Genomic DNA, 245,077 nt, shown 5'->3' on the forward strand with positions numbered 1-245,077 from the left:
ACAAGATTCACTCAAAAAACTTAATTCGCTGTTAAATTCTATCTTTGAAAAGACATATTTTTGCATGTATTATAATAGTGGGGAAGGATGGAGGTAGGCTGTTAACACAATGCTTACGGGCCCTTTTAATTAATTTTGTAATTAACGTGTTAATTTGCATTTGAAAAGTAATTAGCAAAAACACAATTTTGTGCGGCCCATAAGCTATGGGTTAAGATCAAAATAGTGCACACTAAACTTTGTCAGTCATATGTATTTGTTTTCATTTTAATAAGACTACAATTTACAAATGGTGTTAGTTAGTTTTTAAAATTCAATTAACCCTGCGAAAACCAAGACATAATAGATAATAGTAAAAAAATACTCTTATATCTATAAAATATCTAAAATTAAGCAATTGAATCATACATAACTTTGGATATTTTATAGATAGAATAATATTTTTTATTTATTACAGTTTGGTTTAGGCAAGGCTTAATTAATTTATAAAAATGAATCAACAACATGTGTAAGTAATATGTATTTTTAATCTAACGAAAACAAATAAGTATGAACGAAAAAGCATGCATAATTTTGTCGTATCGCCCAAAGTACACTAAAACTATTATGGTTTGGTTTAGGCAAAGTTTAATTGATTTAAAAAAAATAACCTATACCATCTGTAAATATTGTAGTCTTAGTTCAACAAAAATAAATACGCATGACTGACAAAATTTAGTGTGCACTATTTACAGTCTACTCCCACCCTTCGCCACCGGATAATATGTTATTAGGCATGTTTCATGGACCGGGTAAAGCTAATAATTGAAGAAAAACATCTGACATTGGCCTACAGAAAAGATGTAATTGTCCATCACGATAACGTCAGAATTCAAACGGGACAAAACCGATCTCAGTTTAAATAGAAAATCATGATACATTTCCTCAATAGCTGCCAAAAGAAACTCCTCCAAGTAAACAGTCTCCACGTTGGTGTCACTTGAAAATGGTGATAATCACCACAACCGGATAATCTTCATCCTACGGTACATGGTATATTAAAATAACATACCTTATAATGCATTGTTAAGTACCTACCAGTAAATCAATACTTTTGGCGCACAGGTATTCATTTGGAAAATACTTATTACACAATTATTATTTTATAAATTAATTATTAATGTTAATGTTTGAGATTAAAAATGACCCAACCCGGCCTGGATAACAATGAGATGTGACTCTGTTGATCTACAAAACCATAATATGGTTGTCGGATTAGTACAGAAAATAATGTCCTAAGGGAGCATGATTTAATCTTCAGTTAACTACAGCCAATAATTAATTCAACAAATTAAGACAACATGGCGAATAGTCTTTATTAATAAATTGTGGAAAATATATCTCAAACTAAAATTTAAAGAAATGTATCATTTGGTTATCATTATAATGTTGTCAACTTGGCTTACTGTTGTCATATAGCTTGCAAAAACGCATTTAGCTTATGGAATCTTTACTAGAGTTTTTTGATGTCTCCAACAAGGTAGAGTAGTGTGAAAAAATATTTTCCTGAAAGACCTAAAACAACAAAGCTCTTGAATTTGAATCTGAACGGAGTTTTATAAATTTCTGAGTGAAAAATATTAATTGTATTTTATTAGCTCCAAAATATCTTTTTTATTTGAAATGATAATACCTCGTATTTCTTTATTTTTCAAAAATCTAGTACTTATCTACTTTTTCTGCCACCTGGATTATTTTATAACCCTACCAACGCATCTATTCTATAGACAAGACTGCTTTCGGCCGCTACGGCAGCTATCTAGGGTAGGTAGGTTTACAATAAGTTTAATACAATTACAATCCATTAGAATTTAACTTATTGTAATTGTTACAACAAGTGATATGTTTTAACAACACCTCTCTTGGCTATGCTAAATTTTAGAGTGAGATAGACAATTTTGACTGTTTAGACGGCTAACTTATTGTAAACCTACCTACCCTAGATAGCTGCCGTAGCGGCCGAAAGCAGTCTTGTGTATAGAATAGATGCGCAGGCACATTTTTGTGAATTACACTTGGCAACACACTACTATTTTTACGAATTGCATTTTAAAATTAAACATCGTTATCCCTTGACCATTTTCTAGATTCTCTAATGAGTGAAATCTAGTTTTCCGTAATGTTGTGATATTTTAATTTCTCTTGATTTAAAATAGATATATTTTCATTCCATGTTTTGAATGTATCTCAAATAGTTTTTATAATGCTACCACTGCATGTATGGCTATAATCACATAATCCTTAGACCAAGGATTAGCTTCTCGACTTACTGTCTTCAACTATCGAGCACCAAGATACTCTGTCGAGTTGGTCATTAATTTTTGTCTACGTATTTAACACTAGCCATTAAATTAACATGGTTTATCTATGTACAACAAAAGCGTGAATATAAAAAGTATATATTAATGTCTTATGCATAATTTAAAATAGTAATTTTTAATTATTTACATAAGTGGCTAAATACATGTTATTTCTCTCACCTTTATATACTACGCAATTTTGAGATATTTTATAACATTGCTCGGCAACCTTTTCAGTCAAACTTTTTTTATATAGTAATATAATTCTATACTTTATTTTACTTGGTTAAAATAATGCAGTAGCAAAGGGTGGAGGTAGGCTGTGGAGATCTGACATAAGTAGTGCATACAAAATTTTGTTAGTCACAATTATTTGTTTTTATTAAACTAAGAGTACACATTGCAGATGGTATTGGTTAGTTTTTAAAATTCAATTAAGCCCTGTCTATTTTTTTTTCGGTGAAAAACTTGAAGAAATGCTAAAAAGCTCAAATGTTGTCGTCTAAGTGCTCAGCCGTAGTGGTTTGGTGGGCGCGGGGCGGCGGCGTCTTGCGAAACTCAAACGTGTAACCGTGTGTGAAATGTTCGTAGACAGTGTCTTTTTTGGGGCATAATACACACGGTTATACGTTTGAGTTTCGCAAGACGCCGCCGCTCCGCGCCTGCTAAACCACTACGACCGAGCACTGAGATGTTGAACGGAAAAGCTGAAGATTTTAAACAAGCTTATCTTAATAACACGTTTTTCAATGTATATACTTTTATAGTCTTGGCAACGTTTATATTTTTAAATATATTAAATGTAATACAATAAAATTATTGAGCTTTTGGGCTTCAATATGTTAATGGAGTGTTTCATATAAAACAGACGTACAATAATTTGCAATTCTAAGAAAACATAATAGTAGATTGCAACCCGACTGGGAATTGAAGGCAGAACCAAAATGAACATTGTATCAATGCTGTGTTTAATATATTGTCACCTTTGATTAGATTAGAATAATATAAATACTTCGCTGCTTGCCAACTGGTGTTCAAAGAAATTATGTTCCTAATTAAAAAAAAAAATACCTATGCTATCCTCTATTACAAATATTTTTAAAGTTTTTATCACTTAACATAAAAAGGTTCGTCACTCCTGGTTTACAACAATGGTGGAAAGGTTAGTTGTGGAGCGCTATTAAGGTTTGAGTCCTATTTACTATAATACCAGTACAAGTAAATTAAGCGGATCATACGGGGTTCCACAGTATGGGGGGCTGACAGAGCTCTAGCCTGGGGTCCGTGTTCAGGAAGGGCCCAGCGTGGTGGATCAACCATATAAGTGATATAAGCACACAAATTGACCCTAATAGTAAAAAAGTCGCCTGCGGCGCTAATTTACTTCAAATATTGATGTTGATTATAGTTTTAAAGCATGTAGTTATGCGATGCAATTTTTGATGTGTATCAATACTCGACAATTCAAGTGGATGTATTAGAAAATACTAAAATTTGCAAAAAAAATATACGAAATACTCTTAATTTTACCACGAACACCATTTGGAAAAGGTTACTGTAGAGCGCCACACTGATTTTAATCCTAGTGATAGGTAGGGGGCCTACCAAAGATCCTGGTCTGGGGGGCCGCTTCAGGGTGTGGGGCCCATGTTGGATGTTATATTATTAATACACCACCATTAACCAAGAATTATATGTCAGCCATTCGCTCAACGAGCCCAATACAGAGTATCATTGCTCTGGATTAAATACATATTAAAAAAAATTGTCAGTTTTGTCAGACTCGGGATCGAACCCGCAACTGAGCTTTTTATCAACCGTTGGGCAATGAAAAAATAATTTGACACATTGAAGTTACCCACCAAACCACATCCGGTCTTAATCGGGCGTTTCAAGGAACCCTACGTTTATATGTGAAGCATCGTTTTTATTGACCATACACTCAAATGTGCTTTGACTCAATTTACATGGCTTTAAGTTAAGGTACCCATGGGAGAGATGAGTACGTAGAAAATAAAATAAACGTAGAGATTAAAATTTTTAGTAAGTAACAAATTAAAGCTAATACAAAACTGCCGAACATTCTAAGTGAAGAGATCTTCACGTTGGCAGTATGACGCCAGAAATTTACTAAATGCAATAAAATTGGCCTTTGTGGCTACCAGGTCGGACGGTCCGATGGGCCCAACAGCTGGTTGAACCGACTTGAGCAGCTCTTCCCTTTCCGTAGACATTTATGACATTCCCAGAGGATGTGGTTTGCATCCTTATTTCTCCGCTGATGGCCGCGCGGCTTAAGCGTTGGCCTATGCACTATAGCGTCGTGGGTCCCAGGTTCGAATCCTGGATCTGTCAAGTAGGTACACATATTGTTTTTCAATTTGTGTAAAAGTCAGAGTATGGACCTAATAGGTTGAGCAAGTGGCTGACATCCATTTCTCGTAAAAACAAAATTTGTTGATACTAACATCCAGTCTGTGGAGGCCCATATGATTTTATTATGATCGGACATGGTCAAAAAAAAAATCTCCGCCACATGGACATGTTGAACGGGTAACAAGACCAAGCTCAAAGAGCCAGCCAGCGAAGCCACCATGTCCAGTCAAGAATTGACTGGTGTTATGATCTGGAGTCAAAGCGGTTATCTACATTCGCTATTTGATATTTGGAAAAAATATATTTGACACAAATAAAATGAACAGAAAGTCTTCTTCAGTGTTTATTTTACATTTTTACATATTTTTTTATTGAATGCTCAGTGAAAAAATGTACACGCTGCCCTTATGTTAGTTGGAGTGTATATATGGCTTCCTCGTTTATAAATTAGACTTGTTTTAAGTGGGATAGTGTTTCTACGCAAGAAGTTGTCACGAGCCAGTATCGAATTTTTGGATTAGCTGGCAATCGATACATTTTAAAATATTACCGTTTGATTATAGTATAATTGAACATATAATATAACTTGAAAATACCCACCATAGACAAAATCATATTTGAAAGAAAATACGACGCTCGACGGGAATTGTACCGGTATCGTGCCAACTGTGCATTAACCAATTATGCTACGAGCCTCTTATATCATCATCATCAGCCGGGGTCAATCCACTGCTGGATGAAGGCCTCCCCAAGCTTTCTCCAACTCTCTCGGTCCTGTGTCGTTCGCTGCCACGTATTTCCGCCGAACTTTACCAGTTCGTCAATCCAGCGGCTTTTAGGGCGACCCTGTGGCCGTTTCGTACCCCTTGGGTACCACTGGATGACAGCATTTGTCCAGCGGCCGTCCTTTCGGCGAGCAATGTGCCCCGCCCATCTCCATTTCAGCTGTTTGGCAACGTCTATTACATCGCGTACTCTTGTCTGCTTCCTAACCCATTCGTTCCTCTTACGGTCCTTTCGCGTGATGCCCAACATGCACCTCTCCATGCCTCGCTGTGTGACTCTTAGCCTTTGGACATCTCTCGTGTTGAGGGTCCACGTCTCGCAGCCATACGTGAGCACGGGTAGCACACATTGGTTGAACACCCTATGCTTAAGACATAATGGTAGGTCACTCTTGAAGATAATATTCAGACGTCCGAAAGCACTCCATCCCAGCTTTGTTCTTCGAGCAATTTCATCGTGCATGCTTCCGTCTATGGACACCTGCTGTCCGAGATAGACGTAGCTGCTGACTTGCTCGAGTTGGGTGCCAGAAATACAGATAATCGCAGGGTCCGAAAAACAGTTCCTCATCACTTTTGTCTTTGAGCCTCTTATATAATTGCGACAATTTAATAGAGCACAACGTAAAAAATAAAAATAAATAAGTTAATATTTTCATTTGTAATCAGAAGAATGAAGCAATTCTAGGACAACTAATGAATTTGACTAAATTTAATATACCGTGTTCATACTAATTGTCTCGTGGTTTGTTTAGTATTTAGTGAGAGGTGGTGGGGTGCTACTCGACCGAAAAAATAGAACAAAATGGATTGACTCGACTGATTTTACTTACTAAATTACTCGACTAAATTTGTCTGTTCATACACGTTTAGTTACTAAATTACTCGACTAATCCGAACCGGCCTTAACTCATACAGCGCTGACGACACGGCTGCCGTGTCGGCATTAGATGGCCATTATATATAATTAGCATGTTATTTAAATGTGGTTATTAAATATTAATTTACTGGTCCACGCCAACTGGTGCGTTTGGAGCAGTTGGCCACTAGATGTAATTAACGTGTTATTTAAATGTGAGTGATTGCACAATCACTGCTGACCTTCTAATTACCTTTTTTAACAGATAAATAATTCCGGCGTGACACATTCCATTCGCGGTGGGTACAATAGAATAAAATGCGCTAGAGTGAGACTAGAGTCCTATTTCATTGCTTGTTTCAGCACGATAAATAGATTGACTGCTGGTTTCAATTTTGTCACTATGCTAATGTCGTTTAAAATTAAATGAAAAATGACATATTTATTTATCTAACCGAATTCAGTAGCTATACGATTTTTAATGATTAAAAAGTATAGTGTTCCAATTTCAAATAATGGCGGGATTATCAATTGACAAACACATAAACATGGATAATTTTATAACGGTAACATCGTGTGTATAATGCACTGCCTTTGTTTTGAGAATGACATAAAAGGTAATACGGGAGTCAGACAATCGGAGCAGGAAAATGTGGACTTTGCTCTCGTCTCCAAGTTTGTAACAGGATTTTCAACGGCAGACCAGATAATTCAATTGACGGCCAGTAGTTTATACGACGTACAAAATAGGTACGCGACAAACGAACTAGTATAGGGTTTATTGAAAACACAAAGAAATTTCTTAAATACATATTATACAAATTATTTGCTTTTTTATAGATTGGCCGAAATGAAATTTATTACAAACATCAATCGAATAATAGCCAACAATCTATCTTTCTGTAATGCGTCAATTACATTGAGCTACTTTACGAGCTGTTTGTTGGCGAATTTAATAGCGGACGATTCAGCTACTGCGATTGTGATGATGACATACAAAACTTTCCATTCGCTGAAAAGCCACAAGCCAGCGACTATTTTGACAGAACGTAGTTCGTTTGCTACCTGTTTACCGGGAGGTTGCTATTGCGCTCTACTAACTGTGCAGATACAGTAGGCTCACATGCCGGCGTGTAGCGTGTAAAGTTGACCGGCTTTCAACTTTTCTCGGTAGATTGTTTACAATCTGCTTGTTCAATGATGACACTGGGCGACTTTACAGGCAGATTGTAAATTCGCCAACAAGCAGCTCGTAAAGTAGCTCAATGTAATTGACGCATAAGTAATATATATTATCAATAAGGACAAATAATAATTATTTCTACATGTAGTACCCAATTGATTGGATACCTAAATAAAAGTTGTGTACCCACGATGGCGGGTTGTCCTATTGCGTCGTGGGTCCCAGGTTCGAATTCTGGGTCTGACAAGTACACATATTGTTTTTCAATTTGTGTATGAGTCAGAGTATGGACCTAATAGGTTGAGCAAGTGTCCGACATCCATTTCTCGTAAAAACAAAATCTGTTAATACAAACCTGCACTCTGTGGAGGCCCATATGATCCTATTAGGATCGGACATGGTCGAAAGAAGATAATATTATTTATATTAATATTCAGTAAGTGCCTTTAGAAACGTATGTCAGTATCACAAGCGACTGAGAGCTCGATTAAGTCCGCGCGGTTCTGGCGCACCTCACCTCACCACTTCACCACTGCTATCTGAGCACGTAATAAGATTGAAGTGCAAAGCCAGTCGCCATAAACTAAGACTTTGTAGCCGAATTTTCTTTATGAATTAATGACGGTCAGGCCATATAATACAAGAAATACAAAGCCTCCGGAATGTCCTAAAATATTATCAATTTTGAATGCGCGTATCGTTTACGTGATACATTTTAATGCTTACAGGAGTAACTATTGAAAAGAACTTATTATTTAATACCTGTTTAAGATTATCCCATATTTCTCCATAGTTGAGAATTATTCCTTCTTAATACCACACCCAAAAAGGTAACGCACTTCCAATTATTTTTGTGTTATCCGGTACCAAAAATATAGTCTATAATATTATAAGCCAAAGCCGACTTTATTCAGACCGTGGCACTGAATTGTGAATTATTATGGTAGTGCTAGTTATTGATTATCTTGGAATGAAATGCATTAAAGATTTTCTATTGCATATTATTTCGTTAAAATTATTAGATACTATTAGGGAATCCTGAAAATTCTGATCCTGGGATTTCGGGATTACAATTTGACAATCCCGGGATCCCGGGACTGGTTCCGGGATTGGCATTTTTTCCCATTGTTAAGGGGGGACATGCTCGTCGAAGGTCAAAATTGAGTTTTTATTGTATTTTCAAACCAATATCCTGGACACTCCTTAAACGTTGTAGATAATCTATTTATAGAATTTTGAAGCCTTATTATCCTTTATAGTTATTTTAAACATTTGATGACTGCATAAAGTATTTTTGTTACATAAAATAGTATTCTTTTAAACCTCTCGCTCTAATGTTTTAGAATATAGTCATATTTCTGTACATAACTGTGCAGTGGTGTTAAGATTTTTTACATTTATTAATTCTTAGACACATTTATAAAACCATTAGTATAATTTATTACGAGATAATTTTTGTAAAATATTCACGATAAAAAATTATATTGATAATATCTGTGATCCCAAATTTGACAAGAATTAGGCATTTTATTATTCAAAAAATCGGCAAGATTAACACATTTGAAGATGATTCTAAAGATACTTATTATAAGTTATGTCTTTGACCATTCAAGTGTGATAAACATCTTATGAATAATGATTGCTTTATAATAATTATTGACCTAAGAATAAGGTAGTGTTTTTTTGAAATACGCCATTTCTTTTGTCATTCCCCAGTGGTTAAGCTACAACATACGGCCGTAGCCATAAATTGACAAACTATAATTAAAGTAGGGAGTAAAATGATATTGACGCGCGTATTTGAACATGTACCGTTTAAAAAAAAATAAAAAAAAATTCGGTTAGGTACATGTTCAAACACGCGCGTTAACATAATTTTACTTCCTTCTTTAATTATAGTTTGTCAATTTGTTGCTACGGCCGTATGTTGTAGCTTAACCACTAGGGAATGACAAAAGAAATGACGTATTTCAAAAAAACACTACCTTATTCTTAGGTCAATAATTATTATAAGCAATCATTATTCATAAGATGTTTATCACACTTGAATGGTCAAAGACATAGCTTATAATAAGTATCTTTAGAATCATCTTCAAATGTGTTAATCTTGCCGATTTTTTGAATAATAAAATGCCCAATTCTTGTCAAATTTGGGATCACAGAGATTATGAATATAATTTTTTATCGTGAATATTTTACAAAAATTATCTCGTAATAAATTATACTAATGGTTTCATAAATGCGTTTAAAAATTAATAAATGTAAAAAATTTTAACACCACTGCACAGTTATGTACCGAAATATGACCATATTCTAAAATATTAGAGCGAGAGGTTTAAAAGAATACTATTTTATGTAACAAAAATACTTTATGCAGTCATCAAATGTTTAAAATAACTATAAAGGATAATAAGGCTTCAAAATTATATAAATATATTATCTACAACGTTTAAGGAGTGTCCAGGATCATGGTTTGAAAATACAATAAAAACTCAATTTTGACCTACGACGAGCACGTGGGCCGTTTATAAAGTTTTTATATTCACAAATAACATTGATAAAATTGGTCAACAATAAATCTAGTATAATTTATACTATTTAAGACATTTATTGTTAATATTGTATACTTTCAATCTTGGAAATACATAAGTTTAATGGAGTAAATAATATTGTAATATAATTAATAATGTGAATTAAATATGAGATTGTTGTTTCTGATAGTAAAGACTTAATGAATGGGTTAGCGAGATTTAAAATAGTACAGCAAATCATGGTGTACTTATGGCATTTCCGCTTCATAAATCTAATTAGTCAGCCAAATATGACACTGCAGTAAAACGTATGAGATCATGGTGGAAATACTTTGTTAAAAGTGCTAAGCATTGTTTTTTTCCCCAATATTTCTCATTTTTATTAATTTATGTGAAAAAATAAAATGAATCGGCAACTTGCACATGGGTATAAATCAAACTTCATTCAAACTCAGTTTATTTCTAATGTAGTTATTTGTTATGAAAAGTATTTTTTTTGTTATATTTTCGTTTTTATTTTATTTTCCATCAAAATTAATAATAAAATCAATCCCGAAAGTTTCGGGATTATGTTTATCAATCCCGGGATTAATAGGAATCGAAAATAGCTCGGGATCCCGAGATTGGAATCCTTAGATGCCATTTATTTTAATATTTTTGATATTGCATTTCATGTGGTTTTCCACATCGCAACATTGATTCTGTTCATAGTGTATGATAATGTTTGAAAATTATTCTTTTTAGAAATTTTTGAATGGGAAAAGAATGTGACCTACACATAAAACCTTATACTGTAAACATTTCAAGAAATTTAGCGTTTATTTGGTAGTATATAATGATAATTTATAAAGGGAGGCTATCCCTTAGTATTCGCTATATATAGAGAGAAAATACGACACATGTTTAGCTCATTATATGGCGAGGTTTCTATCCGAGAGTGTTATAGATTCATTTACTTCAGAATCAAAAACTTCCTCGTAAACTTAGTCTCATATACTCTTTCTACAGGCAATTTTACGTTACACCAACTAAAGAAGGTTTATTTCAAAATTGATTTAAACTGGCAAAGAAACCATACAGATTGCTTTAACTTTGAGACGCTACTATTTTGATAACAGCATACTTATACATTTTTATGAAAAAAAAACACTGCAAAGCTTCTCGCTTGATCTATAAATGAATAATGATGTACAAAATCAAGAAATAGACTGTTTCGATGTGTTCGATGAGATATACATGCACATGTCTCTCTAAGAGTGGCGAAGAGTGGAGGTGGGCTGTTAAGATGCTACATAAATAGTGCGCAATAAACTTTATCAGTCATACGTATTTGTCAAAAAATTAAATGCCACTAAATCATACATTATTTTGGATATTTTATAGATAGAATAATATATTTTATGTATTATGTAAATGTAAAAATTCTCCGCCGTATATATGGACCGATCAGGGATGGCACCAATTGGAGGAGAAGATATAATGCTGAGCTCTACGGGCTGTACGAAGATTGCAGCGCAGTTCAATCAATTAAGATTGGGAGACTGCGATGGCTAGGTCATGTGCACCGTATGAATGACAATGAACCGGCAAAGAGAGTGATGTCCAGCAATCCAATAGGACGTAGAAGAAGAGGGAGGCCAAAGATTCGCTGGTTGGATGGAGCTGCCAGTGACTGCCGTATTCTGGGGGTACCAAATTGGAAAGCGGCCACACTGGATAGGGACAGGTGGAGGGAGCTGTTGGAGGAGGCCAGGACCCACACCGGGTTGTCGCGCCCCTGATGATGATGATGATGATGTATTATGGTTTGGTTTGGGCAGGGCTTAATTAATTAAAAAAAACCAGCAAACATATTATGTCAAATTCTTGATTCAACGAAAAGAAATAAGAATGATTGAAAAAGTGTGTAATATTTTGTCGAATCGCCCATAGCATACTAAAACTATCATGGTTTGGTTTAGGCATGATTTAATTGATTTTTAAAAACTAACCAACACCATCAGTAAATTGTAGTCTTAGTTCAATAAAAATAAAAATGTATGACCGACAAAGTTTAGTGTACACCATTTATATCGCAGCCTACCTCCACCCTTCGCCACTGGTCTCTACCCTACTTCACCCCAACGCTCCAACGCTGATATCTGACTACTTTACCTTTCCTGTATAATATGATAACCACATGCTGAACGTAATATATTATTCATACTCTGAGTTTTACTTGCGATTTTTTTTTTGTTATTTTTGTGCGTTGTTTTATTTCAACTTGCCAATCGTTCGAGATATTAAAATGTAACTCTACTACTAATAATTATTGGTACCAATTGTTATCTAACTGTGCAATAAAAGTTTTATTAGATTAATAGATTAGAAACAACAGAATGATAGACAAAACAATTTCATTTTGAGCTTATGCATAGGTAATAATCAAAACGACGATCAAAATATTTCAAAATTGCAGACCACAGCCAATTCGATTCCTCTGAGCCGTTTATGTTACATAACCACGTACTTCCGCAGAACTGAACTGTTTCATCGATCCAACAGCATCTTTCGAATATTTTCCAGCTTTCTGGTAACATCTAAAGACTAGGTTTGTCCGGCGATTGCCTCTTTTTCGATATATCTGTCTTTTACGTAGATAGTTACAATATACTATGTATTATATTTTGAACGAATTGTCTCACTAGTTGTTATACGTTCGAATTAATAGTTTTTAGTCAATCACGTTTGAAGATTGAATCTAAATATATGTATACGACGTTGACATATAGGTATTATTTCTTTCTTTCGACCATGTCCGATCCTAATAAGATCATAATGTTTGTATTAACAGATTTTTGTTTTTTTTTTACGATAAATTGATGTCAGCCACTTGCTTAACCTATTAAGTCCATACTCTGACTCATACACAAATTGAAGAACAAAATGTGTACTTGCCAGACCCAGGATTCGAATCTGGGATCCACGACGCTATAGGCCGACGCTTAAGCCGCGCGGCCATTGTGGATACGTATGGTAGAGTAGAATTATTCCTGGATAGAATATTCAAGAAAGACCAGAACAATACACATTAATTTGTGAGAATATATATCTATTTAAAAGAAGTTGTTTTTCCATTATAATAAATTAAAAATGGGGTGATGTTATGTTACATTTACAATGATTCCTACATACAACACTTTAATACTAATAATTATATAAAAAATATGCTTATTTTTACAAAAATACGTCAATAAAATAGTCAAAGACTTACCACTTTGTTTTCTCAGCACGAAACGAAAACTCTAAACGGCAATCAACACTCGATAGTAATTATTTTAAAAATATATTCTGAGAATGCAATGTTAATATATTATTTGTTTAAGAATAGTTTAAGATAATTTCAATACGGTGACAAGGATATTAATAATATTATATGATATTAAATTTAATAAGTTAGTTTTAGGTATTATCCTGTTTTGAATTTCGGATTTTTTCCTGCACGCGTCTCTAAAACAATGAAGCAACAAGTGTTGCCGGATATCGCTTTTATAGAAAACCGGAAGACGGAAAGCGCTCTGGCGAGGGAAAGTTGAAACAGTGTATATATGTAAAAGAAAATAATGGGACCTACCCTACTAAGAAAAAATGGCGAATTTAACATCTGCTGGTTTGAATATTGATTTTTTATTTGTTATAGTATTAACGCCACCATAGAATCGCGCCAATAATATCACGTTACGCACACAGACGACGTGGCGTAATTTAAGAGTGCGTTACTTAATAAAATCTGACTGATTTAATTTTGTGAATTTGTTATATTTTTCAATGACTCTTTTTAGTACAATTACGAATAAATTATAAGGTTTATGAAACCTTCAACAAAATTTAATTTAAATCTGTCTTTTTCCTCGGGTCCATATTGCATTTTGAAATGTATCTACTCTTATTAGTGGTTTTTACGTGCATTCTTTGCTTAATCGGTTTTTTCTGCAGATTTTATAATATCTATTGAAGAAAACAACTGTTCACCGCACATGTTAATCACACAGAACAGATAAATAACAATGATGGTAGGTAGAACTCAGTGGCGAAGGGTGGAGGTAGGCTGTTAAGGTCTGACATAAATAGTACAGATTAAATTTGTTAGTCATACGTACCTATTTGTTTTAATTGAACTAAGACTACAATTTACTGATAGTATTGGTTAGTTTTTAAAAATCAATTAAACCCTGCCTAAACCAAACCATAATAGTTTTCGTACACTTTGGGCGATCGGACAAAATTATGCATTTTCATTCATACTTATTTGTTTTCGTTGATTTAAGAATATTACACATGTTGTTGGTTAATTTATTTAAATGCATTAAGCCCTGTATAAGCTAAACTGTAATAATTGATAAACAATATTATTATATCTATAAATATACAAAGTTATGTATAATTTGATTGCATAATTTTGGATATTTTATAGATAGATGAGAATGGTCTTTCCTGAATATTTCTTGAGAATTCTCATCCTTCTCAACCTCTAGGTGGGACAGTATTAACGTTTTTGTCGAAACCTTTTGGAAATCTACGTATTAAATTAAAATGCAATTGAGCAATATGAAAACATTCATTTATTTCAACACAATAAATACCTTAAAATAAAACATAACAGTGGTTTTTCATAAAAATATACAATCTCAATAGTATAAGTTAATATTTACATAAGTACCTAGTTATGTACTTATTCTAAATTAAAAATAAATTAATAATAAAGTTTTGTATGTATATTGTTGATAGTATATAAACAAATTATAATTATACCTATCTATATAATATGTAGGCATTATGAATATATCAACCCCTGAGAATAACATGGTTCCATCTAACACTGATATAGTTTTGAGATAATTAGCTCCAAAATTTCAAACCGTTATACTTCATCCTACAATCATCATAATTTATTTTTGATTATCTAAATAATATGATAAATGTCGTATCCGGAAACTTGTAGGTATGCAGTTCGCCATATTACACTAAATCGTAAAATGTTGTATCGGAAATATATGGCCGTATATTGAAAACCGTCCAACCTCTTTGGGTCGTACCGTACGGTACTGACATAAAATTCATGAATAAATAGAACACGGTTTTTGTCGGTTTACACTTTACAAGAAGCCAGCAGCAAACAAATTTTAAAAATAGCCGATATACTGGGTTATTTGTTAGGTTAGCCTAGGTTTTCATTCTTGAATTCATGGATTTTGCCAAAATCAGCAATGAAAATTGAATTAATGTTCATATTGAATCTAATAAAATTGGAGACCGTATAGTATACGATCATCTCTTTCCGATAGAAAGCTCACGGTGAACTGTGCCACGGTGAAATGTACATACAATTTATATCTAACCGATAAATGTCCATGTAATAGTATATTTTAAATAGGAAATCCATGAAATCGATAAAGTCAGTTGGAACTTTGTTACTCAAAAAAGTGATTTCAGATAAGTGAACAAGGTTTTATCTACAGATAAAAACCTTGTTCACTAAGTTTAATGGTAATTGCAATAATTGTCAGTTATTACAAAAAATATGTCACATTTTTTTATTTATTGAATAAAATGATTTGTGTAGGCAAACAAACGATTATATAATAGAAATCGTCTTGTGTAAAAAGTCACCATTTTAAAAAGTTCTCAGAGGAAAAATTATTTTTAATTATTTCCTGACAGACTGTAGACACTTAGTCAACGAGGGGTTTTCAGGTGAATGGAATATTACTTCTTCTTTGTCAGTACCTCATGCCTGAGGATCGTGAACCGGGCGATTTGGTTACCAAAGATCCTTCTCAACAGGTTGGTACCACTTCTCTCGGTATTCTACGCCACGTAAAGCCTATGTCTGTGGAAGACTACCACTCATGAATTGGCGCGATCATCTGGGGAATCCAATGTATACTTTAATTTTGTGACCCCACATGTCTAAAAGACAGCGCGGATGACATAAACGGACACTAACGATTGTGGATCTGACAGGTCCCAATAACGCTAGGTGTGCACGGATAGTTATAACTTCATGCTAGGCGTTCATCGCTAGACCCAAAGTCCGGAGTATCTCAGTATGGGGAAGGTGTCCGGAGAAGTGCGGAGGTCCGCGGATGAAGCTATACGTAGTAGTATACGGAAGACAGTGACACCTGCTTCATTTTGTTAGTCGACTTAAAAATAAAAACTAAATTAATATGGATATTTTTTAGAAATGTACCCCCCCCCTGTACCATTTTTGTGTGCGCACCTGCCTATCAGCATTTATTTCATCAGTTTTGTAAACTCTGACTACTGGATCAAGGCCCACTATAATATTCAGGCCGTGATACGAAACTTCGATGGCAGTGTTAGTTATTGCTCATACATAGAATATAGAAAATGATGAGTGTTGCATATTGAAATAAATATTAATAATTTGAACGAAATATAAATAATCGAAAATATACATTTATTGCGAGCAGGTTACCGTAGCATTGCATTCTAAGATAATCAATAACTAGCATTACCATTGTAATTTTCATATGAGTGCCACGGCCTGAATATAGTAAGCCTTGCTACTCGATGATGGTGCCTAATCTTCAAAATATCGAGTATCCAGTATTAAGAACCTATCTCGTACAATTCTCCTACGCAGTAATTTAAATATAGATATATATATAAATATATACCTAACTAGTTCACGTTGTTTATTGATAAAACAACGTAATATTTTCCTAATACAAATTATTATACTGATATTATATTTATTTTTTAAAAATTTGGCATTGGAGTAGTTCCATTCCCGGGTGGCCTATTTGAGATGAAGGCATCATCAGTCATCAAAAGACCTGAAACGAGAACAATATTAGTTAGAGGAGATAGATTATCTACAACGTTTAAGGAATGTCCAGGATCATGTTTTGAAAATAGCATCAAACTCCATTTTGACCTACGCGGCGCATGTCCCCCCTTAATAAAAGGTTCCATATGAGGCACGGAGGCTTATCAGAAGTGAATGAATTTAATGATATATTATAATATATGTAATATATTATATATTATTAATAATTAATGATGTATAATGTACCTATTATTATTTATATTATTGTGTGAATACTTTTTTTTAAACATGCAGATCTGCAGTGGGCAACATGACGTGCTGACAAAATAGTTATATAAGTGTATAGCTTGAAAACACTTCAGATACTCGTATAAACCCACTATAAAAAATCATATTTCAAAAAAATACGATGCTCGACGGGACTTGAATCCGTATAACCACTGGTATCGCGCCAACTGTGCGTTAACCAATTCTAAATAAGATACAAAAAAGAAAGCTAAAACAATAGGGACAATGAAATCTTCAACAAGGAAATGAGATCTCTACGTCCCCAATAAGACGCCGCCAATTTTTTTAAAATGCAATATAATTGGCCTTTATGGCGACTAGGTTGAACGGCCCGACGGACCCAACAGCTGGTTGGACTGACGTAAGCACCTCTTCTCTCTCTCTCATTCTCGGACATTCCCAGAGGATGTGGTTTACATCCAGTAGTTCTCCACCACATGGACATGTTGGCTGGGTAATAAGTCGATGTCATCATCATCATCATCAGCCTGAATCTATCCTCTGGTGGATGAAGGCCTCTCCAAGCTGAGTCCACTTCTCTCGGTCCTGTGCGTTGCGTTGTCACGTACTTCCGCAGAACTTTATAATTTCATCGATACAGCAGCCTCTAGGTCTACCTTGCGGACATGTTGTACCTCTTGGATACCACTGGATAACTAAATTTGTCAATTCTTCAAGCTATGTGTCCAGCCCATTTCCATTTGAAGTTTTTAGCAAACTATATTACATCGCAAACCCTTGTCTGTTCCGTTATCCAATCATTCCTCTTTTTGTCCTTTCGCGTTGTGCTACTCTAAGTTTCTGGATCTCTCTTTTACTTAGGGTCCATATTTCACACGCATATGTGATTACGGGAAGCACACACTGGTTGAATACTTTGCGCTTTGGGCACTCTTTGGGCTTAGACACAGTGGGAGGTCAATTTTAAAGACATTATTCAGACGGCCAAAAGTACTCCAGCCTGGCTTTACTCCGCGAACAATTTCATCAAATATACATCCACCTATAGACACTTGTTGTCCCAGATAGATGTAGTTTTTTACCTGTTCAAGCCGAGTGCCATTGATGAGGATCTCTTTTTGGCCCGCATAGCCATGTATAACTCTAGTAATAAATAATGGCTTTACTCTGCGAACAATTTCATCAAATAATATCCATCCATCTATAGACACTTGTTGTCCCAGATAGAAGTAGTGTTTTACCTGTTCAAGTCGAGTGCCATTGATGGGAATCTCTTTTTGGCCCGGAAAGCCATGTAGGTATATGTAATAATCAGTGACGTCCCAAGACAAAATTCCGCCCCTGGGCAGGGCTATTATGCCGCCCCATTTTTTTTATACAATAATTTTTATCATCAGTGCTCGTGTCGTTTTTCTTCACCAAGGACGTCGAAGGGCAACGGAAATAAACTAGATATCGCCAACCCGACAAAAAATACAGTCATGCTAAACCTTTTATGTCAATTAATACATTTTGTTTCTAACAAGTGAGCTGATTTTTTTAAAAGAAAGATATTTTCGTTATTAAGTACTCAGCTTTGGTAGCTATTTATGTATGTACCAAATGATTCTCCTCGATTTGCCGCCCTTCGGGTAACTGCCGCCCCCAAGCAACGCTCAATCTGGACGTTCCTCAAACGGGACGTCGCTGGTAATAATGAATACAGGTCAAGTTATCGTTCACGTATTTTATTGGCTATAGTGGAACATGATATTTAATATTATGATGAAAGTATAATATCTACCTGCTATGCAAGCTGTCATGAAACATACGGCGCACCCAGTTATGAGACCCCTTATGGCACAGCCAGCGATGTCTGATCTTCTGTCAGGAGCCATGTTGCTGAGGGCAGCAACCAGGATACCGACAGAGCTGGGGTTAGAGAAGCCACACAATGCGTACGTCGCGATTGTTTCCGACCGAATCTAAACAGATAAAAGAGAACATAAAATTTTTGTTTATTAACCCTGACACTACATTCCATTCATGTCCATAGACAAAGCAAATCGACTTTAAATGGTGCGGTAGTTACTGTAAGTAATTAAAAAAAATGCATTTTAAACAATGGCATTAATATGGACGAAGCATCTGGAAAAAATGGGGTTTGGGTCGAAATCCCGAATGCTGAAATCCCGAATGGCCGAAATCCCAAAAAAAGAGAGACACAACACATTTTTTGTGGAAATATAAAAAAATAAAAAATACAAACATCACTAAGTGCGCAATCTTGAATTTCGCAATTTTTGCATGAGAGACAAAATCCATTTTTTGCGGAAAATGGGTTTTGCAGATTGCGCAATTATTGATGTTTATATTTTTCGGGATTTCGACCTTCGGGATTCCGGCCATTCGGGATTTCGGCCATTCGGGATTTCAGCATTCGGGATTTCGGACTTCGGGATTTCGGCTTTCGGAATTTAGGCTTTCGGGATTTCGGCCATTCGGGATTTCAGCATTTCCCGCTCACTTCTTTGTCGGGTCTGCCGAATGGCATAATCTGTTCTAACGCCATTACAATAAAGGTGATATTGCTATATTTCCCGACGCTTTTTGTCGGGTCTGGTGAATGGTTCGGTTCGAACGGGTTCGCTCAAATGAACATTGACACTAGAAACACTGTTCTAACGCCATTAAAATAAAGGTTATATTGCTATAAATTCCCGATGCGTGATATCGCATAATGGAAATTGCGTGACCTCTACCAACACATGTGGAAATGTCGCTATGCGCGAATTTACTTGCTAGCTACTGTATCGAGTGCGTTGTCCATTAATAATGTCATTGATTTTAAACACATTTAGTTGTACATACCTACATAACTTGAAATAACCTCAAATATTATACCCACTAGAAAAAATCACATTTGAAAAAAATACGATGCTCGACGGAATTTGAAGCCGTATATCCGTATCGGTATCGCGCCAATATGCTTTAACCAATTAAACTACGAGCCTCTTACCCAATTACGATAATGTAAACTAGTAGGACCGTGAAGTTCTAAGTAGTATTAAAACCAGGAAACTACAGTACCTCGGCCACATTATGAGAGGACAAAAGTACAGCATTCCTCAATTTGTCATTCAAGGAAAGATCAATGGTAAGCGTAGCAGAGGACGGCGCCCCGTTTCGTAGCTTAAGAACCTCCGTGATTGGTACGAGTGCAGCTCCACTGAACTGTTCCGGGTAGCAGACAACAAAGTTAAGATCGCCTTGATGGTGGCCAACCTCCGCTAGGGGATGGCCCAATAAGAATAAGAAACTAGTAGGTCCTCCATGAAAAATGCTTATCGAATTGCATAATGAGGTGTTATAAGAAATGTTGAAAGAAATGGTTTATTAAACCTTTAGTTGTGTTAATAACTTAGATTTGAATTCTTCTTAAATCACGGTTTAAAGGAAATTCCAACTGAAACATTTTTTTAGATTATTAGAGACAAACAAAATGTACCTCTCTCCAAATCATCTGTCTTAGATATGGCCACAGATTCATGACACACTAAGTAACAAAAATTTTCTTTTAGATAGCACCAGATGGCACGTATCTCACCGCGCTTTACGCGTGAGTACCAAAAATGTGCTGCGCCCATATAACGCGTTTCATTTGGCAGTGAACAAGCTAGGTGACCTATGAATGGGCATAAAAAAACAAGCGCGAGTGCAAGAAGAAAGACTGCAATTCAGTCGTGACTAGGGATTTCAATCCCGGGATCCCGAGCTATTTTCGAAACCTATGAATCCCGGGATTGATAAACGTGAAACGATGAAAAATAAAATAAAAACTAAAACATAACAGAAAAAATACTTTTAATAACAAGTAAGTAACTACATTAGAAATAAACTGAGTTTGAATGAAGTTTGATTTATACCCATGTGTAAGTTGCCGATTCATTTTATTTTTTACACATAAATTAATAAAAATGAGAAAGATTAGAAAAAACAATGCTTCGCACAATTAACAAGTAATTCCACCATGATCTCATACGTTTTACGGCAGTTTCATATTTGGCTGACTAATTAGAATTAGATTTATGAAGCGGAAAGGCCATAAAAACCTACACCATGATTTGCTTTAATATTTTAAATGTCGCTAACCCATTCATTAAGTCTTTATTATCAGAAACAGCAATCTCATATTAAATTCACATTATTATTTATATTACAATATTATTTACTCCATTAAACTTATGTATCTCCAAGATTGAACGTATACAATATTAAAAATAAATGTCTTAAATAGTATAAATTATCCTAGATTTATTTTTGACCGATTTTATCAATGTTATTAGTAAATATAATTTTTTTATATTAACAATGGAAAAAATGCCAATCCCGGGACCAGTCCCGGGATCCCGGGATTGTCAAATTGTAATCCCGAAATCCCGGGATCTGAACTTTGGCTCGGGATTGAATTCCCTAGTCGTGACACACGGCTCCTGAGATTTAATATTTCGCGATATAACTGGCAAGATAATATATTCTTGTCGGTGTACAAACTAGGTGACGTATTATATTTTGAAATGACTATAAAACATCAATGTTATTCTTTTTAGAATGGCTATAAAAACATTGCGTTGTCGAGAATCTAGCGAGTGCATGTGGACCGCTCAATGAGGTCACACATACCTGAAATATGCACGAATTTTTATGGGCCAACTGGACAAAGCCTTACTATTGTAAAAAAGTAAGAATGCTCAGATTCTTCATGACAAAAGTCTTGAAATGATCATTTTAATTGGAAGGAACTCAAAAATACGAATATGGCTACGATCAATCAATAATTATTTGTTCTAGAACTACCTTTTGGTCATACCTGCTAGTGGAGAAGGGTGAAGGTAGGCTGCTAAGATCCGATATAAATAGTACACCTTAAAGTTTGTTTATCATTCGTATTTGTTTTTATTGAACTAAGACTACAATTTACAGATGGTGCTGGTTAGTTCTTTAAAAATCAATTAAACCTTGCCGAAACCAAATCATAATAGTTTTGGTATGTTCTGTGCGATTCGACAAAATAGTGTAAGTACACTTTTTCATTCATACTTATTTGTTTTCAATGAATTATTGGTATAATATATGGTGAATGAGTTGTTGGTAATCTCTGCCTAACCAAACCAAAGTAGATAAAAAATATTATTCTATCTATAAAATATCCAAAATGATGTCCAATTAATACTCCCTCCTTCTTTGGATGTATGGTGGTACCTCTAGGATGTTTAGCTCAGTCGGTCGGGGAGAAGATTAAAAACAATGGAATTACTTTTAATAGTAAAATGGAGGTTATTTTCGCAATTTGTGTGTAATTTATCCGAATACAACATTGGTTATTATATTATCGTTAATATTACCTAAAAATTTAAGTTTAATGAATATTTAAATATGTAATTCCGCCAGACACGATGTAGGTATTCGAAACAGAATTTAATTTTAAAAGTAATTATATTGTTTTTAATCTTCTCCCCGACCGACTGAGCTAAACATCCTAGAGGTACCACCATACCTCTAAAGAAGGGGGGAGTATTAATTTGACGCCCAACAGTTTAATGGTATAATTTTAGATATTTTATAGATAGACGATTATTTTTTGACTGTTATCTATTACTTATGGCTTTGTTTTCGCAGTGTTTAACTGAATTTAAAAAAAAAACTAACCAATACCATCTGTATATTGTTCAATGCAAACAAATACGTATGACTGACAAAGTTTACTGTGGACTATTTCTGTCGGATCTTAACAGCCTACCTCCACCCTTCGCCACTGATACCTGCTATAGATTGTGTAGATAAACTTACAGATAAAAGTCCTGCCGCCTTGTACTCTCCCATCTTCTGGTACGCCACAAATTCGTTGACAACTGTCTTCAGTCCAATCAAACTTCCAACCATCTCGCAATCTTTCCATGGCACTCCTAAAAATTAAGAAAGGGAAATCATCAAATGACCGAGACTAACGTTATAGCGTTACAGTATTGAACATATGGTTGGAGTATGGTTTGCAATACCGGTATCCTAGTATTTGCGATACCGAAATACCGGTTTTAAAAATCGATATCGTCGCCCCAAAAGCAAAAGGGCACATGTGCAATTTTGACGGTTTTGAGTTATGAATGCAGTTTTCTTCGTAATTTTTTTCTCTACATTATGGGCAAAACGGCATTTGTGAAGCAAAGCCCATGAATTCACAATTGAGCAAAGAAAATACAGGTTACTTGTGTATTTGTAAACTGATCTTCATTTAATGTATAGGAAAAAGGTAACATGTACACGATTTTAGGAACTATGTGCAATGTTTACAAAAATAATATAGGAAAAAGATAACAAGTGTAATTATTTAATTAACTTTTATTTAATTCACTGAGGCGGACGAAACCGGTCCTAATCTATTGATTAAAAGTGGAATAAGTACTACAAAAAAATTGCATTTTATTAAATAAAAACAACAATACAATGCAGTTCCACCATGAATTGATAGTTAACAAAAAAAAAAGAAAAAAAAAAGTGTAATTATTTAAAAGTGAGTTAGGGCCTTTGTACAAAAAAATAGTTTCGTTGCAGAAAAAGGGCACTTGTGAAATTTGTGAAAAATTTGAAAACATGTTGGCAGCGGACAAAGAGGCCCTAATAAATATTTTAGAAGATCACAATAAGCGTAAAGTGGACGCTCGCAAATCAAAAGATGAAGATAAAGTTATTCATAAATGCATAATTATAAGAAAAGGGTAACATGTGACTTAAAACATCTTAATTGCATTTTATTCTTAATTAATTAGGTCACTTGTGTTCCAAATTTCATTTCAAAATATTAGGTAATAACTTCTCCACGATTTTTTTTCACTCCAAAAACACTTAAAATGCGTATTTCTCAAAACTCAATTTATGTACAAGTGCCCTTTTGCTTTTGGGGCGACGATATAATATTCGGTATAGAAAATGGAAACAAAATGTATTAATTATTAGCATACAATGTTTAATAGGACTGTACATTTTTTTGGAATAAACGATGTCAGGTTTACTTCTTTTGGCCCTTCGACGTCATTGGTGACCAGCAATGGCACATGCAAATTTGCGAAATACATTATTGTAGGTCATGGCCCCCACATCCTGAAGCGGGCCCTCAGGCTAAGATGTTTGGCGGCCCCCCTACCTATCGCTAAGGGTAAAGGCAGTGTGACGCGTTTTCCAAATGGTGTAAGTGGTAAAATTAAGGTGTATTTTTAGTGATTTTCTGTATTTTTAATGTGTACATCCATTAAAATACAGTTAAAAATTGCATCGTAACCAAATATTTTTAATTATTTATATTAACGTACTAAAATAGCGCCGCAGGCGATTTTTTTACTATTAGAGCAAATTTGTGATCTATGTTTATCTCACTTATCTGGTCGACTAGTCACGCCGGGCCCTTCCTGAGCCCGGGCCCTCAGGCTAGAGCCTTGTCAGCCCCCCCCTTGTGGGGGCCATGTTGTAGGTACATCCAAAGGTCCAAATGTTTTCGCCCGTTGGGTTTTAGACGTTGTCGGGTGTGTTTTTAGATGTATCAGAGATTTATATATGTATATTTATTGGTAGGTACTTTTGTTTTTTCCCTTATATTTCACGAATACCAGTATTCAATAAGAAATACTGGTATTGGTATTTTGATTTGGTATTGCAATCCCTAGATAGAAGTAATGAGAATGAAAATTATTTTATGTTTGTTAATCTTAATATCGATTATGATTCTATCTGACAGGAATGTTGATATTGGATCACTGTAATATTGTAATTTACGGTTATTTTGTTGTTTGTAAGGGTCGTATGCATAAGATTCCCAAAAACCTTATAGGCTATATACTGCACGTTTGTATGCATGAGTACAAACGTAATTCGTTGTTTAGTGACGTCACGAATGTGATGTCATCATGTGTCATGGTGTTCATATAATGGCAATCTTATAAAATTTCATTCCCCGACCAATAATTCAAAATTTTGAAATTGTAAATGTGTCTGAAAGTGTGCGAACGGTACCATATAAATTTAATAATTATAAATGAATAATTATTATGAACTTTAAATAATTTATCAGTTATTTTATCACATTTATTTTATAATTCTACTGTACAAAAGGATTAAGTATTGCCAGTAAACATTTCCATTTGGTGGCAATACTGAATACATACATATTATTATGACTAACATCATTTCAATTATGAGATGTCAAAACAGAATAAGAATAAATTACAGAAATGCAAATGGATTTAGATAATAATATGTAATGATCTCTGTATAATATTATCATTTATACCAATCACCGTATGACACTAATGATGTATCCAGTGTATTTGAGAGTTGTGCCTTGTTTATTACAGTTTTCTTACAATAATTAACTAGGTAGGTAGGTACCATACTATTTTGAAGAATGCAGAATGCTTCCAATTGCATATTTTATTGCCAGATACAGCAGTAGGTACCTATCTTTGCAGTCGTTTAGCGGAGATATTTTATAGTAATCTTACGTAAATCCATCTTATCTCTCCATGACAAATATTGCGCTTTGACATTTGAAAGTGACAGATGAAGCAGCCATTTTGAATGGCGTGTGACGTCAGATTGCTTACGTCACAGACAGTGCTATACGCTATATGATGGAAAATCGGTTAAATAGTTTATAAAGAATTTGGGAATCTCATACATACGGCCCTAATAATAATTTAATATTAAGTACATAATACGAATATAATGGCATTATTATTTTGTTAGTTTTATGTATATTGCGGACAAACAGGGTATGCGTGGAACGTTTATTTAATTGTGCAATTATTTATGAACTGCTGTCCTGTAGGGTTCAGATGAGACAACTAAGGCCTACACACTGGATAAGCCAGTTTCTGACCGGCCATGATTTCACAGCCAAGCTGCACGGCATTCGTTTGATAGGACATGGGTCGGAATGCACATGCGGGTGCGACCATCAAGACGCTGAACACGTCCTCTGGGACTGCCCACTGACGGGATCCGACCGAGAGGAGCTGTTCGCTAGGGTCCGTCCACACACGGGCCCGATTCGCCACGCCGACTTGATACCAATCAAGACCAACTTTGAGGCATTTGACAAATGTACTGCGTCATATGGACTAGGCATATTTATTTAAAAAAGAAGTAATAATTACAAGATAAAAATAACTTTTTATATACAACGTTTTTAAATTTTCTGTTGAATCATATAAACTTGACTAGACTAACATAAACGAGCAAAAAAAATTGTACTTGATAGAAATAATACTAAAATGTCATTTTGATTTCCATTGTAGCGCACGTATATATTATTAATTTAGTTGCTATGATCCCAGACCCCTAGCAACCAATAATGGTGTCGAAATAACTTTTCATACAAAACAGAATTAACTGAAAATGAATTCAATTCTACTTAAAGATGGCTAAAAGTATTAAAAAAAAATCATTGGCATCGTGTTCTGATATATTCTAAAAGTTTCAAATGTCTAGCTAGTCGGGAACTTAGTTAAAAATGGATTGCAAGATTTGTACCGGATAAATAAGAATACGAGCTACGAAAAACGTTGTAAAAGGGCCAAATATTTGAGAAGAATTCAAACACTTTAATTGTTTAGTACGTATAACTCCAACTCACCCATGACCCAGCTAAGCGGAATGAAGACTTTCCCAAAGATCCACTCGAGGCTGAGGAAATCCAAGCCTACGAGGTTTCCAAACCAGTACAGCAACGCGTTGACGAATGCCACCAGCGAGATGAAACCCACCAAGCTAGCCACAATTCCCAGCACCAGAGAAACGGCGTTGGATGCACCACGGGAGGCAGCATCCAGCACTGATGAGTTTTCACTAGAAGAGAAAACATTTTAGCTGCCTTATCAATACTCATTAAAGATTTTGAACTACGACTGGACAAAAACTTTTTGTATTATGTGAAACATGGACCCTAAGTAAAAGAGAGATCCTGAAACTTAGAGTAGCACAACGCGGTATGGAGAGGTGCACGCTGAGCATAACACGAAAGGACAAAAAGAGGAATGAGTGGATAAGGAAGCAGACAAGGGTTTTCGATCTAATAAAGTTTATTAAAAGCCTCGAATGGAGATGGCCTGGACACATAGCTCGAAGAAGAGACAAATCTAGTCATCCAATGGTATCCAAGAAGTACAAAACGTCTGTAAGGTAGACCTAGAGGCCGCTGGATCGATGGAATGATAAAGTTCTGCGTAAGTACGTGGCAACGCAATCCACTGGACCGAGAGAAGTGGAAGCAGTTTGAAGAGGCCTTCATCCAGCAGTGGCTAGATTCAGGCTGATGATGATGACTTGATGGAAAATTCACAATGTTGGCAAATATGGCGGTCTGTTTTTCGTTTGGTTATAGGTAAATGTACCATTAATTGCATGGTGTTGCCTTTCAGCAAGAAACTGTATTATTATTTATATTTTTGTTTGTATAAAATTATATTTAAAAACATGCAGTTATCTACAGTGGACAACATATTGTGCTGATAAAATAGTTATAGTTTTTATTCACAGGTGCCACTGTTAATTTGAAATAATATTACACATTAAGGTGAAGCCTTTACTCATTTTTTTGTCTTCTCACATATTCTTTTATAGTCATATGCAGGGCTCGAAATGGACCGGAGCGCCGTTCCGGTTCGTGACATCGATAAAATTATCGCTCCGTCTCGTGGAAAAAATATTTTGACCGTCTGAGCTAGATAGACCATATAATAGAAAATGTAACACATTTATTTTTATGAAGTACACATAACATTTGATAACTATGTAAATATCTTCAGTAAATTGTCGAGCGCTCCGATTCGTAAAATTTTCCATTTCGAGCGCTGATCATATTTATTATTAAATTTAGTTTAAGTATTAAGTTTTCTATTTTTTGTGACTGAGATTTTTGACTTATTCATAGTTTTAATATTTATTATATTCATTTTAAAAAACATCGATTTTTATAAAAATATAAATGCGTACCTATAACTTGAAATCCTTTTATTTATATGGTTATATCCAATCGATATTTGATATTAGGAAAGAACATATATATATGCCTACCAGTGACGTCCCTAGATAAAATGCCAGCCAGTGCCAAAATGCCGCTTCATTTTTTTTTATACATTATTTTTATCATCCTTTCATGAATGCAATATCTAATAAATGTGTTGAATGGAGACATTACTAGCAAAATATCAGACTAATTATTCGCAAATCTGCATGTGTCGTTTCTGGTCACCAAGGACGTCAAAGGGCAATGGAAGTAAACTAGATATCGCGGACCCGACAAGACCAGTGAGTTTATTTTTTTAATGTAAATATATTTTCGTTATTACATACTAAGTTTAGGTAGTATATATTCCAAATGATTTTCCTCGATTTGCCGCCCCCAAGCGACGCTCAATCTGCCTACCCCCACGGGACGTCACTGATGCCTGCCCTTAAACTATCTTACCTCACAACTGCTGGAATATTGCCAATGGCAGTCTTGGACACTTCAGTCTCAGGGTAGAAGAGCTTCGAGAAGCAGATAGCCGCTGGTGCTGACATTACACTTGCAGTTATGAGATGAGCAGGCTCTACGCCAAATGATATGTACGCAGCCAGCGTACTTCCTAAAAACGAAATACAGTAAACATCTTAGAGCAAGTATAAGAATAGAGTAGGGATTACAATACCGGTATTTCAAAACCGGTATTCCAGTATTTATCAATACCGAAATCAAGCACACTCGTTTACGTTTTTGAAAATGAATTATAAGTTATGTGCTGTTAAAATGCAATAATAATAAAACAAATTTCATCAAATATAAGTAACTGTCGCGATAGATTATCATAATATTATTTCGAAATAGAAAACATCCATGATAAAAATGTTCAGTTATTCTATATTTATTGATGACTGTACAAGCGTTGAATTTAAGAAGCTTTTCCTGCAGCCGGGCTTATTTGCACTTGATGAACTTTTGAAGGCTTTTGTTAAAATTATCAATATATTCAAAGTAAGTATTTGTAAAAAATCACTAGTTCTACAATTATGATCAATACATGTTTTTAATTGTCAACATAATAAATGTAGGTATGTAGGTTTTTGCTATAAACTAATATTTCTAAAAGATTTTAATAGCTATATTTTTATTGATAAGCACCTACTTCTGTTCTTTTGAATGTTTAAGAAACACGGGTAAGACATACCGGTATTCAATAAGAAATAAAACCGGTATTGACATTTTCATTAGGTATTGCAATCCCTAGAATAGAGAGAGGGGATTTATAATGTTTGAGACTTTCACGGTGGTTTGTGATTGTAATACATTTTTTGGCTGTCAAAAAAATCTATAACGATAGAGAGGGTATTGTTCGCATGATGAAATAACTATGAACATTCATAGCACGTGTTCCACTCCATGTCTTTCACTGATGACGGGAGATCAGGGAACTCAGAAATAATGGGAACTGAATTACCCAACGGGTAAGGCGATAGCAGGTAACCTTCTCAAGTAAGGAAGAATCCGGGTTAAACTTACACACGTGTCAAGAATACGTTGTACGTATAATACTGAAAACTGCTCTCGGTTTATGCATTTACGCTCATTTAATGTTGGTGTATTACACACACTATTGCATGTGCATAATGCGTGCTTCATTTTCGTAGGACACTCACACATTCAAAAACCCTGCTTCAACGTGCGGCGTATTGAATATAGCCAATCGATATTCTATTTATTATCTGTTCTGTGCGGGAGATGGTACTAAACAAGCCATTATCGGAATGGGAATGGCCTGAATCAAATGCCGCCTGTGACCTGTTTGATACTAACAATGTGATGGTGCTGCTTTATAGCAGCAAGTCGTGGTACCTTATGAAAGCTCAGAGTATCTATCTACCGAGGTTCTTGTTCAGAAAATGTGGGGTAATATGAATTTAGAAATAACAAGTAGATAAAAATTCGATCCACGCAGACAGTAAAGAAGTGACGTTGGACTAGGTTCAATAGAATTGTAATTATAGAATCGGAAAATCGGATGCTGGTATGATCTGAGAAGATGCAAGAAGACTGAGAGCCGAAAGGGATTCTTTGAGGTGGATATGGATCAAGAAGAGAAAATAAATGTTTCCGGACTCAAATAATAAAGAATCGATACGATTTATGTGTGTTAATATCACAATCGTAGTAAGTGTTGCCGTACTGGCTTCTTTAATTTCTTTTATTTTGTTAACTGTCAATTCATGGTGGAACTGCATTGTATTGTTGTTTTAATTTAATAAAACGCAATTTTTGTAGTACTTATTCCACTTTTAATCAATAGATTAGGACCGGTTTCGTCCGCCACAGAGGGACATTCAGTTGAAAATGTCCCTCTGTGGCGGACGAAACCGGTCCTAATTTATTGATTAAAAGTGGAATAAGTACAACAAAAAATTGCGTTTTATTAAATTAAAACAACAATACAATGCAGTTCCACCATGAATTGACAGTTAACAGAATAAAAGAAATCACAATCGTAGCTCTACAATTTTCCAAATAAAAGGCAATACTAGTATTGATAAAACATCAAATTGAATGTGAATCATGTCCATTTTGACAGTTCCTTCAGCAGTATAAAGAGCTATTTGCCAACATTAATTTGCTGAGTTAATAAAGCCTGAATATACTTTATGTTTTGACTATTTATTTTATTTGATCCATGTACTATCAAAATATGGTAAGTGGTATATACAGTGGAAAACATTCCTGAATTTTACAAAAGGTGTTTTAACTTTATGTCCAAATATCTCAGGATCCATTTTGATGGACTCGATCCATAATTGTTTTGCACCACCCATTTGTAAAATGTAAATCTCATGTTGTGAACGTGTTGAATTTAGATTTTTTATGCCCACAATGTTCCGTTTTCTTAAATAAATAAATACCTGACACTGTTGCAAATCCAGATCCCATTATGGAGTGAAACTCAGATTTTGTAAGTTGCGAAACATAAGGCTTTATAAGCAACGGAGACTCCGACTGAAAATGCAAACAAAATAATGAGATTAGGTATCTCTAGTCCAATCAGAACAACTTTATGTAATATGTTCTTCGCACATTACAACCACTTGTGGATGCGAGAAATCGGAACCACTTGAAGTTGAGTACCCTACCTATGGTTTTACTCGTAATCCAGGTTTTAAAAACCCAATTATCCAATGAATAGGTTACAACTGTTTTTTTTTTATATAATAATAATAGTATAATATATAATTATATATAATATAATAAATAATATTATATATAATAAATAATTTGTAATAATAATAGTACTTATATTCATTGACATGTTTTCTTTTTCAAGTACATGCGGAACGTTTTTTAGTCATCTTTACACGATTTAAGAATATATTCCTCCGACGCCATCACAAAACAAATTGACGTGCTCACAAGTCGACTATCGCTCTCAGACTGGCAACGCGGCCGAAATTACGTCCCACATACTGTTGAAAATTATTAGCCGTTTAACTTAAGTACGCTCTTAAGTATATTTACCATTCCCAAGAATGTGTTGGCAGCGCATATGACACTTTCGCAGACAGTGCTGGACATGGTGACTTGCAGACACCATCCGAGCTTCAGGCAGATCCACTGCATAGCTCCCCAGTAGAAGAGGATCTCAATTATCAGACTGAAGAAGAATATCACAGGTAATACCTAAAACCAGACAGAAAAATATGTGACAATACTGTGAACAATAAATTTCTCCTCTTATAATAAACAATGACGTACACACCACCGCCAATGTTTCCTATAAGGTGTGCGCGTGTGTGCGCACATATACCAAAATGTGTCCGCACACATGTTTTCATCCCCCGCACAGTCCTCACACAAAAATATTGGTTCGATAGAATGGACAGGAGAGAGAATAAATAATTATTGAAAAATCAAAATAAATTATTTAAATGTTCATTGTATAAATATATCATTATATCGTCTCTGTTCTGGCAGAACACACTAACTGGAGAATACTAGTTTTGAGTAATTTGACTTTCAAGTTGTTAAAATGTTTGAAATGATGTTCTATCATGTGAGTTTATTAAGTAATCGTAAAAAGGATGACTTTAAAATAAAGACTGTTTATTTATTAAGAAGGTTTTCAGACGGTAAAGTTTGAAATAAGGAACATTTTGGTACTAACTCAATATGTATTTTTTTCGAATAAGTGTCTTATATTATAGAGTCCGAATTAAACTCATTTATAAGACCTCAAAAGCAGAATGCTGGAACTCACGAAGTAAGCAACAAAGTAGGTTTGAAAATAAATGCAACAAAGACGAAAGTAATATTCAACTGCTTTGTGGGCCAAAAAGAGATCCTCATCAATGGCACTCAGCTCGAATAGGTGAAAAACTACATCTATCTGGGACAACAAGTGTCTATTGATGGATGTATATTTGATGAAATTGTTCGCAAAGTAAAGCTAGGCTGGAGTGCTTTTCGCCTGAATAATCACCTTCGGACGGTCTTCAATAATGACCTTCCACTGTGCCTAAAGCGCAAAGTGTTCAACCAGTATGTGCTTCCCGTTATCACACATGGGTGTGCAACATGGACCCTAAGTAAAAGAGAGATCCAGAAACTTAGAGTAGCACAACGTGGTATGGAGAGGTGCATACTGAGCATAGCGCGAGGGGACAAATATAGGAATGAGTGGATAAGGAAGCAGACGAGGGTTTGCGATGTAATTGAGTTCATTAAAAACCTCAAACAGACACATTGCTCGAAGAAAAGACAATTGTTGGACAAATTTAGTCATCCAGTGGTATCCAAGAGGTACAAAACGTCCGCAAGGTAGACCTAGAAGCAGCTGGATCAATGAAATGAAAAATTTCTGCGGAAGTACGTTGTAACGCAACGCACAGGACCACACACAGAAGTGGAAGCAGCTTGAAGAGGCCTTCATCCAGCAGTGGATTGATTCAGGCTGATGCTGATAATATATAATTATAATATAATATTTTCAATAAACTAATTATTCATAATATTTTAAGTCATATTTTTGTCGAGACAAAGAAATAAGTGTTGTGTTTGAAATTGTGCAAAAAAATGGTTGATTGGCTGGACTCCAATGTGATATAGTTACCACCATGCGCTAATATTACCGAAGAGTTTATTTGCTTGCTTATTTGTCAGTACTATTGCACATGCACACCTGTTCTGTATCAAAACATTTTTGTAGCTTCTTCTTCTTTCTATATATAGGTTGTATTTGACCTATTCCAAAGACTCATTCACCACTGGTCTCCGGTTACATCCTGCTTCAATCCTCCTCCACACAGTGACTCCATTTCATTATTGACCTTCCTCTAGGTTGCTTTCGCTGGGGTACTCATCTAATTTTTGGAGCACTGTCATCAAGCATTCTCTCAGTGAGGACTAGAGGTGGGAAAACTGGTCGATTTTGAAGACTAAGTATACTTACTACCAGTATAAAAAATACTTAGTATCGAAACTTGTTCGAAAATACTTACTAGTATTTGAAATATTATATAGAGCGTTTGGCGTGAAAAGCTGTGTCAGTGCATTTTAGAAGCCATTATTACACAAATTGTTTATATAATTATTACCCGTTTCAGTTTATAACTTCCAATTATAACAAATAACTAAAAAATGGAGAAACTCGAAGTGAAAAACCAGATAGACGCGTAAATACTTATCAGTCTCATACTCAACTGAAACTAAAACTTACTCCATATTATTACTATAAAATGACCTTGTCACCATTTCTGTCCTTCACTATACCAACTTTAAAACTGGGGAGAAAGAGGGAGAGCAATGACGCAAATGACAGTTGTGTATATCACGGCTCGACATACGTGTATTATGCTATCTCCATCGCACGCATTTAATGTCAATGGTATTGAAAGTCTACCAACTAGCGATTCGCGGCGATGATCTCATCGCATGCCTTCGAACTTCGAACAAGTTTATTGGGACACACTTACTGAGTAAGGGTAGTAGCATGCCGAAACTTGAGTACACAAACTGGTGTTACCTCTAGTGTGGACCCGCCCATCGCAGTCTTTGCGCCTTACAGAATTCACCAATGGTTTGGTGTTCCACAACATTCAAGTAGTTTTTACACAGCATTCATTTGTTGACTGACAGATAAATTTTAAATAAGGTCTGGATTATGCTTTATAATAATGAAATTGCTAAAAATAGGGAATAATAAAAGTATTGGCTTACTTGAAAACAGAAGATGTGAAGGTCTTTGACGAGGAGTTTTCCAAAAACAAATTCGCTCCCAAAATCTGTCATGGACAAGAAAGCAGATACCTGAAAAAATATAATCATTAGAATGTACCTTATTGTATAGTTAAGCGTGTTTATAGTATTCCTGTGACAATATTTTAATAATGTTTTTCATTTTGTTGTGCCCTACACTATTAAAAGTCGTCCACCATCAGGACAATCTTCGCTATATTGTCTGCTACATGGAACAGTTCAACGGAATACGCTCGTACCGATTACGGAGGTTATTAAAGGTTCAAATACATTATGATCACGTTATGTGCTGTCACGTGATGTCACAATAAGCTGCTCTCATCCCGCAACACATTTTGAACTTTTAAACGAACATTGGCGGCTCTTGTGGTGCAGTGCATAAGGCGCTGGCCTTCCATCCCGGAGTTCTGGGTTCGATTCCCAGTGAGGTCAAAATATCGACCCTTAATCGGCAGAACAACGTAAGCGACAATTCATAAATTTTAGAGGAGAAGGTTTTTTCTTAATTATTTCCGTAATTAGTTCTAAAAATGAATTCTGTTAATGTGGTTACTAATAATTGGTTACTGCCTATACGGAAATTATAAAACAATTGCATTAATGCTTTTAGTTTTCGAGATAGTGGCGGTAACGCTGTTTTGCTTATGTCTATGACGCGATATTTTTTCCAGGCATGTCGCTTACGCTATTTGGCGTAGTTGTTTTTATTTATAAATTTCATGCTAATTATCATGCCAGGGCATTAATAATTAAGTATTAAAATAAATAACATAAGTACCCATTTATTTTACGAAAGGGGGCGTTGTTAAATAAATTAAAAATACTTTTTAAATTAATATTTTTGCTTGTAGATACTTAACCACATAGGTAAAATAAATTACCTACTAATTATGATAAAATAAAATTGTAATCTTACAAAAAAATTATTGTCCCTTATTTTTTAAGCAGTAATCGCTGTATTATCCTCATTCGCATCTTCCTGATCGGATTCCGGTAAAGTATCTTCCACTGATAATCTATGTGGCAGTTTCATAAACTCATCCGTCATCTCTGAGTGATATTACATTTAACACGGATACTTTTAAGATCGTTATACTCGATCTCCGATATTGGTGATTTAGCACTATACAGCAAGGGTGGCTGGCGTTTAAAGCATCAGAGCATTTGATCGGGATCTGATGACATTTTCTAGGTCTAACAGTTTAGTCCTACTGTCACCAGAGTAGGTACAATATTTGGTAAGTTTTTTTAAATTAAGTATGCCTTTTGTAATTCACCAAATTTAATTTTGAACTTTGAAGCAATGCAAGAAGCAGCGAGAGATTTCCAGTCACGGAATTCTGCATATGAAATGATGACCTAGCGTTGGAAATGATGGTGGGTCATTCTGATAGTGCCCAAACTACTCTGATTATAAATGACTCAATTCTCGCATGAATGGAATCGACCAGCATCGTAGTACGACCAGTGGGTCTATTCTATACTTTATCGACCGCTAAAGTGATAGATATTATCAAACTTAGGGTAGGTTTGTATAAAAGTATTAGTACTTATTGCAACAATTACAACCAACGTATTACGTAAGTAAGAGAGGTGCTGTTAAAATGTAGCGCTTATTGCAACAATTACAATCAACGTATTGTAATTGTTACAATAAGTGCTAATTCTATGATACAAACCTACTCTAAGTTTGATAATATTTATCACTTTATCACTTTAGCGGTCGATAAATACAGAATAGACCCACTGGTAATAGAAAATGTATTTCTATCAATTCAATGAAAGTTGAATTTTTCATAATATAAGATAGCATAGCCAGTGTTGCCCGGTTCTTATTCTGACCAATCACAGTATAATAAATCCTTGATTTTTTTCCCGCTTTGTCAGTCCTATCCAAAGATTTGTGCATTATTTCGGAGATCTCATTACTGCCACGTTTACCATCAGTTTCACCCCATAAAAAGCAGTATCCATTATTTTTTCCACTTTCATAGATACTTTCATTATAGTATGCATATTTTCGACTACGAAGTTTTTTGCACCTTCTCGAAGTCAAAACTTGCGCACAAAACATCATTGTGATTTTTACTTTTGACCAGATCATTAAAGCATTAATTGCATTTATCCTTTATGGTAAGGGGACATTTCTAAATATCCATTTCAATTAGCCGAAGTATCTTGTCACCAGAAATATTTGTTATTTTCTCGCAAAAAGAACACTATTATCTTTTTTGGTAGATGAAAACCCAAGTTGAACTTACTGTCTATTAAATACGTTTCTGAAAACATTCTGAATCACGACATTAGTGGATTCATTCAAAGAATCCAAATTTTCAGTATAAATTTTATATATATTTTCAACATTTCAAAAATCTACAGGAAGATACTATTATTCGTAGATTATTCCGACAATAGTGAGATGAAACGGTGGGTAATTATTGTTTAATAAACTCTATTAGCAGGTTTATTTTATCTCAGCCAGTTTTACTGGACGGCGCGAGCTTTGCTCCCAAATCGGTTTTCGCACAACTCACTACCAGACGGACCACCGAATAAACCGTACCGTAGCTTACACTATCAAATAACGTCGGTTACGTTGTTTTGCTCTACTTTATAATGCGGTACAAGTTAAAACGCTAAAAGGCACAGACCCTAAAAAAATGTCATGCGAATGAGATCGGGCTCTAATATTTTTGTCACTTACGCGCTAGGTGATATTGAACGATTCTCAGTTTAAAACGCAATTTACCAAAAAGTGTCGCTTACGTTGTTCTGCCGATTAAGGGTCGATATATTCACATAATCTAATATGTAGATTCCTCAATCCTGGGAGTTTTACCGTTATTATTGGGCTTTACGGCCTGTTGTGGTGCTTAATAAAAAAAACAAATAATAAAAAAACAAAATAAAAAAAACATTGTCATTGCCGAAATCACCAGAACAATGAGGTCACCTCCCGCGTACAGCACTGCATCGACACATGACTCAATGTTTTTTTTATCATTTTCCACATGCCTACACATTTTTGATTCATGTCAAAATCGCGTGTTATTTATTTTCAGTAGTTGGCATTATGTATTTTCTATAAGAATGTTGTCTATTATCAATGGTCTGCAGGTTGGGTTCTGTTCATAATATTATCTATGGTTGCAATATCGCAAGTAATTTCAACGTACGTACGCGTAGAAACTGCTCAAACTAATTGAAATTAGCAAGAATAATGAAAAATAATTCAAAATATTAATACATTAGAGTTCACACTCTCCATCATTGAATTTATAGAGATAGTGATCGTTCAAAATATTCTGCGGAATGACGAAATCATAACATAAATTTGTCGCCGTGACAGCATGACAGTACGCGACGTGCATAATGATGTAATTGAACCTGAAGGCACAAATTCTGAACTGAGGAATGGGGTACTTTTGTCCTCTCATACTTTCGCTACCCGCATTTCTTCAAGCATATCTTTCATGTATCTTCCAGTAGCAAGAAAATGAAAATATTTGATCACCTTATCTCCAATGCACTGGAAGATGTCTCTCCCAATTTGCAGCCTGATGGTGAATAATCCCAACACAAACTGCAGGAAAAGGCCCCAAACGACCGGTCTCCAGATGACCTTCGACGGAGCCGTGGAGAAGATGTAACCCAGCAGTAGGATGACCACAAGTCCGATCAGAGATACCAATCGCTCTCTGGATCCTACAGTGTCCAGGACCAGATACAATACGAGGATTCCTAATAGGGTGATGTACAGCGCCATCCTTACGACCCTTGAATAATTTTATTTATTTATTTATTAATTTGATAACGAAACATTGTGGATATAATAAATTAGAATTTCGGATCTTCACAACATGAGATTTAAACTGAAATAATTACAAGATAAAAAGAATTTTTTATATACCACGTTTTTAAATTTTTTGTTGAATCATATAAACTTGACAATTCTATGTATTACTAATTTAGGACAAATAAGGCAATTGTCAACAAACCATTTTTTGCTATTTTCCAACAACCAAACAAATATAGGATACTGAAATGTCATTTTGATTTCCATAGTTGTAACGCACGTATATTATATTAATAATTTAGTTACTGGGACCACCCCTTAGTAACCAATAATAGTGGATTGGATTACGGATTTCTTCCGAAATAACTTTTCATACAAAACAGAATTAACTGAAAATGAATTTAATTCTACTTAAAGATGACTAAAAGTATTAAAAGGATGCATTGGAATCGTGTTCTGATATATTCTAAAAGTTTCAAATGTCTAGCTAGTCGGGAAGTTAGTTAAAAATCGATTGCAAGAATTGTACTGGACAAACAGCCACCGGACAAACAAGAATACGAGCTAATAAAAACGTTGTGAAATAAAAATAGCTTCCTCTATGCAAACATATCTATTTTTTTCGACCATGTCCGATTCTAATAAGATCATATGGGCCTCCGCAAAGTGGAGGTTTGTATTAACAGATTTTGTATTTACGAGAAATGGATGTCAGCCACTTTCTCAAACTATTAGGTCCATACTTTGACTCATACACAAATTGAAAAACCTTGTCAAAACCATGATTCGAACCTGGGACCCTCGTCGCTATAGGCCGACGCGGGTTGAACACCCACATATCTAATACATAACTGATATTACCCTCAGGGGAGAGAAGAGCGAAAATAATAAGTTAGACAATAAAATACACTTAACTAAGCATGTCTATTTCTTTGGGGAGCGCATTGATTAGCCTCGCACCCCTCGCACCCCTCGTCGATTGTGTTTGATAAGTCTGAACTGAGGAAGCAGTTCTGATGCAGAAGAGGTCATGGCTGCAACCACGTGGATAATTGAGGGGTGCATATAAATTCCAATTCTTCAGGACGTTTAATATAATAATAGTGTTTATATGTAACCATTCCAAATTCATAACGCATTAGTTTGATATCCACTCATTTAATACAAGATTTAAAAAAAGAAATAAACGAATGTCAAGTCTTTCATGTATTGAGGCGGTTAATTGTTACAATAAGTTAAGCGTCTGAACTGTCAAACAGTACTATGTTTTAACAGCACCTCTCTTGGCTGTGTTAACTTTTAGAGCGAGATAAACAGTTTTGACAGTTTAGTCGACTAACTTATTGTAACAATTATAATACCTCAATACATAAATATGATAAATTACTCTCGATAGCCGCCTATAGCCAGCCACCTTGTGTATAGAATAGTTGCGGTGAGAGTATTATAAGCACCATTAGTTAAAATTCATCGCAATTAGATAATATACGTATATCATAGTGGTCAGTGCACATAGGCTCGATTACCGAGAGACGCAGGTTCGAATCCTGCTGGGTGTCATATTTTTTCTATCGGTTATATATTTCTTAGAGTAGATGCGCTGAGAGTATTCTAAGTACGAGTACCATTAGTTAAAACTCGTAGCAATTAGATAAGATACGTATATCATAGTAGTCAGTGTACGTGGGCTCGATTTTCGAGAGACGCAGGCTCGAATCCTGCTGGGTGTCATATTTTTCTATTGGTTATATTAGACACCCACGGTGGCCGCGCGGCTTAAGCGTTGGACTATAACGCCGTGGGTCCCAGGTTGGAATCCTGGGTCTGACAAGTATACATATTGTTTTTAAATTTGTGTGTGAGTCAGGGTATGGACCCAATAGGTTGAGCAAGTGGCTGACATCCATTTCTCGTAAAATACAAAATCTGTTAATACAAACCTCTACTCTGTGGAGGCCCATATGATCCTATTAGGATCGGACATGGTAAAAGAAAAATATATATATATTTCTTTTATAAAGTCTTTTCAAATGATGTATAAGTACTTCACTTTTAAGTACCCACTATTAAAAGCAAAATTAATTTAATTTTTCACTTCCAAACAGCAAATCTCATATAGGTAAGTAGTAAAATATTATAATATTATGGAATACAAAAATACTTACATTATACTACATACTTCAATGTCCCACGACCAAACGTAGAAATTATAGATTGGCTCTAGAACTGCTTTGTTGATTGCTTTGCCGAAGAATTTTTTCACTATTAAAAAGTAGATTAGATAAAAATATGTTATAGACATCAAAATAAGAAGCATTCCGAATCCGTCGCAAAATTCCCAATCTCCATTTCCTAAAAAAAAACATTACACATTGTTAGGTAATCCAAGTGATTTAGTATGATCCAGTGGCGAAGGGTGGAGGTAGGCTGTTAAGATCCGCCATAAATAGTGCACACTAAACTTTGACAGTCGTACTTATATGTTTTCATTTAAATAAGACTATAATTATTTACAGATGGTGTTGGCTAGCTTTTAAATTCAATTAAACCCTGCGAAACCAAGACATAATAGATAATAGTCAAAAAATACTCGTATATCTATAAAATATCTAAAATTATCCAATTAAATCATAGATAGCTTTGGATATTTTATAGATAGAATCATTTTTTGTATCTATTATATTTTTGTTTAGGCAGGGCTTTACGAATTAAAAAAAAATGAACCAAGAATATATTGTGTAATATTTATTCTTAATTCCGTGAAAACAAATAAGTATGAATGAAAAAGTGTGCACAATTTTGTCCAATCGCCCTAAGTTTACCAAAACTATTATGGTTTGGCATAGGCAGGGTTCAATTGATTTTTAAAAACTATCCAACACTATCTGTAAATAATTGTAGTCTTAGTTCAATAAAAACAAATACGTATGATTAACAAAGTTTAATGTGCACTATTTATGGCGGATCTTAACAGCCTACCCGCCACCCTTCGCTACTGGTATGACCTAAACAGTGACGTCCCGAGGAAGTAAACGGGTCATGCGTTGCCCCTAAGGGCGGTAAATAAAGGAACGAATACCAATACCACAACTTTTGAGAGCAGTGGTCGTTTTTCATAAAGCAGACGATACGGTCACTTCGTTAGGTAATGCCAACATCTTAGTTAAAAAAATAATAATAATTGAAACATGAACATTCCTGGCAACCTATACTATGTTTGAACCTATTGCATAGCCCTCCTACCTATCGCTAAGGTTAAGGGCACTGTGTAAGTCAACAACTCTACAGTAGCGTTTTCCAAATGGTGTTCGAGCCAAAATTAAGGGTATTATTTATTCAGTGTCATTTTAACGATTTTTTGTATTTTTTAATACATTCACTTGAATTATGAATTTGCCTAGAGATCCTCCAGTATAAGTTGCCTGCTGAGTGAGGGCATCACATGTTAATATATTATATCATTCAATATTATTTATACTGTGATGAGATTAGTTCTAAATTCGAACACCTGACTATTTATGATGGTGTATCTATCGTGTTGACACACACTTATCAAAAATTGTATCACACAATCACATATTTTAAAATTAGAGTAATATCCAAGTAAAATATCGCCGCAGGCAACTTTTTTTACTTTTATAGCGAATTTAATAAAATTTTGGTCAACCTGCCACGCCGGGACCTCGGGCTAGAGCCCTATTCTAATACTTTCACAAAGGGGTCTCAAAGCCCGCCAGCGCCTCAGACCTGAAAACACTTTAAAGATTTAGTATTACATACCTATTTACCTATTTAGGAAACAGACAAGGGTTTGCGATGTAATAGAGTTCGCTAAAGGCCTCAAATGGAAATGGGCTGGGCACATAGCTCGAAGAAGAGACAATCGTTGGCCAAATCTAGTCATCCAGTGGTACCCAAGAGGTACAAAATGTCCGCAAGGTAGACCTAGAGACCGCTGGATTGATGAAATGATAGAGTTCTGCGGAAGTAGCTACGTGGCAACGCAACACACATGACCGAGAGAAGTGGAATCAGCCAATAGAGGCCTTCATCCAGCAGTGGTTAGATACAGGCTGATGATGATGACCTATTTAGCGGGTGAATAGCTAAATATTAAAATAGTGATGGGGCAAACTCACCATACGTGATCCAGTAGTGAAGTGCTATAAAGAAGTAAGCGAAAACTGCTATATTTAGAGTTAGGATTGCTAAATAGTTTATCCACCGTTTTCTTCGCCTTGCAAACTCTTGCATTCCGTTTCCTATTGAGTTGAACTTTTCCAGTAAATAACCAGGTTTCTGTGCAATTTCTGGATGTGGATCGTGAGTTAATCGTGCTGCCCCATTCTAGAAAGGAGAAAATGTTATTAATTTGTCATGGAATGGAAGAAATCTGCAACTGCACTTTATGTCAATATGTTATGTATGTATGTTATGGTTCATGATGCTTTCTATCTAGCGAGTAACAAATCGCGCGTTCTCCAGGTACATGTGACCCAATTCAGCTGTCCACAAGCGCTCGCGCGTTTTGACTCTCGCGCAACGATCGCCTGCAAACGCCAGACTCTGGACAATCGCGGCGTTTAAAGCCATTGCAAAATCAAATACGACCGCTTGGCACTCGAACGCGAGACTTTTTATTGCTACTAAATAAATTACGTCACCTAGGTTGTAAAGTGCGGAGAATAAGTATTGGAAGTAATCGCGAAATACAAAATCTCATAGAAACCGACTAACACCATCGAGTTATAGTGCTTTTTTCTACACTTTCTTTATGCCGATTCAAAAATGAATTACTTCTTGTTTCAAACGCGCAAACTACACCATATCTGGACGGAAGCCATTTCTGGTTTTCGAGCGTAAATCGCGATGGGAATCGCGCCACGTGGACAGGCTCTTAGGGTAACATGATTACATGGCAATCGGCTTTTGTATTTTAGTATACAATAGTAGCTCAATTTGGATAACACTTCAGTGAGTATTAAAAAGCCAATAATTAAAATTTGTCGTAATTAAGTGTGACTTCTTTAGCATAGGTATTGGACAATGTGCGTGGGCGCGATACTCAAGAGATGCAGGCTCGATTCCTGCGGTGTGTCTTACTTTTTTTTAAAAAGATTTTTCAATTGAAAATCATTATATTTACTATTATTATTATTACATATTTTCTATCCAAAAATCTTGGAGTGATCTGTGACGTCGATTAGAAATTAAAGTAATACCTACTTTGATTTAAAATACAAAAGCCGAACGCCAATAGTAGCTCAAGTTGGAAAGCGCTTTAGTAAGTATTAAAAGCCAATTATAGTTAAAATTTGGCGCAAATAAGTATGACTCCTTTAGCATAGCGGTATATGTGCGTGAGTGTGATACCCGGGAGATGCTGATTCGATTCCTTACATTTTTCAAAACGATTTTTTTCTATTGGTTATAATATATTTTCTCAGAAGTGTTTTCAAAATTATATATGTTCAATAATTAGAATGTAACATTCTTAAATCTTGTGAATTATTCGTTGATAAAAAAATAGTAAACTGTAATATATTAGCTTTTCAATAAATCAGCTGCTACAATCGAGGCGTTCATAATCTACTCCAAGATTTACTTATACACACCTGACTTAGTGAGCCAATGTTTACTTGTCGCAATTCCATACTTGGTCTTCTTTTCTGGAAAAAGAAAAAATCTTTAGTTATACCACGAAGAATATGATAATACCAAGGGAAAATAAAAAATCTTGTACTTTTAAAAATAAATATCAAGTGGCTCACGGAGGAAGACTTTCCTGTTATGTACCTCACATCTGGGAATGCCTATATCATATACAATTTGAAAGGAAAACTACGTAGTCAAGTATATCTGACCTTCAGTTGGGTTAGTCGGTTATTGCGATCTAGTTCCATGAGAAACCTAAGAAGTCACATAGCGAGAAATGAGTATCTTCTAATGTAGAATATACGTGTGTAGGATTCCTTATCCAAAGTGCTTGGGTCTTGGTGATCAGGGTCTTGAGTAGATATTGCAATACCAGTATTTCAAAACCGGTATTCAATTATTTATCGATACCGAAATACCGGTTTCAAAAATCCAAAATACCGGTATTTTCGGTATTAAGAAAGCATATACGTTTAGGTATGTTTTTCGAAAATGAATTACATGTTGTTTTGTTCACTATTTACTACTATATTGCATTATACATTTAATTTTTTAGCTAATTTAAAAAACCAACAAAGTTAAATAATAATAAAACAAAATCCTTCAAAGATATTTATAGAATTGTCACTAGGAATTTACATATTATTTCGTAAAAGAAAACATCCGTGGCAAATAATTCCTATTATTCTATAACTATTGATCCATCGTTGATATAAGACCCAACAAACGTTGAATTTGAGAGAGATTTTCCTGTACCTGACATTATTTGTAAAAATTCTAGCAGTTCTAAAATATTATGATCTATATATATTTATAAAGGTCAACATAACAAATGTAAGTGTGTACTTTAGGTGGCTATAAAATATTGTTTTAAATAGATTTCAACAGCTAAATTTATTGATAGGTACTTCATTTTGTCTTTAATATGTTTTGATGAATACCAGTATTATACCGGTATTCAATAAGAAATGCCGAAATACCGGTATTGACATATTCATTCGGTATTGCAATCCCTAGTCTTGAGAAGTTCATCTCCTTTTTTCCATCCTCAGTTTTTATTGATACATAGAATTTACTGAAGATTTTACTTTTTTATAATAGATATTCCACAAAAGAAAATCCCAACTGGGGGATACCTAAAAATTCTATGTCTTCATTAGTTGGTCTCCTTAACCAATAGGCCACTCGTAATGCCTCAAATGTACGTAAAATAACGCGTCGTATACATACACAATATGCGCAGTCTTTGGAAGGTGCACCGTTTCATAGTATAATGAAGCAGACAGGGTTAAGATCTCAAGGACAAATAGCATCAAACTACATAGGTCCAAAATTATTTTGGACAATCCCAAGCCTTTGTTTGCATGTTTTAGTTGAATATTCGATATACTTGGATTGTTAATCTTAAATTCAGATCATAGAGATATGGTTGTGTATTTCTTTACATTTAAAATGTCTTTAGGTTATAGGTAATATTCTCAGCGGGTGTGGACTAGGGAATCCAATCCCGGGATCCCGGACAATTTTCGATACCTATGAATCCCGAGATTAGTAAACATAATCCCGAAACCTTCGGAATTGATTTTTTATCAATCATAATCAATAATTAGTATGTGTACAAAATTATATTAGCGAAGTGTATATACCTGCACGTGTCACAAGGGGAATCGCCGGATGCTTACAGATAATAAATAACCGTTTTTTGTTGTCATACGCAATCGTAATAACATCATAAAAATAATAAATTCATTAATTTAACCAGCTAGACGCCTCTGACGTTCTGGCACGCGAACGGCGTCTAACCGCCAGTGCCTCGGAAGTGCAGGTCGGCACTTGTTTCTACGCCGAATTTTATGAATTTTATTTTTTCTTAAATAAATTTAAAAAAACTGTTTTACTTCCACATTACCTATTATCTATGTTACAATAATTATTATTTACTCCATTAAACCCATGAATTTTCAAGATTGAACGTACACAATATTAACATTAAATATCTTAAATAGTATAAATTATACTAGACATTTTTGACGGATTTTATCAATGCTATTTGAATAAATACAAAAATAATAATATTAACTATCGAAAAAAACGCTAATCCCGGGATCGTCAGATTGTAATCCCGAGATCAAAATGTTGGCTCGGGATAGGATTCCCTAGTGTGGACTAAGTAAGTGAGGAAATTATCTTTACCTCGTAACCATCGTCATCGTTTGACACGTAGAATCCTTGGTTGTCTGCCATGATGCTGGAGTAGCCAACAATTTGGCTTTCTCGTCTCTTTGGAACGAAGCGCCACTTTAGCATCCACTTCCCACAGAGCCAGCTACTTCAAGTCACTTCTGGAAGAATAAAGAAAGAGAGCTAAGTATTAGTTTTTCTCATAAACGAAGTATTTAGATTTCCACTGATTGCAGGTTATATTAATAGACTTTATTTTACAGGGAATGGCTATTTGGCACTTCTCAATCAAACTCATATTGACCAAAAAAACATGTAATGTTTGATAGACACGGGATCGAACCCGCAACTATGGTTTCAGAGAGCTTTTTACTAACAATAACGGTGTAACTTATATATACCTTATATACTAACGCAGTACGTACATGCCATAGACAGATAAATGCAATAAGAGTCTTTAGACATCTGATGCGCACTACTATCATTTGCCTCCATTTTCAAAAGTGAAAAAACAAGCTGTCACTTTTATTTTTAGTATGGTTTTTCGTCTGGATTCGGGATGTGGAGGTGAACAAATAACACACCGGAATTGTTTTGGAAACGGCAAGGTATATTTAAGTTAATATTATATAATAGTTACATTTTTAATAATTTATTTTACGGAGGACGAAATGTACGCGTTTGCGATTTGGCTGTTGGCAGCATTCTGCCCGCCATCTAGTGTTTTGCTTTCAACGAAAGCGTTGTCGAAAAACGGCGACGTTGCAATATTTTCAACAGTCATAATCTACGGCATTGCCGGCTCGGCTCTATTATTATTATTTATTTTCGTAATCAGCGCTTTACTATTTGTTGGATTTGATACCGACTCGGGCCTCTTCAGATACATAGAGACATCTCCAAATGGGAACCATACGGGGGTGTAACACTACCTACTACTAAAGAATCCGGTATGCACCGAAAAGTGCGTGCCAGCCCTCTCAACATAAAAAGGTCAGTGTCTGGCATACTGTTAACCCCCCTCCCCTAAATCCGTAATCCACCAACCAACATCTTCAAATTACAGTCCACTTCAAAAGCGCCACCAGTTATTTAAAAAAAAAAAAACACTCTAATATCGAAACATCTCAATGTAAACATATGAAAATATACCTTCTAATTATTATTGTTGTCATAGTACTGCAAGATGCGTATTAAAACCAATATTCAAATAGGATATTTTGAAAGATATGATTTAAAAATTAAATGATAAGATAAGAAAACACTTGACACATTCAGTAAGCATTTAGGTATGTACATGAGATAAATCGTTAAAGATTACTGTTTTGAAAGAAAAATTCGTGGAAAGAGAAACTAGATTAATTGATAATATTTATATAAATACAATATATAAATTATGACGTAGAAACCATGTGGAAATCAATATATATACTCCTTGTTATAAATAACGATCTTTACGTCATTGGCGTAGATAATATATATTATTATAATTCATCAATTAGATAACGCTATGATTACACAGTATCTAATTATCAACATTATTCTGGACCAATGATGAATGTCTCTTGAAGCTGAGTTCATTACTTTTGACCTTGTGGAGTTGCGCTATTTCTTCATTCTACTCAGTGACGTCCCGTGGGGGTAGGCAGATTGAGCGTCGCTTGGGGGCGGCAGTTACTCGAAAGGCGGCAAATCGAGAAGAAACATTAGGTATATAATATAGAAATAGGTACCAAAACCTTAGTAATCGCCGAAAAATCTCTCCAATAAAAAAAATCAGCTCACTGGTTGGAAACAAAATGTATTAATTAACATAAAATGTTTAACCGGAGTGTTAATTTGTCGGGTTTACGATGTCTAGTTTCCTTCCGTTGCCCTTGGACGTCACATTCTTGATTACCAGCAATGACACGTGCAGATTTGAGAATTATATATGAATTATCGGTAGGTACTTACATACTTACCTAATTAATATATCCAAATATTTTTGCCAGTCACTCACGAGTCTTGAAAGTTGTCAGGTGTATATTTAAATGTATCTGAAAACCGTGGACTCGCAATATTGTCTATTGAAGTAGAGATAGCATTTAAATTAGATTAAGTGGTATATATTTTGTTCGTAATGTATCCATACAACACATTTCTTAGATATTGGAGACATGGAAGGATGATAAAAAATACTATACAAAAAAATGGGGTGGCATTTTGGCTAAGGACGTCACTGATTCTACTGAACAGAACTAGCTTTCAGACATTTTCTATCTCTTCGAAACCATTTAATTGATATTGGCAATTTTAAGTATGTATATTTCTGAGGTCTGGTATATTTCGAAGTCACCTAAATATGTCCATCATGGTCCCCACAAGAAGGGCGCCGACAGGGCTCTAGCCTGGGGACCCGGTGTGGCTGGTGAACCAGTTAGGTGAGAAAAACACAGCACAATTTTTCTTGAAAATGAAAATATCTGGCTGTGCGATGCAATTTGATGTGATAATTCAAGTGTAGAATTTTATTTTAAAATTATTGTGTTTCCCAAATTAAAAAAATTGCTATTTACCCAATATAGCGAAGGGTTGCATGTTACTTGGCTACCACAAAATAAGGTCACGAAAAATCGCTAAAAATACACAGAATCACCTTATCTCTGGGGTTCCGCGGAAACCTTTTGAGGAATACTACTGTAAAAAATTACACTGTCTATAACCTTAGCGATAGGTAGGGGGCCCCACCATACATCCTGGCCTGGGGGTCCGATTCAGGATGTAGGGGCCATGATGTCCACTGATTGACCTTGCTTGAGCTATCTGTCCTGTCTATTAACTAATGGAGTTAGGAGTTACCTAATGCGATATTATGCCAAAACGACTCAAATGGAATATTACAAAGCTTAAATACATTAGAATTTAAATTCAAATTCCTTCAAGTACCATCGGTCGATAGTATTAATATTATTATATTTATTAATTAGAATCATTTGTTTATAATAGTCCATTATGTTCCTCTTTCCCGTGGGCACATTTATTAGAAATTCTCTGTAAATACAGTCAAAGCACACTACGTGGCCACCTTACTTTTGGGTATCTACTCCTGATACATTAACTAGCCTTAAAAATCTACCGGTGCTTCACAAAAAACGTAGGTACCTGTGATACGCACGATTAAGACTAAGTGTGTTGTGGGGCGGGTTGGTTTGGAGGAGTATATGCACAGAACAGATTAATAAATATAATTCAAATAGGCTATACCCCACTACACTACTTTTTGAAGCAGGGGTTTGAATGTGTGAGTATTCTACGAAAATGAAACACACATTATAAACTTGCAATAGTGTGTGTAATACACCAATATTAAATGAGCGTCAATGCATAAACCGAGTTGTCAGTATTCGACGTATGACGTATCCTTGTCACGTGTTTAAATTTATCCCGTATTCTTCCTTACTCGATATCGGTTGCCTGCTTCTCCTTGCCCGTTAGGTATTTCAGTTCCCTGTGCAATAGTGTGTATTGCAACCTTCAAATACACCAATATTGAATGAGCGTCAGTGTATAAACCGAGCAGTTGTCAGAACGAAGAATAATAAAGTATTCTTGACACGTGTTTAAGTTTATCCCATATTCTTCCACGCTCGAAATGGGTTACCTGTTACTCCACATCCGTTAGGTAGTTCAGTTCCCATTAATTCTGGGTCTATGTTTGTGTTATTCAGTGGCGAAGGTTGGAAGTAGGCTGTTAAGATCAGTCATAAAAAGTGTATACTTACTAAACTTTGTCAGTCATACGTATTTGTTTTCATTGAAATTAGACTACAATTTACATACGGTGTTAGTTCGTTTTTAAAATTCAATTAAAAACTGCGAAACCAAGCCATAATAAATAACAGTCACAAAATACTCGTCTATCTATAAAATATCTAAAATTATGCAACTAAATCATACATAACTTTGGATATTTTATAGATAGAATAAGTTTAGACACGGACAGAAACTTTAAAAAAATTAACCCACAATATTTGTATTATGTATTAATCCAACGAAAACAAATAAGTATGAATGAAAAAGTGTGCACAATTTTGTCGTATTGCCCAAAATATACCAAAACTATTATGGTTTGATTAGGCAGGGTTTAATTGATTTTTAAAAACTAACCACCACCATCTGTAGGTAAATTGTAGACTTAAGATACGTAAGACTAACAAAGTTTATTGTGCACTATTTATATCGGATCTTAACAGCCTACCTCTACCCTTTGACACTGGTGTTGTTACTAGTTGTTTTTTTTATTATTATGTTTATTCAAACTTATCTGATTCTTAGAAATATTCATATCTACCGGTTTTTTTAGTTACCTTTATCATATTGTTTTTCATTAGCTTGGCACTTCGATTATTTATTTACACTGGCAATATGTATTAATGACGTGCTTTATTATCATCTATTGATCTGTAAGAATTTAATGTCCACTGATTGATATCTGATTTATTAGATAGTATTTTTGTTGTTGTGAGGAAGCATTATCAAAGTATTCAGGTACAGTTGGTCACCATTCATAAGCACACACTTCCGATCGAATATTTACGAGGTTCAAGTCCATTCACATGAATCATTAAAATTATCAATGTATCAGATCCAGTATCCATGCTAATACGTTTTAATACAAATCAATTTTATTTATTTTTACATATAATGATTTTTTTTTCGACCACGTCCGATACTAATAAGATCATATGGGCCTTCACAGAGTGGAGGTTTGTATTAACATTTTTTTTACGAGAAATGGATGTCAGCCACTTGCTCAATATATTAGATCCACACTCTGGCTCATACACAAATTGAAAAACAATATGTGTACTTGCCAGACCCAGCATTCGAACCTGGGACCCACGACGCATAAGCAGCGGGGCCATCGTGGGTGAAATTTATAAATTATTAATTTAAGACGTTTGCAACATGAAATTTAAAAAGAAAGAAATATATATTACCTATGCAGTATTAAGTTATTAAACGGTAGAAGGAGTGAATACAAAAATTGTAAATTAGATACAAGAAAGTACAATGAATGACCTAAGTAGACCCTATTTTAAGAATTTATAAAACAATGCCCACCTATACCCAATCTCAAGTAAGTGGAATATGTAAAATTCCGACGTGTTTTTGTTGAACAGAGTAATTATTGGCCTCCTAATTGGCATCACTAATGGCAGGTTAGTTTTACACCTTGGAAGAACAAACAACTAATGCTAAAATAATACTACATCCGACGGTACTTGAACCTGCAACCACTATGTGCTTTTCCAATTAAGCTACGTCCACCCTACTTAATTACGACGAATTAAACTAGTAGTTCTTATATGAAATGCTATCAAATTGCATTAATAATTTGGTAGTGTATAGTTTGAAAAAATAATGAAAAGTTGAATAAATGCGCAGAGCTTTAACAGTGACCTCCCGTGATGGTAGACAGGTCATGCGCAGCATAGAAGTGGCACAATATAAAGGGTGGCGAATGAAGGAACGGATATAAATATTACAACTTTTGGGAGTAGTACCAGTTTTCTATGAAGGGTTTTAACCTTCAGTTTACGAAACTAATAAAGTCCGCCCGTTGCAGTGAAGTGACCTTGGGTTACCGTACTTGATTGACAATATTACAGTAGGTAAAAGTAAAATGCCTATTTTGGTAACACAAATAAGTCTAATGGGGTTTCATAATCATTATTTATTATTTGCTTTAACTATAAAATGATCAAAAAGTGATAACATCTTATGGGTTTTTCTATATATTCTTACATCCTACAAGTCATAACTTCTCACAATTGAGTATGTTTCTCTTTGTCGCATATACTTTTAGATATAATTATGTCTTTTGTTCATAATATAATGCGAGGCTCTGTTTCCAATGTGCATTTACAATTATTTATGACAGTTAAATAAAATCTCTCGAATACCTATCAATCATAATGTGTATTTACTAGATAATGCTATCGATTTTGAAAACAAAACATTTTAATTATATGTAATATTGATGATTTTAGGAATAGCTGAAATATTGAGATGACGAAGTGGATATCAACTGTAATATTTGTTGTTCAATGGGGCGGGTAACATACGGTGACATGACCATGGCCCCTACAAGGGGGGGGAGGGTGACAGGGCTCTAGCCTAGGGGCCCGGCGTGGCGGGTCGACCACATAATTGACTTCTTAAATTTGCTCTGATAGTAAAAAAAGTTGCCTGCGGTGCTATTTTCCTTTGGAGTTGTTTATTTATTTTATAATAGGTATATGGTTGTGCAATGCAATTTTTGGTTATTGTGTGTTCTCCGTAATGTGTTAAAAATCGCTAAAAATGCATTGAATTTTTATTGACCTCAAACACCATTTCGAAAACGCCACTCAACCGTCAGACTGCCTTTAACCTTAGTTGTAGGTAGAAGGGGCACCAAAGATCATGGCCTGGGGGGCAACTTCAAGATGTGGGGCGCATGGACATGACAGTAACGGGGGTGTTAAAGATTCACCACGTTGGAAATCTGCGTACAAAATATATGAAAAAGAATTACCTAGTGCGGACGGGAGTAATGTGATCCCAAATTCTCCAATTAACCGGTAAAATAACCGGCTGTAAATTTACCGGTTCGAAAATAGCACAAGTAACATATTCACGAGAATCACAATCACATTAAATTGATTTAATGTAATAATTAAATTTTATAAAACAATTAAAATTGTGTTCGCTCTACACTCTACAGCTACTCGTATAACAATAAATGTATTTATTATCTTTTAAATAATGATATAGCGAAAAAATCTGGCATTCTGACATTCAAAATAAAGATATCATACTTATTGATAATCACAGATTTGTCAGGTACTTAGATGATAACAAGAAAAGGCAGGGACGTATTGGCCCAATAGCGTATTGCCAAGCCCTACTTATCCACAACAAAACAGCAGTGGCGAAAGGTGGACGTAGGCTGTGAAGATCCGACATAAATAGTAAACCGTCATACCGAAGATGAAAGTCTTATGGCCGGGACCACAAAACTAGAAGTGAGTTGGAAATACTGTCACCAGTTTGTGTACTTAAGTTTCGGATGAAACTACCCATACTCAGTATGTGTAGCCCAATAAACGTATTCCAAAAAACTTGTGATGATATGCAGTCGCCAGTTGGTTTCAAAACTATTGACATTAAATGCGCGCGAACGAGATACATAGCACTTGAATATAGGTACATTTTAATTTATTAGCTATTGCGTTCGAATGTATGAATAATAGGTCATAAATTTTGTGTCGCAGCACAGTGGTGAGATGACGCACAGGCTTAGGCTTATTATATGACCGCTCAAAACATGTAAAAAAAATCATTGTTATTAATTTTTGTTAATAAGAATATTGTAACCTAACAAAAAACAATTCATGAATTTAAAATGTGTTTAAAATTTTATAATAAATGGGACTATTCGACAAGCGGAGCTCAGCGTATTTTTGCGATTCTATTGAAGCCGATACACAGTCTGAGTTCCCTGAGCCAATACGTATTTCAAATACTAATATGGAGTTGGTTTTAGTTTCAGTTGAGTATGAAACTTTTACGCACGCCAAATGCTCTATATAGTATTCCAAATACTAGTAAGTATTTTGGAACAAGTTTCTATACTAAGTATTTTTTTATACTGATAGTAAGTATACTTAGTCTTCAAAATCGACTAGTTTTCCCATCTCTAGTGTACTATCAGCACTACCGTACCTAATACCAAAGAGGAAAGTCTTATGGCCGGGGTCATAAAACCCTTTTATTGATGTGTATCTCAAGCAAACAAAAATACACTACAGGCTTTTCATTATATTGAATTTCGCACTCAATTGATGGTTTCAAAATTTGAAACATTTTTTATTTCTTTCTTATAATTGAGGGTAAGTTCGGTTGTGAATGAGGATGATGTTTCAACTGCATATATATGTCATATATATGTCATATTTAGTTTCAAAACAGATGTAGCTTATATAATAAATGTAATATCAATGACGAAGGCTGAAGATAGGCTGTTAAGATCCGACATAAATAGTGCACATTAAACTTTGTCATTCGAAAGTATCAGTTTACGTTGAACTAAGCTACAATAGCGGTTGTTAGTTTTGAAAATACTATCAAACCCTCCCTAATCCAACACAATATAGTAGATAATTAATTGTCAAAGATAGTCGTTTATCTATAAAATATATAAAATTATGCCATTAAATTTAAAGAATATTTTTTATCAATTATGATTTGATATAGCCAGGGCTAAATGAATTTAAAAAAATTAACCGACACTATCTGGAATAATATGTATTCTTAATTCAACAAAAACAAATAAGTATGATTAGAAACGTGTGTACTATTTTTGTCGCATCATCCATAGCATACCTAAACTATTATGGTTTGGTTTAGGCAAGGTATAATTGAATTTTAAGAACTAACCAGCACCATCTGCAAATTTCCCAGATCAGGATTGGAAATTATACCACGTGAGAGCAGGGAAAATGCTTTAGGAGCAGAAGTAACATATGTGCTTCAATATTTTATAATCGGATGCATTTAGAATCAAGTATGACATATTAAAAATTATGTTGCCGTACTGAACGATAAATTAAATCGTGGTAAATTTTCAAAATCGCTGCCTTTTAATTTTCAATCTGTAATTTTTGTACACTATCTCGTTCTAAAACAGTTATCACAGTCATGAGCGGCCGTGCTAAAAAAAACATCACGCCAGATAGTTTACATCTCGGGATATTGACTTTACTGTCTAAACACTAAATATTAGATAGCATATTTACCACTATTTTATTGATTTTGAAGTGATATGTTAGAATAGTCCTGATGTAACTTTTGTAAAAAATAGTTGTGTCCACTCTAGATAAATTTACGATTGTATGACGTATGCCTTAAAATATTATGTTACCAACCTATTGTAAATTGGAGAAACAGTGATACAATATGATATCACTGTTATCATTGAGTATGTAATTGAAATCATATTATCAAATGATAACGTTTATGTATAAAAGGTCATGATGAACTTCAATAATGTGATGAAAGATAAAGGCTTTGACAATCTGATCTCGAGATTTATAGTACATACCGCAGGGCTCGAAATCGACCGGAGCGCAGTTCCAGTTTGTTTAATCCCCGAGATTATCGCTCCGTCTCGAGGAAAAACATAATTTAACCGTCTAAGCTTAGTGCAGGATCCCATATATTCTCGTGGATTACATAACGTATACATAATATGCGGAACGCATTCTGACAATTGGAATAGGTTTTAGGAGTCACCAAGATGTATAATGTCGATGTTGCCAGGCGATATTAGTGGTAATTTTTTTTTTATTGAGGTTTTAATTTTTTTTCTTATAACCCACCAAAAATTGTTCTGAGTTCTTCAATAAAACCAAGACCGAATCGGGGATTGATTGAAAATGCAATAATTGTACCATGCCATCGGCATGGTCGTAGAACGGTTCGTCCCATTTGAAAAAATAAAAATAGCGGGTAGTGCAATGTGTTCAAAATTATCGATTCTTAGGATCCTCCTTGGCTAAAATTATTTTATTTAGTAGCATTTTTGTATAAAATCACCCAGATTGGTTTCTTTACTATATCTATGCATATGACATTAGTTTTAGTATTATGGTTAATCCATAAACAGTGTAGGTTGCACATATAGGTAGGTGAATAAATGAAATAACGATAACCACTAACCACACCAAGTACACATTTATTAAAAAAAAGAAACAACTAGTCAAGTGTTCAAACTGCTTTAAGGGGACGTTCTACAGAATTGGCCTTGAGAATTGAAAATATGATTTTTTAACATGTGGTCCATAATATCTGGTCTACTAGTTAATATAAAAAGGTCGTGTCAAAGTTGTTTGTGTCAATAAATTTGCTCTATGACTCGATCCGACTCATATTTCATCAGGGCTGTCAAAGACATAAATCATAAATATTTATAATTTAAAATTTTTATTTATAATATATATTATTTAAGTTTTGTGTATCTAATGCCGGGTACACACTGGCAACAAGTTAAGTTGCTGGCAACCTCGTTAGATTTTACGATAATTATGATGATTATCGTAAAATTTATTAAGCAATTATGGTAAGTATCGTAAAATTTAATGAGGTTGCCAGCAACTTATTGCCACTGTGGAAATGGGTTAATATCCACTGTGGTTCACGTAGTGGCATGGACCTGGGGTTAACTAATTCAGGAAGTCAACACCCATGATAGAATTTTTTTAAGTTTTGGTTGCATTATATTCCAAAACTCTTCTGTAAAAATCGTTTTCGATTTTATAAATGGAAATTTCTCGGTGTACATAGTAAACAAACCTACGAATAAAAAAAGACAAGAAGGAACATACTGATTCATCGCAAGTGAAATCTGGCAATCAAATTCGCCATTTTGAAAAGCGACGATTTTGCGTAAACAAATATCACGTGGTCTGTACGTGTGCGGCAAACTTCGAATGTGTTTGTAATTTTGTGTATTTTATGTTTGTGTATCACGCATTGTCAGCCATATTTGCCGGCCTTTCTGATTGCCGTGATTTGTACACATCTTCCTTCCTGTCTTTTTTTATTCGTAGAAACAAACAGTATTTTTTATTAGTTATATGAAGTTGGCCTTGAATCTGTAATAAAATAATACACAATTAAAAGATTTTGAAATAGAAAAAAACACATTTCCATGCTTTCAGCCGTGCTCACTCATGAATGTCATTCGTCATTTAGATAAGTATATACACATTTTGATGTTATCTTGCAAAGTGCAAATGTAATGTTTTCAAATAATTGATATGGATTGATTATACCATCGTATTATTTTCTCGAAATCATAAACATACTATAATAGTATTTGAGTATCAACCTATATTCAATTTGAATTTGGTTATAATAATAATATACCCGTATATATATATATCAATAGTATGTTTGCTACAAAATCCACCCAAGTTATCAGTACGTACTTGCACAGGTTTGATTAAAAACTATGATGAAATTAACATTTTAAAAATATTATTTCATAATATTATTTTGACAGCCCTGTTTTCTGATCGGCGTACATCTTGCAGGTGTTTATAAAATAATAATAATGTTAAGCGGCAGACAATATTAATAATAATAATATTGTTTCTTGAAATAAAATCTCCGATGATTAGTGATTTTTGCGAAAAGATCAATTTAAATTAACGATACTTACGACGCCGAGGTCCTTTTTATACTAAATTATATTTGAATGTCGAGCTCTTCAGCCCCCCTTAAGTAAAGTATCATGATCACAGTTTTTACAAACACTACTTTTACATTTGCACAATGATATACATGTCAAAGCTGATTTCTTATAACTACATAATAATGTACGGCAGTTAGAATTACATATGCATGGTTTAACTAAATAATTTGGTAGAGGTTCATTTGTCATTTGACTTGGATACAAATTATTTTCTCGTAACTCATAGCCAAGTTGTAGGAAATCAATAGGCTCAATAGTGGATGAGATGAGCTTTTTCTTAAATAAACTTGTGCTGAAGCCTTTAAACATTGTAAATACAATGAATCATAATATGTGCATATCACTCTTGACAAATTTAAACTAAATCCAATATTTTGGGAAATAAATTTATATCGAAGTTCATCCACTGTTGTTTTTTGTTTATAAATAAGTAAGTGCAAACTTTTTCCAGGTCTTGAAACTGCTGTGGTCTCCAAAAATCCATTTCATAAAGCTGGCTTACTGATATGTCTCTCTCTATGCCTGATTACCTCGCATCAAATTAGATCAAATGATAAAAAATAGATAGATAATATATGTAAAAAAATATTTTTAGAATAATATATTACTAACATAATTTTCTTCCTAGAGCCGGAGTGCAAAGTTATATTATAATCTACCTCAATCATCTTGTTTTAGCCAATTCCTGGTAAATAATTATATCACTTACCCATTTGAAATACAAATTAGTTACAGGAATATTGAACAGGTAATGTGGCGTTCGTTGATTTTGACAGGTCGACTTGTAAGTCCAAAACTTCGGTGGTTGAACGGGTCTACTTTTAACCTGAGGTTACTGGAGTGTAGATGAAGATTCAGGATGTGGATAGGGGTTACGTGTAAATTGTACTTATTACATTTCACCGTACACAGTTCGCCGTGATTTTGTAAGTGGCTTCCTGTAAATCGACAGGAACCGTGTTTTATTTAGAAATTCATTTCATGTTAATACTATACGACCCAAAGAGGTTTGACGGTCTTTAATATACGGCCACATATTTCCGATATAACATTTCACTGTGCAGTGTGATACGCCGAACTGCATACGTATAAATTTCCGGACACGGGTGGATAGGACCCGTTCTGTGTTGATGATGATGAAATAAATATTTATGTACTAGGATTATAGGAATTAATTTCGTTTTAAATTATCAAATCTTCCATTAGAGCTGTCATTTTTAAATTAATAAGTAGATAAGTATTTATATTCTATTGCAATACAATATAAAATTTAACAATACAATATAATATTATTATGGAATAATAATGATAAAAAAGCATTTATATAATTTCACTAATCCAGAGATTAAAATTGCATTTAAATCAAGGTAAGGAAGTACCTATATCCAGTGCGTATTAAATACTAATATTATACGTAGTGTAATTGTACGTAGTGGATCAGGGGGTCCCAACAAGTTTGTGATGAGGAGCACATTTTTAATCAAAGAAGCAGTGGCACTCAAGTGACATTCACATAATTTTTCAATGAAGCTTCTATAATTTTACAGTGTAAATAATTACAAAATAAAAAGAACTTTTTATATACCACGTTTTTAAATTTTCTGTTGAATAATAGGTATACACTTTTTTCTTTTATTTTTTTAACTGTCAATTCATGGTGGAACTGCATTGTATTGTTGTTTTTATTTAATAAAACGCAATTTTTTTATAGAACTTATTCCACTTTAATTAAATTAAATTAAAGTGGAATAAGTACTATAAAAAAATTGCGTTTTAAGTATATTCCAGGGACGTTCTTATTTTCCATGATATGGTCATTGAAGGTTGAAATTATGTTTAACTTAATATACTAATTCTGACATTACTATCTAGACATATACACATTTTGATTAAACTTACCTGCCTAATGTTAATCTAAATATTAACAAATTAATACTGAATACATATTTTGCCACGGACGCACAAAATAGGGTTAGGGGCACACTTGCGCCCGTGGGCACGCTGAGTAAACTCTAAAAACAATATCCTGAAAACAATCGTATTCAACGAATTTGTTTGTTAACAATTAAAGAAGGGTGTTTAAAGAAGGGTGTTTAAATATGTGATGTAATAAGTGACGTCTCTAGGCAAAATGCCGCCCCTGGGCAGCGCGAAAATGCCACCCCATTTTTCATACTTACATTATTTTTTATCATCCTTCCACGACTCCAATATTTAAGAAATATGCTGTATGGATACGTTACTAACAAAATATATACCACTAAATCTAATATAAATGCTATCTGCTGTCATGTTATTTACAAATGACACACTTTATTCATATGGCAACAAAATGGCAAAGGACAACCTGAATACGCATGCGCAATACGATAGTTTCAAGGAGTTCGTAAACTATTTCCGGCGCTAAAGAAGCAAGAGCGGCTTTTTAACATGAAGGCGAGGCGGGATTCAAGTCTCTCAGTTTTGACCGTTCGAACGAGGCAGACGTCTCTCAGTTTTGATCGTTCGAACGAAGCAGACCTCCTGAAGACGGCTCTTAAGTTTTGAACCCTGGGCCGGACCACATGGCTCTCCGTTCCTGAAGATTATTATGGCCAACCGAAGGAAGACCCTCTCCAAGGCCAGGGAGATCGAAGGAAGCCCAGGGTTCCGAAACATTTGAAGATGAGCTGAGATCATATTATTTGTTTTGTGGTATTTATTAATATTTTTATTACGTTACGGTCCACCGAACTAGCATTTGATTTGTATTCTAAATTGTCTGAATATTATACTACGTTAGACGCTCGTAATGGATTTGATTAATTTACACCTTTATACACTGTCGCCCGCTAGTAAATTTTATATATTAATTATACATCTGTTAAAGTTCTTTACACGCGTTTTATTTAAATTACTTTTTATCACTATTGTCTCTATGCATTTCATAGAGTGGCGCTCAAATCCGAGATATCTATTAATTCCATTTTTATGTCTTTTATTAATACAGGTACATACACGAATGAGTGAAGTAACCGGACAGGTAACTGAGGTTTTAGAGGTATTGTCAAACCACCCACGACCCTGCATTCCCCCAGTCTCATGCTCTATATCCCATCCAATTCAAATCCACTCCTCTTTTTCCTACGTTACAATCTGATCAGTTGTCACAATTCCCACCTTACCTACTCATACCTATTTCCTAGTATGACACTGCTTCAATAGACAATATTGCGAGTCCACGGTTTTCTGATACATTTAAATATACACCTGACAACTTTTAAAACTCGCGAGTGACTGGAAAAAATATTTAGATAAATTAATTCGGTAAGTATGTAGGTACCTACCTATAATTCAAATATAATTCTCAAATCTACACCTGGCATTGCTGGTCATCAAGGATGTGACGTCCAAAGACAACGAAAGTAAACTAAACATCGCAATCACGACAAAAAATACAGTCCTGTTAAACATTCTATGTTAATTAATACAGTTTGTTCCCAACCAGCGAGCTGAATTATTTATTGGAGAGATATTTCCGTGATTATTAAGTTTAGGTACCTATTTTTATATATGCCTAATGATTCTTCTCAATTTACCGCCCTTCCAGTAACTGCCGCCCCCAAGCGACGCTCAATCTGCCTACCCCTACGGGACGTCACTGGATGTAATTTAGACAGAAGGGTAAAACATTGTGACAAAGTGTGACGATTAGGCCAAAAATAACTAAAACCGTGTGACGAATTTTTTATGGACATAACACTATCCAGAAAAACAATCATTTTCAACGAATTTGTTTGTTAACAATAATTAATGGAGCGTGTTCAAGGATTCATCATGCGACAAGCCAAACCAGTCAAGAATCCAAATGTCATACGCACACACTCGTCTTGTTAGTGCGTAGTATTTTTGAAAATAGGACTATTATCAGCTGGAGTCCTTATGAAGTTTCCTACATGCTTATTTTAAAGCGCATCCAGATGAAATTTCTTCGATGTATTTATTTTAAGACATATAACTATTTTCCTTTAGATAATTCGTCAAATGATTATTTTCCGATTGCCTTTCTATAAGGCATACTCACTTTTCACTCTCATGAACCTCGTAGGTCACTAATTATGCTCTTGAAAAATTTATGCCTGCTATCACGAGGGACGGATTCCAATCCTGGCATCCTAAAGAATTAAAATTTATATGCGCTTGTCAATTATCTACGTGGTCACAGCCATTACTTATTCTTGGTCAGAACTGTTTCATCGAGTCAAGACTAGGGATTCCAATCCCGGGATCCCGAGCTATTTTCGATGCCTATGAATCCCGGGATTGATAAACATAATCCCGGGATTTCGGAATTGATTTTTTTATCAATTTTTATGGAAAATAAAATAAAAGCGAAAATATAAAAAATACTTTTAATAAAAAATAACAACATTAGAAATAAACTGAGTTTGAATGAAGTTTGAAGTTTGACTCATGTGTAGGTTGCCGATTCATTTTATTTTTTCACATAAATTATTAAAAATGGAAAGATTTGAAAAAACAATGCTTCGCACCTTTAACAAAGTAATTCCACCATGATATCATACGTTTTACGGAAGTTTCATATTTGTCTGACTAATTAGATTTATGAAGCGGGAAGGCCATAAGTACGCCATGATTATTTGCTTTACTATTTTAAATCTCGCTAATCCATTGATAAGTCGTTACTATCAGAAACAGCAATCTCCTATTATATTCACATTATTATTTAAATTACAATATTATTTACTCCATTAAACTAGTGTATTTCCAAGATTGAACGTATACAATATTAACAATAAATGTCTTAAATAGTATAAATTATACAAGATTTATTTTTGACCGATTTTATCAATGTTATTTGTAAATATAAAAATTTTATATGAACAATGGAAAAAATGCCAATCCCGGGACCAGTTCCGGGATTCCGGGATTGTCAAATTGTAATCCCGAAATGACGGGATCAGAATTTTGGCTCGGGATTGGATTCCCTAGTCAAGACTATCAGGCACCATTAACGAGGGGTGCAAGACTAGTAAATGCGCTCCCTAAAGACATAGACATTTTCAATGATGTACTTTGCAATTTGTTTTTGAAACTTTATTTTATTGTTTATGTTTATTATTAATATTATCGTATTCTTCTATCTTGTGACTCTTGCGTCTTTCTCTTAGGTATGCTTACATACAGCAGCCTGCAATTTAGAAGAGATCTTTATTTACCTACGTATTGTTTTCGACTTATACGTGGTATAAATGAGAACTCTGCCATTCTGGGCAGTGTTGACCTGTGTGTCCCTGATAACTATCTTAGAAATAGCATCAGTAATTGTTTATTCTCCCAAGGCGCAGAACAAACCTGCCACTGGTAATGCCAATTGGGAGGGCGATAACTATGTTCAACCAAATTGCTTCGGGTATTGATATATTCCACTTGCGTGAGGTGAATTTAGGTGGACGCTGTTTTATAAATGCTTAAAATAGGGTCTCCTTAGCAAACCTTGGTGTAGGTACTTCTTTGAACTTCTATAGATGTATAATTTATTGTATTTTCACTGCTTTTATATGATTATAATTATGTTCTCTTTTTATATTTTCATTATTATCGTTTTTATTACTTTTCTTATTTATAATAATGTGTCATGTCATGTTGTGAACGTCTTAAACTTATAATTTTTAATGTTAAATAATAAATTGAAATATGTATTTGTTGTGTAGCTGCAGAATAATAGCGATCAGATATCTATTGTTTAATGTATCAAATTACTCTACTGTAATATATTCCCAGCGAATCAATTTCCAGCAAACAACTCTTAGCTAGATCAGCAAGTTGATTGGCAATATTAAATACTGTATATTATTACATCATATCACAGCACATTATATCGTTACGGTGTATTAGCCGAATAATCATTTTTCATGGTATCATATTTTCTTACGACTGTAATAATAAATAAGATTTCATTTCGCTACTCGAGTTAAAACGCTGACTCTATAATTAGTCCAATATGATTATGTAACAGAATTCAATGTTAATGTATTACTTTTTATTGTATAAATAACGAAGAATAATTTATCTAAATGTCACTCGAATCCAAGTACCTAGCTCGTAACTATCTCAGTAGATTATATTATGTACTATCATTGTATAATATACTATTGTACCGATACGCTGCTAATAAATCTCACCCTGCTACATCGTAGACTTCATCATCATCATCCTCAACCCACACATTGAACACCACAGTAGTGACCCAACAGTTGTAATGTAAATCTCATGTTGTGAACGTCCTGAATTTTGATTTTTTATGTCCACAATGTATTGCTTTCTTAAATAAATAATGGTTTCTATTTTGCGAAATATTTTTCGTACTATAACCGGTCTGTAAGTGTATGGAAAATGTTGGAAACCACTGCTCAGGACCGTCACAAAAATCGTAAAAAAACAAATCTACTTTAGATGAGACAATCTCTACATGGCTTGTTCTATGATGTCTGTGGATTTTGAAACAACTTAGTTAGGACAACAAAAAACTAAGTACAAAAAAAACACATGGCACAGTTATCCACTCTCGTTACTATCAAAAAATAACAACATACCTGTCAAATAATTTATTAATGGTAGAGTTTGGCAATGACCTAGAAAGCCATCTGCTTGACGTATAGGTACTCACGAATAAATTAAAAATGTTATTCATATCATAAGCAAAATTGTTCACTGCATGTCAATGACAGATTGTAACTATGTTTACGTGGTACCTAATATTTTTGAAAAACCTCAGAACCTGTTAAGATCAAATTACACTAGGGGATTTCCACGCCGATCGTCTTCCCCGGTGGTGAAATGTATATATGAGTTGCCGCCCTAGAGTCATTACTCACACATTAAAACCAGAAAGGTCAGTGTCTGGCATCCTGTTAAACCCCTCCCCCTAGATCCGGAATCAACCAGCAACTTAAAATTATACAGTCCACTGCTAAAAGCGCCACCAGTAGGTATTACTTTAATCACTAACCGATGTCTTGCTTATATATTTGTCTAACATTACAAGAGCTCCTCCCAGTGACGTCCCGTGGGGGTAGGCAGATTGATCGTCGCTTGGAGGCGGCAGTTACCCAAAGGGCGGCAAATCGAGGAGAATCATTAGGTAGATATAGAAAGCTACATAAACTTAGTAATAACGGAAATCTTTCCATTAAAAAAATCAGCTCACTAGTTGGAAACAAAATATATTAATTAGGTACTATACAAGTTTTAGCAGGACTTTATTTTTTTGTCGGGTTCGCGATGTCTAGTTTACTTCCGTTGTCTTTGGACGTCGCGTTATTGGTAAACAGTAATGACATGTGCATACCTAATTTAAAATTTATCCAAATATTTTTGCCAGTCACTCACGAGTTTGGAAGTTTGGATTTTTCAATGTAGGTATCTATCTGAAACCGTAGACCCGCAATATTGTCTATTGAAGCAGATATGGCATTTAAATTAGTTTCAGTGGTATACCTATATCTTGTTAGCAATGTATTCATACAACACATTTCTTAGATATCTAAGTCATTAAAGGATGATAAAAAGTAGTGTTAAAAAAATGTGGCGGCATTTTGGCACTGCCTAGGGGCGGCATTTTGTCTAGGGACGTCACTGGCTGCCCTCATCAACTTTCTTCTTTTGACCTGAATGTAGAGGGGACCCCACCTTACATACCTCTGGCTCAGCATTTTATGCACTATCTCTTTAGAATTTCATTAATTTATAGATAAGTATATTTCGGTGTATCGTATCGCTATATATATGTACCTATAGTATATTATATGTACATATATTACGAATTAATTATGTTGTTATCCTCTTATCAAATGATACCTTTACAACCTACTACTAAAAATATCAAGAGGTAGTAGATAATATTACATTAATTTACTTACTCAAAATGCTCTTTTTTATTAGGTATATATGTCGAGATAACAATACATATTATTTTACTGTGTTATGTATTATGTTCGAGACCATCTAGTATTATTTTTTTAGTAAATACCAACTAGGGATAATATAGTATTTTAATGATCTAACTTTCCCCGTAGTTCAATGCGTAAGGCGTCGGCCTTTAATTGAGGCGTCTAATTCCAAAAATCAATAAGTCCACATTTGGTCAAAATCGAGAAAAAAATACGGTACTGTTCGGTTATCAGGAATACAGCGGAAAACACATTTTACAAAGCCGACAAACTGGATTATTTGTTAAGTTAACCTAACCAAACCTAACCTAACCTAACCCAAACTAACAAATAAACCAGTATATCGGGTATTTTCAAAATGTGTTTTCCGCTGTATTCCTGATAACCGAACAGTACCAAAAATACGCACGTGTTCTTTGTACAATTTTACACAATATGTTTTGATCTATAAATTCAAAAACGCGACATAACCCTACTAAAAAAAATATTTTATGTCTTGATTTATTACAAAAAGTGTCCGTGTTTCATATTATTTAAAGCTTGGTTGATTTTGCGCGTGTTTAAGTCAACTAATAATGGATCGTTCAATATTGAAAAGGGCGTGTCCCATGTTGTAGAATCTGGTAAACTCATGACAGTGACACGGAAATATGGGCCTTATGCGGAATAAATTAAAAAGTGAGCTACAAGTAGCGCTACGTCCAATTTTATTTTGCCTATATTTATTACATTTAAAAGTTTAATTGCGATTTGGTTCTAATTTTGACATAGAATTCAACGGAAAAAATATTACCACGTTAAAACAAATTATTGAAGCTTGAAACATAAAAATGTTGTTTCCCGAAAATATTGAATTTTGGAGTTGTCGCTTTTTGTAATTAGACGCCTCAATTATGATCAAAATTCAAGCACGGAGTGGCTGGGTATGAATAATGTACCTGGAAAAGTGTGGTATTTCACAGTTGATCCGATGAGACTTATAAATACGTAGTAGACAGGTTAGATTTGGTAATCAGTAGCACTTGCTAGATTTTTTTAACCCCGCTTAAAACCACTAAAAAAATATTATGGATTTTTTTTCAAAATGTACCCCTCTCCCCCAAACCATTTTCTTGTGTGCGCGCCTGGTTCTACTGAGAAAAAAAGGTTGGGAATCACTGCCCGGATGGTAATGTCTCATTCACAAAACAGCTGTAAACAGGAAAACGGTCAACAATAATCATTATGTGTTTCCTTAATTTTTTACTGATGGAGGTAATTCCCCGACCAAGCAATGCATCATCATTTTTCTTATGATTACTCGATAAGTAAAAAATATAATATTATATTCATGCACGTTCTTGGTACATTGCGGCCTTGAACTGTTAGTAGGTAAATCACAGTGTTGTTTTTTCAAAACATTTTAGTTGCATCGTGTTTTTTTTAATCGTCGACATTGTCAGCTGTTTTATAAACATTATATCATCAAACAATACTAATTGTTATACCTTTGTTATAATTCACGGTTATGATAGAGGATAGTTCTGTATTTCTGGGCTGTATCCCTCAGACTGTGTTAAATCAGCAGGTTGCGTGTTTCTATACGGAAACACTAAAGTATGCCATTGAATATAGGGATTGCAGTACCGAATGAAAATGTCAATACCGGTTTTTCGGTATTTCTTATTGAATACCAGTATTCGTTAAAATATTAAGAAAAACAGAAGTGGTTACTTTTCAGTAAATATAGCTATTCAAATATCTATATAACATTATTTATAGCAAAAACATACATATATACCCACATTTATGATGTTGAATTTAAATATATTGATAATTTTAACAAAAGCACTCAAAATGTTTTGAGAAAATCGAATTTTAAGATTTGAGATGTATGAGAATTGGACATCTTATAATGTATTTTGAATGATACATTTCGCTTTTACTTTTCTTACTTTTTACAATTTACTTTTCGCGCCTCCCAGTTTAGAAATCGCTGCCGTACATTAAAAATATTCAACCGTATACGTAAAGAAAATGGCTTCATTTAGCCGGATATTACCGTCTCTCTTTAGGATTATTTCTCTGAGGCTCTACCTAAAATTTGGTTTAAGCTATGGCCTTGACTAAGGTAGAAACCACAGAACAGATAATAAATAGAATACCGATTGGCTATATTCAATACGCCGCACGTTGAAGCAGGGTTTTTGAATGTGTGAGTGTCCTACGAAAATGAAGCACGCATTATGCACGTGCAATAGTGTGTGTAATACACCAACATTAAATGAGCGTAAATGCATAAACCGAGAGCAGTTTTCAGTATTAGACGTACAAAGTATTCTTGACACGTGTGTAAGTTTAACACGGATTCTTCCTTACTCGAGACGGTTACCTGCTATCGCCTTACCCGTTGGGTAATTCAGTTGCCATTATTTCTGAGTTCCCTGGTAGAAACGTTAGAAGCACGTCATATTATTATTTGTACCAAATGCAATCATAACACAGATTGTATGCAATTTTACGGGTTTTTAAAAGATAAGCATTATACATTAAAAGAATCACAAAAAATAGCAACATTAAATCACCTTGATTTTACACGGAAGTTTTTTTATCGTATTTGTTATCAAAGAAATGTGTCGTTTAAATAGATTGCCTAAGTATTATTTCTGAGTTTTTTAAAATAAAACCAAACAGCCTGTTTCTTCTTATAAACATTTTCAAGAAAATAATAAGTATATATAACTAGTATATCTACATACGAGTATAATAATACTTAGCGGGTGTGGAGTAATAGGCAACCGATCCAGTGACGTCCCTAGACAAAATGCCGCCCCTAGGCAGTGCCAAAACGCCACCACATTTTTTTATACAGTACTTTTTATCATCCTTTCATGACTCCAATATCTAAGAAATGTGTTGTATGGATACATTACTAACAAGATATGTGCCACTAAATCTAATTTAAATGCCATCTCTCCTTCAATAGACAATATTGCGAGTCTACGGTTTCAGATAGGTAGGTACCTACACTCGCGAGTGACGTCTAAGGACAATGGAAGTAAACTAGACATCGCAAACCCGACAAAAAAACTAGTCCTGTTGAAAATTTTATAGCACCTACTTACTTAATTACCTAATATATTTTGTTTCCAACCAGTGAGTTGATGTTTTTAATGGAAAGATATTTCCGTTATATCTATGTTTGGGTAGCTTTCTATATATTTTCTTTTTATTTCTCTTTTTTTATCTAATACTGTTTTATATTTTTTTGTTTCTAAATGTCACGTTGTGAACGTCTTAAGCTTATAATTTGTAATGTCCACAATATGCTAAAAATAAATAAATTGAAAAATTGAAAAAATTGAAATATACCTAATGATTCTTCTCGATTTGCCGCCCTTCGAGTAACTGCCGCCTCCAAGCGACGCTCAATCTGCCTACCCCCACGGGACGTCACTGAACCGATCTCGAGTGTGGAAGAATATGGGAACTTAAACACTTGTCAAGAATACGTCAATCTAAGCCTGTCCTTCGTTCTGACAACTGCTCTCGGCTTATGCACTGACGCTCATTCAATATTGGTGTATTTGAAGGATGCAACACACACTATTGCATCTATAATGGATGGTTCATTTTCGTAGGACACTCACATAGTCAAAACCCTGCTTCAAAATGTAGTGTATTGTGTATTGGGAATATCTAACGTGACCATTTTTTCCTTCAAAACGGGTTTAAACTAATTTTAGGTAATAGTATGTATATTTTCTGAAGAAAACAGTATATTATTGGTTTTGATTTCAAATAAGAATGAGACTCCTAAGAAACTTTCTTCCTAAGAAACCTTCTTAAACTTTCTTCTTCATCTTATTGTGCCATCCCCTAGCGGAGGTCGGCCACCGTCAAGACGATCTTATATTTGTCGTCTGCTACCCGGAACAGTTCAGTAGAGCTTCAATCGTACCAATCACGGAGGTTCTTAAGCGACGAAATGCGGCGCCGTCATCTGCTACGCTTACCATTGATCTTTCCTTGAATGGCAAGTTACTTTGGTAATTAACATTGCTTTAAGAACTGTGACTTTCAACTGTGTTTTTTCTATCGATATTTGAAGTTATACTTCTTTTGGCGCGTTTGGGAAATCAGATCAGAGTGTATTTTTGGCGCGTGACATGTAACACATATTTATTTTTTCACACGAAAAAAACGCACTCGATTGGATTCGAACCACCGATAGTTCGGTTATCAGCCGAACGCACTACCTTTACGCCACAGTATGATATTGCAATCGTGACGATGATTATACAGTATATTGTTTCGTTGCCTAGGCAGCGAATTTATTATTGTCGGCCATTTGCAATTCCTCCACGTAAACAAACGATTAAACGTCAGAGCGACAGTTGGTACTTTGAAAATAAAAACAACAAGAAACGATTATATAATTTAGTAATATAAGTTAAAGTACTTATATAGAAATAAACCAACGGCATTCCAATAAGCGGTACTTTTTCTTGAGTGTGTAATTTTACAAGATAATTAAGAGCTAGTCAAAGAATCTAGTTTATCACAAGTTTTTTTTTGTTTTGTTACGCCAAAGAAGTATAACTTCAGTGTCCCGAATCTGTGATTGGGGACAAAGGGATAGGCTACCCAAAAATGGGACGGGCCCGTTCAAAACAAACGGGACGTATGGTCACGTTTAGATATAGCCTATCTGAATTATATTTATTAATCTGTTCTCTGCCCAGAACGAATCCATTTATTGGACATTGCTAAAGTAATCCAAACGTTTCAAAGTGTTGCAGTTGTGTCGAGTGTGTTTGTACGACCCGCCTTAGGGGGATTTTCTGCAAATGCATACAGCTGTCATAAATAGGCGGTGACAGTAGCTACGTACTTTGCAAATGTCGATATTATTAGTTGAAAGTTTAACATTTTATCACTAGTAGGGATTTATTACAAATTACAACATCGCGATAAGGTATAGAAGTCTTGGCAACACAGTTTGCACAGCAAGTCAACCCACGCCCGCCAGATATGATAACAACTGCAACGACTCTTAGCTGAGAATAGTATAATCAGCGATGGCAAATACGTGGCACGCGTGCTCAACTTGGCACGCTAAAAGTTTTCCTTTTATTTTTGAATTTTCAAAACGTTTATAGCGGGAAAATATACGTCAAAGCGAAATCATGTTGATGCCTATGTACCTACTAAAATTATTGATTCGAAATGTAATCCTATTTGGGCTGAAAATTTTGTAAACAATGTGTGAAAATACAAGGAAACGAATTATCTCTCATACAAGTATACGCACCCACAGAAATAGCGAAAGAAGAAGAAATTGATACTTTTTATACAAATGTAAACAAAGCTGTTAACCAAGCATATAAAACTTTTATAATAATGGGCGACCTAAATGCAAAATTAGGCCACCCCAGACAAGACGAATACTTAACTACGAAATCAAACGGGTATGGAGAAAGAAAGAGAGGCCAGAGATTAACACTTTGGAGGAGGCCTTCACCCAAAGAGGGGTTCTTACAAACCAAACAAACTAATTACATACCATTGTTCAATTTATATTATCATTACATTTACATTATCTAATAGTATTATATACAAAAATAAAAAATCTATATATATATATATATATGTATTATACAATATATATAAAAAAAATAATAATTAATATTATATAAACTAAAAAATAAGTAGATAATACAACCATAGATAGATATATATATACATGTTACACCGAATGTGCGAAATTGACTATTACATGAAATGGGCAAAATTTTGGCTGATTCATGTAATAGTCAAGCCTGTTGCCTTATTCATGAATTAGATAATTTTTCTGCTGAGTACATGAATTCGCCACGGTATGGAATTCTTGAACTGTCAACATGACAGAAGAAAAAGTAAATTTAATACGGATGGTTTTATTAGTTATAATTGGACATAATATAATATTATTATTATTAGGTTTGGTTAGGTTAGGTTTTGTAATTCTGAATTAAATTATTCAACTGAATGTCCATTTTGAGGTTAGTTATCAAGTGTCAACAAACTATCACAAACATTCAATCGACCATTGCACAATTGATACCCAAGCACGAATCAAATCGCGAAAATACTTTTCAATAAAATTCTTCCGTTATCATATTATAGTTCTAGATTTTTTTGCGCATAGTAAATGGATATGAACGTCATTGTAGTTATTGATTGGTATATTTTTATATTATAATCAATGACATTTGACACATTTGTTTAGTTGCAAAAAACACCACGGAGCGCGATCATCTATTTTGACCATAGATAATATAAATGTACATTTTGACCAATGCATGAACATTTGATACATTTAGTTTAGTTGCAAAAAATACCACCGTAGCGCTACTATCTAATTTGTCCAAGACATGAAGAAGGCAGAAAAATTACTGCCGATTTCACGCACTCTCCAGATATTTTGTCTAATTCATGAATAAGGCAACGGGCTTGCATTTTTCATGATTTAGGCAAAATTTTGGCCATTTCATGTAATATTCAATTTCGCACATTCGGCGTAACATACATAATAAATATATTCATAGGTTATATATATATTCATTAGATATACTCATTTACTTTTGTTTGTAAGAAATAAAAAAGCTTTTTATTATTATTATATTTATTATGTGAAAATGTATTGGAATGTCATCCACTTTCTCAAATTGATGAATCGGAATGCCGAATTGAAAACATAATATTAAAAACATAGCTAGGAATCTCGTTGTTGATCATTTTTTTCTTCCACGTACTCATGTGAACGTATATGTTTCTATATTGAATCACGTACACCCAAAGACTATAAAAGTAGGTTGACAAAGGACGATTCAGCAAGATGTATTAATTCACAAGCAACGAAATATCAGCCTGATATAAAAAGCGATAAATAACTTGAATTAGGTAGATGATTTTGATGTGGACGATATGTGATTCCAACAAGATGGTGCAACATGCCGTCGGTCCCTATTAAAAAAGTCGGATCTGAAATTTTGTCGTTTTCGGATTATTAAGTAAAAAATATTTAAACACTTTAAACATTTATACCACAATCACAGTTTTTTTTGTTTGCTTGAAAAATTTCGAGATATTCCAGTTAAAAATGACGGATCTACCGAGAGTGTCCGAATAACAATGTCGGCTGAACAACCGACATTGTTGGCTGGGCGTGGGTGAGCAAGATGCGTCGGATCTGACAGTTGCTGTATGTCCACCGGACAGACGGATGTTTTTATAAACGTTTAGAAAAGTTTCTATAACCCGTATTTTTATTCATTATGGCAAACAATAGGTCACAAAGGATATCTGATGAAACATCTTTGATTGCTCGTACTGAAAAATAGCATTTTTCTGATCCGACTTTTTTAAAAGGGAACGACGATGCCATTCAGCTCGTGTCACAATCAACTTATTCAGAGTTAAATTAAAAATATATACCTATCTCTTATTTGACAACCCTTTATATTAGTAATACACATATTATTTTAATAAAAAAAAACAGCTTAATTATTTACAGTGACGTCCCGTGGAGGTATGCAGATTAAGCATCGTTTGGGGGCGGCAGTTACTGGAAGGGCGGTAAATCGAGAAGAATCATTAGGTATATATAGAAATAGGTACTGAAACTTAGCAATAACGGAAATATCTTTCCATTAAGGGGGGACATGCTCGTCGAAGGTCAAAATTGAGTTTTTATTGTATTTTCAAACCATGACTCTGGACACTCCTTAAACGTTGGAGATAATCTATTTATATAATTTTGAAGCCTTATTATCTTTTATAGTTATTTTGAACATTTGATGACTGCATAAAGTATTTTTGTTACATAAAATAGTATTCTTTTAAACCTCTCGCTCTAATGTTTTAGAATATAGTCATATTTCGGTACATAACTGTACAGCGGTGTTAAAATTTTTTACATTTATTAATTTTTAAACGCATTTATAAAACCATTAGTATAATTTATTACGAGATAATTTTTGTAAAATATTCACGATAAAAAATTATATTGATAATCTCTGTGATCCCAAATTTGACAAGAATTAGGCATTTTATTATTCAAAAAAATCGGCAAGATTAACACATTTGAAGATAATTTTAAAGATACTTATTATAAGCTATGTATTTGACCATTCAAGTGTGATAAACATTTTATGAATAATGATTGCTTTATAATAATTATTGACCTAAGAATAAGGTAGTGTTTTTTTGAAATACGCCATTTCTTTTGTCATTCCCCAGTGGTTAAGCTACAACATACGGCCGTAGCCATAAATTGACAAACTATAATTGAAATAGGGAGTAAAATGATATTAACGCGCGTGTTTGAACATGTACCATTTAAAAAAAATTAAAAAAAAATCAGTTAGGTACATGTTCAAACACGCGCGTTAACATAATTTTACTCCCTACTTTAATTATGGTTTGTCAATTTATGGCTACGGCCGTATGTTGTAGCTTAACCACTGGGGAATGACAAAAGAAATGGCGTATTTCAAAAAAACACTACCTTATTCTTAGGTCAATAATTATTATAAAGCAATCATTATTCATAAGATGTTTATCACACTTGAATGGTCAAAGACATAGCTTATAAAAAATATCTTTAAAACTATCTTCAAATGTGTTAATCTTGCCGATTTTTTGAATAATAAAATGCCTAATTCTTGTCAAATTTGGGATCACAGAGATTATCAATATAATTTTTTATCGTGAATATTTTACAAAAATTATCTCGTAATAAATTATACTAATGGTTTCATAAATGCGTTTAAAAATTAATAAATGTAAAAAATTTTAACACCACTGCACAGTTATGTACCGAAATATGACTATATTCTAAAACATTAGAGCGAGAGGTTTAAAAGAATACTATTTTATGTAACAAAAATACTTTATGCAGTCATCAAATGTTCAAAATAACTATAACAGATAATAAGGCTTCAAAATTATAAAAATAGATTATCTACAACGTTTAAGGAGTGTCCAGAATCATGGTTTGAAAATACAATAAAAACTCAATTTTGACCTTCGACGAGCATGTCCCCCCTTAACTGGTTGAAACAAAATGTATTAATTAACATAAAAGGTTTAACAGGACTGTAATTTTTTTGTAGGGTTTCGATGTTTAGTTTACTTCCGTTGTCATTGGACGCAATGTCCTTGATGACCAGCACTGACACAATATGCATATTTGCGAATTATATTTGAATTATAGCTAGATACATACTTAGCTAATTAATTTATCCGAATATTTCTGTCAGTCACTCGCGAGTTTTGAAAGTTGTATATTTTTTAATGTATCTGAAACCGTGGACTCGTAATATTGTCTATTGAAGTAGATATGGTATTTAAATTAGATTTAGTGTATATATTTTGTTAGTAATGTATCCAGATTTCTTAGATATTGGTGCCATGAAAGGATGATAAAAATGGGGCGGCATTTTGTCTACGGACGTCACTTATTATTTATTTTTATATGTTCTTTAAATTTTATTTGCTACAATTTGGGGGCGGAGAATTTGGGCCAGAACCCGGGTGTCAATCATCCTTGGCTCGGCCCTGTAAGTGTGTGCGTCAATTATTTAAACTAATTAAACTTACATACGCTTTTTTGTAAATGTTGCTTCATTAATTTCTATCGTAGTGATGCCCCAAATACACTAAACTGCCACTGCTCATTTGAGATTTTCATGTTTACTTTTTTTAAACAAAAACACTAAACGAGTACTCGTTTACACTGTTATTTCAATTAAAAAACCACTAAGTATTGTTTTATCGCTATCATTTTATATTAAAATTAAACCTCTATATCATTTAAATACTTTAATCGACAAACAATTCATCATATTATTAATCTCCAATCACTGACACTAAATCAACTACCTACATACTAAAATATGTATTTTTTATCACTAATGTTTTGTCACTTTGGATTTACGTAAGTATATTTAAAAAAACACGTTACTAAGCTGTGTTTAAACCGACGTTTGAAAATTAAAATAAACTCAAGTTAGCGTTCACATTACGAGGCAGTTTTCAGAACACACCTGCCTTCACCTGTGATGCGCAGGTAACTAATAAATAAATAATTATCATCGAGATGTATTGCACATACATGCCAGCGCGTGCCAAACGACGATCCGCGAAATAAAAAAAAAATAAGGCAAAATTTAATACAGTTAGTAAGGGTTTGTTTACACGGGATTAGATCCAATTGGCTCTCTCTTAGGTATGCTTACATTTCCGACCATGTCCGATCCTAATAGTTTGTGTTAGCAGATTTTGTTTTTACGAGAAATGGATGTCAGCCACTTGCTCAACCTATTAGGTCCATACCCTGATTTATACACAAATTGAAAAACAATACCTATGTGTACTTGCCAGACCCAGGATTCGAACCTGAGACCCACGGCGTTATAGTCCAACGTTTAAGCCGCGCGGCCACCGTGGGTGTAACATATAACAACATACATACTATAGTTTAATAATGCCAGAAGATATCAATATTTGGTCACGTATTTTTTTGGGTCTAGGACGATTTGGCACCGGACAACTGGACGCAACGGAATTCGAAAATAAATAGACGTTAGGTACTTATAGGTACTTTAAAAAAAATATTCAATATTATTATTTATATTTCAATGATTATAATTATGATTTAATAGTTGGTGAGAATGTAAATATGCAGACGTAAACAATGATTTAATCGTGCATATGTTTGAGTTCCAACGAAAAAAGAGTTTTTTATTTTATATAAAGCCTTAGGCATGGTAATTCTCAATCCGCGATAAAGAATACGTTATGTTAAGAGTAAAATAAATTCAAACTACTAAGTAGTAGACAGAAACTGATTAAAATACCTCGTCTACACGTGTCTACGACACTGCGGCGTCCAATTGTCCGGAGGCCAGTCGTCCCATTCCCTATTTTTTTCGACTTACACGTGGTGTAAATGAGAACTCTGTATTTCTTGGCAGTATTGACTTGTGTGTCCCTGATAACTATCTTAGAAATCGAGAGCATCAGTTGTTTGTTCTCCCCAGGAGCAGAACTAACCAGCCATTGGTGATGCTAATTGGGAGGGCAATAACTTCAACCAAATCGCTTCGGATGTTGATAAATTGCACCTACGTGAGGATGAGTATTTATAGGTGGACGTTGTTTTATACATTCTTAAAATAGAGTCCACTTAGCTCATTCGGTGTGCTTCAATGCTTTATAATTTATATATATATATATTTTTTAAATATAATTTTTGTACCGTTTACTTTACTTTTCATAGTGTTTTTGTGATACTGCATATATTTATTTCTTCTTTACACCGTTTCTTTATTTTTAAATGGAATGCTGTGAACGTTTTAAATTTATAATTTGTAGTGTTCACGTTTAGAAAAGGGGAAATGGAGTAAGTCTATTCTACCATCACCACGAGAGGGCCCTGGTTTGTAGAGTCTCCTTTGACGAGGAATTAGCTTAAGTTAATACTGAGGCTAAGAACAGGGCACACAATGGGCAAAAGATTTGATGTCCTCGTCGGAAGAAGCGAATCGCAACACTGCGATGAATATCATGTTTTAGAGGACATTGTACATATAGCACTACAATGCCCTAAATACGAACTTCACAGAGTACAGCTGCGGATTGCGGATATCTATGAGAATGTCGACGAATTGAAGGGTGTCCTGGCGGTGGGTAAGACGGAAGAGCTAGGCAAAATTGTAAAGTTATTTAACAGAATAGGAGTGAGGACCTGATCGACGGATCCCCTTCTAGAAGAGAAGAGGCGATATGACAGCAAGTCGCAGTCAAAGCCTCGGTAAAATCACACGGTACCTATGTAAAAATAAAGAAATTTGAATTAGTACTAATCACTAATCAGTATTCTACTCGCACTAGTATCGCCACGTGTAAACAGACCGGTTTAGTAATAAAATAAGCTTTAGTATTCGGCCTATTTACAACTTACTTTACCATAAAGTAGTTATAATATTATATACATTTATTCGAGAGAAGGTACCTACATATACTTGCATGCGTGTACACAAGTGGGGAAGGAGTTTCGGGTCCTGACCCCCCCCCCCCCCCCGGGAACGAAAAACGTATTGAGGCAGCACTCGAAATGGAAAAGTTTACGAACCGGAGCGCTCGAAATTTTTCTGATGATATTAACAAGGTTATCAAATTTGATGTGTATATTATAAACATAGGTGTGCTAGATTTTTTGTTATATCCATGGCATATCTAGCTCAGACGGTCAAATTATTTTGTCCGTGAGACGAAGCGATAACTTCTATCTTCTATTCATATTTCACGAACCGGAGCAGCGCTCCGGTGCGTTCCGGTCCATTTCGAGCCCTGTAATTGAGGTGAATAGACTATTACATCTTCTCCTTCGCTATTTCATGACTGAGAATCATGACCCGGATGATTTGACTATCAATATACGCAATGCCAGTGTCAATTGAAGCAATTAATTCGTGAAACCTTCTGAGGCATTGAATGTTTGCTTTAATATTATGACAAGTGATAAGACAGCGCGGATGATACAAACGGACACTAACGATCGTATTGATTATGACAATTAGTCGACACGCACTCGATAACCACTTGTGGGTGCGACAGTTTGCAATAAATCGTAGACGAGCACCCGTGGTTATAGCTTGAAACCAGGTGCTCATTACTAGATTCAGAAAGCAAAGTGTTTGGGCATGGGGAATGTACCCGGAAATGTGCGGGAGTCCGCGAGAAGCTATAACTAGTAGACGGCGTAAATGCTGAAGTCAATGGTACCTGGTAGATTTAGTTAAAGTCGCTCCATCCCGTACTAGTATAGATATTTTTCCGAAACGGACCCCCCAAAATCACTTTTCTGTTGTGCACGCCTGTATACTTGAAGTGTAACGTGTTTAACTAGTGTGTTCTTCAGTGACGGATTAAGGATTTAGGGATGTGGGGGGCCCGAAGGGCTGAGTGGTTTTGAGGACCACACAATTAAAAATAATTACAAGATAAAAATAACTTTTTATATACCACGTTTTTAAATTTTCTGTTGAATCATATAAACTTGACAATCCTATGTATTAATAATTTAGGACAAATAAGACAATAATTGTCAACAAATCATTTTTTTGCTATTTTGCAACAAACAAATTTAGAATACTGAAATGTCATTTTGATTTCCATAGTAACGCACGTATATATTAATAATTTAGTTGCTAGGACCACCCCCTTAGCAACCAATAATAGTGGATTGGATTTCTTCCGAAATAATTTTTCATACAAAACAGAATTAACTGAAAATGAATTCAATTCTACTTAAAGACGGCTAAAAGTATTAAAAGAATGCATTGGCACCGTGTTCTGGTATATTCTAAAAGTTTCAAATGTCTAGCGGGAAGTTAGTTAAAAATCGATTGCAAGAATTGTACTGGATAAACAACCACCGGACAAACAAGAATACGAGCTAAGAAAAACGTGGTAACAAAGTAAACACCGTAATTAAATTCCTACTACCACCTACCTACCAACGTATATAAAATATAGTAAATAATAATATGAATGTATCTTTTTACAAAACTGTAAATTGCTGTAACTAAAAATAGTTATTATTATAGATGTAGATGACCTTGATGCTACAATAACAATACAAAGTGGTTTATTTTTGTGTACAATTGAGTAGTATGTTTATTAATAATTTTATTATGTTATGGGGCCATTTGATGTTAGTTGAGTGATTTGTTATGCCTTGGGTAAAACAGCGAACAAAATAGATGGAAGTAGCGAAGTGTGGAGGTAGGCTGTTAAGATCCGCCATAAAGAGTGCACATTAAACTATGTTAGTTAATACGTGTTTGTCTGTTTTAATGATATTGGTTAGTTTTTAAAATCAATTAAACCCTGCCTAAACTAAACCATAATAATTTTGGTGTGTTTTGGGCGATACGACAAAATTGTGCATATTTTTTCATTCATAGATACTTATTTGTTTTCGTTATAGGTACATATTACACAATATTGTTGGTTATTTTTTTCAAATTCATTGAGGTCGGCCTAAACCAAACTATAATAAATAAAAAATATTATTCTATCCATAAAATATCCAAAGTTATGTATGATTTTATCAGTCCCACGATGGCCGCGCGGTTTAAGCGTCGTGGGTCCTATGTTCGAATCCTGGGTCTGGCAAGTACAAATATTGTTTTTCAATTTGTGTATGAGTAATATGGACCTAATAGGTTGAGCAAATATGGGGTGATAACATTACAAAAGATGCCAACCAGCTGCTAAAAATCAGGAACTGGAAAAGACGTGCGGATGACCGTTCCGGCTGGAGGACGGCGGTGGAGGAGGCCAGGGCTCAACTTGAGCTGTAGCGCCATCGAAGAAGACGGTTGAGCAAATGGGTGACATCCATTTCTCGTAAAAACTAAATCTGTTAATACAAACCTACAAACTATGTGGAGGCCCATATAATCTTATTAGGATAGGACATGGTCGAAAAAAAAATTGCATAATTTTAGATATTTTATAGATAGACGAGTATTTTTGGACTATTATAAGGTATCTATTATAGCTTGGTTTCGCAGAGTTTGATTGAATTTTAAAAACTAACCAACACCATCTGTAAAAAATTGTAGTTTTATTTCAATGAAACCAAATACATATGACTGACAAAGTTTAGTGTTCACTTTTTATGGCGGATCTTAACAGCCTACGTCCACCCTTCGCCACTGAGAGATGGACATAATAAAATAAGGCAAGATCTTGAAGACATGGGCAGACACATCGCTCGAAGAACTCATCCAGCAGTGCCTTAGGCCTTTTCCATCTCTTTCGTTGCTACGTGCGTCTGTTAAACTCTCTCCAGCGATGTCTTTACCGCCCTTTAGGTTTTTTTAATAACTTTTGACTACCACTATCTAATGTACCACCCACGATGGCCGCGCGGCTTAAGCGTCGGCCTATAGCGTCGTGGGTCACAGATCCTGCGTCTGACAAGTACACAATAAATTGTTTTTCAAATTGTGTATGAGTCAGAGTATGGACCTAATAGGTTGAGCAAATGGCTAACATCCATTTCTCGTAAAAACAAAATCTGTTAAAACAAACCTCTACTCTGTGGAGGCCCATATGATCTTATTAGGATAGGACATGGTTGAAAAAAAACGGATATATATAATTGTATATAATATAATTAATAGTTTCTTCCAAACCAACCACCCCGCACCACACTCGGTCGTATCACGAGGTCCTACATTTGGATGTGAAGCATCGGCGGTTTTTTACTCGTGGGAATGTCTCAGGAGTAGATGCCGAAGATCACCACGCACTCAAGTATACTTGACCGAGTTTACAGTCAATTTCTAATACAAGTACCCATTGGAGAAAGGAGGATGGAGAATTAACAAAATACATACATACAGACACACTAAACTATGTGTACGTACACAATAAGATGCCGCAATTTAAAAGCATTATAGTTGGCCTTCATGGCGACCAAGTCGGACGGCGGCCCGATGAGCCTTACAGCTGGCTGGAACGACGTGAGCATCTCTTCTCTTTCGGAGCACAACCTCGGACATTCCCAGGGATATACATCCTGTAGTTCTCCGCCACATGTACATTTTGATCGGGTGCAGTGACGTCCCGTGGGCGTAGGCAGATTGAGCGTCACTTGGGGGCGGCAGTTACTCAAAGGGCGGCAAATCGAGGAGAATCATTCGGTATATATAGAAATAACTACATACATAAACTTGGTAATAACGAATATATATTTCCATTAAAAAATCAGCTCACTAGTTGGAAACAAAATGTATTAATTAACATAAAAGGTTTAACAGGACTGCATTTTTTTTGTCAGGTTATCTGGTTTATTCTGTTTATTTAGATTTTAGTCTGTATCGAAGCATTGCTATCGATTTAATAATGCCTAAACCTTTGCGATCTCAGACTAAAAATATCATTTATTACAAATATTGCCAAGTTTTGTGACGAGAAAAGCGACACGGATCGCCCTTAATTCCTCAATATTATACAAATTAATGTGAGTATCATAGAAATGACATGTAAGAAGCCACTAAGTTACCAGCGTCCAAAAACTCCCCACTTTTGAGGAAAATATATTAATAAATTTAATTTTGTAAATTTTAGTGGTACCTATATATTTTGTTAGTAACGTGTCCATACAACACCTTTCTTAGATTTTGTAGTCATGAAAAATGATAAAAAATGCTGTATAAAAATATGGCGGTATTTTGACGCTGCCTAGGGGCGGCATTTTGTCTAGGGACGTCACTGGTCGGGTGACAAGTAGAGTTGGGTATTTTTCCCGAGAAAATCTCAATCTCGAGATTCGGGATTTCCCGACATTTTGAATTCTCGAGATATCGGGAAATTTAAAAAAAATCTGTAAAAATCCTAAAATCTGTGTAAAAACAGACAAATTCCAAAAAAATATAATATTTTTTTTATTTATATAAGAAGACAAACAAAATTGAAATAGGAAAACAAAAATAATTCAAAACACTACATAGTTATTAAAATAGAATTTTTAAAAATACAAACTGTCAATCGCGTACGCTTTTGAAACAGAAAATTCCCTGATTTTGCAAAATTTGCGCTCATTTTGAGTCGACGTTGGCTTAATTGTGTTAAATGCCCCGATCAGTCTTTGAACTTTTTGTGTTTCTGTCCACTTTTTTGATATAGAAAATCGTTTTTTCAATAATTAATATTTAATAATAAAGAAATCCCGAATCCCGAGAAAAGATTCTCGAGATCCGGGATTTCCCGAAATGTTAAAAATTTCAATTCTCGAGATTCGGGATGGAAAATTTGCAAAATTTCTCGAGGATTCCCGTCGGGAAATTCTCGAAACCCAACTCTAGTGAAAAGTCCAAAATCAAAGAGCTTGGCAGCAAATCTACGAGCTTAGTCAATAATTGACTGGTGTGATGGTCAGGAGTCAAAATGGTTATCTCCAACCGGCATTGGTCGTTAGGAAAGAACAAAGTATGTGTGTCTGCCTTTTGTGGAGGCATCCCACTTAAGACGCCTTTGAGTACCACTGGTTAATGTGTTTTTTTTTCCCAGTGATTCGCCCATTTGCTATTTCTTTATAAGTACTTAATTGGAAAACAGTAGACGCTAAGCTGCTAAAATATCTGACGCCGTATGTAGAAATGAGTAAATTAACAGTTAAACGACACAATGACGGCGAAGCTTAAGTGTCGTGGGTCCCAGGTTCAAATCCTGGGCCTGGCAAGTCATATTGTTTTACAATTTGTGTATGAGTCAGAGTATGGACTTAATAGGTTAAGCTAGTTGCTGAAATCTATTTTTCGTAAAAACAAAATCTGTTAAATACAAACCTCCACTCTGTGGAGGCCCATATGAACTTATACGTCAAAAAAAATATTTTTAAACAAAGATGTCAATTCTTTCTAATGAACCGACAGGGTCGCCTAATTCATGGAAAACCGCCACTGCTCTCAAAAGTTATACTATTATTATTTGTATTCGTTCCTTCATTCACTGCCCCCTATGCAACGCATAACCTGCCTTCCCCTACGGAACGTCGCTGGGTGTGCCGCCAGTGTTATCCTAGGCAGGGTTTCCCAAACTATTTTTTCCGAGGAACGTAAATAGGTGTTCCGCGAATATAAGAGCACCCCGTGTGTCAAACAAGTTATTTATATATATGTTATATATATAGGTACACGCTGGTTTTTCTGGGTAACGTCGTCCTGTTGGCGGTGCAGGCCAGATTTTGGATTCTGCTGTCTGGAGGATTTACTTTGAGGGTCTCGGTTTGATGGTGCGTCAGTCCCATGGTCTTGTTTTGAGGGGAAACGTCTTCTTGGCGGTATTTGTTTTGTTGCTGGTATCCTCATTCGAGGAGGCTTTTGTTTTTTCTTTTTCAGTGCTTTTTGCGGTCTGGAAGATTTTTGTTGTTGAAGGCCTGGGTTCGACTGTGTACCAGTGCCATGGTCTTGATCTAATGGGAGAATTTTGACATGATCTTTGTGATGAATGGCACTATAATTAAACTTATAATACCATCGCAATTTGGAGGCTAAAAACCTCTTCCGGCCCTCTTCAAGAACCGGGGAAAAAACAATTAAAATCGCACACGTAAATTCTTTTAAATATATACTACACACCTATACCCCCATACGAAGGGGATACAGCGAAGCGCTAGGTGCCCCGCTACATAGGATTACCCAAAGCCAACAAACTATTATTGTTTTAGTTCCGTTTACTACAACATATTTATGCGAACCAAGATTTCCCTATTATGCTGCAAAGAAGTCAAGGTCCAAGAACAGGCTCGACACCAGATATAAGAATTAGTCTTTCTAAAATTGTGCCTGAGATAGACAGTTTTGACTGTTTGAGCAGGGTTTCCCAAAGTTTTTCTGCAATGGAACACTACTTCTTGAAACCCGGAAATTTTAACGGAACACTTAGTTTATTTTGTAGGTTATTTATTAACGCAGCTAACCGTTCTGCCAATTTTGGCAACTGTCGTTAAACTAACCAGCCGGTCAGTTAAAAACAATATAGGTACCCCATCTTTTTCATGCGCAGTGTGAGAAAAGATGGTCCTCCGTCTGTACCTATATTATGACCCCATATCCCGAAGCGGGTCCCCAAGCCACCTACTTATTGCTAAGGTTAAAGGCAATGTGACGATCTACAGTTGCATATTCCAAATGGTGTTCGAGGTAAAATTAAGGGTATTTTTAGCGATTTTTTGTATTTTTAATACACCCACTGTTGATATGCACGATATGGACATGTCAAAATATCGACAATAATCAAAAATTGTAAGTAGTTATGGCAAAACCACATAATATTATTAAATGTTAGTATGCTTCAAGTAAAATAGCTTACAGCAAGACATTATTTTTACTATTAGTGCATGTTTGTGATGTGTTTTTATCTCACTTGACTGGTCGATCTCCCACGCCGGGCCCCCTGTAACCCCAGGCCCTCAGGCTAGAGGCCTGTCACCCCCCCTTGTGGGAGCCATGACCTATCTAGATACTTGACATCATAAACATCAGTGGAGATTGATCATCACTCGCCTTTCAATATAAAGTAGATTCTTTAATTGTTATTTTAGTTTTATTTATTTTACTTCTACTTAGTAGAAGATCATTAAATGTGTTGCAGTGTATAAAACCTTTCCAAATGGTCGCGGAACACCTATTCAGGTTCCGCGGAACATAGTTTGGGAAACCCTGGTTTAGAGTTTTGGGCGACTAGACGGCAACTTATTGTAATTGTTACAATAAGTGCTAATACTTTGATACAAAAAATGAAAAACTACCTTTGATAGCTGCCGATAGCAGTCTTGTGTATAGAATAGATGCGCTGGTCTAGTGTAAGGAAAGGTAGGCGGAGAGGAGGTTACAGTACTTACCTACTTTAAGAAAAATATCGGTAACATATTATTATGCATTCAAAATAAAACAATTTTCTATTATTTTTTGGTTTATTTATTTCAATGTCTCACATACGCCATCGGTATGAGATCCAAAAAAATATACAGTGATAGGTACTGCGATGTATTATATATCTTTCCTTTAATTGTCAAATAAACCTTCAGATTCACATCTTTTCATATAAACAAACCCAAAATGAATTTTCAATAAATTGTAATGACAAAAAATATTTATAAAAAATTACAACCAAAGTGTGAAAAGATTTCACTCAAAAAACTGAGTCATTATTCCAGATTAAAAATATACATTTATTATAATATGACATGGGAATTAGTTAAATGTGAGATTCAAAGTAGTCATAATTAAAATTACAAATTACACAATTCGTAAGCTATAAATTGTTACGTAATTAACATGATGAAATCATTAATTTGTTAAATACATTTCATTCAAAGTTTTGAAACAAGCAAAAGATATAAGTGTAAGATAATTTTCGAGTCAGGCTTATAATGTCGTGGGTTCCGAGTACAAATCCCAGGTCTGACAAATTCACATATCGTCGTTAAAACTAGAAAGATTTGTAACTCCGTTTTAATAAAAAAATAACTTTGATTGCCATCTAGTGGCCGTTGTTAATATCTATCCGTCTTGCAAATGATGTAATTCCGAAAAAATTGTAACATTGTTAAATCATGGATGATTTAACACCATAACCATATGTTTGTATACAAAATCATAATGTTTTTTGTCTCCCCTGCAAAGTAGTGGTTTTGGAATTACACAATTTTCTAGTTTCAGCGACAATATAGTTTTTCAATGTGTATTTGGACCAGCATTGCCAGACAAAAATAGATTGTCCCGCGCAGGACAGTTAAATTCACGATTGTTCAACAAATACAAATAAGACGTTTAGGTTAAGATTATGTTACTCCCGGAAAAAGAGACTAAAAATATTTTCACCCTAATTTTATTTTAAGCATAGGATCATCTAATAGCTTTACCGAACGGGTATTTTCTCAGATGAATTAAAATGATCAGATACAAAAACAGATGTTCTATTGAGTTGATAAAATCAGTTAGTTAAGTTCAATTCAACACGATGTACTGAATTTTACCAATACATTAAACAGCAGAAAAAAACTCTCCTGAAAGTAAAATCTCCAGCCAAGTACAAATAGGCGAGTCTCAGAAAAAATATTGTTTAATATTAATATTTTGATAGTTAAAAGAGTTTTTTAATTTATGTTGTGTCATTATGATTATAGGTGTTATAGAAATAAACATTTGAAACATTGAATTCTGCGTTTCTTAGGTTGTCCTGCTTTTTGCTCCCACGTCTCGATTTTTTTTATTTTACATGATAAAAATCTTGATTTAGTATTATAATTATCTGGCAATGCTGATTTGGAACCAGAGTATGGACCTAATAAATAGAACAGGTGACTAATGTCCATTTCTCGTAAAAACAAAAATCAGTTAATACAACCTCCATTTTGTCCACTATTATGATCTTAGCAAGTATCTTCGTCTTCTTCTTTGACCATGTCCGATTTAATAAGATCATAATACGGGCTTTCATAGAGTGGAGGTTTTGTATTAACAGATTTAGTTTTTAAGAGAAATGGATGTCAGCCACTTGCTCAACCTTTATGTCCATACTGACTCATACACAAATTGAAAAACAATATGTGAACTTGCCAGACCAAGGATTTGAACCTAGAACCCACGACACTATAGGACAACACTTAAACGGATCGCTGAAAGGATCGGACATGGTAAAAAAATATATTTTGTATTTTTAAGATGAGAATAAATTAATAATTCGTAAATTTTTAAATAGTAACATAAAATGTTTACAAAATACACTGTAATTTATTGAAAATTCGTTACCCCTAAACCGTCTTCGTAACAATACAAAACACTCTCGTCAACAACCGTTCCGAACAACCCTTAACAGTAATTATTACAAATATCTTCCGCAATAAAATTATTACCATAAGGGCGATAAAAGCACTTGATAGTGTTTACAAGAATTAATTATTACTCTACTCACTAAAATGGGTATACTAAAAAGAAAAAAAACTGTACAGCAAATAACTAGTATCTATCTACCAGTATTTTATAATATAAATCAATAATTATTATAGTTTATCACGATTCTAACTGGACTGAGTCAAGCAATGACAAAATAGGTCACATTTCAAAAATGTATTCACCAACTTATTTTATCGTCAAAATTAAAAATTACGATACAACAAATAATAAGACCAATTATCGCAACGTTAAATTTTGAAGTCGCAATAAGTTTAAAAATTCTTTTTAATTATGGATTTTAATTAAGTAATATAATAAAAATACTTTTTAACATTGTTAAAAAAATTGGCACTCTAATATGGTCCAATCGACATCTAGGTACCAAAATTATGCAAAAAAAAAACTATATTTTATAATTCAAACTGGCAAAGCATTCTTGTGGGTCTATTCCAATGATACTCAACCTTTTTTTTCTTCGGGTCAAATACATATATTTGTAAAGTAACGCGGGCCGCATCACTACTGGTGTGATGAAAAAAATCATGAAACCCGCCCTATTTTACAAAACATTTTTGAGATTTTAAATGCGTGTTTTTTAAATTAATCATGTGCAATAGCAACACTCTTATACCAGATCTGATGTGGACCTATCTCTGTCACTATCTGTGCGTCAAAGTCGAAACGAATCTCAAGATATACGAAATTCCTGATAATAAATGTGTTTCGGGCCGCACATAAAAGCTTAAAGGGCCGCATGTGGCCCGCGGGCCGCAGGTTGAGTATCGCTGGTCTATTCTATACACAAGTTGGCAATCGACGGTAATTTATCATATTTTGTATTGAGGTATTATAATTGTTACAATAAGTTAACCGTCTATCTCGCTCTAAAAGTTAACACAGCCGAGGGGCCGTTAAAACATAGCAATTTTTGACAGTTTAGAGCAGGGGTTCACAAAGTGTGTCCCGCGAGATTAATGCTATATCTATATTATTTTTTATTCTTCATAAAAATTACATTTCAAATTAAATATAGGTACTCTGGCAAGAACGAAAGGTCAAACACTTTGATAGTTGTATATGTGGATGTGCTGTCCTCGTAAATATGCAGTTTGAATGAATAGATTTGCACGAGAACGTAGAAGCAAAAGCATATTATCATGAGAAGAATTTAATTCTCTTGGCTGGGTTAACTTTTAGAGCAAAATAGACAGTTTTGACGGTTTAGACAGATAACTTATTGTAACAATTACAATACCTCAATACATAAATATGATACACTACCGTCGATAGCCGCCTTGTGTATAGGCTATACCCATTGATTTAAAAAACGTTACATACTTATAATATATTTCTGCAAGCCTTAGAATAGCGGTTTCCTATATTCATTACGATATACCTATTACTAGGAATAGAGTAATTTTAAATTAACTTTGATTTATGTAAATTTAAAAATATATGGGAAACAAATTTCATAACAATTTCTGACAAAATAAATTACTAGGAAAACTAATTTTTATTAAAATATTATAAAGAGAAAAGTCTATTCTGTTCTTGTCTTATATTAGAAAGTTTGAAAATCAAAAACAAAACAAAAAATCCACAACCAATATTAAATATTGCATGTACATACAAAATTTTAGCAGTTTTAGGTTGCTTTTGGAATCCAACTAAAATCATAATATCTTTGTACCCGCCGCTGTTACGGGTGGTTTAATTTAGCTCATTGCTGCCTGAATGCAACAGTGGGATAAGTCAAATCATAATGCTATAATACTCTTTTCTAATAAATAAATAAATAAATAATCCTACTGTTGCTTTGAAGTTACAAAACATTTTTAAATGCAACAGTGGCATTCTCAAAATCGACTTTTTTCACTTTATCTCACTGTTGTTTTCAGGTAGCGACACGTGCAACGTTTATTGTCATTAATAGCTACATTAACAGTGGTTTAAATTCTGTACTCACAATCGCAAAGTTGACCAAACAGTTGGCAACGTTTAGAGATCAGTTTATACTGGACTACTCGTGAGCCTAATACTACAAGGTTCTACGTGTTCGTTCTTGAAATAACAAACCCAACAATGAAGTAGTATTCTAAGCTGTCTTATTGTTACTTTTGTTTCTCCAAGGACAAACACTTGGAACCTTGTAGTTCTCCACTCGCGTACTGTCTGATAACACAAAATAATTATTACAGAAAAGTAATGCTAAAATGTCAAATTAACGCCTTCATATGTAATACAAACACAAGATATTATACAATCATCAAAACTCAACTAATTACGAGATAAATACATAAAATGGTCATTTTTGTGTGTGTTACCTCCTTTCAGGTTAACATTGTCAATTTAATGAGTATTTATAATATTTGAACGACCAAAACAATGTCCATAAAAACAATTCGAATGTATTCAATTATTCAGTCCGTTGCATTTCGAAACCCATAAAATTTAACATGCGGCACAGCAAATATGTTACTTGAGTTTTAATTACTTTATAACCCGTTTACACATGCATGGATTTACTGCTGACTGCACGTATTATCGTGGCCATAAAAAGAAAACGTGTTAACACGTATTATCGTGCAATTTGCAAGATTGTATGCATGGATAAAAAAAAATTCAGCGGCTTCTGAATTTTCGCGCGATAATTGGAACTTGTAAGATATCTAAAATACTGGAAAAATACGAACTACACCGCCGCAGAGCATTTTGACATTTACCAATTTTCACAATCTATCAAATAGCACCATACAATGATAACGCGTCTCGTTTAAATAATGAGATTGGCAAGACAGTCATCACTTATGCTCACTTATGCGTGTAAACAGTTATTATCACAATAGTTTATTTCACACACTATTGGTGCCAGTAAATCCATGCACGTGTACAAGCGCTATATTACAAGGAGACAAGCAATGATGTTATTTTGATATGCACTTTGATTATTCACTATGCTTTACCTACATTTCAAGTACATAATGATTTAGCATGTTACGAAACGTATATTTTACAATGTTTATATTACACAAATACAGACATGTGTATTTAATATACAATAAAATGTATTTTTCTTTTTTAAAATGTCCCTTGTTATGTTTTAAATTTGGACAGCAGTAGGTACTTTAAAGATAATATTACGTCAAATAAAAATATCCAACAGAGACGTTAATTACTAATCATTTTAAACTGTATAGTAATATTACGAAATTCATTCCATCATTTACTGTTGGGCCTCTTACATGTCACTTATGGTTCAAATACATTATGATTACGTTATGTGCTGTCATGTGTTGTCACAGTATGCTGCCGCTACACGATAAAAATGTGTAATGCCATTTTAATTGCTATTTAAAATGTTATCAGACTGATGATCCCATTCCGTAGCACATTTTGAACCCTTTAAATGAAAATTTTAGCAAAATATGCTCTAAATCACCAGGACAACAATGCGGTCACCTCACGCGTACTACACTACATAAACACCCGCATGACTCAATGAACGTTTTTTTATCATTTTCTACATGCCTACACATTTTCAACTCACATCAAAATCGCGTGTTTTCTATGGATTTTCTATTAAATTATTATCTATCATCTATGGATGCAATATCGCAAGTAATTTTAACATAAGCATATGTAGAAACTGTTAAAATTAATTGAAATTATGAATGACGAAACCATAGATTAAATTTGTCGCCGTACCAGCATGTGACAGTATGTGACGTGATCATAATGTAATTGCAGAATTACAGTCTCGGAATGGTAATAGAGCAACGCAGTACTCTTCTGAATTCATTTCGTAACTCTACCGTAAGTCTTTTAAAGTAAATACTCAACGATAATTATTAATAAAACTTAAATTTCACCAAAGATATTGAAAGAAACAATTCTTCCACCACATGGAGCCGTCATTTCCCTGTCAAAATTATGTGAAACATGTTCCAGTTTGACCCGAGTGCCAAGGTTTGTATAAGTAGACATGGGGTACTTTTTTTTCATTACTTTCATAATGTTCGGGCTCCATCGTTGTAAAGAAAGTTTTGTCCAACATCTTTACATTTATATAAGAAAATAAACTTCAACGATTTCATACAATCAATCACCGATTGTTTTATCTGGAGGGTTTTGAAATATAACGATAATTTTTTTGTAAATTTCTATTCACTAATATAAATTTTAAAAGTCCATAAAAGGAATGCTTGAATGAATGGGAAATTTTGAAATAAATTACAAATCATTTTTTAAATAACATTTTCCTAATTACTAAAACCAAAAAAGTAAATTTAAAAAATTGTACATGCTTAATGAAAAGGAATTATTTTTTTTTCTCTAAGCGAATGTCATTTTTGTTACGCAGGTTTTGGAAGAAATGATTTTAATTGCATATTGATAATAGTAATACTAAACTAATTAATAAAATCTATTTATGTACATTGTAATATTACTAATATAACCGCTAAAATAATTCTAATTTATTTATTTATATAATATTAAAGTTAAAAATATTAACTAGGCGTACCTAACCTCACTATGTAAAAAGGCGCAATTGATAGCTGGTTCCAAATAAAATGAATCACAAATTAACCATAACTATAAAATTAACAATGGCGTTTTGTAATTAATGTTTTGAACTCTAAGCTTCTCGTCTTCATAGCACAATGACCCTGGGCTGTACTCGAGTTGATTACCGACCAATTAACTTTATATAACGATTGAGACTTTCAACGGTTGTTTATTACCGTAATATATTTTTGGGTTTTCAAATTTCAACGCAAGTTGATAAGCATTTCATGTAAGAACTACTAGTTAAATTCGTCGTTATTAAGTAGAATGCCCGTAGCTTAAGACCGTACTTCAGTGAAACGGCAAATAATTTTCAACTATAGGTGCGACGAAATTCCGGACTGGCTGGTAATCGGAGAGAGAAAGTCGAGCTGTGAACACGTCAATTTGTTTCGTGATGGCGACAGTGGAATTAATTCTTAAATCGTGTAAAGATTACTAAAAAACGTTACCCATTTACTTGAAAAAGAAAACATGTCAATGAATATATTATTATTATTAGTAATAGAACAATAAACATAACATTAAATGGACCATGTTGACTTTTTATGACAATTTATGTTTTGTTCCGCACGCGACATTTGCATAATCTGCGCATCGCGTAGTCACAACCGTTTTAGACCGTGCCCAAGCTGAAGTATAGCCTTAATTGGAAAAGCACAGTGGCGTGAATCCAGCGGTTGCAGGGTCCTGTTGGGTGTCGTATTTTTTTCTAAAAAAGATCTTTTCTAGGGGTATATGCATGAAATGTTTTCAAATTATGTATGTTCAATATATAGAATGTTACATTCTCAAATCTTTTTACCATAATAGATAAAAAATAGTCTTCAATCAATTCAATTAAACTCCGTCGAAACCTAGCCATAATAGATATTAGATAAAAAACGTTCTATCTATAAAATATCCAAAATTATGTATCATTTAATGGCATAATTTTAAATATTAAAGACAAGTATTTTTTGTCTATTATGGCTTGGTTTACTCAAGGTTTAATTGAATTTTAAAAACTCACTAACACAATCTGCAATTTGCAGTCTTTTTTTTTTGACTATGTCCGATCCTAAAAAGATCATATGGGCTTTTTGTTTTTACGAGAAATGGATGTTAGCCACTTGCTCAACCGATTACATCCACACTCTGACTCCAAACACACATTGACAAACAATATGTGTATTTGTCAGACCCAAGATTTGAACCTGGGACCCACGACAATATAAACAGATGCGTTAGTCGCTCGTATTTATGTTGGATCTTAACAGCCACTGGTATGATGTGAATATTCCGTTTCTCTTCAACTGCTTGGCCTGAAAGCAGCTATACCGATTTGTAGGGGATATAATTATACATCGCTCGATTAGGCCAGTTTACAGGCATGTAGGTTCAAAGTAGGGATTGCAATACCGAATGAAAATACCCACTACCGGTATTTCGGTTTGAATACCGGTATCAGAATATCTAACAATAAATATACCTAATATATGTAAAAATCTCATTAAAATAATAATATATTATGGCAAGTGTCATTGCTGGTCACCGAGGACGATGAAGAGCCACGGAAGTAAACCAAATATCGCGTAACACAACAAAAAATTACAGTCCTGTCATTATGTTGCACTGCCAAAATCGTATATATCGGTATTGTCTGATTTTTAAAACCGGTATTACGGTATCAAAAAATACTGGAATACCGGTTTTAAAATACCGGTATTGCAAACCCTTGTTGAAGACGGACAAAAATGTCTGGGATATAACGATGTAGTCAATATAATAATTAAACATTTTAAATATAGCTATGGTTACGAGTGGATTTTAAGTGATTCGGAACCAGCGAAAGTAATGAATAACCATCCAATTCAAAAACTGACTTATCTATTAGCACCGCTAGTCATAAAAATTGGGGTCATCAATTAATAACGATATACATCTTATTTAGTGATATTAAATACTACATAATAATAAATATTTTATATTTAGTAATAATATTAAATAATATAAATATATTTTGTTCTATTTGCGAAAATATAGAGATTTAGCGAGCTCGCACACAAAAACTCAACGCAATTAAAACTCGAGTCGATTTTATCAATCACACAACACAACATTTTTATGTACCATATTCGTCAGCAACAAAGATGTTGAAAATCTCCTTTTATAGCTATAAAGCCTAGATATATGAAATTCAAGTAAAAAAAGGGACCGCAGCCTATCTATTCTATACACAAGACTGCAATCGGCCGTTATCGAGGGTAGTTTTTCATATTTTGTCTTCTTCTTCTTCTTCTTTGCCCATATCCGCCCCTTAGCTGGAGCATATGGACACCACGCGGCGCCTCCAAGAATCCCTGTCGCTCGCCAGTCTTCTTGCTACGTTCCAGGTCAAACCAGCATCCCGTAACTCCGCCGTATACACTCTGTAGATTGTATTTAGCGGCCTTCCAGGACGCCGGAATCCGGTCGGCTTGAAGAACAGGCAAGCCAGGTTAAAGTTCTCTTCTGGCATCCGCAGCACGTGACCGAGCCAGGTCCAACGTCGCCTCTTCACTTTCAGCGTGATGAGGCTGCTTGGTACGTTCTCTTATCTCCTCATTGCTCATAAAGTCATACCACCGCACACCCAGTATTTGTCGCAAACATCTGTTTTCGAAGCTCAGTATACGGTTGCTCTGAGCCTTCGTAAGGTGCCATGATTCGCTACCGTAAAGCAGCACTGTCAGAATGCAAGCGTCGAATAGGCGACATTTGGTTTTGACCGAGTACAATCGTGAGTCCTGTATTGTATCGAAGTATTATAATTTTTGCAATAAGATAGTTGTAATTGTTATAATAAGTGCTGTGTTATAGCAGCACCTCTCTTGGCTGCGCTAAATTTTAGAGCGAGCGAGCAGTTTTGACTGTTTAGACGGCTAACTTATTGTAACAATTATAATACCTCAATACGAACATAATAAAATCTACCTTCAATAACTGCCGTTAACAGTCCTGCGTATAGAATAGATGTGCTGATCCACATAATTGTAGAAAGGAAAAAGGACGTAACCCTCAGTTTTTTTCAAAATAGGTTTTATTGGATAATAACGTTGTACACGACTAAATACACGTAGTGTCCAGATGTAAAATGCAAATGCCGATTTATTATCTAAATTTAGCTGACAATTTTTAAAATAGAAGGAAGTGACACCAAGACACAAGTGTCAAGGAACGACAACCATAATTTTTGTTGGTTTTTCTTTAATAACTCAATAGTTAATATCAGATTAGGAATCTAATTATTAATTATCATGCACTTCACGGTTATGTCTATTTTGCATTTTAACTCTGAGCGAAAACCATAACAATCATAAAACGTTTTTGTGCCTCCTGTAAAATTTGATTTGTGTGGGTTACGTCGTTTTTCCTTTCTACAGTCGATATAAAATTAGCTGCAAGTCACTTGCAATGCAAGTTTATTTGCAGACAACTTCACACTACTGCTACGACATTTATTTGCTAATTTGCGCCGTTGCGTACGTATGAAAATCTGAATGGCATCTGAGCAATCTTTGACATTTCAGATATTTGACGAATGACACGTGCACTTAGGTATTATGAAAGATTGTGGTCATGTGTAAAATCGGTACATATCAATTAAATGCAGTAGAATTTTCGAGTTTGCTTTGCGTTGTCTTTCTGAGCGCTAACATCTTAAAAATGAAGTATGTAATATTGCATTCCAATTGGCATATACTTTTAGAGCCTATTATGTAGTTACATTCCATTTCAATACATTATAAAACACAAATAAGACTCATTAGTCCAGTTGCCGTCAAATCGTACAACATGCTGTACAACTATCCGCAGTGTAGATATGCCGCGTTACAGGTTATCAGCTCAACCATCGCCAATAACTAACGGCGTTAAATTTACGTTGGATATTACTTGTACAACTAAAAAAGATATGTTTTGAGTCTAATATACAACCTCATTTTCTGTGTTAGTATTAATAAAAATTAGAGTCTTTTAAACTGGCATCATTTTTAAATCTCAACCTTAACCCTCGAAAAATCACAACAAATAGCCGGATCGAATTAGGGAAACTCAGCCCGGGGGTGGAAAACAATATTTGAACCCACATTAACTTATATAGTCTTGAAGGAGTAAGATATTTTAATTGTCGGTTCTGTGACCGGACGAGCCAGCAGAAATAGCCGAAATATGATGCATACACTATTTAAATTTACACATTTACCAGAGAAAGGGCCTAATGCATAGAATGGCAACACGCTTTCCATGTATATTAATACTAATATTCACAAATTACTATCATCGATTAATTGATGTGATTTTTTCAAAATATATCTTATAAATATATAGACTTTTTCAATAGGTAATTTTTTAAATTGTGTTAACCAATTCATGGTGGAAATGCATTATATTTTTAATTTAATAGAACACAATTTTTTTTTGTAGGTATTGAATCCTCAGAGGGATTTTTCAACTTGAAAAAGTCAATATTTCATAGTTGAAAATGTCCCTCAGAGGTGAACGAAACCGTTACAATTATTTAATATAAAAAAGTGGATTCAGTACAAAAAAAAATCTGTTTTATTAAAATTATTAATAAAATATAATTGATAATCAGTACTCAGTACAATTTTACAAAATAATATTTACTTGACTTCTGTTTACAATATGCTAATGCTAGAAACACATCACTTGAACTCACGGCAAGCTCGCGCCACGGATAAACTGTGCATAATGTCAGTTAGCAAAATCTGCCAAAATGTATCAAAACCAGATTAAGATCATCTCACGCGTGTCACGCCACACCACCAACCCAACGTGTGATAGAACGCTTTTATATTTTCTGAATAAATACACATTTCTGAGTCACATGCTTTCACGTAAATTTCATTTCAGTGGTTTGGAAGGGACCCACAGGTAATGACACAATGTTTTTGCAGGTTGTCAATTTTTATTATTGAATGTTCTGATTGTCATAGCATGTACGCTCACGCGAGGTGTTTCTAGCATAAGTAGTTTTATTTAAAAATTTGTCGCATTACATTATGACTAACCGAATCAGTATTACACACTATGCATTAGGCCCTTAATTATATTGTGGAGTAATTCACTCGCCGAGAGACTTTTTGTAAGTGAAATTTTCGAGGGTTGTCTAACACTGTCTTTACAATATTAATTATATTACAGTCGAACTTGGTTATTACGAGGAAGATGGGACCGACTGAATTCGCTCGTTATAAGCGTTACTCGTTATATCAGAGAATAGGTATTTTTAAATGACCGGTCACATAACACAAAAAGTCGCAATTCAAACAAAAATACACAATTAGAATTTTCCCCCGGCATGGCATTCATAAACTACAAAAGAAGTTGTTTAATGTAATGAACGCTGGTAGGTACCTACTGACTTCACAGACCTTGGATTTTTTACATGCAATTTCAACCATATGCTTGGATACTTTTTCAATGTTGTCGGCAAATACACCAATTAGGTACTTAGATACTTAACTAGCGTCATAAACGTAATCCGATCCTGGCGGCATCGGTCTACGGTCGGATTTTATTGCTTAGGGTCGAAAATGTTTTTAAACGATCGACACATTAACAGTTTTAAGAAAAATTTTGACGATATTTTTGCACGATATATCTGATAAGTAGCTCGTTATAAAAGTGAATAAATGTATGGAGAAAATCATAAACTAAAATGTCAACGAATATTTCCTCATTACATCTGAGATCTCGCTATGCCCGTGATCATAATAACCGAGTTCGACTGTATTTCAAAATTCTTTTTGACTCGTAAAATCAATATAATGTAGTTACCTACTAATTTTATATTGTTTACTTTCCTACTTATTATAAAGCCATCTCTTAGTGTTAGGTATAGGATATTCGCTACGCACTATTCAATAATATTAAAAATATTCATTTCTCCGATTCCCAATAACTATTGATAATGTCAAAATATCTACGCATTAGTAAAATAAAAACTAAACATATTTTCAAGCTTAAAACATGAGACTGTAGAGAATTGATGCAAAAAAGCATTAAATTATAAACATAATATATTATTCATAAATCAAAAGTGATGTCTCAGCGGATTATCACATTATCTTATTTGTCTTTTTATATTATAAATATAATGGCCTTTTGGACACTCCATTACTTTCTATTTTGTATTTAATTCTTTCTGTGCCACAATTAGTTAATTGGTGTAATTAACGCACAGTGCGGCAGTTAAACGGTTTAAGAATCAATGCAGACTAAATACACTCTGCATTAATTCATAATTCAAAATTCATAATTCGAATTTAGTAATTCAAAATTTCACAAGCAAATTTTTAAATTAAGCAATTCCTTGTTTTTCCACATCAGTTTGGTGATTTGAATTGATATTTTGAAAGTATGTATATAAATTCTAACTCGAAATGACAAGCTAGAAATAAATGTTTCTGCATGGACAACATTATCGACAATGAGGAGCATTATATAATATTTGAGGCTTTCACGGTTGTTTTTTATCGTAGTAGATTTTTGGGTTTCTGTATGTCCTTCTTTCTTCTTTCCTCGACGTTTCGGGCTCGTTGCAGATCATCTCTTGATAATGGCCTTTGCAACGAGCTCAAAACATCGAGGAAAGAAGGACACACGGTGGAAACCCAAAAATATACTACGATAGGAGCATTATACCCCGTTTACATGTACATGTATTTACTGCTGACAGTACACATTATCGCGGCCATAACAAAAAACTGCACGTGTAAACACGTATTATCGTGTAAATTGCAAGATTGCATGCATAGATCAAAAAAGTTCAGAAGCTTCTGAATTTTCATCTGACAATTAGACTGTGTACCATAAAATGACAAGCGTCTCGCTTATTCTTGAAGAATGTGATTAGCGAGACAGTCAACACTTTTAGGTGTAAACAGTTATTACCGCGATAGTTTAAAATACACACTATTGGTGCAAGTAAATCCATGCACTTGTACAGGCACTTTTATATAAAATAAGATCTCATTTTAATTCTACAGTTTTAATTTTATTCTTATCACCAAAGATTTATAAAGAACTAATGTGAGTTCAAATTTAGAATTACATAAAACGAATTTTGAATTATGTCTATATGAATTAACTGAAGCTTTTGATTTCTTATTGTTTTCAACAGCTTTAATATTCAACGTGTGTTATTAAAATTAACATGCCTGTGGACAGGTTCAAAGCACCCAAAAGACCAACATTTTACACAGTTATGAGTTACGTACACATAAAATTAAATACACTCATGTGAGATTAATCATAAATGCAAATGTCATAATAATTTGCGTACGTTTAAATATGAAAATACAATGAAAACTTCAATAATGAAAGTATAAAAATTACAAAAAAATAAATTACACACAGGCAAAAATCAGATCACAACCCGTTTAGTAAAACAAAATCAAGTCATAGACACGTATATCAGAGTAATAATTACGTTATCATTATTTAGCGAGATGACGCCAGGCGTCTACTGCGTTTTAAAAAGCAATTGATTCTTTTGGCTATTACTTGCGTTTAGTTAAAAATTACAATATTAATTTGTTTATTATACTAATACTTGGTATTGCAAATACACTATAAAGGCTTTAAGTAATATTTTTTCTTTGCTTACTATTCGGAGGTAGAATTTTAATATTGATAGGCTGAAACTTTACTATGAGAAGATTGAATAAAGGAATAAAGAGAAGCTGAGAATTAAATCCAAACTAATCATAGTTTCTTATCATTATATTTGTGTTGGACAAACCCTGGGATAAAAGAAGTACAAGTGACATAAAACTAAATAAAAATGGGTTATGCTCAAATTACATTGGCAGATTGCGTCTGGGCCCGATCGTCAGCCACAATTGCCAAATTCTATTATTTATGGTTTTCCGGGATCGTGAGCGATTGTGAGCAAATTGGAACCAATCCTATTTCCATCTGCCACGATTCACGAAGATTGCCGAGAATGTATGAAAACATCCAAAACTACCGCCCGCTTGCGAGGTTAGGCTTGACAGCTGAGTTTTGACGTAAAATTGCGAGGGAAAACTGTTCAGTGTAGCCACCAATGTAACGAAGAAATAGTTTTCGGTCAACCTATATTTTTAATAATAGCAACACTATGTTTATTTTAAACCAATCAAAAGCAAGGACCAACGCGATCGAATCGTTGCGTGTAATTGCTTATAGTGTAAAGACGTTGGTCACGACGGTCGGCATGGATCGTTGGATCTGGTTGGAACTGCGCGTCTGCCAATGTAATTAAGCCTTTAGAAGCAGTTGTTTTTAATGAAAACATTCCACTTCTTGAATTCTTTGTATAAATTGTTATTTTCATAGCAACGTTTCTAATTTAAATGTTTTTGCCTGAATTGTAGCCCTTCAAACACTAATTAATGATATAAAGAAAAATCAATATGCTTTTCTTCACATATAAAATATAGTATATGATATTTGGGAATATGCCTCATTTACAGAATGTTAAAAACAGATATTCAGAATGTACAATTAATTGCATATTATTCTGCCCACGGCAAAACCTTGCATCAGGATTTAAAATAAATGAAATTCTTGATAAAACCTATTAATTTTTTTAAATGAAAACATTGTGTAATTATGGAATGAAGATTAATTTTGACGTAGAGTACAAAAACAATACCATCAAAACCTCAATTTTATATATTTTTTTTGCCATAGATGTGAAAATATTAAACTCTGAAGTGGATTTACTCAACTATGTACTTCTTTAATCCTCAGGTTAAATTCCAAATAAATTAAAGACACGACACAATAAAAAGAAAAACCAATTTGGTAAATCTTCAATAATTAATAAATAAATGGAATTCTAATTTAACATTAACGTAACCAAATACCCGGGGATGGATTTCAACATAATCTCCCACAACTTAAACCAATCGATACAACCAAAGAAACAACAAAATCTGACGACGCAGTAAAGAGACGAAACGAAATCTGTCAACAAATGGCAAACGGCCTCCGATAAAATCCACATGGTATAAACGACCGACGTATCCCAAAAGAGTAGGCCGTTGGACGATAGGAGGAAAATGAAGTCGCACGATCGCTGCAGAACATTACCATTCGATGATGTTCTTCCGTAGGGCTGGTCTCACAAGCATCGGTTGACCTTTTTAGTGTTGCCTTTAGCGCCGGTCAAGACGGTGGGCGACTGCACTCTTCGGGATTGTTTAATCCTCCTCACCTCGCACTTGGTGAGTATGTTCTGGTCGAGGAGAGACGTCTGCAAGTATTTAAGCTGGTGCGGGGGGACTTGGTGGGAGGTGACGGCGTGCCAGTGGGAGCACGGGTCGGGTTTCCGGACCATGTACGAGAAGCCGGGATTGTCTATCGGTCGGACGCCGGCCTTTCGGGAACAAATTCCTACAAGAAAATGAAGATTTTAGGTCAAAGAATAAAAATGAAGACAAACAAATTGGCGGAAGCTTTATTATCAGGTATAAAGAGCACATAAATCAATATTTGTGGGAAATTACGTTTTTGTGCGTTAGGTGTGTAACAAATTGGTTTTAATGTTAATTTCTTTTTTCAATCATATTTTATTTTAGAGCTAGAATAATTAATATGTGTATTTCTATTAGCTGATTAACCTCTATTTGTATTACATTCATTTTACAGAAAAATAAAATTTTGAAAACAAAATACATAGCACGTCACCGAAAATATCTACGTCTTTGGGAGCGCATTGACTAGTCTTGTATCCCTCGCTAATGGTGCCTGATAGGCTTGGCACGAGGAAACAGTTCCGATCCAGAATAAATCATGGCTGCGACCACGTATTGACAGGTGCATGTAAATTCAAATTTATTATGACACCAGGATTGGAAACCATCCCTCGCACCTATTTTTTTTTACCATGTCCGATCGTAATATCATCATACCTCCTGGGGCCTCCACAGAATGGAGGTTTGAGGTTTGTATTAACAGATTTTTTTTTACGAGAAACGGATGTTAGCCACTTGCTCAACCTATTAGGTCTCTCTTAGGACTCACACCCAAATTGAAAAACAATATATATATTTGCCAGACCCAGGATTCGAACCTGGGACCCACAACATTAAAAGCCAACGCTTAAGCCGCTCGGCCATCTATTTATAGAACACTTTAAATTATCATTTTAAAACATTTTTTTTGTGTAATTTTGGGGCGTTTTAGAAGTTATAGACCATTACATATTGTATGGAATTGTACACATTATTTATTTACTTCATATCAAGTACAAGTTTGAGCATATTGAGCATAATTCAATAGAAAATTTAAAAACGTTGTATCTAAAAAGTTCTTTTTATCTTGTAATTATTTTGTTTGATTTTGATCATATTATGTGGACTTATCTGTTTTTGTCATTATCTAATATTAAATTCATCGAAATATGGATAGAAAAATTCGCAATTCGCCAAGCACCTTGCACTCTACAAACTAGGCCAACATGTATGCACTCAAGTAAAGTGGTCTCAAAAATTCTTCTGAATCCTCTCTACCATAAGGCTACCATTCAAGACTTTGTTGGTCTATAAAGAATATGACAAAGGTATTGCGGTGCGATTCAATAAAGGATGTAAGAATGTAGTACACAAACCTGTGATGTAGATATCCTCCAAGTGGAAGAGTGGAGTATCCAAAGCCGCGTTGTACAAGAGCTTCGCAGTCTCCATGGACATGACGTAGCTGGTTCCAGAAAGATATCTCGGGTACACTTTACCACCAAACATATAAGTAGGGGAGTACCTGAAACACAATACGATTTAATATTTGACATTAAATGTGAAGCACAACATCAAAGATAGCAACTATAGATAATATGTCTTCTTCGGGTGATACCAAAATTGAAATGTAGCATACTGCTCCTCCCTAAACGCAGAAATTATGCATCAAGGTGAAAACGAATATGAATTCACTTTCCTCACAATAAAAAAAGTGTAATATGATGAATATCTTCTTCAGGCGATACCAAAATTCCAATGTAGTATTATACTGCTTCTCCCTTATCGCAGACATTACACATGGAGTTGAAATCGGATATGAATTCACTTTCCTCACAATAAAAAAAGTATAATATAACTGTACGTCCAACATTGTAAATGAATATTCCAATGGATTATTCTGTTACGTTACAATATTGATGTCATTGCCTGGTCCCCAGAAGCCCTCAAACGGGCATTTATTTCCGTAAAGTCGGCTGCTGCAAACAATTTGTTTCCAATTTGTCAACACAATTGTTTGGCATTGATTGTCTAGTAAAACTAAGTGAAAATACAATAAACAATTAAATACCTACAGCCCTGAAACATTACTGACTAAATTATTGTTTTAACTTTGAGCAGAATGTAGTTGTGCCACTGATGTGCTAATGGGCCATAAAATGTCAGGATTATTTTTATTACCTTCATAAAATAAGCAATTTTATTTAAGCTTTAAAAAGTCTCACAATTTTCAATGTCTGGCTCATGAAATAGTCTATTTATTACGATTTATTGAATATGTTTATATGTCTGGACTCCAAAATCATTTCGTATTACGAAATTCGAATTAAAGGTATAGTTTTATATGAAAATAATATTCAAGGGACTATTTTTTCGTGAAAATTTCGATTTACGACAAATTACAAATTATCCGTGTTCTTATTAACGAGGTTTTACTGTACAATCATAATATTGAAGGGTAAATCTATACACACCATTTGCTGGTGGTGTCCAAGATCGGTCTGGCGTCGCATATTAGGTCGCCCATCAGCAGTATCTCCTTTGCATCGTGTACGGCGATCGCTTTTTTCCTGGACTTGCTTCCAGTCATTATGAGGAGGCTCCGGTGCCTCTCGAGCCGCTTGATATGCTCTGCGGATTTGTTTTTGAGCGCGTCCACCAGACGGGGGATGTTGATGAACATGTCATCGTCGGTCTTCATCACGTAATGAACTGGAATGCGCAACAACATAATAGTATTACGAGGAGACATAATATGTCACACCCCACATTGTAGGACTGTACATAGATATTTGAGAAGATATCGTCCATAAGATAATTCGCCTTCAATTTTCAATTCACTCGAATCTTTCAAATTTTATTTTATCAAAACATACAATACTGGATGTGTAATTTAACAAATTGATATGATCCACCGGTCTAGGACGATTCGACGCCGAGACAACCTTGGCGCCACGCAATCAAATGAAATTCGAAATTTAATAGACGTTCGTGAATTATAGGTACTTTAAAATATATATTTTTAATACTTGGTGAGAATTTAAATATGCACACATAATATTTTATTTGTGCATATGTTTAAGGTCTAACGAGAAGAGAGTTCTTTTATTTTTATATAATGCCTAAGGCATGAGAATTCTCAATCCGCAATAAAAAAACATTATTTTAAGAGCAAAATGAATTAAAACTACTGTAGTAGTGAATACTGATTAAAATTCCTCGTCTACTTTCTGTATAAAATCGTAACATACGGGTATTTATTTCATTCGACAGTACGGCACCCAATTGTCCCGGCGCCCAGTTGTCCTATTCCCAATCCACCTTGATTAAATATTCTAATATTGAATCAAAATCGGTTTTAAGATAACTATAAAAAGGCAGGCTTACCTTTACCGCCGCAATTCCCGACAACCCACTTGAGCAGCATGACAGACTTGAGCGTCAAGTTGTTGTAAGAGTCCACGAAGCCCTCCTGAATGAGGTCACCGAACTGCGCCGCCTCCTCGTCGATTCTCAGCTGAACATCCGTGTCGTTATCCCCAGCCGATCTTCCCAGCAAGAACAGAAACTTGGTCTTCACAGGAGGGACAAACTCTGTCGTCTCCCCGTAGATGATCTCGTCAGTCGGCAATATCCTATCTTCAATAGTTCCATGAATATACTTCGAAGATTTAATTTCGTTTTTCCGATCTTTTGGACTTCCACTGTATAAATTACTCTCATTTACATTCTTGGCAGCTTTCTTTTCGTATTTGTCTTTGGCATTTTGATTCGTACCGGAATTAATAGCGCCCTTCGATTTAACGTCACCTGATTTATCACTTTTTTTTAACTTATCGTTACTATTGGACGGCTTAATTTCAGCATTATTATTTATAGCATTGTCTTTTGTTTTTTCGATTACGAGATTCAGTTTGTTGTCTTTGATAGAGAGCTTGAGGAGACCTTTAGCGGCGTCGACCGCACTTTTATCGATGTCGTCATCATCAAATTTAACACCACGCGGAGGTATTCTCATTATATTCGACACTTCAGTCTGATAATCGTATTCTTCGAAAACTTCATCGTTTTTTTCGACATCGTTACCTTCGAAATTTCCTAAAATATTATCGTCTTCGTTTAAATCTTCTGTTTTTTTACCGACGTTATCAAACCTCGGATCGTCCGCCGCGTCTTGGAGGTTTTCTTCCTCTCTCTTCATCTTCTGTTGGATATATTTGTTATCTGCGATTGCTTCATCTAAAGAAATATCTTCAATATTCCTCTTATGTCTCGCCTTATATGCTAACATTTTAAAATTCTCTCTAATCTCAAGCTTCTCTAACGTTCTAATTCTATCAAACATACTCGAAATAATTTCATCATTTGAAATCTCATCACTTTTCGAATTATCTTTTAATTCATTAGTAATTTCGTTAAAATTTGAACTATTCTCAGCATTTGTTTCTTCAATATCACCCCACGTTTTAAACGCATCGTCACGATTAGTTTCATCATTTTCCGTGGGTCTCTCTTTCGAAACAGAATTTATCCTAACACCATCTCCGTACATATCATCACTATCATGAAAATCAGAACTATTTTTAACCATATCATTATAAAACAGTAAAGAATTATTATACAAAATCACACTATCTTCATTTCTATTATCATCTAAGGAACCGTCGCCAGCGGAATCGGATCCATTTTGAAATTCCACTTCCGCATCATCGTCTGAGTATTCCGAATCGTTTGACAGATCTCTTTTTATCCGCCTGTCGAAATTAAAAAATGAAAGAAACGAATGGTTGCTGTACTCGTCGTCTTCAAAGATTTTATCGGTGGCATTCAGCTTGGCGAATCGCTTTGTGACATTTTGAAAGGCTTCGGCGAGCATTTCATAATTGGATTGATTCCCCCACGTCTCTCTGATAGCCGAGCGAGCCGCAAAATGATTCATAGACGAGCACACGATCACCAAGAGGAAAACTTCATCATCTAACGCCACTTCCCTCTTTTTACCATTGGAAGAAGCCATTTTATCAAATGACGGAATATCTTTGTTGATATTCATTGAAACATAACCGTTTGCATGTCTTTCGAATGAATTACTTCTCTTAAAAAACGCCTCGTTGTCTCTAGTCCCTCTAAGCCCTGTCTCATCGTCATGCGTCGAGGGTTGAATGTTATGGTTCTTCGAGTTGTTCAGTCTTTCGCGCGGTCTGCAGATGGATCTCGGCTGATGCAGGACGGTGACATTGTCGGGCAGGACGTAGTAGCGAGTGTCCCGAGACGTGTTGTACGACCAGCCAACCACAGAGGCTGCAATTTTGGAACCTGGTGTTTATTTAAGGTGTATTTCATGGCATGCAATGATGAGAAATCTAGGTTCCATATAGGATGAAACATAAAAAAATCTATTGGCATGTAGCATAAAAAGGAAATTTAGATTAGAATAATCTATACTACAACAGACCTATAATAAGCCTATATCGTCGTTGAAACTATAAAAATGTGTAACTACGTTTTAATCGAAAATTGACTTTGAATACTATCTAGTGGCCGTTGTTAATATCTAGCCGTCTTGCAAATTATGTCATTCCAAAAAAATTGTAACATTGTTAAATCATGTATAATTTAACCCCATAACCATATATTTATATACGAAACCATAATGTTTTTTGTCTTTCCTGTAGAGTAGCATTTTTGGGGTTACACAATTTTCCAGTTTCACCGATGATACGTATGTATAGGCCTATTATATTATGTCTGTATACTATTAAATATAACCTATTAAAATTTCAAAGTTATATAAGAGCAGTGTTTCCCAAATATTCTCAGAGTTTCTCATATAATATGAAATTTGCAGATATTCAAAATTATAGTAGGTACTCATGCCATAATCCTGGTATGGTTTGCAACACTGTGTGAATCACTAATAAGAGCTTGTCCAGATGACGCGTATCTCGCTGCAATACGTTTCGAGTGTATGTTGACAGCTCAATGAGGTCACCTGTACCTCAACCGCGAGTGAGAAGTGAACCGCGGCGATTACATGTGGACGGCTCAATGAGGTCACATGTACCTGGAATACGCACAAGTCGAATCGCGCCATCTGAACAAGACCTTAGTCACGAAAAAGGTTCAGCCATGCACCGCTTCAAATCTTCTGCATACCGGTTGCGGCGACAATTTCGATAACACTGCATACAAGTAATAAAAAATATAATACTGTCAAACTCTAAACACGCTACAATTTATTACATATACTATCTTCCGAACTAACATGTTTTTACCATGTTCCTCCAACCTCCATGGGCCTCCACAGAGTGTATTAGAGGATGTATTAACAGATTTTTTACGAAAAATGTTAGTCACTTGCTTAAACTATTAGGTCCGAACTATGAGTCCAACACAAACATATAGCCCTCCAAACCAACCCGCCTCGCACAACACTCGATTGAGTGTATTACAAGGCCCTACGTTGTGAGCCAAGACTGATGTTGTCATGCACCCAAGTGTGCTTTGACTTAGTTTACTGAGACTTTCTAATGGAAAGTGCCCATGGAAGAGAGAAGTATGGTGAGCTTACAAAAATAAATGATTCTAATTAATAACTATTTAATACAAAAAAACCTAAATCTATAATTATTGTTATATTTTGTCTATGAACACCAATCTTACCAACTGAATAAAATTACCTGTCATTACGATACTCACAGATTTACCATTACAAACTGTTTCTACTTTTTAGAGTTTGTCAACACATTTCTCAAAGTAAATTTTTCAATGTCCTAAGCAAAGCAAGAAAATCATAGTGCACATCTAACTATCAGAAAAATTCAAATATTGTTATATACCAGTGGCGAAGGGTGGAGGTAGGTTGTTAAGATTTAACATAAATCGTGCACACTAAACTTTCTCAGTCAAATGTATTTGTTTTCATTGAACTATAACTACAATATGTAGTATTGTTGTTTTAATTTAATAAAACGCATTTTTTTTCCAGTACTTATTCATCTTTTAATCGATAGATCAGGACCGGTTTCGTTCGCCTCAGAGGGATATTTTGAAAGATTTTTTCAGAAAATGTCCCTCTGAGGCGGACAAAACCGGTCCTAATCTATTGATTAAAAGTGGAATAAGTACTACAAAAAAAATACGTTTTATTAAATTAAAACAACAATACAATGCAGTTTCACCATGAATTGACAGTTAATACAATATGTAGATTATTTAGTTAGTTTTTAAAATTCAATTCTTAACTTAAATTCGAATTTTAACATCTTACCTCCACCCTTCGCCACTGTTATATACATTATAAACTAAATGTTAGTAACAGTACAGAATTTAAAAAATGCCCAGCCATAAAACATATATCATTAAATTACACTCTATATAAAGAATCTTTCGTCTGCCTTTGGTGAATTAAAAAGGTGTGTAAAACTTGGTTAATTCAAACACATACAATTCGAATTTTCGGATTTCGGAACGGACTTCGGATATAACGGACAAAATAACCGGTCAAATGTGACAATTGTTAAAAACACATGTTTAAATCCAATTCTCACCAGTAAACAATGTTCTGCGGATGATAATCACGTCCTACCCATAGACTGAATGTAGCACTGACATTTGCAAAGCTGGCCGCTAATTCACACAGCTGCACAGCAGTTTAATTTGTTTACTCAAAGTGAATGAATGTATTCACTTAAGACTACTATATTCAATAAGTTTACAATGATTAGACAAAGTAGATATTGATAATTACTTTAATTCCTAACCGCCGTCATGGATCACTCCAAGATTTTTTTTGTTGTAACTTACTTGGACTTGCTAATATTTAAAAAAAAATTTTCTATTGGTAATATATTTTCGCAGAAGACAAAATTATGTTAGTATGTTTAGTCTGTTAACTGGCTCTCACACCGAAATTTGCCTTGTCTGCAACGTATCGAATACGTCGATGTAAAGTCATCATTATTCACAAAACACACGTTGCAAAATAGAGCTCCACATATTGGTCGAATGTGTCTTTTTAGTTTGAAAAAAACATCTACTGTTGCAATCGACAAGTTGCATGCAGTTCTCGGGATGCGAGTCGAAGACAGACACCTACGAATTGGTCATTTCTATACCGGCTCCCCGGTCACCACATCCAAATATCTAAACGTTTTAAGAGGTTACGTGCGACTGTCGATAGGTAGATGTGTAGGTCTTCATATGCAACACAGGAACAACGTTCCTAGAAGGTTTGATTTATGGCTGTGCGGCAGAAGATGCAAGTTTAGATGTGAGAGCCGGTTTATATCAAGGTTCTACTGTAATTCGAATTTTCGCACTTTAGCCCTTGATATTATTTGATGTAATTCGAATTACGTTTTATTTAATATGTCGATAATTGGAGTAAACATAACGAAACCAAGCATTTTCGTAACAGATTTTCAGTACCTATTTTCATGCATTTTGCATTATTATTATTCACCATTAACATGTAATTTCCTATATTAAGTAGTTATGGAAAAACAGCTTTATCAACCGAAAAAGTGTGATAATTGAAGAGTCGAAAATCTATAGGGTCTAAGTGCCAGAAATTCCATAACAAGGTTTTTACTTCAATACAATCTATATGCCAAGCCTAATGATAATCCGAAGGGTCTATGTTCCTAACTCTACAATTTTTGTCACACACATACATTGAAATATGGCTCTATGTGCCCCTACATAGAAACGTTACAATATTGTCCATGTTTAAACATTTTATTCTTCCTTTGTTTATTTTATCTTTAGAATTATGTAAACTTATCATATTATACTGATGTTCCTCTGTAACTTTGTAATAATAAAAATGTAAGTTTTCATATATCGTGGGTATTCTGCGAATAAGCATTAAGTCAAAAATACTAGTTTTGAGATAATCGAGTTTGAAAGTTTGGACGGTCTTAACTTGTTTTATACATATAAAAGGCAAATTCCTTTCTGCGATATTGCTTTGAGTATGACTTAGTGCAGTTTCGCACGCAGAATTTTGTGAATACAGCCTGATAATGAGAGAAGCAAATGCACTAAGTCCCTTTAGTGCATTTTCTCTGAATTGATGTATGTCTTTTTGACATATAACATAAATTATCTTCGCCAGTTTTATAGATATGACTGTGTGTGTTTTTGTAGACTATAGAGCGTACTCTTAATAAGATTACCTCATCATTAAGTCAAAACAGCAAAATTTTGACTTAGTGCTTTTTCGCAGAATACCCACGATATTATGTATGGTTTTATTCTTTTTTTTGTTGTATCTCAGTTTCACATTTTTGGCACTTAGACCCTATAGACTTACAATCCTTCAATTAGTAATGATGATTTGATTCAATTAGATTTCATATTAAACGGGTTATTCCTCTTAATTAAGTGTGCAACGAACATAAAAAAAAGTCATGCTATAAAAAATTTTAATATATTAAATTACCCAGTGGTAAAAGGTGAGAGTTGGCTGTTAAGATTCGACATAAATAGTGCACACTAAACTTTGTCAGTCATACTTATTTGTGTTCATTGCACTAAGAATACTGTTTGCAGCTAGTGCTGGATAATTTTTAAAATTCAATTAAACCCTACCTGAACCAGATCATAATAGTTAAGGCATGATATGGGTGATCCGACAAAAGCAGTGCACAGTTTTTCAGTCATACTTATTTGTTTTCATTGAATTAAGAACACATATTGCAGATGGTGTTGGTCAGCTTTTTAAAATTCATTAAGCCCTTCCGAAACCAAACCATAATCGATAAATAATATTCTTCTAACTATAAAATATCTTCAAATACGTACGGTTTAATGGAATTTTAGATATTTTATAGATAAATGAATATTTTTTGACGATTATCTACTATGGCTTGGATTAGAGGCTCTCGTGGTGCAGTGCGTAAGGCGTTGGCTTTCCACCCGGGAGTTCCGGGTTCGATCCCGGTGAGGTAAAAATATATTTACATAATCTAATATGTAAATTCCAAAAGCCTGGGAGTTTTGCCACTGTAATTGGGCTTCACGGGATGTTGAAGTGTTTAACAAAAAAAAAAAATTAGGCAGGGTTTCATTATTGAATTTTAAAAATGAACAAACTCCATGTACACATTGTTGTCTTAGTTCACATTTGACTGACAAAGTTTAGTGTGCACTATCTATGTCGGATCAACACAATGGCTACGGGAACTTTTAATTGATTTTGTAATTAACATGTTATTTGCATTTGAAAAGCGATTAGCAAAAAACACATTTGTTCGTCCCGTAACTGAAGTGCTCAATGTTTGCGAGGCGCACAAAATTGTGTTTTTCTATTTGCAAATGCAAGTAACACGTTAATTACAAAATTAATTAAAAGTGTCCGCAAGCATTGTGTTAACAGCCTACTTCCATCCTTCGCCACTGATGTTACCTATGTATTGCTTCATCTGTTTTAGAACTAAATATAACATCTATATGCAGTTGAAACATCAATATCCTTCCACAACTTACGTCAAATTTAAAAAAAAAAAAAAAAAAATGTTTCAAAACCCCGTATCAAATTTTGAAGCCACCAATTGAGTGCGAAATTCAATATACGAGGGTGGGTCAATAATTCCTTAGAAAAAAGCATTAAAACAGTTTTTATTTTTGTATTTTTTTTTTATTTCTCAACATAATCTCCTTGGAGCTCAATACACTTGGTTAGACGTTTCTCAATTTTTTTTAAACCGTCAGAAAACTAAGTTTTCGGAAGGTCCTCAAAATAAGCATTTGTCCGATCGATGACTTCTTCATTTGAAAAAAAACGTTGTCCACTTAGCCATTTTTTTAAGTTTGGGAAAAGGAAAAAGTCACTGGGGGCTAAATCTGGCGAATACGGTGGGTAGTCGACCAATTCGAACTTCAATTCTTCAATTTTAGCCATTGATCGTAAACATGTGTGAACACGGGCATTGTCCTGATGAAAGAGGATTTTTTTCCTGTTTAAATGAGGCCGTTTTTCTTCAATTTTGTTTTTTAGCTGGTCCAATAAAGATGCATAATAATCCCCTGTTATTGTTTTTCCTTTTTCCAAATAGTCAACGAAAATAATTCCACGTGCATCCCAAAATACAGTAGCCATAACCTTACCAGCTGATTTTACGGTTTTCGCCTTCTTTGGACATGGTTCGCCTTTCGCAATCCACTGCTTTGACTGTTCTTTCGTCTCGGGAGTATAGTGGTGTATCCATGTTTCATCTACAGTCACAAAGCGACGAAAAAATTCATCCGGATTGCGTTGCATGAGCGACAACAGGGCTTTAGAGGCCACCACCCTATTGCGTTTATTGTCGACTGTGAGCAAACGCGGCACCCATCTTGCAGAATTTTTTTTCATGCCCAATTTGTCATGTAAAATGGAAATGACGCTACCTTTTGAGATCCCTGTAACCTCAATTATCTCACTCAACTTTAATCTTCGGTCACTTAACACCATATCGTGGATTTTATTGATCATTCCTGGTGTAGTCACCTCTACAGGACGTCCTGAGCGTGGTTCATCCTTTGTTGATGTACGACCACGTTTAAATTCATTTAACCAGTTATAAATAGTTGCAAGTGAAGGAGCAGATATGCTGTGAACTAAATCCAACTCATTTTTTATTTCCTTTGCTGTTAACCCTTTTATATTAAAATGTTTAATAACAGCTCTCTAAACTCAATTTTCTCCATTTTTGTAAACAAGCAAATTTTTTTTTTAAATGTACGAGAAACACACAACAACCCGACCAATCTGATTGAAACTTCGCAGCATACTGAATCGGTAGTGCCGCTGCATGAAAACAAACCGCTTACAGTACTAGTCGCGCCACCTGTCGGCTTTTCTAAGGACTTATTGACCCACCCTCGTAATATAAAGCCTGTAGTGTATTTTTGTTTGCTTACGGTGCGCAACAATAAAAGGGTTTTGTGGCCCCGGCCTTAAGACTTTCCTCTTCTGTATTAATTTGAAAAGACGTCGGAGATGTATCATATTCGGCACTCCTTTGATTTTCGTAGTCGAGTCTATATGTCGATGGGTAGTGTTGGCAACATCGCCGGATGTGACCGTTTCTGATCAAAAATTATAAACACAAACAAAGTAAACGTAAAGTACGTAAAGCAGCAGTGAAAATATATTTTGCTAAATATAAAAATAAAAACAACTCCTTAGTAAGAAAATATGTAATGTAAGTCAGTGGTATTCAAACTGTGCGCAGCAGTGCTAAAAAAAGCTCCCGACTTTTGATCTGCACGGCTGTTAACTTCTTCAAATTAATGTTTTATGACAGTACAGAATTCGTTTTTTCATTGCTGCCGTAAATACGAAAGTGTATGATTCAGATGCCTGTCAAATCAATATCATAGTTCAATAAGGAAGAAACTCAAAAACTCTTGTGCCAAAATACAGTAAAACCTCGTTAGTAAGAACACTGATAATTCAAAATTTGCCGTAATTCAATTACTTATTTTATGAAGGTAATAAAAATAATCCTGACATTCTATGACCCAATTCGGTAGGCACATTTATGATTGGTAACAAAATTAATGAAAATCAAAAAAAAAAATTTTTTTTTTTTAAATTTTAATATTTCTCCCCCATACATTTCATATTTTGAATTTTTTTCCGATTTTCGGTCCCGTGGAATTCGTATTAACGAGGTTTTACTGTAACGCTTAAAAGCCTTAATTTTTTGAGGAAAATGATTTTTTTTTAAATATGCATAATGAAATTTTACAGTTCAACAACGAATCAACCCAGACATCTCCATATGTAATTGAATTAATGATTAATCTCAGATAGGGTTATTCGATTTTATGACACATTAAAAAAATTTCGACTTTTCTACCTTGACACTTTGAGTTGTATTGTAACTAGGGTATTGAAATGTTAACTACAAGTCGGAAATTACTGAATATTTGACAGATGCCTCTAGAAGAATGATACTTGACAGCGGTTTCGTTAACTTTATGAATTACGGCACCATCTAAGAAAGTTAACAAGCTTTTCAATCTACGCAAGATTATTATTATGTAGAGATTTTATGTAGTGAAAAGGGTAAATAAAAATTGAGGCGCTGTGAACTGAAACAGTTTGAAAACCTCTGATGTAGGTATTAGATTAAGTGTTACTGTTAAGGAAAAGTGTAGTGCTAAAGGGACATTGAGTTACAGAATTACAAAACATGCGATTTGCTGAAAATTGAAAGTTAAAAATGTTTTAATAAATTAATCCATAGATATCTAAAAATTGAAATTTACTAGGTATTAGAAGTTATAAAATGCAACATTCAATGCCATTATGAAGATTAAATCGAATCGACACTGCTTGCCGATTACAAAAACTATTTAATTACGGAAAACCACTCACCATGTCTACTACGGGTCTGCTTATAGGTGGGGGCGTACAAGACGATGATCACAAAGAGTGCTCCGATGGAGAAGAGGAAGAAGCGAAGTGCCGCAGCTCGAGGGTATCTCCTTGCGCCACCACCGCCGATGGCCCCGTACAGAGACACGGGGTGGTAGTGGGGGGACTCGTGGAGCCGCTCATCGGACCCTTTCACTTGGATGTAAGTTGAGGGGGAGGATGTGCTCGATGGATGGTACGGGTAAGCTCTGTGGGTCGACTGAAGGCTGCGGGACTTCGCTTCTCTGTTGCGGCGTTCACGCTTCGAGGCTCTGTAACGTAAATAAAATTTAAGAGATCGATACAGTTGTCTCATGCCCTATATAGGTAAATTTCAAAGACATTCTCAATCAAACCAAAGAAATTTAAAAAAACCTTCTTCAATAGAGATAGAGACTAAAGTTTTAATCAAATTGAGGTGCATGTCGCCTACTATCACGTGACGTCACAGTAAGCTGCCGCTACGGGAAAAACGTGTGTAATGTCGTTTTCTTGGTGTCCACCCCGTAGCACATTTTGAACCTTTAAATGAACATTGTCAGTTAGCAAAATCTGCCGAAATCACCAGAACAATACTGAGGTCACCTCACGTTGAACTGCACTGCATCGACACCTGCATGACGCAATGAACATTTTTATCATCTTCTACATGCCTACACTTTTCGACTGTCATGTCAAAATCAGGTTTTTTGTTTTTAGCTGTTGGCACTATGTATTTTCTCACTATTGTAATTGTTACAATAAGTGCTAATACTTCGATACAAAATTACCCAAGATAGATGCCGTAGCAGCCGAAAGCAGTCTAGTGTATAGAATAGATGCGCTGGTATAGAACTGTGAACTAGAGAAGTGTGTTTAAATAGACTTAAATTATATTAATGACAAACCATAGAAGTTCAATTTAATAGGATTAATTACCTGCGATTGGTATCCTTTACCCAAACGGGTTCATCTTCTGTCTGCCGATCATCAGCGAGCAGCGGAACGAAATCCTCGGAGTTGAAGGGAGGATACGGAGCTTCCTTTATCAGTTTTCTCCGATCCATCTGGCGGCCAAAACAACAATTTTTGTTATATTCTTTGACTGTTACAAAATACTAGAATAATAAAAGAATATATTATTATGATAACAACAATGAAATTTATAATACACTAGTGATAAGCTGCGACTTCTAAGTGATGAAAGTTGGCTGATTCGATTTTTTTTTAAATTTAAATCAATGAGATTATACAAAGATTGAGTCTAGGCGCGAGCTTAGCCTCTACCGAGCTTATATGAATGAATATCCAGTCAGTGCCTCCATACGCGTACGGCAGTATCACAATCAACTGAGAGCTCGAATGAGTCCACACGATCGAAGACAGTTTGATGTAGCTCACCTCACCACTCCGCCGCTACTACCTGACCACTTTACCTACTCATGAATTCTATGGATTCGGGGTAAAATTGCTCAAGTCAGTTTGGTTGCAGATGAGATAATCGCATTTGACATAAATCACAGTTTTAAAATACTCTAGCTTAGAAGTTAATTAATGTTTCTTTTTTTATTCTTTTATATTAGTTATTGTGAATTAATTTTAAGTAAGTAATTTTACTGAGAATTAACAATAGTTTTCTCAATATAAGTTATTATTCTAAGTAAAACAATTTTAACACGTCGTCGCTATAGGATGGGTTTGTTGAATATCCGTTTTTGTCGAAATCGATCTTTCAATGCAAAATGATTTTTTGGTATCTAAATGGACCATCCTTTTCTTTAAATTGCTTTGTAATAAAAACAGCATTCATATGTTGTAAAACCAACAATTTAAATACCTCCAAGTATTTAAATATAGGATAATGATATTTGTTTTTCGTCTCCTGAAGATTTGACATTTGGTCTATTCGACAAACCAATCCTACAGCGACGGCGTGACAAAATCTATGTCACACAGAAAAAGCACCATTTTTTAGACAAAATGGCATTAAAATCTCAATTTCGTCAAAACGCGATGACTTAAGCACATTTATCCCACAACCACAGAATTGTTGCAAGCGCGTTATTTGTTATTTTCAAGAAACTTTTTTTTTGTAACTTCGGAACCGTTCGAGAGATGAAACTCGACTAAATCAGTGGCAACAACGGTCTAAAGCTGTGCAAGTTCCGTCAATATAATACCCCGTTTACACGTGCATGGATTTACCGCTGACAGTAAATATTATCGTGGCCATAACAAGAAAATGCACGTGTAAATATGTACTATCGTGCAAGTTGCAAGATTACATGCACGGATTAAAACAGTTCAGAAGCTTTTGAATTTTCACGCGATAGTTGGTACTCGCATGACGTATGCGCAGTAGAACGACAGTGGCGAACCTGCCGGAAAAAATACAAACTTGACGTTTACCAATTTTCACAACCTATCAAATAGCACCATACAATGACAACAACGTGTCTCACTTACTCTTGAAGAATGAGATTGACAAGACAGTCGGCACTATTACGTGTACACAGTTATTATCGCGATATTTTAATTTACACACTATCGGTGCCAGTCTCAGAGTAATGATATAATATAGAGAGTGCCTATTTTTCGGCATAATGAAGACATGCTTCTTGCATATAACGCACAGTAGAACCTCGATTTTATTATTATCAACTTAACTATGAAACGTTATACCATCGTGTTGCTTCTTAGTACGGCTTCTAAATTTAAACACAACATAATTAACCATATTATGTTCTACTAAAATAACTAAAAATAATTACCACTAACTTTATATTTAACACAAAAACAATAAATTTCAGCAACACGTGCTCGCAGTTTTTAAATGAATGTAATCAGTCAAATCCATATTTACCGGCTACGTTTACAAAAAAATATTTAATTCAGCAGTATAAATTATATCTTACTCTTAACGCATAGAGCGGAGATATAAGCGTGCCGAATGCTTATTCACTCGCACTTATGGTTCGTTTTTGTTCAGGCATTGGTGCCAGTAAATCCATGTACATGTACAGGCACTATTACTCCGGAAGTTGTCGAGTTAAAATGCAACAAACAGGTGGACAATAATTTAAGGCACAAACAATATTGTGTACTTAGTAACATGGAAATTATAAAAACACTAGATCTAATAATGACAAATAATATTATTCAAAATCACAGGCACTTCAGTTTTATCATTGGTATAAATCAGGGGTTCACAAACTTTTTCATCAAAGAAACAATTTTGAACTCAAAAATATTGCAATGTGTAAACTTATATTTTTAACTAAATATACATTATTATTAATCTTATTAATATACTTACTAAAAAACTTTTTTTTTACCATGCGATTTATGCAATTGTTTGTTTGAAACTAAGTCATGCAATCTAGGCTCAAATTTTGTGGTGAGAATACGCAAAACAGAAGCGATATGGTTGTCTGATAATTTTGATCTTAAGTTTCATTTATTAATGCTCATTGTAGAAAATGTATTTTCACAAATATGGATACTTCCAAATAAAGAAGCCATTTGATGAGCATGTTTAACTATATTTGGATATACCTCAAGTGAAAGTCCTCATTGTTTGCCAGAGGATATTTAATTTGAAATGTAATTTTTAATATTCGATATGAAGAATAAAAAATAATACAGATTTAAGAGGGATCATAATATGCCAACAGAGAACCTAGCGGAAAAATACGACGCTTGCAATTTGAGATTTTTTTTGACAATTTACAATTTCAACTGTATTAATTTAGTAAGTAAAAAAGATTTTTTTTCCGTCAAAGATAAACTTGAATTGAAAAAGAAATGTGAATTTGTCACATATTTGGTACATAGGTTACGTTATTATTACATTATTTTTATGGTTATATTTATTATTAAAATTTAGTTTATTAAGTTTTCAATTTTTCACCGTTTAGATTTTTGACTAATGCATAGTTTTAATATTTTTTATATCTTTTTCAAACAACATCGATTTTGATAAAAAATATAAATGTGTATAACTTGAAATCCTTACTTAATTAATACAGTTGAAATTGTAAATTATCAAAAGAAAAATCTCAAATTGCAAGCTTCATATTTCTCCGCTATTTTCTCTGTTGGCATATAGGATCCCCTTAAGATAAATCTCGCAGGACACATCAAAAAGTGACGCGGGACACACTTTGTGAACTCCTGTTATAAATAGATAGCCTAATATCTCTACATTCTGCACTAGTTAGTATTACTGAGTACCAGCATATTTGTCTATAAACAAGCCTTGAAATTAATAATCTATCTTATTTACCAATAAAAAAATGGTTGTTTAGCTAATTTTGCAATTTATATTATGTAGTTCAAAAGTAGCATGTCAATTTATTAGTTTTTATTACACCATGTACATATCGGCTGTGTTTTGTAAAAAGGGACAAATTAACAAAAATGCTATTTTACAGGAGGAGGATTTATAACTTTTGACATTCATTTATTAATTACATGTGATTGATTATAAATGTCTAACGAGTTTATAATAAAGCTCAGAAAGAATAAGAACTGTCTTTATAATATATTTTAAAAGGCCTAATATGTCACATTCGCTTTTTATCCGTAACACCAAGTGGATATTCGCCCTTACGATTATCGTTTTCCATATTGTTTTAAGTACATATTGTTTTTTCATTAAAAATCTTTGATCAAAATGGTTGATTCGCCCTTTTTACAAAACACCGACGATGGTCGTATATTAAAGACCGTCCAACCTCTTTGGGTTGTATAGTACTGACATAAAATTCATGTCTAAATAAAACACGGTTCTTGACGGTTTGCAGGAAGCCAGCGGCAAACAAATTTTGAAAATAGCCGATATACTGAATTATTTGTTAGGTTAGGTTTTCATTCTTGAATTCATTAATTTTGCCAAAATCGGCTATGAAAATTACCACAGTTCCCGCCTGGCTACCTGTAAACCGACTTGTACCTAAAACACTACTGAAATCGATGACCGTATAGTATACGATCATCTCTTTCCGATAAGAAAGCTCACGGCGAACTGTGCTACGGTGAAATGTAATATGTACAATTTACATGTAACCCGTCCGATCCTAATACGATCATATGGGCCAGCACAGAGTGGAGGTTTTGTATGAACAGATTACGAGGCTATTAGCCTATTAGGTAAACACTAACTTTAAACACAAATTGAAAAACAATACGTGTATGTGCCAGACCCAGGATTCGAACCTGGGACCCACGACATTATAAGCCGACACGTAAGCCACTCGGCCATCACGGGGCCGTTGTCAATTTATTGACTTATTACATTATAACAAAGATTTTTATCAAATTTTGCCACATGTCAATATAGTTACTATCAAAGCAAATAGACTTACGCACACCTTTATAACAATTTCTTCAACAACAATAATTTCATCAATGTAATATTAGCATATTGTGAGACAACTTAGACCAGAGTTAGTGAACCTATGACACATGTGACAAAAGTGGCACATACGAAAATTTAGCGAGTTGTTCCATTTACGATATTGGAAATTTGGGACCTACAGTTGGCCGTTTTGTGTGAAGAACGATAACGCATTTATTTATAGGTTTAGGAGTTTGAAATTTTGTGTGAGCATAGAAAACATGCTTTATAACAAAATGCCATCAAAATCACATTTATTGTCAAAAGTGCAGTTAGCTGGTTTGTAGATTAAGCAGTCAATATGTAAATTATTGTATCTCAAGATACATGTGTTGTACAATCGAATAAATAATGGTTTTGGTTTAACAACCTTTTTGTGGAGACTTCTGTTGGCGGAAGAGTGAACCGCAACGCTAGATGATGTTGAGTTTCCCTCCTACGGTCTGTCTGGCTTATCGTCAAGGTGCCCAGCATTCTGAAAAATATAAATAGGTAACTATTATTTTTACACATCGACACCGGAATCATAGACAGTTGTGAAACCTTTGCTCACCTACACCTTGCCAACCTGGACATTAACATAAATAAATAGGCAACAATCAAAGTTAATGGTTTTAGACACATTTTCACTTCACCTCTCTGTTCTTTTCAAGTTTTTTTTCTTTTGTTTATGATGTGTTTTCTATTTTCTTATCTAGAAAGGGAAGAAAAATATGTACTTCCATACAATTCCTAATACACACTAGCTAAAAGTATTAAAAACAAAAATTTGTATTTTGGGTTCGAAAAAGATAATGAAAACCTCCAAGCTGTGATTATATTATGATGAACGTCGCGTACTGTCACGTTGTCACGGCGACAAATTTAATCTATAATTTCGCCATTTTGCAGAATATTTTTTACGATCACCGTCTCTGTAAATTCAATGATGGAGAATGCCAACTCTAGTGTATTAGTATTTTGAGTTATTATTCATTCTAATTTTAATTAATTTGAACAGTTTCTACGTGTGCGTACGTTAAAATTACTTGCGATATTACATAGATAATAATTTAATAGAAAATAGAGAAAGCCACTAAAAAAACAAGGAACACCCGATTTTGACATGAGTCAAAAATGTGTAGGCATGTAGAAAATGATGAAAAACGTTCATTGAGTCATGCGGGTGACGATGTAGTGCGGTACGCGTGAGGTCACCTCATTGTTATTCTGGTGATTGCGGCAGATTTTGCTAACTGACAATGTTCGTTTAAGTTTAAAAATTCAAAATGTACTACCGGACGGGAGCATCAGTCTGATAACATTTTAAACACAAAGAAAAACGACATTACACATTTTCCCCCCGTAGCGGCAGCTTACTGTGACGTCACGTGATAGTAGGCGACATGCAACTCAATTTAATCAAAATTTTAGAAACAGAAAAAATGGCCGCCATATTGCGTGAATAATAAACAACAGAATGCCAACTGAGCGATGTTAATATTTGTGGAGTTTACTAACTTAACAATGCTTCACACTTCCTAAATTTATTTCAAATGTCATAACATAAATAACTTATAAGGCTCTTTTTGTTTATTATGCAAATTCTTTAGTATCTACATACCTACAAATGTATCTGAAGAATGGGATAGGGGAGCCACTGTCGAAAACTACCCAATCAAGACTCGTAACTGGACTAAATCTGACATTCGAATAACATTTTCAAAATGGCGTCCTATGGTAGTTCGTAGTTCCATGTTTGGCCATTCTACAGATAAGTTTTTAGGTCTGTACCGAATATTACGTTTTCTAAATAAAATAAAGTTATCATTTTGTTGACAACACTAAAATAGTTTTACGTAAATATTGTTTTAAAATTAGAAGAATTGATTCAACTTTCGCAAATTTAATAAGACACAACATATTACCGATAGGAATCTGCTAATTAAAATAATTTTCGCGGAAAGTTCACTCACTCGCCTTTACCGTAAACACGGAACGAAAAAAAATTATAAATTATTTTCGAAATAATATTTTACGCAATACGAAGATGGTTAGGTATCAGCCCACACGCCGCGTTCGGACGCGAAATTAATAATGAAACAAAAACATAACTGCAACAAGCAGAGACGGAGAGACCAACTAATTTAAAATTTAAAAACGGCACGCATGGATGCATATTTTTTAATATAATATAACAGCCAAAAACCGTAAAAAAATAATGAGCAACATTCGAATTAAGAGTAAGTTTGAAAAAAGGAATAAATATTCTGTTAGTAGTATGATTAATAAAGCTGCAATTACATTATGCTCACGTCACGTACATAACTGTCGCATGCTGGTACGGCGACATTCGGCAGAATATTTTGAATGCGCACTATTTCAATAAATTCAACGATGGAGAGTGCCAACTTTAGTTAATGGTTTTTGACAAATTTTCTTTGTTTTCAAGTTTTTTTCTTTTGTTTAGTGCTGCGATTATAATATTATGATGCACGTCACGTACAGTCACGGCATTAACTGAAACATCACAAATTTAATCTATGATTTCGTCATTTCGCAGAATATTTTTAATGATCACTATCTCTATAAATTCAATGATGGAGAGTGCCAGCTCTAATGACGTATTAGTATTTTGAATTATTATTCATTATTCATGCTAATTTTAATTAATTTTAACAATTTCTACGTGTGCGTACGTAAAAATGACTTGCGATATAGCATCCATAGATAATATTATGAACAGAACCACATAGCTAAAAACGAAGAACACGCAATTTTGACATGAGTTGAAAATGTGTAGGCATGTAGAAAATGATAAAAAACGTTAATTGAGTCATGCAGGTGTCGATACAGTGCGGTACGCGTTAGGTGACCTCATTGTTGTTCTGGTGATTTTCGACAGATTTTGCTAACTGACAATGTTCGTGTAAAGGTTTAAGTAAAACGACATTACACACTTTTTTCCGTGACAGCACATAACATAATAATAATGTATTTGAACCTTAATACAGCGTTTACACATGCATGGATCCACTGCTGTGCATATTATTATCGCGACCATAACAAGAAAATGTAATCGTATCACATCTCTCTATTTATTCTATACGTATATATTTAAGAAGTCCAGTGTCAAAACGTTGTACATATTTACAAAAACACGATTTCGTAATATTAACATTTATTTTTATAAAGATACAAATTGCCCAATATTAATATAATATCACATACATAATTCTATATTCATACTTCATTCAAAAATATATAATATCACATACATAATTCTATATTCATACTTCATTCAAAAATATATAATATCACATACATAATTCTATATTCATACTTCATTCAAAAATATATAATATCACATACATAATTCTATATTCATACTTCATTCAAAAATATATAATATCACATACATAATTCTATATTCATACTTCATTCAAAAATATATAATATCACATACATAATTCTATATTCATACTTCATTCAAAAATATATAATATCACATACATAATTCTATATTCATACTTCATTCAAAAATATATAATATCACATACATAATTCTATATTCATACTTCATTCAAAAATATATAATATCACATACATAATTCTATATTCATACTTCATTCAAAAATATATAATATCACATACATAATTCTATATTCATACTTCATTCAAAAATATATAATATCACATACATAATTCTATATTCATACTTCATTCAAAAATATATAATATCACATACATAATTCTATATTCATACTTCATTCAAAAATATATAATATCACATACATAATTCTATATTCATACTTCATTCAAAAATATATAATATCACATACATAATTCTATATTCATACTTCATTCAAAAATATATAATATCACATACATAATTCTATATTCATACTTCATTCAAAAATATATAATATCACATACATAATTCTATATTCATACTTCATTAAAAAATATATGAAAATTAACGATATTAGTGAATTAAAATAACGAGGTAAATAGCCTTTAAACTTAAAGCATGTATATTGTTACGATACAATCTTGCAAGTGTCTTAAAAAAACATGTGAAAAGTGACGTTTTTTTCGATCATGTCCGATCCTAATAAGATCACACGGGCCTCCACATGGTGGAGGTTTGTATTAACAGATTTTGTTTTTACGAGAAATTGATGTCAGCCACTTGCTCAACCTATTAGGTCCATACTCTGACTCATACACAAATTGAAAAACAATGTGTACTTGCCAGACTCAGAATTCGAACCTGGGACCCACGACGCAATAGGCCGACGCTTAATCCGCGCGGCCATCTTGGGTGTCCAGTATAAAAAAAAATCTTTTCCTGGCCAAAATATCAGTAGATCTACTGAAATTCCAGTAGACATGGCAACACTGGGCGCCGGCGTCGCGCTGTGGGGGGATTGGCTGCGCGACTCGCGTACCGCACCCTTCCCCGCCGTCACATCACATAAATACGCTACTACGGTCAATCATGACAATTTATTATTGACAATCATTCATACGCGGAACAGCCGGGACAAAATGCCAAACCAGCCGGAACGCCTGAAAAAGGAATAATCTGTTAGTACAGACCTACAAACTTATCTGTAGAATGGCCAAAAATGGAACTATGAGGGTAGTCCCAGAAGTACCCGACCTAATAAAGAAAACACAAAAATTTTGGGAAAAAATATTTGTATTTCTCTACGTAGTTTCCTTTTAGGTCGATACACTTTTTCCAGCGATGTTCAATAGCTTTGATACCCTGTTTATAGTGAGAATCGTCGAGCTCCTCAAAATAGCCATCAACCGCAGACTCCACCTCTTCATTGTTGGCAAATCTTTTACCACCGAGCCATTTTTTCAAGTTTGGAAACAGAAAATAATCCGAGGGGGCTAAATCTGGCGAATAGGGTTAGGACGAATAGGAAGCAATTCGAGCTTTAACTCATTGATTTTGGCCATCGCGATAACGGATGTGTGAACTGATGAATTGTCCTGATGAAACGAAACTTTCTTTTTCGCCAAATGCGGTTGTTTTTTCTTCATTTCATCACTCAAACGCTGCAATAAGTTTGCATAATACACGCCGTTGATTGATTTTCCTTTCTGAAGATAATCAATGAAAATTACCCCACGCGCATCCCAAAAAACTGACCCCGTGACCTTGCCTGCAGATGGAACTGTCTTCGCCTTCTTTGGAGCCGATTCTCCCCTTTCAATCGATTGTTTTGACTGTTCTTTCATCTCAGGTGTGAAGTGATGGTCCCATGATTCATCCATGGTTATGAATAGACGCAAAAACTCTGCTTTATTACTGTGAAACTTTGCCAAACACTCGATTGAAATACCCTCACGATGCTGTTTTTGTTCCATTGTGAGTAATCGCGGCACCCACCTTGCGCACAGCTTTCTCATGTCCAAATTTTCAAACAATATAAATGATGTACAGCACTTTTTGAAATGCCTATCGTGTCTACTAGCTCGCGCAATTTCAGTCGACGTTCATCCAATACCATTTTGTGGATTTTCGTCACCATTTCTGGCATGGTCACCTCATTTGGTCGACCACTGCGATGTTCGTCTTGGCAGCTCGTACAGCCTCGTTTAAACTCAGCCACCCACTATGTTACTATTGTAAACAAGGGAGCAGACACCCCCAGAGTATAATCTAGCGCCGCTTTGATATTGGTTGGACTGAAGCCTTTCAAATGAAAGTACTGTATCACATAAATATGACCAATTTTTTCCATGTTTACAAATTCACTGAGAGCGTTCACTGTTGATGGCTGACAAATAATTACTGAACAACGTAGCATCGTCAAACTTCAAACGTAGGCTTTATAAGGTTGGTACTTTCTATCGTGGTCATTATTTTCAAACAACAACTGCTATATATACGTCAGGTTGGGTACTTCTGGGACTACCGGTACAAACTACCCTAGGACGCCATTTTGAAAATTTCATACGAATGTCAGATTTTGTCCAGTTACGAGTCTCGATTGGGTAGATTTCGACAGTGGCTCCCCCATCCCATTATAAGATAAGTTTGTAGGTCTGTACTAAGACCCCCTTAGCACATTAGAAAAAAAATACGACACCAGGCGGGACATGAACATGTAACCGTTTTTGTTATAGTAAATTAGAAAATCTCTATCCTTTTATTCAAAATCTTTGGTATTTTATGTAGATGATTTTTTTAAACATGATATTAGATAGAAGTAATCCGTTGCTCAAGAATAAAAATGTTGACGATTTTGTTATATTGGTTCTTGCAATATTACTCACTCTGTCACTGGAATTTAAGCAAAATATGGAAAAGTGATACCATATCAAAATTACCTACCTATCAAGTCAAGGGTCAACAATAAAAAAATACAACAAACAAATAATTATGAATAGTGTGAAGTATGAAAAACACTTGATAAGCATAATATTATAATAAATCGTCAAAGCCTAATAATAGATCATTAGTACTTATAAAAAAATAAAAATACTATGCTCAAGAGGTGTAAATCGTCAATTCTAGGAACAATGGTAACATATTGGAAGACATTAGTATTTAAAAGTCATTAGTTAAACAACCAATACTCAATATACTCCTACATAGTACCTACTTTCATATTTTTTTTTAATATACATATAAACTTAGTAATATATAAATATGTTTATATACACGTATACATACCTAAATCCACATCCATACATTCTCATATATATACACATAAATGTTGCATAACAATAACATTGACCATTTGATAGTCTCGCATGCAAACCCTGTTGATTTTCATTTTGAAAATTGATTTTATACATTGCGGTGTTGGAGATGCGTCTTAAGAATTCGATGGATGAAAAAAGGACACATTTATATCAATTTAACGGCTAAAATATGTCTGTAAGCAGTGGCGAAGGGTGGAGGTAGGCTGTTAAGATCCGACATTAAAAGTGCACACTGAACTTTGTCAGTCAACCGTATTTGTCTTCATTGCACCAAGACTACAATGTGTAGATAGTATTTGTAGGTTTTTAAAATTCAATTAAACCCTGCCTAATCCAAGCCATAGTTAATTATGGTCAAAAAATAATCGTCTATCTATAAAATATCTAAAATTATGCTTTCATGTAGGCCGAGGTTAATGAATTTTAAAAAACTAACCAATACCATCTGTAATATGTATTCTTAATTCAACGAAAACAAATAAATATGATTGAAAAAGGTAACACTATTTTTGTCGGATCGCCCAAAGCATAAACAAAAACTATTAAGTATGGGCAATGTTTAATTGAATTTTAAAAACTAACCAGCATCATCTGCAATTGTATTCTTGGTTGAATGAAAACAAATAAGTATGACTGACACAAGTTTAGTGTGCACTATTTATGTCGAATCTAAACAGCCTACCTCTACCACTCGCTACTGCTGTAAAGAGTTCTACAGTTCCCCGCATAGCCAAACAGTAAAACAATAATTTTAGAAAGACTGATCGACAACGTGGAAGAGGGATACAATATGGATCTTTTAGTATCTTCTACTATTTGGATATTGTAATGAAGAGATCGCTGAAGAGAAATAACTAAGTTACTTAAAAAGAGTCACGATCAGGTAACTCAGAAATAATGGGAATTGAAATACCTAACGGGTAAGGAGAAGCAGGCAACCGATCTCAAGTGCGGAAGAATACAGGATAAACATAAATACGTGTTAAGAATATGTTATTTGTCGAATACTGACAACTGCTCTCGGTTTATGCATTGACGCCACTGGCGAAGGGTGGTGGAAGGCTGTTAAAATCTGCCATAAATAGTGCACACAAAACTTTGTTAGTCATTCGTATTAGTTTTCATTGAAATAAGACTACAGATGGTGTTGGTTAGTTTTTAAAATTCAATTAAATCGTGCGAAAACCAAGCCAAAATATATAATAGTCAAAAAATACTCATCTATCTATAAAATATCTAAAATTATGCAATTAAATGATACATAACTTTGGATATTTATAGATAGAATTATATTTTTTTATCTCTTATAGGTTGGTATAGGCAGGGATAAATGAATTTTAAAACAATAACCAACGATATGCGTAATATGTATTCATAATCCAACGAAAACAAATAAGTTTGAATGAAAGTTTGAAAATTTTGTCATATCACCCAAAGTATACCAAAACAATTATTATGGTTTGGTTTAGGCAGGGTTTAATTGAATTTTAAAAACTAACCAGCACCTGTAAATTGTACCATTAGTTCAATAAATCAAATACATATGACTAAAAAAGTTTAATGTGCACTATTTATGGCGGATCTTAACAACCTACCTCCACCCTTCGCTACTGATTGACGCTCATTTAATATTGGTGTATTATACCAATGACATTAATATGGACGAAGCATCTAGAAAATAAAATGACACTCATTTTGTGTCGGGTCTGCCGGATGGCGAAATTCATATTTTAATATCGGTATCCTACGCTCAAATGAACATTCTGCTTGCAAGCGGTCTGGCGACACCGCTGGGTCTGCCCATACAAAATTTCTGACTGTCAGGTTTCGACTCCACCGTTATTATTGTGTTACAAAATGCCAATGTGCCTAGTTAAAAATTGTAAAAAATCTACTAAACACTCCAAGAAAGATGGGATATCACTTTTCATGTGTTAGTATTATTTATTATTTATAAAATGCCATTTTAAGATATTGATGAATGTTTATTCAATGCAATTGAATGACTGGAACCATTGGACAGTCGGTCGCCTGTGATTCGCTGGGCTCACTTGCGTCTAATCTCCGAGAAGTCGTAAGTAACCGAGAATCTGTTTCTAATGCAATGAGTCATGACACTAATACGCCATTAGAATAAAGGTTATATTACTTTAAATTCTCGAAGCTTGTATCGCATAATGGAAACGGATACGTCATATGGTCACATGACATCTACCAATACATCTGTGAATGACTTTCATGCACAATTTCTCGTGCGCGCCGGGTATGAAGTGAGTTGTCCATTTAATATGTCATTGTATTATACACACTAATGCACGTCCGTAATGCGTGATTCATTTTCGTAGGACACTCGCACATTCAAAAGCCTGCGTCAAAATGTATTGTATTGCATACAGGAATTCTATTTATTAATCTGTTCTGTGGAAACGATGCTCAATAGTGAAAGACACAAATACACAAAATAAAAAATGACAAAAAGATTTAAATTATTTAGCGAAACATGTTAAAGAATAATTTTATTACCCATGTTAATTGATATTATTATGTAAATTTATTAACAATAAGTATACGAAATGTTTTGTTCAATCTCTAAATTGTTTTAAACGAAACAAGAAACAATTGCACAACAATTACAAGATTTTGCAAACAAGGTTCTAAATATACCGCACGATTCGATCACTTATTGTACTTTGTAACAAATGGACTATTGACTACAAAATTTATTTGATTTCATAACAGCCAATAAACAATACCTACACAATTCATGAGGTTACTATTTGCAAACACGGCTTGTTCCAAAAAACATATTTCCGGCAAAACGCAATAAACTGTTTTACATAATAATAAAAGACCAATTGGTGTAATCTTTTAGTTCATTTAAAGTGTAGTACCTATATTTAAAATAGTATACGAAGGCCGCAAAGCAGGTTTAAAGATAAATGTCTCAAAGACAAAAGTAATGATAAACTGCTTTGGTGAACCAAAAGCAATCCTCATCAATGGCACTCAAATCAAGTGAGTCAACAACTACGTCTATCTTAGACAACGAATGTCAATTGACGGTGGTATGTATGACGAGATTGCTCGCAGAACCAAACTAGTGTATTTGGGCGCCTGAATAGTATCTTCAACCAATAGTGTGTTCAACCAAAGTGATACCAACACTCATGTATTCGTGTGAAACATGGACTCTTAATGTAAGAGAATATAAAAAAATACGAGTAGTGCAACGTGGCATGGAAAGGTGCATGTTGGACATAACGCGTAAAGATCACAAAAGAAACCAATGGATAAGGAAGCAGACAAGAGTATGCGATGTGATAGAGGTCGCTAAGCAGATGAAATGGTAATGAGCCGGACATGTTGCTCGGCAAGAGGATTACCGCTGGACAAATGCTGTCATAGTGGTACCCAAGGGGCACTAAACGCCCACAAGGACACCTTAAAACCTGCTGGATAGACGAGCTCATAAAGTTCGGTGAGCAGCAAAGAACTAGGGACTGAAAAGAGTGAAGGAGGCCTTCATCCAGCAGTGGATTGACCACGGCTGACGATTTAAAATAAAAAACAAAGGGAAAATTAATCATTTTAACATTAATAAACTATTTCCATTCAATCTTTGTATCAAGCCTGGTTTTAAAGTGAATGTTGGATTGAGCCGTTTCTGCAAACTAACAATTGAAGGGCATTTGGAAAGAAAGACATCCACAAAAATAGCAAAATGAGTTCAATGATGCCATCTTGTGGAGAATTTTGTAAGCTATTATATGGCATACTTAGAAAAAAATAATAAAAAACATTATTTCAACACTGACATCCGAAAGAAAAATAAATATTGAAATTCAAAAGATCGTTGTCACACGTGTGTTTTCTTCCAAAACTATATAAGTGTGATTGTAATTAATATTGAACTGACATGTAAGACATCTTTTAAATTATTAATTTTTATCTCAAAACTTAATTAACGTGACGGTGATCTTTCTTACCGTTTACCCTTAAATTTGGATTAATCCGCCTATGCCAGATGTCGGCAGAAGCGCCGCATGTGGCTCTTTGCATAGACGTTTGCCGCTCTTCAGACATAAGCTCCATCTAAACCTCATCCATTCACCTCATCTAAAGTTGTGGAGCAACAAATTCACAGATCTGACCAGCCGTTTGGAAAAACTCGAAAGAGAGAAAACCAATTTGATTTGATGGACAGCTATAAAACAACTTCCTAAAATAGAAACAATAATATTTGATACATGGACTAGTTTGCCTGAAACATATGACGCGTTAAAAAAACTAGCTTTTGGTATTCTCAGAATTTTTGGCTCTACATAATATATATGCAAACAAACATTCTCATCTATGAACCAAATAAAGAAATAAACAATAAACTTAGAAGCAGAATAACAGATGAAAATTTCCAATCATGTAAGAACGGCATGCACAATCTAAGATTTCGATCCTAAGGATAAGTCGCCGAAAAGGACTAAGGACTAGACTATACTGAGTATAGAGTTAAGGAATCCTTAACCATAGACAACTTTTGTTATGAACACACCTCTTTCCGTATTACCATTTTACCACTGACAGCTAGCTGCTGTCAAAATAAATTCGCGTGCTATAAAACAGTCCATACACTCATATTCATTTAACAATTTATCTCAATATGGATATTGATAGTGTTAATTCGTTTGGCATGTACTTGCAAAATATTATTTTACTTGTATACGCCAGCCTGCAGAAATACAAGATGCCAGATGATAAAATGACACTTGACGCTAGTGTTACCATGTTAAAAAAATATCTTGCGGTGCCTGTGGAATCACGTATAATGACTTATAACGGAAACATAAGAGTATTATAATTAAATATTAATATGTATTTATAGTTATTGCATTTATAAAATGCAGTTGTCATATTTTTGTCATCGTTTAACAATTATAAAATAATTTACCTAAACTATAGGAAAGAGAATTTTTAAATAATATGGTATTATTTTCAATAGAAATGATCTAAGGACAATGTTTCTGCATAGTGTTTTCTGCTAAGGAAATTTTAGTTATGACAAATGTTTCTGCATTCCGCTCTAGGTATCCAATTAAAAATAACTAACTATTTGCGATGCGTGGACGCCGTTCTAATTATTTTTTTTAATAATAAATCTTAAACTTTTCCCCCTAAAATCTTCATATCCATATACATATTATGTATATTACATATTTACGGCTCTCTGGTACCTTTGTTGTTATCCTGTTTCCTTGACAATTTGGCTCTTCTCACTTGGCAAACTGCTGACCCCTGGCCTATGCAATCAAATGACATAATACTAAAATGTTAGTTACATGACCCAAAAGCTGTTGGCTAACATGAAACGAGCCATCTTTGAAACTAAATGATTATGGAAAAAACCGTATTTGAAAGTTTCGCATTATTTTGATTTGATACTTTGTATGTAATAAAGCCAGATTTCAGGCTACTATCTAAAAATTCCTTTAAAGTGTATCTTTCTTTACAAAATGTCATTGAAAGTCAATTTTTCAACAATATTAGAACGAGAAGTGTTGCAAATAGAACCCTAACATGCAATAAAACTGAGTAAGAATATGTTAAAAAAAAAAAAAAATACCTTATTGTAAAAGATAAAATTACTTAAATGATTAGAATTTTATAGTTTATAATGGTAACATTATTATTTTCTATCAGTGTTTCAAAGGTTAAAATTCTCTGTGTATAAAATCCTCTGTGTATGAAGCTCATCACACCAGATATAGAAAATAATGATGATCATTTAAAAACAACACCAGCGCATCTATTCTATACACAAGACTGCTTTCGGTCCGCTACGGCAGCTAAATAGAGTAGGAAAGTATCGCAATATTAACACTTATTGTAACAATTACATTAAGTTAGCCGTCTAAACAGTCAAAACCATAGACTATAGATACATCTAGACGCCACCCGTTGCATTGCTAAATGAAGCCGCGTGCCTTGCGTTTGGTTTGTGGGCGAGCGAACGCATCCGTCTACAAATTTTCGAGACCATAGACCATTTCGCTAGTGCTCGCCCAAGAATTAAAATTAGACGCTCAGAATTAAAATATAATTTTCTATTTTTTTACGTCATATAGTATTTTTAAGCGGTCAAAATGCAACCATTAGAAAAAGATATCCATAATTTAAGTTATTTTAAAGAAACACTAGGTCACTGATATTAAAATATATAATAATATACAAATAAATTATCACAAACATGTATCAACTTACCTATGAAACGTAATACCATCTTCTTGCTTATCAGTACGACTACCACATTTTAAGACAACACACAGAACCATCTTTTCTACTTAATTAGCTAAAAATATTTACCACTGACTTTATGTTTAACACAAAAAATAGCAATTTTAGCAACACGAGCTCGCAGGTTATCGACACTATGTGAAGCGTTTCGCTACGATTTGCCATCATCATCGTTTTTGATCATGCATCGTTTTTGTACAGGCCTTAGTCAAAACTAACTATCTTACTCTAAAATTTATCACAGCCAACAGAGGTGCTGTTAAAACATAGCACTTATTGTAACAATTACAACTAACTTATTGTAATCGTTACAATAAGTGCTAATACTTGGAAATTTTTCTACCCTAGATAGCGGCCGAAAGCAGTCTTGTGTATAGAATAGATGCGCAGGAATAACGAAGAGTTTAATGTGTCAAGCGGCTGATAATTGGCATGCTCCCTCTCCATTCTTACGATTCAGCACCCTTCAACTCCGATATCCTAATTCTCCCATTCCCAATTCCAAGAAGAGAATTTTTTTACCGGAAATTTTAGGAATAGAAAGACAGGAAACAGTAAATTTCATCGTCAAATAGCCAACGACAATTTATATGATCCTATCGTTTTCATCCTGTATATATATCCTGTGGTAAATATGCCAACCAACCAAACCTAACCTAACCTACCCCAACCTAATATAATCTTAGTTTGTGATAAAGATGCACTAAAATGTATGAAAAATTCATATTTTAAATTAACAATTATTGGATCGAAAAGCATCTGCGCCGACAGAAAAAGGTATTTAATATAATTATCTACATGGAATAAACTGTTTTCGTTGCGGGCATCTGCGGCACAATTACCAATCTTGTAAACTATGATAAAGCTGTAATACCAATAATTTATGGTTTAGTATTTCATAATCATTCCAACAGATGTCACTGTGTGTTTAATTTTTTAGATTATACAAATCAATCGACGGTGACTAGTAATTTGAGTTTAAAGTCAGACGAGGTAACTCGCGAAATTTGTATGTGCGGCCTGTCGACCACGGCCTCAGAGCAAGATGACTCGCTGAATGTATAGAACCAGGTAATTCATACTATTACTCTGAAGACGATGAACTCACGTGTGAAGGTTGGCTTCGTTCCTGGTACTTTGGTGATGAGAGAGAGGCAACCAAGGATTCGTGTTAAACATTGTATTGGCAAGAAGTATAGTAAGAACAAACATTGATTTGACTCGAATCAATGTTTGTTCTTCACAAGTCACAAGTCACTTATGGGCGGATTAACTTTTGGTATATTCACACTGCACTGTTCATTTGATGGTTAATTAATTTAAGGGTGGTTATAATGAATTATTATTAATACGACAACGATAAGGGATGCACTGATTTTTATTACAACATTTTTATTAGCTCGTATTCTTATTTGTCCGGTGGTTGTTTGTCCGGTACAAATCTTGCAATCGATTTTTAACTAACTTCCCGACTAGCTAGACATTTGAAACTTTTAGAATATATCAGAACACAATGCCAATGCATTTTTTAAATACTTTTAGTCATCTTTAAGCAGAATTGAGTTCATTTTCAGTTAATTCTGTTTTGTATGGAAAGTTATTTCGGAAGAAATCCGTAATCCAATCCACTATTATTGGTTGCTAAGGGTCTGGGGTCCTAGCAGCTAGATTATTAATATATACATGCGTTACTATGGAAATCAATATGAATGTCAAATTGACATTTCAGTATTATTTCTATCAAGTACAAATTTTTTTGATTGTTTAAGCTAGTCAAGTCAAGTTTATATGATTCAACAGAAAATTTAAAAACGTTGTATATAAAAAGTTCTTTTTATCTTGTAATTATTATGATATTGAAACAAACGTGGTTTTGCATTGTGATATATGAGGCGTCAACACGCCGCATATCGGACTGGCCGTTAAGGGCCGTTTTTCATTTATCCCGGTTCAGTGGTCATTGTTGTACTGAGTGTTACACCCCCGTATGGTCCCCATTTGGGGATGTCTCTGTGAATCTGGAGAGGCCCAAATCGATATCAAACCAACAAATAGTGAGTGGATTGATTACGAAAATAAATATTAATAAACCGGCAACGTTGTAAATGTTTGCCGGCGAAATTTCATATTGGGAAGTCCGCATTGTGTTTTCGCAAACGGCCGTGTTTGTTTTGTTTAGGCGCGGCAGAACGTGGCCGGCGACCAGACAGAAAACACTGTTCGCTCGCGCTATGCAGATTTCGCCATCCGTAAAATAAATTAAATAAAATGTAGTAATCTAGTATACATTATCATCAAATAAACTCGTCGTTTCCATCATAATTCTGGTGTGTTAATTGTCCACCTTCAAGTCCTAAAATCCACACTAAAAATAAAAGTGACAGCATGGTATTCACATTCAAAATGGAGGGAAGTGATATGAGTCTACTCTCTTTTCGGAATCCTCATTTCTTTGGACTAGATAAGGGAAGTAATTGAAGACATGAGAATGAAAACTATACAAAGACCAAATAGTGAATTTTACAGGAGAGCCTATAAACTGATTTAAAAAATATGTAAGGATTCTATCATTCAAAAAGTGAATGTAACATGATAGTTAAAGTGGTTTTGGACATTTTATAATAAAAATAATTAAATATTTGCAGATACATATTTTTTTATCAATTAAATTGTGTTTGGTCTTTATCCTGTTTTCAATATCAATTTTATTTTTAAATACTAAGTAAATGAATATTAATTCCGTTTTTTGGCTTATTTATTTTCATAAATGTTTTTTTATCACTTATAAGTAAAAATGTTACAAAATATGAGTATCAAAAATATTTTTCATTCATTTTGGGGATGAACATCTTCAACAATTTCGCCGGTTGTTTTTTAGTCTTCCTAGGACGAGGAGGGGTACTAATTTCTTCTTCCTCGCTTTCTAAAATGTACTGAGAGCCACTATCTTCCATATTCTTGAACATATCTTCACTTTTAATGGACATATTAAGAAGACACTTTTGAAATGACAGCTTACAAAAATATCACTGACGTTCGAATTAGAATGGAGATATAAATGGTTTATATATCTTTCTCATTTTTTACCAAATTTTTGAAATTTGATACCACTACTGCCATCTTGTGGCAAAAGTAGGAGTTCGTTATATCTCGTTCTCAAACTCATCGATAGAGGTTTTTTTTTTAAAATGAAATTACCGAAAAACCGTTTTTAGACTTTTAGGTTTATATCATGTTCTCATTCTCGGGTCTTCAATTTGAAAGGTGTGCGGGGGGGGTTTACTTGAAAAATTTTTGAAACTCTGAACGGTAAACTCGGCTGAAACATTCAAGCTTGAATGTATTTTCTAAGAAAGGCGGTCAGGTACGTAGCCCTGTGTGAGGGAACGCTGTCGATGCGTGTTCGTTTGCGAAATATTTATTTAGTGATATCTCTCAGTGGGTCTATTCTATACACAAGGCTGCTTTCGGTCCGCTACGGCAGCTAAATAGGGTAGGAAAGTATCGAATTATAACACTTATTGTGACAATTACAATAATTTTGTTATAATTGTTACAATAAGTAACGGCACCTCTCTTGGCTGTGATAAATTTTAGATCGAGATAGACAGTTTTGACAGTTCAGATGGTTAACTTATTGTAATTGTTACAATAAGTGTTAATTATTTGATATTTTCCTACCCTATTTAGTTGCCGTAGGGCAGTGCTCCGCAACCTTTTCCAATGCATGGCACACCAAAGGTCTTCCCAGAATTCCGCGGCACACCACACGTAAAACAATTTTTACACCAAAACATGGACTCCACATCCTGAAGGGGGACCCCAGCCCAAGATCTTTGGCGGGCCCCCCTACCTATCGCTAAAGTTAAAGACAGTGTGATACTCTAAAATAGCGTTTTTCAAATAGTGTTCGAGGTAAAATTAATAAGTCTTGGGCACTTTCTCCCAGGACACTCCCAGGCCAATTCTTAGATGCTTCACATCACCAATTGATGGGTCACGTGATACTCTCGATTAAGACCAGGGGTGGTACGGGGCGGGTTTGGTGGAGGGACTTTAACTTCAAGGTATTGATTTTATGTTTAGCGATTTTTTGTATGGTTATATTCTATTAATATAATTATGGTAAGTTGTCGGTTAGGAATAATTATTTGTCGATTATTGATATAATAATAATAAATTGTGCCTACAATCACATGTTTTAAAATATTAATACTTACTAGCGTAGTAAAATAGCGCCGCAGGCGACTTTTTTTGACTCAAAAATGGGAGCTGATCTGCGATAGCCTTGTCGGAAATCCGAGGATATTTTTTATTAACCGAAATCCAGAAAATAGCCAATGGAACATCGACGAACTTCAGTTTTAGCGTCCCGTCGTTTATCAATTCAACAAATTCCTCTCGAATTTATAGGAAAAGCGCTTCTATAGAATTTTCGGCATTGGTTGCAAACGGGTTTCGTATCCTGTCGCATTTATTGTATGAAAGTACTGATAAAATTTCTTTTGCAGCAAAGTTAAATGTTTTTGAGACGGATATAAAATTAATTGCTTGTTTTCAATGGTGGTCTATCCTTGTCTTAACTCCTTTTGCCAAAGTTCCATTTTATTTTTGACTTCTTCTAATTTATCAGAGCTTGTCAATATATTTTCATTCTGACCTTGCATTATTTTATTAAGGTGACGCATCAGTGAAACGCCAAATAATTTTCAACTGTACGCGCGACGAAATTTTGGACTCGCTGCCATTCACTGAGAGAATGTTGACCCAGGAACACGTCACTTTGCTGCGTGATGGCGACGGGTCAATTAATTCTAAAATCGTGTAAAGATGACTAAAAACGTTACCCATTTACTTTAAAAAGAAAACATGTCAATGAATATATTATTATTGTTACTAATAGAACAATAAACAGAACATAAAATGGACGTATGTTGGATTTATATGACAATTAATATTTCATTTGACAGGCGTCATTTTCACCCGCCACCCGCAATCCGCGCATCGCCTAGCGACGATCTTTTTAGACCGTGCCTCAACTAATGCATGGCCTTAAGTTCTTGCAGGTGCTCAAATATATTACCAGCCATATATGAAAATTTGGCTATTGCACCGCGGCACACCTAGCATCGTCTGGCGGCACACCGGTTGCGGAGCACTGCTGTAGGGGACCGAAAGCATCCTTGTGTATAGAATAGACCCGCAGGGGTTGCAAACTTGCGGGGCATATAGTGATTTTACGGGACGGTAGTCGTTGTTTTATGTAAGCTTTCTGATATGGGATTGGGGACGTCTCTTCGCGAGGGGTTGTATTTGGTATCAATACTTAATTGTTTTCATTGAATTAAGTTAGTAATTAACATAAAAAATATTCTTCTATCTAGTAGGGTAGGTAAATGAAAATATTTTTTGATTATTATGTATTACTTATGGCTTCCAAATATTCTAGAAATCTGCAGCCCGTCAGATACTGCCATAGTAAGTAATATTTTAAGGCAAAAAAAGGTTAAGAATACATATTACAAATTGTGTTGATTAGTTTATTAAAATCCATTAATCCCTGCATAAAACAAACCATAGTATATAAAAAAAATATTCTACTATCTAGTTGGGTAGGCAGACAAAAATATTTTTTGATTATTATCTATTATGGCTTGGTTTACGCTGGGTTTAATTAAATTTTGAAAACTAAACAGCACCATCTGCAATTTGTATTCCTAGTTCAATGGAAACAAATATGAATGACTGAATAGAGTGCACTATTTTTGTCAGATCGTCCATTACATACGTAAACTATTATGGTTTGGTTTCTTGTATTGTGTTAACTGTCAAGTCATGGTGGAAATGCATTGTATTATTAATTCAATTTAATAATTATGGTTTGGTTTAGGCAGGGTTTAATTGTTTTTTTAAAAACTAACCAACACTATCTGTAATTTATAGTCTTAGTTCGTTGAAAACAAATACGTATGACTGACAAAGTTAAGTGTGCACTATTTATGTCGGATCTTAACAGCCTACCTTCACTCTTCGCCATTGTAATCAGCAGATCTTTTTTTTTGATTAAATTTCATATATTAAGGCTCCATCTATAGAGACCTATAGAAGTAAAACATCGTTGGTGAGACGCTATGATGAAATTTTATACATACCTGCATTAAAAATGTTATTAATGAAATAGAATCTGTCTTATGAATTTATAAAACAACATTTACATATAAGTTCCTAGCATTTGATATTAATCATAAATAAGCGAGTATGTTATTGGTGCAAAAAAAAAAACAGTTATAACTTTGCGAGAAATAACCGTCAAGAAGCCCTACACAATTTTGAATGCACCTTTTTATATAAATAGACGTCCCAATTCTGTTATAAATACATTCTTGTGAGGTTACCTTCAAGCATCACCAAATAACATCCAAGATTCGCTTGAGTGAAGACATCGTATTAATTAACAACTTTCCCTTTTTAAAACCACTTTTGACCAAATTACAACAACAAATAGATTGGTATATAACAGTGTTATTGCAATCGCGGAAAATTTGTTGCAGAACGCGTATTAAAATAACACAAAACGGAGGAGAATGATTGTTTTACTTACTGTAAATGCGATCCGGAGTCTCACATTGTCATTTAAGCGACCGGTTTTTGTTTTTCGTAATGTACAAATTTAATGACGGCCTTCAAATTTGTTTGACAGCCGAGAATTACTCCACTTCGCAGAAAAACCAAATGAACTCACTGACAGTTGGAGTTGCCACTAGGTATATTAGTCTATGGCATAGACTATTATACTGTCTATGGCTACTGAGCACTGAACATTAAATTATATTTTCCCTAATATTTCCTTCTTGATAATATTTTTACTTTCTTCCATTTTTTTAAAATAATATCTTTAATTCCTTTGTAATAAATAATTACGTTATCAATAATTGTACAACAGTTAAATAACATATCAATACTCGTATAAATAATTGTGAGGTTGCTTATGATAGAGGGCAATCGAAGCACCTACTAAACATTTAGTATTTATAGGTAATGAATTAATGGATTAATCTTTGAAAATATAATCGTATTAACTCCAATATATTAAATAAATTATTATTTTATTATACCTAGGTACTTAGTTAATAATATTTTTATTTATTGGTAAGGAATGAAAAGGAATATATTTTGAGATAAAAATAATAATAATAATAAACAGATACCTAGAATCTACCTATCTACCGTGGCAATCATAAATTATTGAACATTTTGATAAACTCAATTGGAGGTTTATTTTAGGTATCTATCTATTCAATATTATGTTTTATTGAATAATTTAAGTACCTATATTATAGGTAATGGAAAGTAAACAAATTAACGAAATATGAAGTACCTATGTACCTTAAATCCAATCACAGGAATAAGGCGAGATACAGGGCTCGAAATGATCGGAGCGCTGTTCCGGTTATCCCAAAATTATCGCTCCGTCTCATGGAAAAATTAATTTGACTATCTGAGCCAGATAAACCACAAGTAATACCTTTAACAAAAAAATCCACCACACTTGTTTTTTTATAAAATATACTTACATAAAATTAGATTTAAGTAACTAGTATGTAGGTAGGTATGTTAATATTTTCGGAAAATTATTGAGCGTTCCGTGTTACAAAATTTTCCATTTCGAGCGCTCCAGGATAATTATTTCTGTATGTTCGCTATATTCATGGTAGGTGAGGGTTTCGTATTTTAAGTTAGGACATTATTTTTCCTGTTACCCCCTATTTATCTGCTAGCTCCGGCCATGTAGCTATTCCTTACGTCTTCTTATTACACTATCAAACTAATCTCAATAACAAACACCTAAGTGCTGTGTGTTGCACCACTTCCACCTGTTTGCTTATTTTTCGTTAGCCTTCCCCACTATTGAGGATTATTCAAAAGCTGTAATATCAGCGGCGATCTCTGTCATCTGCCATTCCCCTTACGCGTCGATCCTCAATGTTTTCGCTGATGATGAGCCTCTCCAAATTATTGTTATATATTCTGTCTTCACGGACAAAGAACTACAGACCCCTCTGGATACATAATATTTTGGAGAGCCGGTCCTTGCTTTTATTTACTTTCGAAGAAAACCAACTCATTAAGGGTCTTGCCCTGCTCCATAAACCTTGTTTATGCCGTAAGCTTATTTTACTAAGGGATTATGTGCATCATAATACATAGCTCCATTCACCTCAGTCTAGGTTCCGTGATTCTCCTTTTCCTTGCAGTCAATTAAAGAGGAGCTTCTTGTCATACTTCTTGTAATGTCATTACAATGAATTCGCTATGATGTAGCTTAATAATTGGAAAAGCATACTGGCGCGAATCCAGCAGATACAGGTTCAAGTCCCGTCGGGTGTCGTATTTTTACCACGTTTTTATTAGCTCGTATTCTTGTTTGTTCAGTACACATTTTTTCTTGTGTGTCCAGTCCTAGCAACTAAATTATTAATATATACGTGCTTACTATGGAAATCAATATGAAATGTCAAAAAATGACATTTCTGTAAGTATTCTATAATATTTATTTAGTATTAAATACTATCAAGTACAATAAAAAGTTTTTATTATCACATAGAATTGTCTAGTTTATATTATGATTCAACAGAAAATTTTAAAACGTGGTATACGTGTGTATACGCATGAGATATCTTTAAATTATGTACCCTAAGGGCGGCAGGTTATACGAAAGTATAGTGAAGCCGGCAAGTATCGTGAAAAAGTATGGTGAGGCAGACTGGTAATCAATTTGCGGCAAAATTTCCATGTCAACATTATATTATTATATGGGTACGTTATAATGACCAAAGTAAATCTTTCGTGATGCACTTCATTTTTTTTATCGCGTCGGTATTTCTCGTAAGTTATCGGCTATTGTTGGCCTGCTTCATTCAGTTGTATGAGAAAGCCGATTCCTTGCCCCTCTCTTTATTTAATACCTCTATGTATGTACCTATATGTACCTATTCACGTATTTCTTTGTTTTTTTTTCATGTCATGTGGTGAATAATTGTATTTTGTAAGTTCACTAGATGTAAAATAAAATGGTGGTTTTAGGTATGTGGAGGTCTGTAGCGCTGACAGATTTGGAGGTAGCCTTGTGAAAATTTTGCCTGTTTATTTGTATTTTTTTTTAAAACTAAGTGTAGATACTTTCTAATGGAGCGATCGGATTCGTCTGCTTTATTCAAAAGCGCCACTGCTCTCAAAAGTTATGTTATAATATTTGTATTCGTATATTCATTCGCAGCCCTTTATAATGTGCCGCCCCTAGACAACGCATGACCTGCCTACCCCCACGGAACTTCACTGTCCCCCCCGCACTCTTGCGTACTCGTAGTTTTGCCGCTCCCTGTCGGTAAAGCAATATTTGTAATTCAAATATAAATTAATTTACATATTGTAATGCATAATTAACTTTGCAAATTCAAGACGTTCACAACATGACATAATAAAACAAAGAAAAACCTATCTACCTACCTACCTACCTACTTACATACCTACCTATCCATTTACCTATATGCCGGTTTATTTTTATTATACCTAACGTATTGTTTTAGCTGCATCTGGCTTACATCAGTATTATGTATGATAATCGATCAAAGTGTGTTATATTTTTACAGTAAAAATCAAACTGTGGTCCGCACAAAGTGGTTAAAAATCTCGCCATTTTTAATGTTCACAATATAATAATGTAGTGTACAAAATACATTACACGAGCATGCATGTTGTATTTAGATATTATTGGTTCAGCTGACAGTGCGTTTTATCACGGCCATAACAAGAAAATTCACGTGTAAACACGTATTATCATGCAAGTTCCAAGATTGCATGCGGGCATCAAAGAAGTTCGGCAGCTTCTGAATTATCACGCGACAGTTGGAACTTGTGCATTAACTGCGTCTGCGCAGTGGAACGATAGTGGCGAACTTGCCGGAAAAAATACGAACTATACCGCGCAAAGCATTTTGACGTTTACCAATTTCTACAACCTATCAAATAGCACTATACTATAATAACAACGCATGTCGCTTACGCATGAAGAATGAGATTGACGAGACGGTCAGCACTATTACGTATAAACAGTTATTATCGCAATAGTTTAACACACTATTGGTGCCAGTAAACCCATGCACGTGAACAGACGCTAAAATGTTAGATGAATGCCTCTCCAAACTTATTCCATTTCTCTCGGCCGTGTGCATTGCGTTCCCTTTTCGACGATCTCTACCTATTGAGCACTACTGTATTTAGTAATTTTTTTCCAAATAATAATAATCTTTTATGTTCATTGTCATAACTTTACAAAGGAAAAAATCGTACGTCTTTAGGAATATAATAATTATTACACTTAATCACTTTTTAATTAATAAAAACATTTTAAGAGGCGGTGAGATTGGGCCTCAACATGGTTCAATGGTCGTTGCATGCAATGTTCAGCAAGCTGTATTTAATCGAGAATCAGGGTTGCCAAAAGCTGCTTCCGCTTCCGGTATACCGCCAAATTGTCATACAATTGTACCATGATCGAAATGTCGCCCATGCACAGATTATTTATTTATTTATTTACATATAAATAACATATAATAAAGAAAATAGCTAAAACAAAACATTATAACAGACCACGACACATTTCGGTTTTGGTCCTTCAAAAAATCGGAAAAAATCAGATTATTTAGGTAAATTGAATACTATGTAACGGCGTGACTTCGAAAAGAGACCATTGGCTGGACGCCGCAAGCGCTATGTAGACGGGTGAAGATTTAACTCTATGTTAACTCCGTAATTTTTATCTCTAACAGTCTTACAGCCACTCTGCTTAGTCTGATTAGCTCTGGCCCTTTTGATCATACAGGTACTCTATTTTGAAACTAAGCACCTTACACTATCAAGATTCGTTTCTAGTGCTATGTGTGGTTTCTAGTTGTCAAATGTTATACCTACCTGAATTGAATTAATTCTTTGGCAAGTTCATCTGGTAATTTGGTCGAGCGAGTCATCTTATCTTGTTAATCTATTTTCGTGTACCGTTTGAAGTATTCTCTATTATTATTGATTAAATCTATGTGAACTCTGAATAAATACTAAAACCGGAATCTATGTTATAAATAAAGTAAACATAGTATAATACCTTTTATTGGAAATCGACCCAACTATCTGGGAAATCCAATGTTTATCCAATACATTGGACGTTAAAGACGCGGCCAGCGCGTAACGATTAGGTGGACATTCGATATAATTAGCATGCTATTTAAATATGGTAATTAAAAAGTAATTATCTAGTCAGCAGTCAATGTGTCAACAGCAGACAATTCCGATGCGGCGTGTCTACAAGACAAGACAGCGCGGACGACACAAATGGACAGTAATGATCCAAATAATTATGTAATCTTCTCAAAGCTTGAGTATTTGAATTGTTTCACTACTACTTTACTATTGTACTTGGGCATAATGTCATGTGGTAGTGCTTAAAAATAGCACGGAAGGCTCCATCAGGTAGAAGACCAGATTTTTCAAATTCTTTGGTCTATATATTATTTTCTCTTATTTCAACATAAGCCCACGATGGCCGCGCGTCTTAGGCCAGGTTCAAATCCTGGGTCTGGATAATACATATATTATTTTTCAATTTGTGTATGAGTCAGAGTATGGACCTAATAGGTTGATCATGTAGCTGACAACCATTTCTCGTAAAAACAAAATCTGTTAAAATAAACCTCCACTCTGTGGAGGTCCATATGATCCTATTAGGATCGGACATGGTTCGTCGTTCGGATTTCAACATATTATATAACGTTTATCTAATATTATCTGCATTCTACAATATAACAAAATTTATAACTTCTGTAGGTTATATATATATATATATATTTGTTTAGCGAGGAGTACCTGTTAATCGTTCACTCAACGGTTATTATTCGGTCATTGTACAAAATCAAACACACGTTGTAAAACAACATGCTTTTATGCCAGCCGCGGGATCGAGCCCGTGAACAAGTTTTCAAAGATGGCCGCTCTTTCAATTGGACAATAATTGTCAATAATTGTGTGATCTTCTGTAAATACATACCATTTCTACTCAAAAAATCTATTATAGGTGATTATACAGTCACCAAACGTATTTGTTAAATCCTGATAAAAAGTATCTCCTACTTCAGTCTGAAATCAGTAAAGATTTTTTATTATAATTTTTAAATAATGAATTGTGCCAACCCTGCTGTATCTCACCTGCGAATATGTACCCCTCTTCCTTCCTACCTCAACTGATTTCCTCCCCCCACCCGTCACTCAAAAACACCTGCCGCCAATATTCAGCCAGTGCAACTCGCCGCGTGAGCCTAGCGTTACGTGCGTAGTAAAAAGGCCGGTACTAATAACCGGTTTTTAAAATACCGGAAGTCTGGCAAAGAAGAATCGTTACCGACAACAAAAATAACAGTGACAATAGTTAAAACAAAACAGTGGCAGTGTTTTTGTTGTGTTTTGTGGTGTAAGATTTAATTAATTATTGTTTCGAAGCATTTTTATTACGTGCATATTGCATTGATCGCGACCGTCGGTTTTGTATACAATAAACTATTTTGTTAATATTAAGTAGCTATTTGTTCATTTAAATTTTACACTTTACAGGAAGCCAGCAGAAAATTTGAAAATAACCGATTGCAGTTCGCCGTATCACACTTCAACGTGAAATGTTGTAGATATCGGAAATATATGACTGTACATTTTTTTTTTTTTGACCATGTCCGATCCTGATAGGATCATATGGGCCTCCACAGAGTGGAGGTTTGTATTGACAGATTTTGTTTTTTACGAGAAATGGATGTCAGCCACTTGCTCAACCTATTAGGTCCATACCCTGACACACAAATTGAAAAACAATATGCGTACTTGCCAGACCCAGGATTCGAACCTGGGACCCACGGCTTTATAGTCCAACGCTTATGCCGCGCGGCCACCGGACATTAGAGACCGTCCAACCTCTTTGGGTCGTATAGTTATAGTAGGTATTGACATACAATTCACGTCTAAATAAAACACGGTTCTTATCGGTTTACAGGAAGCCAGTGGCAAACAAATTTAAAAAATAGCCGATATACTGGATTATTTGTTGAGTTAGGTTAGGTTTATATTCTTGAATTCACGAATTTTGCTAAAATCAGCTGTGAAAATTTAATTAATGTTCATATTGAATCTAATAAAATTGGAGACCGTATAGTATATTACGGTCATGGCCCCCACAAAGGGGGAGCTGACAGGGCTCTAGCCTGGGGGCCCGGCATGGCGAATCGACCAGATAAGTGATTTAAACACAAATCACAAATTCTCTCGAATAGTAAAAAAGTCGCCTGCGCCGCTATTTATCTTCAATATTATTATTACTTAAAATTATGTGGTTGTACGATACAATTTTTGATTGTATATCGATACTCGACAACTCCATAATTCAAAATAAATAGATGAATCATTCAAATATACAAAAAACACTAAATATACACATTAATTTTACCCCGTACACCATTTGGAAAACGCTACTGTAGAGAGTCACACTTCCTTTATCTTTAGCGATAGGTAGGGGGCCCGCTTCAGGATATGGGGTCCATGATTATGATCATTTCTTTCCGATAAGAAAGCTCACGGCGAACTGTGCTGCGGTGAAATGTAATACGTACAATTTAATTTACATAAACTACTCGAGACGGTGATGAATGCGTATTTTAATATTTTCCATAATTTATAAGTTTATTAATTCATTCATTTATTAATTCAACAGAGCTGCACTGTAATAATTGCATGATTCCAATTTTAGCAGCACGCATGTTATAAAAAAATGAAGAATAAATTAATAATGATAATTGCTTATCTATCTACTCGTAAAGATTACCAAGAAAAAATTTACAATAATAATATGATGGACCGTCGTAAAACTCCTGGCAATAATTATACATAATATTATAATTTTGCAAAAAACATTATTGTGTTTTCTAATCAGAACGCACCATAGCATAACGTTGGCAGTGACGTCCCGTGGGGGTAGGCAGATTGAGCGTCGCTTGGGGGCGGCAGTTACTCGAAGGGCGGCAAATCGAGGAGAATCATTAGGTATTATATTTCCGTTAAAAAAATCAGCTCACTGATTAGAAACAAAATCTGGTACTGTTCGGTTATCAGGAATACAGCGGAAAACACATTTTGAAAATACCCGATATACTGGATTATTTGTTAGGTTAACCTAACCAAACCTAAACTAACCCAAACTAACAAATAATCCAGTATATCGGGTATTTTAAAAATGTGTTTTCCGCTGTATTCCTGATAACCGAACAGTACCCAAAATCTATTAATTAACATAACAGGTTTCACAGGACTGTACTTTTTTGTCGGGTTCGGGATGTTTAGTTTACTTCCGTTGTGATTGGACGTCACGTGCTTGATGACCAGCAATGACACGTGCAGATTTTAAAATTATATTTGAATTATAGGTAGGTACATACTCACCTAATTAATTTATCCAAATATATTTGCCGGTCACTCACGACTCGCGAAATTTGAAAGTTGTTGGGTGTATTTTTAAATGTATCTGAAACCGTTGACTCACAATATTGTATATTGAAGTAGAGATGGCATTTAAATTAGATTTACTGGTATATATTTTGTTAGTAATGTATCCATACAACACATTTCTTAGATATTGGAGTCATCAAAGGATTATAAAAAATACTGTATAAAAAATGGGGCGGCATTTTGTCTAGGGACGTCACTGAACGTTGGTATCTATTCTAGCTAGATATATCATAATTATATTGTTTTGAAATCCACGTATGAATTATTATTATTATTGCTACTAAAATAAAAATGATTGAATACCTTATTATTTCATTAATTTATTGTAATGGCAATTCTCAATAATTTTACTGATGGCCGTTTTTGGGTAGAATTCTAAGCATAGCAAGAATCAAAAAAAATATGAACGACGTTTTAATTATAATGGATTTAAGTTTTGTACTGGAATGAGGCTATAAAGAAAATGTGCCAAAGTATGTGGATAGATTTTCACCATAGGGCATCACTAGAAAAGGGGAAATGGAGTAAGTCTATTCTACCATCACCACGAGAGGTGTCCTGGTTTGTAGAGTCTTCTTTGACGAGGAATGAGCTTAAGTTGATACTGAGGCTAAGAACAGGGTACACCATGGGCAAAAGATTTGATGTCCTCATGGGGAGAAGCGAATCGCAACTCTGCGATGAATGTCATGTTTTAGAGGACATTGTACATATAGCACAACAATGCCCTAAATATGAACTTCACAGAGTACAGCTGCAAATTGCGGATATCTATGAGAATGTCAACGAATTGAAAGGTGTCAATGAAAGGTGAAAGGTGTGGGTAAGACGGAAGAGCAAGGAAAAATTGTAAAGTTATTTAACAGAATAGGAGTGAGGACCTGATCGACGGATCCCCTTCTAGAAGAGAAGACGCGATATGACAGCTAGTCGCAGTCAAAGCCTCGGTAAAATCACACAAAAAAAAGTTTTGTACTATTCCATTTGAGTCGTTTTTCGCGACCCGGGTTTCGCCTTTCGGCATCTTCAGGCACTGTGTATTATACCCACCACACACTGACAACCAACGAAAACTCGTAACTCTTAACTTGTATATTAAATCAATACAATACAAGGTAAAAACTCCATTACCTACGTCCAATCAAGTGAAGGATCACAATAAAAAATATAAGAAACAAATTATTATGAATAGTTGAAGTGTTGGTAAAAAAAACCCCTATCTTATTAATAATAAATAATACACTCGATAAGCATAATATTATAATAAATCGTCAAAACCTAGTAATAGATCATTAGTACTTGTATAAACAATAAAAATACTACACTCAAGAGGTGTAAAATCGTACATTCTAGGAACAATGGTAACGTATTGGAAATTAATGGAGTTAACTGTACTAATGAGATATTATATCTATGATACCAAGATGTTTTAAGAGCGTACTTCAGTGAAACGGCAAATAATTTTCAACAGTAGGTGCGACGAAATTAGTCACTATTTTAAAAATAAATCTTTAAAATCAGGGCTTCCCAATTAGCGTGCTACGAGACATTTTTTTTTCTAAATGCCTTCATGGATACCTCGCATTTACTATCGAGGTTTCTTTAAGAGCGTACTTCAGTAAAACGGCAAATAATTTTCAACAGTAGGTGCGACGAAATTTCTCATTAGTCGCCAATCGGAGACCGATAGTCGAGGTGTCCGCACGTCGATTTGATTTGTTTTGTGTAAAGATGACTAAAAAACTTTACGTATGTACTTAAAAAAGAAAACATGTCAATGAATATACTCGTACTATTATTATTAGTAATATAACAATAAACCTAACATTAAATGGATGCATGTTGGATTTTTATAACAAATTATATTTCGTTCGGCACGCGTCATTTGCACAATCCGCGCATCGCGTAGCCACGATCTTTTTAGACCATGCCTCAACTGAAGTATAGCCTTAATGTTTAAAAACACGAATTGTATCAAAATTATTCCGGTTGACAAAAACAAACATATGACATGCATTTTGCAGTTAACTATGTATTCACCGTAGACTGTAAACCAACAAGAACCGTGTTTTATTTAGACATGAATTTTATGTCAGTAGGTAGGTACTATACGACCCAAAGAGGTTGGACGGTCTTTAATATACGGCCATATATTTCCGATATTACATTTCACTATGAAGTATGATACGGCGAATTGCATACATATAAATATCCGGACACGGTTCTTCATAGTATTATATTAAATAATTTTGACTTCATGTAAAGCAGTGCTCCGCAACCGATGTGCCGCGGCACACTGGTGTGCCGTGAGACGATGATAGGTGTGGCGCGGCGCATTGTGTCAAAAAATGCAAATAATTTTGTATAGTATACAATACTTACTTAATGGCCAAATTTGCGTACATGGCTGGTAATATATTTGCGCACCCGAATAAAATTAATAAAAAAAATGCAAGGTCAGAATGAAAATATATTGATATGCTTCACTACCATAGGAATATTAAATAAATTCACTACTATTGAAAACAAGCAATGAATTTTGGGTCCGGCCCAAAAACTTATAACTTTGCTGCAAAAGAAATTTCATCATTACTTTCATACAATCAATACGACTGGATTCTAAACCCTTTTACAACCAATGTCGGAAATTCTATAGAAGCACTTTAATTATATTCGTGAAGAATTTTGTTCGAATTGAGGAACGACGTGACGTTAAAAATGAATTTCGCCGATGTTCCATTGGGTATTTTCTGGATTTCGGTTAATAAAGAATATCCTCGGATTTCCGACAAGGCTATCGCAGTTCAGCTCCCATTTTATACGACATATACCTATGTGAGCAACTTTTTTCAACTTAAGCTATAATTAAAAATGATAAACAGTCATACTTGACGGGTGATAAGAACTTCGGGTTTCTCTTTCTAGCCTGGGGGGCTAGGCTCAAGAGCGCGTGGCAGATCAACCAGATAAGTGAGATAAACACAAATTACAAATTTTCTCTAATGGTTAAAAAAAGGTCGCCTGCGGCGCTATATTAATACGCTGATACTAATATTTTTAAATATGCGATTGGGGAGTGTTTGTATTACTAAATAAAAAAAATAGCTAAACATACAATGAATACCATTAATTTTACCTCGAACACCATTTGAAAAACACTACCTACTTTCGAGTATCACACTGTCTTTAACCTTAGCAATAGGTAGGGGCCCGCTTCAGCATGTGGGGTCCATATTTTGATGTATAAATTGTTTTACCTGTGGTTTGCCGCGGAATTCTGGGAATACCTTTGGTGTGCCATGGGTGAGAAAAGGTTGCGGAGCACTGATGTAAAGGATATAAACCCTGCAACTAACATCAAAAGGGCCCATAACATATATCGATTTGTACGTGTAAACGAAAAAATAAACCACTAATATTTATTATATGTCATCAGTTATCAATGTCATCTTCAAAAATAATTGGATAGGGAAGTGATCAGTAGCGAAGGGTGGATGTAGGCTGTTAAGATCCGCCACAAAAAGTGCACATTAAACTTTGTTAGTAATACGTATTTGTTTTTACAGATGATATTGGTTAGTATTTAAAAATCAATTAAACCCTGCCTAAACCAGACCATAATAGTTTTGGTATATTTTGGGCGATACGACAAAATTGTGCACACTTTTTCATTTATACTTATTTATTTTCGTTGGATTTAGAATAGGTACATATTATTACACATAAGTATTAATGGTTCATTTTTTTTAAATTCATTAAGCCCTGCCTAAACCAAACTATTATATCTAGATAAAAAGTATTATTCTATCTATAAAATATTTTATGTATGATTTAATTGAATAATTTTAGATATTTTATAGATAGACGAGTATTTTTTGACTATTATCTATTATGGCTTGATTTTCAAAGGGTTTTTAATTGAATTTTAAAAATTAACCAACACCATCTGTAAATTGTAGTCATACATCAATGAAAACAAATACGTATGGCTGACAAAGTTTAGTGTGCACTATTTATGGCGGATCTTAACAACCTACTTCCACCCTTCGCCACTGAGTGATACATCAGTTGGAATTTTGTATGGTTTTCATTTTATTTGAATCGTGGAAGGTCTGAAAATCAGTCAACCAAGTTCTTAAACTAAAGGGGAGAAAATCCTCGTTCATTTATGATAGGCTGTTGCAAATGGTTGCCATTTTTATCGTTTCCATGATATCTTAAGAAATGACAGATACTATGCTTTGCTCTGAAGCTCAATAGGTACCTACGTCATGCTTTATAACTTTGGAGCAAAATTCAAGTGGGTAGTGCCTCTTACATTCCTTTAGCATATTTTGGCAAATCAGCAATTTCACAGTTGAAGGGATTCACAACGGAATCGACAGATTATGTATCAATATGTAGAAAGTATTCGAAGAACCGATTTCAAGCTTAGTACCTAATACATATGTTGTATAGTGAGTTTGTAGAGTTTTCATTACCTTCAAGATATTCATTTTTACCTCAGTTTCTCGACGCTTGGCTTAGAAATATTTTTTATAAACTCACAGGCCCATTTCGAAAATATAATAATTTATTATTATTTCTTCTCGACATGGGGGGCGGGGCGTTAACAAAATTTGACGTTGCCATTGATTTCAGGGTACATTCATCATACCGAAACACTCCACACTTTAAGTCTAGCGATGAACAGCTGTCCTGTATCTATAACAATGGATACTCACCTACGAATTGCTACGACTTTGCGTTATTTTATTATATTAATATGTTAATCAACATTTAACCAAAATTTCAGGTAGGTATAATCAGTTAATTTTATGAGAAAAGCGAATGAAAATATGACTCTACTAGATTGCTAGAGGAAATCATAGTACCTATATTGATAGTTTTATTGGTCCTGGTTGAAAGAGCTGTTCAACAATTTTAGGACCGTAAACCAGTAAACCGAAAGCTCGACGGCCCTAAATATTCGGTCATTGATCCTCAGTCATGACGTCCCGACGAAGAAGAAGAACTTGTATTCCTTTCATTAATTTAAATACTTTTTTTCGTTCCGGGGGAGGGTCCGGACCTCAGACTATAGATACATCGTCCGGACCCAAGGACGCCTGCGCGCCTGTAAAAATTCGTGAAAACATGTCTAATATTAATGGCACTTCAACCCTTGGTTGGTCTTGGCCTTCTTCAAAACTTCCTCCATCTTGGACGATCCAGCGCCGACACTCTCCGATTGCTTTGACCGAGCATTTTTAAATCTCCCGTGGCATAGTCCAGCCATCTCAGTTTCGGCCGTCTAGGTATTTTCTTGCCACCAGGGGTTGCGTTGCGTACACAGCTCGCCTCGCCGGTATATCCTCCGGCATTCTATGCACGTGGCCGATCCAGCGCAGTCTCTATATTTTCATATGCCACGTGATCTTTTCGCCCCCAAAAAGTGTGTATAGCTCGTCATTATACTTTGACCTCCAAATGCGACCTTCTTGAACAGCCCCAAAGATTTTTCTCAAAACCCTCCTCTCAAGTATCTCAAAACCAAAGAAAACAAACATCTTTTACCCATTTTGATTACAATATAAGTTAATTCAACTGCAATGACTACACTGTATATTAATATAATTCCAATATAATTAATAAGTACCCAGGTACACAGTTTTTTTTTAATTATTTGTCATGGTCGGCTTATGATTATAACCAATGATTAATATCACAATTTTATTGGAAATCCGTATTACTAACACTGCAAATAATTGATAAATTACAATTTTCAATAATCACTCGCCAGGTCTGATAAGATTAGATATACAAATACATAACCTATTCAAGCCAATAATGAAAATCAACTTAATTAATGGGAATATCTTGTTTTTATGCGATTTGTAAAATTGCATCAGGTAACTCTCCTAAGTGCTTTACAAATGCAGTGGTTTACAAAGTGGCTGCGCCGCCAATAGATAATAATAGACTTATTTTGTTAGGTACTTATTTACATATCTTCTTGAACGCCGGTTTGCACATGTCGAATGTCGAATAGTCGAAAGTTCGACTGTATATATTTTTATTTTCGAATTTAATTCGATTGCGTGGCGCCCAGTTTTCCCGGCGCCGAATCGTCCTAGAGTCTAGACTCTCCTCAACATTGTCTCAAAACTATTTTGTGATCTCTACAGTGACGTCATACACAATATTGACTGTAGAAAGGAAAAAAGACGTAATCCCATGGATCCCACATCCTAAAGCGGGCCTCCCGATCAGGTTCTTTGGCGGGGTCCCCTACCTATTGCTAAGTTTAATAGCATGTGTGATTCACAACATAAGCGTTTTGAAAATTGTGTTAGAGGTAAGAGTAAGGGCCTTCAGTTTATTTTTGGCGATTTTTTGTAGTTTTAATTTTTAATACACGTAAGTACCGAAGAAGGAAGGAAACCCAGAGTGGAAAAGGCTAGTGGGAAAACCACACACACGATGGGGTGATAACATTACAAAACATACCAACCAGCTGCTAAAAATCAGGAACTGGAAAAAACGTACGGAGGACCGTTCCGGCTGGAGGACGGCGGTGGAGGAGGCCAGGGGTCGACTTGAGCTGTAGCGCCATCGAAGAAGAAGAAGTAATTGAATTATGGAGTAGTCGAGTATCAACTTAGGGGTACATTGGTACGACCGCGTTACAAACACCCGAGTTCGTGAGCAGACACAACAGCCATCGGTGATTGAAGTTATCACGAAGAGACGATTTATGTGGCTGGGACACGTATTCCGGATGCCGGCATTTGAGTGTGAAGAGTGCGGCACTTCGTACCCTTGTGGCACAGCCTCAAGGGTTCCGTCACCGTGGCCGGCCCTCCCTCACCCTGAAGCGGTGCTACAAAAGCGACCTACGTGCTGCATGTCTGACATGGCGGGAGGCGCAGGAGTTGGCGATGGACCGAGGGAAGTGGCGCCAACTCGTGCTTGCCCTATGCCCCAATGTTGAGAAGAAGAGGAAGAAGAATCTAATATTAATAATTATTGAGTTACTTAATTAAAGAAAAACTAATTATGTATGATTAAGTCGTTGTTCCCACTTCACTTCCTTTTTTTTTAAATGCCAGCTAAATTTAGATAATAAATCGTCATTTGCAGCTTACATCTTTGAACACAACATGTATTTAGTCGTGTACCTACAACATTATTAGGTACCTATCCAATAAAACATATTTTGAAAAAACTGAGGGTTACATCCTTTTCCCTTTCTACAGTCGATATATGAAAATTATTTCCGAATAGTGGTAGGTAAATTCAAAATATAAATTCATAATGTATCTAGCCTCCCATAAAAGGTGTGCTTTAAAGACCTTCGAAGTTGTAATATAACAGATGTTTTCTTTGTATTGTGTTATCGCTGTGGATTTTTTTTTTATCAAAATATGATAACTGATAAGCAAAAAATAGTAACATAAGATATAATATTAATTGTCGTAGGCTGAACCAACTTGGAAATATTATTTAAATTTAAATTCTAACCAACGCTATATCATTGCGATTGCATACTCATGGCTAGAGTTGGGTATTTCCCGAGAAAATCTCAATCTCGAGATTCGGGATTTCCAGAAAAGAATTCTCGAGAAATCTCGAGATATCGGAAAATTGAAAAAAAAACTTTAAAAACACTAAAATCAATGTAAAAACAGACAAATTCGAAAAAAATATGATTTTTTTATTATTTATGTAAGAAGACAAACAAAATATGTGTAGGAAAACAAAAATAATTCAAAACATTACTTATTAAAATAGACTTTCAAAAAACACAGTCTGTCAATCGCGTACGCTTTTGAGACACAAAATTCTCTGATATTGCAAAAATTGCGCTCATTTTGAGTCGACGTTGGCTTCATTGTGTTAAATGCCCCGATCAGTCTTTGAACGTTTTGTGTTTTCTGTCCACTTTTTCCATATAGAAAATCGTTTTTTCAATTAATATTTGATAATGAAGAAATCCCGAATTCCGAGAAAAGATTCTCGATCTCGAGATCCAGGAATGTTAAAAATTTTAATTCTCGAGAATCGGGATGGAAAATCTAGAAAATTTGTCGAGAATTCCCGTCGGGAAATTCCCGAAACGCAACACTACTCATGGTCTATGTTCAAGACTAGATCAATTTCTCATTATTTCAGAAGAAAAATTCGCAGAATCTATCAGACCGATTCAAAAATAGCAGATGATAATTCAATGCTTTCTAAAATCAGCATTCATGTTTAAGAATTTTAAAAATAATTTTTTAAAACCAGGGCTTCCCAATTAGTGTGCTACGAGACATTTTTTTTCTAAATGCCTTCATGGATACCTCGCATTTACTATCGAGGTTTCTTTAAAGGCTTTGGCACGCAAACTACTCTACTTGACGTTAGTCAAATGAAAATTGTGCCGGCTGAGAAATATGCCTTATTGAAAACCATCCGTCTACCCGCATCGGGTATTGCTAATTTGAATTCGGCCAGGGCCTATGAAACTGCCTTGCAAAAACTCTGGAAAATTCTTTGTAGCGCAAGGCGGTGGTGATTCTGATGAATATTTCGTCGTATTCATTGGGAACTGAGAACTGCGATTTATAGCCGAGTTTTTCCCGTGGTAAAAGAAATGTCGCATGTGACTGATATTCTGAGCATATACTTATCCTATCTTATAGATATGACTGCAATCACTGGATCTGATAGGCGTGAATCATCATTACCTAATCATCATTACATGTCACCATTTATTATTTTGATTCTTTTTATTACATCAATACAGAAATTAAAAAGTGCATTTCTTCCGGCCTCGTTTGCTATGGTCCCCGGAAGGTCTCGAATGTCCGCATCTGCCATCTGTAATAAAAAGTTCAGGTTGTGCCGCTCCTTGCTAAAGGAAATGTGAAAATATGATAGCATTTCATCTCCTTTATAAATCGTGTAAATTCTGGCAAAAATAAATATTATCGTAAGCAGGTACTATAGAAATATAATATGTATTACAGGCCATGTGGCCCAATGACAGCAGTGTGATGAAATAGTAGTATAGTAGTAGAAGTGGAAAAACTACATACATATAATATGATAATGATCTCAACAGGAATAGAATCCGGTGCCCCCAGTGATAGCCTATTGCCTTACTCTCATTGTGTACAACTCTATCGATTATTTGATACGTCATTTTTCGCGATAACGTACACTAGTTAACCGTCCCACGATGGACCGCCGGCCTATAGCATCGTGGGTCCCAGGTTCGAATCCTGGGTCTGGTAAACTAAGTACACATATTATTTTTCAATTTGTGTGTGAGTCAGAGTATTTACCTAATAGGTTGAGCAAGTGACTGACATCCATTTCTCGTAAAAACAAAATCTGTTAATAAAAACCTCCACTCTGTGGAGGCCCACATTATGATCTTATCAGGAACTGACATGGTAAAAAAAAATAATATTATTTTTTACGATGAGTCCGACAAGTCTCGTGTTAAATTTTAAATATGCATAATATATACATAAAGTAAGTGAATATAACACTTTTTAATATTTCACGAACCGAGACGCTATATTTCATTTTCCACGAGACGCAGTGATAATTTTGGCGATTTTACGAACTGGAATTGCGTTCCGGTGCGCTCCGGCCATTTCGAACGCTGAAAAAATGTATATAAAGATAGTGAATTACTTACTCTCAACATTATTTATGTTTTCCACGAAGCGGCGTGATGGAAAACTGGTCCTGCGCGTCTATTATATACACAAGACTGCCTTCGGCCGCTATCTAGGGTAAGAAAGTATCCAAGTACTAGCACTTATTGTAACAATTACAATAAGTTAGTTGTAATTGTTACAATGTCGTTTGTTTAACGCGTGCGTGCTACCTGTGCTCCTGTATGGCTGTGAGACATGGCATCTTACTAAGCTTCAAGAGTCTCGGCTTTTGAGCTTTGAGAATCGTTATCTCCGCCGAATCTTAGGGGTACATTGGTACGACCGCGTTACAAACCTCGAGTTCGTGTACAGACACAGCAGCTTTCGGTGATTGAGGTTATCACGAAGAGACGCTTTACGTGGCTGAGACACGTGTTCCGGATGCCGCCAAAGAGTGCGACACTTCGTACTCTTGTGGCACAGCCTCGGAACGAAGTACGAAGTGAGTCGAAGAATTGTGCATGTGATGGTTTCGTGCATTCGAGTTAAACTAAAATCTGACAAAGGAAACTTTCTTTTACAATATTTTTTTTGTGAGGACTGTGCGGGGGATAAAAACATGTGTGTGGACATATTTTGGTAGGTGTGCGCGCGCACACGCGCACACCTTACAGGGAACATTGTTGCCTACCCTATTTAGCTGCCGAAAAGGCCGAAAGCATTCTTGTGTATAGAATAGATGCGCTGGAAAGTATAAACGGGAAACCACTAATTCGTATTAAATCTGTTATCAAATGAGCAATCTATGCTTAGTTTATCGCCACATTAAATCCAGCATTTGATGATGGGCGCATGCTTATTTACGATTTTCTGATACAGTGCGCTCGAACGAATTGGCTAAATATAAATAATATTTTGTACATACTTGTAGATTAGATATGACATGGCCAGGGAACACAAAATTAATTGGAACTGGCTTACCATACTGCAGCGATTTCCAAACTGGGAGGCGCGGAGTGGTGCAAAGGGAAGCGCGAAAAGTTTAACACAGTTAAGTTGCCACAGGTTTACAGTTTTCAAATGCGTAGTTTATAAAACGGCCGCTAGTTATAAACTACACAAAAAAACACTCATATAAAAGGTTGTTTATTTTATAATACCTCACTTCTATAATATTTTGAAGCGCGCTGGCTATCTCGTAAAAAATGAAATAAAAGGGTCAAATCATAATGTTCAAACTTGAGGCAAATTTGTTTAGGAACGATAATTTTGTTGTTAAACTTGTCTATTTGGTTGAAATTAAAAAAAATGAGTGAATAAATCAATGCAAGGATCAATAATGCATTCACTGATTTAAAAAGACAAAGTGAAGGCGTTCTTAAAAAATTGGAGCTTTGGAAATCAAAATTACAAAAAAAAAATAAGTTCGCCATGTTTCCACTTTTAAATGATTTCTATTGCTGAGTTCTTGGTTAGTTTGTTAATGCAATTTTCACATTATTTTATTAATAGTAAAAAAAGTCGCTTGTGTGGTTATGCGTTGCAATTTGATGTGATACCTATATGATGATTAATAATATACTTAAATGATAACTCCCGTGTATAATTTAGGAAACACTACATTAGAGTACCACATTGCCCTTAACCTCAGCGATAGGTAGGTGAGCCCGCCAAAGATCCTAGCCTGGGAGCCCGCTTCAAGATGTAGGGCCCATGGTAGAATCCATTTGTCAATGAACGATGATTAATTTGGATTGTCTACTATTGAAATTGATTGTGGTAATAAACAAGCACATTCTTCGCATGAAAAACGGATTAATTTAAAAATTAATATACTTAATATAAATAGTAAAACCTTGTTTATTTTTATATATATTTTTTTTTGTTTTAGTACATTGTTTCTTCTTGGTCGTGCACTCATGACTGAGGATAGTGACCACATTTTTGACTGACGTGTTTGACTATTTTGACTGACGTGACTTTCCATCCTTCTCGATCTTCCGCTTCTCTCGGGGCAGAATGGATGGTCCAGTCAGCTCTTTCACTTGGTCGCTCCATCGCGCAGACGCTCTTCCTCTGCTTCTCCTTCCCCGGAGGCTACCCAAAACTACCAGTCTCTCCAGGTTGTCCGGTCCGCGCCTGACAATATGTCCAAAAAACTGCAGAATTCTTCTCCGACATATCGTCGAGAGCCGTTCCTTTAACTTCAGTCTCTGGATGATTGACTGGTTCGTCCTGTGCTCCGTCCAAGAAATGCGAAGCATTCGGCGCCAACACCACATCTCAAAGGCATCGATTGCCTTCCGTTCTCTTGCCTTCAGGGTCCACGACTCGACTCCGTATAGAAATATCGAGAACACTAATGTTTGCACAAGCATCATTTTTGTGGCAATCGAAATTCCCCGATCCTTCCATATAGTGGTAAGGCGTGTCATCGCATTTTTTGCAATCTGTGTACATTGTTGACTATTTAAAAAGGTGTCTGTATTATTTAATGGAATAAAAGTGGGGGGAGGCGCCAAGATTAGATTTTTTTAAAAGGGAGGCGTGGTTACATAAAGTTTGGAAACCACTGCCATACTGAGTATGGTATAACACGAATGTCGAATCTGGAAATATATGGCATAAACTTAAACACGTGTTAAAGATTATGTTATTTTCAATAGTTACGTCTATATGATAATAATATGCATTCAAGTTTGTTAGACAAATGTAACGCTAATACGGAATAACGTTTTACGGTTCTGTAAACAAAATGGCTATTAGCTACGTTGTGCAAATCCGTGTCCGGAAACTTGTACGTGTGAAGTTCACCGTATCACACCGTGAAATGTTGTATCACAAATTATATCGTCACCTTACTATTAAGACCTCGTAAGTCCGATATTATAGAAAAACGAAGTTTGTTCGACAAAATTTAAACATAAAAGCATAAGTAACTAACCATATTATTCTGATTTTTTTACATTAGGAGAATCACGACAATTCTATAAGAATGAGAAACATATTTTTCATATATTTTTGTCCTTCAAAATATTGTTTTTATTACATTTTTCCTTCCCCTCAACATTCTTCTCAAACAGACTTACGAGGTTTCAATAGAAAGGTGACGATATGGTCGTATATTAAATACCATCCAACCCTTGGGTCGTATAGTACTGAGATAAAATTCATGTCTACATAAAACACGGTTCTTGTCGGTTTACAGGAAGCCAGTGGCAAACAAATTTTGAAAATAGCCGATATACTGGATTATTTGTTAGGCTAAGTTAGGTTTTCATACTTGAATTCATGAATTTTGCCAAAATCGGGTATGAAAATTGGCGCAGTTTCCGCCTGGCTTCCTGAAAGCCGATTTGTACATAAAACACTTACAAAATACGTAATAAAAATATTGAAATTCAAGAAAAAGACAGTAGAAAATCGGTATGTAATTAACAGTGACCTCCTTAGACAAAATGCCGCCCCTAGACAGCGCCAAAATGCCGCCCCATTTGTCCTTTCATGACTTCAATACCTAAGAAATGTGCTGTATGGATACATTACTACCAAATATACACCACTAAAACATACAAAATTAAATCTAGATATAAAAAGCGAATAAATGTAATATAGGTAATTAGGCTAGACACCCAAAACACCCAGAGTCTGAGGTTCTATTTGGTTGATATTTCTGTCACATTTGATTTGTACCATTTAGCAATACACAGACTTATTATTTGATACTATTTTTACTACGTTATTATTGTACAACATGTAAACAAAATAATTTTAGCTATTTCTATATAAGTATTCCAAATGATTCTCCTCGATTTGCCGCCCTTCGAGTTACTGCCGCCCCCAAGCGATGCTCAACCTGCCTACCCTCACGGGACGTCACTGGTAATTAAATTAGAAATACAGAAAAAGATAAGAAAGCTCACGGCGAACTGTGCTACGGTGAATAATGTAATACTACGTAGTACGTACAATTTACATGTAACCCTAGGATTTTTCTAATTATTGAGTTTCTGAGGAATATCCCTCAAAAATATTATTTTCAATGATACATAACTCATTTTTGGGGTACAATAATAATAATATGTTGAATTGATTCATTTTGTTCTTATCCATATCCGCCCCTTAACTGGAGCATATGGACACCACGCGCCTCCAAGAATCCCTGTCGCTCGCCAGTCTTCTTGCTTCGTTCCAGCTCAAACCAGCATCCCGTAGCTCCGCCGTATACACTCTGTAGATTGTATTTAGCGGCCTTCCAGGTCCCGGAATTCGGTCGGCTTGAAGAACAGGCAAGCCAGGTTAAAGTTCTCTTCTGGCATCCGCAGCACGTGGCCGAGCCAGGTCCAACGTCGCCTCTTCACTTTCAGCGTGATGAGAGGCTGCTTGGTGCGTTCTCTTATCTCCTCGTTGCTCCTAAAGTCATACCACCGCACACCCAGTATTCGTCGCAAACATCTGTTTTCGATGCTCAGTATACGGTTGCTCTGAGCCTTCGTAATGATTCGCTACCGTAAAGCAGCACCGTCAGAATGCAAGCGTCGAATAGGCGGCATTTGGTTTTGACCGAGTACAATCGTGAGTCCCAGACATTTTGCATCGAGTTGAATGTTGCTCCAGCCATTCCCATTCGGATAGCGAGCTCTTTCTGCAAAATGCCATCTCCCGTGATGTGTACCCCCAGGTACTTGAAGCTGTCGACGCTCTCGATGTTTTGTCCATCGCTAATCAGAGGGAAATCTGGATCAGGACAGGTGCTATTGCACAAGACGTTGGTTTTCTTCGCGTTGATTTTCAAACCAACGCGAGAGGAGGTGTTAATAGGTACTAATTTATATTGTATTAATAATCTATTTATTCACGTTTTTCTAGGAAGTAAAAGTGTGATAGTAACAAAATAAAAATATGAAACAAATAAGGTGATAAAGTGGTGCTGAGTTTAGTGACAATAAACAAAGTGGAATAATTAAAAAAAATGGCGGAAAAAGAAGACATTGTGACAGCTGCAGATCTCCCGGTAGTGTTTCAGGTAATTTATATTTTTAATTATAATTTATTTTATTCTTCGTTTTATTTAACTAGGTATACAAATTGTATGCAACATTGTTAGGAGCATACACATTATCATATCTTCTTCTTCTTCGATGGCGCTACAGCTCAAGTCGAGCCCTGGCCTCTTCCACCGCCGTCCTCCAGCTGGAACGGTCCTCCGCACGTCTTTTCCAGTTCATGATTTTTAGCAGCTGGTAGGCATCTTTTGTAATGTTGTCACCCCATCGTGTGCGTGGCTTTCCCGCTGGCCTTTTCCCCCCTGGTTTTCCTTCGAGGATCTTCTTCGGTATCCGTGACTCAGGAATGCGCTGGACATGGCCTGCCCAGTTTAGCCTCTGGAGTTTTATGAAGGTGAAGAGTTTTGAATCTTGGTATAAGCGTTATAGTTCCGTGTTGTACCTAATTCTCCACTCCCCACCATCATTCATGGGTCCGTATATCCGCCTCAGGGTCTTTCTCTCAAAGCAATCCACCATTTCAGCTGCTTTCACATTATCATATTATACTTACTGTCATTAGTAATGCCAATTGGGAGGGCAATAACCATGTTTAATGAAATCGCTTCAGATATTGATATATTCCACTTACGTGAGGGTGAATTTAGGTGGACGTTGTTTTATAAGTTTTTAAGAAAGTTTACTCTGTGTGCTTCCATCTACTTTTATTTTGTTATTTTATTACTTATTGTATTATTAACTCACACTTCTCTGTATTTTTATTTTTTTTTTAATTATTAACACTTATTTTATGTCATGTCGTGAACACTTTGAATTTATAATTTGTTATGTTCATTATATGTAAAAATAAATAAATTTGATTTGAAATTTGATACTGAAAATTAGAAAATTTCTTCGTAATCTATTCTCAAGGATCGAAGATTTTAGATACATGGAGAAGCGCTGACTAGTTTGGAGGCCCCATTAGTCAATACTTTCTAATGAAGTGACCCATCTCCGTTTGAGAATGTCGACGAATTGAAACGTGCCCTCGCGGAGGGTAAGGCGGAAGAGCTGGGCAAAACTGTAAAGTTCTTTAACAGAATTGGAGTGAGGACCTGATCGGCGGATCCCCTTCTAGAAGAGAAGAAGCGATGTGACAGTGAGTCGCAGTCAAAGCCTCGGTAAAATCATAAAAAAATAATTGAGTATGTAGGTATTTTTCAATAAAATACACTTTATTCAGTTAAAATAACGCCTCGATTCAATCCTGCAAGCTTTAAGAGGAATATAATGTAATTTTACAACGTTTTTATTAGCTCGTATTCTTGTTTGTCCGGTGGTTGTTTGTCCAGTACTTATCTTGCAATCAATTTTTCAGTAACTTCCCGACTAGCTAGACATTTGAAACTTTTAGAATATATCAGAACACGACGACAATGCATTCTTTTAATACTTTTAGCCATCTTTAAGCAGAATTGAATTCATTTTCAGTTAATTCTGTTTTGTATTGAAAGTTATTTCAGAAAAATCCGTCAAAAATAAAAGACTATTATTGGTTGCTAAGGGGGTGGTTCTAGCAACTAAATTATTAATATATACGTGCGTTACTATGGAAATCAAAATGAGATTTCAGTATTCTATATTTGTTTATTTGTTTGTTTTTTATTTACTTCATATACTTCATATCAAGTACAAGTTTGAGCATATTGAGCATATTGGGCATAATACAACAGAAAATTTATAAACGTTGTATATAAAAAGTTCTTTTTATCTTGTAATTATTTCAATAAAATACACTTTCTTCAGTTAAAATAACGCCTCAATTCAATCCTGCAAGCTTTAAGAGGAATATAATGTTAATTTTTTCATGGTGTCAGTCGCTTGCAACGTGTATTATTAAAATGTTACGATGTTTTAAAACCTAAAAATATTATAATCTACAATAAATTATTGTTATTAAGTATGTACATACGTCACACTAATACGCACCATTAAAATATACCACGGATTACAAACATACTCGTACCTAATGTGCCGACGATTTTGATATGCTCAGGTAGGAAACCTTTTGAATTTTATTTCCGATCTGTACTAATAATACGCAAGATCATGTACTAATAAATACGCAAAGATCGCAAGGAGCGCCTTTCTCAAAATGAGACGCCTCCTTAGCAATCGAGATCTTAACCTAGGTCTGAGACTGAGTATGGTACGTTGTTATGTTCTCTCAATTCTTTTCTATGGCATGGAAGTATGGACGCTAAACCAAGAGATGTCACGGAGACTTCAAGATTTCGAGGTGTGGCTGTATAGACGCATCCTGAAAATTCCTTGGACTGACCGGGTGACAAATGTTGAAGTTCTCAATCGAATGGGGAAGGACCGAGAAGTTCTACGTAGTATCAAAACCAGGAAACTACAGTACCTCGACCACATTATGAGAGGACAAAAATACAGCATTCCCCAACTTGTCATTCAAGGAAAGATCAATGTGAAGCGCAGCAGAGGACGGCGCCGCATTTCGTGGCTTAAGAACCTCCGTGATTGGTACGAGTGCAGCTCCACTGAACTGTTCCGGGTTGCAGACGACAAAGATAAGATCGCCTTGACGGTGGCCGACCTCCGCTAGGGGATGGCACAATAAGAAGAACTAATAATACAATTGAAGCAGTAGCGAAGGGTGGAGGTAGGCTGTCAAGATTCGACATATTTATTTATTTATGTATTTAAGAATACATAACAAATCTAAATTCAAGACGTACACAACATGAGATTTACATTATAATAAGAAGAAGAGAATATAGAATATAATAATAATAATAACAGAAAAAAAATTAAGTCAAAACATACTTAAGTACAATAATTTAATACAGAAAAATAAAAATTTTGAAAACAAAAAAAACATAATTTTATACAGTTAAATAAAGTTTCAAAAACAAAATGCAGACTACATCATTGAAAATGTCTATGTTTTTAAGGAGCGCATTTACTAATCTAGCACCACTCGCTAATGGTGCCTGATAGGCTTGCCACGAGGAAACGGTTCCGATCCAGAATAAAATATCATGGCTGCGACCACGCAGGTAATTGACAGGCGCATGTAAATTCCAATTCATTAGGACACCAGGATTGGAAACCATCTCTCGCGCTAACAAGCAAAAGTGTTACAAGAGCAGAAGAAACCGACGAGATTCAAGAGAGTGAAAAGTAAGCATGCCTTGTAGAAAGGCAGTCGGAAAATAATCATTTGACGAATTATCGAAAGGAAAATAGTTAAATGTCTTAAAATAAAGACATCAATTATATAGTTCACACTCAAATTTGTCAGTCATATTTTAATTGTTTTTATTGAACCAGCGCTCTAAATGGAAAAGTTTACGAACCGGAGCGCTCGACAAATTTTCTGAAGATATTTACAAAGTCATCAAATCGTATGTGTATTTTATAAAAATAAGTGTCAGATTTTCTATTCTATGGCCTATCTAGCTCAGACGGTCAACATATTTTTTCCACGAGACGGTGCGATAATGTTACAAATTTCACGAGCCGGAACGGCGCTCCGGTGCGTTCCGTTCCATTTCGAGCCCTGTATTGAACTAAGAATACAATTTGCAGATCGTGCCGGTAAGTTTTTAAAATTCAATTAAACTCTGCCTAACCCAAACCATAGTAGATTATAGTCAAAAAATATTCATTTATCTATAAAATATCAAAAATTATGACATTAAACCATGCATAATTTTAGATGTTTTATAGATAGAACAATATTTTTTTACCACGTTTTACTTAGCTCGTATTCTTGTCTGTCCAGTGGTTGTTTATCCATTTACCCAATGCATTCTTTTAATACTTTTAGCCATCTTTAAGTAGAATTGAATTCATTTTCAGTTAATTCTGTTTTGTATGAAAAGTTATTTCGGAAGAAATCCGTAATCCAGTCCACTATTATTGGTTGCTAAGGGGGTGGTCCTAGCAGCTAAATTATTAATATATACTGATAGGTATGGGTTTACTTAGGGTGTTGATTTATACTTTTCACTTATTAAAAACACTGATTCAGGGAATTTATTTACGTAAGTATACTTCGCTTGACAAGTAACGATTAATTATTAACAACATTTTTTGTAAACGCACGACTTGGCGCGAAAAAGGTAGCGAATCGTATTTAGAGGCGACGTAAGAGGCTCAAGGGTAGGTAGCCGACTGACCGTAACCACACACGATCCCTCGTCCGCCCAGACTGGGGGATTTAGGCATAATGATATTAATTGGTATCAATACGTGCGTTACTATGGAAATCAAAATGACATTTCAGTATTCTATATTTGTTTGTTTGTTTGTTTGTTGCAAAATAGCAAAAATATGATTTATTGACATTTGACTAATTTGTCATAAATTATTAATACATAGAATTGTCAAGTTTATATGATTCAATAGAAAATTTAAAAACGTGGTATATAAAAAGTTCTTTTTATCTTGTAATTATTATATTTCAGTTGACAGTTGTCGATACCTTCTCGTTCAGTCAATAATAATAGAGCACAATGGGATTCGAGCCTGGGTCGACCGTGGCGCTCAGTCTACCGCGACAGTTTCCTGTCTGTGCCTACATTATGTAGATAGTATTACCATGCAGTACTCACAGCGTGCATGAAAAATAAAATATACCTGCCTAATCGTTTAATTGATGCGGCCGTACGACATACGCCATTGTCATCAGGTTGTTGTGTGGTAATTGTAGCATATTTGCAGGGTTCGTAATGCGAGTGAGTCAATACGGCGTTCCGGTTCGCGATAACCATAAATAGACATATCGTTCATCGTGCATAATCAATAATTTGGATCTAGTTTGCCAATGACTTGTCCTGGCAGTGACGAGGGTTAGAGGTAGGCTGTTAAGATTCGACATAAATAGTGCACACTAAACTTTGTCATTCTTACTTATTTGTTTTCATTTAACTAAATACAATTATTTGCAGATGGTGCTGGTCAGTTTTTAAAATTTAATTAAACCCTTCGAAACCAAGCAATAATAAATAATACTCAAACATAACTCGTATGTCTAAAATTATGCAATTGAATCATACATAACTTTTGATATTTTATAGATAGAATAATATTGCTCGTCGTAGGTCAAAATTGGTTCAACATAATTTTACTCCCTACTTTAATCATAGTTTGTCAATTTATGGCTACGGCCGTATGTTGTAGCTTAACCACTGGGGAATGCCAAAAGAAATAGCGTATTTCAAAAAAACACTACCTTATTCTTAGGTCAATAATTATTATAAAGCAATCATTATTCGTAAGATGTTTATCACACTTGAATGGTCAAAAACATAGCTTATAATGAGTATCTTTAGAATTATCTTCAAATGTGTTAATCTTCCCCATTTTTTGAATAATAAAATGTCTAATTCTTGTCAAATTTGGGATCACAGAGATTATTAATATAATTTTTTATCGTAAATATTTTACTTAAATTATCTCGTCATAAATTATACTAATGGTTTTATAAATGCGTTTAAAAATTAATAAATGTAAAAAATCTCAACACGACTACACAGATATGTACTGAAATATGACTATATTCTAAAACATTAGAGCGATAGGATTAAAAGAATACTCTTTTATGTAATAAAAATACTTTATGCAGTCATCAAATGTTTAAAATAAATATAAAGGATAATAAGGCTTTAAAATTATATAAATAGATTATCTACAACGTTTAAGGTATGTCCAGGATCATGCTTTGAAAATATAACAAAAGCTTCATTTTGACCTACGCTGAGCATGTCCCCCCTTAAAACACCTCAGATACTCACTAGAAACAATCGTATTTGAAAAAAATACGATGCTCGACGGGATTTGAACCCGTATAACCATTGGTATCGCGCCAACTTTACATTAACCGGTTAGTCATTAAGTTGATATATTCCTTGATTTAATACACAAAAATAGATAGTCAATAATAACGCAATTTGATAAGCATTTCATGTAGTCTCGTAGCATAATTGGTTAATGCACAGTTTGCATGGTACCAGTGGTGAACGGGTTCAAATCCCGTCGAGCATCGTATTTTTTTTTCAAATATAATTTTTTTCTAGTGGGTATATAATAATTATTATCTGAGGTGTTTTCAAGTTATGTGTGTCCAATTATTCGATATGTTGTAATATTCATATCAACTTCTTTTTCAACATTCAACATAAAGTTGAGCAACAAATAATTACAAGATAAAAAGAACTTTTTATATACAACGTTTTTAAATTTTCTGTTGAATCATATAAACTTGACTTGACTTGACTAGCTTAAACAATCAAAAAAATTGTACTTGATAGAAATAATACTGAAATGTCATTTTGACATGTCATATTGATTTCCATAGTAACGCACGTACCTTTATGTCCTTTATATTAATAATTTAGTTGCTAGAACCCCAGACCCCCAGCAACCAATAATGGTATCGAAATAACTTTTCATAAAAAACAGAATTAACTGAAAATTAATTCAATTCTACTTAAAGATGGCTAAAAGTATTTAAAAAATGCATTGGCACCGTGTTCTGATATATTCTAAAAGTCTCAAATGTCTAGCTAGTCGGGAAGTTAGTTAAAAATCGATTGCGAGATTTGTACCGGACAAAGAACCACCGGACAAATAAGAATACGAGCTAAGAAAAACGTTGTAATAATAATAATAAAAAATCGACACGACTGAACGTCGGATATACTTACATACATTATTACATTGGCAAAAAATGTAATCTTATACTTCCGTCCAGAATCCAATTAAATGTATGGGAAGAATATTTTCGGCACACTTCCCGATTGGGAACCTCCATTCCATCAGTAGCGAAGGGTGGAGATAGGATGTTAAGATCTGAATTAAATAGTGCACACTACACTTTGTCAGTCATACGTATTTGTTTTTATTTAACTAAGACTACAGTTTACATATGGAGTTGGTTAATTTTTAAAATTCAAATAATAATAGTTTTGGTATATTTTGGGTGATACGACAAAATTGTGCACACTTTTTCAGTCATACATATCGGTCATCATAGTTGAAGAATAATTAAGAACACAATATAATATTACAGATCGTGTTGGTTAGTTTTGTAAAGTCCTGCGTAAACCAAGCCATAAAGATAAAAAAATATTTTTCTATCTATAAAATACCTAAAACTATGTATGATTTAATGCCATAGTTTTAGATATTTTATAGATCAACGAATATTTTAAGGATTACCATATTGACAACTATTTTTGGACTATTGTCTAAAATAATGACTTGGTTTACACACGTTCAATTAATTAAGGAGACAGACAACGTTTTGCGATGTAATAGAGTTCGCAAAAAACTCAAATGGAAATGGGCTGGACACATAGCTGAATCGTTAGTCATCCAGTGGTACCTAAGAGGTACAAAACGTCCACAAGGTAGACCTAGAGGCCGCTGGATCGATGAAATGATAAAGTTCTGCTGAAGTACCTACGTGGCAACGCAACGCACAGGACCGTGAGAAGTGGAATCAGCTTGGAGAGGCGTTCATCCAGCAGTGGATAGATTCAGGCTGGTGATGAATAAATTTAAAAAACTAACCAATACTATTTGCATATTGTGATCTTAGTTAATTAAAACAAATGTGTGACTGACAAAGTTTAATGTCTACTATTTATGTCGGATCTTAGCCTACCTTCACCTTTCGCCAGACCTACCTATCTTCAAACGCTAATCATTTTCATTAGAATAGATGGTACCACTTGGCCCCAGTGTCTAGGATGACAATTTTTAATTTGGTAGTACCTATATACCACAGTGACTCAAGTGATCAAATTTCTTATCACTTATCACTTATCAGCAACTTATTTTCAAACTAAGATAATGAAGATAGTAATTGCTAAAAATATGCAATCTACCTGTTCACCATAATATTTAATATTACGCTTTACAGGGCCGCCATGCGTGTGAAATGTGCACTGTACGAGGGGGCCAAAAAATTCAGATTTGTTTACATTTTATATCAAGTAGCTATGTAGGTATATAGGGGGAGAGGCATGTTAGCAGAGAACCTAGCGGAAAAATACGAAGCGTGCAATTTGAGATTTTTTTTGATAATATACAATTTCAACTGTATTAATTATTAATAAATATGTAAGTATCTGAAAACATTAAAAAGATTTTTTTTTTAATTCAAAGATAAACTTACAATTGTAAAAATATGTGAATTCGTTGCAGGGTCATATCTTATTATTACATTATAATTATATTATGGGAATATTTATTATTAAATTTTAGTTTATTAAGTTTTCAATTTTTGACCGTTTAGATTTTTGACTAATTCATCGTTTTAATATTTTTTTATATTTATTTTAAAAATCATCGATTTTTATAAAAATATAAATGTGTATAACTTGAAATCCTTTTTATTTATATCAAATCGAGTTTCAATATTGGGACCATACCTAACAATAAAAAGGATTTCAAGTTATACACATTTATATTTTTATAAAAATCGATGTTTTTTAAAATAAATATAAAAAATATTAAAACGATGAATTAGTCAAAAATCTAAATGGTAAAAAATTTAAAACCTAATAAACTAAATTTTAATAATAAATATGACCATAATAATATAATTCAATAATAATATATGACCCTGCAACGAATTCACATTTTATTACATTTTTTTTGATATGTTAAGTTTATCTTTGAATTCAAAAAAATCTTTTCAATGTTTTCAAATACATATTTATTAATACAGTTGAAACATCTCAAATTGCAAGCTTCGTATTTTTCTGCTAGGTTCTCTGCTGGCATGCCTCTCCCCCTTAAAAGTCAGTTCCAGTCGCTGTTCACAAATATTAATTATCATCCCAATTCAGTCAGTGGCGTAGCTAGAAATATTTGGTCTCTATGCGAAAATTATGCAAGGGTTTCTTCAGTGTTTCAAAAACAAAGTTTTAGGTCTTTCTTTCAAAATGTTTTCTCCAATCCAATCGCATTTTTCATCTAAAATCAATGCTTAGTTTCTTCCATATTGGTGGCGCTTTTCGCAGTGAACTGTATAATTCTGAAGGGTGATGTGGATTCCGGATCTAGGATGGGGGCAATTTAACAAAATGCCAGACACTGACCTTTTATGATGTTGATGATGGCTCCGTGGTCTGGTTGCACTGTCACCCACGCGGTATTGTTTGTTTGGATTACCCGGTGCGCGGCACTTGACGGTACACTGTTTATGGATGATATGTGAGATGAGGTTAATGAATGATGATAGCAGTGGCGCACCCAGGATTTAATATTGGGGGGGGCCAAGAAGGAGAATGTAAATTAGTCCCATAGACTCTTTTTCTTCTTCACAGCTTAATTTCTCGTTTATCAGTCTTTTGTCTATTGCACTCGGTGTACCTATACCATGGTCCCCACATCCTGAAACGGGCCCTCAGGCTAGGATATTTGGCGGGCCCCCTACCTACCGCTAAGATTAAATGCAGTGTGAAACACTACATTAACGTTTTTTGAAATTGTGTTTTAGTTCAAATTAAGGGGGGACATGCTCGTCGAAGGTCAAAATTGAGTTTTTATTGTATTTTCAAACCATGATCCTGGACACTCCTTAAACGTTGTAGATAATATATTTTTATAATTTTGAAGCCTTATTATCCTTTATAGTTATTTTAACCATTTGATGACTGCATAAAGTATTTTTGTTACATAAAATAGTATTCTTTTAAACCTCTCGCTCTAATGTTTTAGAATATAGTCATATTTCGGTACATAACTGTGCAGTGGTGTTAAGATTTTTTACGTTTATTAATTTTTAAACGCATTTATGAAACCATTAGTATAATTTATTATGAGATAATTTTTGTAAAATATTCACGATAAAAAAATATATTGATAATCTCTGTGATCCCAAATTTGACAAGAATTAGGCATTTTATTATTCAAAAAATCGGCAAGATTAACACATTTGAAGATGATTCTAAAGATACTTATTATAAGTTATGTCTTTGAACATTCAAGTGTGATAAACATCTTATGAATAATGATTGCTTTATAATAATTATTGACCTAAGAATAAGGTAGTGTTTTTTTGAAATACGCCATTTCTTTTGTCATTCCCCAGTGGTTAAGCTACAACATACGGCCGTAGCCATAAATTGACAAACTATAATTAAAGTAGGGAGTAAAATTATGTTAACGCGTGTGTTTGAACATGTACCTACCTAACCGATTTTTTTTTTATTTTTTTTAAACGGTACATGTTCAAACACGCGCGTCAATATCATTTTACTCCCTACTTTAATTATAGTTTGTTAATTTATGGCTACCGCCGTATGTTGTAGCTTAACCACTGGGGAATGACAAAAGAAATGGCGTATTTCAAAAAAACACTACCTTATTCTTAGGTCAATAATTATTATAAAGCAATCATTATTCATAAGATGTTTATCACACTTGAATGGTCAAAGACATAACTTATAATAAGTATCTTTAGAATCATCTTCAAATGTGTTAATCTTGCCGATTTTTTGAATAATAAAATGCCTAATTCTTGTCAAATTTGGGATCACAGAGATTATCAATATATTTTTTTATCGTGAATATTTTACAAAAATTATCTCATAATAAATTATACTAATGGTTTCATAAATGCGTTTAAAAATTAATAAACGTAAAAAATCTTAACACCACTGCACAGTTATGTACCGAAATATGACTATATTCTAAAACATTAGAGCGAGAGGTTTAAAAGAATACTATTTTATGTAACAAAAATACTTTATGCAGTCATCAAATGTTTAAAATAACTATAAAGGATAATAAGGCTTCAAAATTATATAAATAGATTATCTACAACGTTTAAGGAGTGTCCAGGATCATGGTTTGAAAATACAATAAAAACTCAATTTTGACCTACGACGAGCACGTGGGCCGTTAAGGGTACTTATACAGTGAATTATTGGCGATTTTTAATACTTTAATAATGGACCTGTCGAGTATCGACACATAATAATCAAAAAATATATTGCACAATTATATAAGTAATTGAAAATATTCATGGCCATGAAGTGTAATAGCGCCGCAGGCGACTTTTTTACTATTAAAGCTAATTTATGATGTGTGTTTATGTCACTTATCTGGTCAACCTGACACGCCGGGCCCCCTACAGCCCGGGCCCCTTGGGTGCGCCACTGGATGATAGGTTGTATGAATGATGAGAACCGGTATCACGGCTTGCCAGGTATTCAGAAGTATCGCTTGTACAACGGTCACACTATATCAAGTTGACCCGGGGTCCACGAACTACTTCTAAATCACTCTGTACAACGCAATGCGGCAACACGCACTACTTTGTTCGCTTGAGCTGACTACGCGCAACGGCTGTCTTGATGTCACTAATTTTTATTTGTTACTATCATGAACCGTGACTCCCGGTCACTTGGTTTTGTGACAATAATACTGGGAATTGAGGGTGGTGGGTGGGAAGTAAGGATGACAATCGCTGACAATCGGCGCAACCATATATTTTCCTGTGAACGGTATAATACTTTTCAATTATAAAAAAAATCATTAACAATCATGAGACTGACATTTAGGGTCGCTTATCTAACTGAGCCCCAATGCTTTACACACTCTTGCGACGAAAAAAAAAACAAAAATCAACAAAAACTACAATCAATCATTATAAAAATGTATTTTTTTTCGACCATGTTCGATCCTAATAAGATCATAATAATATGGGCCTTAGATTAGGCCTGACAGATTTTGTTTTTACGAGAAATGGATGTCAGCCACTTGCTCAACATATTAGGTCCATACTCTGAATCATACACAAATTGAAAAACAATGTGTTTAGGTACTTGCCAGACCTAGGATTCGAACCTGGGGCATTATAGGCCGACGCTTAAGCCGCGGAGAGCCATCGTGGGGTATTTTAGTGTGAAATTAATATACTTCACAATACCACAATTCCATTACCCACGAATACTTACATACAAACTTAGTAAACTAGTAAAAATAAATAAATTCGATTTTTTTATTCTTGAAAAGGGCAACTGATGCCCTTAGTGCGGGCCCGACGCTGTGCAAATACTTTAATCCTTATTAGATATTAATATTATGTATATGTTATGGCAATCAATTATTGATAACTCCACTAAGCACATCAATTTATGTAAATACGATATTACAGTCATAAATCATTACACATAATTCAGCAAGAAATTAAAGGATTATCCATGTATCATTCAATACAAAAGTTTCATGACAACAAGATAGTTACTCCAATTCCTTGACAAAAATCACTATAGTTTACCTCAGGCGCGCACACAGAGGGTGGGGGGGGGGGGGCTGTTTCGGGTCCGGACCCCCCAGAAACAGAAAAAATACATTAATTGACTATTAGGGGAAGTGCAGGGATTGTGGAATACCGTTTTTATTTTTGACTCTAGTAGCCAAAATTGTAGTAAGTACTATAATCAATCTGAAACATTTATTTAATTGGGTATAATTATGTTGTGAAACGCTGAATAGTGTATAATATAAACTTTATTTTATATTGAATTAAATTTTTAAAAAATGAGTAAATTCCACAAAACCTGCATAGTAAAGGTAATGTGGAATACTACTGCAAATATTACATAGACCAGTAAAAAAAAATAACAACAATATTATAAAAAAATGGATTCAATTCACCATTGGAACAAACCTCATGAGCCCAATTCTGACAAATTACATACCGTATCCATACATCTCCTTTAACATCTTTTGAAAATGTTTCAGTGCAGAACATGCACTAAGCATGCACTGAATTTTTTGTGCTTGAAAAATTTCAATAGATTCCATGTGCAATGAAGAGTCTTCGATAATGCCATCAAAACTATCGCAACTAGAATCAGATTCCGTTTCACTTTTAACCTTTGCTGGGCTTATACCTATTATATTATATTCCACATTACCTTCAAAAAACTATTCCACAATACCAACATTGACCCAATTTCAGTCCAATAAGTTTAAAATATAAAAGGCTTAAATCTATAATGAATCACGTGGTGATTTATTTTAATCTACATGAAATAAGGATGGCTTTACAATGTCTTCTTACAAAATCTTCTCTTTCATCAAGACCTTACGACTGAAGATTGTGACTAGCATGATTTTCTGTCAAACAGCCTTCTCAACGGACTGGCGCCACTCATCTCCCACAGGGATTATGACGACTGGTCAGGTCGAGAAGAATTCCATCCAGGTGGACGGACTAAATGCCACGGTTTTCCCACTGACGTTCGTGGGGAAGGCTGCCCTACGGTCAAATCATCCGGGGTCACGGTGGATCTTCCGCCATGAGGTCACTTACACGATTCAATATTGCGTAAATTGTTTTTGAAAAAAAATACACAAGTACTTAATTGAAAACGTTTCCAAGATAATTTTATACGCACGATAAAGTATGCCAGAACCAAATCGAATTGCGATTACAGCCGTGGCCAGTGGATAATAAACAATTTAATGATGCTATAGTACCTACCAACCTTGCCATGGAAGCATTAAGTTCTTTTGAAACAATATAAACCGATAATAGACCCGTTTCAATGTTATTATTAACTTAATAGTATAATAGTACAAAGTCTCCCAATTCGTGTTCCGCAGAACACTGGCAACAACAGCAAAGGTTTTCGAACTGTGTGCCGCGATTAATTCGCCGTAGGATATTCGTAAATATTTTAAATCGGCGATTTCCAAACTGGGAGGCATGAAAAGTTTAACACAATTAATGTAGCCACAGGTTTGCAGTTTGCAAATGCATATTTTATAAAACGGCCGCTAGCTATAAACTACAGTCCTATAAAAGGTTGTTTGCAAACCTGTCTGAAAATATGGAGTCGAATTTTATAATACCTCACGTATATACTATTTTAAAGCGCGCTAATGCATTCTCTGATTTAAAAAGACAAAGTGAAGGCATTCATAAAAAAATTGGAGCTTTGGAAATCAAAATTACAAAAAAATAAGTTCGCCATATTTCCACTTTTAAATAATGATTTCTGCGCCAGATATATTGAAGCAAACAAAAATCTATCTACTCTGTTCTTGGTTAGTTTGCTTATGCACTTTTCACATTATTTTATTAATATTAAAAAAAAGTCTAGGGCTATTAAATATTTTAAATAATATGTGTATAATTTAGGAAACAATACTTTAGAGCAGTGCTCCGCAACCTTTTCTCACCCATGGCACACCAAAGGAATTCCCAGAATTCCGCGGCACACCACAGGTAAAACAATTTATACATCAAAATATGGACCCCACATGCTGAAGCGGGCCCCCTATCTATTGCTAAGGTTAAAGACAGTGTGATACTCTAAAGTAGGTAGTGTTTTTCAAATGGTGTTCGAGGTAAAATTAATGGTATTCATTGTATGTTTAGCTATTCTTTGTATTTATTAATACGAACACTCTCCAATCGCATATTTAAAAAGCATTAGAGAAAATTTGTAATTTGTGTTTATCTCACTTATCTGGTTGATATGCCACGCCTCATCTGAGCCTGGGCCCCCAAACTAGAGCTCTGACGAAAGAAAAACCCGAAGTTCTTATCACCCGGCAAGTATGACTGCTTATCATTTTTAATATTATAGCTTGAGTCGAAAAAAGTTTCTCGCATAGGTATATGTCGTATAAAATGGGAGCTGAACTGCGATAGCCCTGTCGGAAATCCGAGGATATTCTTTATTAACCGAAATCCAGAAAATACCCAATGGAACATCGGCGAAATTCATTTTTAGCGTCACGTCGTTCCTCAATTCAACAAAATTCTTTACGAATATAATTATAGTGCTTCTATAGAATTCCCGGAATTGGTTGTAAAAGGGTTTCGAATCCAGTCGTATTGATTGTATGAAAGTAATGATGAAATTTTTTTTGTAGCAAAGTTATAAGTTTTTGGGCCGGACCCAAAATTCATTGCTTGTTTTCAATGGTAGTGAATTTATTTAATATCCCTATGGTAGTGAAGCATATCAATATATTTTCATTCTGACCTTGCATTGTTTTTATTAATTTTATTCAGGTGCTCAAATATTGTAATTTTCAATTATAATTTTATTATTATTATATATAATTATATCTAATAATTAATAATTATTATGAGTGCAAATTTGGCCATTAAGTAAGTATTGTATAATATACAAAATTATTTGCATTTTTTGACACAATGCGCCGCGGCACACCTAGCATCGTCTCGCGGCACACCGGTTGCGGAGCACTGCTTTAGAGCACCACATTGCCCTTAACCTCAGCGATAGGTAGGTGGGCCCGCCAAAGATACTGGCATGGGGACCCGCTTCAGGATGCGGGGCTCATGATAGAATCCATTCGTCAATGAACGATGATGAATTTGGATTGATTGTACTAATAAACATGCACATTCATCGCATGAAAAACAAATTAATTTAAAAATGAATATAATATTAGTACCTACTTAGTATAAAACCTTGTTTATTTTTATTTATTTTTTCACTTTTGTTTTTGTACATTTTTGAATATTTAAAAATGTATCTGTATTATTTAATGAAATAAAGAGGGGGGAGGCGCGAAGATTAGATTTTTTAATAGGGAGGCGTAGAAACATAAAGTTTGGAAACCACTGTTTTAAATGATAAAAATAAATGCTAAATACTAACGTATATGCGTGAAAAAATACGGTAATTGTGCCGCAGATGCCGTCATGAGCTTTTACAATATTTTTTTACGAAAACAGTTTATTCCATGTAGACAATTATAATAAATACCTTTTTCTGTCGGCGCAGATGCTTTTCGATCCAATAATTGTTAATTTAAAATTTGATCATTATCGCAAACTAAGATTATATTAGGTAATATTAGGTTGGGGTAGGTTAAGTTAGGTTAGGTTAGGCAGTGACGTCCCGTGGGGGTAGGCTGATTGAGCGTCGCTTGGGGGTGGCAGTTACTCGAAGGGCGGCAAATCGAGGACGAATCTTTAGGTATATATATAAAAATAGGTGTCTAAACTTAGCAATAACGGAAATATCTTTCCAATAAAAGATTGGGCTCACTGGTTAGAAAAAAAAGTATTAATTAACATAAAAAGTTTAACAGGCCTGATTTTTTTGTGGGGTTCGCGATGTCTAGTTTACTTCCATTGTCCTTGGACGTCACATCCTTGATGACTAGCAATGACACGTGCATATTTGAATTATAGGTAGGTACATACTGACATTAATTTAACCAAATGTTTTTGCCAGTCATTCGCGAGTTTTGAAAGTTGTCAGGTGTATATTTAAATATATCTGAAACCGTGGACACGCAAAACTGTCAATTGAAGTATGCCATTTAAATTAGATTTAGTGGTAAGTACTTATATATTTTGTTAGTAATGTATCCATACAATACATTTCTTAGATATTTGAATCAGGAAAGGATGATAAATAATACTGTATAAAAAATGGGGCGGCTTTTTGGCGCTGCTTAGGGGCGGCATTTTGCCTAGGGACGTCACTGTTGCCAACTTATCTTTGATAATATAACTCATTTATTGTTCATTTAATTCAAATATTTATAGGCAATATTGAATAAGCAATTAAGATGTAGATTTTAAATAGACTGTATGACTGTAATACACAATACGAACAATTTCACAGACTTCTTCATTTGTTCAGCTTGGCTGACACTGCTAAACTGACGCATCAGTGAAACGCCAAATAATTTCCAACTGTAGGCGCGACGAAATTTTGGACTCGCTGCCATTCACTGAGAGAATCTCGAGCCAGAAGCACGTCACTTTGCTGCGTGATGGCGACGGGTCAATTAATTCTAAAATCGTGTAAAGATGACTAAAAACGTTACCCATTTACTTTAAAAAGAAAACATGTCAATGAATATATTATTATTGTTACTAATAGAACAATAAACAGAACATAAAATGAACGTATGTTGGATTTATATGAAAAATAATATTTCGTTTGACAGGTGTCATTTGCACCCGCGACCCGCAGTCCGCGCATCGCCTAGCAACGATCTTTTTAGACCGTGCCTCAACTAATGCATGGCCTTATTAAGGATATACTTCAGCTGAGGCATGGTCTAAAAAGATCGCGACTAGGCGATGCGCGGATTGTGCAAATGACGCGAGGCGAACGAAATATAATTTGTCATAAAAATTCAACATGCGTCCTTTTAATGTTATGTTTATTATTATATTCGGAATAATAATAGTATATTCATTGACATGATTTCTTTTTCAACTACACGCGGAATGTTTTTTAGTCATCTTTACACGATTTAAGAATATATTCCTCCGACGCCATCACAAAACAAATTGACGTGCTCACACCTCGACTGTCAGTCTCCGATTGGCGATGACTGCGAAATTTCGTTCCACATACTGTTGAAAATTATTTGCCGTTTCACTTATGTACGCTCTTAGTACATAATATTATATAATATATTAAAACAATATTTTTTTATGAATTCCAGGTAAAATACCTTGGTCAACGCGATGCAGGTGGACTATGGGGGATTAAGCACACGAGGCGGCCTGTCGACAATATGGTCTCCGCAGCCAAGAATATACCAGCAGGTCAGTTCAAATAATATTCGCTACTATACGGTTATCCTGGATACAGCGGCAAACACATTTTGAAAATAGGCGATATACTGGATTATTTGTTAGGATAAACTAACCTAACCTAACCTAACTTTACCGAACCCAAACTAACAAATAATCCAGTATATCGGCTATTTTCAAAATGTGTTTGCCGCTGTATCCAGGATAAACGTATAGTAAGTACCTAATATTCTTCTTTCTGTGTAAGGCTGCCTTGAATGGTATCCGGACAAAACAGAACAGCCAGGGGAAAAATGAAACATCAATTTTTGTGGAATCTATTTAGGTTAGGTTAGGTTAGGTCATTATTTCGTTCTACCTAGTCACCCAATCATTTTGAACATATTGTATTGATTAAGATGAGATATCCTAAGCTTGCCGGCAACACCGAGTTAAGTCCCGTTTATTTGAGGCTTTGTAGCGATTAGGAATGCAGAAATTAGGTATATAATTTGATTTATTATGGCGTATTGAAAATCTGTGCTATTAAAAATCTATCAACATAATAGAGATAGGACAATTTCAATATTAAATTTATATTTTTCCTGAAAGGTCATAGTTATATTTATCGTTGTTCTGTTTTGTCACTGTTCTGTTTTGTTATTTTCTGTTTTGTCATGGAACCCCTTGAATATACATAATAATATGTATTTTAGGATAATAAAATAAGCCGCCATTGGATACACATACACAATACAAAATAGGAATAATAGGATTGATTGCCAGGATTTTTATTGCTGCCATTATTTTTTAAACTAAGATTTCGGCATTTTCTACCCGTCCGCTTCATAGAAAACTGCCCTCAAAAGTTGTAATATTCGTGTTTTCGTCATTTTCCTTCCTTTAAATTTTGCCGTCCCTAAGCAACGCGTGATTTGCTTAACCCCACGGAAAGTCACTATCCATATTAAATTACAAAAAGTGTTAGGTAAGACGAAAACTCCAGCTATAATACAAGGGCCCACGTCAAAATGGAGCATTTATGGTTTTTCAGGGCATGATCCTGGACATTCCTTAAATGTTGTAGATAATCTATTTATATAAGTTTAAATATTAATTGATGACAACATAAAGTATTTTATTACATAAATAGTATTTTTTTAAACCTCTCGATCTAATGTTTCAGAATATAGTCATATTTCAGTACATCCATGTGCAGTGGTGTTAAGATTTTTTAGATTTATTAATTTTTAAACGTATTTATAAAACCATTAGTAAAATTAATATAATATTTATACATATTTACGATAAAAAATTCTATTTTATAACCTCTGTGAACCCAAATTTCACAAGAATTAGGCATTTTATTATTGAAAAAATGGGCACGATTAACACATTTGAAGATAATTCTAAAGATACTGATTATAAGCTATGTCTTTGACCATTTAAATGTGATAAAACATCCTACGAATAATGATTGCTTTATAATAATTTTTGACCTAAGAATAAGGTAGTATTTTTTTGAAACACGCCATTTCTATTGTAATTTCCCAGTGGTTAAGCTACAACATACGGCCGTAGCCATAAATTTACAAACGACAACTGAATTAGGGAGTAAGATCATGTTAAAGCGCGTGTTTGAACATGTACCTAACCGAAAAAAATCTTTTTTTTAAACATTACATTTAAATGGTATCGTTAATGGTTAATTTTCTACAACAAAATATTGAATAAATGGATGATAATCATAATGTCATAGAAGTAGTTCCTACTGAAAATGTTCTGTCTTCACATTTTCCAAATCTTGTCACCCTATTTGTGACTCAGTCCAGCCTTCTCAGTTTTGGATGTCCAGGTCGTCTATTGGCCTCAGGGGATGTGTACATAGCCCGCCTTGCTGATAACTCCTACGGCATTCTATGCACATGGCATACCTAGCGATGTCTGCATTTTCATCTTTTCCAAATCTTTAATAAACATACCACATTGGTTAACTATTTTTTTTTTTCAACGAATAATTCACAAGATTTAAGAATGTTACATTTTTTTATTGAACATACTTACATAATTTTGATTCAATTTTTTGAACAGTTCTGAGAAAATATTATATAACCAATAGAAAAAATCTTTTTTGAAAAAAAGGCCGATTACCAAAGCGCTTCAGAGAGTATTGTAAGAGCCATTAGTTAAAATTTGTCACAATTATATAGGATGTCTATAGCATTGTGGTCGATGTGTGTGGGCGTGAATCCCGAGAGTAGAAGAGAATTCCTTCTGGGTGTCGTATTTTTTTTCAATTTTTTTTTTCTCTATCGGTTATATATTTTCTCAGAAATGTTTTCAAAATTATGTATGTTTAATACCACATTAGCATGACGTTTGTTAGTTTTGGCAGAAAACAAGAAAGCTTAATGTACCTAAGTGTGAATCGAGAAAAGCAATCATAACAATAATCACATTCCCCTTGCCTAATTGCTCTGTACTACGAGAAATCGCATGTGCTCAAGATTAAATTATTCCATTGAACTGAATTACCTTTATTATGTTTCAGGCCATATCCTTCCGCTAGTCAAGCTCGTAATATCCACAACGGGCGTCCAACTGGAAGGAATCAGCGTGCACAAGTCTGCTGGAACTCTCCCCACCACCTTCTACAATATTGAGTCTATCTCGTATGGTGTCCAGGACCTGGTCTACACGAGGGTCTTCTCCATGATAGTTGTCAGAGAGAACATTAATGATAACGGACAAACACCCTTCGATTGCCATGCCTTTGTCTGTGATTCAAGGTAAACCCATATTATATTTTATAATATACTAGTGAGGCTCTGCTCCAAACCTTTCGACCTCCTGGCCACCTGACCAGAGCCCTCAAACTCCCTTCGTTTTACACGCAAAACGACAGCTCGTACTACTCGTAATATAATGTTTAAGTTTAATTATCTCGAAAAGTAGCTCGACGACAGCCATGTTCATTACATTTATATCTGAAAATCGTCTAAAATATTGATAAGAAATAGTGAATAAGAATACAATTAAATGCGCAAAACTGCAGGACTATAACAGGATGTTAGTGCGTGTGCGCGCGCACACCTCCCAAAATGTGTCCACACACGTCATGTTTTCATCCCCGCACAGTCCTCACACAAAAAATATTGTAAAAGAAAGTTTCCTTTGCCAGATTTCAGTTTTGCTCAAATGCACGAAACCATCACATCCACAATTCTTTGACACATTTCTCGGAAGGCGAAGGTCAAGTGCGACTAACACGAGCATGCAAGTGAAATTTTATGTCGAGTGGGATCACTATATCCGTTCCATTCTCGTGCCAAAGTATACGAAGATATGTATTTTAGTGTTTATCAATGACCACCTATGTGCCGGGTCCTCTACATTTCTTAGTCTTTGACATGTTTCAACATGCGAGAAACATTGTCAGTACAGTATCATAGTAGTCCTTATTGTGAAAACATAACAGTTCTTACAATATTTTTTAAACGGTAAAAATTTTTGTGCCAAAAAGCAGTGTTTTTTACTTAAAATATTTATAATACAAAACTAATCAATTTTTGTAATAAATAACTACAGGTGTGTTCAATGTACGTAACAAACAATTTAAGTAAACAATACGATTGCTTGCACAGTTACATATATTATATTATAGTACAATTATACTTATTAATTATATATATATACGAAAATGAAGCATGCATTATGCATGTGCAGTAGTGTATGTAATACACCAACATTAAATGAGCGTAAATGCATAAACCGAGAGCAGTTTTCAGTATTAGACGTACAACGTATTCTTGACACGTGTGTAAGTTTAACCCAGATTCTTCCTTACTTGAGACGGTTACCTGCTATCGCCTTACCCGTTGGGTATTTCAGTTCCCATTATTTCTGAGTTCTCTGTAGAAAACTTATCCCCTAAAAATGTCAAAAAGGAGTTAATGTGATATTTCAAATGCGATCATTAAGAAGAAATCCTGCGATAAATTTAAATTGGAATGGCTCTTTGAAATCTTCGAAATAGAAATGCCATCTTCAATGCATTCGCAACGGGTGACGGGTGAAACCAACCCTAGTTATGCCACTGCTCAGATGCATTGATGATCCGCACACACAATAGAAAAAATAGAGGGAACATTGGTCGCGAGTTCCTTTTTTTGCTTCATTTTTATCTCTATGAAAGAAGAATTTCTTCAACATCTCCACTATACCGAATCTGATATTTAATTTAACATTGATGTGACCCACGCCTTAGTTTAACGATTATATTGCCCGCCAATAAAGATAAAAAATCCTAACTAAATATTTCATACCTTTAATATTTTTATTGGTATTAATGAAATTTGGAATGACATCATCAATTTTAATACAAGCACATTACCAATACAGAATTAAACCTACCTTTTGTTTTTGTTTGATCAAATGGCTTCGATAAAAATAAGAACAAAGCATTTCCTACCAGATGTTTTAATAAATGACTCGTGATAATGATAGAAAGTATATTCCTTTGCAGAAATTCAGCAAGGCGATTGACATACGCTCTGGCAGCCGCATTCCAAGAATATTCAAAGCGGGTTAAAACGATGCAAGCAGAAAATGCGTCAGGTTTGTAATTATAGTCCATGACAAGTCTCTTATATTATTATCCTTGTGAAGAAGAATGTTTATAATAATATGTACGTAAAATTTACGGCGTCTCACCGTACATATAGGTCAGTGGCGAAGGGTGGAGGTAGGCTATTAAGATCCGCCATAAATAGTGCACACTAAACTTTGTCAGTCATACGTTTTCATTGAACTATGACTACAATTTACAGATGGTGTTGGTCAGTTTTTAAAATCCAATTAAACCCTGCGAATACTATTTATTTATTTATTTATTTATTTATTTATAAAAAAGAGTATTACGGCATTACAGCTTTTGGCCAATGCGCCATAATACATAATACATACAAATATATAAAAATATCTTAATTACAAATAACAACTAATATGACAAGAAAGTGGAAAAGACAGCATGTGTAAATATTAAAGAAATATGATAATATATACAATTATAAATTTATCCTATTTAAAACGTCTACAAACATTATATAATTAATAAAAAACAAATCAACCTTTATGGTGCCATCAAATAAGCTAATTGCACGATACACAGCATCATGAAACATAACATCTGTCCTGCGACGAGGTATCTTGAAGACCGTGGAGCTGCGAGTGATATTGGTGGGAACATGAAAATTAATATTTGCCAGTATATGCGGATTGTAAATGAACCCACGAAGAAGTAAAAAGAAATGCTTTAAAAGAACAATCACTCTTCGGGTAGACAGGGATTGCATTGATAGCATACCCAGAAGAAAACGAGTCGGGAAATTCATTTTATTGTCATTATCATAAGGAAAGAACCCGTATGTTCTTAAGTAGAGAAATCTAAGAAATCTATTGTGGACTCGATCCAGCTTAATTGTGTGCATGAACCTATTAGGACTCCAAATAATGCTGGCATATTCAAGAATACTCAACACAAATGATACGTATAATGTACGTAGCACTCGGACGTTTTCGAATGATTTTGAAACCCTCATAACAAAACCAAGCATTTTGCTAGATCTAGTACTGATGTTAAGAATATGCTGATTGAAAGTGAACTTTGTATCATACAATACTCCCAAATCTTTTATCTCCGTTACCCTACTCAATATTATACCAGACAATGTGTATGGGAACAATAAGGTGTGCCTTGAACGATTGAATGAAATAATATTACATTTGGAGGTAGCGAATTCAAGTTTATTTAAGATAGACCATTGCGAGATAGCATCTAGGTCAGACTGCAACATCGCACAGCATAATGGGGTTTCAATAGTTCGAAAAAGTTTAAGATCATCTGTGAATAGCAAACAAGAAGAATTGGTTATAACTTTGACAATATCATCAAAAAATATTAAAAACAAAATTGGGCCAAGATTTGAACCTTGAGGAACACCAGAGTTTGTTCTAAAAATCCGCGATTCATTCCCATGGTAATCAACAAATTGACGGCGATTTTTCAAATAAGAAGCAAAAAAACATATTATACTATATGACGCGCCAAATGTACAAAGCTTTTGTAATAAAATATCGTGATCAACACGATCAAATGCCTTGGAAATGGATCTGTGTACACAGAATCAACTTGAATTGACTTATCCATAGAATTTGAAATAAAATTATTATACACTATAAGATTTGTTACTGTGGACCGCCTAAGTCGAAAACCATGCTGCGAATCGGAGAGGCGAGAGTCTATTTGACGGTTGATGTTTATATGTAATATCGATTCAAATAATTTACATGGAGCCGAAAGAACTGCTATTGGCCTATAGTTAGAGATCTCTGATCTAGATCCCTTTTTATGAAGCGGCCTTAGGCGGGTTATTTTCCATGCATCAGGAAAAGTGCTGGATGCTATGATTAAATTAAATATATGTTTAAGCGGAAAGGATATATGTTCGTAACAGCCCTTAACCACATAAGGTGGCAAGCCATCTGGACCAAATGAACTTTTGGGAGACAAATTTGAAAACCCATATTCCATATCTTTCTCGTCAAAAGCTGAGATTTGAATATCTTGCGTTGCAGACGAAGGACCAGCAGAATCGGGGTCAAGTAGCGGTTCTATTGAGCTATAAAGTGATTCAAAATGCTTAGCAAATGCATCAGATATAACATGGTTCTCTATAGGATCATTATTCAACGTCATCATGGCATTGTCTTTTGTAGTACTACTGGAACTAAGCGAATGAATATATTTCCAAAAACAATTAGGATCTGAGACAATATTTCGACCAATCGACGTTAGATATGATTTGTGAGCCGAAGAGATGTCACACTTCAATGAGTTTCTAAGACAGGAAAATTTACTATAATCTGCAGTCCGTCTATGTTTTTTCCACAGTGCATGATAATATGCCTTTGACCTTAGATTATAAATAATTTCTGGCGTAAACCACTTAGGATATGAGTACTTCGGTAGATGAACGAGCCGGCGAGGGAAACAGGAGTCCAGACTATTATAAAATTTATTACAAAAAATAGCTAATGCCGTGTTTACATCAATTTGTTCATATAAAGAGGTCCAATCTGTAGTACTCAAAGAATTATACAGCGCTAAAAAATTTCCATTTGAAAAATTCCATTGCGGATTATGCCTATTCAGTGGAGGAATCGACGAATCATTTCTGTGCGATACATGCTTAAAAGATAAAATTGTGCAAGTAGAGGGATGATAGACATCTTCAGGAACGAGAGGCTCATCACACGCGCTGACCACCGTGCAACCAACGTTAGATAGCACCAAATCAAGCGTCCGACCGAGACTATTTTTCACAGAAGAAAATTGTTTTAAATTAAATAAATTATTAAAGCTGGTATAATCAGATTCAATTATACCAGCGGAATACAAATTAAAATCTCCCAAAATAATTAGTTTTTTGTTGGGCAGTACCAAATTTTCTATTATGTGAAAAAAATCACTGTATGTAGTCGCTGAGCTGCCGGGAGGGAAGTATACAGCGGCCAAGTATAGTGAACAAAAGTTAAAATTAACTTTACACAAATTAAAATCAAAATCATATTCAGTTAAATTTGATCTGGTTGGATATAAAGTTTGTGTGGATAATGCTACCCCATTTCTAATTGCCAGCAAAACGCCCCCACCTCGTCTACCATTTCGACGGTCTGTTCTATGCACAGAATATTCACTTCCGAACAGCTCATTGGCCGATATGGTGTCGTCGAGCCATGTTTCGCTTAGAGCAATTATTGATGGTCGAGCAATTATTGATGGAATACCAAGCTGTAACAGATAATGGTCAAAAAATACTCGTCTATCCTATAAAATATCTAAAATTATGCAATTAAATCATACATAACTTTGGATATTTTATATATAGAATAATATTGTTTATCAATGTATTATAGTTTGGTTTAGGCAGTGCTTAATGAATTTAAACAAATAAACCAACAACATGTGTATTATATATTCCTAAATCATGAAAACAAATAAGTATGAATGAAAATGTGTGCACAATTTTGTCGGATCGTCCATAGCGTACCAAAACTATTATGGTTTGGTTAGGCAGGGTTTAATTGATTTTTAAAAACTAACCAATACCATCTGTAAATTGTAGTCTTAGTTAGTTCAATGAAAACAAATACATATGACTAACAAAATTTAATGTGTACTATTTATGTCAGATTTTAACAGCCTAGATCCACCCTTCGTCACTGATATAGGTACTCAATGCTACCAGGGGCCCAATTTTATAAATTAGCAGTATCATAAAAGATATCACTTTGCTTAAAAACGCAAGATAGCTTAAAAAGTAGTAAGTATAATACTCCGTTTATACGTGGGTGGATTTACTGCTGACGGTAGGTATATATTATCGCGGCCATAACAAGAAAATGCACGTGTAAACACGTATTCTCGTGCAAGTTGCAAGATTGCATGCGTGAATTAAAAAAGTTGCTTGCAGATGCTTCTGAATTTTCACGCAATAATTGGTACTGGCATGGCGGTGCGCATGCGCAGTAGATCGATAGTGGTGAACCTGCCGGAAGAAATACTATCTACACCGCACAGAATCAGCGCTCGAAAAGGAAAAGTTTACGAACCGGAGCGCTCGACAGTTGTCTGAAGATATTTAGTTTAGTTTAACCTGTCAAATAGCACAATACAATGATAGTAGTATATAGTATAATAATCTATGAATGACAACATCGCGTCTGGGTTACACTTGAAAAATGAGATAGAGACAGTCGACACTTTTACATGTAAACAGTTGTAATGGCGATATAAAATACACACCATTGGTGCAAGTAAATCCATGCATGTGTGTACAGGCGCTATAATCCGACAATGCCTTGAAAATTTGGTGCGGGCATTTTTGACTGTGTAAGAAAAGCTCTGTAAAACTGTGTAAAAAAAAAGGTGACCCTCTAAGCTGCGACAATTACCGAGGCATTACGCTACTCAGTGTTCCGGGAAAGATTTTGGCAAACATCATTTTGATGAGAATAAGGGACCAAATAATGCACGTCCTCAGGAAAAACCAAGCCGGGTTTCTACCTGGTCGAGCGTTTGCAGACCAAATCCACAACCTTCGATGTCTTCTCCAGCAGAGCCATGAGTTGAACAGTCCGATGGCTTGCTGCTTTGTGGATTATGAGAAGGCTTTCGACAGTCCGCACCGCCCCTCCCTCTGGATGATACTGGGAGCATACGGGATCCCTCCCAAGATCATTGCCATAATCAAAAGCTTGCACGAGAATAGCGAATGCTGTGTCAGAATTGGAGACACTGTCACGGAATGGTTCGGGGTCACGACCGGAGTCAGACAGGGTTGTGTCCTTGCACCGTTTCTCTTTATCATTCTCTTTGACTTCATACTACGGAAGTCAATACCACCCGACCGAGGCATACCTGTTACCCCCACGGTGAAGCTATGCGACCTGGAATACGCCGATGATGCTGTCCTATTCGACAACTCAATCAAGGGCATTCAAGAGACAATCGACAGGTTGCATAACAACTCCTCTCGCGTTGGTTTGAAAATCAACGCGAAGAAAACCAACGTCTTGTGCAATAGCACCTGTCCTGATCCAGATTTCCCTCTGATTAGCGATGGACAAAGCATCGAGAGCGTCGACAGCTTCAAGTATCTGGGGGTACACATCACGGGAGATGGCATTTTGCAGAAAGAGCTCGCTATCCGAATGGGAATGGCTGGAGCAACATTCAACTCGATGCGAAATGTCTGGGACTCACGATTGTACTCGGTCAAAACCAAATGCCGCCTATTCGACGCTTGCATTCTGACGGTGCTGCTTTACGGTAGCGAATCATGGCACCTTACGAAGGCTCAGAGCAACCGTATACTGAGCTTCGAAAACAGATGTTTGCGACGAATACTGGGTGTGCGGTGGTATGACTTTAAGAGCAACGAGGAGATAAGAGAACGTACCAAGCAGCCTCTCATCACACTGAAAGTGAAGAAGCGACGTTGGACCTAGCTCGGCCACGTGCTGCGGATGCCAGAAGAGAACTTTAACCTGGCTTGCCTGTTCTTCAAGCCGACCGGATTCCGGCGTCCTGGAAGGCCGCTAAATACAATCTACAGAGTGTATACGGCAGAGCTACGGGATGCTGGTTTGACCTGGAACGAAGCAAGAAGACTGGCGAGCGACAGGGATTCTTGGAGGCGCCGCGTGGTGTCCATATGCTCCAGCTAAGGGGCGGATATGGGCAAAGAAGATTTTGCATTATATTTTAGTCTATGGACACCATGATGGCTAATGTTAACATGTTAACAAGAAAATAACCTAAAATGCGGTTATGACATTATCATATCTAACCCTTATGTATAGTAGCATTATTAAAACGATTTATTCTTAAAGTATACATACCTAGCTAATTAATTCTTCTTTTAATTTACGTCAATTGTTTACCTAATAATTATGATTTTATCCTGATATATTTTACAAACCCTGTATGAATGAAATATGTATGTAGGTACTTGAATAAGAATTTAAAAACAAGATAACAAAGCAATGATAAAATTTAAGGGGGAATTATCAAAAGTTGCAATTTCATAGAGCCATCTATTATCCGAATTATGAAGCATTAGAATTTATTCCAATCATATTCCAATACAAATAACCTTCGAGGTATCTTAACTAGATGTCACTGTAATTATAATAATAATATATTAATAATAAATATTCCAAGAATCGATGTTATAATTACAGTAATTAATAATGGAGTATTGCGATATTAGACGGCTTGACATTCGGAAACCTGTCAAAAAGCTAAGATGGCCGTGTCGATAACAATCGCAATAACGCCTCTGCCGAGAAGCGGCCAAAGTCATAAACCTCCGCTGTATTTATCGAAGGCATATTGAAGAAAATGTTATGTAAATGTAAGATTTCTCCCATTTATTGACCAGCGTCCGCCCAGTTAGTCTGAGTATTTACATTATTCGACTTCATTCATGTATTTTATTTTTGTAGATGTGGACGGAGAAACACCTAAGCAAACAACAATCAAGAAAAGATTTGCCATAGACCTGAGAACGCCCGAAGAGTTAGAAGCCGACTTGAATGCTGAAACGGAAGCATAGACAACCCACCAGTTGAAGAGAATTGACGGATGATTTGTACAAATACACCAAATAATATTGTTAAGCTTCGGTTACTATTTCAAACCGAATAATATAATATGTACAGGAATTAGTTAATATATTTATTGCTTTTGTAAGCTATTATTTTTACAACACATTTACACTTGAGCCGAACTTTTATACAGTGAAACCCCGATTTTACATGCCCTGTATTCACAACGTTAATTTAGTTGTGTGTAGTTTCTGCAGTCATGTTTAATTTTAGAACATTTTAGAATAATATTTGATTCCAAACAATTTATTGAAATACAGTCGTACTCGGTTATTACGATCACGGATATAGCGAGATCTCGGATGTAACGAGGAAACATTCGTTGACATTTTAGTTTATGATTTTTTCCATACATTTATTCACTTTTATAACGTGCTACTTATCGGTTATACTGAGCTAAAATATCGTCAAAAATTTTCTTAAAAATCGTTAAAAACCATTTCGACCCTAAGCAATAAATCCGACCGGACAGGATGCCGCCGGAATCGGATTACGTTTATGACACTAGTTAAGTGTCTAAGTACCTACCTAATTGGTGTTTTCGCCGACAATATTGAAAAAGGATACACGCATATGGTTGAAATTGCACGTAAAAAATCCAAGGTTTGTTGAAGTCAGTAGGTACGAGTACCTACCAGCGTTCATTACAATAAACAACTTTTGTAGCTTATGAATGCCATGATTGTTTCGGGGGAAAATTCTAATTGTGTATTTTTGTTTGAATTGTGACTTTTTGTGTTTATGTGACCTCACATTTAAAAATATCTATTCTCTGATACAACGAGTAACGCTTATAACAAGCAAATTCAGTCGGTCCCATCTTCCTCGTAATAACCATGTTCGACTGTATTCAAAATTTCATTAAAACTACATACCAGTGGCGAAGGGAGGAGGTAGGCTGTTTAGATCCAACAATAATAGGGCACACTATTGTCAGTCATACGTATTTGTTTTCACAGTTTAACGTAAATGATAAACCAGGAAATATAATAAACCATTCTGAGAAAATTTGTAACATTGCAGGTTTTAACATCTTAACGACAATTTTTATTATCAATAATACTGGAAAAAAAATCTTATTTAATACTTCTCTTTCTTTATTTCAATATTTATGAGATATTCTTACATATATTATAATAATTAATTTTATATACCAAGTATGTAATACATTGACAGCTTTATATGTCATGTAAAATACTGCATTTGTGTCGCTGAGTTTCAAAACCCGCTATAACACTTTTTTGAAATAATTTAAGATATAATATATATCGTTGGATTCGTTATTAAAATCTTTACATGAAAATTTTATCGCCTCTTTCAAAAGCCTCTACGATTAACTGTTATTTATGAAACAAAATCAATGTGTCTATCAAAACCCGCTATAACACTAATGAGACATTCAAAAACCTTTTTAGTTCAAAAGTTTTTGTTGATTTTTTCAACATAATGAAAAAGTGTTATAGCGGGTTTTTGAAACTCAGCGACACATTTCTAGTTCAGAAAGTGGCATCTCCATTTTATGTGTGTTTTATGAGGTTACATATTATAAATTGTACATATTACATTTGGCCATAGCACAGTTCACCGTGAGCTGTCTTACCGGAAAGAGATGGCTGTATAGCATTGAGACCAAATAAATACACGTTGTTCATGGAGCATTGCACAGTATTGTTCCAGTTTTATTATATTCAATAAGAACATTAATTTTGAAATTAATTGGTATCAAATACATACGATAAAATTGTATTTCTAATTTTTTATTTAGTCATGAATTTGATCTCAGTACTATTTTTTTTTTCCGACCATGTCCGATCCTAAATGGATGTCAGCCACTTGGTCAACCTATTAGGTCCATACTGACTCATACACAAATTGAATAACAATATGTGTACTTGCCAGACTCAGGATTCAAACCTGGGACCCGCGACGCTATATAGGCGGACGCTTAAGCGCATGGCCATCTATTTCCTAAACAATATCTCATGATGAAATGTGATATAGCCAACAGCATACGTACAAATTTCCGGACACAATATGACATTACCCATTACAGTGGCAAACATCTTACAGAAATAGGAGATATTTCTTGTACTTTTCAAAGGAAAGCACAATAAATGGAACCAAGAAGTGCCATATCCTTTGGCGTTACTTACCACCTTTAAACAATAATATATTACAGTTTACAATGCGGATATAAGATTTTAGAGACATTCCGATTTTTTGAGAAGCCACTATCTTTGTAGGGCTGCAGAATTTACAAATAATCTTTGAAAGATTTCAATCGTTCACAGGAACAACAAGTGTAAGACACATATTTTTATTCTTATTTAAACTGTGCTTAGTTGTATGTTTCCTTAAAATGTATTTAATTTCTTATGTATATTATTAGCGTATACGTGTGACATTTAGTCAAACCATAGGTATTGTAAATATTATTATTTATACTGTCAGACCTCGGATTGCGAGCCCAATTCCGGATACGTGTTTATAATCCAAAGCACTAGTATATCAAAGCGAATTTCCCCATAAGAAATAATAAAAAGTACGACCCACTATATCAGGGGTAGTCAAACTTTTTATACCTACCGCCCACTTTTGTATCTCTGTTTGTAGTAAAATTTTCTAACCACCCACCGGTTCTGCAGTAATGGTGATTTATAAAGTAGGGAAGTAACTTTACTAAGTAACCTATACACACTTTCCTCTGAGTTACGCAAAACAAAAACTAAACGAAGATACCATAGAGCTATGGAACCACAGATACACAACATCCGCCACAGGATCAATAACGCAGAAATTTATTCCAAACATAAACTGTGCCATCACTCTTGCCAGGAACATAAAAATATCACACGAACTCACACAGATACTAACAGGCCACGGAGCGGTGCGAGCTTATATAAAAAGATTTAAATTGAGGGATGACGACTGTTGTCCATGTGACGGCAACACATCTCAAACTGTGTGGCATGTCATCAACGACTGCCCTATACTAGAAAGGGAGCGATGGACTCTCAGGACTCGATGTAGACAATATAATCACGAAATTGACCTCCAAAAACCTCACGAAGCACTAAGCAATAGAACAACACAAGAACACTACACAAAATATTTAATCCTGGCCATAAAGAAAATTAAAGATATAAATGGAGGCACCTAATTAGCCCCACATCAATGCAACAAACCCACCCAACCACCTTGTACGAAAAAGCAAGGGTATGGTTATTATAAAAAAAAAAAACAAAACAAAACAAAACAAGTTAAAGCATATAATAATAATTACTTACCAAATCCTTTATGTCAGACTTTAAGTTTGTCGTTAAGTTTGGCAGAATAAATTTTTATAAAACAACTTACTGTAGTTAAATCTATCTTTTTATTTATACTTTGCATACATATCGCACCGTGAGTGTAAAACCAAGGCATCTGCAAATTTTTCGATTTCGAGATTAAATGCAAAACAACTGCAAAAGTCGTGAACTTGATAACGTAAAAGTGAAGTAACCGAAAGAATATGCAATATAATGTAGATGTTAACCAAATATTATTTTTTTTTTAGAAACTCTATTTCTTCTAACAAAACGAAGACTTCAAACCCTAATATCTCCAAAATATGTCTTGTGCACATGTCTTGGTTTTACACTCACGGTGCGATATAAGCATGAAGTTTGATGAAATTACATTTAATTAATTAAATTATTAATGAGATCCCTAAGGCTGATGCATAATGAAAATGTTTTTAAAACCCCTACCGCCCATCATGAAAGCTGGAACGCCTACTGTCCGACAAGAAGATCTAGGCAATAACCGGAAGTCGCTAGTGCGGTTAAAAGTAGGAGGAGCTTGTTAGTTCACAGTTTTAACACGTGGACAACTCGTCGCTAACCGGAAGGCGCTATAATCGAAATGTGGTTAAAAATGGGAGGAGCTTGTTAGTTCACAGTTTTAACACGTAGCCAAGAAGAACTTGTTGGACAGTACTAGTGGGCGGTAGTGACCAGGTTGACTACCCCTGCACTATATATATATAGTCAGGCCGTGACACAAAACTGTAAACTTCGATAGTAGTACTAGTTATTGCTTATATTTCGAATGAAATATGGTAAACTGTTTGTAAAAAAATTATCATTGTTGCTTATTGACGTTAATGGTAATAATTTGATTGAAATATGCAATTCAAAATCTTCATCTATTGCGAACAGGTTATCACATTGCGTTCGAAGATTATATATATATAAGATTAATAACTAGCACCACCATTGTAATTCGTAAATTCAGTGTCACGGCATGAATAAGGTAATCGAATTTATTAACCCATTGGAGACAATTCGGCGCCAATTTGCCGCTGCTTGTGATTAGTAAAAAATATTTATTTTTAGATATTTCTTAATATTTCTCACAATTTACGTACATGTTTATTAATTTCTTATTTTTAAAGTCTACTTTTAAACACTCACAGACCAAATTACTCGCAATCCAAGGTTTTACTGTATAATATGCATTATAACCAGTGTTTTTTTTCCACCTTCGTTAGTGTATTTTTTACATTTATAATAATATGAAGTATTGAAGCAAAATTACAGCAATAAAATACACGAATTTTTGTTTATCAAAAATACAATATGTCCATATTTTTTATAAAAAAATGCACTGATTGTAACAATAATAAATTAGTTTTTGATCCAATGAAAGTAGAATGACTAGCATCCATACCAAAGTTGTATTTTGTATACCAAAAGATTTAAATTTAAGTCATTGTGTTTATTGAATCGGTTTGTAATATATTTAAATAAAAAGTGTTTTAGCTAAATTAATTGATGTTTTTTTTTTATCTCCCCTTCTCATTATTATATGTATTATTTTGGTTTGCTTATCATCGTTTGACAGTGATGCACATAGGCAAAGTGCCGCCAAAATAAATGTTGTTCCTACCTATCTTTTCATTTTTAGTTTCAAATTGTCTGAAAATTCGTTAGATATCTACTTTGATAACTATTTTATTATTTATTTTTCAATTAATACATAAAAAATCTTTAATAATATGTACACTTCCATCAACGAGCAGCGTCAGCAGGAATGAAGTACTGAGGAGGGTCTAAGGTGATATGGAATCATCACCACACACATTATCACACCAGCCCCTGGCGGTCGTGAAGCACCCAGAGGTAAGGTTAAATTCGCCAACACACTCCAAAGACAAACACACGAGATGGGGGATAAAGGCTAAGTGCCCAGATGCCCCATGTTGATACTCAAAGTAGTAATAAGTAAGTCATTAATTAGGATTCTTCGCCAGTCTTTTTGGATCTTCCCAGTTCATGCCAACATCATCCTAACTCCACTGTATATAGGTACCTAATAGATTAGTATTTTTCCTTATAAAAAAATGATAACAATAAAATTTGATGCTGAAAATCATGACAAACCAAAAATCCTGTAATGATGAATTAATACATACATTATTGTAATAAATTTATAATATTACTTAACCGCAGAGAATATTTTGATAACCTTTTTGTTTAAAATAATAAATTATTGTTTAATTGAATTGCTGGTAATTGTGCCGCAGAGGTGGCCAAGAGATTTAATATTTTTTTTACGAAAACAATTTATTCCATGACATAGACATTTATAATTAATACCTTTTTCTGTCGGCGCATAGGCTTTTCGATCCAATAATCATTAATTGAAAATTTGAAATTTTCATACATTTTGATGCATCATTATCACAAATTAAGATTATATGAGGTAATTATTAGGTTGGGGTAGGTTAGCTTATATTAGGTTTGGTTTGGTTAGGTTAGGTTAGGTTTGGTTTGGTCTAAAAAGAATGTTATAAAATCTCATGACGGCATCTGCGGTACATTTACCAAAATTATTATTGTTTAATTGAATTGCTACTAAGCAAATATTTTTTTCGCTATAAATATAAATTCTTTGTTATAAAAAGGTTTAATATAATATTGTTTTATCTTGCGGCTACATTGATCGTATGAATGAAAAATATTTTTGACGTCTGACAACATACGTCATTACGCGCAGAATGGCTGAAGCGTCATCTGTCACCGTTGTGAGTTTTTCTCTGTTTATATATATTTTTAATAGCACAAACATAGTAAATAACCCAATAACATTACAATATCACACATTAAACTAACGCCATATATTATCGCCTTTTTACTACGCGCAAATCCTTACCAAAAACTGTGTCACGTAATATAAACTTACAAACTGTCATATAACAGTTCTATACGTAACAACAGAAAACAAACCGTGTTCTTTGTAATTTCGCTTAGATACAAGCATTGTGATAAAAGTACGGCTTTAAAACAACGAAAGCGGCTGTTTTTTAAGGTGTTACGTATGACTATGCTTATAAAAATTGTGTAATTACCGAAAGTTATCCAACTTTGGCGAAACATTTTTTTTTATACACGCATGGTAGTGATATTTTGAATATAAACAAAAGAATATCTTTCTGTCATCGTTTATTAGTAGTGTATAATCGACGAAAGTGAATTTTCTCGCTGTGTCCTTAAGAAATATGGTCGCCTTTTCGCTTACATAACTGTCATTTATATAATTGTTGCATGCATAATATGTTATATGTTTTGTAATATTTTACATAACTCGAACGCTTTTGTTGTCCGCAGACGCGAGTTCGGAGAATCGTTCGGTTCGCGTGCACCAGAACGTATCTGACCTGCCGGACGCTCCGGGTTTTTTCCGATTTGCTAAATATCTAACAAATATTTGTGATAAAACATTAATATTTTTCTGTCCTCCATACGTCAGAAGTATTTTTTTACGCGACGCGGCAAAATTCGCAGTGCAGTGAAAATAAGTGCATCGGTTTTCGTTACTCAATCACTGCATTCCGAATTCGATTGCAATATGGAAGGACAAAGAAAAATAGTTATTTTGTGTCGAGTTTAATAGTGAATTACAAATCAGGGGGGCCCACAAAATAGGTATAACATCATAATAATATAATTTATAATAATATAATATGTTGCCCACTACAATAAAATTTTTGCAACTACAGTGGCACTCAGTCTAGCTCGACACATCTAAACCAGTGTTCCCCAACTTTTTTACACATGCGGACCGGTAAAAATAGGAGAAATATTCAGTAGACCGCTAACCGAAGAAGTTAAAGTATTATATTATATTATTGTGTATAACAGTGGCGAAGGGTGTAGGTAGGCTGTTAAGATCCGCCATAAATGGTGCACACTAAACTTTGTCAGTCATACGTATTTGGGTAAATGTGCCGCAGATGCCGTCATGAGATTTTATAACTTTCTTTTTAGACCAAACCAAACCTCACCTAATCTACCCCAACCTAATATCGAGGGTATACTGACAGAAAGCATTAACTTAATAAAACAAGTTCTGAGATAATTGCAAAAAGGACTTTAATTTTTTTTTCAAATCGTTCTCCCATTTTTTTATGATTTAAAAACATTTTTTCTACATTATAAAGACTAACCTTTATGGCAAACACAATATACGACATGTTACAAGTCCTGTATTTTGTATACGCAGAACGCATTAGGTCATTATCATGCTTTCTATCAGAATAAAAAATTAACAATATGATTTAATAATGTTTCTATTTTCTCACCATTATATCCTATGCCTTTGTGCGTTTTACCAGGAAGTAGAGCGTAAAATTGTATAAATTTTGGCATTTAAAACAGAAAAACAGCAAAAACTGAAATAATGCATTCTGTCAGTTTACCCTCGATATTACCTAATATAATCTATATTTGTGATACTTAATAATACATCAAAATGTATGAAAATTTCAAATTTTAAATTAACAATTATTGGATCGAAAAGCCTATACGCCGACAGAATTAAGCCCCAAACCTTAACCCAATCTAAGAAATAATCCAGTATATTAGTATCCAGTAGGCTATTTTCAAAATGTGTTTGCCGCTGTATCCAGGATAAACGTATAGAACCGATATTTGTAATGGATGAGTGAATTTTATTCAAGACGAAGAGAAGATGGAAACTCAATTCTAAACACTTTTCTAAACATTCGAATAGCTTGAGATTTTTTCTGAGCATAGGTACTGAAGAATACTCTACTTCTGAAGCCACGGTTGCCAACTATTCTAGCAAAGATGCAGCACTATTACTAACAATTTATTTACAAATCGTTTGCTTATTATTTGTATTAACAATATTATACACCAGTAGTGAAGGGTGGAGGTAGGCTGTTAAGATCCGCCCTATAAAGTGCACATTAAACTTTGTTAGTCATACGTATTTGTTTTTATTGAACTAAGACGACAATTTACTCATGGTATTGGTTAGTTTTTAAAAATCAATTATTACCTGCCTAAACCAAACCATAACAGTATTGGTATATTTAGGCGATACAACAAAATTGTGCACACTTTTTTATCCATACTTATTTGTTATGTATGTACTTTCCAAGCTATGTAGATATGATTTAATTGCATAATTTTAGATATTTTATAGATAGGCGAGTTTTTTTGACTATTATCTATTATGGCATGGTTTTCGCAGGGTTTAATTGAATTTTAAAAACTAACCAACAACATCTGTAAAGTTATTTCAATGAAAACAGATACGGGTAATTGTGCCGCAGATGCCATCATGATCTTTTATCATTATTTTTGTTACGAATACAGTTTATTCCATGTTGACAATTATATTGAATACCTTTTTCTGTCGGCTCAGATGCTTTTCGATTCGATAATTTCATACATTTCAATGCATCATTATCTCACATTAAGATTATATATTAGGCTATATCAGGTTGGGGTAGGTTAGGTTAGGTTGGGTTTGGTCTAAAAAGAAAGTTATAAAAACTCATGTGGGCATCTGCGACACATTTACCAAGTTCTATTATGTATCTGTTGTTCAATAGCTCTATTGTGTCTTCGTATAGTGTTTTTTTTGCGTAACGTAAGGGGAAGTGTGTGTGGGTTGAATGTCTTTTGTTTAGCGTATTTATCGGCTTCCTCGTTTCCGGCTATCCCCGTGTGACTTATCCAGAAGAATCCAGAGTTTGTTACTATCATTCAGTGTTCACTCATAGAACTGTTACATAATCTCTACGAATGAGTATTAATTTACAACACGCGTGTGTTTGTGATGTCATTAATTTCATTTAATCAAATAATATTCGATTTGAATTATATTTACATACATTCATAACGTCATGTTAATAATAAAATCTATATGTGTGTGTCATTTTGAATAGAATTACACTTACATAACATAACAAAACAAAACATATCATATAAGATTAAAGTGTAAACGTTCCCAACAACCATATTGACCACTCTGTATATATTACATAACACCAGATTACAGTGTATTTTAGTTTAGTTCAGTTTTGACTTTAAATGTAGATATTTTTTATTTTATTATTTGTACGATGATTTATATAAACACTGTGTCACTGTTGAAACGTTTTATAGAGATATGGAGATTTGTTGATTTAATCCAGGCGTGCGTTATGATATTGTGTCAATTTTTAAAAATTGACTATGCAATCCAATGCAGGTTTCTTAACAGTGTTATTTTTTATGAAAAATTTATAATTGCTACTTGCTTAACCTATCGGGCAGTGAGGTAGGCTGTTAAGATTCGACATAAATAGTGCACACTAAACTTTGCCAGTCGAACATAAATGTTTTCGTTGAACTGAGACTACATAGTGTAGATAGTGTTTGTTAGTTTTTAAAATTAATTAATTAAACAGTCTACCTCCACCATGGACCCCACATCCTGAATCGGGCCCCCAGGTTAGGATGTTTGGCGGGCCTCCCTACCTATCGCTAAGGGTAAAGGCAGTGTGACGCACTGCAGTAGCGTTTTTCAAATGGCGTACGCGGTAAAATTAAAGTGTATTTTTATCGATTTTTTGTTGTTTTAATATTATGTACATCCATTTGAATTATGGAGTTGTCGAGTATCGGCACACAGTTAAAAATTGCATCGTAAAACCAAATTTTTAAAATTATTAATATTGAAGCAAAATACGGCGACTTTTTTTGCTATTAGAGCAAATTTGTGATCTGTGTTTATCTCACTTATCTGGTCGACTCGTCACGCCGGTCCCTTTCTGAGCCCGGGCCACCAGGCTAGAGCCCTGTCAGCCCCCCCTTTGTGGGGGCCATGACCTCCACCCTCACTGCCGGTATCAGGTCCCGTGTCCGGAAATTTGTACGTATGCAGTTGGTTGTATCACAGTTCACCATGAGCTGTCGTATTGGAAAGAGTTGACCGTATAGTGTTGAGATCAAAGCATGTGTAAATATAAATATCATGTAATAAAACCCACCGAAATACAAGTGAAAAAAGTAAGTTAGTTAATTTGAAATGTCACCCGACCATGTCCGATCCTAATAAGATCATATGGGCTTCCACAGTGGAAGTTTGTATTAACAGATTTTGTTTTTACGAGAAATGGATCTCAGCCACTTACTCAACCTATTAGGTCCATACTCTGACTCATACAGAAATTGAAAAACAATATGTATACCTAGACTCCGATTTCTATAAACTGGCGTACACGTCATCGCGTTGCTAGCGTCGCATTGACGATGGAGTTGGCCGGCGGCGGACGTAATGCTGTGTTAAGATGCTGAAGCGGGGGGAATTTAGGAATTTAGTTCCACTAGTTCATAGAAGAACCGTGATGACGTGTACGCCAGCTTATAGAAATCGGTCTCTATATTCAAAACTCAATTCAATGCTTGACAATCATTGAAATGAATTCCAGACGCATGTGTGAGTTAAATTTAAGCCTTGCCGTGCTCAAGACCAATGTTACACAACACAATTGTGTAAGTTTGTTATTTTGAGTTGTTGTTTTTTTGTTTACGGCAATTAAAATAACTTCTCTGCAAATAAAATCATTGTCGGTGTAAGAGAAAAGGAACATTCTCGGAAAGGTGAAAGAACACGTTGACATAATATACTCCAGTGACGAAGGGTGGACTTAGGCTGTGGAGATCTGACAAAAATAGTGCACATTAAACTTTGCCATACGGATGTGTGTTCATTGAACTAAGAATACAAATTGCAGATGGTGTTGGTTATTTTTCAAAATTCAATTAAACCCTGCCTAAACGAGCCATAATAGATTAGATACATTCTAATTGATTTGAGTTTTGGGTACAAGTCGGTTTACAGGAAGCCAAGTGGGAACCGCGATAATTTTCATAGCTGGTTTTGGTAAAATTCATGAATACAAGAATGAAAACCTAACCTTAACCTAACCTAACAAATAATCCAGTATAATATCTGGTATTTTCAAAATTTGTTTTACCGCTGGCTTCCTATAAACCAACAAGAACCGTGTTTTATTTAAACATGAATTTTATCTCAGTACTATACGACGCAAAGAGGTTGGAGGGTCTTCAATATACGACCATATATTATTTCCGATACAACATTTCATGGTGAAGTGCTATACGGCGAACTGCATACGTACAAATTTATGGACACGATAATGTTGTGGATTCCAGGTGTGAATCATGGGTCTGGGAAAATACACATATTGTTTCTCAATTTGTGTTTGGAGTCAGAGTATGGACCTAATAGGTTGAGCAAGTTCCTAACATCCATTTCTCGTAAAAACAAAAATCTGTTAATACAAACCTCCACCCTGTGGAGGCCCATATGATATTATTAGTATCGGACATGTTTTACACGCATATGTGGTTACGGGAAGGACACACTGGTTGAACACTTTGTGCTTTAGGCACAGTGGAAGGTCACTTTTGAAGACATTATTCAGGCGGCTAAAAGCACTCCAGCCAAGCTGTACTTTGCGAACAATTTCATCAAGAATACATCCATCTATAAACACTTGTTGTCCCAGATAGATGTAGCTTTTCACCTGTTTGAGCTGAGTGCCCTTGACGAGGATCTCTTTTCACCACAGTATATGTCCACATATCAGGTGTTATGGATGGCAAAGCGAGTTCTGTTTTCCTAATGTTTCCCTGTCGTATCTGTAATGTCCATATTTTTGTGTTTTTCTCTACAGATGTACACAGTAAGCCACGAACTGTAGCAAGTTATTTGAAATGGATTCACTCCGCGAGAACGGCTCCGGGCGGCTCCACCCGAAGAAGGCTGTTTGCGCTGACCACTTCACCAAAGACGATTACCAGGATTCCAACAAGAAATCGCTCGGGTGAGTAATGCACAAAAATCCAACAGATCATACAGTCGAACTTGGTTATTACGATCACGAAAATAGCGAGATCTCAAATGTAATGAGAAAACATTCGTTGACATTTTAGTTTATGATTTTCTCCATACATTTATTCACTTTTATAACAAGCTACTTCTCGGGTTATACCGAGCAAAACTGTTAATGTGTCGATCATTTAAAAACAACATTTTCCTACCCTAAGCAATAAAATCCTACCGGGCAGTTAACTAGACTGGTGCCGCCGGGATCGGATTACGTTTATGATACTAGTTAAGTGTCTAAGTACCTACCTAATTGGTCTTTTCGCCGTCAATATTGAAAAAGAATACACGCATATGGTTGAAATTGCATGTAAAAATTCCAAGCTTTGTGAAGTCAGTAGGCACCTACCAGCGCCGGCGCCCATGCTTGTTTCGGGGATTTTTTTGATAGTTTTCAGATTTTTCATGTTCTATGCTTAAATAGAACGTGGCGCGAAAAATGTTATATAACGATATAACGAGTAATGCTTATAACAAGCAAATTCAGTCAGTCCCATCTTCCTCGTAATAACCAAGTTCGACTGTATTTTATTCAACCTCAAAATTAAAATGTTTTTTTTTCCTCCAATGCAGTGATTGCGGACTTGAGATTAGCATTCATATCTTGGCTTGGCAGTGATTAGCAATTGTTTATTAAATTTTAAGTGTTCGTCTAAATTTAGGCATATGTATTTGACACATTTGAATTATTTCCTGTGGAGCTACATGAAGTCACTGATTTATGCTGATAAACCAGCAAGAATTTACGCATTAGACGTCCAGAATGCGCTTCCTCATAAACAGTCATAGTGGCCATATGCCCGAAATCTTTTTGTTAATGTCACGTATTAAAGTTAATTTTGTGTTATTTTTTACAATTTCAAGTTCTGTCGGGCTTAGAAAAGTACCCTTTATCTATTTTTCTTTAGGTTTAGACCACAATATCTATATAATATTTCTATAGGGAAAAAACTCAAAAAACATTATTCTAAGATAATGGAGTTTGAAAATTTTGCATAAATTCTGATTTCAATGTTAAAGCCTTGATTTTTGAAGTAAATGTGTTTATTTTTTATTCAGTTCAAATGAACTTAGCAATGCACAGTGAAATTTTCCGGCTTAATAAATAATCAACCCAGACATTCCCATTTATAATTAAATAATGAGTAATCCCAGAAAGGGTTATTCGATTCTATGACCCCAGGGAAATAATGAGAACTGAAATACCTAACGGGTAAGGAGAAGCAGGCAACCGATCTCGAGTAAGGAAGAATCCGGGATAAACTTAAACACGTGTCAAGAATACGTCGTGCGTCGATTACTGACAACTGCTCTCAGTTTATCCATTGATGCTCATTTAATATTGGTGTATTACACACTATTTCATGTGCACAATACGTGTTTAATTTTCATAGGACACTCACGCATTCAAAACCCTGCATCAAACTGTATTGTGTTGAATATAGCGTACCGGAATTCTATTTATTAATCTGTTCTGTGTATGACCCGTTGAAGAAATTTTTGATTATAAAAAAAAGATTTCTCTACATCGAATGGCATTATTAACTCAAAACCTTGAATTTTGAACTGGTTACATGTAAAATTGTACGTAAAACATTTCACCGTGGCACAGTTCGCTGTGAGCTTTCTCACTGGAAAGAGATGACCGTATAGTGTATACCATACGGTCTCCAATTTTATTAGATTCAATATGAACATTAATTCAATTTTCATAGCTGATTTTGGCAAATTTCATGAATTCAAGAATGAAAACCTAACCTAATAAATATTCCAATATATCGGCTATTTTCAAAATTTGTTTACTGCTGGCTTCCTGTAAAGTGTAAACCGACAAGAACCGTGTTTTATTTAGACATGAATTTTATGTCAGTACTATACGACCCAAAGACGTTGGACTGCCTTTAATATACGGCCATATATTTCCGATACATTTCACGGTGAAGTGCGATACTGTGAATAGCAGTGGCGAAGGGTGGAGGTAGGCTGTTAAGATCCGCCATAAATAGTGCACATTAAACTTTTTCAGACATACATATTTGTTTTCATTGAAATAAGACTACAATTTACAGATAATGTTGGTTAGATTTTAAAATTCAATTAAACCCCGAGAAACCAAGCCATAATAGATAATAGCCAAAAAATACATGTATATCTATAAAATATCTAAAATTATGCAATTAAATCATACATAACTTTGAGTATTTTATAGATACAATAATATTTTTTATTTATTATAGTTTGGTTTACGCAGGGCTTAATGAATTAAAAAAATGACCCAACAATATGTGTAACATGTAGTTTTAATCCAACGAAAACAAATAACTAAGATTGAAAAATTGTGCACAATTTTGTCGTATTGCCCAAATTAGACCAAATCTATTATGGTTTCGTTTAGGCAGGGCTTGATTGATTTTTAAAAATTAACTAACACCATCTGTAAATTGTAGTCTTAATTCAATAAAAACAAATACATATGACTAACATAGCTTAGTGTGCACCATTTATAGCGAATCTTAACAGCCTACCTCCACCCTTCGCCACTGGTGAATAGCATACGTACAAGTTTCCAGACACATATAGAATTAAGGTATCGATATGTAGACTTATTGGTGTTTTTTTTTATTATATAAACGCCTGAACATCATTGAAATGTATTAAAGTAATTTGGCACAATGACTTTGGGTGTGTTTTATAGTATATTGATTAGAGAAATAATTATAATGTCATTATGCAACTTTCCAATGTCAATATTGTAATCAATGAATGCACTTGAGAGAATAAAAAAAACATAATGCACATAAAGATAACACTCTCCTCAATAACAAAGTAGACTGCAAATGAATGCATATTTATTATTATTACTTTATGTATAAACATTTACATAAGTTCATTGTATATAATTTCATGTAACTAACTGAGTCATAAGATATCTTTAGTTTGAGACTTGAGTGGGAACATTAATAATATGTTTGCCTTTGATTTTGCTAATCCATATACAATGATCATTCCAAAATGATCACATCACTTCAATACGATTTGATTTCAAATAAGCGATAGAGTAATATACAGTCAAACTCGGTTATTACGATCACGGATATAGCGAGATCTCGGATGTAACGAGGAAACATTCGTTGACATTTTAGTTTATGATTTTCTCCATACATTTATTCACTTTTATAACGAGCTACTTATCGGGTATACCGAGCTAAAATATCGTCAAAAATTTTCTTAAAACTGTTAATGTGTCGATTGTTTCAAAACATTTCGACCCTAAGCAGTAAAATCCGACCGGACAGGATGCCGCCGAGATCGGATTACGTTTATGACACTAGTTAAGTGTCTTAAGTATTTACCTAATTGGTGTTTTCGCCGACAATATTGAAAAAGTATCCACGCATATGGTTGAAATAAGTAAAAAATCCAAGGCTTGTGAAGTCAGTAGGTACCTACCAGCGTTCATTACAATAAACAACTTCTTTTGTAGTTTATGAATGCCATGCTTGTTTCGGGGAAAAATTCGAATTATGTATTTTTGTTTGAATTGCGACTTTTTGTGTTATGTGACACCTCATTTAAAAATACCTATTCTCTGATATAATGAGTAACACTTATAACAAGCAAATTCAGTCGGTCCCATCTTCCTCGTAATAACCAAGTTCGACTGTACCTTTAATGGTGGTGACTTACCTTCTTCTTCTTATTGTGCCATCCCCTAGCGGAGGTCTGTCACCATCAAGGCGATCTTAGCTTTGTCATCTGCTACCCAGAAAGTTCAGTGGAGCTGCACTCGTACCAATCACGGAGGTTCTTAAACCACGAAATGCGGCATCGTCCTCTGCTACGCTTACCATTGATCTTTCCTTGAATCACAAGTTGAGGAATGCTGTACTTTTGTCCTCTCATAATTTGACTGAGGTACTGTAGTTCCCTGGTTTTGATACTACACATAACTTTATTTCTTATTCGATTGAGAACTTCAACATTTGTCACCCGGTCAGTCCAAAGAATTTTGAGGATACGTCCATACAGCCACATATCGAAAGCTTCATCTCTGACTTACCAGTTTGCCATAAATAGTGCACATTACGAACCTTCCCAGATGACGCGAACAACTTGCGCGCTTCCGTGGCACTGGTGCCTTTATTGAGTTGTCTACATGTACTCGCAGTGTATCACCTCTTGTGCGCTAAACGCGAGTGTTCAACATACTCTCCAGTTTGCGCGTGTTGCATGGGAGTTGAGGTACTATGGTGCCAATTTTTGCTTCCAGTATCTACGCGATTTCTCAATGGGTGTATATTATCGATCGATAGTTTTTTTTTGCTAAATGGAGCGTAACAAAAACACAGTATTTGGACGTAGCATATTTTGGTACTTGTGCATAAAGCACAGTGGGACACACACTATCTGGACAAGCTCTAAAGTACAAATTACAGATGGTGTTGGTTAGCTTTTAAAATTCAATTAAACCCGTCGCTACGTGTCAAATGTTTCGCGCTTATTTTTTGACATATCGTCAGTTGAAAGTCTGCCATTTAACACAATGGATCATTTCTCCACCACACAACACATATAAATTGTGCAATCACAGTGCAAAAATTAAGGTGTTAATTTGGTAGAAATTGTGACCTGTAAGATGGCACGGAGAAGTCATTTGAATGATCGATAAAAATTTATTCGCTGACGGTGTGTTCATGATGATTCTTTAAAAAACAAATTCGTAGCAGAACCTGGATGACCTTTTATGTTCCTGGAAAGTTAGCTATTATTCAATTTTAGAAAATAAATTCGGAAATCTGCCGATCTGACTTAGCGGCTTATTGTTTTGTTTCAGTTTAAAGAGAAGTGCTGTGGCAGCACCAAATGTGATAGAGGGAGACAACTCTTCCAACTCTAACGAGGAGCAGGAACCGCACAGCGACGATAGCTGGGGTGACGATGCCATGAGCAACAGCAGTATGCCAATTGAGGGTAAGCGTCAGCAGATATCTAAATAATTAACAATAAGTATTAAAATTTCCTTCCAGCAACATACTGTTTTATTCTTTATATTTTTTGTGCGAATGAAATTTTATTTTAAAACTTGCAGTTTTCTGCAGTGGACGAAATTTATGGTGACAAAATGGTACCACAGATGCCACTGTTAATTTATTTTAATATTAAAAGTGATTGATTACAAAAGTAATATGTACCTACATTATTTGAGGGTTGCCATCATGCATTTAAGGGTTAGTCAAGGTGTGAGGCAAATTGTTGAAAATTTCCTTTAAAAAAAATGCCATCATAAATAAATCACAGTATATAATTGTGAAACTTGCTTCGAATAAATCTACATTGTGAAATTGCAGCTAATTTAAATGTTGGATTTTTTTCAACATCACTTTCATAATATGAACCATATTATGGTTACATCTAAATTGTACGTAAAACATTTCACCGTGGCACAGTCCATGAGCTTTCTTATTTTAAAATTGGAGACCTTATATTCAATTTTCATTGCTGATTTTGACTTCAAGAATGAAAACCTATATCGGCTATACCTATACCTAAACCTATATCGGCTATTTTCAAAATTTGTTAGCTGCTGGCTTTTCCTATAAAGTGTAAACCGACAAAAACCGTGTTTTATTTAGAAATGAATTTTATGTCAGCACTATATGACCCAAAGAGGTTGGACGGTCTTTAATATATGGCCATAGATTCCCGATACAACATTTCACAGAGAAGTGTGATGCAGCGAACTGCATACGTACAATCATATATTTAGGCTCCGTCTATAGAACAAAGTTTTTTTTAACATCTTTGATATCTTACTATATGTTATTTTCGAATCCGCTCCACAAAATATTTTTCTTCCGTGGTAAATGTGTGAAATTTCCATGAGATTATTATTAACTGATGTCCTCTGATCTGTGATAGCAGTCCATGACTCCGAGTCGAATGGCCCGCTGTACGCTTCGAAGAGAACGCCCTCACCCACCATTCACATGCTGAAGAAGCGTCTGCTGGACAGCGAGAAGCTCAACTCGCGTCTCAAGAGGGCCGTCGACCGGCTGCGCAGACAGAACGTCAAGTTCAAGAACAAGCTGATCGAGAAGGAGTCGCAGGCGTGAACACTTGACCACCAGACCAACGGAATGTATTTTATAAGACTTATAATGTTTCTAATTTTGGCTGATTAGCAGTTAACGAGCCGGGACTCGCCGACGACTCGGATTCTGATCGATATTGTATGTGAACACCTTATCTTATTGAGTGTATAAAAGTAGTCAGTATTAATCGTCGTATCCTGAATGTAAAACAATAATTGTTAAATGTAAATCATACCCAGAGTGTAAAACTGTTTCTCATTGAATCATTAAAATTATATTACTTAGAACATTATAAAATAGTATTGCTTCAATATCTAATTTTCAATATTTTCTTTGATGATTTAATTCTACGTTATTTGAATCGTGAGTGTCAGAAATTGATAGTATTGTCGTGTTACTTTTGTTTACTCAAGACTTACGGGTGAAGAACTGTTCTGGTCATCTCTAAAGCCGCATTTAGACCAAGCGAGCGAATGTTTGTTTTTCCCCCACTCCAGCGAAATTCTCTTGACGTAAACGTATTTTGTTGAGCGAGCATAAGATTTTTGCTGGAGTGGGGGTAGAACAAACATTCGCTCGCTTGGTCTAAATGCGGCTTAAAATGATCACAAACTTCATGGTTAAATACAGAACATAAAAGATCATTGAAAAAAAATCACAGGAAAATTTTATCACTATGTTATTTTATCGATAATATTGTTTTTAATAGTTAGAAGGTGTCTAATATCATTATATTTCGTCATAAATGCATTTCTAATTGTTTAAATAGGTCGTTTTTTTGTGAACATCTTCGAATGAAAACTTATTGCGATTATTGAATTGGCAATAACTAGTCCGTTGATTAAAGTTTTCGGATAACAGATCGCCGCCCGTCAATGTGTTTATATACAATTTCGTTTTGAATTTGAGTTGTTGGGGGACCCGGCTCGCTGGACTGCGGAAGCATTTGTTGACGACAATCTAATTATGAGGACGAAACGATTGGAATGAAAGTTTCGGCGGGTTGTTGTATACTTTTTATTTGCTTCCATTTTTAGCATTCAAGAACACTATGTATCTATTATAATAAGATTTATTTAACGTTAGTGTGTTGCCACGGTGAAGCGAAGTCGTTAAAGGACGCATAAATGATGCACTTAATACCGATTTATCCACAATTTAATACTTATAGCCAGACCCAAAAAAAGATTAAAACTTCTATGTTATTATGTAGAAGTTAATAATTCGGTTCGTTGATTCGATTCATCCTTTTTCTCATTATGCATTATGCACATATATAGATGCAATCTATCCCATACAGTCAAACATTAATATCGACTAACAAAGACGTCAGGCTCATTGAATGGCCTATAAAGCTCATAATTGTAGCAAAACCTATCACACAATGTCATCTTTGTAGACGGGGCCAAATATCTTCTAGACTACCCATAACTAAGGATATATCTTGGATAAATAAAATTATTATGAATGTAGGTACTGTTACTCTAAACGTAACGCCATCGGCTATTTTCTATCAGCGGCAGAGTGTCACGTCTGGATTTCAACTCGGGGAGTGGTACAGTAACACCCTGTTAATTCGAAAATCAAAATAAATTGTAAAATTGTTCGAAATCATTATAAATAGATTTTAATGAATTTTTGCGTTGAATTAACGGTGAATTTCGAATTAACCATGTTCGTATTAACGGGGTTTTACAGTATATTAATTATTTTTAACAAGCATTTCAGTTAGGGTTGGGATCCAACCAGACACATTTATTTTGATACTAATTTGCACATTCGACAAAGCACATTTATTTTATAGTTTGCATGGTTGTTTTGGAATTGTTTTTCTTAATGTATCGGTAGGGGTCTCGAGACCAGACCGATGCATGCAGTTATATGGACCATGCCACACCTGGTCGCCCAGTAGTCGCACAAGCAATAAAGTCGCGCGATCAGTAAAATCTCGTTCGTGCGCATGGTCTGGTCTCTCGGATCTCTCTGGTCGGGCGATCGGTAGCGATGTATGAAAACATATAGCTATGTATTGAGCGCTGCCACACTAGGCGACAAGTCGCCGGCAGCCAGGCCGCATTTTTTGCATACTTTCGGTGTATATTCATTAATATTATTGTTATTGGCTGCCTCTCTGGTCGCCGACAAGTCGCCCGAGTAAATCGCCCGAAGAGACTAGTCGCGCGACTGGTCTCGAGACCAGAGTCGCCCGGTGTGGCTCGACACTTGGAGTTATTTATATCTAGTTATCTGCATAGACGCATTATAATGATGGTAACAGTACGAACATGCATATTTTTACGTTTATCGTTGACATACTTTACTTTACTTCGCTTCACTGTGAACGCAGTCTTAGTTTATGGCATTTAAAAGTGTATTTCACTATTTAATGCCTTCATCAATAATATAATATTATGTTAAGAGGTAATCAATAATTGCTGTAAGATGACTTGTTTTTTTTAATGCAGCAACCCTGATATGATACGGTGTGTATCCAAGGACCAGTAGTGAAAACGGAAACGTGGATTATTTTGAATGAAATTCTAACGACACGTTACGGCGTGCAAAGAATTTATTCGGCTGACTGTTTTGATACACCGGGACCTAAAGTAGACAGTAGATTTGTGCCAAGTCTTTTTTTCATCACAAGAACCAATATTTAATATACATAGTCTTCGTTGATTCGTCATCTTCTGTGTCGCGGAGTACACCTCGGCGGTAGTGGTTTATTTGACACATCGCATGTTACCTTCCATTTTTCTTGTTTCCCATCAACTTTTCGCTTGGATATTTTGACCTGGTTTCCATGAGGGACATACACTCGGTATTTAGAAAATTCGCAGTATCGTACGATGAGAAAAAAGGTCTTCTCATTCTATATTCGATTGAAGTAACAATATAAGTAAACTCTGAAGTGTATATCTTCACACCATGGTATATATATTTGGATGATGATGGAGGCAAAATTATCGGAGCAGTACTCTACTTTCAAAAGTACTCCGAGAATATCTAGGCCAGTATTTCCAAAAGTTATTATTAATGATGAATTATGAGTTTGTTTTGTGGTTCTATCTTCCAAGCTACCAATTGAAAATTTTTCCTTCTGAGTTAGATTTGAGAAGTTTTTTTTAGGTTAACAAATCACCAATACCTGAATCAAATGTTTTTTTGAATCATACACATACCGTATCAAATTAGTCTATTACACAGTTGGGAAACGCTGATCTATACTAATTTCAAACCAGTACCACTTTAAATCTTTCGTGTATCACCAGGTGTACCCGTGCCAGAAACATGTGATTTAGACTAAAGTAGGGACAGTAAAACCTTGGATTACGAGCAACTTTGCCTGCAAATGATTGCAAGACGAGTAAACTTTTTAAATTAATTTTTAACTTGATAAACAAGCGATGTCTTGCAATACAAGCAAAATTAAGGTTGTGAAAGTACGAGCGATAAAAAATTGTTATAAAAGTGCTTTGGATTATGATCACGTGTCCGGAATGAATTACACTCACAATCTAAGGTTTAATTGTATAGGTGTTAAAAAAGGAAACTTGGCGCCAAAAAAATTAATTTGAATCTACAATGAAAATTTTGCTTTTTTGTCTCTAGCGACACTGAACTGATTGATAATGAGTGTAACACGACGGATGATACAGCAGAGAGCATATCAAATGCTTCCAACTCTACTAGCGTTGTGCTATCGGTAACCCAAATGTAAAACTAAATGTCAATATAATAATATGACCTAGCAGAGGAAAAATTTCCTATTGGTGTAACTTATTCTTAATTTTTTCTACTGTCTCTAATTTTTTAAGCATTTGCCGTAAACAATGATATTTAATTGTTTTCCCTTTTTAAATAAGTTCTTCATTTACCCTTTTCTGCTACTTACGATGTTTTTCAAAATCCCAGCGAAAAATGCTACAATTTATAATTATTGTTGACAAAAAATATGGTATTATTTTTAAACACCACACCCTTCTTCTGCTGACTGTCTTGCCAATCTCATTCTTCAAGCGTAATCGAGACGCGTTATTGACAATGTGTGGTGCTATTTGACAGGTTGTGAAAATCAATAAACTTCAAAATGCTCTGCACTGTGTAGTTCGTATTTGTTCCGTCAGGTTCGCCACTATATTTCAACTGCGTATGCACAGATATTATGCAAGTTTCAACTATCGTATGTAAATTCAGAAGCCACTGAGCCTTTTTGTAATACGTGTTTACACTTGCATTTTCTTGTTATGGCTGCGTTAATACATACTGTCAGCAGAAAATTCATGCATTTGATGTCGTCCAGGCCGTATTAGCAACGGAAAGAAAGAAAGGAAAAAGGGCGTAACCCTCGGTTTTTTTCAAAATAAGTTTTATTGCATAATAACGTACCTACTCAATTAAATACACATTGGTGTCCAAAGGATGTAAGCTGCAAATGCCGATTTATTTTCTAAATTATTTAACCATCACTCTTGTATGTTTTTTTTTTAATTAATTCAATAATTAATATCAGATTAACTATATAAAAACCAAATTATTGATTCACTTCAAGGTTACATCTTTTTTGTATTTTAACTTTGACCGAAAACCATAACAAAAACGTTTTTGTGCCTCCTGTAAAATGTTGTGTGGATTACGCCCTTTATTCTTTCCACAGTCGAATTGTTTACAGAAAAACGGTCCGGACGTGGCCCATCTAGCATGAATCATCCTTAAACGAGCCATAACAATAATACGTATGTCCGAAATGCAAATGGCCCATTTAGTGGACGTAATTAATTGTATTCTTTTGACGTCAATTAGATATTTTGACGACACATAAACACTTTTAATTTCCACCAAATAAATTATCTAACCTGCAAAAGAAGTATTAGAATAAAAACTAGTTTGATAATGTAATGGTGCATTATGAAGTTGCCAAAATAATTTATACCATTCTAAACAGTGCGACGTCAACAATGATCATGGTTAGCATTTCTCGCCGGTATTATGAACAATGATATATCGTTGTTTAGCATTCAAAGGGTTTTAAATATTTTCTATAATTAAATATTTTATTTGTAACTATTACTATAATAATGTAATTTTATATGAATGTGTATTAATAGCTTATGTGGATAGTGTTGACTGAATTTTTCATTTAATTTTTTTTTCATCTACCCATTAATTAAATATTACATCAAATCAATATAATTTGATTGACATAATAAATAACTCTGGCTTGATTTTACCAGATTCTATTTCTAAATTTTCCTAAATTTATTGACGAAAGTCATATTTTCCTATATGAGATATTTATTTATCGTAAATTTATATTTTATCACCTCACGACATTAATATATATGTACAGTGACATATATTATCTAATAATTATTCTACTATATCTGTTGTCTTCGGTCAATTTATGGTAAGTGATAATTTCAAGATGTGATACTATGGACCAGATGCATAGAATGTTAACAACGCTATGCATAGATGAAAGGCAACGTTACTTCCCGCTAATAGATTATCAATACTTTAATATTGTAATTACACCCTCTACAGATAAAGTATTCATTATTTAAATGGCAAAATTCTCCCTTGATAATATGTAACAATTATCAAAATCCATCAATCGTTGACAATTATTGCAAATGCTTGCAAATTATACATTCCTTTTTTGTCAGTATTTGCTTAGATAATCGCTATTCAATACAATGATCCTTTGCCAAAATTAGTTTTACTATTTCTGTTTACCGAACTTAACAATTTGACAACCGTTAGTTTCGTTAAAATGTTTCACTGCTATCCGATAATCTTCTGACTGGCGATTAAGTCGACTTATTTAAATGAATACTACTACTATGCGGTTTGCTCTTTCGTGTCGTTGGTCAGAACTATTGAAAAAATTATAGTATCCGATGGTTAGTCGTGTGAACTTCACCATTAAAATTAACACGTTTGCGGACACGATGTCTATAAACGCGGTATTCTGTGAAATGTGATATGACAAAACGTTCATTGACGTTCTGTACTGTGGAACGGAATACGACACGACGTTTATAGCAGTCGTATTTCGGATTAAAACAATATGTTCCCTGTCTACTTGTGTCACAATGTGAATATATTTCCATTAGATAGTAAGATTTAACTAATTTCTATGTATCTAAATCAAAAAGTTAAAAAATAGGAAGTAAAACATTCTTAAAACAATAATTTCAATGTGTCATATCAATAACATTAATTAACTAACATTTCAATGGCTCAGTTCCAAAGATAAGTCAAATATTTTGAGTTATGTTACCCATTATATTCGTATATCGCTACTACTCGTATTACAACTCGAAATTATTAGTTGTCATCATAGGGCCAATGTTTTTGTCAGCCATTACTCAAAACTACTAATTACTGGTTGTAGCACTATGGGACTGAGCCATCGATGTGTCTGCGAATGTGTTAATAGTTAAAGGTTAAAACTATTCTAATGAAAAATATTACAAAAATTATCATAAATTGACCGGACAAAAAATATGCACAACTCGGAACAATGTTTTTTACGTTTGGTTTAACTGGGCGGTGAAAATTTAACCGAAAGAATATTTTATCTCCCTAATTATATTCAGTAAGAGTAAATTATAAATGTGCCAGAATTAATCTGTACGGAAAAAAATATATTAATTTGATTTTAATATTTATTCGTAAATATGTATTTTCATTAAATGTGAAAATAGTATAACTATGTAGGTACGATAGTTGTAATTGATTTTATTGTGCGTGTATCGGTGTATGTAATGGATTATTGTGACAGTTCAACGTGGTTTTATTATGATTTATGTACAGGGTTCGTTAGGTTTAAGAATTCTATTAGAAACAGGACGTTTTGGAATCTTTTGAGCGGCATTTTTTAATCTATTTAAAAAACCGTATATTCATCGCACATTTTTTAATAACATTCCGATTAAGTCTAACCGATATGTGTACGAATCACTGTTATAAAAATAAGTATTCAAACATGATTCAATATACTTAAATTTTTACCTGTCAATGTAAATCTTTATTGTCTACTCTGCCCTTACTCTACTAACTATCTCGATGAACTCAAATCTAGTAAACGCAGCACGTTAACATTATTAATTTCCTTAAATTGTGTTATATGTATACATAATTCCTCAATATTGTGCTTGAAATTGTGGGAAAACTATTGAACCTATTTCGGTGTTTTGGCATGAATGAAAGCCTCGTGTCCCATTTCGCGTGTGTCATGATAAAAAAAAAACAATAAACGCACTACTAGATTGGCGCTAAAGCTAACCTACTTGTAAAAATAAAAAGAAATAATGCGTTTAATTAATATTTTTAATTTAAACTACTTTTTACTCAACATTAAAATAATCATGTAGCATTTTTTTATTGAACATACGTAATTTTGAAAGCTTCAGAAATTTACCGTAGGGTTAGGACAAAGCGCTGCAATTTGCAGTAAATAGACATAAACTGTGATGGTTATTGCTTGTTTCCAATTTAATACATCTGGAATCGAGCAAGACCTCCGTTGCGATACCTCAGTCTGTATAGATTTACAGCACCATGTCATTACCCTTGGATGAAAGGAATACAGGCAGCTTTCGACTTTCGCATGTAATTGGTTCATGAAAATGTGTTCGGATGTTGAATGTTTCATCAAAAAATGTACCTTAATAGGTATAATAAAGTTAACGAGGCGTATTAGCAATCAGGCGCTTTCTTGACTAAGTAACTTAACTTGTCAAGAGATAGTTGAATACCACCGAGAAGGTGACGGAGCGGAGGAGAGAGGAGCGACTGCACGGAAACGCACAGTTTTTGCATTATTAACACAAATCTAAATTTTAAGGAACGTTTGAAATATGTAGCGAATCATGCGAAAGTGGAACGTTCGAAAGTCGAGAGCCGCCTGTAATATAATCCCGCTATCTATACTTGTTTTTCTAATAGATATGTGTTTATGTCATTACAAATTATGTGTACTTATTTAGAATGATTAATATTAATATCATGCCTGTAGAATATTTCTGTTTATTTTTGTAACTTAGCTTTTAAAACACTTAGATCGGTTCAGTTTTACTACGTCGTTAATCAGTCCTTACGTTAAGTTAAAATTGTGGTGATGTTATCGAGTTTCGTGAATGTCTAAATTACATAAATAAACAACGTCGAGTTACGGTTGCTTTGAATTGAGTTTGTATGTGCGAAAATATGCATTAAAAGATTCTTAACACTATTGTTTCTTTTACATTTATGTGTAATTGTCTATGGTATCATATAAAAATAATTATGTTCTATTGTTATCCGCAATGCTCAAAAGATTCAAAACAATATCTTTAACAGCTAGGTCTGAATTAATACCAAATAATTAGTTTTCTTTTTGTTAAGTTGTCAAAAGAAAACTATAAGATTTTTATTTTACTCCGGTATTATATTTATTTTGTTTTTAGTTTTTTTCTTTTTTGTACAAGACATAATATAGAATAACAGAACAATCCATGTACAAATTTTCTTTCAACGCAATCCTGCTTCGTAAGTGAAGCATATCGACTGGTTAATCTGCAAACAGGCTAACTCCATTTGGGCAAATTGTTCAGGAAGGAGAAAAAACTTAATATTTTAACAATTCCAAAAATACACTATGAATTAATACACTATTTTAGCTTCCCTTATATATATAAAAAAAAATCTGTGAACAGCGGAGTTTTGTCATTTACAATATTGGAAATTTGGCACCTGCAGTAGTTGGCTGTTTTGTGTGAAAAACGATAACACATTTATTTATAAGTTTAGTAGTTTAAAATTTCGTGTGAGCATAGACAAACATGCTTTATAACAAAATGCCATCAAAATCACATTTATTGTCAAAAGTGCAGTTGGCTAGTTTGTAGATTAAGCAGTCAAATGGTATCTACAGGAGTCCTCATTTTTACGTCTGCCCAGGTCAACGCAGCATCCATTAGCTTCACTGAACGTATAATATTAAACTGTATTTGGCCATCTATGCCCGGAATTTATAAGTGGAGACTAAAATTCAAAGTCTTCTGGAACATGTCCGAGTTAGTCGAATGTCAATAACCCAAGTAAATATAAATTTGCATGCTGTCTTATTTCATTCAACCATACTCCAGCCTAGGAGTATAGTTCAAAAGTCAGCCCAGTGACACATACCCTCAGTGCATCGATAGCGTTTTATCGTGAGAGATAGTTGACTATGGCTGCGGACTTCATGGGGTCAATTTAGCAATTTACTTACATCACCCTGTCACCTCAACATTCGGGCATCGGGCAAGTCCAAGGTTGCTTCCACTTCCATTTCCCTCGTTCATCGCCATTTGAGACCTGCAGCACGTAGATCGCTTTTGTAACACCGCTGCAGGGTGAGGGAGGGTCGGCTACGTCTACAGAAACCCTGACGTCACACTCTATGTGTCTATGTGACTACTTCGATTACCGAGGGCTGCCGTGTCTGTTCACAAACTCGTGTGCATCAAGCAGCGATTCAGAACCATACGTATATTTTTAAATAAAATATATAGCACATAATATATGAACATTCCTTACAATTAATGTAGTTCTTCAGATACATTTACAAAACAATTATATACGTGGTTATCATGTTTTGTGAATGGTTTTCCTCCTTTAATGATTTTTGGATGATTGTATCATATAAATCAGTACTAATCTTAGTTTTCTTCATTTTTCAATTGCTGTTTTTTGCTCGTGTCCTCGATAGAAAATATTCTTTTCTCTATTGACCATGTCCGATCCTAATAAGATCATATGGGCCTCCACAGAGTGGATTTTTGTATTTACAGATTTTTGTTTTAAACGTATGTTGGCCACTTGGCAACCTATTAGGTCCATACTCTGACTCCAAACACAAATTGAATAACAATATTATATGTATTTGCCAGACCCAGGATTTGAACCCGGAGATGAGACAAAACTGCAATGAGAACCATTTCATTGCAGTACCAAAATATCAAGACTTATCGGCTTTTGTCTGTTATATATATATGTCTTGTACGAGTTATATTATATGATCTGATTTCGGATAGTATGTAACACACTTATTTATAATTTAGAAGAATATTTTGCATTTAGTTATGTAATTATATTATTTTTATGAAGCCATTATTTGTAACAAATATTTCGTTTTTTACGCGTAAGTTATGAATAAAAAATATAATAATATTATGAATGTTCGTTCTATATCCTAATAAGAGTATTTTTTTAAACGCTTGTATGAGTTTTTTACGTTTTTACCGTACATACCCTTACGTTCTTGAAGAGAATTAAAATTCTATCTTTGACCAAAAATAATATTTATACTATTCAAGTTGATTTGATAAGTTTTAAAGTACTTATACTTACCTGTAATATTTATGTGAAATGTCTCATTGTATTCCGAGACCTATAAATAAATCTTTTATTTTTCAAATGCTTTATTATGTTGTTTTATTTTTATAATCCCAATTTGTTAATCATTTTAAATTTGGTACCAGTGGCGAAGGCTGGATGTAAGCTGTTAAGATCCAACATAAATATTGGATATGCTATAAACCAATACACTACATTTTGACGCAGGGTTTTGAATGTGTGAGTGTCATACGAAAATGAACCACACAGACATGCAATAGTGTGTTGCAATTTAAAATACACCAATATTGAGGCAGCGTCAGTGCATAAAACGAGAGCAGTTGTCAGAACGAAATACACGCTTTGTCCCATATTCTTTCACACTCGAGATCCGTTGACTGTTTCTCCGCACCCGTTAAACATTACAGTTCACTGAGTTCCCTGGTGTGAGTCATCAATTCTCTTGCAAGATACGAAGGTATACTTCTTTTTCCACCCTGTCACGTCCCAACATTGGGGCATTGTGCAAGCATAAGTTGGCGCCACTTCCCTCGGTCCATCGCCAACTCTTGCGCCTCTCGCCATGTCAGACCTGCAGCACGTAGGTCGCTCTTGTAGCACCGCTGCAGGGTGAGGGAGGGCCGGCCACGGCGACGGAACCCTTGAGGCTGTGCCACAAGGGTACGAAGTGCCGCACTCTGGCGGCATCCGGAATACGTGTCCCAGCCACGTAAAGCGTCTCTTCGTGATAACTTCATTCACCGAAGGCTGTTGTGTCTGCTCACGAACTCGGGTGTTTGTAACGCGGTCGTACCAATGTACCCCTAAGATTCGGCGGAAACATCGATTTTCAAAGATCAAAAGCCGAGACTCTTGAAGCTTAGTAAGATGCCATGTCTCACAGCCATTCAGGAGCACAGGTAGCACGCACGCGTTAAACAAACGACATTTAGTACTCACAGAATACAGTCTTGACCTCCATGCGACTCTAAGTTGGTTGAACGCAGTTGCAGAACGCGTTGAACGGAATGCGGATTCCAAGCTCACTTGATATACCACCATCATCGGCAACCGTGGCACCCAAGTATTTGAACCTGGACACCAGCTCGACGGGCAGACCGGAAACCCACAGAGGAGTGTCGGCGTCGATGCATGCAGCACTGCACATGGAAGACCCACACGTTTCGAGTTCGCGGCGAGCCTGTTCACGGTTACCTCCAATCGTTCGATCGTCGGTATACACTAGACATTAACAGTGGAAGAAACTTTAGTGGACTTGTAAAACGATTCTGAGCCACATTTTGTCAGTTAGAGTTGTCAGCATTTTAGATTTGGAGTCAATATCCTCAGTTGGCTACTAAAGCTATTAAATCTCTATTGCCATTCGGCAGGACCTGATGGGAGTATTCAGGAACGTTCTGCTTCGTTCCGGTTTAGGTCCTACAAACTTTACCCGTGCCAGCAGAACTTCCGTGTGTGCTATAGGTTCCCCACCGCTAATGCAGGCATTTACTTAACTACAGAGGGGAGGGGTTCCAGGTCCATTTTTAAAACATATGCATACTATATTTTTAAGGCGGTGGGAGGGAAGTGAGTTAATAAAATTTAGCAGGTGCCACTGACCATATTTACCCCACACTTTCCCAGGTACATTCCCCATACCCAGACACTTTACACGTAACGATCAGCAGCTATAACTACGCGTGCTCACCTAAGAGATATAGCGACGTGTCGCATCCACAAGTGGTTCCAAATGCACGTGGCTTTACGGTCGTACTTATTAAGATCGTTTGTGTCGTCCGCGCTGGCTTGTCTATTAAAAGTGGAAAAGTACAAAAAAATTGCGTTTTATTAAATTAAATCAGTAACATTCTGTATTTAACGGCCTTCCAGGAGGCCCGAATCCGGTTTGCTTGAAAAACAGGCAAGCCAGATTGAGGCTTCTGGCATCCACAGCACGTGGCCGAGCCAGGTCCAACGTCGCCTCTTCACAGCGTGATGTGAGGCTGCTTGTTGCGTTCTCTTATCTCCTTGTTTCTCCTAAAGTCATACTGCACATCTAATATCCATCGCAATCATCTATCCTCGAAGCTCAGTATAAGGTTGCCCTGAGCCTTCGTAAAGTGCCATGATTTTTACTGTAAAGTAGCACCATCAGAACAGAAGCATAGTATAGACGACATTATGCAAATGGTAAATGCCTTTCTATTCGAAGTAATCACAATGAGCATAAAAATGGGTTAGGTACATGTAAATTGTACGTATTACATTTCACCGTCGCACACTTTGCCGTGAGCTTTCTTATCGGAAAGAGATGACCGTATACTATACGGTCATCTTTATAGCACCGAGATGAAAAAATTACGCGTTTGTGGAGTATTGCAGACAACAATCTTCCAATTTTATTAGATCCTAACATAACATAACCTAACCTAACTTTACCTAACAAATAATCGACTAGATCGCCTATTTTCAAAATTTGGTTGCCGCTGGCTTCCTGTAAACCGACAAGAACCGTGTTTTATTTAGACATGAATTGTATCTCAGTAGATACTATACGATACAACATTTCACGGTGAAGTGTGATACGGCGAACTGCATACGTACAAATTTCCGGACACGTATAAAATGGCCGCCGTTGCGTATGTAATAAATTTGGAATGGCAACTGAGGGATCTCAATATTTGTGGAGTTTACCAACTTAACCATGATTTGCAAAATAATTTCAAATGTCATAACAGAAATAACATGTAACTTCTTTTATTTATAGTCTATATTCGTTGATTCAATGCGTTGGGTCAAACTTTCGACATCTGTGTACCCAGGGAACTCATTTTCTGTGTGTGTACCCCTTCTATAATTTTCGTAACACTGAGTACCCTCGTCAAAAAAAAATGCATATTATACTTTAATAACAATCAAAATATATTTTTTTTCCTTCTTTACTACATAAACAATATAATAATAAACGAAAAATAATATTCATTGGTTTTCAAATATAAATATAAAAAAGTTATAATTATAAATAACATTCATTATAATCAATGAGAAGGATGAATTATTGTTGATGTTGAGACGACAGATCATCGTAATTTGGTTCCCTGGTTATTAATTTTAATCTGAGACGCGGTTCCACATCCAAAATCCTGCTTCTTTTTGAAAGTATACTTCTTTTGGCGCGTTTGTGAAATCAGATCAGAGTGTATTTTTAGCGTGTGACATGTAACACATAATTTATTTTTTCACACAAAAATAAACGCACGCGATTGGATTCGAACCACCGATTGTTCGGTTATCAGCCGAACGTACTACCTTTACGCCACAGTATGATACTGCAATCGTGACAATTATACAGTATAATATTATAGTTTAGAATTGTTCCGTTGCCTAGGCAGCGAATTTATTATGGTCGGCCATTTGCAATTCCTTACGTAAACAAACGATTAAACGTCGGTTATGCTTCAAATACACTCTATGACGATCGGTCATATATTTGTCGAAAAACCCGTTTCTTATGTTGGCGTCCTGTGCCACAGGGTGTCACAGAGTGTAAATAGGATGTCATAGCTGTCATACAATATGTATGTATAATATGTCGGAATGGCATAGATTTGATCATAGACACTAAAACGCTCTTAGCATATATGTGCCCGATCGTCATAATATAGTCTATTTGAACCTTTAGTAATATAAATTAAAGTGTATAGAAATAAAGCAACGGTGTTCCACTAAGCGGTCCTTATTCTTGAGTGTGTAATTTAACAAGATAATTAAGAGCTAGTCAAAGAATATCACAAGTTTTGTTTTTGTTTTGTTGCGCCAAAGAAAACTTCTAACGCGCGTACATAAGTACACACACCGATTTTTTTTTTTTAACAAATGCTGAAAAAGTTGGAAACGGCAAGATGTATTTCAGGACTTTCTCCTGTTAAAACTGGATACATATGTTGCATTTGCAACCAGAATGTGTTAAAGTACACTCCTTTATATTTATTTTTCAAGAATCCGTCTGAAGCTAATTCCAACAATTGCTCTTCTCCCGCATGCGATAAACCTTCTAGTATTGATGTTGTATTGTGGGAAACACTGCTCTAAATAAAAACTGCAGACACACAAATTGATTGAAAAAACATCAGAGATTCAGCCCATCAGCGTCCGAAGTACCCGCTGATATTTTTAGGAAGTTAATGCATGAATCATTACGTACCATTAGGGATTGCAATACCGAATGAATATTATCAATAAGTACCGGTATTTCGGTATTTATTATTGAATACCGGTATTCGTAAAAACATATTATAAAAACAAAGAATTACTTATCAATAAAAATATAACTCTTAAAATCTGTAACTTGAAGTACCCACCTACATTTATTATGTTGAACTTTGTAAATAGTATCTATGTCTTAATCATAATATTTTAGAACTGATAATTTTACAAAAGCCCGGGTACAGAGAAATATCTTTCAAATTCAATGTATGTAGGATATACTATCAACGTTGGATCAATAGTAATAGAATAATATAAGAAATATTTTTGTTAATTTATAGCGACAATTATATTATAAGTATATTTGAGGGATTATGTTTTAATGTTATTTAATATTTTGTTGGTTTCAGTCAATACATATATTTGCGTTTTGGCAGCATAAAACATAATATACTCACACAAAATTGAATACTTATACAATTTTAATTTATTTTTGAAAATCGTACATTATTTTCTTTATACCGAAAATATCGGTATTTCGGATTTTTGAAACCGGTATTTCGGCATCGATAAATAATTGAAATACCGGTATTGCAATTCATACGCACCATTTGACCAAATCGTGAAGCATCATTTCATATCATCGGTCACGAGTCAAAGCGATAGTCATCGAGAGAAAGTGCATTTGTTTGTATAACGTTTTCGAGTTCATCAAACAACACTATTATCGTATTGAAGCGATAGTTATTTTCTTAGTAAGAAATAGATACGGTTTGTAGAGTCTCCTTTGACGAGAAATGAGCTTAAGTTAATACTGAGGCTAAGAACAGGGCACACAATGGGCAAAAGATTTGATGTCCTCATGGGAAGAAGCGAATCGCAACTCTGCGATGAATGTCATGTTTTAGAGGACATTGCACATATAGCACTACAATGCCCTAAATATGAACTTCACAGAGTACAGCTGCGAATTGCGGATATCTATGAGAATGTCGACGAATTGAAGGGTGTCCTGGCGGTGGGTAAGACGGAAGAGCTAGGCAAAATTGTAAAGTTATTTAACAGAATAGGAGTGAGGACCTGATCGACGGATCCCCTTCTAGAAGAGAAGACGCGATATGACAGCGAGTCGCAGTTAAAGCCTGGGTAAAATCATAAAAAAAAAAAATAGATAACATACTTACTAGATTTTGTAAATATAGAGAAAGAGGAAAAACCATGCAACCTATTTTTATCTTATCTTACGGGTTATTATTATGTATTTTACCAACACGTTACCGTTACTAACAGTTACTACAAGTATGTATTTATAATAAACAAGCTCCCATGTTCCCTTCAAGAGAGCACGTTCCATTATGTATTTAGGTTACATGCTGCAGTGGCGCACCCAGGATTTAATATTGGGGGGCCCCAAGGATGAGAATGTAAATTAGTCCCATAGGCTCTTTTTCTTCTTCATATAATTATTTTTACATATTTTCACAATACATGGCGATATATTTGTACAGTTTCTCCTAGTTTTTATTAAATTGGACGCATAGTGGCGGTAACCGTTGAGCGTGTCATCAGCGACTGGCGGATTGGAAGTGACTAACAGCGACCATGCTGGATATGTGCACCTAGTACGGTAAAATATTACTCAAATAATATCGGCTATGCTACCCGCTTGGTCTAGAGCAGTGTTTCCCAAAGTGTGGTACGCGTACCCCCTGGGGTACGGGAAGAGTTTGGTGGGGGTACGCGCTGCACCGGGCTATGGGTGCTGCGCCTGGTGCAACAAGCATTAATACAACATCCATGCTAGAAGGTTTATCGCATGCGGAAGAAGAGCAATTGTTGGAATTATTAGCTCCCAGGGCCTCTTTCCCCCCCTCCTGGGTGCGCCACTGACATGCTGGATATGATAACTGGGGCCACACCATTGGTCACATGACTCACAGGCATGGTCCCCACATCCTGAAGCGGGTCCCTAGGCAAGGATCTTTGGCGGGACCCTTACCTATCGCTAGGATTAAAGGCAGTGAGAGGCTCTACAGAAACGTGGGTATTCGGTGTATTTTTAGCGAATTTTTTGTATTGTTGAATAAATCCACTTGAATTATGGAGATGTCGAATATTAACAGACGATAATCAAAAATTGCATTACACAATTAGATATTTTAAAATGTTAATACTTACTCTTCAAATAGGATTTTTTTTTCCCAATTAAAGGAAATTTGCCATGTGTGTTTATCTCACTTATCGGGTCGATCCGCAACACCGGGCCCCCAGACTGGAGCCCTATCAGCCGCCGCCTTGTGGGGACCATGGTTACAAGGCTCGAAATGGACCGGAACACAGGTACGGTTCGTGAAATCTCCGCCTCGTAATTTACTTACTTCACATTTCAACATCCTCGGGGTATAATGTATAATAAATGTATATTATATTGTATTTTATATCATATAAGTTAATTAAACGTTCGTAAATAACACATAACATAGGGCCGGGAAGACCTTGCGCTGCTTATGGGCGGCAGATAAAGGAAGAAAAGAGACATATGTAAACCTGCCCGCGTAATCTTCAATAGATATGCATGACAGAAGTTTATAAATTTATTGCATTTGATAAAGAAAATATATTATAACAAAAAAATTGAATTTTAAGAAAATTCGAGCGCTGCCATTGATCTGAAATGCCGTGTTGTGTAGTTTGCTAGAGATATAATTAAAGTTATGAGAAAATTTTCTCATTTTTTTTTACTTTAGGGACCATTTCCTGTCTCCCCCCCCTTTTGACCTTTGCTCTACACGTATGCAGAAACATTTTCTCTGAACCATTCTATTGAGATGTATATTTTGTGTAAGTATATTTTTGAGTATTTTTGTTATATTATTCATTCATTCTTCAATACACCGCCTCCCGGTAGTACATACAACTTTGTTTTTAATAATAATATTTATCAAAAAATGTCTATCGGATATTTTGCCACCCCCTTAACTCTGCCTTCCGGGCGCAGCGCACCACTTTACCAGGATAGGAGAGGAATGTAATCAACCATGTCTTCATTTAGGAGTGAATTGATTCAGGATGATGATGGTCTACATCAGTCTTTCTCAAAGTGGGCGATAACGCCCCCTTGTGGGCGCTGGAGACTTTCAGGACTGTGATTTTTTTGTCTGGTTCGCGATGTCTAGTTGATTTCCGTTGTCACGTGCAAATTTGCGAATTATATTTGAATTATAAGTAGGTACATAAGTACTCAAGTACCTAATTAATTTATCCAAATATTATTGCCAGTCATTCGCGAGTTTTGAATTTTGTCAGGTGTATTTTTAAATGTATCTGAAACCGTGGATGGAATTTAAATTAGATTTAGTGGTATATATTTTGTCAGTAATGTATCCATACAACATATTTCTTAGATATTGGAATCATGAAAGGAAGATAAAAAATACTGTATAAAAATGTGTGGTGCAGTCTTTGTGTAGCCTAGGGGCGGCATTTTGTCTAGGGACGTCACTGGCTTGGAGTCCCGTATAGACGGTTAAATTAGAGTTGCTTACGCATGGAATAATGTGGATGCGGCTTTATATTTCATGTAGGTACGTAGTCCATGGTTATTTTTTTTCATACGTTGCTAACTAAAAAGAGAAATCGGCTGCAAGTTACTGAAGGCGGCGACTTACGGCTGTTTTTAAGTGAATTCGAGCCTGTTATTAATTAACAAACTCGTCGAAATGCATCAGCTTCATCCTTCACATTAGATAAGTTTTAAATTCAAAGCATTCTTTTAATGTTAATAAAAATACTTCTAAATATGATTAAGTATGAGTTTTATTTCCTCTCATTGAAACATTCTTTGATCTCAGAAATAGGATATGGGTCACACTCTATCTATACTATGCATTATAATAATGCATGTTTAATAATTATATTTGCAATAACTGATTTTAAGATACGCAGCAGATGGTAATATAAAAAGATAAGTTAAGAAATATGGGTAGCACTAGATTTTTTTTAAATCTCAAAGTGGGCGGTGGTCGAAATAAGTTTGAGAACCTGTGGTCTACATACTTTCTTCACATAACAACGTGACAATCATTAAATATTATTTCTTGTCGAAAGGCCTTCCCAATATTAATTCAGTACGTTAATCACATGCCAATATACTAAAGATGAATATGGGAATCTAGCACGAAAATAACAACTGCAAAGAACAAAAAATCAGTGCAAGTATGAAACCAAAGTACCTATGTAGTGACATTCCTTTGCAGAAAAATGCAACCGATGCACTGATGACATACAAAATTCAACACGTTTTATAATAATATTATGTAAGTAATCACCTCTAGAATCAACTTCAATAACGACTGGTACGTCCCGCGGGTTTTCAGGTCATGCGTTGTCTAGGGGCGGCAAACGAAGGAACGAATACGAATATTATAACTTTTGAAGAATTCAAAATCCTGGTAATCTATCCTAATATCCCTATTTTTGCATAGTAATAACCAATGGTTGTTTATCGCACAGGAAAAATGCTGACAAACCTGTCAGGTAGGGATTGCAATACCGATATTTCAAAACAGGTACATATTCAAATATGTATCGATACCGAAATGCCGATCTCAAAAATCCAAAATATAAGTATTTTTGGTATCAATGTATCTATATTTTTTCTTAAAGTCAAATTCTGTAATGAAAAATGATAATTATTAATAAAAATGACAGTGGTAGTATTAGTGGATTTTTTGTGTCGGCCTATAGCATCGCGGGTCCCAGGCTCGAGCCCTGGGTCTGGTGAGTACACAATATATTGTTTTTCAATGTGTGTATGAATCAGAGTATGGACATAATAGGTTGAGCAGGTGGCTGACATCCATTTCTCGTAAAAACAAAATCTGTTAGTACATACCTCCACTGTGTGGAGGCCCATATGATCTTATTAGGATCGGATATGGTAAAAAGAAAAGAGGACAAGTATGTTACAGTCCCCTTTGATGTTAGTTGCAAGGATTTCTTTATGCTTTGTGTAAGTTTCATGATCAATCTATGAGAAATCCGCATCTATTTAAGAACTTGGTAAAATTTAATGATTGCTTTACTGGTTTGGACTGTTTCGAGGGACTTTTAAATTGTATGACGAACCGATGGCGTCTGGACCCGAACCCCCCCCCCCCCACTTTCTCATGACTTATACTTCCATATCACCTTCCCACTTAGGCTCTAGGTTGAAAATGATGTATTTAATATATTCTAAAAAGGTTTTTTTTACATATATTATCTAGGTACCTACTTATTTATTTATCACTATATAATAAATATACAAACAAGTGAATATCATTCGATCTAATCTTATGCGAGGTAATCAGGCAAAGGGGCGTATCAGTGTAGTAAAAAGTGCAAAAAAGTGCAAAGTTATAAAACGTCTCTACTCCTTGGGTCCTCAGTTACTGCAATTATTTATTTATTTTATTTATTAAGGAAACAAACAGTTACATATTCTTGATTACAAAAATTAAAAATAGAATACAATATACTTATAATAATTATTAATATAATATATTTATTATATAGTTATTGCAACCAGCAAAGTTTCCATTAATATATAAATGTTACACCGAATGTGCGAAATTGACTATTACATGAAATGGGTAAAATTTTGGCTAATTCATGTAATAGTCAATCCCGTTGCCTTATTCATGAATTAGGTAAATTATCTGCCGAGTGCGTGAATTCGCCAGGGTATGTAATTTTTAAACTGTCAACATGACAGTAGAAAAAGTAAATTTAATATGGATGGTTTTATTAGTTATAATTGGACATAATATAATATTATTGTTATTAGGTTAGATTAGGTTAGGTTTTATAATTCTGAATTCAACTGAATGTCCATTTTGAGGTTAGCTAACAAGTGTCAACAAACTATCACAAACATACAATCGACCATTGCACGATTAATACCCAAGCACGAATCAAATCGCGAAAATACCTTTTAATAAAATTCTTCCATTATAGTTCTAGATTTTTTTGGGCGTAGTAAATGGATATGAACGTCATTGTAGTTATTGATTGGTATATTTTTATATAATCAATGACATTTGACGCATTTGGTTAGTTTGATTAGTTGCAAAAAACACCACCGGAGCGCGACCATCTATTTTGACCAATGCATGAGCATTTGACACATTTACTTTAGTTGCAAAAAACGCCACTGTAGCGCTACTATCTAATTTTCCCAATGCATGAACTAGGCAGAAAAATTTCTGCCGAATTCATGCACTCGGCAGATATTTTGTCTAATTCATGAATAAGGCAACGGGCTTGCATTTTTCATGATTTGGGCAAAATTTTGCCGATTTCATGTAATAGTCAATTTTGCACATTCGGCGTAACATATATATTAATATGTTGGTCAATATATTCCATAGTAGATACCAGAGCTCAGTGGTGTGCCTACTACATAATTACCTACGTGACTACATGCAGTAGTCATATCGAAACTCGATCGCCAAAACGTGTTTAGTCCAGTGCGAAAAGTGACTGGCCCACATTATCGTGGATGAGTGCACGCAGTGTTTGCTTTCAATCCAAAAACATGTGAATTATTTATATTTATACGGGCTGTGCCATAAGTAAAAGACAGAGAATAAGACTTACGTCGCCTGAGAACTGTAGTGGGACATCTAAAAAACATGGTATTGAGATATTCAGGTTTAAAGAAATTCATTATTTTATATTCTAAAAACTTGTTAATCATATTTTCATAATACATAAAGGAAATATTTAAAGAAAATCCAAAGGCATACGACCATATCGTCACTGTTCTGGCAAAAGAAACTAATTCGAAAAAATGACATATTGAGTTAGTTATACCGAAATGTTACTTATTTCAAACTTTACCGTCTGGAAACCTTCTTAATAAATAAACAGTCTTTATTTTAAAGTAATCCTTTTTACGATTACTTAATAAACTCACATGATGGACCATTTCAAACATTTTAACAACTTCAAAGTCAAATTACTCAAAACTAGTATTCTTCAGTTAGTGTGTTCTGCCAGAACAGAGACGATATATTTCGTCAGGAACATATAATTTATTAAATTATTTTAGTGCTATAGTAAGACATGTACGTTATCCCAGTTTAACATTTAACATAGTGGGAATTTTTATTCAATGTTATACTAGTATATTTCTCATACAAAGAAATTTTACTAGTAAGACCAAATATCTTAGTACAACACTTAATACTACGAAAAATAAGGAATTTTATAAGCAGATAAAAAAGACGTTTTTTTAGATATCCCACTACAGTTCTTAGGCGACATGGTGTTGGTTAGATTTTAAAAATCAATTAAATCCTGCCTAAACCAAACCATAATAGTTTTGGTATATTTCGTACGATACGATAAAATTGTGCACACTTATTCATTCATACTTAATTGTTTTTGTTAGATGAAGAATACATAATATTACACAATAATTGTTGGTTCATTTTTTTGGATTCATCAACACCTGCCTGAACCAAACTATAATAGATATAACGTTGTAATTCTATCTATAAAATATCCAAAGTTATGTATAATTTAATTGCATAATTTTAGATAGTTTATAGATAGACTATTATCTATTATGGTTTGATTTTCGCAGGGTTTGATTGAATTTTAAAAACTAACCAACACCATAGGTAAATAATAATTGTAGTCTTGTTTCAATGAAAATAAAAATACGTATGACTGACAAAGTTTAATGTGCACCATTTATGGCGGATCTCAACAGCCTACTTCCACACTTCGCCACTGGATAATACAATAAGCTATTTTTTATTCAACGAATAATTCACAAGATTTAAGAATGCAACATTCTTTATTTAACATACATAATTCCTAAACACCTCAGAAATATTTTTTTTGCTATGGTCCTAAGATCATAATATCGTCGGCTTAATTCTAACACATCGTAAATCAGTTTAACCTAGTGTTCAAGAGGCAGTTAAAACTAAATATTTCAACTTACAGAATCAAATTCATGTACTAGTTACTTGGATAATTTTTCATTATTCTAAATTATACTTTAAACAACATATTCAATAATTTTAAAATATAATGTATATACAGGACTTACATGTTATTAGAACTCGTTGATATACTACTAGATGAGCAGTTCCCATACAAGTGTCATTTTAAAAATGTACCACAAAAGATATAACGAATATCGTCTTATAATATTTCCTTGTAGGTATAATGCGTTAAGACCGTTAACATGGATTCCCGAATTTCACCCGTATTGCCCTGGCTGAAAAAACTAAATTTGCGTTCTTGGAATAGTGAACCTAAAGGTGGCTGCAACGCAAAACAGACAGAGCAAGTCGTCATGCGCTGACTATTAGTTAGAGTAAGATGCAAGCTAGTTGGCCTTACTCAGTAAGTTTTAACAAAGGCCGACTCGCTGAAAATCGGGCGTCATTTTAAGAAGCATATGATTCATCCAGTAGTATATCAATGTTAGAACTATAAAGCGTATGAGTTACATGTTATTATCGAGTCAATAGTATTCGTAACAAAAGAGATAAAATGTGAAATAATGTGATTTATTTCGATTTTTGAACATTAAGTAACATGTTATGAAATCAGAATAATATTCAAGGATATTGCCAATTATGGCATTAAAATATTCGACCAGACTTCGTTGGGCAGGCCATGTCTCAAGGATGGAAGACACCCAACCACCAAAGAGGCTTCTCTTCAACAGACCAGAAGGGAATAGAAGGGTCGGGAGACCTAGACTGCGGTGGCTGGACTGTATAGATAGAGACAGCATCCCTGAGACTAAGGCGGTGGAGGGAGCTTGCGGCAGACAGAGGGGAGTAGAGACTTTCCTGGAGGTGGTCAAGACCCACATTGGGTTGATGATGATGATGGCATTAAAATATTACATTTAATAAAAAACGAAGGATTGATAGAAAAAAAATCAAACAATGGCACTAAAAGGTAAAGGATTAAAAAAGACATTGGCCTACGCGGAGTGAAGGTTGTATTAACAGAGTTTTTGTTTTTGCTAGAAATTGATGTTAGCCACTTGCTCAACCTATTAGGAATTCGAAACTGGGACCCACTTCATTATAGACAGACACGTTACCCGTTCGGCTATCGTGGGCGTTAGAAATATACCGTCTAGAAAAAAATCTTGAAAATAGTATTGTACCGGGCGGGACTTGAACCCAACCCGCATTCATCGGACTTCTGTCATTGTGCTTTACCAATTAACCCGTACATAATTACGACGAAATTAATCAATAGTCAAGCAACTGAAGCGTTTCATTTCAAGCGTAAAATAAATTAGAAATAATAACTCTCAATGGATTTAAAATATCCTAAATGAATTTATTTTTTCTCAGTTTGTTCTTAAACGATATATATTTAGATTTTAGGATTACAATAATTATAAGTTACAAGCAACATTTTCTGTTAGAGATTTCAATATTTTAAATGTAATTTATTTTTCTTCTTCTTCTCTTTCTCTCTGTTTCTCTCTCTCTCTAAAATATGTAAATACTTAGGTGCTATTTTAAGTTCGTATCCATATTTTTATTTGTTTTGTTAAACATTGTCAAATTCATTTTAAAACATTTATTTTGTTCCATTATTTATTGTGCGAAAGAAATTTTATTTACTCAGTTATTATTTTTATAAGGGGGGTTAATGTGCAAAGTGTATTTTAAACAGTGGGTTTTTGTCCAGGGGATAATTATTGTCCTAGAACCCTACAAAATATTCAATTAATTAATTATATCTCAAACTGCGAAATCATCAGAATTTAACTATTGAATTAGACATATTATCTTTGATGATATCTATCACGATATAATAAATCTCTAAGGCAGCATCCAACGAGATTAATGTTACAATAATGTATGTAATAAATTTAAAGCAATGTATGATACTTTCGGGTATGCTGTATGTAACGATGTCAATACGCATTTTTATAAGATTAAATGGTTAATTTATTATACCGAATATTTCACACGAATGCGAGTTTGCCAAAAATCGACTATGAAAATACCTGTCTCACAAAACGGAGGTGATTCAATTTTATACCATTGGGGATAAACCATGGAAGTCCCATATTTTAAAAAGAAATTACTACGCACAATAATAATATGTAATTACATATTTGCACTTGCTAAAGACGAGGAGGAAACACATGTCATGTACATTAAAAATTGGGTAATAAGTGATAAAAAATAAAATGATTTTGAGACCCAATGATAGTAGTGTAATCTCTTCACATTCTTCACTCCATTATTGATGATGATGATCACTGAAATTATAGACGTTGCCAATTATCTCTTTCCACCGACCTAGAGCGATGTTGGCTTCAGTTATTGGTAATTCAGTCGCTTTATTGATACGTCCTCGCGATTTCCTTCCTTCGACCCCGCTGGAAATTAATCGTCTCTCCGGGCTACTCGGATTTATTCTTTCCACGTGACCGAAGAATTGGAGAATGTCTTTCATTCAGCCGAAAGACGTTCTTTGATGACAACTCTTCCGGTATAGTATAGTATAGTATAGAAAAAAGAAATACAGAAACACACACGCTTTGAGAGAATCACATAATTTTGAGACTTCACCGGGGATCGAACTTGGACCCTCTAAAGCCGCATGCGGCCAATTTTATTAACTCTTTATTTCGTCACTTCGCCTTTTCAGATCTTGACAAATGAAAATTTCATAAACTACAAACGAGATTAACATGATTTCAGTATTTAATTAAATTAACCAAGTACTTAAAAAACATTATAACAATACCTACCACAGTTGAAAAATTTTGGTCGAAGTTATACGTTGACCAAGAATAAAGTCATTTCAAAGAATTGGCAACAATTGCTTTATTAATATTGTCGATTTTTCCTACTCCTGAATACTGTGAAAGATCTTTCAGTGTAATGCACTTCATAAAAAAACAAATATCGAAGCCAGTTGATAGATGCAAACTAAACTTAGAAGAAAGTATACTAAGCTTAGAAAGTATACTAAACTTAGAAAATAAGAAGCAGCCATACAGCTCGCATTGGAAAAAGGAGTATTGAGGAATTTCCATTTGCATTATTTTTAAATAAATAGATATGTACTAAAATTTTCAAATGACTTTTATTAAATGAATTTGTCGATAAATAAATTGTCTATAAAAAATTTAGCTTTATTTTTTTCAATCACAACAAAAGTGAAATTTGATGCGGCCACCAGACGTTTCCATAGAACTGTCAATGTCAATTGTGCGACCACAGTTAAATTACACGTGAGAACCACTGCTATAGACTGTACTATGACGGCACCATTCTTAAATATTATGTATATTACATAAATTTAAATAATATGTATATATTAATTGTCACAATTGTGGCATATGCTCGTAAAACCACGTATAATAAATAAATCATTGCACTGATTAGTTCTTCTTCTACTTTGACCATGTCCGCCTCTTATTTGGAGCAAATCGACACCAAACGGCGTCTCCAAGCATCCCTGTCGCTCGGAAACCCAAGTCATGCCATAATTCCGTAGTTCCGCCGTAAAACACTGCGTGGTTCAAGGCCTGAACAAAAATGAACCATAAGTGCGAGTGAGTAAGCATTCGGCACGCTTATATCTCCGTACTTAGAGTAAAATAGATTCTCTACGGCAGAATTAAATATTTTTTGAAAACGTAGCCGGTAAATATGGATTTGACTGATTACATTCATTTAAAAACTGCGCGTGTTGTTGAAAAATATATATTTTTTTTAAATATAAAGTTAGTGGTAAGTATTTTTAGTTATTTTAATACAACATAATATGGTTAACTGTGTTGTGTTTAAATTTGATAGCCGTACTGAGAAGCAACATGATGGTAAAACGTTTCATAGTTAAGTAGATAATAATAAAATCGAGGTTCTACTGTGCGTTATACGCAAGAAACACAGCTTCATTTTGCCGAGGAATAAGCGCTCTCTACATATCATTACTCTGAGGTGTAGATAGTATTTAACGGCCTTTCACGATGCCAGAATCCGATTGGCTTGAAGAATAGGCAAGCTAGGTTGAAATTTTCTCCCTCTTCAATTGCAGCTTCTCATCACACTGATAGTAAGAGGTGATCCTGGACCTGGTTCTGCCACATACTGCAGATGACTCAAGAGATAAGTTCACCAGGAATAATATATTTTCCAACTTACTTAATAAAATTGACTACCGCGTTTTAACTTTTGATTTCCAAAATTAAATGAAATAATTACAAGATAAAAAGAACTTTTTATATACCACGTTTTTAAATTTCTGTTGAATCATATAAACTTGACAAGTATATGTATTAATAATTTTGGACAAATAATGCAATTGTCAACAAATCATTTTTTTGCTATTTTGCAACAAACAAACAATTAATATAGAATACATATAAATGTCATTTTGATTTCCATAGTAACGCACGTATATATTAATAATTCAGTTGCTATGACCACCCCCTTAGCAACCAATAATATTGGATTGGATTACGGATTTCTTCCGAAATAACTTTTCATACAAAACAGAATTAAATGAAAATGAATTCAATTCTACTTAAAGATGGCTAGAAGTATTAAAAGAATGCATTGGCATCGTGTTCTGATATATTCTAAAAGTTTCAAATGTCTAGCTAGTCGGGAAGTCTTAAAAATCGATTGCAAGATTTGTACTGGACAACCACCGGACAAACAAGAATACGAGTTAATAAAAACGTTGTAAAATAACTACATGAATACTATGTATAATAAACAAGTTCCCGTGTTCCAAGAGTTCCTTCAAGAGAGCACTTTCCATTATATATTTAGGTTGCATGCTGGATATGATAACTGGGGATAAAAAGTTTCAAATGTCTAGCTAGTCGGGAAGTTAGTTAACAATCGATTGCAAGATTTGTACTGGATAAAGAACCACCGGATAAACAAGAATACGAGGTAAGAAAACGTGGTAAAATTTACCACCGCGTTTTACCTTTTGAATTCCAAAATTAAATGAAAACAATATTATGTATTAATGGAATATAATAATATGCGAATGGACGCAAACTGTCAGATTCGAAAAACTTGGCCCAAAAAAAAAAGTGGAACAATTTAATTCCGAATCGTAAAATGAATACTCCGCGAAGAAATATTTAACGCAAGCATGTGATATATGTATCATAAATGGCCGATGGCGGTTTCACTTGTTCTTATTAGTTTTCGTGTGATTTTCTTTGTGGGCTCAATTCATTTTCTATTTATTTAGGGTCAAATATTTTAGCCACCAGACATGCTAAAAACTTCACGTTGATATTATACTGTCCACGCAACTTTCTTGCACGATCAGTGAGAAACCAACTGGCATAGTTTTAGTTTTTTTTTGTTGTCCACCAACCGCCTTGGCAACCTTGTTCAACACCCACACAAACCTTATGTGCCCTTTGATGTTGAGTTGAAAGTGTCGCAGGAGAAACTCTTCATTACCTTTGTTTTTCTGCATTAATGTAATAAAAATAATCAAAATAATAAACGATGACCACAAATAAAGACCTCTCCAAACCAACCACCAACCCCCGCACCACACTCGTTCTTAATCGAGCGTATCACGAGGCCCTACGTCTGGATGTGAAGCATCTGCAGTTTTGTTTACCGCTGGTAATGCTCTCAAGTGAGCTTTGGCTGAGTTTACAGAGTTGACATACGTTAATAAAAAGTGCCATAGGAGAGGCATAAAGAATTAACATAAAAGAAAAAGAATTTAACTATAAATATAATACAAAAACCAAGTTAAATAATACGGACATCCAAAAACTATATGAATAAATCTTGACTTCCGCAATATGACAGTCGAATGTATTACAATACAACAGTAGTTGTGTTACGAGTATATTATGCTTTACAGGAAACCGCCAGTGCTCTAAAAACTTGTATTTTTTGTATTCATTCTTTCATTCGCTACCTTTTATAATCCTCCGCCCCTATGCAACGCATATCCTGCATACCCCCACGGGACGTCACCGGAGAAGACGTGTGAGAATGTTGAAAGTATTACCTACTGCCAACTGAAAATATTTTAATGTTACATTCTTAAATCTTGCGAATTATTCGTTGAATAAAAAAATAGTTAATTACAATTGTTAGCAAGTTCAAGTAAGTTACAAACAAAAAATCTTGGAGTGATCCCTGTCGTCGGTTAGTAATTAAAATAATGCATACTTTTATTTAAAATTCAAAAGCCGATAGCCAATAGTAGCTAAATTTAAAAATCGCTTCAGAAAGTATTTTAAGAGCCATTAGTTAAAATTTGTCGTAATTAACTATGGCGCCTTTAGCATTGTGGTTAATGTGCATGGGCGCGAAACCCGAGAGAGGCAGGTTCGATTCCTGGGGGGTTGTGTTTTCAAAATTCAAACTTTTAGAATATATCAGAACACGATGACAATGCATTCTTTCAATAGCTAATCCATCCCATAAGCTAGGCTAAGCCATCTTTAAGCAGAATTGAATTCATTTTCAGTTAATTCTGTTTTGTATGGAAAGTTATTTCGGAAAAAATTCTTAAAAAGTAAAACACTATTATTGGTGGCTAAGGGGGTCCTAGCAACTAAATTATTAATATATACGTGCGTTACAATGGAAATCAATATGAAATGTCAAAATGACATTTCAGTATTCTATATTTATATATATCAAGCACAAAAAAGTATTTATTAATACATAGAATTGTCAAGTCTATATGATTCAACAGAAAATTTAAAAACGTGGTATATAAAAAGTTCTTTTTATCTTTTAATTATTTTTCTACAAAAACGATTTTTCAAGTGTGTATATGCATGAGATGTTTTCAAATTATGTGCATTCAGTATATAGAAAGTTACGTTCTGAAATCTTCTGTCTTATTCGTTGAATAAAAGAAATAGTTTATTAAAAATATTTGCTAGTCTCAATAAACTGCTTAGTATTGGAGGTTATTATTTAGTTTAAGAAGGCAATATATAAGCATGCATACGACTACAACTGCTTCGGATGATAAAACTTTCTTTGAGTAACCGTATTAAGGCCAAGGACATGTAAAAATAATTAATAATGCCTGCCGGAAATAAGGTCCTGTTCCAGATATACTTCGCCTACTTTTATTTATATACATCGAGTTATACTGGCTCTGTTTTCGGTAAATAGGTACTATGCAATTCCCACACGGACCACGATCATTATGGACATTATTAATTACTGTTTGGTCACGACCTACAACAGTAATATCAAAACAAATTTTGTGACAAGATGACATGACCGGGCATGAACGGATTTAGGACGGGCGATAAAAGTTGAAGAAAATATTACGATTACGAAGTTACTGAATTCACAGGCACACAGAAAAATGAAGGAAACAATTCGAATAGTAACAACTCAGAAAACGTAGTTTTGAGATATTCATATTTTAATATTTTACAATACACAAGATTTGACAAGTTTCAAAAGGCAACATGTCAGAATGTATCTATTCGAAATTGAAACGTATGGTAATATCGCTAGTTTTAAATGGAAACACTTCGAAATAGATTTGTACAAAACTGGTTTTTGTTTGAAAGTGTGTAAAATTTCATTTCGGTTTTTTGGCTCTCAAGGTATCTAAATTATTTTTTTCGAATTGTTTCTGTACAAAACTGACAATAGCTATCTCGAAATGTCCAACTTTTGACTTGTTACCGTTCAATACTGGGCCATCGAATTGTTAAATAATTATATAAAAACATGGAGTTTCTTCAAACAAAATCAGACAAGGTTGCTTTCTGCAGAATGAAGATCATAGAATTTTCATATTTTGTAGAAAGCAGCCAGCCATTCAAATACAAACATATCTTAAATAATTCATTGTACATATTATATCATTGAAAGTTTTATAAAATTATAGGTATATTATTATATGCATCATTCAAAAACAAAAAAATAGTATAATAATTATACATTGTGTAGAATTAAATAACCACATGTAACACATAAGTGCTTATATTATCTCAGTTTGAGGTTTGTGTGGACTGTCTGCTTTCTGCATAACTACGCTCAATTGTTTGGGGCGGTCCATTTCTAAAAAATATCCATTATAATTTATGCTGTGAGAGTAGGCGCGGTTAACAATATTTAGCAGGTGCCACTGAATTCCACCTTTACCCCGCCGAAAACTTATAGCTTCTCGTCGCTTCAACCGCGGATTCTTACAGTTTTCCAGGTACATTCTCCATATCCAGACACTCCGAACTTTGAGTCTAGCTATGAACATTTCTAGTGAGCTTGGAATCCACATGGGTATGGCGGGGTCTGCGTTCAGACAACTTGGAGTCGCATGGAGGTCAAAGCTGTATTCTGTGAGGACCAAATGCCTTTTGTTTAACGCGTGCGTGCTACCTGTGCTTCTGTATGGCTGTGAGACATGCAGTGACGTCCCGTGGGGATAGGCAGATTGATCTTCGCTTGGGGGAGGCAGTTACTCGAAGGCTGGCAAATCGAGGAGAATCATTTGGAATAGGATAGAGATAGCTACCTTAACTCATTTAGTGCTGACAACGCGACTGGCGCGTTTGCATTAGTTGGCCGTTAGATATAAATAACATGATATTTAAATGTGGTAATTAATTAGTAATTATCTGGTCAGCATTAAATGTGTTAACTTAGTAATAACGAAAATATATTTTCATTAACAAATTCAGCTCACTGGTTTTTTCGGGTTCGCGATATCTTGTTTACTGCCGTTGCCCTTCGACGTCCTCGATGACCAGAAACGACACGGGCAGATTTGCGAATAATTAGTTTGATATTTTGTTAGTAATGGATCCATACAGCACATTTCTTAGATACTGATTGCACTGATTGCACTCATGAAATGATGATGATTAAACTGGCGCTAAGGTCCATTTAGGTCCATGGCCGACTGCCCAACCATCCTCCAGGGGTCTCTGTCACACCCAGCTTCGCTGCATCCCTGCTGACGGCGTCCGACCATCTCTTCCGAGGTCGAGCCTAGAGAGGCACTCATGAAAGGATAATAAAAATACTATATAAAAATGGGGCGGCTTTTTGGCGCTGCTTAGGGGCGGAATTTTATCAAGGGACGTCACTGGAGACATGGCATCTTACTAAGCTTAAAAGGTCTCGGCTTTTGATCTTTGAGAATCGATGTCTCTGCCGAATCTTAGGGGTACATTGGTACGACCGCGTTACAAACACCCGAGTTCGTGAGCAGATACAACAGCCTTTGGTGATTGAAGTTATCACGAAGAGACGCTTTACGTGGCTGGGACACGTATTCCGGATGCCGCCAAAGAGTGCGACACTTCGAACCCTTGTGGCACAGCCTCAATAATCGAGTTAGCTATTATCTGGCGTTTGCATCAATGGATCACTGACTAAGTGAAAAACGGATATGCGAAATGTATTATTGGGTTACATGTAAGTTGTACGTATGCAGTTCATCGTGGGACACTTATTCGTGCGCCGCAGTACGTGAAACATGAATTCGTATAACATTTTATCAAATGACGAGTTCTTCGTTGAACATTTCACCGTGGAATACATTTGTACGTATCTTACAAAATGCGGCGATAGTTTGCAAATAGTACTGTTCCAATTAGATTAACCCTAACCTAACCTAACCTAACCTAGTAAAGACATCTCCACATGTTGTAGCATACGTACAAATATACTCCACGGTGAAATGTTCAACGAAGAACAACTCGTCATTTGATTAAATGTTACACGAACTCATGTTTCACGTACTGCGGCGCACGAATAAGTGTAGTGCGGTGAACTGTTTACGTACAAATTTCCGGATACGGTATTATTGCGGTTAGTTCCTTACCGAGTTTACTTTAATTTGACACTACGGAAAGTAGATATTTAATTTGTAATTCTATATCTATAAATGTATGTTCAATAATTAAATTTTCCATCTAATAATATTCCTGAATGCGGAACTGTAATGGGAGTTAACATGACTTACAAAATGCCACAGTAAGGTGTGTGGGCTTACACAACGGTATAATTCTACTTTCCCTGAGGTTACTTAGACATTGTACCTCACTAAATTGATTTGACATGGTATTTATATTGTCTTCTGATTCCTTATTGTCAGTCACCTTTACATATTAGTATCTTACTCATATTTGCGTATTGAGTATTAAGTAGATATATATGTGAATATTGGGTACATGTTTGCGGGGCCGCGCCAAGGGTGTCTGCCGCAATGGTGCCACCCATGGCTCCCACATCCTGAAGCGGGTCCCCTATCTATCCAGTGATGTCCTTAGAAAAATACCGCCCCTAGGCAGCGCCAAAATGCCGCTCCATTTTTTTTATACAGTATTTTTTATCATCCTTTCATAACTCCAATATCTAAAAAATGTGATATATGGATACATTAGGATTTATACTAACAAAAAATATCATTAAACATACAAAATTAAATTTATTAATATTTACTTTGACGTTAGTACCTAATACATTGGCTTCTTCAACATTGCGAACCCAAAAAAAATACTTTAATATTAATTAATTTAACACTTTTATATTAATAATTGTTAATACATTTTGTTTCCAAACAGTGAGCTAATTTTTTCTTTGGAAAGATATTTTAGTTATAACTAAGTTGAGATAGCTATTTCTATATATACGAAATAATTCTCCTCGATTTGCCGCCCTTCGACTAACTGCCGCCCACAAGCGACGCTCAATCTGCCTACACCCACTGGACGTCACTGTATCTATCACTAAGGTCAAGGATAGTGTGATGCTCTTACATTAGTGTTTCACAAATTCTACACGGGAATTATCATTTAAGCATATCAATCATCAATATATATCAAAAAAAATTGCAACGCACTACCATATATTTAAAATATTTAATGGCCCTGAAGTGAAGTAGCGCCTAAGTAACTTTTTTTTACTATTAGAGTACTTAATGTAAACTTAACTTAACTTGGGATGTGTGTTAATCTCACTTAGCTGGTCGATCTGCCATGCCGCCCCCCCCCTATGCCCGGGCCCCTCATGGGGCCATGGTGCCAAGCCAAATCTCCTCCCCCCAAAATACGTTTAGTGAAAATATGAAATCAAAATATAATAAAAAATTATGACTTTCTGAATTATAACATGAAGTGACTTGAAACGATTGATATATGGTGAGGGTTTTCGATAGGCTATAAGAAGGTAGGTACAATTTATAAAAAAATATTATATGTATAATACAGCTGTGGCGTAGTCGACTGTTTTACTGTCCGTAAAACAAAATTATGAGATAAATTGTTTTTTTCTTGGAATGTCGTATATTTCTTCTTCTTCTTTGTCGTTCCCCGGGATTAGGGATTCCAATCCCGGGATCCCGAGCTATTTTCGATACCTATGAATCCCGGGATTGATAAACATAACCCGGAATTTCGGGATTGATTTTTTTATCAATTTTTATGGAAAATAAAATAAAAGCAAAAATATAACAGAAAAAATACTTTTAATAAAAAAATAACTACATTAGAAATAAAATGAGTTTGAATGAAGTTTGATTTATACCCATGTGTAGGTTGCCGATTCATTTTATTTTTTCACGTAAATTATTAAAAATGGAATGATTGGAAAAAACAATGCTTCGCACTTTTAACAAAGTAATTCCACCATGATATCATACGTTTTACGGCAGTTTCATATTTGTCTGACTAATTAGATTTATGAAGCGGAAAGGCCATAAGTACGCCATGATTATTTGCTTTAATATCGCTAATCCATTCATTAAGTCTTTACTATTAGAAACAGCAAGGATTTTATTTTTTACTCTGTTAAACTTGTGTATTTCCAAGATTGAACGTATACAATATTAACAATAAATGTATTAAATTGTATAAATTATACTAGATTTATTTTTGACCGATCTTATCAATGTTATTTGTAATTATAAATTTTTGATATTAACAATGGAAAAAATGCCAATCCCGGGATCCCGGGATTGTCAAATTGTAGTCCGGAAATCGCGGGATCAGAATTTTGGCTCGGGATTGGATTCTCGGATTACTCGGTAGGGCCAAAATATCGCCCCATTTTTTATACAGTATTTTTTATCGTCTTTTCATAGTTCCGTTATCTAAGAAATGTGTTGTACGGATACATGACTAACAAAATATAATTAACACTAAATCTAATTTTATTTAAATTCCATCTCTGCTTTAATAGACAGTATTGCGAGTCCACGGTTTCAGATGCATTTAAAAATACACCTGACAACTTTCAAAACTCGCGAGTGACTGGCAATCTATAATTCAAATATAATTCTCAAATCTGCACGTGTCATTGACCTCTAAGGACAACGGAAGTAAACTAGACATCGCGAACCCGACAAAAAAATACAGTCCTGTTAAACCTTTTATGTTAATTAATATATTTTGTTTCCAACCAGTGAGCTGATTTTTTATTGGAAAGATATTTCCGTTATTACTAAGTTTGCGTAACTATTTCTACATATACCTAATGATACTTCTCGATTTGCCGCCCTTTGAATCACTGCCGCCCCAAGTGACGCTCAATCTGCCTACCCCCACAGGACGTCACTGTCGTTTCCTCATGACTGAGGATCGCGACCACCTAGAAATTTTATCATGTTTTGAGCGACAACTATCTGAAGTACACGTGTGAACAGTCTGCGCGGTACATAACATGCTTTCGATCTAATTAAAACATGCACAAAACTACTCAAGAATTTTAATTAAATAATCAAATAATGTGGGTAGATATAGCTTAATAATAATATGTTAATGTTTTCAATTCAGGAAGAAGACTATGCTTTGTTCAAATGTCTGTATTAAATACCTGAAAAAAAACAACAACCGTAACGTACGAATATAATAATATCATTGTGAAACAAATCGCAGAGCTACGGGGCGCCGCGGCGCACAGTATGTAAACCTCTGAAATCTAGTTTTTTATTGCAATAATATAATTTCTTAGGTACATCTTAAACTTGGCATGATAAATTTAATCTTGAATACTATACGTAACTGTATTACGTAATTCATAATTAAATCAATAGATTTGCATTATTCTGACCATAGATAACTAAATCAATTAAATTCATAGACTATGACGTATAAATTCAATTCATAAAAATAGTCTACCGGTTTTGATCTAGTTTAAAATATAAAACTACTGTAGAGGAGGGGTCGGCATCATTTTTAGACTTTCGGACCACATTCAACTTTTAGTTTTAAATATTGGGACCGTGAGTAGATAGGGATTGAAAAATATTTTCTTATTAAATTTCAATATTTAAAAAATGCTGAGGTCTGACTTTAGCCATGTCCGATCCTAATAAGATTATATTATGGGCCTCCGCAAAGTGGAGGTTGGTATTAACAGATTTGTTTTTGCTATAAATTGATGTTAACCACTTGCCCAACCCATTAGGTCCATACTCTGACTCAAACACAAATTTAAAAACAATATGTGTATTTGCCAAGCCCAAGATTCGAATCTGGGACCTACGGCGTTATACTTAGTAGCAAAGGGTGGAGGTGGGCTGTTAAGATCCTCCATAAATAGTGCACATTAAACTTTGTTAGTCATACGTCAAATTTGTTTTTATTGAACTAAGACTCGAATTTACTAGTTAATTTGAAGTCAAATGAATTTATTGGTTAGTTTTTAAA

At 34.7% G+C, this 245,077-nt stretch overlaps 4 protein-coding genes across 7 annotated transcripts; 2 read left to right on the forward strand and 2 right to left on the reverse strand.

The window, feature by feature from the left end:
• Positions 1–14,733: 14,733 nt before the first annotated feature.
• LOC147074762 (uncharacterized) lies at positions 14,734–75,402 on the reverse strand. Its single transcript, XM_085942597.1, has 14 exons — positions 74,952–75,402; positions 46,104–46,252; positions 43,871–43,924; positions 42,395–42,602; positions 40,421–40,607; positions 37,974–38,235; positions 34,421–34,510; positions 31,724–31,885; positions 31,114–31,207; positions 28,655–28,814; positions 26,822–27,033; positions 22,987–23,102; positions 18,941–19,121; positions 14,734–16,915 (listed from the first exon to the last, which is right to left on the reverse strand). The coding sequence occupies exons 2-14, from the start codon at positions 46,215–46,217 to the stop codon at positions 16,839–16,841; spliced, it is 1,917 nt and encodes a 638-aa protein (XP_085798723.1). The 5' UTR covers positions 46,218–46,252; positions 74,952–75,402; the 3' UTR covers positions 14,734–16,838.
• A 22,187-nt stretch (positions 75,403–97,589) lies between these two features.
• LOC147074763 (uncharacterized) lies at positions 97,590–139,192 on the reverse strand. 2 transcript variants are annotated; one of them, XM_085942598.1, is made up of 9 exons: positions 139,054–139,192; positions 119,827–119,931; positions 114,998–115,125; positions 114,041–114,351; positions 112,576–112,743; positions 104,056–105,969; positions 103,143–103,380; positions 102,045–102,193; positions 97,590–100,828 (listed from the first exon to the last, which is right to left on the reverse strand). In XM_085942598.1, the coding sequence occupies exons 3-9, from the start codon at positions 115,123–115,125 to the stop codon at positions 100,557–100,559; spliced, it is 3,180 nt and encodes a 1,059-aa protein (XP_085798724.1). In that variant the 5' UTR covers positions 119,827–119,931; positions 139,054–139,192; the 3' UTR covers positions 97,590–100,556. The 2 variants fall into 2 exon arrangements, with proteins under 2 accessions (XP_085798724.1, XP_085798725.1); XM_085942599.1 differs by lacking the exon at positions 112,576–112,743.
• A 5,604-nt stretch (positions 139,193–144,796) lies between these two features.
• Positions 144,797–191,543, forward strand: LOC147074764 (low density lipoprotein receptor adapter protein 1-B). Its single transcript, XM_085942600.1, has 6 exons — positions 144,797–144,969; positions 161,549–161,705; positions 179,176–179,278; positions 181,797–182,034; positions 183,771–183,862; positions 190,316–191,543. Exons 2-6 carry the CDS (start codon positions 161,652–161,654, stop codon positions 190,423–190,425), a joined length of 597 nt encoding a protein of 198 aa, XP_085798726.1. The 5' UTR covers positions 144,797–144,969; positions 161,549–161,651; the 3' UTR covers positions 190,426–191,543.
• A 4,954-nt stretch (positions 191,544–196,497) lies between these two features.
• LOC147074765 (uncharacterized) lies at positions 196,498–219,278 on the forward strand. Of its 3 annotated transcripts, none has more exons than XM_085942601.1 (4): positions 196,498–196,547; positions 202,521–202,670; positions 207,567–207,703; positions 208,652–219,278. In XM_085942601.1, exons 2-4 carry the CDS (start codon positions 202,561–202,563, stop codon positions 208,843–208,845), a joined length of 441 nt encoding a protein of 146 aa, XP_085798727.1. In that variant the 5' UTR covers positions 196,498–196,547; positions 202,521–202,560; the 3' UTR covers positions 208,846–219,278. The 3 variants fall into 3 exon arrangements, with proteins under 3 accessions (XP_085798727.1, XP_085798730.1, XP_085798729.1); XM_085942604.1 differs by having other exon boundaries at positions 208,655–219,278; XM_085942603.1 differs by lacking the exon at positions 196,498–196,547 and adding an exon at positions 197,168–197,448.
• The last annotated feature ends 25,799 nt before the right edge of the window (positions 219,279–245,077 follow it).

Source organism: Rhyacophila brunnea, unplaced genomic scaffold (assembly GCF_057557595.1).
Source record: "Rhyacophila brunnea isolate RB1 unplaced genomic scaffold, BYU_Rbru_1.0 scaffold_15, whole genome shotgun sequence".
NCBI classification, from domain to species: domain Eukaryota; kingdom Metazoa; phylum Arthropoda; class Insecta; order Trichoptera; family Rhyacophilidae; genus Rhyacophila; species Rhyacophila brunnea.

Bases quoted from the DNA above. Each gene is read 5' to 3' on its own strand.
- LOC147074763 (XM_085942598.1), bottom strand. From the start codon at position 115,125: ATGGATCGGAGAAAACTGATAAAGGAAGCTCCGTATCCTCCCTTCAAC. The intron at 114,352-114,997 runs GTAATTAATCCT...TTTACGTTACAG, and splicing joins GTAAAGGATACCAATCGCAG to AGCCTCGAAGCGTGAACGCC. The intron at 102,194-103,142 runs GTGTGTATAGAT...ATTGTGTTTCAG, and splicing joins TTGGACACCACCAGCAAATG to GTACTCCCCTACTTATATGT.
- LOC147074764 (XM_085942600.1), top strand. From the start codon at position 161,652: ATGGCGGAAAAAGAAGACATTGTGACAGCTGCAGATCTCCCGGTAGTG. The intron at 161,706-179,175 runs GTAATTTATATT...TATGAATTCCAG, and splicing joins ATCTCCCGGTAGTGTTTCAG to GTAAAATACCTTGGTCAACG. The intron at 182,035-183,770 runs GTAAACCCATAT...ATTCCTTTGCAG, and splicing joins GCCTTTGTCTGTGATTCAAG to AAATTCAGCAAGGCGATTGA.
- LOC147074762 (XM_085942597.1), bottom strand. From the start codon at position 46,217: ATGCTAAAGTGGCGCTTCGTTCCAAAGAGACGAGAAAGCCAAATTGTT. The intron at 34,511-37,973 runs GTGATCAAATAT...ATATTTTTTCAG, and splicing joins TCCAGTGCATTGGAGATAAG to GTATCTGCTTTCTTGTCCAT. The intron at 19,122-22,986 runs GTAAGTTTATCT...TTATCTGTTTAG, and splicing joins AGGCGGCAGGACTTTTATCT to ATTCGGTCGGAAACAATCGC.
- LOC147074765 (XM_085942601.1), top strand. From the start codon at position 202,561: ATGGATTCACTCCGCGAGAACGGCTCCGGGCGGCTCCACCCGAAGAAG. The intron at 202,671-207,566 runs GTGAGTAATGCA...GTTTTGTTTCAG, and splicing joins TCCAACAAGAAATCGCTCGG to TTTAAAGAGAAGTGCTGTGG. The intron at 207,704-208,651 runs GTAAGCGTCAGC...GATCTGTGATAG, and splicing joins CAGCAGTATGCCAATTGAGG to CAGTCCATGACTCCGAGTCG.